At 43.6% G+C, this 288,358-nt stretch overlaps 6 protein-coding genes, 1 long non-coding RNA gene and 2 pseudogenes across 29 annotated transcripts in view; 5 read left to right on the top strand and 4 right to left on the bottom strand.

Annotated features, from left to right (window-relative positions):
• Positions 1-36,864, top strand: part of lrriq1 (leucine-rich repeats and IQ motif containing 1) — a 39,522-nt gene extending 2,658 nt beyond the window's left edge. Inside the window, exons 1-26 of one of the 11 annotated variants that reach the window (XR_013122837.1) lie at positions 2,256-2,732; positions 2,916-3,018; positions 3,107-3,204; positions 6,427-6,511; positions 6,725-6,969; positions 7,063-7,125; positions 7,210-8,562; positions 8,750-8,902; positions 9,002-9,152; positions 10,006-10,199; positions 11,372-11,499; positions 11,884-11,957; positions 12,387-12,480; positions 15,507-15,677; positions 18,296-18,814; positions 19,062-19,224; positions 19,847-19,969; positions 21,294-21,383; positions 22,059-22,180; positions 22,668-22,739; positions 23,784-23,872; positions 30,950-31,079; positions 31,349-31,409; positions 31,517-31,637; positions 31,966-33,224; positions 36,231-36,363. Coding sequence is in view for 9 of the 11 variants with exons in the window: in XM_076984645.1 (XP_076840760.1) it covers positions 2,610-2,732; positions 2,916-3,018; positions 3,107-3,204; positions 6,427-6,511; positions 6,725-6,969; positions 7,063-7,125; positions 7,210-8,562; positions 8,750-8,902; positions 9,002-9,152; positions 10,006-10,199; positions 11,372-11,499; positions 11,884-11,957; positions 12,387-12,480; positions 15,507-15,677; positions 18,296-18,814; positions 19,062-19,224; positions 19,847-19,969; positions 21,294-21,383; positions 22,059-22,180; positions 22,668-22,739; positions 23,784-23,872; positions 30,950-31,079; positions 31,349-31,409; positions 31,517-31,637; positions 36,231-36,355 (4,650 nt within the window). In the remaining 2 variants the exon portion in view is untranslated. Of the gene's footprint in view, positions 1-1,535; positions 1,775-2,255; positions 2,833-2,915; positions 3,019-3,106; positions 3,205-6,426; positions 6,512-6,724; positions 6,970-7,062; positions 7,126-7,209; positions 8,563-8,749; positions 8,903-9,001; positions 9,153-10,005; positions 10,200-11,371; positions 11,500-11,883; positions 11,958-12,386; positions 12,481-15,506; positions 15,678-18,295; positions 18,815-19,061; positions 19,225-19,846; positions 19,970-21,293; positions 21,384-22,058; positions 22,181-22,667; positions 22,740-23,783; positions 23,873-30,949; positions 31,080-31,348; positions 31,410-31,516; positions 31,638-31,965; positions 33,225-36,230 lie in introns of those variants that run through there. The other 10 variants (XR_013122838.1, XM_076984666.1, XM_076984655.1 and 7 more) reach the window with 10 other exon arrangements.
• On the bottom strand, positions 595-3,893 carry LOC143485318 (uncharacterized). Its single transcript, XR_013122840.1, has 3 exons — positions 3,421-3,893; positions 1,226-1,350; positions 595-958 (listed from the first exon to the last, which is right to left on the bottom strand). It is a non-coding gene; the product is annotated as an uncharacterized LOC143485318 (long non-coding RNA).
• A 6,792-nt stretch (positions 36,865-43,656) lies between the features above and the next one.
• Positions 43,657-49,458, top strand: alx1 (ALX homeobox 1). The gene is made up of 4 exons (XM_076997389.1): positions 43,657-44,017; positions 44,675-44,979; positions 45,485-45,613; positions 46,673-49,458. Exons 1-4 carry the CDS (start codon positions 43,798-43,800, stop codon positions 47,012-47,014), a joined length of 996 nt encoding a protein of 331 aa, XP_076853504.1. The 5' UTR covers positions 43,657-43,797; the 3' UTR covers positions 47,015-49,458.
• A 7,595-nt stretch (positions 49,459-57,053) lies between these two features.
• Positions 57,054-61,194, bottom strand: LOC143502283 (polyadenylate-binding protein 1-like; annotated as a pseudogene).
• Positions 61,195-81,177: 19,983 nt separating this feature from the next.
• rassf9 (Ras association domain family member 9) lies at positions 81,178-87,443 on the bottom strand. Its single transcript, XM_076984638.1, has 2 exons — positions 87,206-87,443; positions 81,178-83,661 (listed from the first exon to the last, which is right to left on the bottom strand). The coding sequence occupies exons 1-2, from the start codon at positions 87,250-87,252 to the stop codon at positions 82,380-82,382; spliced, it is 1,329 nt and encodes a 442-aa protein (XP_076840753.1). The 5' UTR covers positions 87,253-87,443; the 3' UTR covers positions 81,178-82,379.
• Positions 87,444-88,459: 1,016 nt separating this feature from the next.
• nts (neurotensin) lies at positions 88,460-92,096 on the top strand. Its single transcript, XM_076984626.1, has 4 exons — positions 88,460-88,760; positions 89,972-90,033; positions 91,017-91,217; positions 91,696-92,096. The coding sequence occupies exons 1-4, from the start codon at positions 88,700-88,702 to the stop codon at positions 91,837-91,839; spliced, it is 468 nt and encodes a 155-aa protein (XP_076840741.1). The 5' UTR covers positions 88,460-88,699; the 3' UTR covers positions 91,840-92,096.
• A 9,638-nt stretch (positions 92,097-101,734) lies between these two features.
• mgat4c (mgat4 family member C) lies at positions 101,735-223,239 on the bottom strand. 13 transcript variants are annotated; one of them, XR_013122825.1, is made up of 6 exons: positions 222,847-223,239; positions 196,891-198,038; positions 195,959-196,023; positions 194,470-194,557; positions 192,937-193,024; positions 190,538-192,840 (listed from the first exon to the last, which is right to left on the bottom strand). XR_013122825.1 is itself a non-coding variant. In XM_076984563.1 (5 exons), exons 3-5 carry the CDS (start codon positions 107,129-107,131, stop codon positions 104,032-104,034), a joined length of 1,434 nt encoding a protein of 477 aa, XP_076840678.1. In that variant the 5' UTR covers positions 107,132-107,154; positions 168,001-168,096; positions 222,847-223,239; the 3' UTR covers positions 101,736-104,031. The 13 variants fall into 13 exon arrangements, 3 of the variants coding, with proteins under 3 accessions (XP_076840693.1, XP_076840678.1, XP_076840687.1); XM_076984563.1 differs by lacking the exons at positions 190,538-192,840; positions 192,937-193,024; positions 194,470-194,557; positions 195,959-196,023; positions 196,891-198,038 and adding exons at positions 101,736-105,188; positions 105,412-105,559; positions 107,003-107,154; positions 168,001-168,096; XM_076984572.1 differs by lacking the exons at positions 190,538-192,840; positions 192,937-193,024; positions 194,470-194,557; positions 195,959-196,023; positions 196,891-198,038 and adding exons at positions 101,736-105,188; positions 105,412-105,559; positions 107,003-107,154; positions 168,001-168,096 and having other exon boundaries at positions 222,939-223,239.
• On the top strand, positions 126,711-131,090 carry eps8b (epidermal growth factor receptor pathway substrate 8b). The gene is made up of 7 exons (XM_076997387.1): positions 126,711-126,878; positions 127,624-127,717; positions 128,888-129,022; positions 129,153-129,243; positions 129,465-129,642; positions 129,824-129,956; positions 130,086-131,090. Exons 1-7 carry the CDS (start codon positions 126,868-126,870, stop codon positions 130,161-130,163), a joined length of 720 nt encoding a protein of 239 aa, XP_076853502.1. The 5' UTR covers positions 126,711-126,867; the 3' UTR covers positions 130,164-131,090.
• A 5,231-nt stretch (positions 223,240-228,470) lies between the features above and the next one.
• Positions 228,471-230,096, top strand: LOC143501398 (polyadenylate-binding protein 1A pseudogene; annotated as a pseudogene).
• The last annotated feature ends 58,262 nt before the right edge of the window (positions 230,097-288,358 follow it).

Below are 288,358 nucleotides of genomic sequence, written 5' to 3'. Positions count from 1 at the left end.
TCACAGATGATACATCACTAAGAGGTCAGTTGACTGCAGGAAACCCGAGGCAGTTCAACAAGCTTCTAATGACCTACTTAGTAATTACGGCATTGTTGCTGTTGAAGGATTTGCAATCAAGGCATAATTAGCTGCACGTCTGCTGGTTCTATTTTGAGATTTAAAATTTCCTACTTGTAATCACAGGGTTAACATCAGTGATGCCATGTGCAGTGTAATAGAGCATGGGTACTGGGGAGGGGGTCACGGCCCAAAAATCTTGGTGACACCTCTGATTTGGTGTGAAAAATCCTGTAGGCATTTACTCACCCTGCATCAGAAAAGGTTGTAACTAGCTTATGTTGGACAACATTGCTGTCTCAGAGAAATGGCTCAAGATATTGAAGAGGGATCCACAATCTATGGCTTTGGAACTGTATGCAGCGATTTTACTGCCCTCTTGTGGTGCCACTGCAGAATCAGTAAATATTACGTATTAAATAAATTAATTCAATAATGAAATAGATGCAGATATGTCATTAACATCCAGTGGCATTACAATACCTTGCCAGTGGCAATGACAAATCCATAATTCTGATGGTGTTCAACAAAATGATCAGCAAGCCTTCTCTTGGTTTCTCCAATTCACGAGGAAGAATGGGTGATAACAGGTCAATAATTTTTGTGTCTGTTAATAAATGTAGCTAGATGTAGCACATCTACTTTCACATTTTACTTTTGATGAGCATGTCCTTTAATGTTTGAGAAGCTGCAGGATCCTGAAGTGTTTGAGTACAATATCAGCCATTAGTTTATTTGTAGGATAAGTCAGCACCAAATTGTTTCTTGCCGTCTTAACATTAGATCATTTAGGCCTATACATCAGTCCATCCACTCTGAACCGGTCAGACATGATGAACGTCCATCACAAAGGCATCATCTGGGATTTCTGTAGTGTTACAAACCCTTCCAGCTCTGTCTAAGGGGGGAAGAGGAGTATAACAATTGGAGATGGGCAAGCAGGTGAAATAGGTGAAGGTGAGACTTTGAGATGGTGTGGGAGAGAAAACTACCACAAAATATCCAAGGTTAATACCTTTTTACTATGGAATATCATATTACATATAGATACATAAATATGAAAAACTGGACCCTAATTCAAGACGAACACCAGTGATAACTAAATTCCAAAACTAATTTCCATAGAATCAGAATATAGTTCAACCCCCACCCCGGGTTGACGCACCAAACATTTTAGGCTCGAGCAGCATGGTCCAAGCTGCTCTTCCTCGGTGGTCTCTCTCGTGTTTTCGCGCTCCGCCCTCTAGTGGCATCCATTTAAAAAGACAAGGCTCCACCCACAGGCTGCACCTGTAAAACACTGGCCTGAGTGATGCACGTAATAGCAAACCGACAGATCTGAAAATGTTCACACATTTCCAGACTTTTCCTGGTGGAGTCTTCATTCTCATTAGGTGTAGGTGTGAGGAAGCAATGGAGTTTTTGCAGTGTTTGGAATGTAGAGTAGTATTGCAAATACACACACAAAACACAAATCCCCATTTGCTCTGCCCCTGCGGGGTATCTTAGCTGTTCCGACTGCACTCTTCAGAATGGAAATCTCGGATGATGATCAGCTGGAGACATTCTCCCAGTCTGGAGGTCACAGCCTTTAATGCTGAGATTACCACAGGAACTGTTGTCTTCACCTTCCACTTCTTTTCTAGCTTTAAGATTTAAGCACTTGTTATTTCTCGAGTTTGGCATATTCCCTGTTCCTGAATCTGAATTCCAGGTAAACAAGAGCAATGTACACAGATTCCAGAGAAATAGGGCGTATCGTACTGAGGTCCTTTAGCGGCTGTGTAAGCACACAGCTCTCACTAGCCTACTGATGAAGGACTTCAGCTGAAGGACCACCACATTTTGTGCTGCTTGATGAAGGACCTCTATCAGAAATGTTTTTTTTCTGGAAACTTTGCATACTTCACTTTGATATGGCTGATTAATGACATCAATTTGAAATGTCATATTTCTCTGGAAACCTCGTTTACCTCACAACGATTTTAATATTTTCAGTAGTACACTGCAGTCACTGTTGTTGCTTTATTCATCCCAAAACAACCACTGCTTTAAAGCTGCGTTTAGAAACTTAATTATAGATGACAAATTATAGACTACACTCAATTTAGACTAGTCTAAAATATATTACCATTTAGATTTTATGCACTAAAGAGGTTATAGTTTGTCCCTCACTTCACCCTGAACCTTTGTTTCTATAGCAACCGAAGAAGAAACATTACTAGCACACTAGCTTTCAGTTGCCTTGAAAGAAACCACCATATGGATTATTAGCTAGGATATCTAATTTTACACTGTGACAGGCCATGTAACAATTTAGTATTTTGCTCAAATTTCCGCTTTAATACATACGTGTAATAAATTGCACAAACTAGTATTAACTAGCGTTACTAATCGGTGTCGGGCAATGCTTTCTAACTAAGCTAACTATGCTAGGTTCGCTGGTTAGGGAAACCTAGTTTACACATCTATTTAACTTAATTTAATAACCAAATAATGCACGTCTTTAACTAACGTTAGCAAAAATATATTGTTTTAAAATATTAAAGATGGACGCAGATTATGAACGAGCTATCGACGAAGAGCTGGAGAAGTTGAAAGTGAATCTGTCCGATACAGATTCAGAAAGTTACACAGACGTCGAGGAGGATTCTGCGACGTCTGGTGAAAATGTGCATGCAATAAGTTTGGATATAAATGTTAACGAACACGTTCGTCCTTGTACAGGTGTTCTGTACCTTCAAGCAAACCCACCAATATTTGTGGATACGCGTATGCTACTCTTCTGTGTTAAATACACTAACAGCCTAGGTCAAAATATTCGGTTTTTATAACTATTTCTCGAAATCCAACAGCAGATCATCCTTCCCGACTCGGTGTTCGCCTATGTGGAAATGTCGAGTAAACGGTTGAACACTTTTGAGCAACTCATGCTTGAGAATCTAGATGACACAAATGGTGAGGTACAGCGAAAATGGAAACAAATCGGACCGGAATTCAGTAGATCTACCCAGTTTTGTTTGATTTTATTTAATGTTGAGTGCAGGAGCCCCGTGTAGTGAGCTGCCTCGGCTGAATCTTTGTGATGATCTACTGAATGAACTCACATCTACTGCTGGCGAAGATCCAGCCAAGCTGAAGGAAGTGAGTGCTACTTTGCTTTGCATATAACTGCTTGATAGTCATAATATTTTATTAAAAACATTTAAAAACATTCCAGGTAAGTACCTGCTGTGTATTTGGGTAAGATACGTAGGCAGATAAAAAATTGTAGTAAACTGCACAAAGTTTCCAGAGAAACGGGTCCTTCATCAGCAGTGCAAGCAAATGCTCATACCCAAGTACACGGCAGTTACTTACCTGGAATGTTCCATACAGACATATTTATGTTGACTCGTGTTCCTGGCCTGAAGCTGGCCTCTAGGGTGGTCTTCCTCAGCTCCAGCACATTCTTGCTGAAGGCTCTGAGAGTCTTGCTCATGTTCTACAGTGTCAAACTTTCCAGGATCTATCTGTGGGGCATTGAATCACAGGGTTTCTTGTAGTCAATCCAAGTGGTGCTGTGTCTGCTCTTACAGTCCTGAGCTTGGCTCCTCTGGTGTTTGTCTGGTTCTTCTCATGCACTGAACCATTTGTCTACTCATCTTAGTCCTAGTGACACATGACAGGATCTTCCATGTTGTGCTGAGGCAGGTTAACTGCCTGTGGTTGGATGTGACTGCCCCTTTCTGGTGGTGCTTCAGGATCAGAGCTGTCTGGCTATCTTCCATTGAAGCTGGGTTTCATCCATTAGCAGGTGGCTCATTTGTGCTGCAGTGTGCTCAAAGAGTGCAGTTTGCTTTTTCAGCCTATAGGAGGGTGAAAGACGTGCAGCTCATTATTTTCTGTCTCTGAAGTTTGAATAACTTTAAAAATGTGATAATTTGAAAATAAAGCTATAATTTACTTTGAAATATCTTTTTCTTTGGGCCCCTATCTTGACATGCCTGATTTTATTACGTTCTGAGATAATACTAAGAGAAAAAGGGCAAAATTGTCTAAATGGTGTAACCTTAAAAATGCAGCAGCAAGAATATAAGAAAAATGTGTAATGGCATTCGAAACAACCTCTGAAATACACTGGCATAATCTTAAACATGTATATTTTTATATCAAATAATAATAGAGAAACATGGCAGTTTTGAATATTTCCATTAACATGGGGAATCATGTCTGTCAAGTCAAATGTCTGGGATGTCTACTGGTGTAACCACCTTTATTGGAGCCATTTTGAACATTTTGAGGCAGAAGATCATGTGATGTCAAACAGAAGGACCTCTGAAGACCCCAACTGCCACAGGTCAAGATTAGTAACTGTAAAATTTGACAAAATAAAGCAGATTCTGGTCATGGTCAGGTAGGATTAGAATACATGTCAAATGGTATGACCTCAATAAAATTTTAATAAACATAAATCATCATAAAACATTCAAGTTAATATGAAAAATAGTTTGAAATATTAAAACCAAGGTCAAGTGTTTACATAGCAGTCCACAATAATGCATGCAAAATTTCATCTCAATTTGAAATGTCCTGTGGAGTAACCGGGTTACACCATTTCCTTTATGAGACAAATTGTATCAATTTATGGACAATATTTCTACTTTTGTAGTTTTTTATTATTATTATTATTAACAACAAAATGATTAAAATGATTGTTGTTATTATTAAAATTATATATATATATATATACCATTATAAACTGTTTGAAATGTAGTCTAAAAAGAATTATAAAATCTCTAAATGAAAGCCGTTTTTAATTTCACATTTCTATAGGATAGTGAACATAAACAAGAAGTATGTAAGTGGAAACCTGTGTATGCAAACAACACACTCTCTCCTCTTCTAATAGATGCCTCTTACAAGTAAAGAAATAGTGGCTCACCACAGTGTTAATGCAGATCCTGCTGCAAGGGCAAATTACCTTTTTAAAATAAGGCAAAGATACACTACATACACCCTCACATACATGCTAGTGTTTCATGAGAAAGTAAAATCAGTGATGTAGATATCCTTAAAGGGTAGTTTTATTGAGAGGTTTGAAGTCAAAATGGAATATGAATTAAGGCCCTAACAATTTCAGTCATCTTCTGCACTTTAGCTATCAAAGAGAAAGAGGCAGGGAAAGATCACAAACATCCAGTCACAGATCTGCCCAGGGAATCACAGGTGTAGGTGAGGGAAGAATGGAAGCAGTATCAGAGGCAGTACAGAGAGAAGAGAAGAAGAAAAGGGTGCTTGCTGAAGTTTTGATCCTTACTCCTATCACTGAATTCAACAGCAGACCTTACTTACAACCTTACTTGTTGAAAGAATGAAGGGTAAAAAGCTGCAATGAAAAGTTGATGAACTCAAAGCAAAAAAAATAATGAAAGTGCGTGTAAGAAACAAGAAGAGAGACAAAAATAAAATTGCAGAGGAGAAAAAGGAGAGGGTTGTCACCTTTCTCACTGAGATATGGATGTTTGGATTGTTGATTGTTTTTAATGTAATATGATGAATAAGGTGTATGGATTGTTCTTACTGTACTGAAATCAGAGATCAATCCGTTTCTTCATTGTTAAAAGTATTGTTTTATATTAACTTCATGACTTTTTATCTCAAGTTTAATTGTTAATTGCTTGTCGTTTGCATGTCGTCAGTTGGTGTAACCGATAAATATCAATTGGCATAACCAATGTTTCTCATAAAAATCTAATATTGCACAAAATAGTTACTATGAATATGATCTCAGCACTTTACTACATTGTAAAAATGAAATAAAAAATTATTTTAAATCAACTGACCCATGATTAGAGACAAAACATTAATGTCTGGCATATTGACTTGCTCAGTACACCAAAAACTTATATTATCTTAGTTTAGAAATAAAATATTTTAAATATAATTTGAAATTATATTTCATAATAAATCACTTATTTTATTCAATACACTTACATAACTTCTAGAAGGCTGAATTATTTAATATTTAATACCGTTTGACAATTTAATGTGACTGTGATTCTTAGATTTTTTAAAATTTAAATGTGATATAAAATGCTATGGCACCAACAGAAATGCAAACTATACATCTAAACAAACATTTAGCATGTTGTTTTAACATGTTTAAAGCATATTTGTGAATTGGACGTCATACCAACCCTTATTTGTCATTGACCCAGGAATAGACCATGTATTTTTCAGCCTATAGCAATAGATCATGTCAGGCCAGGATTAGATGTACAGATATATATATACAAAGAAAATTCCAGGAGATCTCCACAAAATATTTACGTCTGTGTGTGTGTGTGTGTGTGTGTGTGTGTGTGCACGCATATATTTCCTCAGATCCTTTCTGAAGTTGAGGAACAAGTGGCAAGCCAAGTTGAGCAGAATTTCTCCGATGATTTTGCAGCAGCATCATATACAGATGGTTTGTTTGCATTATGAAATTATATCCAAACTAATCTGTTGTGGGCATACAGTTATGTTGCTACTAAAGTTGAAGGCCGTAGCCTACCGGTATTCATTTTATTTTCATCCTTCACTCAATTTCATGGTGAAGTTGGTGTTACATGTTTGATAGTTAGACTTGCTGATGCATGATTATCCTTTTTTTTAATCATGTGCTTTTTGTTGATTTAAGATCAAACAGAATACGATTCCTACAAAGAGTGTGAAAGTCGTTTCATTTCTGAGTGGAGAGAGCTGGAGAAGAGACTGAGGAGAGAGGAGGAGAGACTGAAGAGAGAGGAGGAGGAGGAGAGACTGAGGAGAGAGGAGGAGGAGAGACTTGCACGGCTGGAGGTTGAGAGGGAACACTGTCTGGAACGGGATAAAGAGAGGAGGAGCAGTCACGAGGAACTGAGGAGCACAGAGAAAGTCTGTTTGGTAAGTTCAGCTCGGAGTAATTCTTACCAGATCATTGGTTGCTGTTGGTGCTTCCACAGAGATGAATAAAGGACACCTGTTTTTTGTTCCTAGTTCGAAAACATTAAATCTGTAGAAGGAGATGAAGGTCTTTCAACTGAAATTATCAAACAGCAGGTATGAATGTGATTATTATTATCCCAGACCACCCGGACACATGTGAATTTATTCATGCTCATGTTTGCATGTGGATGGTCTCAGGAGCTGATTCAACGACTGGAGGAGCAGTTGCAGGAGGAGAGGCGCATGTTTGAGATGGCCCAGCAGGAGGAGCAGAGGAGAACCATGGAGCAGCGCTGCAGTGCAGTCATGAAGCTCCAGGCAGCCTTTAGGGGGAGCCTGGTCCGTCGCTGGAGCAGGGGCGAGTTGATTAAAAGGAGGGAGGAAGAGAGGAGGAGAGAGAATGAGAGGAAGAACGAGAGGGAGGAGAGGGAGAGGAGGAGAAAGAGGGAGGAGAAGCTGAAGAGAGAACAGGAGGAGAAGGCGAGGAGAGAGGCAGAGGAGCGGCGGCGTCAGAGGGAGCAGGTGGAGAGAAGAAGAGCAGAGTACGAGAGAGCCAAGGAGCAAGAGCGCCATCGCCTGGAGAGAGAGAGGGAGCTGCAGGAGCGGGCGCGAAAGGAGGAGGAGGAGGAGGAGCAAGCAGAAAGGGTAAAGAATGAAAGAAATGCAAAAGTTGATGAGGAGAAGAGGAGGAGAATGGAAGAAAAGAGAGCAGAGGAGGAAAGGAGGGAAATACAGAAGGAGGTAAAGGAAAGAGAGGAAAAGAAGAGGCAGGAGGAGGTGAAAAAAATGGAAGATGAGCAAATTAAAAGAGGGAATGAAAGTGAACAAGTGAGGGACGTTGGAAGCAAAAAACGAGAGATAAAGGACAGCAGAAGAGATGAGGGCCAGGTGATAAAGAACAACGATGAGAAAGATGAGAAATCTCAGGGAAACGGCCAGAAAGAGCAAACCAGAACAAGTGTAACTAGAGAAGATGAAGAAACGAATGACCCTATAGAGCAGAGAGAGGGTCTAAAGGTCAACAACACCCATGGAACGAAGAACACTGAGACACTGGAAGAAGAGGAAGAGGAGAGAACTGGAGAGCTTGTCCTTCAGCCATGTCTGCTCCCATCAGAGAAAGTTCTCTTAACCAGCCCCTGCCCCTCCAGCAGTGGACCTCAAGAGCAGCTGGAGCACCCTGTCAGCTCTGCAGTTCCCACGGCCTCCATTCACAACACTTACACACATTTTCAAGCAGCCTGGCTCCAAGTTGAAGCAGATGGAGCAAAACCAGAAATGGACACTAGAGGGCGCCAGCATGCCACAATGTGTCCCACAGAAAGCGTGCAGGAGTGTTCCTCCTTCTGCCTGCCTGATAGCACAGAGCAGAAGCGGCTGGCTTGGATGCTCAGCTGTACTCCCTGGTCCAAACTCTCCATGCATATCAGGAGGAAGGGGCCCTGTGATCCCCCCAGGAGGAGGATGGCCAGAAGGGCCTTGGGCCCCGACCTGCCACCTTTACCCGTGGACACTGTACTCAAGTCTGGGCCCTGGAGCTCCCTCAAGCAGGTAGCTTTAGATCCTGTAAAACAAACAGCATCCTTATGGTTATTTTTCTGCTTTTTCCGTGGTTTTCCTTGAATAAATGAGATTAAATACAATTGTTAGTTTTGTGGACATTGAAAAATTGTTGTGTAACTTTGTCCCTCTTTCACTGTGTGAGCTGTACATCTTTTTAAATGAATATCTACACCAGGTGACCACGGTGACTCTGGAAGACCTGCCAAGCTGCTGTCTGTCCACACTGTCTGGATGCAGCAGACTGCAGTCTCTGACTCTCCGGCGCTGTGGCCTGCGGGCTCTCGAGGGACTTGGCCAGTGTAGCGAACTCAAGCATGTTGACCTTCGGGTATGTGCGTGTGCTGCCTGAGAGGCTTTGAGCTCAAACGTCTCGTCTCGCGTGCGCTGACACTCCCTGTGTCTGAAGTCCTCTTGTCTTTGTTCTAAGGAGAACAGCATTGCGTATGTGGACTGTGGGGGTTTGGCCAGACTCGAGGTCCTGCTGTTGGGCAGGAACCGGCTGGCGAGCGTGCACGGCATGGAGGGGGCCGCAAACCTCACCATTCTACAGCTCTCCCACAACGTCATCTCCCGCATCAGTGAGTGTCTCTGGTTACAGCGTGCGTGACGATGCTCAGAGGGCGGCCGTGGTTACAGCGTGTGATGGTGCTCGGAGGGTGACCATGGTTACAGCGTGTGATGGTGCTGCTTATATTGATGTGTTGAATGTTCAGGCTTAACAAACCAATAACAAACCCATAATGAAACAGGAAAACCACCTGGGATAAAGTTTAATTAAAGAGAGGAAAGGTCCACTTGGTGTGGTATGACCTGGCTAAACCTGCTGGTGGGATGTTATAATACTTATTTCTGATAATATAAGACCAAATTGCAGATACATTTATTTTGCAATGTTACAGAGGGCAGACTGATGTCCAGCTTCTGAATTGCTCTTGGAGATCTGTGTTCAAGGCTTTACCTAGTTTAGGTCTCCCGAAAGTCATTAGCTGAAACCAGTATATTAGATTGCTTGAAACTAAACTATGTAGGAAGATCTTGATCCAGGATCTGAGCTGATGATGACGGGTATGCCACACTTGCAGCATGATCCATCAAATGGTTTTTCCATCCACTAGAGGGCAGAATTCTCTCGTGTTGGTCTCCTTGCTCGCTTTCCAGCCTGTAATATGTATTCAAATGTGAAGCAATTACCCCAAATGGAGTGGTGGAGTATTGAATAGCCATGAATAAATATTTCATAAAGAAGAGATTAAATGTCCTTAAAGTGTATTCATTTTCAGTGATACTTATGAAATGATTCCATGAGATTAAATTCATCTTTGGCTGATATTAGACTTCTTCTAGGGTCCTCACTCTCTTTTCTACACCATTGTGTGAATACCCCCTTCTTATTTATTTATTTGTTTGTTTATTTGTTTGTTTTTGTGTCAGGTGGTTTGGGCTCTTTGAAAAGGCTTCAGAGACTATCAGTCGATCACAACCAGCTCATCAGCACAAGAGGGCTGGGTGAAGTTCTCACACTGGTACAGCTGGACTGTTCGTATAACCACCTCAGCCAGGTGGACGGCCTGGAGACCTGTGCTCTCCTCAACACACTGGACCTGAGGGGAAACAGCCTGACCGAGGTAAAGGGTCATCAGCACGTCGGTAGGACCAAGGCAAGCCGTGCTCTGCCGACCCCATCGCCACACACGGATGTGATCAGGGAGGCCATTTGATGTAAACCTTAGCACTGTATGGCCCCTTCAGGTTGGTTATATGGCCCCCTCAGGTTGGTTATATGGCCCCTTCAGGTTGGTTATATGGCCCCTTCAGGTTGGTTATATGGCCCCTTTAGGTTGGTTATATGGCCCCTTTAGGTTGGTTATATGGCCCCCTTTAGGTTGGTTATATGGCCCCTTCAGGTTGGTTATATGGCCCCTTTAGGTTGGTTATATGGCCCCCTCAGGTTGGTTATATGGGCCCCTCAGGTTGGTTATATGGCCCCTTCAGGTTGGTTATATGCCCCCTTCAGGTTGGTTATATGGCCCCCTCGGGTTGGTTATATGGGCCCTTCAGGTTGGTTATATGGCCCCTTCAGGTTAGTTATATGGCCCCTTCAGGTTGGTTATATGGCCCCTTTAGGTTGGTTATATGGCCCCTTTAGGTTGGTTATATGGCCCATTCAGGTTGGTTATATGGCCCCTTTAGGTTGGTTATATGGCCCCTTCAGGTTGGTTATATGGCCCCTTTAGGTTGGTTATATGGCCCCTTTAGGTTGGTTATATGGCCCCTTTAGGTTGGTTATATGGCCCCTTTAGGTTGGTTATATGGCCCCTTCAGGTTGGTTATATGGCCCCTTCAGGTTGGTTATATGGCCCCTTCAGGTTGGTTATATGGCCCCTTTAGGTTGGTTATATGGCCCATTCAGGTTGGTTATATGGCCCCTTTAGGTTCGTTATATGGCCCCTTCAGGTTGGTTATATGGGCCCTTCAGGTTGGTTATATGGCCCCTTCAGGTTGGTTATATGGCCCCCTCAGGTTGGTTATATGGCCCCTTCAGGTTGGTTATATGGCCCCTTCAGGTTGGTTATATGGCCCCCTCAGGTTGGTTATATGGCCCCTTCAGGTTGGTTATATGGCCCCTTCAGGTTGGTTATATGGCCCCCTCAGGTTGGTTATATGGCCCCCTCAGGTTGGTTATATGGCCCCTTCAGGTTGGTTATATGGCCCCCTCAGGTTGGTTATATGGCCCCTTCAGGTTGGTTATATGGCCCCCTCAGGTTGGCTCTATTCTCTCTGCTGTGTCTGTGTGCAGCTGCCGGTGTTGAGGAACCATGTGCTGCTGAGGGAGCTGTATGTGGATGAGAACAGTGTCTCCTGCCTCCAGGGTCTGGCGTCCTGCTGGCTGCCCCTGCTACGCTGTCTCTCCCTGGCCCACAACTGGTGAGTGTCCTGGCCCACAACTGGTGAGTGTCCTGGCCCACAGCAGGTGAGTGTGGACAGCACGTGTGCCGGGCTGCTGTGGGGATCCTACAGTGCTGCATCTGATTGATGAGCTGATACACCTGCACAGGTGTGACTTTCAGTTCTGACCGCTGCTCGTCTTAGGAAGTGTGACAGAGGGATCTAGATTTGATTAGTGCTCGTTTTAGAAAGTGTGACAGAGGGATCTAGATTTGATCAGTGCTCGTCTTAGAAAGTGTGACAGAGGGATCTAGATTTGATCCGTGCTCATCTTAGGAAGTGTGTCAGAGTGATCTAGATTTGATCAGTGGGACAGAGGGATCTAGATTTGATCAGTGTGACAGAGTGATCTTCCTTCCTCAGCATCACGCAACTGCCACACCTAATGGACTTGATTTCACTGAGGACACTGGACGTGAGCAACAACTGTCTCTCGGGTAGGAAAATTAATACTATACATGCATGTGAAGTGTCCTCTATGTTGAACCAGAACAAACAGTTTAGAGGGAGCTTTTCCCCCACCTCTTCTTGATGTTGGTGTCTAGTGGGTCAGACAGCCAACATAAAGCCTTGTCATTCTAACTGAGCTTTCTCTTCCCTTCACCGTAGTGTGTTCCATATCTGTCACTGCTGCTAAACTCTGCTTAGTGTACCATAAGACAAAAATGGAGGTGGAGAAAAGACACTAGACTCTGGTCTCATCCATCATGTGGGCAGTTTGTTTGTGCACTCTTAAATTGACTTAAATCTTGTTCTTTCATGGTGGAAAGAGCTCTATGAAATGTTTAATCAGATCCAGTGATCTACTCCTGAATGAATCAGGCACGTTCGTTGAGGACCACATGTGTGCTGGTGTTCCCCTCCAGACCTGACGAGTGTTTGTGAGAGTCTTCAGGGGTGCTGGTCTCTCCAGGAGCTGAACTTAACCAACAACCCTCTGCAGCACGAGCACACCTGGAGGTGAGGGTCACACTGCAGTCATACAGGTCATACATAAACGCAGCTCCAGGTGAATACTCACACTGCTGCTCCCTATCTGTCCTCCTGATAGCAACTGGGAGTACCTCCTGTTTGAATGACGGAGCACCTCCTGTTTGAATGACAGGATGATAACTTTGCGTTTCTATGGAGTACCTCCTGTTTTAAATGGACGGGTCGGTCTTGGCCCGGGCGGTAGAGCCATATATGCCTTCCTGTGTTTCACTCCTGTCACAGACGAGGAGGAGGCACAAGCATTAACATTTTATGCAGTTTCCGGACCAGATATCTGGGCTCACCAGTGCGATGGTGTGTGATATCGGATGACCCCATGATCTATCTTCACGTGAGCGTAATCATGAAATTATTTACTGAGCAGGACATTCCTGTCTGTCTTCTTACTTCAGAAGACAGGAGAGACCAGAGATCTGCACTCGAAGTGTATTGTAGGTGATTTGAGTGCATGGTCGCTGCGAGGACACAAGGACACGAGCCAACTGCATCACTTTTTGTTACGGTATATACGATAGTAATATATAAGATGTAACTGCATTTCCCCATGGAGCCCAGCTGCTGTTCCACCTCGCTCTTGTCTTTTGGATGGTGTCTGTGACCTGCTGCGTGACTGTGACACACACACATGAGAGTGTGTGAGTTGTCTGCTGCGCGTGTTTTATTTGGTGGGCGGACGGGGAGTTTTCACGGCCTGCTCTCTGCGTTTCACGGCCTGAACTTCCACTGACCCTCAGTGCCAACAATGGAATCAGGCTGCGTTGTTTCTCCTCCCTCCTCTCCTCTCTCATCCTCGGCCAACGACAACAGCAGGCGGATCAGACCAGCAGAGGACATCTCAAAGAATTACGCTGAGCGGACGCCCCGAGCAGGGAAGAGGAGAGCGCCTGTGCCTTAATGAATCAGGCTGCTGGATGAGCCCTGTTTGCAGGACCCTTCTGAGAGCAGGACCTTTAGCTACTTTTGTCAGAAATGTTAGAAGCCCACACCCAGGCCCAGCGTGGATCCTGACAGGTCTGGGGGGTCCTGACAGGTCTTGGGGATCCTGACGGGTCTGGGGGGTCCTGACAGGTCTGGGGGGTCCTGACGGGTCTGGGGGGTCCTGACGGGTCTGGGGGGTCCTAGGTTGTGCTGACATGCAAATAGGCTACATAGGATGGTTTCACTTTTACTCTGCTTGCACTGTCACATACTACAGTTACTGGCCTGGTCCATTGTGTTGTATACTGGCCTGGTCCATTGTGTTGTATACTGGCCTGGTCCATTGTGTTGTATACTGGCCTGGTCCATTGTGTTGTATACTGGCCTGGTCCATTGTGTTGTATACTGGCCTTGTCCAGTGTGTTTTATACTGGCCTGGTCCAGTGTGTTTTATACTGGCCTGATCCATTGTGTTGTATACTGGCCTGGTTCAGTGTGTTTTATACTGGCCTGGTCCAGTGTGTTTTATACTGGCCTGGTCCAGTGTGTTTTATACTGGCCTGGTCCAGTGTGTTTTATACTGGTCTCATCCAGTGTGTTGTATACTGGCCTGGTCCAGTGTGTTTTATACTGGTCTGGTCCAGTGTGTTTTATACTGGCCTGGTCCAGTGTGTTTTATACTGGCCTGGTCCAGTGTGTTGTATACTGGCCTGGTCCAGTGTGTTGTATACTGGTCTGGTCCAGTATGTTTTATACTAGTATGGTCCATTGTGTTTTATACTGGCCTGGTCCAGTGTGTTGTCCAGTGTCTGTGTGGTACATATTGTACTTTATCTACATACTGACCCCTGTAGGGGTCATTGGGCTTCAAAGCTGCAGCTTGGTCTTTATTTATTCATTTATTTATTCATTTTTGTGTGTTCAAGCTTATCAAAACACATGAATCTAACGATTAGATTTAGACTTTGTTGATACATTCTGAAAACCATCACATTTGATGGTTTTCAGAAAAACTCTAAAAACAATTTGTATCTTCACAGTTTTTGCTGACTTTCTCACTATCATTCTCTAACACACACACACACACACACACACACACACACACACACACACACACACACACACACACACACACATTGTTATGGCCCATAACCACTGGAGTTCTATCGTTATGGGGAAGTGATAGTGGTCTTCTTTTGACGGACAGCTACATCTCTGGTCTGAGGCCAAGAGAGCCTTTTCACCTCTAACCTAAGCTAAGTGTCACGCCACTTCAGCAGACAAACTAAATCTCCTTCCTCCACACACTCTCCTGGCTCTGAAATGTCAAACTAATTAAATGTTTCATGTATCTGTCCTAATGTATTTCACTTGCACAACATAAATACTCTCCAAAGAAAGCCCATGGGGGTACTGAGAGTATGATGGAATTGAGAGAGAGTGAGTATGTGTGAGTAAATGATATATTTGTGTGTGAATGAGTAGATCTACTTCACCCCTCATACATTTGTGTGAATGAGTAATCTACTTCCCCACTAATATATTAGTGTGTGAATGAGTAATCTACTTTTCCCCCTCATATATTTGTGTGTGTGAATTAATGGATCTACTTCATATGCTTGTGTGTGAATGAGTAGATCTACTTCACCCCTCATAAATTGGTGTGGATGAGTAGATCTACTTTTTCCCCTCATATATTTGTGTATGTGAATTAATAGATCTACTTCATATGATATGTGTGTGAATGAGTAGATCTACTTGTCCCTCAAATATTTGTGTGTGAAAGAGTAGATCTATTTTGCCCCTCATATATTTTTTTGGTTGAAGTGGATGCTCAGTGCAGTTACATTTCATTTGCTGAATGCCACTGATGCATTTCTGTATTTAAAAGGGATTTATACCTTAACTGCTCACATTTGAATTTTGATGTCTGAAATTAGGTGTTCACTCTCACGTTGTAGTGTTGTTCATCTTCTGTTTTATGTGCAGTGATTCAGAACACAATAAATAATTCAGTGACAGTCCTGACTGTAATTTGTTCAGCTTGTGGACATCACTTTCTGGATTCCGTCCAGGTCTTCTGTTCTGGCAATAAAACCAAACCTGGTCAAACTGAATGGAGAACTGACTGGAGCCTCAACAGCGCCCTCTGTAGGCTCTGCACAGCTGTACAGCTTCCAGGCCCTTTGCCAGGCACACCAAGATCAGCTGGACTCAGTACTCCAGAAACAAAGCAGGGCCATCAGGTAGGAGACTACCAATGTTAAATCAAAGGACCAATAAGTCATTTTACCGGGAGTACATAGTCAAAGGATTTGTAGCTCTAAAATGAACCAGTTTATGTTTTATAGAGCATGGCCCCCACATAGAAGCAGCCATGTTTAAAACATATTTAACATTAACACTTCCAATCCAATTTTGATATTGGGATGCATCATTATGTGTCGTATCATGTATTACATCATCATCATGAAGTATCGTGGCAATACTTAACCCTCCTGGTCATTCCTAAAGAGTCCGCCGTGTGGCTGGTGAACGCTACTGTGCTGAGATGGCAGAGAAGACAGCTGATCTCCAGAGAAGCAACTGTTGTTCAGTGATTACTCATCCTACGACATTGGTTATGTCCCTTTTAACTTGACAGTCAAGTTCGCTCTGTGCACAGACAATGTAAATGCTCTGGAGACTCTAGTACATGGAGAGTGCTTCCTGTGTTTTAGCCAAGCTTTCTGGAGCTTTCTAGAGCTTTCTGGATGCTGTTTCAGCCACAGGTAAATAAGCAGGGCTGTGCAAAGCAGTGTTTATTTGTTTTTGGATTATTTTTAGGTAATAGTGTTTTGCTTTCTGTTAGTCCATGCTAGACTATCAAACCAGTTTGACATTAATTTGTTTAATAAAGGCATCAGATTTACCTGAAATGACACGTGATGTATGTAAGCAGTCACTGCATTTCTAGCTGTAGTTTTTCTGTTTGACTCTTTGCTAGACCATCTGACTAAGTGTGTGTCTGTGTGTGCATGCATATATGCACCCTTGTGTGTGTGTGCAGGCATCTGTGTGTGCGTGTGCATGTGTTCAGATCCTCTTCACCCCTGTCTGAGGGGGAATAGTGGGGGTTCTGTGAGTCTGGTGCTGGTTACTGAGGGCAGGATTAGGAGGGGGAGGGGCCATGGCTAATAGAATAATTAGTTTGAGATTGAGCTGCCTTTGTACACAGTTAATCCCCATCATGAAAAGCCTCATTATATTACACAGACATTTTGCACAATAGACTATAGTTTTTTTGTGTAAAAACCTAGAACTTTACCTAAAAGAACCTATAAGTACACCAGACATAAGAGACATGAATAAATAACTTAATTTCTGTTATGGAGCAGACTTACTATTGTACCTTAAATTAATGTATTTTTAGTTTTGGATGCTAAAATGATTGTGTAGTTTTCTTCTTTTGTCAATTGTTGTTTTGTATCTCAGTACATTATTCTGGGTTCCCACGGGTCCTTGAAATCTTCGAAAGTTTGTGAATCTGAAAAAATAAGTTCAAGGCCTTGAAAAGTTTTTGAAAACAGGCATAAAAAGACATATGTCCTTGATAGTCCTTGAATATTTTGGGGGGTTTGAAATTTTACTTGGATGAATACCGCTGTCAACAAATAACAGGGCAATCACAGTTGGTAGGAAGTCAATATTTAGATTGGTATGAAAAAGGTATTTTTGTAAAGAATCTTTTATATTGCCATGAAGATCTTTTAAATTTCCCATCCTTTGTTGAAAAATATGGTGTGATATATTTGTTGTAAAGATTTTAGGAAGGTCTGCAAAGCGATAACTAGCATTGATTCAATTAATCAAAACTTTTATATTCAGAGGTGATGCCCACATTAAAAGTGAATGACTAACTTAGTTGACATCAAGAGAAATAACAATATTATCAATGATGGTATGAGACAAAAGATTTAACATGAATATAATAGATTCTTTCAAGAAACATCCTAATACAAATGGTAAAACCACAAAACTTTTGCTCAAACCAAATTTGTCAAATGGCCCATATTTCCTAAAGTGAAAGAGACTTGTTTCAAAATAATAAATAAGATATATTCTGTAGCCATGTTTCATGAAAAAATATTTTAATTTGATGTTGATGTATGTGCCTTTTGTAAGTCAGAAGATGAATCCCTGGAACATTAGTTTTTTTCATGTCACTATTCACAGTTTTTGCATGGACATTAGAAACTGGATTAATCTCAAACTTAGCAAATGACCACATTCACTACAGTAAGTGGAGGGGTCATAAGCCCTCCTTCCTCTGCTTTATGAATTTAAATCATATTATTCTTCATTAATAGATTTAAAAACCCAAAAAATGCTAGAATAATCTCACACTCTTTTTAATCTCATTATATGGCTTTGCTCCTCTCTTCTGTGTATGTATGTGTATGTGTATATGCATATGTGTATTATTATTTTGTTTTGTTTTGTGTTGTCTGCTGTCAACATGTCATTAGTTTGCAAGCACAAGTTCATTTAAAGTTGCATTGATTCCACAAGGCCTATGCTGACTTTTACTTTGCAAAAGTTTGGTCATTCTCCTGTAGATTTTATTGGCAAAATTTGTTTATTCAATCGGCACTGCATTCTAGTGTTTCCTCTACATAGTTTACATGTGTGTAGCTCCTTTACGTGCGTGCCACCTTCTCACAGGTGAATTGGTAAATTGCCACATTGAGTGTGAGTGAAGTTTTCATTGAATCGGCGTCTAATGTCATGCACGGAAAATGCTCATTTCAGGATGCATGGCTTGAAATATGGAATTCAGTCTTATTCAGTGCCTGTGTGTGTGTGTGTGTGTGTGTGTGTGTAGCTCGGCTCCCTCTGCGCTGGATGCCCAGCTCATGGCCGGTGACCACAGTGCTGAGCTGTTCCGATTGGCTGAGGAGCAGCGCTATGCTCATGAGTATGGTGACAGCAGCGTGTGTGAGCCAAACCAACACCAACCCGGTGTCTCTGATCTTCGACCTTCACCCACCTCTGAACATAGCCCTGAGACCCTGTCCCCGAGCCCAGCAGAACCTCATACTCGGAGCCCAGAGGATCTTCACACCCAGAGCACAGAAGAACTTCACCCCCAGAGCACAGAAGAACTTCACCCTCAGAGCCTAGAGGAAATTCATACCCTGATCTCAGAGGAACTTCACCCCCAGAGGCAGCTGGAACCCCATCTGTCTGGTAGTGCCCTCAGCACTCACCCTTCATCTATTGCCCTACCTGCTGCTTGTACAGGTGGCAGCATTAATCCACCCCAGAAGCTCAGAGCAGCACGGCCATGCGAAGACGAGCACAGCAAATATCCTATGGAGGCTCCCAGAATGCACCTGAAAATGTATGGGTGATCATCCGATTCTTTCTTCTCAAAGCAAGATGTATCCTTGACTTTTGTACAGAAACACATGTTCCGTTATCCATCAGCTATGTGTAAATCGCTCTCACATGGCATTAGTTCCCAGCCTGTCCCTCCCCAGCGGTGTTAACACTGTTGAATATTCATGTGGGGTGTGGCTGTTACCTTGTCCATTTACTCCCCCATACTCTCAGCTCTCAGCCGTGTGTAATGGTTGTCTGTGTGGCAGAGTGGCATCCGTGGTGATCCAACGCTGGTGGCGCACATGCAGAGAGAGGAGACGTAGGGCACCTGCAAAGGCTCACGGGAGATTGAGTTCTCTTGGGATGTTGCGCTCCAGCAAATACAGAACTGAGCCACTTAACAAGCATTATGCCGCCAGTGTCATTCAGGTAAGTCATTTTTATTTGTTGAAAATAAGGTGAAGGTTATTAGCATTCCCACAATATTGCTATTTATTTATTTAACTTATCCGATTTATTAATTTATCTGAGTAATTATCTTGTGTAAGTACTTTTGGAAGGTGGATTTGAGTCCTTCTTGATGAATATGATAAAAAATTAACAAAATGGAACAGTCTTCATTACAGGATTACTGTCACAGGCTTCTTGTGAAGTGGGGGACAGTGCTTTTGAAAACAGGTTATTCCTTTCATACATTGCTTCTGAGAGAGGCTGCCCCCCATTCATGTTTGATGAGTCCCTGAGGATTTGAGAGAGGAAAAATACAAGATTAAACAGATTCCATCCCTTTGCTGGGAGGGGGAGAACTTGGGTTCTGATCCCTGTTGTAGGGAACCCCCCCCACAACCATCCCACAACATCCGTGGGGAATATTGAGATTTAAGGCTGTCCTGGTGTTCCATTTATCTTGTAGAGCCCAAGTCACCCAAAGTTCAAACAGCAGACCGTGGGGCAATTAAACAGAGGTTAACATGTTTTATCTTCCTAATGGGATAACACACAATATTTAGGTTTGCGTGTGATTCATGGGCCGGTGTGTTTGCTCCTGCAGGCCGTCTGGAGGGGCTTCTCACTGCGGAGGAGATTGGCCCAAGCTCTGGCTCTCGCCCGCAGCTCGTCCCCTGACCACGACGTCCTCGAGGAGGTGGATGTGGCCCAGTTCATCTGTGCTGAGGTAGGAGGATCTGTGCTGAGGTAGAGGGATCTGTGTTGAGATTGGGGAATATGTGCTGAGGTAGGAGGATCTGTGTTGAGATTGGGGAATATGTGCTGAGGTAGGAGGATCTGTGCTGAGGTAGAGGGATCTGTGTTGAGATTGGGGAATATGTGCTGAGGTAGGAGGATCTGTGTTGAGATTGGGGAATATGTGCTGAGGTAGGAGGATCTGTGTTGAGATTGGGGAATATGTGCTGAGGTAGGCGAATCTGTGCTGAAGTAGGGGGATCTGTGCTGAGGTAGAGGGATCTGTGCTGAGGTAGAGGGATCTGTGCTGAGCTTCGTTAGCTGCCCACACCGTGGGGTAATCCAGGGGGAGAGCAGGCCTGTGGGGTAATCCATGTGCAGGGGGGAGAGCAGGCCTGTGGGGTAATCCATGTGCAGGGATATAACCTAAGGCATATAGCAGGGGTACTCAAATAGAAATGATGACGGGCCACATTTAATTTTTTCAATCACTGATGGGGCCGGTTACGGAGGAGGGGGGGGGGGGGGTAGCGAACGTAAACTGTCGACTAGGGGGTGAACGCATTTGGGCGTCTGCTACGTGTGTTGTTGCCATAAAGGCAATCCCCGGCATCGTCTTGAGATCGCGGTGCGCGATTTCAAAATAAGAGCGGATAGCGCGATTGAAAAAAAAGATTCCTAAAAAAAAAAACACTTTTCAAAACAGCTCGCGGGCCAGAAATAGCGGGCCGCTATTTGAGTATGGGGGGCATATAGGGACCGTATGTGGCTGAAGTTACTATTAACATGAACACTGAAAGGGAAAACAAGAAATTATATTGAGGTGTTGTAAGGCAGTCGAAACATTGATGCTCATATGTTTATTTCTTGATAACCTCTAGTTTTACTAAAATTTTATTTCATCAAGACTTTGAACATTTCATTTAATGAATGCAGACTTCATGAACGAGTCATTTCCTGTTTGGAAGTGAGTATGTCATCATGAGCTTGAATGTACCAAGAGGAAACATCAATGAGATCCCAGTGCCTTTAGCTTAATGTGATTGGCCACTTGCTTTGAAGCTGTAACCACAACAATGGGATACACTTCATCAGGATCATGCTTCCTGAGACACTGGCCAATTCTTCAGAGGGGCAAGTTTCTATTCTTATTTTCTCAAACCTTTGTGTGTGTGTGTGTGTGTGTGTGTGTGTGTGTGTGTGTGTGTGTGTGTGTGTGTGTGTGTGTGTGTGTGTGTGTGTGTGTGTGTGTGTGTGTGTGTGTGTGTGTGTGTGTGTGTGTGTGTGTGTGTGTGTGTGTTGTGGTTGTTGAACAGGAGGCGATGGATTGTGAGCGAATGATCTCGCATCATGAAGTCTCGCTCAGCAAAACGATCCCCTATGTGGGCCGGCTGCCGATGTCGAAGGTAACTGTCAGGAGGCCCCTCCCACCGCCCGTGGGCCGGCCCAGTCCCAGCCTCTCTGGGTTATTATTCATCAAATGTATTGGCTGAAACAACGCAGTTACTTTCTGGTCTGCCCCCCCTGTTTCCTGAGCGTCAGCAGCTGTCATTTTTCAAACACAGCCTTTCCTGAAGAGGCCTCAGGCTGTGGAGGAGGAGGTCTAGGCGGGTGGAGGAGGAGAGCTGTGTGGGTGGAGGAGGGCTGGGTGGGGCTGTGATGTGGTGGAGGTGGAGAAGGAGGAGGCGTGGGTGGAGGAAAGATGGATGGGTGCCTCCATGCTCAAGACTGCCAGTCAACACAGGGATTTAACTGTGATTAACTGCCAGTCAACACAGGGATTTAACTGTAATTAACTGCCAGTCAACACAGGGATTTAACTGTGTGATTAACCGATGAAAGATAAAACTAACACACTGGCACTTTACATCCAGGACTGTAAAATCAGTACCTATTATTCACTGCTTACTGTGAATGACCTGTTCACACCTCTGAGTTTGTAACCAAGTATATGACTCACTTATTCTCGGAGTCACTTCGTGTTTGCTCTACTCCACTGTGCTCATTTCGTGTGAGGTCCCATGAAGCGGACGGTCCAGGTGTGAAAGGGGTTTCACAGTCTTCTCTGATGCACATTTCAGCCTCCTCCTCTTCTGTCTGACCATCAAAAGAGTGCATCTGCGTTGCCTTGGAAACTCAGGCAGGCCTGGACAGGGAGTGGTGCAGTTTCGCAGTGGGCGGAGTCACCTGACACCAGTGCCAAGTAAGCACAGCTCATGCTGGGGGCGGGTTCATGAACCGGAATGCACAGGATTTGCGTTACATTGACAGCATTTAGCAGACACCCTTATCTAGACCTACAAAGTGCTTTGCCACTACTCACAGAATGCACCCTGGGTAGTACATTAGATCAATATATCTTTGAACCAGACTACTACTAAACTACAGGAACCAATGCCAATCCCCAGAATAAGCGCAGGCTCAACTTTGGACAATGAGAAGGGCAGTGACAACCACAAAACTACTGGAGCTTAAACCACAAAACTACTGGAGCTTAAACCACAAAACTACTGGAGCTTAAAAACTCTGCCTGGAAGTGCAAATGAACATGTTACTGTGTTCATGTATGAATGTACTGTATGAAGCACCCGGTGTCCTCTAGTGGTCAATATGAATTCATTGACCTTTGAACAGCTCTTATATATTGATAACTTACTGGAACATTTGCATGCATGTTTTGTGTGTTTCAGAAGTCTATCTCCAGCATGGACACCAGGACCTGCTGTCTTGTCAGAAAGATCAGAGAAGATCCTTGAAGAGTGGTATGACCCTGTTCTCTGTTGCTGAGCTAGAGTGATTTAACCTGCATGAAAGAAAGATGAACGCTGCTCCTCTCTCTTCCCCTCACATCTCCTCTCCTCCTCCCCTCCTCCTCTCTCCTCCCCTCCCCTCTCCTCTCTTCCTCTCCTCCTCTCCTCCCCTCTCCTCCCCTCCCCTCTTCTCCTCTCCTCCCCTCTCCCATCCTCTCCTCTCCCCTCTTCTCCCCCTCCTCTCCTCTCCTCCCCTCCTCTCCTCCTCCCCTCCCCTCTCCTCCCCTCCCCTCTCCCCTCCTCTCCTCTCCTCCTCTCTTCTCTCCTTTCCTCTCCTCTCCCCTCCCCTCCCCTCTCCTCCTCTCTTCTCCTCTCCTCCCCTATCCCCTCCTCTCCTCCCCTCTCCTCCTCTCTTCTCCTCTCCTCCCCTATCCCCTCCTCTCCTCCCCTCTCCTCTCCTCCCCTCTCCTCCTCTCTTCTCCTCTCCTCCCCTATCCCATCCTCTCCTCCCCTCTCCTCTCCTCCCCTCTCCTCCTCTCTTCTCCTCTCCTCCCCTCTCCTCCTCTCTTCTCCTCTCCTCCCCTATCCCCTCCTCTCCTCCCCTCTCCTCTCCTCCCCTCTCCTCCTCTCTTCTCCTCTCCTCCCCTATCCCCTCCTCTCCTCCCCTCTCCTCCTCTCTTCTCCTCTCCTCCCCTATCCCATCCTCTCCTCCCCTCTCCTCTCCTCCCCTCTCCTCTCCTCTCCTCCCCTCTCCTCTCCCCTCCCCTCCCCTCTCCCCTCCTCTCCTCTCCTCCTCTCTTCTCTCCTTTCCTCTCCTCTCCCCTCCCCTCCCCTCTCCTCCTCTCTTCTCCTCTCCTCCCCTCTCCTCTCCTCCCCTCTCTTCTCCTCTCCTCCCCTCTCCTCCTCCTCTCTCCTCCTCCCCTCTCCTCCTCTCCTCCCCTCTCTTCTCCTCTCCTCCCCTCTCCTCCTCCTCTCTCCTCCTCCCCTCTCCTCCTCCCCTCTCCTCCCCTCTTCTCCTCTCTTCTCCTCTCCTCCCCTCTCCTCCTCCCCTCTCAGGGGTTTCAGTAACAGCTCCACTGGCCTCCTCATGCTAAAGCGAGCCCAGAGGATGAAGGTGAGGAAGCATCAGAAGAGAAGCGTCATGGGTGAGCGTGCTGCTCTTCAGGTCTTTGCTTCTGTCTTCTGGTACACGTCATTCTCATGTGTTCCTGCCGTCAACATAATGAGACAATTTCTGAGACACGTGAGTCAAGTCCTCACGTGATGTTTCAGGACTGGTGTTTGACGGAATGGAAATATGTAAAACAGGAATATGAGTCCTGTGTTCTTTCTCCCTCTCTCTGTATCTGCCACTGTACCTGTCTGTCGTTTTGTACTTCACTGATTGAAAATCGCAGTCGTGAGGAAACGTTCAGACTCTTAAGAGTCTCTTTGGAACATAGAGACACACTTGTGTCTCCTGACGTCTTCACATATTTATTGTCTTATATAACAAATGACAAATATCATATTTTACACTGGCATGTTGACCTGGTGACGTCTGGGATGATAACCACTCGAGAGAGAGGCGGGTAGAGTCGGGTGTTCTATTCGCTTTGGAGGCGGTTGTAACGTATACGACGTTATATGGTTCCTCTCGACAAAGATCTCCCAGAATGAAAGCTGTGGAGACTCACTAAACATCGAAGGCTCCAGAGGGATGTGTAGAGCCTGGGGCTCCCAGAGCGCCACCCAGGACAGCGTGCAGGCCCCTCACTTCCACCCGGCGTGGGTGCTGCAGGGCACGGAGGCAGACTGTGTGTCGCACCCTCCAACGAGACGTGGTGGAGAAGGACGGGGACCGCCGGCTTCCTGCAGGCCCGCCTCACCCCTACCACTACATCTGCTTCGTGAAACAAGTGCACCGAAGCAGAGAAGGCCATTGATCTAAAGCAAAAAAAGAATGAAATAATCTAGTTTGGAGAGAAAGAAAGCAGGCGGTGTGGACGTGGGTTTCTGCCAGCGGGGCTCCGCCCAGCGGGGCTCCGCCCTCAGCCTCAGGGCGCCGTGTAATCAGTGCGTGACCGATGTCCCGAACGCAGGATTAAACAAAAAACAGTCAATCATTCAGGAGGATTTCTATGTGCTAGCAGTCAGAGGGCTGTGCTCTCTCATTTAAAATCATTTGTTCAGTAAAGATATGGTTTGGCTTGTCATTTGCTAAATAAGTCTTTTATTTACAGTTACGATTAAGATGATTTAATGATCATCGCTTCATGATCCATTCATGCAGAAATCTAGGTAACCCCAAGGCTTTATCAAACTTGTTTCACAGCTGCAGCGTTCCATGCTGAGCACGGGACTTCTGGGTGAGGCCGGACTGGTTCCCCACCGCGACATGTGTTGAGCTTCTCCGTGTGGAGGACGGGGCTGTGGTGAGGTGTCATGGGCGTGAGCTGGGGGAGCAGGTTAGGAAAAAGAGCCGTAATGGAGAGAACCCCCCCATCCCCCTCGCGTGTCCCCCCCCAACTCTCATATGCAGTCACATTCGATTCTCGTGAGCGTAACAGCTTTCGCAGGTTACGGCCGGTCCCTAGTGTTCAGAGTTCAACGGTTATTACCGAGACCTAAAGGAGAGATGGTGGACCTGAGGTCCGCTGGCAGGGTGATGGGGGGAAAGGAGCCCCAGAGCCAGTAACCCTGGACAGGGTCTGGGCCCAGGAGGCTGTGCTGCCTTTGATCAGGTTCAGATGAGCGTGCCTCCTAATGCCACAAATCCAATCATGGGCCCATGAAATGAGGCCTGTGTGGAACTCACAAAGCTACAGGCCCTGCTGGAGACATGTGGGGCCAGATGAGTAGTGAAGTGTGTGTGTGTGTGTGTGTGTGTGTGTGTGTCTACACTGTACATACATTGTATGTATGTACACGCCTGTGTTTGCATGTATGCATATGTGCCTATGCACACGCACATGCCAGGGTGTATGTGTATGTGTCTGTCTATATGTTTGTTTGTGTGTGTCCCTATCTGTATTTGTATATGCATATATTCCTGTGTGTGCTTTGTGTGTGTCTGCATGCATGTGTGTGTGTGTGTATGCATGTGCGTTTGTGTGCGTGCATGTGTGTGTGTGTGTTTGTGTGCGTGTTTGTGTGTGTGTGCGTGCATGTGTGCGTGCATGTGTGTTTGTGTGCGTGCGTGTGTGTGTGTGTGTGTGCTAAGGTCTGAGAACATACTGAGCTTTGTCGTGAGCTCATGCTAACCGCAGGTCTGCTTGTGCTCTGGTGCTGCAGACCCGACGGTCTGTCTGGTCCTGCTCAGGAGCCACACCGGGCCTCCATCGGGCCCACAGACATCCCCACCCCTGCACCCAAACCACATTACCGGCAGGACCTTGCCGCTCTGCTAACATCACCACTATTTAAAGAGTCACATTCACAAGAGCCAGAAGCCCTAACCTCCAGGGTGAGGTCAGACAGTCGTCTGGACTAATGCTGCTCCTGTAAGTCAGTAAGCGCCTCTTAGCCTTATGCAAATTACACCGAGCCCACAGTTTCTTCCTGAGTGCCTTCACTTTTTAGAGCTGTTTGCATTTGTGGGGGAATCTGTTCTCAGTTAGATATGTTTGGCTCATAGGAGACGACACACAGAGAAATGTGTGCAGAATCCACCTTGCGTGTAATGCACAGAAACACGCCCATCACTTGACCAAATTGAAGGCATGTGACGTGGTTGTAAATAGCTGGCCATTAACTTGTTCGGGATGATGGAGAGCAAACAAGATGATTGTATTTCAAGAGGACTTTGTAGCAGACCTGAAGTGTGAAATTGAGTTAAGTGTGGAGGAGGTAGATCACTGAGGGGTTCCAGACTCCTCAGAGAGAGCTGCGTCTGAGGAGCCCCGCCTCCCTGCAAGGGGCGTGTCCCTTCAGCTCATGCCACGGGCGCTGGGACCCTGTGGAGACAGACGGGTAGAGAAAGGAGACAGACTGATGTCTTTTCTTTTTCCTCACCTTTTTTACTCTCTTTTTCTCTCTCTCTACATTCAACGCACTGTCCACATATAAGGGAAACATTTTCTTTTGTCATGTAAAGGGATGCCTTCACCCATCTTTCTTTATTCATCTTTCTTTAGTTTTTTTTTCTGACTCCTTCACTGGTCCCCTGGCGTATGTAAGCCGATCCCCATTTTCAAGTGGGTTACTTCGTGTTCAGCACATCCACAAAGGAGAGCCCGGATAAAATAAACACGAGCGAGTCGGATATCTCGGAAAGAATCTGTCACGGCTTCGGGGGGCTAATCACCTCCAGAAGGGGGCTTGGAGCAGGGGGCTGAAATGCAAGCCTCCGGCGAGGGCGAGCAGGGGATCGCCGGGCGGCCCGTGGCCGGAGGCGCTGGGGGTCCCTGGGGAGGGAAGGGGGTGGTGTGGGGGCCGTGCCCAGGTCAGGCCTGGATGAGCTCCGCACGCGTGCGCCCCAGAGCACACGGACCCAGCCAGAGAGCTCTAAAGCTCCGGGTGTCAGCGGCACTGAGAGCTAGAGATTCCTCCAGAGAGATTACGCACATGAATGTGAATGGCACTCAGAGTGCAACTCATAAGAGTGCAGTCGTGGTCACTCTTCAGTCTTCATTTGGGTATTCAGTTTTGTTCAAGTTGATCACACTTCACGAATTACTAGCTTGTGCTGTAGTAAAAAATATGATAAACTATTTGGTACTTTTTAATGTAATTTTTGGAATTGTTTAGTGTTGCTAATACAGTTTTCACAGTATTCGGTGTTATCCCAGCATAGATCTCAGGGGCCGCTGCATTTTACTATATAATGATAAATGATAAACTACTTTATTCTCTTTATGTATTTCACATTTATGGGCCCTCTGAAAGAAACATTGGCCTCCGACATCCTCCTACTGCAGTAACCCAGCCAAGACACCCCCCCCCCCCCCCCCCCCCCCACCACACACAATACACACACACACACACACATATATATATATATATATATATATATATATATATATATATATATATATATATATATATATATATATATGTGTGTGTGTGTGTGTGTGTGTGTGTGTGTGTGTGTATACCTTTCTCTCTCTCTCTCTATCCCTATCTCCTCCTTTCTCTCTCTCTCTGTCTCTATCCCTATCTCCCCCTTTCTCTCTCTCTGTGTCTCTCGAGGTGGGAATTGATATATGGATGCAGTGAGGTGCTGTGTAATCAGTGAGGTGTATGTGAGGAGTGTGTATTTGTGTGTGTGAATGAATATATGTCTCTGTCCAGAACATACTGTTTCTCTGGAAACCTTGTGTGTACTTCTGTAGTTTACTGCAATTCTATACAATTATACATATTTTAGTACACTGCAATGACTCACCTTGGAATCTTATATTTGTAGATTCATTTCCTTGCATATAAGTTTAGTTTATGTAGTAGGTTGACATCAGCGTGTAGTGTTGGTGCTCTGTTGAAGCAAGTTCCCCAGCTGGTCTCTCAGCTTATGGAATTATATATATTTTTGGTTTGGTTTTATTTGGTGATGATCCGTTGATGGTGGTTCTTGATGTACATGATGCCGGTGTTTCAGACACACACCTCAGCCCTTGATCGGCATGCAGTGTGTGTGCGCGGGCATGTGTGTGTGCGCGGGCATGTGTGTGTGCGTTGACCGCTGGTTGACCGCCTGTGGTCTGCTCTCTGGAGGTGAAAGCTTGACCTAGGGCAATAGAAAGTAGGGGACAGAACCTCACGATAAAAGACCTGACCTCCTCTTCTGAGTCTGCCAAGAGAACTCCCAAATACTCCAAAGCCCCATGGGTATCTCACACACACTCATGCATGCACACACACACACACACACACACACACACACACACACACACACTCTGTCTCTCTCTCTCTCTATCTCACACACACACACACACACACACACTCACACACACACACACACACCAGATTCTTAAATTCTTACCGGACAAGAGGCCATGTCTTGTTGAAATGTGTCTGTGTCTTTGTGCTCTTGTGTGTTTGTATGTGTCTGTGTGGATGCCTGTGACCCATTTTGCTGACTTCATTGTGGGCAGACAGATCTGGCACCTGAAAGACAAAATTCCAGTTTAATGAGTCATTCCCAAAAATTGCTTTAAACATGGTCATAATTTTTATATGTCTTATTATATTGGCCTTTCTGGTTTATTTGAGCTGTTTTAGCTGATATATTGACATTTTAGCTGACATTACTGTCCTAATGACCAAAGCAGTTATTTATTACATGATCACTATTACATGATCACTTTCCTCCTCCAAAGCATGATGAGCTTCATTATACTTAGATTTTACTCGCTAGGTAGGATTAAAAATAACAACAGAGTAATCAGAACTATACTTGTATTTAATATTTTTCTTGTCAGTTTGATTTCACTTGCTAGCCATTCAGTGTAAACCACATTTGACCTCATTTCAAAGTTCCGGGACAGACAGGTTTGACCGGGGGATCCGCTGACTACTCTCTGAAGGCCTGGCGCTGGGGGGGAGGACAGAACTGTGACCTGTCCCTCCCCGGCCATACAGACTCCGCATGCTGCCTCACTCCCTGAAAGAACTGATTCTCTGATAGGGTGACATAGCCAGCTCCGTACCACTTAATGTGCTTAAGAGGCCTCTAACAGGCGTAGCTCCTAGGGCCCCTGACGTCCTGAGGGTGGGGCACACAGGGGCCACAGAGTGAGTGGAGGGAACTTCAGTGCGATCCATGGCCCATCTCCCTCTGTTTGCTGCAGTATGAGCATCGTGATTAAGGATTTGCCATTAAGGAGAGCAGATTAGAATCTGACTACGAAGGCATACATCTCACACAGTTTTGCCTTCTAAGGTTACTTTGTTTTGGCATTCTTATTTAAAATAATTTGCTATGAAATTGATTAAAGAACAATTAATCATCTTGGGACCAGTTATGGTCTGATTTTTGTAAAAAAAATTGGAAGCTTTATCAGTTTTCAACACCAGTAAGTAATGTCTGTTTTTTCCACTTGAACTGTGTGTGAGGAGTTAATCACTTGACATTTTTAGTGGATTTTCAATTAACCCATGACAACTGTAAGCTATAAAGCTTGCCTGTCTATTAAAACTAGCCAAAACCAGGAGAGGGACTTTAAGTAGTGCTTCATTAGTTCCAGTCTGTGGCTGTCAGAATTGGTTATCAATCTGCACACCTCTCCGCCCACACTCTCCATCTACACTCTCTCCACCCACACTCTCTCCACCCTGCACACTCTCCACCCACACACTCTCCACCCACACTCTCTCCACCCTGCACACTCTCTCCATCCACACTCTTTCCACCCTGCACACTCTCCACCCACACTCTCTCCATCTACACACTCTCCATCCACACTCTCTCCACCCTGCACACTCTCCACCCACACTCTCTCCACCCTGCACACTCCATCCACACACTCTCCACCCACACTCTTTCCATCTACACTCTCTCCACCCGCACACTTTCTATCCACACTCTCTCCACCCTGCACACTCTCCATCCACACTCTCCACCAACACACTCTCCACCCACACTCTCTCCATCTACACTCTCTCCACCCTGCACACTCTCCATCTACACTCTCTCCACCCTGCACACTCTCCATCCACACTCTCTCCACCTTGCACTCCAGTTCATTGTGACGTACGGTCTTCTGCAGTATGTCTCATGCAGCCGTAAATCAAGAGGCTGCTTCCTCTCTGGGTGTTGAGGCCCGCCTCACAGCACGGACCTTCAACAGAGAGCGAACGCCCTGGTAAGAGAGAGCCAGCTGTCCCAGGCCTCACCTGGGGCCTCGCCTGCCTCACCTGGGGCCTCGCCTGGGGCCAAACCTGGCGCCTCACCTGGGGCCTCACCTGGGGCCAAACCTGGGGCCTCACCTGGGGCCTCACCTGGCCCCCTCAGCTGCAGACGCACTGGCATCATGGTGGGCAATGCCCTTGCGCTGTTTGGTCAACTCTGCAGTGCTTTTCAGATTGTCAGTTATTTTGCTTTCTAAATGAGAACTTTATTTCTCTTTGAAAAATACTGAACTCACACACATAAAGTGTGTGCATGCGTGTTTGTCTGTGGTTTTTCCATTCCGTTCAAAACCTCCTATCTTTTCTCACTGACTCTCTTACAATCTCAGAGTGTATGCATGACACAAACAAAAACGAATCGTCTTATGGGAGCCTATGTTTGATGTTGGGCGTAGCTGGGCGTGCAGGAGTAAGTGTTCCCGCCATGCCGGAGGGAGAGATGGGGAGTCGGTCGCAGCACAGACCCCCCCGAAGGCTACACCCACCAGCTCTGGAGAGCCAGAGAAGCTGCTCCACCCCTCAAAGGTGAGTCATTGGGACATCTCCACCACTGCCAGCACACCTGGGCAGGTCCACCCAGCATGGTCAGATCCACCCAACATGGTCAGATCCACCCAGCATGGTCGGATCCACCCAGCATGGTCAGATCCACCCAGCATGGTCAGATCCACCCAGCATGGTCAGATCTGCATTCACCCATCACTGCTTTGCCTTTGATACAGCTGAGCTGGGCCTGCACCCCTAACTGCTAACAGTAGTCTGATAACCTGATTATGCTCCCTGCACCTTTCTAGCGATCGTTTCCTCCCAGAGCTGGACGCTGAGGTTCTGAATGGTGGGAGAGTCCAGCTGGTGGTAAGGATGGATGTTTTCATATCTGAAAGTTTACACTTCTACATGAGGAACGTATAATATACATCTTAAGCAGTGTTTAAGCTGTGTGTGTGCGTGTATGTGTGTAGGCTGGTGCAGGGAACAGGGATGGTCTTGATTCAGTGGGGAGGTTGAGGGATGGTGCGTCTGCCGCCTCTCCACCCTGTCTCCATCAGCCCCCCACCTACACACGCTCCCAACACCACACAGGTGGGCCACCAGCACAACACCAACCAAATTAGGAACAATACAAGTCATGTTTATAATCAGTGAACTCAAATTAATAATATAAAATGGATATCCTATATTTTTTTTTTTTGAGAAAAGAAATTTGGAAATAAATTTATAATGGCTGTTTACATCATACCGAGACAATTTCCACCATGTATGGAATACTTCTAAAGTATATGGAATATTTATATTACACACACATTTATATTACACACACATACATATTCCTAAGTAAGCAGCTTAAAGACTCATGTTGCAAATTCATTTTCCCTATAGACACTGATGTCTGTGTAAAACTGTATTACAGAATTATATCAAAGTATGAAGAACTGAATTCCTGTGAACAGCTTTTCTCTAAGTTGATCTAATCTGTGCCTGGGGCATGAGGCATTATGTCCACCCATGGAGTTCTATATGTCGCCTATACCAGGTCATTTATCACACCAATAACAAGATCACAACACTGAGTTCATATGAAATTGTAGATAACAAGATTATGTAAGATAGAACTTTAGTGGAGCGTAAACGTGACACCATAATCAGGGTTGATTGCCAACACAGATACTGTCCCAGAGAGGAAGGTGTTTAGGTGTAGAGCCATGCGTATGTGGGTAAAACTCATGTGAAGAAACACATTCAGTGAAACTACAGATCAATATTTTGGCATTGCAAAAAATTGTCACATTTTGCTATTGTCCTTCAGGTGCTGAGGGTGGGTTATAATGAGCTGAGAAAGAGACTATGTTCGCTTGTCTGCGTTGTGTGTGTGTGTGTGTGTGTGTGTGTGAGTGAGTGTGTGTGTGTGAGTGTGTGGGGTGTGTGTGTCATTCAGGCTGGAAGCCGTCAGGGTCAGCGAGGCGGCAGTGCGGGTGACGTGTCTGTCTCACTTGCTCTCTCAGCAGGAAGCGGACGGGCGATGTGTGTGTGAGCGGGCAGTGTGTGTGTGTGTGTGTGTGTGAACGGGGGGAGGGCGTGTCAGCTCCGTCACGCGGCCTGCAGCTCAGCCTGCACCCTGACAAAGCAGTTCCTCAGGGTCCCTCACCCAGCCACGCCTGGCCCTGAAGAGCACACACTGTTCTCTCTAATGAACCAAATTAGATGATTCAGAAATGAAGCCCACGAGGTTGGCAACTGACCATAGTGTGTGTGTGTGTGTGTGTGTGTGTGTGTGTGTGTGTGTGTGTGTGTGTGAGAGAGAGAGAGAGAGAGAGAGAGAGAGACAGACAGACAGACAGGTACGTGCACAATTTAAAGAGGAACATACAGAAGGGCATAAAACTTTTCCACGCAGAGCTTTGTCTTCAGATCACAGTTCACTCTCATCAAACTGGTCAGAGAAAATTTTAACATTTATGTTTAGTGGAGATTCCCACTCGCATCACAGAACATCATGAATGTTGTTTAATTCGGTGTAATTGTGGCCTGGAGACCCAGCTACAGTTCCACAGCACAGAACTCGGTCACAGCAGAACTCAGTCGTGTGTCCACAGCTACTTCATCACCAACAGGGCCTGCTCACTTAGATGCCTTTAGATCATCACATAATGATATAAGAGGGGTCAAGAGGTCAGTACCAAAATTCATTACATGTCTGTCTAAACACAGTTTACACATTTTATAATTCTACATTATACAATTGGTTTGTTTTCCAAAGCTGATGGAAATCAAATGTCGTCGAGTTGCACAGTGTCTCTGTTCAAACACCTCTTTAGTCTGCTTTAAACGTGATTGGAAAAGGGCCCGCGCGGATGCCACGGCAACAGTGCATCATCACACAAGAGTGATGCGTGAGAGCTGTTCATGTTACTCCCGGGCAGAAGAGTGTAGTTATGTGGAGGTGTTGTGTTCATGCAGCAAGGTGTAGTTATGTGGAGGTGTTGTGTTCATGCAGAATGGTGTAGTTATGTGGAGGTGTTGTGTTCATGCAGAAGGGTGTAGTTATGTGGAGGTGTTGTGTTCATGCAGAAGGGTGTAGTTATGTGGAGGTGTTGTGTTCATGCAGCAGGGTGTAGTTATGTGGAGGTGTTGTGTTCATGCAGAAGGGTGTAGTTATGTGGAGGTGTTGTGTTCATGCAGAAGGGTGTAGTTATGTGGAGGTGTTGTGTTCATGCAGCAGGGTGTAGTTATGTGGAGGTGTTGTGTTCATGCAGCAGGGTGTAGTTATGTGGAGGTGTTCATGCAGAAGGGTGTAGTTATGTGGAGGTGTTGTGTTCATGCAGCAGGGTGTAGTTATGTGGAGGTGTTGTGTTCATGCAGCAGGGTGTAGTTATGTGGAGGTGTTGTATTCATGCAGAAGGGTGTAGTTATGTGGAGGTGTTGTGTTCATGCAGAAGGGTGTAGTTATGTGGAGGTGTTGTATTCATGCAGAAGGGTGTAGTTATGTGGAGGTGTTCATGCAGCAGGGTGTAGTTATGTGGAGGTGTTGTGTTCATGCAGAAGGGTGTAGTTATGTGGAGGTGTTGTGTTCATGCAGCAGGGTGTAGTTATGTGGAGGTGTTGTGTTCATGCAGAAGGGTGTAGTTATGTGGTAGTGTTGTGTTCATGCAGCAGGGTGTAGTTATGTGGAGGTGTTGTGTTCATGCAGCAGGGTGTAGTTATGTGGAGGTGTTGTGTTCATGCAGAAGGGTGTAGTTATGTGGAGGTGTTGTGTTCATGCAGCAGGGTGTAGTTATGTGGAGGTGTTGTGTTCATGCAGCAGGGTGTAGTTATGTGGAGGTGTTGTGTTCATGCAGCAGGGTGTAGTTATGTGGAGGTGTTGTGTTCATGCAGCAGGGTGTAGTTATGTGGAGGTGTTGTGTTCATGCAGCAGGGTGTAGTTATGTGGAGGTGTTGTGTTCATGCAGCAGGGTGTAGTTATGTGGAGGTGTTGTGTTCATGCAGCAGGGTGTAGTTATGTGGAGGTGTTGTGTTCATGCAGCAGGGTGTAGTTATGTGGAGGTGTTGTGTTCATGCAGAAGGGTGTAGTTATGTGGAGGTGTTGTGTTCATGCAGCAGGGTGTAGTTATGTGGAGGTGTTGTGTTCATGCAGAAGGGTGTAGTTATGTGGAGGTGTTGTGTTCATGCAGCAGGGTGTAGTTATGTGGAGGTGTTGTGTTCATGCAGCAGGGTGTAGTTATGTGGAGGTGTTGTGTTCATGCAGCAGGGTGTAGTTATGTGGAGGTGTTGTGTTCATGCAGCAGGGTGTAGTTATGTGGAGGTGTTGTGTTCATGCAGAAGGGTGTAGTTATGTGGAGGTGTTGTGTTCATGCAGAAGGGTGTAGTTATGTGGAGGTGTTGTGTTCATGCAGAAGGGTGTAGTTATGTGGAGGTGTTCATGCAGAAGGGTGTAGTTATGTGGAGGTGTTGTGTTCATGCAGAAGGGTGTAGTTATGTGGAGGTGTTGTGTTCATGCAGCAGGGTGTAGTTATGTGGAGGTGTTGTGTTCATGCAGAAGGGTGTAGTTATGTGGAGGTGTTGTGTTCATGCAGAAGGGTGTAGTTATGTGGAGGTGTTGTGTTCATGCAGCAGGGTGTAGTTATGTGGAGGTGTTGTGTTCATGCAGCAGGGTGTAGTTATGTGGAGGTGTTGTGTTCATGCAGCAGGGTGTAGTTATGTGGAGGTGTTGTATTCATGCAGAAGGGTGTAGTTATGTGGAGGTGTTCATGCAGCAGGGTGTAGTTATGTGGAGGTGTTGTGTTCATGCAGCAGGGTGTAGTTATGTGGAGGTATTGTGTTCATGCAGCAGGGTGTAGTTATGTGGAGGTGTTGTGTTCATGCAGCAGGGTGTAGTTATGTGGAGGTGTTGTGTTCATGCAGCAGGGTGTAGTTATGTGGAGGTGTTGTATTCATGCAGAAGGGTGTAGTTATGTGGAGGTGTTCATGCAGCAGGGTGTAGTTATGTGGAGGTGTTGTGTTCATGCAGAAGGGTGTAGTTATGTGGAGGTGTTGTGTTCATGCAGCAGGGTGTAGTTATGTGGAGGTGTTGTGTTCATGCAGAAGGGTGTAGTTATGTGGTGGTGTTGTGTTCATGCAGCAGGGTGTAGTTATGTGGAGGTGTTGTGTTCATGCAGCAGGGTGTAGTTATGTGGAGGTGTTGTGTTCATGCAGAAGGGTGTAGTTATGTGGAGGTGTTGTGTTCATGCAGCAGGGTGTAGTTATGTGGAGGTGTTGTGTTCATGCAGAAGGGTGTAGTTATGTGGAGGTGTTGTGTTCATGCAGCAGGGTGTAGTTATGTGGAGGTGTTGTGTTCATGCAGCAGGGTGTAGTTATGTGGAGGTGTTGTGTTCATGCAGCAGGGTGTAGTTATGTGGAGGTGTTGTGTTCATGCAGCAGGGTGTAGTTATGTGGAGGTGTTGTGTTCATGCAGCAGGGTGTAGTTATGTGGAGGTGTTGTGTTCATGCAGAAGGGTGTAGTTATGTGGAGGTGTTGTGTTCATGCAGCAGGGTGTAGTTATGTGGAGGTGTTGTGTTCATGCAGCAGGGTGTAGTTATGTGGAGGTGTTGTGTTCATGCAGCAGGGTGTTCTTACACGGGGGAGTTCTGTCTCCCTCCATCGATCCTGAGTGACGCTGCTGGTCCTGTGTTTTTTCACAGCAGAAGAAGCATCATCTCCTGGAGGAGTCACCTCGGCTCCTCCTCGGAAGGAGCGCATCTCGTTCAGAGACAACCCCGTGCGGCAGAGCGGCGGCTGGGGCGGAGGCAGGAGGAGGACCAAGTGAACCTCTCCAGATAACTTCACTACTCCATATTAGGAACCAGGACAAGAATGTCTCCAAACTCAGCTCCTCATGTTATTTACACATGTATTTTCCAAGGATGACGTGTTCAGGTTTTGTGTCTATAATCCCTTAAAACGCTGATTGTGCACATTTGATCTCTGCTGAAATTCAGCTTCCTCCCGCAAATGAATTAGGAGCAGTGGATGAGGAACAGTCTAAATAACTGCGGGCGGTTATTGTTCTCATATATCAGTGCGTTTAGCGTGAGCGTGGAGTCATGGAGAGGGGGGACACCTTTTTCAAATGACATGCCTAATACGCAGACAACGACAGGCAGCAGGAAGCAGCTCATTCTTGCTGTAATTCACTTTGACTTTGTTTACATATTTGTGCTTTGTTGACCTTCTCTATTCCTATCTGCTGCAATTAAGAAACATGACCTAAAATTCCTCATGTTTATTTGATCAATGTTTGCCATTTCTTAGCTTTAATAAAGGATTTGTAATTGATGCGCTTTTGCACAGGCTCCCGGACTTCTCCGTGCCGTACTAACTAGCCATATTGCCTTCTGTGAAAAATACCTGGGGGGAAAAAATAGTGTGTAGAACCTCAGACATATGGCCCACCAGCCAATAGAGCTGAGTCTGAGTCAGACTATGAGTCTGTTTGGAAGTCAATGGCATTGTGAGGAGTCTTGCATTTTGTCCTTTGTTAGTATCAGATTGAAGCAGTCATGTTTGTGTATTTTAAGTCAGACACCGGGGACATAAACACAGTGATTAGAGCAAACACTGTCTGGGCCACAGCTGAAGCCTGACAAGATAATTAGTGTGAAAACAAACAGCTGATAACAGGGAACAACAGCGTGTTAATAGAGACAGGCGTGTAAACCAATTCTCTTTTCCAAACGCATATTCGTAGAGACTGGCGTGTAGACCAGCTCTCCAACAGCACGTTATTAGAGACAGGCATGTAGACCAGCTCTCTTCTCCAACAGCATATTCTTATTGACAGGCTTGTAGACCAGCTCTCTAACAGCATGTTATTAGAGACAAGCATATGAACCAGCTCTCTAACAGCATGTTATTAGAGACAAGCATGTAGACCAGCTCTTCAACAGCATGTTATTAGAGACAGGCATGTAGACCAGCTCTCCAACAGCATGTTATTAGAGACAAGCATGTAGACCAGCTCTCCTACAGCATGTTATTAGAGACAATCATGTGGACCAGCTCTCCAACAGCATGTTATTAGACAAGCATATATACCAGCTCTCCAATAGTGTGTTATTAGAGACAGGCATGTAGACCAGCTCTCCAACTGCATGATATTAGAGACAAGCATATAGACCAGTTCTCCAACAGCATGTTATTAGAGACAGTCATGTAGACCAGCTCTCCAACAGCATGTTATTAAAGACAGGCATGTAGACCAGCTCTCCAACAGCATATTCTTAGAGACGGGCGTGTAGACCAGCTCTCCAACAGCGTGTTATTAGAGACAGACATGTAGACCAGCTCTCCAACAGCATGGTATTAAAGACAGGCATGTAGACCAGCTCTCCAACAGCATATTCTTAGAGACGGGCATGTAGACCAGCTCTCCAACAGTGTGTTTATTAGAGACAGGCATGTAGACCAGCTCTCCAACAGTGTGTTATTAGAGACAGGCATGTAGACCAGCTCTTCAACAGCATGTTATTAGAGACAGGCATGTAGACCAGCTCTCCAACAGCATGTTATTAGAGACAAGCATGTAGACCAGCTCTCCTACAGCATGTTATTAGAGACAATCATGTGGACCAGCTCTCCAACAGCATGTTATTAGAGACAAGCATATATACCAGCTCTCCAATAGTGTGTTATTAGAGACAGGCATGTAGACCAGCTCTCCAACTGCATGATATTAGAGACAAGCATATAGACCAGTTCTCCAACAGCATGTTATTAGAGACAGTCATGTAGACCAGCTCTCCAACAGCATGTTATTAAAGACAGGCATGTAGACCAGCTCTCCAACAGCATATTCTTAGAGACGGGCGTGTAGACCAGCTCTCCAACAGTGTGTTATTAGAGACAGACATGTAGACCAGCTCTCCAACAGCATGTTATTAAAGACAGGCATGTAGACCAGCTCTCCAACAGCATATTCTTAGAGACGGGCATGTAGACCAGCTCTCCAACAGTGTGTTTATTAGAGACAGGCATGTAGACCAGCTCTCCAACAGTGTTATTAGAGACAGGCATGTAGACCAGCTCTCTAACAGCATGTTATTAGAGACAGACATGTAGACCAGCTCTCCAACAGCATGTTATTAGAGACAAGCATGTAGACCAGCTCTCCAACAGCATGTTATTAGAGACAAGCATGTAGACCAGCTCTCCAATAGCATGTTATTAGATACAAGCATGTAGACCAGCTCTCCAATAGTGTGTTATTAGAGACAAGCATGTAGACCAGCTCTCCAATAGCATGTTATTAGATACAAGCATGTAGACCAGCTCTCCAATAGTGTGTTATTAGAGATAGGCATGTAGACCAGCTCTCCAACTGCATGTTATTAAAAACAGTCATGTAGACCAGCTCTCCAACAGCATGTTATTAAAAACAGGCATGTAGACCAGCTCTTCAACAGCATATTCTTAGAGACGGGCATGTAGACCAGCTCTCCAACAGCGTGTTATTAGAGACAGACATGTAGACCAGCTCTCCAACAGCATGTTATTAGAGACAGTCATGTAGACCAGTTCTCCAACAGCATGTTATTAAAGACAGGCATGTAGACCAGCTCTCCAACTGCATATGCTTAGAGACGGGCATGTAGACCAGCTCTCCAACAGCGTGTTATTAGAGACGGACATGTAGACCAGCTCTCCAACAGCATGTTATTAAAGACAGGCATGTAGACCAGCTCTCCAACAGTGTGTTTATTAGAGACAGGCATGTAGACCAGCTCTCCAACAGCATGTTATTAGAGACAGGCATGTAGACCAGCTCTCTAACAGCATGTTATTAGAGACAGACATGTAGACCAACTCTCCAACAGCATGTTATTAGAGACAAGCATGTAGACCAGCTCTCCAACAGCATGTTATTAGAGACAAGCATGTAGACCAGCTCTCCAATAGTGTGTTATTAGAGACAAGCATGTAGACCAGCTCTCCAATAGCATGTTATTAGATACAAGCATGTAGACCAGCTCTCCAATAGTGTGTTATTAGAGATAGGCATGTAGACCAGCTCTCCAACTGCATGTTATTAAAAACAGGCATGTAGACCAGCTCTTCAACAGCATATTCTTAGAGACGGGCATGTAGACCAGCTCTCCAACAGCGTGTTATTAGAGACAGACATGTAGACCAGCTCTCCAACAGCATGTTATTAGAGACAGTCATGTAGACCAGCTCTCCAACAGCGTGTTATTAAAAACAGGCATGTAGACCAGCTCTTCAACAGCATATTCTTAGAGACGGGCGTGTAGACCAGCTCTCCAACAGCGTGTTATTAGAGACAGGCATGTAGACCAGCTCTCCAACAGCGTGTTATTAGAGACAGACATGTAGACCAGCTCTCCAACAGCATATTCTTAGAGACAAGCATGTAGACCAGCTCTCCAACAGCATGTTATTAGAGACAAGCATCTAGACCAGCTCTCCAACAGCATGTTATTAGAGACAGGCATGCAGACCAGCATATTCTTAGAGACGGGCGTGTAGACCAGCTCTCCAACAGCATGTTATTAGAGACAGTCATGTATACCAGCTCTCCAACAGCGTGTTTTTAAAAACAGGCATGTAGACCAGCTCTTCAACAGCGTGTTTTTAAAAACAGGCATGTAGACCAGCTCTTCAACAGCATATTCTTAGAGACGGGCGTGTAGACCAGCTCTCCAACAGCATGTTATTAGAGACAGGCATGTAGACCAGCTCTCCAACAGCATGTTATTAGAGACAAGCGTGTAGACCAGCTCTCCAACAGCATGTTATTAGAGACAAGCATCTAGACCAGCTCTCCAACAGCATGTTATTAGAGACAGGCATGCAGACCAGCTCTCCAACAGCATGTTATTAGAGACAAGCATGTAGACCAGCTCTCCAACAACATGTTATTAAAGACAGGCATACAGACCAGCTCTCCAACAGCATGTTATTAGAGACAGGCATGTAGACCAGCTCTCCAACAGCACGTTATTAGAGACAGTTATGTAGACCAGCTCTCCAACAACGTGTTATTAGAGACAAGCATGTAGACCAGTTCTCCAACAGCGTATTATTAGAGACAGGCATGTAGACCAGCTCTCCAACAGCATGTTATGCTTGTATGACTATGACGTTTGCTGAAATATATTTAGCAGATTTTGGCACCTGTCAAACAAAATGCTTTGCTAGTTAATTAACCAATGAGAAGCACATTTCCTTAACACCTCCATTATAACACATACACCTTCCTCACAAGGATAAACTTTATTTACTGAAATAAATAGGATTTGAATAGGATCGTAGCGAAATGTTTGCAAACAACATTACGAAATTATACACTTGATTAGTTCTGTGCTCATAAAGGAAATTATAATTATGAAGATTCCTAAAGGTGACGAACCCTAGAAACCTCACGGGAGCTTTAATGGGTTTTTGGTTCTGAGCGTTCATGTCCGTGCCTTTGAGTGAATGTATGAGCCCCCAGAAAACCATTACATCAGACTGAAGTGACAGTCGAACTCCTGTCAGTGGAGGATGCCAGATGATAATTCATACCACTTGCAGTCCACAGCCAGCATGAGGGTAAACCAAAAGAGATGATCTTCATAACAGCTCATGTGGACACAGTTCCACAGGCCTGAGTGAAATACTTTAAAGCAATCAAATACTCTGTACGTTTGCTTAGGTTTCTAATGGTCTTGAGTTTTATTTAATTACATAGGAACACATTAGGGAAAATAAATATGTATATGGTTAAAGCTTTTTTCTGCAACATATGGGTCGTTTTGACAAGAAGTGGGATCTTAATAATGTGAACAGGCCTCTAAAACCTATAGGCCTCCCAACGCATATGTTCAGCGCTCTTGTTCCGAGCAGTTTCAGCGTTTGCGGTGACGAGGCCGTTATGGAACGGTCGGCCAGCCGCGTCGTTTATTATCGTTTTAATTACTTAAGCGACGGGAAGCGTGTGTGTACACAGACCCACTGACAAACTTACTCCAGCCACGAACTTTCAACAGAGCTGCTCCAAGATTAGACAGAGCGACAGTTTTAATAGCAACTAATTACTATGCATATTCGGTACTATGCACATTTGCGTCGTTGCAGTGGTTAAATTATGTGGATATTAAAGTCCTGAAATTACTTTACTAAATTAAGTTGTAACGAATTAAACTACATACGTGTCTTAAAATTACTTTTCAATTCTATCTTTATTTCACACTAACACCTGTGTTTAATAAACTTGAATAAATTGCTGTCAACTTTAAAATGAACAATAAGCAATTCATTCCGCACCTCATTCCGCACCTCAGAGTCATCAAAACTTGTTTAGGCTGTTGCTATCGAAGAAATTGTTTTCTTAAATAGCTAAAGAAATTGTTACTGGTTTTGCTTCTAAGCAATATAGGAGTTCCTATTTATGCAATTAAACTTGGCCAGAACTTGAAAGCTCAAACTTGCAGCGCCCAAAGTTTGTTTGGTGCTGTATAATAACTTCTGGGAAATGAAACATTGTAACTACACAACGTTAATAGTCACTGACTAAAAATGCCGAACAGAAATCACAACAAAACATCTCTTTTGGCATTTTATCCTCAGCGTGAGGCCGAATGCTGCGTCCTGTCAGAGGTCTCGTAAAAGCCCTTCCCGCCCGCGCTCGCGCTACTTAAGAGCGCTCGTGTTTATTTTGGTTGCGCGTGAAGTGGCACCGTCCACCCTGGGAGCTGCTCGCGGCCCTGCGGCAGCGCGAGACTAGATATGGCTAGCCTGGCAGGTGGTACGATTTGCTGGTAAATGAGAAAGTTTCTCAATGTGCGATCTCTTTTATAAAAGCCATTTAGTGAGTGTGGAGTCAGATGACAGCTTCCTGTTTGAAACACGGTGGTTCAGGTGGTCAGCATGGCTGTGCGCTTTTGACCCAATGCTGACCCTACGGTGTCAGTTTCTCAGTCCTCGTGCTTCATAAGGACGCTACCACATGATCAAAACCACACTTTTATATCGGCTAAAGTGAAATTATTTGCATGTAGTGGCGACACTAGAGTGATTTAAAGTTTTTAATAGTTTTGATGATTTTACGGAAAAGTCAGCGTCACACTCGGCATTAATAGCTGAAAATGATCAAGCCCTGTAGAATTCTTTACATTATTTCTACCTCTATTTGTGCTTGTGCATTGGTAATTTTAAACACACAAGTAAGACACAAAGCCCCAAAATTAATAATTGTCATGGGTTACGAATTATAAAATGATAAAAAAAAAAACAAATGCGTTACTAAATGAGTTTGAGGAAAAACTGTTGCACCGGAATTATAAATAGCTCTTTGTAGTAGTTGTGTCCGACCGACGAGTTCTCACAAGTAACACATTGTCCTGTTGTGTTGAAACATGATGTACGATTTTTTGCCCTAGACATACAATTTTAAAGAATCTATTAGAGTCAAGAACCTTTTAGAGTTTTACAAAATATAATCTAATAGTTTAGAGTGATGGTTGTGTTGTTCAGTGTGTGTGTGTGTTTTGGTATAATTTGAAACTTCTGCACGTAAATTAAATTCCAGTGCATTAAATACACATGCATTTATCGAGAGACTCAGGCCCACTGAAGCAGCTTTTAAAAAATCTGTCAGTATTTTTTAGAGCAAGTTGCACTAAATAACAGTTTCGTGCACAGCCTAAAATGTAATTATAATGAGTAATCCTAACTACTTATGACGCTGTAATATTGTAATAATTTATAATAATAATGATGATAATACTAATAATAAATGATACATTGAAAACTGTTCTCTTTTGTACATGTTACCTTGATACAGACAATTTAATTAAATTGTTAGTATATCTTGTTAGTAAATTGTTATCTACTTTGCAGAGCCTGTCGCATTATTCCTTTTTATATACCTCATCAGTAGGCACCAAATCTATCAAAATACGGCATATACAAGAGTATCTATAATTGTTTCTATTTAGGTTATCGCTCAACGTTTCATAAATCTGTGTGGAAATTGTGTATGTGTGGCGTGGGTGGAGTTTAAGTTCTCCATATTTAAAAGTTGGGAGGCTACTGGGAGACCCCTCTCCTCGCAGATATAAGGAGAATCGCTCGATCTCTTAAAGACAAGACAAATTAACGCTCTGCGCAAATAATCGGTTTTCGGACTGCTTCACCTATTTCTGCGTAACATAATTAAACCTCTATGATCTATTTTGACGAACGTCGCGCGAGAGACGAGGGCAGCGTCTGATGATGGAATACATGACCGATAAATTCACAATGAAAAGCCAACCGAGTAAGTGTGATTACTACATGGGATCAGGCAGCACGCTGGATCAAGTCATGGAGAGTTTAGACAGCGTGCAGTACTACAGCAAGACCTCGCCTAAGTGCGCGCAAGCCTACCCTCTTCAAAACACTGACCACCACACAAGCCTGGAGAGATCCTCTCCATGTGACAACCAAAACAGTGAGTTTGCTGTCACTTACCCTATATGGATATATGCTTTTTGCCGTTCTTGGGGATGTGGTAATCTGGGGTAAATGTCGGTTTATAAGCTTTTGTGAATTAGACTAGGTTAGGCCTTATTGAGAGCATGACTGCTTACGCCTTGAGATTATGACCATTCGCCATCGCTGAGTAAAATAAAAAATATAGCCTATAGGCTACTATACTAATACTAAAATGACCTTTGTACTTTGGCCTCCACCAAATGCATATGGAGAAATGCTTTATATATTTGAAACCTGACTAAACCCCACGTCCTGTTGTTAAATGTTGACTGGCCGCTTTTGTACAGGGTCTAACTTTTTCATCACAGTTGCAACGCATAACAAATGTCCATAATGCGTTATGTATTATATGTAGTGCATGAAATATTATTTGGGTGCATGTTACAACTTTGCAAAGTTATATTCAAACACCCGATTTTACAGCACGGTGTACTTGTATCAGTTGACAGTGCTTTTACGTACTTTTATGCTTTTATGTATTGTCATGTAGGAACTCGAGCAAGCCCACAAAATATATTTTTTACCTACATAAAAAATTATTCAGTGTTCACTTTTCACATTGTGTGAATTAGTGAGCTACTAGCTCACCAAAAAGCTTGTTCCTTTACACCAGCTAATTACTGCGGCCCCAAACCCGAGGAAGGCAGCGTGCACGCGCAGCTCACGAGGGCGATGGACGACTGCTGCAGCGTAGGGACGTCCCCGGTGACATCCGCTCAGGACAACACGGACTTGGACGAACTCGGGGACAAATGCGACAGCAACGTGTCGAGCAGTAAAAAGAGGAGACATCGCACAACTTTTACAAGCGCTCAGCTGGAGGAGCTCGAGAAAGTCTTTCAGAAAACTCACTACCCCGACGTGTACGTGCGGGAGCAGCTGGCCACGCGCACCGACCTGACGGAGGCCCGGGTCCAGGTCATTTACACGTCAATTACCACTTCATCTCGGTTCCTTCATGCTACTATATTGCATGGTTTATTAATACACTCATTTATAAATATGTCAGAAAATACACAAGTAAAATAATAATAATAATAATAATAATAATAATAATAATAATAATAATAATAATAATAATAATGTTACACGAGCCTAGGTTAAATGATCTTGTAATCCCCTCATGAATTGGTCTTTTTACTTAAACTAAACAGCCTACGGGCCTTGACTTATTTTACTTCTCTATGTCGATCTTATTGACAATTTTTGGATACTGTTTGGCCTTTTCATGCAGGTTTATTTAAAGATTGCCTATAGACTAAATAGGCTACTGTAAATATGGATTTTACCATTCTGTTGCTGAATGTATAAAAATCCGATTGCGCAGATATTAATCGCTTATGAATGTTAAGATGAATATCATATAGCCTATGTTACTTATGCGTGCAGACAATTAAGTATTTTTGGTTTTGCTGGGATAAAGGTTTGGTTCCAAAACAGAAGAGCGAAATGGAGGAAGAGGGAACGCTACGGGCAAATCCAGCAAACTAAAAACCACTTTGCAGCAACATACGACATATCAGTGTTGCCAAGGACCGACACATATTCACAGGTGAGTTTCCATTTTATTTTTTGCTTTATTGTCAAGGGACGATTTAGTTTGCTTCTCGTGCGAGAAAATAATTAGTCTTATTAGTTAATTGGACGCACAACGCTCGTTTGCGCAATAAACTCAGTGTCTCTGTGTCTTGAGGCCGTGAGTTAGTGATGTACACGGTCTGCGCACAGACATTTGCTGGACGCAGGTGGGTCGCTTTTGAAGGACTCAGAATTCATTTGCGATTTGCTAAATATGAGCACTCTATAATATGAGCACTCTAAAATATGAACACTCTAAAATATGAAGTGTCTAATTGAGTTTTAGTGCAGCACGTGTTTTACAAAGCACAAAACACTAGTGATGAAGCCTGCCTCTCCTCCAAACTGAAACAAAAATATATTCTGAAGTAACTATTATACACGGTGTAACATATAACATATTGCATTTCTTAATTTTTTTTGCATTGCATTATCTAGTAGGCTAGAGGTTAGAGTAGGCTAGAGATTAAAGTTCTGCGATTCTGAATATGCTCACACTAATTAAACATAACACTTAAAATATTCCTTATGATGTTTATCTGAAGAGGCTTCTCATCAAAAGTATTTGCAAAATAATTTCTCTCATGAGGTGTATAGAATTTGGATTCCTATTGTGAATATAAATGTATTCCTACTGTGTCTCAAAAAAACAGTCTGAAGATATCTGTAATGCTGGACAACATTGTTGGTGTATTGTACTGAGGCCTGATGTAATATGTAAAGAATGTTATGTGCAGACCGTGCTGACACACTACCGTTCTCCTTCCCGGAGCAGAAAAGGGCTCTCTTTGGCCATAACTGATATAGCTTAGACATTTTGTTTTTGATGGTTTAGACAGACGTTTCTTCCTGCGATTTCTGATCGACGGTTTCGCTTCAGGCCGTTTCAGCCCCTAGATTAACCTTAAGAATGTTCATTGGGCCCTAAAAATGTCTTTAGGGGAGAACAGATATATATGTGCGTGTGTGTGTGTGTTTGTGTCTGTTTGAGCCTTTGAGTTTTGATGTTTTCCTCCTTTCTCACGCCACGCAGATACCGAACAACTTGTGGCCAGCCCCGGCCCCTGGTGGGGCAGTGATGTCATCGTGTGTTATCCCGCGTGCTTCTCCGCCCTGTGTGCCTGGACCGTATCCTCACTCCCCGCGGGCCTCAGAACACGGCTACGTGGGCTTCCCAAACCACCAGCAGAACCAGTTCGGCGTTGGTCCCATGTCCATGAACAACTTCTTTGCCGATTCTCTCTTGGGCCCGGCCCCTGGTGGCCCCACCGCAGCGTTCCAGAGCAAGCCGGAGTTTGAGCGCCGTTCATCTAGTATTGCTGTGCTTCGCATGAAGGCCAAAGAGCACACGGCTAACATCTCCTGGGCCATGTGAGCCCTTCAGAGTGCTGCCTTCAGATGGCTGCCTTCAGACGGTTGCCTTCAGACTGCTGCCTTCAGATTTCTGCCTTCAGGCGGCTGTCTTCAGACGTCTGCTCCACGCAGTGCTCAGACAGGGGCTGATGCATCAGCACAGACATTAACTCAAGAATGACTTATGCTCTTTGACCTACTCGGTGGCTGAATGACTGACACTTTTACAGAAGCCCAGAAGCCTGGTCCTCACCACCTGTTCCACACGCTCTCAGCTACTTGGCCCACGTATTGTTTGTATTTCCTATGATTTAGAAATCAATCTTACTAGGAACCCTTGAAAATGCATTACCTTATTATTTCTAACGCACTTATGGTAGTGTGAAAACAGCAGCTCAGAGACCATTGTGAGATTAACGACATTCTGGTGCGAGGAGCCAGAGCAGAGGTGGAGTCCCCAGCATAGTAACACTGTGTGTGTGTGTGTGTGTGTGTGTGTGTGTGTGTGTGTGTGTGTGTGTGTGTGTGTGTGTGTGTGTGTGCGTGCGTGTGTGCGCACAGCTCAGAACGCAGGCTGCCCTGTGCCAGGTGTGTGTGTGTGTGTGTGTGTGTGTGTGTTTGTGTGTGTATATGTGTGTGCACGGCTTAGAATGGAGGCTGCTCTGTGCTTTGTGTGTGTGCGTGTGTGTGCGTGTGTGTGTGCGCACAGCTCTGAACAATGGCTGCAATGAGGAGCTCCAGGGTAATATTATTTCAATAAAAATGGTTTCACACCGCTGAAGATTGGTAGTTTGCCACTTAATGTGATATGTCTGTTTTTGCCCATTACTGGAAGGCATTTGTCGTTCTACCCCAAATGACACTGAACAGATCAAATTTAGGTTTTATATTTTGTAATACGTTAGAACCTTTTTCTGATTCACACCATTCAAAAACAGAACAAATAATCACATCAAAAACAGTTTTTAGTTTATGTAATATTTAACATTTTAACTTTTCTGTGTTTTAAATACTAAACATACATTCTATTTTTGCCAGTTCAACAAGTAGCTGGATTATTGATCACAAATGTGTTATGATATTGGGAAGATGACATGATTACATATGATATTGCTGTTTGAGGCTGTTTCTGTTTGATGTGATCACAGGCATCTCAGCCCTTGAGTGTACATATGCCCTGTGTCTATAGACTACATTTGGGATAAAAATTATAATTAGCTTTTGTAAAATATTTTTACTAAATGATCATCTTGAAATGTGTATTTATTTAGTAATTATAGAGCATCCAAGGAGCTGGTGTCAGTCCTTTGTGTCTTAGTGTACATGCTTCTGTTAAAAAGCTGTGTAAAACCGCCACAATTCTGAATATGTTTAAAATGTTGTTCCAGACTTTTATAAAGACAGGCCGAAATAAATACATAAGTAAGTTGCTTAGCACCAATTCTTGGCTCAAAAAGGACATGTATTTACCAGACTGGGTTTGTTATGGAGGTCAGGCTTTGTATGTATGTGTGAGTGTGTGAGTGTGTGCATGCATACCTGGCCACGAGTGTGTGTGTGAGACCACTAATCTGTATGTGGCTGTGTCATTTGTCAATAATTACCCCCACCTTGAGATCTGTGGTCTCCTCACTGGTTCTCCACACTGGTTCTCCTCACTGGTTCTCCACACTGGTCCTCCTCACTGGTTCACCACACTGGCCCTCTGAAAGACAGATTAGGCGGCCACATGTGAGGAAAATGTGCTGCTGCAGATGAGATTCATCAGCGGGACTGAATGGGTTTGACCTTGTGGGGTGATCTCAGTCATTAATACTGAGGCTCACGTACATAAGGTGAGGGGTGAGGAAGCAGACAGCCCACACTGCCACCCCACACCCAGGAAGAGCACGTCAGACACCCACGGGGAGTAAGAGAACTTTGTGTGTGTGTGAGTATGCATGTGTGTGCGTGTTTGCATGCATGTGTGTGCATGTGTGAGAGTGTGTGTATTTTAAAGTATAGCTCTACAGACTGTGACTCTGAAGAGCATTTGTGTATTTTAATGTGTAGATGTACTGATTGTGACTCTGAAGATTATTTCTGTCCTACTGCTGAATCATTAGTGTTTGTCTTTGCAGTGTAAACAGTTCTTTGGGCTGAGCCTGGTTTCTTGAGCACTGAGAATCCCTTGACAGCACCATTTACACTGGAGCGTCATTCAGACATGTAGGGGGTTATTAAATAGCCTGAAATGATCTGACATGAATCCTCCAGCTGAAATGCTCAACAGGTGTGTGTTCTGGTTGAAAGAGAGTCTGCAGCACACAACAGGGTTCTAGCTGAAGCTCATCTGAGTGTATATTCACCGTAATGTTTAAAATACTGACTTGATTGTGTAACATACTCACCTGATTGTGTAAAGTACTCCCCCGAATATGTTACACACTCCACTGAGTGTGTAAAGTACTCCGCTGAGTATGTAAAATACTCCTGATTGTGTAACATACTCACGTGAATATGTAAAGTACTTCCCAATGTATTCCGTACTCCACACGTACACCGCTGATTGTGTAACATACTCACCTGAGCGGGTAAAGTATGTGTAAAGTATTTTATACGCTGTCAAGAAATAGGACTTTTAAGCTATTATTATGTTTATTAGTTTTTCTGTTTTATTACAAACTCTACATGTATTACATGTCAGTCATTATGAGAGACACAAGATCCAGAGAGACTATTACCTTCCACACATACACTACAGCTGGGTGAAGATAAACACTTTCTGTGAGTCAAAACCTTTTCACAGGGGTCCAATTTCCATACCACTGGTGGAAAAGTGTCCAGTCCAAACCGACAGAGATGCCTGACATCGGCCTGTTCCGTTACGATAGCTGGAAGAGTCTCAAACTCGATTAGGAAGAGAAAGCCCCCTCTGTTCATGTCCTCATAGCCAGGTCTGCAGCAGACCAGGCCTGGAGAGATTTCCTCTGTCTCTGCTATGCTGGGAGCCTTAGAGGACTCGGGGGAAGCGGAGACGTACTATGTGTGTCCTGAGTGTGCAGGAGTATTATTGAACTAATTTAACTTTAGTAAAGCCTTTTTTCCAAGTTTGTGAAGTTTTACTCTATTGATGTAGAGTATGTTGTCCAGACCAAGGAAGACTTCCACCTCAACGGTCCAGTATTGAAATGGTGAGATGTGGTACTTTCAAAAACTTTACGCTTTCTATTTGGCAGTTTGTGTTCTAAATTACTTGTGTGTACATACTCAGAGTGGACTATACTACTGGTGTTTCCATACTAAGAGAGGACTATACTACTGATGGTTGCATACTGACTGTGGACTACACCACTGGTGTTTCCATACTAGTAAGGACTATACTACTGATTTTCACATAGTGAGGACTATACTACTTGTGTATTGCATGATAACTGTATACTATGATGACTGGTGTTTACATATTCCTTGAGGGCTACACTATGGTGTTTACATACACAGTGTGGACTATACTACATATATTTACATACTCACTGTGGACTATACTATGTGTATTTACGTACTGTGGCCTATATTACATGTATTTACATACTCAGTATGGCAAATGCAGCATCACCAATTGAATCCTACAGTCTGCTGGACCACTGTTACTCCATGAACCAGTATTTCCTCCCCTGCGCTGCACATTACAGGTTTTCCTGGATCCTACACATTGACTCAGAGCAGGACAGAGAAACAGTCTTGACAGTGTTTCTCATGCGTGGTCCTGCACATGTAAGACATCTCTGACACAGTGAATTCAACCGCGAGACAATAAACACACAGTTGGTTGAATGCAGTCTTGGCCTCTAGGTGGCGCTCCTGCTGGGCATCTCGTAGGACTTCTTTCCTTTCAACCTGTGCACCAACAACATTCCCTGATGGACGTTTCAGCCAGGCACCATCGCTCAGGAAAACTCCCAGCATGCAGTGGAGCCACTGTGTTTTCAGAGCCTGCTGAGCGTGGGACTGACGATTGCTCTTCCTGCTGCGACAGCTCCGTCTGTACGGCAGGAACCGTGCTCTGTGCTGCTCCGTGCTGCTCCGAGCTGCTCTGTGCTGCTCCGTTGACAGCATGGATTTATGACAAAATTCCCAGAACTGCCTCCCGTGCAGTGGAGGCCAAATGACTTATTGTGTGTGAAGTGATTTTTTTATTGGCTTCTCTCATGGAGATCTGCATCTGAGGGCAGTATAAAGTCATATAGATCAGAGAAGACATAACACTCGTGTGGAAGACACATTTAGACAGAGCAGGATAAAAATGTCAGAATGAAGAGTGTGATTCACGTTGCTGTGGCCACACGTCTGCCAGAAGCTTACGATGAACATTCATCCTTTGTCTTATGAGTACAGCAGGAATGGTGTCTCGAAGCTGAGGATAACTGTTTATTGACAGACCCTACTTTCTACTTAAAGACTCCCTGAACAAAATCTCTATTAAAAATAAAGATTTTGGTCAGTTTGACTCGAAGTGACCTCTAACGCCAGATAAAGAGAAGTGAGAGAATGCGAGAAGAGTTCTCAGCTGTGTGTACGCAGCAGTACGTCCTCCTCTCTGCTGAAAGCACGGATATGAAGTGCAGGGTGTCTGCAGTGTAAGGATGAGTCCTGAGAGAGAAGGGAGACTTGTGGCGAATCATGTACACACACACACACACACACACACACACACACACACACACACACACACACACACACACACACACACACACACACACAGTGAACAGTGAGAGCAGACCACACATCCCATCTGTGACTCAGATGTTAAGTTGTGATAAATCCTGTGCTCATGAATATTTAGATAAATCGTGTGCTTATGAATATTTAGATGAGGCAAACCCCCTACTGAGATAATGATGTTTGCTAATGCCACAACAAATGGAAGTAATAAACACACAATTAATTATCAGAGAAAAACAAACAATCCCTACATGCAGCATAATTAACTGTGGAGTCTTGACATGAGCCATTAACTTATGTGCCTGTGAAAGTCATATACATAATTAGTATTCCACACTTGATCTTAAATAAAACAAAATAAAATAAAAAACTCACAAATGTCACATTCAAGCAAGGTTCAGATACTTATTTGCTAGTTAAAAGCAAGGCTGAAATGAAGTGCCAATGTCAGCATTAGCATTTACTCACATGCACTGTGAACTAAACTAAATAAACATGTACTGTAAGCTTCCCTAAAGTATCCCACTATCAGATGGCAGATGAGCACCTCCGTCCCCTGTAATCAGACTGTAATCAGACTCCCACAGGGTTCTCCACAGGGTTCTCCACAGGAGTGCACTCTTCGGGGGTTCACAGGAGTGCACTCTTCGGGGGCTCGTAAGCCCTGAGTCCTCCTCACCCAGGCTAGCTCCCCCCCCCCCCCCCCCCCAACTCCTCACAATCTTGCCCTGCACCTCCACAGCTGTGGATGGACAGCAGCTGATATTCTGTACCATGTTTCTACATTAAGACATACAGAAAAGATATAAAGAGATAAAGTCAAAGAGCATTAAAATGCGTGATGATTGAACAGCTAACAATATGGAGTTATTGATATCCTCTCAAATCCATATTCTCGAGAGACAGTGGCAAGCACCCTAAGAACATTTTCCATAAGAATACTTTTGTTCAGTATCAGCTGATAAAACCTGAACTATCACATATTACTACACACAGACGTACTGTAATGTCTGCTCCGCAGCTCATCGTAAGAGGCACAGTCACATTTCAGAGAGTTATGTGCAGTTTGGCAGTGATGAATATAGTGTGCTGATGGAGAATGTGACCTATCCTTTGATGATAAAACACACTTTTTGAGCCTCCCACTAAAAGTGATCTCTGTGGAGCGGACAGAGACGTATCACCCTGCCACACCATCATGAACTAATGGGGAGATGTGCTCATTTCTTATCACATGTATTGATGTGATTGGCTGACCCTATGGGCATCTGAGGGTGAACTACGCTTTCAAACTGCTCCTTCCCCCACAGGGCTTTGAAGTTGGCTTCTCACTGTGGGAATACCTCAGGAACAAGGAGTCTCATAAGAAGTGGACACATGATCACAAAGCTGAACTTTGAATGCAGAACTTCGACCTTCTTCTCCAATTGGTGAGGTTGTGCCATCAGTTTATTTGGGCTTAATCAATCAAATAAGATTATAATTTTTTTGTCTGTATGAGGTCCTTTCCCCTCAGCACTCCGTGCAGTGACTGGACTGAAATATCGAATACAGTCACCTCATTAATCTCTACTGAAGAGCTCTGAGGACCGAAGGTACTGCTCAGAGATCATGTTGGCTGTATTATTCTCCCAGAACCAAACCCAGAACCAGGTGTGCAGTGTAAACCGCTCCTAATAGGCCGTGAGTGCCTGATGCTTTATTCAATTTTGCTTGTGCACCACCTGTGTGTTCCCTGGGTGGAGGGTGTGTCCTCTGTGTCCTCTGGATGGAGGTGTCCTATGCATGGTGATTTATTTGTGGCAGCAGCTGGGACGCTGAGACCCGGGCCCACGCTCGGCCGTGAGCAGCCGCTGACTGACAGGATGATGTCCACACCCTTCTCATGTGACGCTGTTGCTCTAACAGATCTGCCTCAAAGGGCTTTGTGTTACTGAGCCTAGCACTGTGCACCATGGTAAACGCTGACCTGCTGAAGTCTGGTCTTCCCCACCACTGGGGGCTTCTAGTCAGGCACGGGGGAAGGTACCCTCCTCCTCCTCACCACCACCACCACCCCCTCCCCACTGGTGATTAAACACCTTTGAGAGGCTTAAGCTTATCCCTTCTCTGGACCCGAGGGTCTTCAGTGGAGGCCACCGTCTCTGTGGCACTACACCGATGACATACAGCTTTGTATTTGATTCAAACCTCTTCAGTCATTACACGGTGACCTGAGGAATTCTGTCAATTTGGAGATAAAGAAGGACAATAGTTTTGTGACCATAAATAATTGTACCAAACAGTTTTAAAGCCAGATTATGTAGTTGAACCTTTCAATCATGAATTCTCTCTCTCTCTCTCTCTCTCTCTCTCTCTCTCTCTCTCTCTCTCTCTCTCTCTCACACACACACACACACACACACAGAAAGGGTTTTCAAAAAGCATGTATACCAGGCTGCCCCCTGCAGGTAAAAATGGTGTCCCTACTGTTCCTCTGTAGGGGAGACCGGGTATGGTTGTAACATGGGGAGAGTTGTAACACCATCAGTTCCACCGATTATGGATAAGATATGAGTCATATGATCATTCCAGTATTTACCCAATTCCTCCCTGATCCCACATGGTGAATATCAAGGCTGTAAACAGGCACATACAGATTCCATAGAGAAAAAAATGATTTTGAGGTGAGAAAGTACATTTCTGAATCAAGACTATATTTTGTTTAGTACTTATACTATTGCAGATAAAACCATATGAATTATATTACATTAAACTGTAGTTTCTCAGGTAAATAAAAAAAAAATTTCCCTGTTAATTTCAAGTAACCTTGAGCTAGTTAAACAATAGCTGACAGGGGTGGGGTGGGTTGTAAACAGAGCTTTAAAATGTGTTACAACCATCACCTTACATACAACCAAGAAAACTTTCTTGATTTTTAATTATTTTAAAGAAAGACTGACAGAGGTCTACCTGCAAATGTTCATTAAGCATACATATTGTTAAATAAGTTTGTTCTAGTACACTAATTTACACACCCACCCACACACACACACTTCTGAGTAAAACAGAAAGTGGATATGAGTTATGGTCAGTCACAGAGAGAGAGACATTGTTCTGGATTGTTATTTTATAAAAAAAATTTTTTTGAAGCATTTTGCATGGTGTGGCCTCTGTTTTTGCTTCTTTTGTCTAATTGTTACAACTTACCCCAGCATGTGTTACAACCTTGTATTTGACATCAACTCACGATGGCTGTGATATTTCAATTGAAGTTTGAATTGGTGCCCTTTGTAGTAAACAAATGGGTGTACTTTGTATAAAAGTTTGAGAAATCTAGCTCAAAAATTCAGTGAGTTACAGGTGCTGAAACAAAAAGTGTTACAACCATACCTGGTCTCCCCTACTTACAGAAAAAAAACCTAAACAAATGCAAGAAATCATGTTGACATTCACTGTATGTGTATCTTGACATTAGTACGGATGTGTGTTTGTGACTGTTTTTTTAAAATAGTATTTTCAGTTTTAAGTTCCTGTTTAAAAGTTTAAAATCATGTTTAAAAGCTTAAAAAAATCTTAAACATTAGGTCTATATATAGGGCTGGGTATCGATTCAAATTCCAAGAATCGATCCGATCGGAATCGATCCGATAAATCGAGATTAAGAATCGATTTATTTCGATTTAATCCGATTTAATAGATTCGATCTGATTCGATCCAATTTGGGGTTTAGTGTTATTAAAAGTGTATTTGAGCTGTTTCCTGACTATGTACAGAAGCAACATGTTAAAACTAGTATTATATCGATATTAATCAGCAAATAGTTGGTAGTTACTGATGGCTGGAAGACTGGTGAAAAGGGTCATCATAAATCTACCTTCAAGAAAGGTAATAAGCAGGACAATAAACAGAGGATATCTTTGAGGTGTCTATATCTGCAACAGTGGACTCCTACTGGGACACTAACCAGTGCATTATTATTATGATTGAAATAATTAAGAATTCACCCAAAAGCTGTTGCTACCAAATGCATTTTTATTTTAAAAGTGCTCACACTTAATAAACTGAAAGTATAAAATGTAAACGTGTATTTTTCTTTAAAGTGCGAATATAAGAACAGAACTGTCATGTTACGGTCCCCGACCCCTCCGTGTTGGGCGTGTGTTAACGTTGTCTGCGTCTACTCGTCTGCGTCTGTAGATCTCCGTGGGTGCGGCTGCGTCTTGTGATAGTCCGTCTCACCTGTGGCTCGTCTCGTCACGTGGGGTTTGTGTGTTCGCGCAGCGTCCTGTGCTCGTCGTTGTTTGAGTCACACATGTTCTATGTAAATGTGTTTTATGTGCGCTGTCTGCGCTTCGGTAAATGTAATAAACTTAACGATTTGGAAAGTGCAAAGGATTCTGTCTCGTCCATCGCATTGCGCCCAACGTTACAAGAACATTTTTAACTTTTTTAAACTGTAAAAACACTGAGTAAACTGTCAGTGACATGGAATAACTGTAAATAGTCACTGACACTGGATAAACTGTCCTTCTGCTTTTAGATTGCCGATTTGACTATCGTCGTTACCGTCACTGTCCGACGCCATGTTGTTTTACAGTTAGTTAGACCGAGCACGCCTGCGTGAATTCAGTGACGAGGCGGGGGTAAAAGTTCACTAAAAATCGATCTTTGGACGTACGAATCGATTATCAGATCATCATATGCGAATCGATTCTGAATCGGAAAATCGATTTTTTTTCAACACAGGCCTAATATATATATAAGCATAATAACCCTAACCCTTCACTTTATTATATAGTGTAGCTTGAATAGACTAATTCTGCTTATGATAGATAGATAGATAGATAGATAGATAGATAGATAGATAGATTGATTGATTGGTGGAAAGCTAAGCACAACTAGCACCTTCACACTCATCTGCTGAAGCATACTGTCTCAGGGTTGCCAACTCTCACGCATTGAGCGTGAGACACACGCATTTGACCGTCTTCACACGCTCTCACGCCACACTTCCGATTTCTCACGCCGAAAAAAAAAATCTAGTTTATTTACCTCTGATCCACATCTATGATTCAATGTGTTACTAGTTCGCTCTGGCGCCAACCACCGGCGATCGATCGATCGTGATATAATACTTAATTTGTGTCCATTTTACACCCCGGTAACAATTTACGTTCGCCAGCAAGAAGACAGTCTAACTGAGCATGTGCACAGTGAGTGTAATCACTCTAGCTTGTTTCTGTTTGGAGGAATTCGTGGTGTTACAACCGTTCCATGTTATAACTGTCCCTGGTCTCCCCTACATTCTATGCTAACAGGTAATAGTTGTCTCAGCACAGAAAGAGATGAGAAACGAGTGAAGAATGCAATGTTTTATTTTTTTCTCAATGTTTTAATCCCCTCCCACTCCCAGTGAAGCAAGTTTCCTGTCCCTGGGCCTAGACGCTTGGGACCCCGGCAGAGTTGGTCACGTTTTTCTGAGCGGCTTCTTTAGCCTGGTGAGCCTGGAGCACTGCGACGGCCTCATCAACCTTGGAGCGCAAAGACTCGGGCGACTCCAGCATGTGGAGCAGCTTAGAGTTGTCCATCTCTAACAGCATGCCCATGATCTTGCCCGCCAAGGTGGGGTGCATGTTCTGGATCAGAGGGAACATCCGCTCACCCAGCATCTGCTTCTGCTCCTGCGGGGGGGCGGCCGCCAGAATGGAGACCGTCAGAGGCTCCTGGCCCTGCACGTGCACGGCGGACTGCTGCATGGAGACCTGGGGCTGACCGCTCAGGTGCTGCTCGGTGTTGCGCACACCTGCTGCGTATTTGTACTGCAGGAGCCGCGAGAGGGCCCATGGTCTGCGGGGTGACGTGCTGGCTGGACATCACGTAGAGCGGCTTGGTGGCCACGATGCGCCCGTTCATCTCAGTCACCGCCTTGGTGGCCTCCTCCGGCGAGGAGAAGCACACGAATCCGAAGCCCTTGCTGCGGCTGCCGTCCATCATCACCTTGGCACTGGTGATGGTTCCAAAGGGTGAAAACTCTTTTCGCAGGCGTTCATCATCGATACCGTCGTCCAGGTTCTTCACATAGAGATTAACGGCCTGGTAGCGTGTCATGCGATCCTGCTTCATCTGCTCAAACTTCCGCTTCAGCTCCGTCTGCCGCTCCACTTTCTTCTGAGCGTGGCCTACGTAGATGAGCTTACCGTTGAGCTCCTTCCCATTCATCTCGTCTACGGCCTTCTGAGCATCCGCATGCCTCATTTGCCGCTGTCGTCTGTCATAACACAGATGCTCATCACGTTGCCGTATTTGCTGAAGACTTTTTTCAGTTTTTCATCGTCCATGTCTTCGCCAAAGTTTTTGATGTATACATTGGTGACTCCTTGGCCCTGGCCCCGCGCTCTGCCTCGTGCTCTTTGCGAGATTTGAAACGCCCCATAAACACTTTTCTGGCATTGAGCAACATGCCGTTAACAGGCAGGCCATCTGATAAGTAGGGGCGCTGGGGTTCATCTTGACTCGTCACGGTAAATGTTGAGGTTTAAAATCGACTTAAAATTCTCGTTTTCACACTTGCGTCATTTAAAATATCGATGATAAAGAGTAACATAACAATCAAGACCTCGAAACTCGCCTGTTCTCTAGTTTGGCCTGTTGCTAACGAGACTAGCTCCATAGCAACGCGTCGGTTTGTTAGCTGCTGTGCTGGGTCTCCTTCATAAACCCGGTTCAGTTGGCGTCAGATCCTGCGTTGCCTATTATTTTTTTGTGAAGAATCAGTGGCAGGGACGGACTTACCTTCATTGCCTTCACTGCTCTACTGAGAACACTGATCGACTCAAAATTTGCTCACCTCACTTTCATCTGGTTTAGTTTTCATACTGTCAGAAAATCGTGATGTCATCAGAACACAACACTACCAGGGTAGTTTATTTGTCTATGATCTACACCTGATTCAATGAGTTACCAACCACTGGTGATCGATCGATCGCGATATAATACTTGATTGGTGTCCATTTTACCCCCCCCCAAGATCAAATTTCACTCCAAGTGATGTTGAAAAGTTGGCAACCCTGGAGATAGCAAGTACATCTACATCATTTGGCAGACGCCCTTATCCAGAGCGACTTACATTTTTTTTTAAACAAGTGAGCAATTGAGGGTTAGGGCCTTGCTCAGGGGCACCTCAGTCATGGCCTGCAGGTCTGGGAATCGAACCTGCAACCCTCCGGTCATAAGACCAGTTCCCTAACCACCAGGCCATGACTGCCACTGCAAGTAGTGGAATGTGCGATGTGCATGGCTGTAATGCAGTAGCACAGACATGGAACTGAATCACAGTAAAAAAGGCTAGACATGTTTGTACTGTTTCTCTCATCGTTAGTGTTAAATTTGAGATTCAAACCCTGCTGAACATAACGCAGTGTCTGAATGCTAGCGCCCCCTGACGAGCAGTGTCGGCATTTATCTCTGTTTGCTTGTTTGTTTTGTTTGCAGTGACCTAAATAACTACAGTGTAAGTGTCTTCTCTCCTGTAAGAAACTGCTAAGCAATTCCCTTGGAAGACATTGGCAAGGGGTTCACATCAGTAATGAAGTCCCACCACGTCTGCTGTCTGCAACTAAGAAATAAGACAACTAAAACAGAAAACAATACAACAATTCCACTGCTTTTCTAAATAAGTGTACATAGTAAAAACAAACGATGTAGTGGAAAACTAAAGAGTTGTGAAATAGACCTTTGTTACATTTTACCAAATCTTATTGCGCTTACAGTTGGGTTGTAACCAAAGCTACCAGCAGGTGGCAGTATTACAATAGGTCACAACAAAGCCGAGTGCTTGTTTTTAATTTGAATGTGTTTATGTGTAGATGAAACTCAGGGAGGTTTGTATATGCTGTACTATTTTAACAGTTAATTTTAAAATATCAATTTAAATGTTATTTACAATGTCCAGTTCTAAAATTGTTACACTTTGATTTACGAGTTTCAGCACTTCTAAGGTAACTAAGGTAAGTTTATAATGGGCATCATAACGGGGGTGGTGTGATAAACAAACATGCTTATTAACAGAAAGCCAATCACTGGTGATGGTATGGAGGGATTCAGGAGATGTCTTTAAAGGTTGTATTTTCAACAGCCCCAGTTATGAGAGTGTTGAAAATGGTGGATGTTAGCAGTCACCACTAGTGTAGATGTGTAGAAAGTGAATCCCAATCAAAGCCTCTGTGCTGCAGAGCAAGACATGAAAAGAGAGAATGATTCGTCCTCCTGGCACCAGATCCCTTCAGTGCTCTGGCCATGTTGCCGTCCCTGCACACAGACCCGTTTACTGCATCACACTGTATCTGCCTGCTGTGCCTTCTGGGTAGGAATTGGGGTCTCTAAGCATTAATTCATCACCTGAGGCTTTTGACATGGGAGGGGCCCCTGCTGTCCTTGCCTCTATGAAACAGGGTGTGATGAGGAGGGAGGAGGGGTTGGTTGTCCACGAGCCTGCCGGAGCCTCTCCATGGGGCCACAGAGGTGTGTCCCAGTGGCCCTGGGACCAGTATCATTGCATCAGTATTCAGCACAGCAGGTGCCAGGCTGCACTCATCAGCCCTCTCTGTGTTTACGCCTTCATCTAAAATGCAAAGTCACATGTTGTTTGGACATCCAAACGAGAGATAGGCAATGTTTTCCTTCAGGAGTCATTTATGGGTGTGCTGTGCCACACTTACAGTGAAAGTGTTACTATTCAGTTATGCAGAATTTGGAGATCTACTTCTAATCATTTCACTGGATAGAGAAAAAATAAAGAAAAAGATGAACAAACAGGCATCACAGGCGTTCTCATGGCTCATGGACAAATGACCAATAGATGTGTTATGAGGTGTTGTGGAAGAACAATGTCAAAGCAGCAGGTTCAGTGATAGCAAAGAGCACTTATCTGTGAGATTATACACATTTGACCATCTCGTTGGTACTGGTGCACATCACAAGTGATGTATAAATACTAAATTGTTGATTTAATTATCACCTATTTCAGGTATGACAGAGATAAGACGAAGAACCATCTATTCATGTGTGACGTGATGCACAAAACATTTATGACTGACTCTGCTGGCTCTTCAGACATTACCACGCTCGGTTAATGGATGTCCCTAGGAAGCACTGTTACCAGTGCCAGTGTTAGATGGCTGTCTGATGTCATTTGTGACTCAGATTTAAAAGGGTCCTTTGCACTTTACGACTTTCAGTTCCAGGAACTGAAACGTTGCTTGCGTTTGAGGACTGTGTAGCCCAGAGTGAACTGAAGCCTCTTTGTTAATGATTCCCCTGTTTCTTACCATCGTCTGTTTGCTCAGTGGCATTTCCGGGCCCTTGGCCCTCTGTGCCCAACCTGGACCCAGTTTGTTCATTATTAAACCTTCATTCCGCATCTCGGACATCAGCACCAGGTCTGACTCAACATCCGCCAGTACTGAGTCCCCTGTGCTGGGCCCTGTGTCTCTGCAGCTCACCTGAGTCTAGACGATTCATCACTGATGCTGCTTGTCCATCTGTGTCCCTGGTACATGAACTGTGAGGATGGCTGCATAGTCTACTCTTTCACAGAGACACTGCCGACATCCATATGAATACGTTAGACATTTATGTGCGATCGATACCCGACTTGTGGAGAATCGGTGGGTACTGCTCACAAGTGCCTGCATACCTTACCACAGAAATCATGGACCGAGCTCAGGTCCATTCAGGAATTTATGGCTGAATGGATCGTTTAACACAGTCTTCTAGAAGACATAAGAACCTCTTTCAGGTCTGTTTCACTCAGTGCTCACACAAACTTACAAACCGTTTCCTTCTTTGTCCTGTTTTGGAGTAAACATTAGCGATCCTGGAGTGTGGACACCTCCATCAAACAGGGAGCAATCGGAATAAAATATCAAAAGTGGTGTGGAATGCGATTGACCTTTAGGGAAGATCCATGACTCTGGCCTGTGTGCAGCTGCTGCCGCACCATTAACCTTATCTCCCGGGATGATAATGGACTCCTCCGCTCCTCCACCTCTCCTACGCAGCACCTCTTGGCTCCTCTGTCAGCAGCTGCCGACTCCATCTGTCCTGAGCATCTCTCCTCTCACTGGTGGCGGGGGAGAAGGGCCGCTGCTCCCAGCCTCCTCTCTGGCCTTGAGCTCCCAGCTCCAGGAGGGCAGGAGGGTGGTGTTCTGATGGCCACTCAGAGGAGTGTTATGAACTGACCTTCATTCTGACCCCTTGCTGAGTTTGTTGCACTGTGAGCTGGGCTTAAAGGGGAACTCCAGCGATCTTGGAAAAAATGTATCTGTATCATTCACTGGTATCATTAAAGATTGTTCTGGTGTCACATGTGCTCGTCTGGGGGAAATGTTCTTTTGATGTTACTAACCTGGACTTATAGCCTTTCAGTGAAATGCTAATGCCAGCTGAATGTTGTATATTTTTCCATATTTCCAATATTTTTATTATATTCTATTATTATGTTCTTGATTTCACAACAATTAATTGCAGCATCAGAATGTATGCAGCTTGTAGAGTAAAACACATTATACTGTATTTCATGTATTTATTTTTGTAGCCTGGTACAGTAAAGTTCATCACCACCCTGAGCAAATACCCAGCAAGGTAGCCTGTGATCTGCAGTTCTTCTCACGACCTTGTGTTGACACCACAATCTCCAGTGACTAATACTTATGCCCACACCCACACTCATCCCCACACCCACACCCACACTCACCCCCACAACTATCCCCATCCCCACACCCATTCCCATACCCACCAACCACCTCAGCTATATAGAACATTTCCTCTGCTGGCCTGTGCTCTTATTAACCACAAACACTGACCAGCCCAAAATTAAAATTGAAGCTTTGGTGTTACCTGAATAAACAATATTAAAACTTTTTTATTTTTGTTTGTTTGTTTATTTTTGTTTGTGCTAGGCCCATTGGAATTTGCACTTTGTTTATTTAACAATGTAAAAGAAAATCTAAAAGATGGAAATTAGGGCATCTTGAGAATCCACACCATTAAACTGAAGCTATATCCAACCAATTACCTCTGCTCCACTCCACCCACAAATCCCCAGTAGTGTGAGTGGGGATAACAGCACACCCGAGTGTTTACCGAAGAGCCACGTGGGGCAAATGCAGCTTCATTCCAACCTCCAGCTCCTGATCAACCCTAACTCCTAAACCCAATCTTAACCCTAACCCTAACCCTAAAACCTTAATCCAAAATCCAACCATAACCCTAACTCCCAACCCAACCATAACACTAACACTACCCATAAAACCAAACTCCTAAGCCTAACACTAGCCCTAATCCCTATCCCCTAACCCTAACCCCTAATTCTAGCCCAACCCTAACCCCTAACCCCTATCCTCTATCCCCTATCCCCTAACCCCTAACTCCTAACCCCCAGGACAAGCTGCTCTTCAGCACTGCAGTGGCCTGTATGTTGTGTTTTGAAACACCAGGTAAGGAAGCAGATACCTTTGCATTGCTTGCATCAGTGAATATGTAATTAAATTCTCAGCATAGGCCCTGAAAGAACATAAGATGTACAGGATAAATTGCAATACAATACAATAACTGTTAACACTAGTATAATGGTAATACAATCTTTACATGTGTAAAAAAAAACTTTAAGGTTATTTGAGCTGTGACACCACATATTTTCCGATCAGTCAATAACAAGGAAATCAAGAAAAAAACTAATTGTATAAAATGCCTCGATCAGGGTGCTGTATTCCTAGTCTGTGATTGTTTTATTACCATTCTCCGTCCTTTATGCTCCCTGTGTAGCGCATCCGTGCAGCTGAGAGAGACTTCAAACATGGAGGACAGGAGATGAGGCACGTTATTTGACGTGGTGCATTATCAAACAGGAGCCCACCGCACGTCTTTCTCGAAGTGTCAGTGCATTATGGAAGAGAATCACAGCGCTGGTCTCTTTCCAAGGGTGAGATGCACTGACAGTGATGGAAGATCTGAGGGAGTGTGAAGTCAGATTCCCACAGATTTATGGGTTTATGAAGTGTTTTCACCGGCCCTTTGGAAATCACTCAAGTCTTATTGAGGTTGATAATGAAAGCAAACTCAACAACAGAAAGCCCCTGCTGTCTGCCATCACCCTGGTCTGCCTTATTACTGAAGCACTGAGACGCTCTTTAGAAACCTCACAAGCGCAACTCCTGGAAACAAAGGTACCATCGTGCTTGTAAAACCCCAGAGCCCATTTAATACAGGCAGAATCGTATTTATTTGGTATGTCTTTTACATTCTGATAATAATTCAGCTGTGTATGTATGTGATTTATATTTATACCGTAAGACTAGACTGGTAAATTGCAGCAGGAATCGATAGGAATGACTATTACTGGAAATGCAGTTACCTAGAATGTTATAAAATTGATTTCTCTTCTTCACTTGGAACATATCATTAAGGAAATATTTCAAAGTTTTATATGATAGTTAGAATGAATAGACATGTGACTCCCGTGTTTGTAATGCAGAAGATTAAATGGAAGAAAGAGGCAGAGAATGCTTCTATCACAGATTAGCAAGTCAATGTATGTGTCTTCCTCACATGATTGGAAAATTACTACAATCACAACACACACCTCACTCCACTCCCTTTAGGACGCTGCCAATATTACCCTGAATTAACAGCAACGTCTCTCATAACTCACAGCTGTGTCCTTTAATGAACCTAATCTCTTCAATCACACAGGATGTAATTGCTATTAAGACCCAAACAGAGTGCACTGCTTCAAATGGACAGTGTTGTGCAGAACATTTTAAATCTCTCAAAATGCACGACTGAAGACAGCCAGCAGGATCCAGGTGTGCAGACCAGTACGCCTGAACATTTCACTCCATTTGGCTTAGACATGCATGTTATTTGTTCTTAATTTAGACTTTAGACTAAATGAGTCATACAGAAATGTTTGTTCTAGACTATTTAGCCTTCAATCTTAATTAGAATCTACAATGTTGATTATATTAAGTGTTTTGTACAGTGTTATCAAGCATGAAGAATCTGAAGAGTCTCTATGAGACTATTTGTCTGTGAGACAGTATGTTGTCTGTGAGACAGTATGTTGTCTGTAAGACAGTACTTTGTCTGTGAGACAGTACGTTGTCTGTGAGACAGTACGTTGTCTGTGAGACAGTATGTTGTCTGTAAGACAGTACGTTGTCTGTGAGACAGTACGTTGTCTGTGAGACAGTATGTTGTCTGTAAGACAGTTTTTATACAGCACACTTAATGCCCCATTTTAGGGAACACTACTGAACCTTTAACTATACTAGTTATGTGCATTTTTAAAATGAGAAATTAGACATATTTGAAATTGATAACTAAAAATTTATCAATGACACCATTTAATTATAAACACGTTTTATACGGTGAGTCCAACCCATCTGTAGCCAAGCACACTGCGTGTTTCACATCCTCTAACCTTTAATCAGTATCTGTGTCAGGTGACAGGCCTGCTAATGGATGGGTGTGTTTGCATGGCCGACTGTTCTCAACCCAGCAATGTCACTGACACATAAGGAGACACTGCTGTACCAGACAAACTTGGACTGGTTAAACACGCCTGTGACGGGGCTTTGAGTTTGATCGGTGGCACGCTACTGCTATCCTGTCCACCATGGTCCTACAGACAGAAACAGAAAGATGACTGGTGTATGGAGCTTTTTTAGTGTCACCAGAACCTGAACCTGAAATCATTATTACTTGAAAAAACAGTCTGTAAAATCCATTCAGGTATGCAGCAGTGTTTTGCTGCGTAGAAAAGGCTCTTCTACTCATTACCACTCTGCAATAAAGAGTTCTTTTTACGTATCCATCTGGTTTTTGCGTTCTTATTTAATTCCATCTTGTCCACTATGTACATGCTACTACCCCACACCCCAAACCTAGACCCATGACATCGTGGGGTCATAACAGCGGCTGACAATCGAAACCAATACAAAGCTCAATATACTACAAATTGCACAAATACTAAATGCGATGCCACTCGCTCGCAGAGGTTTAAATTACGCTGATGGCGTGGAGGAACATTCACTGATAACCATACATCTATAATAATAAACCCTTTAAATTTAGTGCTATTGTTAACGGTCTACCACTGTAGATTCACGTACCCTCCTATAATCTTAATTCGACGTTATCGCTAAACAGTATTCTGAACTAGTAATATAGAGCTGTCTAGCTGGATGTCGGCTAGTATCTTTCACTCAACATAATTTTCAAACAAAAGTTATGAACCATCTTCATTGCAACAAATGCGATTCAGAGCTCGTCGGGATGATTTAAGCGAGTGGCCGATAGTCAGAGTCACCCAAGACTCTTTAGATGTCTGTCAGCAGAGGCAGGCGGCGTTTCTGGACAACGGAGACCACACAAAGTGCCACGATTATGTGGCAGCTGCCACAAGGTGCCATTTCTGGGTGGCACAGTGGTCACTTTTGTGCTGCTTACATGGTACTTACACACCAAACAGGGACCGCACCCTTACAGGAAATTTATCAGAAAAACATGCCTCCCAATGACCTCTGATATGTTTTGTGATTGGCCAGATGCAGTTCGATTAGCTCGGAGTTTGTTTGCTCATCCTAAGTATCCATGCATTCCCGACTCGAATTTCAACCTGAACCTGGATTTCGACCTGAACCTGAATTTCGACCCGAACCTGAATTTTGACCCAAAACTGAATTTCGACCTGAACCTGAATTGCGACCCGAACCTGAATTTCGACCTGAACCTGAATTTTTACTTCAATTTTTGCATACCTGAATGGATTTTACAGACAGTTTTTTCAAGTAATAATGATTTCAGGTTCAGGTTCTGGTGACACTAAAAAAGTTCCATACTGGTGCCCCTATTTAAGAGGTCATGGAGTGTAGGTACGAGGGACGTGGTTCAAATGTGCCAGGTCCTGGGGTTTCACAATGAAACTCTTACTGTAGAATGTAATGTTCTGGTAACTGGTCGGTTGTGAAGACTCCCATTACTTGCCTGTTAGCAGCAAAACCATCCAAACATTTACACCCATTTACAGAATATGGATGAAATCTTGTTTGAATCCTTACTGTCTTTTTGAATCATGTCCCATACCTCCAAATCCCATAACGAGGTTGTAGATGTAAGATTTACTAACTGTAATGTGAGTTGGCTAAAATGAAATGACCTGAACTGTCTTTGCCCTTTTGAAAATGTAAAATATGTTTATCAGTTGGATAATGGCAGCGCACTGAGGGCTGGACTCTGCTGGAGGGGTTATTAGCGTCTGAACAACAGGCCTGGGCAGTCCACCAGCACCACGATTAAGCCGTAAATGTTCTACTGCTGTACCTCTCGGTCGGGATCATCATTGTGTCTGGAGGATACGAGTCCACACTGCTCCTCAAATGTAATTGTGCTGTTATTGGATATTGTTTGTTGGGCCACATGCTTGTGGGTTGAAGATAATAGTGAAACAGCGGTCAATGTCATTTCTTAGGCATCATGAAGATTGTTCTTTTAAGAGAGTGGTGAGATGTCTGCTGCTCTTCTGCTGGTGAACGTGTAAATTGCTGTTAGAGTGTGTGCTTACAACAGGGGCTGGTGTCAGAGTCAGAGACCCAGAGAGGTCAGCACTCGCTGGGAACACACGACACACTCTGACCTCTCAAACAGCTTGAACTGCAGACAAGAAAGACCAGGTTCTTAATATGTTATGGATTACACATAATTCTCTTGTGACACAGGATGGATAAGACAGCGTATGGATTATACATTGCTCTCAGCAGGAAGACACCAGAAGCATGTTTAGGTGTGAAGATCAAGCTTTTAATAAAGCACAGAGGAGACACAGCTGAGACGGTTTAAGCTGCTTTCAGTGTGTTTGAGTTACAAGGATCATTATTCCTGATTCCTGAATGTTCTTCAGAAAAAAAACTGACATGAAAGTGTTGGAATTTTGCAATATGACCTGATAACCAAAACACACAAAGTGGAATGAACCTTTAGATGGTATCAAACGTAGAATGCAATTATTCACTCTGAAAAACACATACAGTACCTTCAACCTGAGCATTTAACCGAGGGATCACATTTGAGTTACATCTCGTATTCTTCAGTGAACTGGCGTGTTATGTGGGCTGCTGTGAAACTGCTGGCTGAAGACCTTCGAGTCCATGCTTGGCCACCCAATCTCATTAGAGCCTTTCTAATTCCAGCCATTTGTCACCATGTGTACACCCTAAACAAAAACAAAGAAATTAAACCATCTCATATCTGTGAATTATTTACCATGCAACTCTCCCCTTTTCTTAAAACAGATGGCATCTCGTATTGATTGACTGCAACACAGAGGCTATTGTTGGTACTCACTCACATTGCTTATTCATAATTTCATGCAAGACCAGGCATTGCTCAGACAAACCCTCAGTTTAAAAACTGCTATCTCACCAAACCAACACACCGTTCATCACTCGTACGATGACGTTATTTCATAGCATCCATCTACATCCAAGATGCAGTGGACACACACGAGCACAACCTGCTCCTAATTTCACAAACCCAGGACGTCTCCTAAAGCATAGCTGAAGTTTGGCAGCTCAGTCCAAATGAATTATTAGTCCTCCAGCGTGACATGATTCACCATAAGGGCAGATCCATCCCTGAAGTCTTGTTTTCTTTGTATGCTCTATGGGTGCTGTAATGACCAGTGACTTCATTTAATAAACCTGGTGTGTATGGCTAATGCATAAACACAACGTTGCTTATTTTAGGTTTGATGAAGCAAAGGGAGAAAGTGACACTGAATATCCCTGCATACTCGTCCTGCTTTATCGCATCAAAGCTCCTAACGGTTTCCTGAATTACACATTTAATATACTTGGGCAACAGGTGACAACTGGAACAATGTGTTCCTTATTTACCAGGGTTTGGTGTCATTAAGAACAACTGTCAAGTCTTCTTAATAGAAAATGTGAATAATGTACCCATTTTTACTCTATTGATGAAGTGCAGCCAGTCATTGTGGAAATACCGTCATATCTGATGCTTTATGTCAAGGTCATTTTTACTTTAGTTGTTATATGTGGACGTGGGTGTCTCCCCGTGAAGCTGCTTTGGCCCTTACCAAACCCTTGATGCTTTCTTAAGTTCCTAATAAGCTGTAGTATAACCTCCTGGATACCATTTCAGTATCAGTCATACGTTAAAACATTTCAAAACAGGTTGTTAGAATCTTACGGTTGAAGATGTTATGGGGGTGGTTTTGGGAGGGTGGGGGGGGGGGGAGTGTTAATGTGACTCTTACACACATCTTGTGGGGGAAAAGGTGAGCTGTCCCTGGTTTATGTGTAATAAGGCTTCAGGGTGCATGAGTGACTGGAATTAGGATGAGCAGAACTGCATGAAAGATGTCACAGCCATGAAGCGTGAAGGCTTCTGGGAAGCCTGCATGAATCTCAAGAGTGGGTGTATGAAAGTGTGCACACATTTGTGTGTGTATGCATGTGTGCATATGCATCGGTTAGCACATGCATGTGAGCATCCTAATGGCTATTGCAAATGTTTGTGAGCATCTGTGTGAAAGAGAATCGCCTCTGCACTGTTCTGGGGGTGGTGATACGCTACGATGGGGATCTGAAGACCAAGATAAGCAGGAACAGAGTTCTTCTTTCCAGAGTGTGTAAACAGAGGCTCTCCCAGTCTGCAGTGGTTTGATCTCCACACAGGATGCTGCTCTAGACTGGACCTGCAGTCATAACTACTGTCAGATTCTTTTGTGACTTCACTCTGGTGGGTTTTTGCACCTAATGTTCTGTGCAACATGAAATGAATCAGGCAGCTACAGTAAAAGGTGGAGTGGCGGCGTGTAGTAATGGAGTTATGTAATCTGAATGTATTCAGGGTAAATAGAGCGGCGTTTATTGTGCATGACTTTGATTTGGGTAAAACACAAAGGGATGTTTGATTGTAAATCCTTACAAAGACAATAATTCTAGACAATAATTCAAGACAACAATTCTAACCACAACAGAATAGAATCAGTTATTCATTCCACATTTGTGTAGCTCTCTTTTTGAGAACAATGCAACATGACCCAAACCAGCATGTTTCTAGATTTGTTTTCTGTTTAAACTTGCATATCATTTCACAGAAGAAAATAAGATGGTATCACAATAACCTAATGGCTAATTACAGGAAAACACACAGGACAAACAGGATAACTCCTAACTCAGTTAAACACCATTCCCTCGTTACTAGAGAAGCAATTTGATCTCCAGCACAGATAGAGTTAAATGCTCTCTGTAATCTAGCAGTGTTTATTCCTTTGTGCAAACAAATCGCTCTGGGAATTTATCTTAAATGTTGATCCACAGCCACAGCCAACGCTAAGGCCAGTATAGGGATAATTGGATCTAGGAGCAATCCCCTGACTCAGGCCAGTAAGAAAACTGTGTCAACTTAAATTTAGATGTTCATGTGTAGACCAGGTCTGTGTAGGCCTTGATTCTGATTACACTGTAGAGGATAAAGAGCATGAGGGAAGAGTTTGATCAATTGTTCAAACAAACTGAGAGATGTTTTCAGTGAGCATTGGGGAAATAGTGAGAGAAAGAGTGCGACTCTCGTTAGCTAAGACCAACTTAAAGAGAACAGTTCGGTCGGTTTTTCAGGAGGAGAAGAGTGAGATTTGGGGGTCTCGAGAGCTCGTCTGATTTCAGGAGTTGAAGTGAGAGGTTAGAAGGTGTGAGGAACTCATCTGGAACATTCAGTGGACTGACACTATCACAGGCCACTGAGGCCAGAGACGCCCTGCAGGAACAATAGAGGGAGTTTCCTGTTGGGCTGAAAGCTGTCACCCTCGAATGCTGCCTGCTAGGTAGGAGCAGGAGGGGAGGACAGGGGAGGGGTCAGGGCACTCGGGCAGATCCACAATGCACAGGAAGCGCACTGCCTTTTTCACACACACACACACACACACACACACACAGAAACACACACACACACACACACACACACACACACACACACACACACACACACACACACACACACACACACACACACACACACACACACACACAGAGGCAGGCTAGTTCAGGCACACTCTCAGAAGGGAGGATCATGACCTTTCCTCGCTGTTCCAACTCCATGTGCAATCCAGCAGGTGTTCCCCACAACCCCAGTGACATTGCCATCCAGCACAAAGGCACATCAAAGCCAGTGCCTGCCAACGAAAGCAAGGGAGGGAGCTAGGGGCAGACAGAAAGACTTCAACTCCCACGTTTCCCAGCAGTGTGCCAAGTGTCCACTGTTTCCACTTTCAGCAACATTGAAAGCACACTGGAGCTTCTGCACATCACACTCACATTTCCATGTGTACTGTGTTCTGGAATTGCTACAGGTTATGTGCGCTATGCGTTTTCTTTAATGGTACAATACAAGCTATGTTGAATCCAAACAAATGATTGAATAGAGGGTTGTCTGGTCACTAACGGATTACAGATTTCCTTAATTACAGATTAAGGGAAACTATGGTGTGTTTTGCCTTCTCAACAGCTGGGATTTGAAGCTGGGGTTTGATGTGTGAAGTGGACCTGCAACATTAGCTGGAAATTCAGCTCATTTCTGCCAATCTAAAACCTTCCACATCTTCTTATGTGACCTGGTGGATTCCACATTGCCAAGGTTACCCTAAAACCTCACACAGCTCTGGGAGATCTGTCAGCTGTGGTGTTTGTCAGAGTTTGGAGCCCCTGACCACACCTCATCCTGCAGACATCCTGCCCTGACCACACCTCATCCTGCAGACATCCTGCCCCTGACCACACCTCATCCTGCAGACATCCTGCCCTGACCTCACCTCATCCTGCAGACATCCTGCCCCTGACCACACCTCATCCTGCAGACATCCTGCCCCTGACCACACCTCATCCTGCAGACATCCTGCCCTGACCACACCTCATCCTGCAGACATCCTGCCCTGACCACACCTCATCCTGCAGACATCCTGCCCCTGACCACACCTCATCCTGCAGACATCCTGCCCTGACCTCACCTCATCCTGCAGACATCCTGCCCCTGACCACACCTCATCCTGCAGACATCCTGCCCCTGACCACACCTCATCCTGCAGACATCCTGCCCTGACCACACCTCATCCTGCAGACATCCTGCCCTGACCACACCTCATCCTGCAGACATCCTGCCCCTGACCACACCTCATCCTGCAGACATCCTGCCCCTGACCACACCTCATCCTGCAGACATCCTGCCCTGACCACGACCACACCTCATCCTGCAGACATCCTGCCCTGACCACACCTCATCCTGCAGACATCCTGCCCTGACCACACCTCATCCTGCAGACATCCTGCCCTGACCTCACCTCATCCTGCAGACATCCTGCCCTGACCACACCTCATCCTGCAGACATCCTGCCCTGACCACACCTCATCCTGCAGACATCCTGCCCCTGACCACACCTCATCCTGCAGACATCCTGCCCCTGACCACACCTCATCCTGCAGACATCCTGCCCCTGACCACACCTCATCCTGCAGACATCCTGCCCCTGACCACACCTCATCCTGCAGACATCCTGCCCTGACCACACCTCATCCTGCAGACATCCTGCCCCTGACCACACCTCATCCTGCAGACATCCTGCCCTGACCACACCTCATCCTGCAGACATCCTGCCCTGACCACACCTCATCCTGCAGACATCCTGCCCTGACCACACCTCATTCTGCAGACATCCTGCCCCGCCTCCCCTCCCCATTTGTTAAGGAAGGAAATAAATAAAACAATAAAGATATAAGTGATGCATTAGTGAGAAATGGTGCATTAGACTTTAACTTAATTTTCTCTACTGCTTCTCCATTTCAGGGACAAGTATAAAAGTTGAACTCACGGCCTTTCAGCCTGCGAAATAGCAACTATGCAGGAAAACTTGATTTACAATAGATCAGGTACGCACCAGACAAAACTGTTGTCAGCGTGGATTAAGTTCACCTGTCTGATAGCTTTAGGGCTTCTCACGCCTCTGCAGAAGAACAGCATTGTGGTTAGGAGTGGGCATTACCTCCACAGATAAAAGTGGAGTCACGGATGGAGGAGTGATGGGGTCATTTGTTTCTTGGTTGTGATGTTTATGGCTTTCCCACCTGAGTGACTGAGTGTTATGGGCTAATGCAAACCTGATGCTTAGAATGCGTTGCAGTCACTGAGCTTCCACGGCTGGATCTTTCATGCTAGCTGTAATGCTCCCTCCCACCCTAATGCCAACTGGTGCCTTTTTATGTCTGTTCTTCCACATCCAGTTGAAACCTAATACATGCACGGCTCAGTGGTGTGAGCGCTCCATTCAGAACTCCGCAACAATGCTCCTCCACACATGGTGGTCATGGCACTCAGCGCTGGAGAGCAGACCCGTCCTCAGGGTTGCCTGACAGAAATGCATGAAGAACAGGGCTGCCGGGATGTGACGTGCATCTCTGGTATAGGGTTACGGACTGCCCAGCTTCAGTGTTACCCTGGTCCATGAGACCATTACGAGATATGCTCCACTTCCATGGAGCTGACATCCAAATGTCTTGCTATTTCAACTGTTGAACCTTTGGCTGAACTTAATGCATGAAACCAGATCCACTATGGCTGAACAGAGGACTCATATGAGCTAAGACCAAACCCTGTTCTCCACTGATGCAATGATTTACCGAAGTCTGAAGGAGTGGATTTTATACATGCATTCTGTCAAATCAAACTTATATTCATTCAGAATTTAAAGTGAATTACATTACAACACCAGATTTAAAGTAGCTAATGCGATTCTTCTTCTTCATATGTCTTTTGCTGTGCGGATGTTTAAAACACTTGTACCGGTAATCATGTTTTGCTTTTCTCATAATAAAACTACTTCTACATCCCACTCTCAGTTCATTACAAGTGCTGTAAGTGATGTTCTCAGTTCTTGCCACACTGTTGCCTTCAGTCTCTTGTCCTGTGTTCACAGAGCCTCTACACACCATCCTCTGTGTTGCCTGTGCACGCTTCACTAATTCACAGGCTTAGAAAACCACCTGCTTCTGGAGATTTTCTCTTTATTATTTCTACCCAAACTGTTCTGAACATTGCAGCCTCTGATTACAGAGCCCAGGGCATTCAGAGAGAAGTTATACCTCAGGGTGTCTATTTTAGTGATAAGTGCCAGGATGTAAAGACAGTCTAGCCAAAGTATTCTTTTGTAGTATTAGTCAAAGCAAAATCGATTTCAGCACCGTAAATGCATTAAGACTCTCTTATCCTGGGTAATTCCCTTTATCCTAAGAATTTCAGTTCTGGTTCGGTCATGTAGACAGAGAGCAGCACATTACCTGGGTCTGCTCTGATGCAGCTAAATCTCCACCTCCCAGACTCCAGCAGGAAGTCCTCGCCATGCTCCCCAGAGGAAACCACTCCCAGCCAGGGCACAGAGCTGGAGGAAAGAGCCCCGCGATGCCAGAAATATCAGTCTAATAACACATAGGCCTTAATGAGACCTATATACTGCATATGGGTTACTAGACTAAACACTTTCCCCCAAATGGTGGCTGTGGGGTAAACTGGGGCAGATCTTTGGCCATAAGGTGCTCCATTTGACCCTCTCGGATATATGGTATACGGGTATATTGATGCTTACACTATGGTGGCAGCCTAACAGTGCTTCATTAACATTATATTTCATATTCTAGGTGTTGGATCTGGAAAGCTGACATGTGACATAACGAATTAAAGAAGGAAACCAGAGAGAGTCTTCACATCCCTGGGGAGCAACACCTCATATTTGTCTGCAGCAGACATGCATGGCATGGTGAATAATGTCTGTAATTTTCCATGATTGATTGCTGTCATTACCAGGCAGGTCTAATTTAAAAATGTTATAAAAACATAAAAGTGTTATATAAGATTACATGCAGATGGATGTCGACAGTGAAAGTGATAAACAAACAATTTGTGGATGTTCTTCAGAAACATAAATGTTTAAATAAAAGTTTTAATATTGATTCAGTTTTAAACTGCCATGTCTGTTTCTTAATCCCAGAATTTCATGAACCCCGATACTATTCTCTGCCTTACACTCATTTAGCAGTTGTAAAACACACTTTTTACAAAGCATTAAATAAATTCTCCTACATTGGACACACAATTCAAAACTGAAAACCATGTGTTTCTTTTGGAAGACACTGCCATGCAACACACCCACCTACCAATTATCCTAAACCAGTCTTTACAGGTCTTCATTTTTACAAACCTTTAGTAATCACATCTTGAGCCATTTAAAGAGGCCACAAGTTGCATATCATGGTTTGCACAACAGTGAAGTCCAATACTGCAGAGAGATGATGAGGAAGAGGATGGTGAGATCAGAGACGATGGGATCAGAGGCACTTTGGTTGACCATGGATTGAGTTTTCTGGAGGCAAAGTATCCCACCTACTCTGTGCTGCTAACCTGTAGCATCATCTGGACATTAAGAAATGTGGAAAGATAAGTCGACCAGTGCTCTATACCATACTGCCCAACACACAGAACTGAACTGTGTACACCACTGTACTACTGTAGTACCATATCAGTAGGTACAGTAACTTAGTTACTTCATGCCACTACTGTAAAATGTTAATATTGTGTTTTTGCAGAACTAGACTACCTTGCTGGAGAAAGGTATCCACCCAGAACAGATACCATCCTCAACATGATTAGAGCAAACAACAGCATACAGCAAAATCAATAGTGACAACTCTGACAGTATGAAACAACCACACAATGAATATGCACCAAGTACGCTCTTCAATACTCTCACTGATACTTTAATCCAGTGTCCTGTGCAACACAATATTGACTACTTTATGCCTATTTCATACATCAAACAATACTCTAATGAACATCACAGGACACCATGCCAATGCCAGAGTCTCTAGGCATGAAATAACCTGCATATTTGTAAATATATATGACACACAGTAGTAGTTTTATATATGACACACAGTAGTAGTGTTATATATGACACACAGTAGTAGTGTTATATATGACACACAGTAGTAGTGTTGTCCATTTGTCACATCAGTGTGTAGTTGTCAGGAAAGGCTGTTGATCTGATATTTGTGTGAAGAGTGTGAAGTGTTTGTTTTTTCCTAAAGTGTGAGATGTTTTGCCTGTTGTCTGTGTGGTTTTGGCTGCTCTGTGTTACGTTTTGAAAAAGGAGACATAGTTTCAGAAATTGGGTCTCAGCAACTGCAAAAAGCTATAACAATATTTGGAATTATACTTGTAAATTTGGTTTATACAAGAGTCTGTATCTACTTACTCTGATGGCTGAACTTACCCCATCAGCTGGATCAAGTTACCCCAAATATGGGGCAAGTTAAGACACAAGACATTTTGGTACCCTGGATTTTGTTATCTATTAGGGACACTGCCAAGGTTTCAATCAATGGCACACATCCTAAGATGGGGTAATTCCTGTCTCATATTCTCCTGAATATGAGGAAACACACAGAACTGCACTTTTAGTAAATGTCAGACAGTATGAATGAGAAATATGTTAGATATGATACATATTGTCATTTATATTTCAGTTGAATTTCAGATGGCATTGTTGAAATCTGGGATGTATGTCTTCAAACTGCATTTTGTCTTCAAATTGGGTTTTGTGTGTTTTCAAACTGGGATCGATGTGTTCAAACTGGGTTTTGTGTCTTAAAACTGGAAAGTTCTTCTTTGTTTCAATTGATTGGGTGTTCCTTTTGAGTGTTTACAATAATCTCATATAAATTGAACAAAACCTTCACTTGACATATGCCTAGTTGTTGGAACTACTCCCTGTATCTTAGCAAAAGCTGATCTAGTTATTAGCTGTGCAATAGTAGCAGAAGGCAGTATGCTGGGCTCTGAGTTTGGAACAACACCTCCCATAACACCTGCATTTTCATCAGATGCATGGGCTCCAGAACAGGGCAAATAGTTGGTTGCTATGGTGATTTGTGAAGCACAAGGTGTGGATGCAGGCTAGGGGTGAGAGAGAGAGAGGCTCTCAGGAAATGAACATGAAATCAGATTAATCTCCCAAACAGGCTGGGGGTCTTCAAAGGGAAACTGAAGCTGGTGAGGAAGTGTGTTGAGATTAGTGTCGCCGCCACCATGGTGAAGAGAACGGCGGTGAGAAGTGCTGGGGGGTGGTGGTTGAGGGTGATCAAAGCCTCTCCCGTCATCTAACGCAGCCAGGCTTGGTCTTCATTGCTTTGCACTTCAAACCCCACGTCTGCGGAGACTACTGCTAGTCATCTGCAGCCTGTGAACATTTCTACGTGAGCATACAGGCACATAGGCCTCACGTGAGATGATCCCCCAGTGCAGCACACTCCACAAGGTTCTGCACGTGAGATGACTCCCAGTGAAGGACATGTCACAAGGGACTTCGCATGAGAAGTGTGTTTTGATCCTGATGCTGTGAGATTGTAGTCATGCCCTTGTTTTACTCATCAGTGCCTCAAATATGGAGATCATCAGCAGGGTTTCATCTGCCACTCTTATACTTGTTTGATTTTGTGATTGTTTCTGTTTCAGGTTTGTATTTGAATGTCATTTTCTGTGCTGCTCTCTCCCCGTTCATCTATCCTCCTCCATCACTTCCTCCTCCTGTGTCTCTCCCTCTTCTTATGTATCCGTCTCACTCTCTCTTCTTATGTATTTGTCTCCCTCCTTGTCCGTATGTCTCTGTCTTTCTCCCATTTCTAATGTTTGATTGCATACCTTGAGTAAAAAAGACTGAGGGGACACATCCTAACCTTTCCGTAGAAAACTACATCTAAGACAAATGTTTAGTCACACAGTGTTGTTGGAGTCACTCTCCAATGTTAGACCACTATCCTTCTTTCTGGCTAAGAAATAAATGACCAGACATTGTTCCACAGCAAAAGTCTGAGGACCAACATATCCCCTTGACTCTTCATTGCTGAATAAATTCACTGGTTCACTGATTTTAAATGATTAATCGTGACAATTTTTTTGTAAAAGATATATTTATATATTTGTGAAAGAAACAGTAAACAAAACAAACAAGAAAGAAAATTTGAAAAATGTGTTTACTTTGAAGTTTTTTTTTTAAATAAAAATCGTCAGATCTTGTCACGAGGTTGTACAAACAGCAGTAAATAATCCCCCGCACTGCACACTGAAATGTAACTTTGATAGCTGTCCCTGTGGCTTACCATGTTATCTAGTCAAAATGCCTTTAGAATAAGAGCTGGGGTACATATGAGGTGTGATTTCTTCTGTCTACATAACATTACAGTAACATTATTCCACATTTCCTGCCCTTCTCAGCTGATATCAGCTCAATCTCTTTCCAACAGAGATCTGGAGGAATTAGGTAGGTTTGGTGTTTCGTTCTAACTAGCCCCAGTTTCAAAGCACATAGAGTAGTCGGCAATCAGAGTTCACATGCACAGGCAGATACTGACAGCTGGAGACGTAGGGGATCAGCAGGACAGGTGTGGCTGGGAAACACAGGACACGAGGTGGTGACGAAGACACTCATGGCAGAAGCTACCCAGGAGGACACACATGTAGGACACCGGAGGAAGAGATGGAAGAAGGAGGAACGCTCTCTGCACCTTCAGAGCTCACACTGGCCCGATGGATCTGATTTACTGTGGAAGATGATCACTCATGCGGAAGGCTCATTACTTTGAGGGCATATTCAGCACTCTGAGACACTGCTGTCGGCTTAATAAACCTCTCAGGGCCTTTTGGCTGCTCTCTCCAACCCCACCCATACTCTCTCTCTCTCTTTCCCTCCCTCTGACTCTCTCCCTTTATGGCCCTCTCTCCCTCTCTCTGTCTTTCTTTCTGCAGGCTGGCTTGCCCGTAATGAAAGGCTTTTTGATGAGCACCTGCGGCAGAGGGAACACAGGTAACAGTGATAATAAACGCCTTCTAAAGTTGGAACATGGGAATAGGGACAGGCCAGACATAAAAGAGACCCCACATCACAATAAGAAGAAGAGATATGGATGCTGGCCCACCCAAGAGGTGTGCATAATAAAAGAAAGAACCGTGTGTGTGTGTGTGTGTGTGTGTGTGTGTGTGTGTGTGGAGTTCACATGTCAATGAATTCTGCAAGTGCAATTTTTGCTCTGGAGTGGAGGGAACACTATGAAAGGTATTGACTAAGAATGCTGGGGAGTGCGTGGACTCTGTGTTCTTTAGGCAGGCAGCTGTGGGGACGCAGGGGTAGAACTTCCTGCGTTTTGTACGGTTTCACGGTGCCACCTGAGACTTGGTACATGGCAACAGAGAAGCCATCTGACAGATCTTTACAAGACACTGCATCAAGCTGAATTTGAGATGTTGTGCAGGGAAGGCAGAAAGATCAAGGGCTTGGAGAAAGCGCAGGCCTGTTATTTGGAGAAATGTGCAACGATGTTCTTCTGAAGAGAAGAGAGCAGTGGTGTGACGTCTTTTCCAGAGGAATTTTGGGTGATATATTTTTAAAATATCAGGCCAGATTATACCTGTGTGAACAGAGAGGAGGAGAACATTAGCATAATTGGAGCACATGTATACACTTTTGTTAACAATTCTATGTATGATGTTTGGCTAAGGCTCAATTTCACCAAGGCCTTGTCTCCATGATATCACACATCCATACTTATGTCCACACTACTGCCAGACAGACTTGGAGTGCCAGACAGCTCTGTCTGTTTGGGTTTATACAGAAACGGGAGGGAAATAATTCTGCAAGAAATAAGAGCTGGTGAAGAGCTGGTGAAGAGCTGGTTTATTACGGGCACATAATGCACACATTTTAGGTCAGATGTGCTGTAGTTGGCTGTCATGGAACAGTCTGGAATTATATTTGAACGGAATTGTTCTTGAATAGAATCATTCATTCACTTTGTAGCAATGGGACCAGTTGCACAACATGACCTAGGTCTCTAAAAACGTTACCGCTCATAAAGAGTATTAAAAGATAATTATAGCTCTGAACACCTCATCATAAAGTTCAAACAAAGAAAATTGGGTTGCTGTCGGATGAATTGCTTTTGTGGTATTCAGAGCCTGGTGGTGTTCACACCTCATGCATATGCAATGAATTGCTTTTGAACGACAGGGGAAATTTGTTTTGCTGCACACTGAAGTAGACGCGTGCAAAATTCATTCACTTTACTTTGATTAGCTGATATTTTAACGTTCAAATCAGCAGATGGAATGATTCGCCGCTAAACTTTTTGTTTTTGTTTAGTGCTCAGAAGAAGACAGGCGAAAGGCATTCGACTGACACACATTTACTGATGTGGTATGTCTGGCTGCTGTTGTGTGGGCTGTGAGTACTGTGGGGCAGGGCTGCAGGATGACACAGCTCTGCTGTTGCAGCACGCACATCTGCGCCCTGACCTCGCGGATCCTTATCCAACGTCACCTCAGCAGAACCACATCAAACATCTTGGTATGAAGTCTGGGTTTATCTCATGTTGGTGAAGACCAACGAAAGTTTCTTGCGAGGGATGCCACAAGACTGCCTTCTAAACAAACGCGCTTATCGCGAATACTTGTACATTGCGCAAATTCTCATTGCACGCGTTTGCGTGTCTCTTCATTCCTGCGCTAACGCCAGCCTGTAACTGTATCTGAAATGACTGTTTATGGGACTGGGCCTGTATAATTGTTAGCGAGAAGCCACCACATCGCAGAGAAGAATTAAAAACAGAAGCCGTAATTGCCGTTTTCAGCAAGGTAATTACGACCATTTTGCAACATGACTGAGTAGCGGCAGGCCTCTGTTCCCCCTGAACGCACAGCTGAGGTAAACAAGTCGCCATGGTGACGAGACATCTCTCGCGCCCGCATGGGTGACGGGAGCGCGCAACGGGGCGTGAATTAGTGCAATTATCACAGTGCGACCCCCAAAATCAAAACCATCACAACGAATAGAACTCGCATTAATATTCGTTCAGGACTGCGAGGTCCGAGCGGAGAACCCTACCCTCTTACGCTCTTACGATTACCGCACAATCACAAGCCCGATTTGCATCATAAAAACGGCACTTTGAAACATGCATAACAGTGATGAGTCATATTGCACATTAACTGAATAACATGTTGCGGCCCTTCGTGTGGTCAGCGGGGGAAGAGGATTGCATTAAGGAACAATGAAACAGCACTTTAAGCGGATTGCCTCGGCCTGTCGCGCATTTGGAGATGAAGCAAACGAGGCAATTACTTTGTGCAAAAGAGCTCAAATGTCTCTTTACCCGGCCCGCCTGAAGAGCAGGGCTTTGTTGCGTCTAAGTCAGGGCGCATTTCGTTTCTTTCTTCAACTCAAGTCAGCTGTGACTAAGAGCAAGAAACTGTGACAGTGTGTATTGTTCACTTTACAGTAGCAGGAAGAGACCATTCTGAAAAGGAAGAATGTTGATGACATTTTATTGAATTTCTGTATTTGGGAAATATATTAAGAAAAAAAATGTATGGATGGAAATTTTACTTGAACATAAATTTAATTTTTTTATGTGAGTATGCATTTTTAACATACAGTGCCTCATAGAGTGTCAGCAGGTCATTTTAAATAAAACTTATAGTATGTAATAAATAAAATCTTTTTTCAATCAATCACAAATGAGGGATTTCATCACACTATGTGTACATATGATTATTGGGCAACATCATAGCTTATCAAATAGGCTACACAATGTGGAAATGCAGCGTCAGTTTAAAGCATGTCTGACAAATCAGTAAATCAGTTCTATAAATGTCCTGTTGTCTGTTTTAACATAAAACAATTATACTTTCACTTGTCAAGCATGTGGTGTACAATGGTAGTGGAGAGGAAAAATGACTCCTAACGAAGAGATCCCAACGAAGAGATCCTAACAATGACATCCTAATGAAGAGATCCCAACGAAGAGATCCCAACAATGAGATCCCAACAAAGACATCATCACAAAGAGATCCCAATGACGAGATCCCAACAAAGAGATCCTAAGAAAGACATCCTAACAAAGAGATCCGACCAGAGATATCCTAACGAAGACATCCTAACAATTACATCCTAATGAAGAGATCCTAACAAAGACATCCTAACGAAGAGATCCCAACAATGAGATCCCAACAAAGAGACTGCTCTGCTGAGTAGATGTATATGGGAACAAAAGAGAGAACACTGCTACCTTAAAACAATAAGTAGCTCCACGTTTAAAATTATGAACATGCTGGAGAGATTTTTATTGCATTCTGACCAGTTCTCGTCAAATGGAGTCTAATTTCTGGGAGTGATAAGTGGGAGTGATAGTGACCTGCAGTAACATTTTTACAGCATTAGTAGTGAATTGAGCAAAGTTCCAGGGGACGCTTGAATTCTTGATCCTGTTAACAGATTTGTAGGTGTGAATGTGTGGTAGAAAAACAGGAAGTAATGCTAATATTTCCATTAATGTTTCACATTTCGCAGTGTCACAGTCCTCCACTATCTTAGCAGAGAAGTCAGAGTAGTGCTTTTAAAATGTGAATTTCATCTTAGCTGATAGCTTAAAGTCCAGGGCATGGCACTTCAGATGAATAAGAGTTCAATTCACTAAGCACTTCATCAAGCTGCCTAAAACAGGAGTTACATGTCTAGTTATTTAAAGTCGAGCTTAGACGTCAGTGTCCAGGGGGAGTGGTCTGTCCACACACGGGGACAGTGAATCCTGACTGTGTGTGGAGCTAATGCCAGTGTCTGAGTCTGTGTCTGTGACATCGGAAGGGGACAGGTTCTGTCTAATCTTCCCTGCTACCAGCTGGGACACACCCACCCTCCCCAAGCCCTTCAGGGACTGGGGTGCAGGGCTGGCTGGCTCAGAGCAGTCCTCGAGTTGGAGAGAGCTCAGCTGAGCCATGAGGTACTGGTACTCCTGGTTCCTGGACTGCAGCAACGTGTTGTTCCACTGTAGCTCTTTCTCCATGTTCTGGCTTTGGGCATGGAGTGATAGTCCTGTTCTCATGCTGAGATCCAGTTCTTTACGCAAGCCATCCAGCTCCAAAGCCTCGGCAGAAGACATGGATTCCTGATCCAATACAGGACCTGCTGAAGTTGCACCCTCCAGCTCCCCAGAGTCCAAGGTCCAAGAGCTTCTTCTGAGCTCCAAGTCAATGTCTCTGGACAGCTCATCGATGAGGTCTTGATGCCTGCGCACCTGCAGCTCCAGCTGTGTGATGTCATTGCTGGCGTACAGATACTCCTGCAGCTGTTGCTCAGCTGGGGGCGGGGACCCGGAGACCAGCAGACCGCTGGTGCTCTCAGCCACACCAGAGTCAGTCATGGGACTCCTCCTGAAATGGTGCTCCACATGCTCAATCTCCAGATCCAGCTCCCTCATGTGTTGGATCTGCTGCTGGATGGTGTGGTCCTGTGAGATGATGAGCTGCACCATTTTGTCAACCTCCTCCAAGCCCTCACACGTTTCTCCCTTCTGCATTTTCTCCAGTTTGCGGAAGGCCTTCTTCACCATCTTCTTCTGACGCTCTACAGCAAGGCTCTTGGTGTACTGCGCAGGGCCCTGCTCCCATTTCTTCGACTTCACCACCCGGGACCTTAGTGCTCTCCTTGCCCCCGTGGAGGAGGGCACAAACTCACTGGCCCTCACCAAGACGAACTGAATAAAGGGTCTCTCATCACCCCAGGCATTCCATAGTCGGAGGATGCGGGTGAGAGGGGGCAGGGCCCTCTCAAAACCCTTCCAGCGTTCCAGGAGACAGAACTCTTTAGGCTCTCCACATAGGAGCCTCTTACTTTCTGGTGTGTTCTTGTGGTCGTCCAGTAAAGCCTGAACCACATCAGCACAGGTGGTGTGCTTGGTGACACCGCAGACGACCTTCTCCTCCTGACACACACGCACCTGGATTTCTTTCCCAGGGGTCTCCTCTGTGTCCTTTGACCTGGAACAGGAAGCCAGAGATCAGGTCATGAATATGTGTTTCTGTATAACTGTATACACTCGTGACTAATGACATTGCCCCATGACAAACAAACAAATGAAATGAATGAATGAATAAAGAAATAAACACAAATTTATACTGTGAAAATCTATCTATAGTTTGCACTGTACAAAACATTATTTATCACAAACTCAACTTCCATTTAGTAGTGGAAAGGTATTTCAGTTATTGTATATAGTTGATCCAAGGTTTGTAATGAATATTATATGTAGACTTTCTCCAACACTACAGCATGAGCAGCTAAGCCATCTAGGACCATACACATTACTTCCAGTGGAGCAAGAAATCTCAAAATTGACCTTTCATATTGAAACCTCTCTCCTTTTATTATCTTCATACTGAAACCTCTCTCCTTTTATTTGTCTTCATACTGAAACCCCTCTGCTATGCAATTGCTTGTTGACTTGCTGAGATTTACAGTCCAGCAAAACAGAATCTTTGCTACCACAGGGCACAGAAAACACACAAGAAGTGTATTGTGTAAGCCTTTGATAAGTGACCCCACTGGAATGCAATAAGTATGCAGGGCTGAAAGTGCTCAGTTAATGGTTAGAAGATCCTTAGATTTCACCTGCGTCAAGTAAATGCCTGATCTATTTGCAAACAACTTGACTTATCACCTGTACACAAAGACGTTGCCCATGGTAACTAAGACAAATGCTGGTGCTGAGAGCTGGTCTGATGTGAAATGTAGTGGGCAACAAAGGCATGTAGGAATAACTGTGTTAAGGATCTCCTTAAAGTATTTAATCCATCAACACAGCACTCTTGACATCACCCTGACATCGTGCTCATACAAATGTCCAGTATTAAGCTTTTAAACAGAAATCACTTCAGTTAAACCATTAAAACTGATCTGATGTGTTGTTGTTGCAAAATGCTGTTTAGCTTTTTGAATCCCTGATCCTGTACAGGAAATGAACGCAGGGGGATGGAAGCACCTGTGTTTGCCTTGTGGGAAAATCAGTGCATGCCAGAAGCAGCTTCCTTTACACACTTCCTGCCTCTGAGTATCATGAGGCCATGGAAAAAACCTGAATTCCATTGCCATTGTAGTATCAAAACAAACAGACACGTATAGCAATGATGCTATGTGGAAAACCGCTCTGTGGACATTTACACGGAAAACTGGCCTGGGGTTTGGGCTGATTTTTAAACGTTTTGCCTTTCAGGTCATAGTACCAGATCAACTGGTGAGATGGTGGAGATGGTGAGGAGAACTGCTCCACCTCAGAGCCACTCCACCCAGTACAGGGTCGGTGTTAATCTGAGTGAAAGTGAAATGAGTAGATCAGTGTCCTCCTGTCTTCTATTCTGACTCAACAGGCAGGTGAGTGACCATTAGAGCAGACACTACGGAGAACAAACGCACACGTACGCCCTCCTCCAGAGCAACGCTGAGCTCACCAAGACCTTTCCTACAGTAATGAGGGTTTTATTTGAACTCGAACTAAAGGAGCTATACCTTCAAACCCAGGAGGGTTATGTCCAAATCGTCTTTATTATAACACTTATTAAAACACTCTGGCATGACAGCAACACCCTAGATATTCCTGCGGGCTTGGCATAGTTACTGAATTCACGCACTATGAATCCAGAGTGAATTCAGACTGAAGCAATACTTTGGAATAGTGTAGAAGAACGACTCATTCTGGAATTTCAAGAATAGTGATGAACAGTGTGAAATATTTTGGAAAAGTGCAGAATTTTCACTCTTGCAATATTTGCAAATAATTCATGTCACAAGAAAAGGCAATATTCCCTAAAAAGTTATCCCACTTTAATATAATGTTTCTCTAATGTACATTAAACATGAATATGTGAGGTTTACTTTGGTTGATAAGATATAACCTCAATGACAGGGCACTCTGACTATAGTGATATCAACACAAAACAATTTTCCCAAGTTTCCTGTCTCTTATCTGCAGAGGATGAGTGATTTGGAGGAATAAACATCGTGGCTTGTTGATGGCTACCGAGACTTCTCTGCCAGACTGGCACCCTTGGGAAGACAAAACAGTCCTCTCCTTCCTCTGACGGGAGAAGTTCTTTTCAACAAGAAATAAGATACCACTAGATCACGCAGTGGTGATCATCACGACCAGCAGATCCATCAGTGCTTTGGTCATGGGTAATTTTTAATTGACTAATAAAACAAAGTAATTTAACTGTCATACACTATGCATCAAGTAATTGTTATGACGGAGTGTCGTAACAGCGTGAGACACGTTGTTTGTAAAATGACCACTGATGCACGCTGGCACACATGACTAACACCCTAATGGCAGAAGGAGCTGTGTAATACAGAAGAAGACAAAATAAGAGCGTATTCCTGCAGGTCTATGGAACAGAAGCAGTAGCACAACATGTACAGTGGTGAGCCGAACGCCCCGCCAAGCAGGAAACAAGCTTCATGAAGCCCACGAGATGGCAGATGAGACAGGAGCCTAAGTTTCCTGTGATCTCCTTCCCATCTGAACAATCCAAATAATGACAGTGCTGGAGGCATTAGAGACAGTCATACTGTGACATGAAAGAAAAGCCAAACACCTACAGGCTGTCTGTGTGGCCTGCTTCAGCACACCTAGTCACGAGGTTAGTTTAAAACACAAATTCTCTTTCAGATGAAAGGATGCAGTGCATTTGCATATCATGCCTTTTCATATAACAGTTTAAATCAGTCAGGAGTAGATATGTGAACTCTCATGTATACATAATGTGACTTTCTCCCAATAAACAAAGATATTTTCTCCTGAAAGTATTGCAAACAACTTTGCCTGATGATCTTCAGCTGTGGTGGCACAGCACAAACGTGGCGCTCAGGGCGAGCTTTTATTTTGCTACTGTTACAACCCAGTGTGATTCGTCAAAGCAACAGTTCCACCTGTAGCCACTTGCACATCAAAGTTCCACTTAAGAAAATTGCAAAGGCAATTATATAAGATCCCCCAGCACAAAGATTCAGAATATTAGTGATTTGTTTTTCTTTTTTCAAGATATAAAAATATCATCATATGCCTCAAAAGTAGTAGCCTATAGCCTAATTGACAGAATATTAAGACATTCTCTGTTCTCTAAGCGGGATATTTGCTTTTTATTACATTTTTAAAATTCATTTTGGTAGTCAAAACATTTCTCTGTGTCTCTCTCTCGCACACACACACACACACACACACACTCACACACCGGGCACTAGCTTCCCTGTTAGTTGAACAGCACCTTGGTAACTGGACTCCGGGCGACCATAAAACTCGAACACAGTACTGTATAGAGGTGATCTAATTACAAGAGCTAAGGAATTTCTTTTGTGTGTGTGTGTGTTCCGAACACGAACCAGCGGTTATGACATAGTTTCAAATTAGTTAGAAATTAAGTAACATTAAGAAGAAACCTTTCACATTCGACTTTGATTACATGTTACTTTTTCCTTTTTATAAAGGTTGTAAAAACGACGAAAGTAAGAACAGTGGGAAAACTGGGCTACCTGTTTTTCAATCGCGCCTTCAGAAAGTTTCGTCCGAATGGGGCCATCGTAAGTCTCAAAACGTCAATGTGACAGTTATCAGTTCTGATCCATTTTCAAGGACAAGCAAACAGGCGCGCCTGAATATATCTCCCTTTAGAAAAAGTCGCGGTGTGTTACAAGCGGTGCTTGCAGTATGAAAAGTTCAACTTTTTTCATTACCCAGAGCTGTAAGGTACTTTGTACAGGCCCGTCCCACGGACAGAGGGAGGTGACATCACTGCAGCCTGTAAGAGGAGCTGCGCGCGATGCTGACTGAGGCTTAACGGGATTACGCATTTGTAATTAAGAGTTTTGCTAAGAGCACTAGACAACTAAATGATGCAAAGAATAAACATGATTTTACGATCTGATATTTACCCCAGATAAATGCAAGGGTAAAATTAATACGTTTCTAATATTTCCAGCCACCAGTCACACTCCCCCCCCCCCCCCCCCCCCCCCCCCCCCCCATCTCAAGAGACACTGAGAGGCAGTGAAATCGTATGTGCCTGCAGTAATGAGAGTTCGCGACATCGACGTCCGGTGGGAACCGGCTGAGCTCGAGAGAACACGCGCCACGCTGTGGTTCGACTGCACGTGTACGACGGTGTTACACTGTTGTCGCTTTCACGCGATGTAGCTCACGCTTTCAAAGAAGGAAAGTAATTAAGAAAGACCCAGATAACGAAAGGCACTGCATGATCAGATTTAACTTTACAAAAAATAAACAGATCGAAATACGACATAATAAACTTTTTTTATTCCTATCTATTGTTAAATAAATAAATCCAGTCTATTTCTGTTTCACGTCTTATATTTCGTTAACTATTTGACAGATTAAACAAAACAATTAAAGCTAATGGCTCATCCTAGAATATCCTAGAGAGAATATCATTTTGTCATTGTACTTTTAAGGGACAATATAGGCTACTCGAGATTACGTATACTCCATAACTCGAGTATGTCCAAGAAAAGCGTTTAGTGTGCAGGTACCGACACTCTGACGTCAGACGCTTAAGTGGCCGACTAACATCTCTCTGGTGTCATCTGCTAACGTCATGACACCAGGTGAGGGGGGGGGGGTGCAAATGGAGAGGGATGGAGTGATGTGTGGAGGGGGAGGGGGAGGGGGGAGGGGGAGGAGGAGGGGGAGGGGAGGGAGCATCTGCTGTGACATCACTCCAGCTCTTATATACTGCTAGAATGGAGCCCACTGTTGTGTGGGTTCCAGATTAAAGCGGCGAGGACCTGCAGCTGGAAAAGGGTCCAGAAGAACAGAGCCTGCTGGACAATTCTACCGTGACTCATCCCCAATTTCACCGTCTCTTCCTCTCACCTGTTTGGTTTCACCATCCTCATTCTCCCCTCCTCTCTCTCTCTCTCTCTCTCTCTCTCTCTTGTCTTGACCTTTAACCTTATGGACTCGAGTCTGGCCTAAAGGTGCAACACAACGTCTGGGGGATTGTCAGCAAGATGCAGGTTCAGATGACATCCGTGGTGATCCTGTTTTTGATTTGTAATGGACGATGCTCAGGTAAGTGTGTGAATTTTTGTCCAGGCAATCCCGTGCGCCCCAGAGGCTGGGTGGGTTTTGTGCTTACAGACTCACAGACTTTATTAGCCCTCCTGTAACAGACTGAAGTCATGCAGTATGAAATGAAGTCAGAAGAGGAATACTAAAAAATATGGAGTGTGTGAAGTTTGAGAGGGTGGGTTTGTGTCAGAGGTATGGCTTTATTGAGAAAGGTACTGTGAACTAAATCTGGGTAATTCATTACTAAATTCAGTCACAAAATGCAAGTTATTATTAATTTAAACTATTTAATGCTAGTAATGTCAGATCAGTATGCATATAGATGGATCTTTTATTATGTTTTTTTTCTTTATACATTTTCTCAGTCATCAGTCATCGCTTAGGTTCATAATAATGAATATTCATGTGCAGACTTATGTGCTCACTTGCATCAACACAGAGAGATTGAGAGAATGAAAAAGTGGCAGAGAAGGAAAGAGGGAGAGAGAGAGAAGGAGAGGCTGAAGGAAGGGGAAGGAGAGAGAGAGAGAGAGAGATATGACCCACAGTGACAGTTATGCTATTGATTTGTGTCCTGATTAAATATATTCATCAGTGTCATTATTGTTTTCCAGGCCTGCAAAACATTGCACTCGCCTAAAAAAGATGCGATAAATGAAAGAAATGAATGAAAGGAAGAAAGAATGAATAAAGACCTGTGTTAAATGGGGTCGTTAAGCTTACATCAGATGCAATATTATATCATTTGAATTATGCACTTCTAAGTCCCTCCTGCTGCAAACCGGACCGTCTCATGGATATGAAATCAGTCCATTCCTTTATTCATCAGATGCTCCTGTATCCTCTCATCTGCCCTGGAGGACCTGTGTGTATGTAATGTGTTGTGTGAAAAAACGTGAAAAAAAAGAAATGAAATTAAAGGAAATCTAGGTGTTTTAGACCAAAACAAAAAACAGGAGGACAGGATCGGGGACAGGAGGGGAGGACAGGACAGGGGGACAGGACAGGAGTTAGTCTGATTTGCACTGCCGTGACTGAAGACCTTTATAGCAGGTAGTATGGATCTGAGCTGTAGTTATTTCCAAGGTGAATATTCTCCGAAGACCTGTGTGGGTCTTCATCATAAATGAAACTCACATATGTTGTCCAGTTTTGAGCGTCGCTCATGTGCTGTGATCTGCATGTGACCTGAAGCTCTTCTTTCTCCTCAGATGCTGATCAGGGGACAGAGTTGCTAGACGAGGAGGCGCTGGGTGGATTCCTTGCTTCTGAGGTACCACACCGGCCTTCTGTTTGCTGCCAACATCTGAACATGACACGACAGGCTAGCACATTTAGAACTACGGAGATGTTGTCATTCCAACATGCACAGAGGTGTCAGCAGTGGAGGTTTGAGGCCATGTCTCCTGTCAATGTGCGAGCGAGATGGTGTCAGCAGGAGGGCTGTGAACCATTGATTTGTCTTTTGACAGAATGACATATCAACTCAACTTCTCATAAACCTCCAGGATTTCTATCAACTCATGGTTTGTTATTGCTTCAATGTTTAAGTTGATGCTATAGTATGTCAAATACTTGACAATGACAAATACACTGACAAATACATTTATAGACAAATGACAGATCCAATAATAGACAAATGACAAATACATTTGTAGACAAAAGATAGATACATTTATAGAGAAGTAATGGAATATCTCTACATTTGTCTGGCACAAGGAATAAACTGAAACTTGCTGAACTGGCATAAGATATTTGTACAGAATAGTTATACATTAAGTACTGTAGCATAATTTGTTCACTTTTAAATTAAAATACCGTTGGAGCATTTTGCTAAGGGTTACTAAATAATACATAAGCAATAGTAGGTGTCAGGCTACCAGACTCGATACCTGAGTGAATGCCTTTATGAGCTCATGGAAACGTGTCTCCTGTTCTCTGTCGCAAGTTTCCTCCAAGGCACTCAGCATCACTAAACAAGATGTCTATCCCCCACCCCAGGATTAGATGAGGTTCCCCGGATTAGATGATGTTAAGCTGATTGTGTGAATAGCAAAAAATCACTCAAGCCATAAAATTGTGCAGGGAAAATGTGTTTAATCTAGTACAACTGAAATTTACCAAATCGACCATTATTCAAATTATAAGCAATTACATGACCCAGGAAAACAACAGTGGTGCTGCTTTAATATGTAGAAAAAAGTTTGATGTTGCATTATGATATGGTATATGAAAGGTGTATCTGTCTGTGTGTAGGTAAAGCAGAGCAGACACAGTGCCCCCTTGTGGCAGCTGCCTTTGCTGAACATGTGCAGGATGTTGGGCAGTGCCATTGAGCCTTGGCAGGAGCACTGGAGCAGTGAGGAGACCCAGGCAGCCTTTGGCCACAGGCTAACCCCAGCACAGGAGCAGCTGTATGACCTCCAGACTCTCTGTAGGATACTTCGTCCCAGACAGGTAAGGGAAGAGACAGAGAATAAAGATGGTGACTGAGGGAGGGGAAGGGAGAAGGAGGTAAATTCAGGTACTTCTGCTGTGGTTGAACGCTAACACACACACACACACACACACACACACACACACACGCACACACGCACACACATACGCATGCACGCATACACACGCACTCATACACACAGACACACGCACGCATGCGCACACGCACACACACACACACACGCACACACACACACACACACACACACACACACACACACACACACACACACACACACACACACACACACACACACACACACACACACACTTTGCTGTGAGTACACCATTCTCAAGCACTCTCCTGAGCTGTTCAGTGCTGATGAACCCTTGCCTGACTGCATCAGCTGTGTTACACCTTTACACACCTGTTCATGACCTGTTCACTCCCAATGCTCAGCGAGACTGCACCTGTACCTTCAGCGTGTGTATCTTTCAGCTTCGCTATGGTGAAGAATACCTCCAAGTGGATGAAGACAGCGAAAGTCCACTGAAAAGAAAATCTCCATATATTCTAAAGAGGCAACTTCACAGCAACAAAGTCAGAAGACCATACATTCTAAAACGAAGTTCCTTTTACTGATCTGCACATCTCCCAAAATAAAAGACACTGTATTTTGTGAATATGTGCCGATTTAGTCAGTAGACCCATCTTTTTTTTAAATTCTGGTTTGATTTAGTTGTAATTCCAGTGATGTGTCCTCTGATCCTCTGTTTTGCTAAGGGACAGGCCATGTAAATAAAATAAGCAAGAAAATCTGTATGTATCTTTAAAAGATTATTATATTTGCTCAATGTATATTATTTTTCTTCTGATGCAATTAAACATATTTCAACAACAAGGAAGGCACCTCATTTTTTAAATAAGTTAGATTAACCCTTTGGATATGAACTGAAATCTTATTAATCAACTGAAATCTTACTTGCCTCACTTGTACATATGCAGGTGTAACTGGTTATGCATATAATACAGTTAAAAAGATTAAGTGGGAAGGCATTAAGAAGATTGTTGTTTCACAGCCCAAACAGAAGTATGAAGGGAACATGAGTTAAGGAACATGAGGCATGAAGATTCAGACTCCTCACCTGAACCCCCACCTCTGACCCCTCACCTCTGACCCTTCACCTCTGATCCACTGCCTCTGACCCCTCACCTCTGACTCCTCACCTCTGACCCCTTGTCTCTGACTCCTCGCCTCTGACCCCATTATCACTGCTGGACACTTTACTCCAACATAGCAAACCACCCTTGAGGAACTTTACGTAGATGTTTGCAATGTGAAGATTTAGGAAGAAATCCAGTTTATTGGGCTAATGTTGAATGTAGATGGATGTGGAAATAAGCATGGTGGTGACCCCCCAATACTGGGAGTTGGCAATGGTACAATGTCTAAATTACTGTAGCTGACCAATTTTGGCCTACTTCCTGGTCTATGGATGTAAAAATCAAGTGATGAGTGGAAAGTAATGTGGGCAAAGCTTGCCATGCTGCAAATAGTCCAAACTAAATACCAATTTATTCCAAAATACCAAGATCTTCCTCTCCAACACTAAAAATCTTAGCACATTCTCCAGTACTCACAATATTTTTGCAAACACCAGGAATTTATGAGCATTTAGACAATGGAAACACATAATACAGTCTAACGTTTTCCTGGTGCTTACAGGCCATGACTTCTCACGTAGTGTTTAGTTGTGATTCCTGCATCACAGTGCAGCAATGTACTGCAACATCTAACAGCAAAGCTTTAAATAAAAAACCTATTACAAATGTTTTGGCCTCCAACAAAAGATAAACCCAATTTCAATCTGTGTTACATAATATTAAATTATATTAGGGGTGCCACTTATTCAAACTTTTCTAAATGAGACAAGGACCATTAGTTCTTTATTCACTCCAATGATAAACAGGTATCAGTTTGATCAGTAATCTGTCACACTCAGAACATGGGTACCCACCACCCACTCATTAGCGTAATAACTCAGACACAATAGCCTGCCGTTTGGATTCTTAATGTATTACTGCCAATTACAAATAACAGTGCAGATTGTGCAGATTACAAATAACAGTGCAGATTGTGCAGATTACAAATAACAGTGCAGATTGTGCATTACAGAAAAAACGTTGCTCTTAAATCTGATATGCTATATTATGCATCAGACCTAATATTGACCAACAGCTATTTACCATTTACTTAACAACAGTGGATCCAACAAAGCTTTTTGGAGCTGTTTGAGAATGTTTGTTTAGTCTTGTCGGCCAGGAGATGGCGACAAAGAAACACAAGCGGAAGGGAATTAGGACGCTGGTGCGAGTCGGGATCAGAAAGCCGCTTTAAAAATATATATATTTTGGCAGAGCTAAAAGTATTCATAACAGAATGGATATTTATGACAAGCTCTTTTTGTTCAACTAAAACCCAAACCCATTATAACGTACTTATAACGTATTTATGTTTGGTACGTTTCAAGATATTTTGTTACATCCATGACAGGTTACTTAGTTATTCTCATCAAATTCAGTGAAGCTCAGCTAATGTAACTATTTCCGCAACATTTTCTCAGTAATACCTTTTCTGCTTTGCACTAACCACATTTTTCGCCCCATATCAGATCCAAGTACATTTATACAGTACATTCATCGTTTTCAGACCATTTAATTCCCGCTGCACAGTTGGCACAGGGACCTTTCTAGGATCTGAAAACGTCTGGGGCTTCGGACGAAACGGCAGAGTTGGTCATTGTGCTTACTACTGAAGTGATGCTTACTTTCAGTGATAGTATTATAGTATAGTATAGTATTAACAATAGTATTCTAGCTGGACGACTGTGTTTTCACTCAAGGGTGGTGTAAGACATACGCTAGCTATATTTTCATGTTCTACAAACACAATATAACCTCTGAGAACAACATATAAAACCTCATCAGCGATTAACATTCCGCCAAACTCACGCGCTGCACTGGGAATAAAAAAAAACGTTCAGAGCTTGGCTCATATCATTCGGGGCTCGAGCAGGAATGAAAAGTTTTAGCAACGCCCCTGGCATCGCATTAGTCTTCATTAGTCCACATTGTCTCTGCTCACATGTAAGGAAAGGCAGTCATGCCTTTCCCGTGAGAGAGGCCGTGGCGGGTCGCCAGGGAAACGTAGCTCTCCCAGCATCATCTGTTGTGTCTATGATAGCGGTCCGTAATTGTTTTGGCTGCGATCCAGTACTGGGCCTCTCCTTAATTTAGCGCGGATTTTCGGAACGGAGCTACAGATTGACAGTTTAACTTAGCCGCAGGGCTCTGCCACATTCTCTGTCTGGTATTAAATGAAAGTCATCACCTTCATCTGGACTGGGCAGCACATCTCTTAGAAGGCAGACAGATCAAGATAATTGCTTGTGAATGAATGAGATTAGTTCTCTTTGTAAGAAATCTGATTGTGTGAATTGGATGACGGTATAACAAGCATGACCTTGTACTATGACAGCACAGTAAATAATTAGTGTCTTCATAGGGAGGAGGGGAAACGACAGCCTGTTCACTGAACACACTGTAATCCAGCCTGCTCAAAGGACACACTCTAATCCAGCCTGTTCACTGAACACACTGTAATCCAGCCTGCTCAAAGGACACACTCTAATCCAGCCTGTTCACTGAACACACTGTAATCCAGCCTGCTCAAAGGACACACTCTAATTCAGCCCGTTCACTGAAAACACTCTAATCCAGCCTGTTCACTGAATACACTCTAATCCAGCCTGTTCATTGAATACACTCTAATCCAGCCTGTTCACTGAACACACTCTAATCCAGTCTATGGAGCCCCCATCTCCAACCTTCCCTACAGCAAAGATACACTACTCGACAATCTTGCTTTGTTGCGCATGCGTGCGCGCGCGCACACACACACACACACACACACACACACACACACACACACACACACACACACACACACACACACACACACACACACACACGCACACATAGTTTACTCTGTTAAAATGGTGACACCCCTGCCTTGATCACACACTTGTGCATCATGTTCAACTTCTCCCAGAGCCGTTGAATGTTTGAGATGCTCAGATCTCTTCTGACACACCATGCAAAAACATCTTTCATCAGCTGTGAACATCTGATACATTTGTATACATACTTTGAACTACACAAGAATTTACACACTGCAAAAATGCCAGTGATGAACACACACCTACGTTGTTTATGTAAGTCCAGCTGAATTTTTTAATAAACCGAGTAGGTGTTAATTCTATACTGGGATGTTTGCTGTGCATAGTAAGCATGGTGTTCTAAGCATTCATGGAAACGTACATTAGAAGGAGCAAAAACTTCAATCCATCTTGAGCTCTAAACCCTGAACCCTGCAGACATTACAAAATACAAAATGTGCAGCGACAACAAGACCTTGAAAAAGGAAAATAGTACAACGGAATATTCACCTATCACATCCAACAACTTAAGGTGCAACTGATGACAGGCCACAGGAGTCAGGCCTGAAAGTGAAGAGCCTCTCTCTCCCTCACTGTCTGTCTCTCCTCCCTCTCTCCATTCTCTGTCACTCTCTCGCACACACCCCCTCTCAACCTCTTCTCTCATCTCTCCCTTTTTTTCATCTCTCCATCTCTCCCATCTTTCTCGTCTCTACCTGTTTCTCTCCCATCTCTTCCCCCTCCACCTGTTTTTCTCCTCTGTCCTCCAGTTTTTCTATCTCTCTCTTCCTCTCACCCCCTCCTCCTTAGAGGGAGGAGCATGAGCAGACTGCACCGGTGGCTGTGCTGAGACCGGAGCAGGGGCCGGTCCATTACATCGGCTGCTGAAGATGGCTGGGTAATTGTCAGGCAGGAGTGGAGAGGGGGGTGTTAAGGGGACGGCCCCAGTGGACGAGCCTTAAACGAGCTGATTGTGTCTCTTTGCTGGGCATAATTGAACAGGCTCCCTGTTTGCTGTGTGGCCAGCCCCTCCTCGCCCGTGGCCAGTCGATGCCCCTGCCTGGTTCCAGCATGCATCCCGGCGGGAGCGAGCGATCTCCGCTAGGCCACGGACGCTTTGTTCTCAGCAGCAGTGCTGTCCTTCGCTCTCACGCTCCATCTTTCTGCGACGCTCTCAATGATGAGGCGCATTTGAAGAAGGGCCCACCGAGAGGACTTATCTTCCCTCTCCAAACAGTAAAACCCCCAGCATTAATCTTTAATTAAGGTCATTACAATGGAGAGGGGTGCTACAGTACTTAGAGAGAGAGACTGAAAGAGACAGAGGAGAGAGAGAGAGAGAGAGAGAGAGAGAGAGAGAGAGAGAGAGAGAGAAAGAGAGAGAGAGAGAGTGCCAGGACTTGATAGGACATCAGAGAGCCGCAACAGAGAAAGCTATAAAGCCTGGACACACAGGTGCCTCATTGGAATGAGTTTATTCTACCCTGAGCATACCACAGTCATGTCACACAGTCATGTCATCCAACACTGAATCATCCAGGAGACATAACCAGACACTTCACGCAGTAAGCTAATTAAAATACACTGACAGCGTGGTACAGTTCTTTTCCACAGAGTGTATGCATGACATGCTCATGTTTGCTCTTTTGTGTGTGGAAGGCGCCTGATATTTAGGGAACACTGGATGATAACAGGGACAGTAGGCCTTGCATGTCACGTTGCTTTTGCACGCTCTACATGCTCGCGCGGAGAACAAATGAACATCTCGCGCGTGTGCAGACTGAATGCAAATATGCGAACCTTTCAACCAACTGTGGCTTGAAATATTACGAAAAAAAAACAGAAGATGCCTTCGCCTTCTATTCCCAGTTCATCCATTCAGATTGAAAACTGAACATTAAGAGTCACGTCTCCCAGTTGGGTTGGTCAGCGTTGAGTCAGGTCAGATTCTAATGAAATCCTGCTACGTTGTCCTGACCGTGTTAGTTTTGGTCAGAGCTGCGGGGCATGTCGGAGAATGGGGGGGACCATCGGCTTTGGGGAAACGTTCCGCTGAGAGCCAGCGCCGTCCAACAGTAGGCCTACTGTAGTTAACGCTTATGAAACTTTAATGCTTTACTGATTAGAGCCAGGGCGAGGCCGGTGCGCAGCATTGCGAGAGCAGACAGGATAAATGGCACTAATTATCAGATAAAGGTGGATCCGGCTCTGGCACACCCGCAGCGAGAACCGTGCCTGCGGCTGAGAGAAGGCAGGTGGAGGGCTTTACCTGGCGTGGAGCCACGGGGGGGATTAAGGAGGAGGAGGTGGAGCAACGTGGAGTGCACGAGCTACCACGCCACCCGCGGCTCAGAGCGCAACCGATAAACACCTGGTTATCTGCGTCACGATCAGTCCTAAACACAAAATAAACGCCACAAATCCCTACTTATTCATCATATCAGTCGTGGTAGGCTACTGTTTGTTCTTGTCCATACGGGTTTTAAAACGGTACCCGACCAGTACCCGGTTCCCCTTGTAGCTCTGCTGTAGTACACCGTCCTTATTGTGTTACAGCGCCGACACAGACCTCAGCGTCTGCTGCTGTCTCGTTTCCCGCCACTCTCGTGCGCATCAGCACGCGGAGCACGGCCCAGCCAGTGCCGGCGGTGGGGAAAGGCGAGCTCGTCTAATCGCCCGGGGACCTTAGATCAGGAGCCGCCAGACAGTCGCCAGCTTATTACGAGCCATTCATCACCCCCGTCTCCATTTTGAGACGCTCCACGCCTCGGGGACGTGTTTTCCGCGGCCTGCTGTTTACCCATCAATCCACTTGTGCGTTCAGTCTCGTCTCTTCATCGGGTCTTATCCCCGCGTATATAAAGCTTTCGGCACATTTTCACACGCAGCTATACGAAAAGAAGCCAATAATGAAACCTTCGCCTGCCTGAGCTCCTCTTCTGGAAAACATAACAAAACCTCAATCAAAATGAAATTCCAGTAGTGGATTGATTATCTTTTCCTTGAGAGGGCTTAAATATTAACACCCCAGCATCACAAAACAACAGATTTCCAGCAGTGTGCCTTAAACACTGTGCATACAACATACGTAAAAGTATTATAAACATTTTCTGTATTTTGAATGGCAAATAGTCTTTTGACCCTGATTTCCAACAAAGTCGAATGTAGCCTACGTGAATCCATGCAAACCTACATGTTATTGACGCCTCACTTATATCCTTTCCAACAGAACCAATGTATTTCCAATAACTTTGATATAAAATAAGAATGCAGAATTAAACACAAGAGTTCTAATGCAACAATGGCATATATATCATTAAGTTGTCGAATGTAAAAGCCATCAGTGGTGGCATTTCATTCTGTTCAGAGCAAATATTAGCATATTGGAACCAACAGGTTCTGTGGCCTGATTTTGAAGTCCAACCTTTCAAGTTACTATAAGCATACAGAATGCAGCCTTAAACTAACACTGTAAAACCTTAATTCTCTCAAGACAAACCATCCATCTGTTCTTATATTAGATTTAATTTTAAAAAGTCACATGGAACATGCAGATTCCTTCACAGCACAACAGCAGTGAAAAGCTCCTGTTCAGTTTTAAAGTACTGCTGGAGGCTTTAATCAGTTCCTGCTATCGAGTCCAAACAGAATGATCTTTCTCACGGGCAGAACTCAACTTCTCTGTTTTCACTCTTTTCTTATTACCCGTTCCCCAGTTCTCTCAAGGTATTAACATCCATAATGATTATTCAGGAGGCGGCGAGAGACAGAGGCGTTGGCGTGGTGTCTGATTGGTGGGTAGAGGTGTCCCCCCCCCCCCCCCACGCTGCGCTGGCGTGGTGTCTGATTGGTGGGTAGAGGGGAGAAGTCTTCCCCCCACCGCCCCCACTGCTCTTCATCTGATTGTGTGCTCCACTCCCCTATTTACGAGGCGCCGTTGCCATGGTAACCCGGAATCGATTGGTGTTCCACGCATGGCCCCATTCCTGGAGTTATTACGGAGTATTGTCTCTCTTCTTTATCTGTGGGCCATTCTGACGGCGTTTGAAACGCACGTTAGCAGTGGTTTCCAGACATCTCACCTGCCATGTGCACCCACCTCTGAGAGCTCCACTCCACTCTGAACAGGTGTGGTATCTGCACCTGCTTCCACTGAGACATGGTGTGCACGTTGGGAGTGCACGTTCGACCTTGTGAACAGTGCCCCGTGCTCACTCTATGTAGGCCACATTTATTGGCATGGGAACAATTTTTACAATTTCCTTTGAAATAAACAAACAAAAAAGGGTAAAAACGTGGCATTCACTCTTGTGTTAGCTGTGTTAGTTCTGGTAGTTGAGCTGTGGTCTAATAAAGCGATTTGGTAAGGTATTATCTTGACAAACGCAGTGAATCCATTAAATACGTCCTGGGGTAGAAGGGGGAGGTTGAATGTGTGCTTGGGAGAGGGGGGGAGATAGTGTTGTATGAGTGGCAAGTGAGTGGGAGTTTGTGCTTGGGGGGGCAAACTGAAACATCTGGGAGGCAATGAGTGCCCCCCACCCTAGTGTTGGCCCTTGTGTGACAAGTATTTCCTGTACATTTAACTAATTAGAGCTAAAATGCCTTATTGTGTGTGCCAGTAAATTCAGCTAAGGCAGACCTTTAATGTCTTGTACTGGCAAAATTTCATGTGAAATCTGACACAGAGATGTTTTATATCAAGTGTATAGTATTTCAGAAGAGCTCAAATCAAATACAGTTATTTATTTCCAATTAATTTAGGAATATGCTCTGGCCCTGTCATCAGAGATCACAACAGAGAGATGGATGGTGAAGGGATGGATGATGAAGGGATGGATGGAGAGGTTCTTCCAAAAACAGGGCTAGAAAGAGAAACATGGCTTCCATTTCCTACACTCTCCTCATCAGTGAATCTGTGTCCTCTGTCCTCCAGACCTGCCCCCTGCCCTCTGGCTAATGGAAGCACTGGGTTGCCACAGGAAAGAATTAAGAACTGGTGATGGAGGAAAACTCACCTAGATCCAGACCTAAGCTCATATCTCAGCTCAGACCTCAGCTCAGACCTCATCTCAGACCTCATCTCAGACCTCAGCTCAGACCTCAGCTCATATCTCAGCTCAGCCCTTAGCTTATATGTCATATCAGTCTCCTTTCCAAGAGCTCTCTGTGATGTGACACCTGCAAAGTCATCATACAACAGAGAACATTTTGAATTATTAGCATCTGATTCACACAAGCTCTTCAATGCTTTTCTGTCCTTAATGTCTCTTCTTAAATACCCTCTCCTCCCTCCCCTCTCCTCTCTACCACAGACGATTTCATCACCTTCTTTGAGGAGAACTTTGCAGGAGTCTTTTGTCTCTGTTTCCACTCTTCCTGCCGTGATCACACCCCTATATCCAACCCTCTCTGCAGAAAAGATCTTTCAACATCTAGCAATCCAACTACATGGCCACTGGATCCCAATCCTTTCACTTTAGTCCTGGTGATTTTGAGGGATCTGCTTCCATTCATCTCTACCATCAACAACTCCTCATCCTCAGGACAGGTACTTACTGTATTCAAGACCGCTAGGCTGTACTGTACCAACTCTAAAGGCCACACTCGACAGCTCCGACATTAACAACTACACACTCAGAATCACTTCTCTCTCCTCTCCAAAGTTCTTGAATGAACAGGATACAATTATCTCTTTTCCTCATCCAGAACCGTTCCAACAATGATCTAGTGGAGTGATAGTTATTTTTCCTTCATGAATGCTTTCATGTTCATTTAAACAAAAATAAATACAAGTGGTTAGTTTTGAATGCAAGACATGTTTTCCTCATCATCATTCTAAAATGCACTGACTTAAAGGGATTTGCCAGTTTGAACTGACCTTTCAAAACACCTACTTCCTGTCTCAGTAGGCTGTGTGCTTCCAAACCCCGACCCTTCTGCAGGGCAATTAGCCCCCCACACGTGCTGGGACCCGACACCTGTCTCTGCTGCTCACCTCGGACCACAACAGTTTTACAGCGGAGGTAATCTTTAAGGCTAATCCCTAAAACCCGAAGATCTGCAGGTTGTGGCAGTAGGTTGCATCAGTGTTAATTTGTGAATATGGTGAATATGGTGATCTCTGCTTGTTTTATGGCTGTAATTACATTACATGCTTTAGAACATCCCAAAGAATTTTAATTAATTATGAGTAAATTTAAGTCTTGGTTTCCATGTTCAACCCATTGTACACATGAAACACAAACGGCCAATCAGGACTGTAGGTGGGATTGTGATTATGTAAAATTATCATTTCTATCTGAAATAACTAAACCAACATAAATATGGCACATGCTGATTTTCATAAACTGAGGGTTGTTGCATATCTGAAAATGGTTCTTAACAGGTTTCTGAGGTCAGATGAAAACTAGTTTGGCAACATAAGAAGACATGCAGAATTATGTCAATGTTAGGACAGACGTCTACTGCATCTGCATTCTGAAGACACATTTTAGCAATACAGTTAATAACTGACACTAATTTATTTTACAATTCATATTAATTTTATACTGTGTGCTATATTTGCAACAAAAACACTAAAACAATGAAGCAAACCAAGGGCATACACCCAAAAGACACCAAATGCAGTAAATTCATTAAGTATGTATTAAAATGGCACAATACATGCAGATATATAGATGAAAAATGCATGAACTCACTTCTGCCTTGGGTCATGTCATGGTAAAAGCCAATAACATTTGTGACTGGTTCAAGAGTCTAAACCTTCTTTAAATGTCAAATAAGTTAATATGTTCTTGGCGATGATGGGGGTGTTCAAAATAGGGCCTGTTTAAATTTGTAAACACTTGTAGGTCAAATTAAAGCAGGGCTGCAAACATGGGAAGACACAGGGCCAGGTGAATATGGGTGTGTGGATGTGTGTGCATATGGGTGTGTGTGTGTGAGATGTGCGTACGTACATGCATTTTGCGCACACAAAATACTTTTTTGTATGGGCTACTGTACACAGAAAAAAACATAACTAAATATTTTCCCCAGATCTATGGCATTAATTTCTGTTTCCACACAATTTTGATTCAATTTGTATTTAGGTACAATATACAAGGCAAACAGTTCTAATGATACATGTAAAAAAATATATGTCATTTTACAATATTCATACAGTACCATGTGACAAATGATGTGATGAGATAATACAACAAATATACATCAAAAGACATTCTCTTCACTCAAAGACTGAGGCTGCGCACTGGGCGTCATGTCGTCTGTTGTAAAGCAGCTTTTATATCAAATTACAAACTGAGTAGAGTACAATACTTAATCAGGTTCAAAGTGCAGACAATTTGGAAACAAATAATAAAACCTCAAATGAAGCCCTAGCCTCCTCCAGTGCGTCATACACCGCTGGGCGACACGTTTTCCAGTAGCTCATTATGAAGCCGTCCTTCCAGCAATCCTGTCAGATTAAATCTGGAGACCAACCTGCCACTCTCTAAGCTGGCTCTGATTAAGGACCAGCACTTCTTGTTTTATGATAGTTCATCTCTATACTGACAAAGAAAAACACACATTCATCCAGGAAAAACCTCACCTGATCAAGAAAAGGTGGTGTGATTCTCACCAGGGTTAAGACATGGCAGGGAAGAGTATGGCCACTGTGTCGATGGTAGTATGCTGTTTACTTGTCCTGTAATACTATGTAAACATTTATTTTGTTATTGCACTGTTAATTGGTCCGATTTTATATGTAAGGTATATTCTATATGGTGGGAGTGGGTGGGAGTGGGGTGGTAGTGGATGTGGGGGTGCATGGGGGGGTAGGGATGAGGGTAGGGATGGGGTGGATGTGGTTGTGAGGTTGGATGTGGGGTGGTTGTGTGGGTGGAGGAGGGGTGGATGTGAGGACGTGGGAAGGGGGTACATGTGGGGGTGGAGGTGATATTGTTGTGAATGAGAACTGGGGGAGAACCAAAACAAAATCCAATTTACTTGGACAATATTGTGCTGAGGCAAAATAGAGCCACGAGAAAAAACGAAGAGGTCTACCTCGCTTACCACTGTACCGTCCAATCACGACCCTGCGCAGGACGTGTGAGGGGAGAGATGGGGCCATGCTTTCAAAGAAACACACCGACAAACTACACACTGCAATCTCGAAACACTAGTCTAAAGGTGACCCTCCGGGCCTAAGGTTGATTGAATAAAATGACATTTTTGCTACCACTCAAAGGGAAGACAATAAGAACAACTGCCGACTAAATTCATGCCACAATACATTGTATATTCAGTGCTGAATTGACCATGTGCTTGCTAATGTGACGGAATGATAAAATAAACTGTAAACTACAAAAAAATCAGGGAAAAAAGATTAGAAATCAAAGTAACAACAACAACAACAGCAACAACAAACCTTTGCATGGAAATGCTTAATTTGTGAGGCAGAGGTGTCAGCATGTCATGGGCAAGTGACTACACTTCCAAGGACTACGGCTGAAAATGAGTAATCTGCTGTGAACAAAACCTGGACAGCCCGGCTGCTAGGGGTTTCAGCTGAAGAGATATGGAATAATCAGGGGGAGAAAGGATTAGCCAGAAAGTATTCTCATTCTTGAAGTGTTGGAGGTGAAGTCATCAGAAAAATATGCTTCTTTGACATTTGGCATGTACTACCTTATATATTTAAAGTGTGAACCAAAGGGTTCTCTGATATTAAAAAAAGAATAAATAATATTATAAATAGAAATCGGAATAAATAGTGAAACAAACAGAGCAAACTGAACAACCAATTGTTGTGCCATTGTGTGATGGTTACTGTAACGATCCGCATCAGTTCTTACTGACTTGGAGTCTGTGTAGTCCATAGGCTTATACTTCTGATGATCAACCATTCTTTCTGGTTGGCCGTAACAACGATACGAACACACTCTATGTCAAAAGCGATCTTATGGTCCACGTGGTTGACCTCGATGTTCCCGTTTTTGAATTCGCCCAGCGTGATGTAGGAGGAGCACTGCCTCCCTTTTTTGGTGCCTACCACTTTCTCTCCAACTTCCAGAGCTCCGTGATGCAAAACGTCATTCTGCCGATCGTCCGTCCCGGTGGCGATCTTGATTTTGCTGATCTTGGTGGCCTTGTTGAAGACTATGATGTAGAAATCACCGGTGGAAGGGGCTTTACCCCAGAAGTATTCATCCACGCTGCTGTAAGCTTTGGCTGCATCGTAGCTCTCAAACACATTTATGTTCGTGTACAGCGTTGCAGGTGGGTTGTCTGGAATATCAAGAGAGTCTTCCTCAAAATCGTCATCTTTCAGTTTATTCTCAGCCCCTTTGTAAGACGAGTAGTATCCCATGTGCTGGAAGAGAGATGGTTTGAAGCGGATCACATCCTTCTGGGCCAGGAGGCCCCGAAAATGGATCAACAGCCAATCGCAAGGCATCTCCTGATAGAACATGAGCAGGAAGTGTGCGAGTCGGGAAAGATCTCGAGAGTGGTAAAGCTTCCCGATGTAACCCAGCTTGGAGAACTCCAGCGTCACCCAGTACGAGCCCTCTCTTGACGCAATCACCTTCTTCAGGGCAGTGAGGAAGTTCCGTGAGCATCGCACATCATCCTCCAGCATCATGTAGAAGTGGGAGAGGTTGGTGCAGAAGTTGAGCAGGAAGGCGTAGTCCACGTTCTGTTTGGAGCGAAACCTCACTCGGTCCTCGGGGTCGTTGTAGTTCCGCTTCAGCCCGTCCAGGGATGGGTAATACTCCTCGGGCGCATGGATAACCAGAAGACGGCCTGCGATAATATGGTGGCCAAACTTCCTGGAAATCTCCTGGACCAAGCTCTCACACCAAGCCAGGTCAAAGTCCGCCAGGTGGACCACCACTATGATCTCTTTGAGCTCCTCATAGCTTGACTGGTCAAAAATGGATTTGATGGTCTCCAAAAGGTAGTTGCCTCGTTTCCTTTTCACTGATGACAAGCCAATTGTGAGATACTCTAATAAAGGACAAAAAAAGATGTAAGTAAAGGCTTTATCCAAAACCACTCACATATAAGTATTATCATGGCACAGTCCTCTGCATGTTTTATTTTGTCAAACTAAATTCACAACTTCAGTTCTTTTAAAGAATTATTCCTTTTCTTGAACCTTGTTCAAAAGAGACACCACACAACGTTCTTTATGAGCTACATCATACACAAAAGAATAAATAAACCATACTTTTTCGAGGCAAAGGTGTTCCAGCCAGGTAGCGATATGTCACATTAATAGCTCCAGAGAAATTGGTGATGTCTTTGAAGGTGTGAACGTATCGCTCAGAATTCAGCGGGTGCAGAGAGGCCTCTCTTAACTGACGTTTATCCTCCTCCTGCAACGAGAACAGCATACTCACATTCGCATTGATAATATTGGTGGGTAGCAGATCTCTTTGATTACAATAAAGATCTGCTAGATTACAATAAAGATCTGCTTGATTACAGTAAAGATCTGCTTGATTACAGTAAAGACAGCCTCTTTAAAAACACCATGAAGCAATACTATGCAATCAAATAATACACAAAAGTGAAATACTGCCGCACTTTTAAACTGATGGAAGAGGCTCCCTTTTTGGGTTTTTATTTTGTCTGTTATCGAGTTTCCTCCAAGCACACTCAGCATATCCAACAGCTTGAGGCTGGAGTTTGATAAATGGTTAGTTTTACTCAAACAGATGCCATGTTGGCCAAGCTAAACCATGAATGCAACAGCCGGCTGCTGTGGGTGATGAATGTAGCTGACTGTGTTGTGACTGGTGACTGCAGATCAAATGTAAACTTCACAGATTACAGATTCTGTTCCAGACAGCACACTTGTTTATTTACCCCAGTGTGGACTCAGGAGTAGTTTTTATGTAGCTGGGCTGTAGACTCAAGGAAAATGACACATTCTTATTTCTCCAGTGTGTGTTAACAGACCCTCCATAAGAATAGCAAAACAAGGCCATGGATTGCAACATAATTTTCTCAATTTTAAATTAATTTAGTTTTTCAACATTATTTAGTATAATACAATTTCAGTTGACTAAAAGATCCATTGTAATACTTTTTAATATGGCCAGAGTACACACATTACTAATAATGGCTCAAAATCCTCAGAAATCCAGTTAGTCAAAAACTCTTAAATAATTCAAAATACAAATGCATGACATGTTATGATCCCAGTGTTTTGATCATAAACTTGGCCTCATAAATTACAGATGAGCCTCCCGAATTTTGACAGCATCATAAAATTTTAAGCATGATGCAGCTGGCGTACTGATAATTATACATATGCAACTCAACATCAATATCAACACATATGATTACACCAACTTTATACCATGTCTTGTGAAAATGTGAAAGCTACTTTAACAGATTTGCTCATTTAAAAAAGTAAATAAATAAATAATGAGACTGCGACTGGAAGCAACGCTCCCAGACAGGGTCCCAGCTGTGAAGGATGCTTCTGTATTTACGCGTCATAGCAGTCTTCCACCTGTCTTCAGAAACAGCCTGGATATATGCATTATAACCTGTGAAGCCATTTCATTTACACATCTCCCAGTGAAGGGGAATAATACACTATTTGAGCCTTGTCAACTTGCACAATATTTTTACAGTCTATTAGACAAGTATCGTTCCCTTACGCGGTTTGGTTATTTATCAAAAGCTGCCTGTCCAGGAGTGCATGGCCCTGACGCTGTTCAGTAGCTAAGCAGCAGAGGGGAAGGTTATATAAATGTGCTCTGCTGGTCTGTGCTTGTGTAACCTGGACGGTAAGGATGAGCACCCACAAGCACATAGCCGTCCTCCATGTAGAGGTTTATGAAGAGCAGGAAGGTGATGAGCACCACCAGGAAGGGTATGGTGGAGCGCTTCCGGAAACATCTCATCTTTTCCAAGAACTTCAGCAGAGCCCTCATGGTGGGGACGCTACCTGTCAGATCTGCCAACAGAGAAACACAGACAACATTGGTGTGAAAACAGAACTACAACCATCACCATGCAGTTAAATATAGTAAACCCCCCCCCCCCCCCCCCCCCTCACCATTCCACCCCAAACCCCCTGGCAACACCAAGCGTTAAGAAACTCTGTTGATTCATTTGGTTGAAATAGATTTTAACCAAATATCCATGATATGTACTGGGATCAAAGTTTCTGCAGTGAAAAGCTTTGTAGGCAGAAACCCTGTGCAGATCACTGGTCCACAAACACGTGTCTGCTGCTGTCTGTGACTAGCATGTGTAATAGTTCGCCAAGAAAGAGGATGACAAAGTAGAAAAGAGATGCAAATTCACAATAATCATTATAAGAAGCTTATTTCTTTGGTGCAGAATCACAACAATACTGTCAAAATCAACTTTACTGTGTAAAATATAATGTAGAACATTTGTTTTCTGTTCATTTTGATTTAAAATGATCTGGCTTAGTGTCATGAAATCTCAGTTGAGCCACGTTATTATCTCGGCATCGTGTGACAAAAGAAATGCACAAAGGTTTTCTGATTTTGTCATTAGGAATATATGTTTGGTCTTATTGACTAAAACAAGCATATTATTACTAAAATTATTATTTAAAAAATGAAGCAGCTTGTAGGAAAACATAAATTTTTTCATATTTCCACTTTCAAAAAGTGGTAGTAACACCAACAACCATTTCAAAAAGTGCTCCCCACATATATCACATCACACCACACCACTGACTCATCACTGACTTTATCGAGGCACACTCATCATTAGCAGACTCAACCCAGAGCGAATCATCTGTCCGTTTTCCCTCCAATATGGGTAGAAATGGAAAACTAACCCTTAGAGTTATTAGGAGGATGGAGTCTGATTATTTTAGACTGAATGGAGTCTGATTACTTCAGCAGCCAAGAAGTGGATGTTGCAGTTACAATCTTTGAGCCCAGATGAAAACACTGCAATTGCATCAGAGGGACATTGACTGTTTTCTAACGTCATATTACACTGAATAAGAGAAGAATGGCAATAAAATGAGCATGTTCTTGAGAGCCCTTATGTAAGGTCTTTTTTCACTGCTAACCACCAGGGACTACTAACAGAACACAGCACACCCACCTGGTAGATTCCTGGGCCAGATATGCATTGACCCGACTGACCAACATTCTGTTACAGCAGGAGAGAGGGCAGTCAATTGCTCCCTAAACAAATGGCAGATAATGTATTCACACCACACCTTTAAGCATTTCAGTATTTCTGCCACTAGGGTGCACACACCAGTGTATTTTAGTGCCAGTCCCAAGCCCAGATAAATAGGGAGGGTTGCGTCAGGAAGGGCATCCGCTGTAAAAACTGCGCCAAATCAAGTGATGCAGATCAAAAACAGAAATTCCATACCAGATTGGTCGAGGCCCAGGTTAACAACGACCACCACTGGTGCTGTTGTCCAACAGGGCATTAGTGGAAATTGGACTACTGTTGGGACAAGGAGGAGGAGGGGGGGGGGGGGGATTCTGAAGCTGAAGGAGAGGAGGCAGAGCAGGAAGGTAGAGGTTAGAGTTGGTACGTTGAATGTGGGCTCTATGACAGGTAAAGGGAGAGAGCTAGCTGATGCGATAGAGAGGAGGAAGATAGATATACTATGTGTACAGGAGACCAAGTGGAAGGGGAGCAAGGCCAGGAGCATTGGTGGTGGCTTCAAACTCTTCTATCATGGTGTAGACAGGAAGAGGTTGAGTAGGGGTAATCCTGAAGGATGAATTTAGTAAGAGTGTAGTGGAAGTAAAGAGAATAAGTGACAGGGTGATCTGTGTAAAGTTAGAGATTGATGGGGTGATGATGAATGTCATCAGTGCTTATGCTCCTCAGGTAGGTTGTGATTTGGAGGAGAAAGAGGAATTCTGGAGAGAGTTAGATGAAGTTGTTTTGCAGGTTCCTAAAGAAGAGAGAGTGGTTATTGGAGCAGATTTAAATGGACATGGTGGAGGGAACAGTGGTGATGAGGAGGTGTTGGGTAGATATGGTGTTAATGAAAGGAATACGGAAGGACAAACGGTGGTAGATTTTGCTAAAAGTATAAAGATGGCTGTAGTTAACACTTACTTTAAGAAAAAGGAAGAGCACAGGGTAACGTAAAAGAGTGGGGGAAGATGCACACAGGTCGACTATATCCTCTGTAGGAGACGAAACCTGAAAGAGGTTGGTGATTGCAAGGTGTTACCAGGGGAGAGTGTAACTAAGCAGCATAGGATGGTGATATGTAGGATGGTTTTGGAGGTGAAGAAGAGGAAGAGAGTGAGAGTGGAACCTAAGATCACGTGGTGGAAGTTAAAGGATGAGGACTGTGGTGTAAAATTCAGGGATGAGGTGAGGCAGGTACTGGGTAATGGTGGTGGTGTTCTGGATACCTGGGATGAGACTTCAAATGCAGTGAGGGATGTGGCTAGGAAGGTACTTGGTGTGACCTCAGGACAGAGGAAGATAGACAAGGAGTCGTGGTGGTGGAAGGAGGAAGTTCAGGAAAGTTTGAGAGGAAAGCGGTTGGCTAAAAAGAATTGGGATTTTCAGTGAGATGAAGAAAGTAGACAGAGGTACAAGGAGATGTGTCGTAAGGCAAAGAGAGCAGTGGCAGAAGCTAAAGAGAAGGCATATAGCAAGCTGTATGAGAAGTTGGACACTAAGGAAGGGGAAAAGGATCTGTACAGATTGGCCAGACAGAGAAACCGTGATGGGCAGGATGTGCAGCAGGTTAGGATGATAAAGGATAAAGGTGGTAGTGTGTTGTCTGGTGAGTAGGGCTGCCATGATTAGTCGACTAGTCACGATTATGTCGACTATTAAAATAGTCGACGACTAATTTAATAGTCGATGCGTCGTGTTTTTTTTTCTCTCCATACTGCTGCGGTCTCGTCTGCCTTTCTGTCCCTAACGCACATGCGCAGTAGTGGAAACCGAGGTAGACAGTGGACGACATCCCAGGACATTACACAGACTGGTATCATGGCTACCCGGCTACGGAACTCAAAAGTGTGGGATCATTTTCCGTAACCGGGTTCCGAAACGCGTGCAATATCTGCAAGGCAGAACTTTCTTTCCACGGCAGCACAACCGCGATGTACGAGCACCTGAAGCATGTTGTGGCTTATTGTGACAATGATGAAGAGGGACCGTCATCTCTGTAATCTAAATCGCTAGTTAGCTGCTAACGTTACTGTAAACAGAGCGTTAACTTTGTACTTACTTATCGTGGTAACTGTAAAAGTTAACATTAGTGATGGCGATTTGTTTCATTAGCCTTAGCACGCATTCGTGTGTTTTCTGTAACGTCAGTGAGACCAAAACTTTATTTTTGTGAATAATTCCTTAGTTTCAGGTACCTACCTAATTTGATTTATATGTAGCTACGTTTGATGCCAGAGACAGATGAAAGAAAGAAAAACCTAAAAAAAAAAATTCTTTATTAATGTATTTATTTTTGCATTGTTTAAGCCAGTGCCTTATACTTATTTTAATAATTGTTGCAACAAGTTGCATATTTCATTAAAGGTTTAATGAACTATGATCTTAATTGTTTTTATTTTTAGCTGAAATCTAATGATGATTATATAATAGCAGTTGAATTCTAGTGTGATAAGCTGTATGTTTCATATTCAATTAACGCACGATCCGATTAGTCGACTAATCATAAAAATTAATCGGTGATTAGTCGACTATAAAAATAATCGTTTGTGGCAGCCCTACTGGTGAGTAGAGTGTCTTGGGAAGGTGGAAGGAGTATTTTGAGGAACTGTTGAATCAAGAGAATGAAAGGGAAAGAAGGTTAAAAGAGGTAGAGGTTGTGAATCAGGAAGTGCCCCAGGTGAGCAAGGTGGAAGTAAAGGCTGCAATTTGGAGAATGAAGTGTGGTAAGGCAGTTGGACCGGATGATATTCCAGTGGAGGCATGGAAATGTTTGGGAGAGACAGCAGTGGAGTTTTTTACTGGGTTATTTAATAGAATCTTGGAAGGTCAGAAGATGCCTGAGGAGTGGAGACGAAGCATAATGGTGCCAATTTTCAAGAATAAGGGTGACGTTCAGAGCTGTAGTAATTACAGGGGAATAAAGTTGATCAGTCACAGCTTGAAAATCTGGGAAAGAGTAGTGGAAGCTAGGCTTACACTGTAAAAAACAGAACTTAAAATTGCTCACCTTACTATGATTTTTAGTTTAGCTGAGCCAAAAATAATTAATTGCACCATAAACTATAACAAAGTAATTAGATCGGCTTACTTTATTGAGTTTCTTGTTAAAAGTTGATCTGACCTTACAACCTGCATTGTCAAAACATACAAATTGTAGTTGAACCCTAGTTAAGGCCAAGCCAACTCCTCTGCGCATGCTCAATTTGACTCCTTAGTTGAGAACGGGGCGGGGTTTGCGATTTCTGCCAGAATTTGACTCCGGACAACTTGAAATGGATTTCACCTGCAGCAAGCAGTGACCTACGCTACTCTGAACTGAATATTAACGTCCAAATGTGTTTTGTCATTTGTCTTATATGACCCAACTTCAGTTTCTTAGTATAGAATTTTGAGATTTATGTACATGTGAAATACATACCAGTCAAGTTTTGTATTTAATAATACGAGACATTTCCCGTATCTGACGTAATCACGTATCGCGTAATTTGCATAATCGGTTATTTGCATATAGCTGCAATCGAGGCTGTAGGAGAGACGAAAACATCTTTGGAGTGGCAAAAAGTGAAGAAAAAACACCCCAAATATGTTTTGAACTACAAATGTGACCCGCGAGTTTTCAATTGTTATTTTTTTTAAAAGCATTCATGTGCCGCGCCATACAGAATTCTGTCACTAGCCTCGCGAGAACTGCCATCAGCAGTAGTCTGGGTAGCAGTTCTCGCGAGGCTAGTGACAGAATTCTGTTTGGAGCGGCACATGAATGCTTTAAAAAAAATAACAATTGAAAACTGAAAATACGGGAAAATACTGGAAAATAAAATACGGGATAACGCCGGGACAGAGCGGTAAAATACAGGACTTTCCCGGCCAAAACGGGACACTTGACAGGCATGGAAATATACATTATCTGAACAAGATATTGTAGCGTCGGGGTGACGTCATTACCCATGAGCCCTTGCGGCTCCGGCCCTGTTATGCGTATTATGTGGTGTTTATGTCTGTATAGTGTTATATATTATTGATTATTAATTGTGTGTTATTAGTTAAGTCACCCCGGTCCATTTTTTTATGTACATGTGCATTATCCGAGTTTCCCATCCATGTATGTGTAACATTGTCATCTTCATGACCTCCCCTTGTGTTTCATGTGTAAGGCCAAGTTAGTTAGCCTCGAGTTTTATCTAATTGTGCCCGTGCGAGCCAATTTTTTTGCGAGGTGAGAATTAAAATCTCTGTTCTTGATAAGATTGGACTTGTCTGTGGCTTTTTTCTCCCACACCATGCCACAATATAATAAGTTGGCACAACTTTAAAAAACTTGGCTTTCCTGGTATGTAACTTACATTTTGAGGTTCATATACATGGGCAAGATTAGCATAACTTGAATCATTTGGAATTATTTGTAGGCAATACTTAAAATCTGAAGTTTATATACCTGTGAAAAATAAATAATTGGAACAAGAAATAATAAGTTGGCTCAACTGAGTGAATTTCTTAAAAACTTATTGAGTTGGGATCAAAACTCAAAAATCGAGTGCAGTAAGTTGCCTTGAAATTTTGAGTTTTCTCAACTTTTTCTTTTTTACAGTGTAGAGGAGAGGTAGATAGAGATCTGTGAGCAACAGTATGGTTTCATACCAGCTAAGTGCACCACAGATGCTATGTTTGTTTTGAGAGTGTTAATGGAGAAGTTTGGGGTAGGACAGAAGGAGTTACATTGTGTGTTTGTTGACTTAGAGAAAGCTTATGAAAGAGTACTGAGACAGGAGCTGTGGTATTGTATGAGGAAGTCAGGAGTAGCTGAAAGGTATGTGAGGGTGGTGCAGGATATATATGAGAACAGTGTGACAGCAGTGAGATGTGCGGTAGGAATGACAGACGGGTTTAAAGTGGGGGTAGGACTACATCAGGGATCAGCCCTGAGTCCCTTCCTGTTCGCAATTGTCATGGACAGACTGACGGACGAGGTTAGGCAGGAGTCCCCTTGGACTATGATGTTTGCTGATGACATTGTGATCTGTAGTGAGAGTAGGGAGCAGGTGGAGGTGAGCTTGGAAAGATTGAGATATGCTTTGGAGAGCAGGGGACTGAAAGTGAGCAGGAGTAAAACAGAGTACGTATGTGTGAATGAGAGGGCAGACTGTGGACAGGTCCAGTTACAAGGAGTTGATTTGGTGAAGGTTGACGAGTTTACCTACTTAGGGTCGAGGGTACAGAGTAATGGAGGAAGTGAAAGAGAGGTAAAGAAGAGTGCAGGCAGGGTGGTGTGGATGGCATAAAGTGTCTGGGGTGATCTGTGATAAAAGGGTGTCGGCTAGAATGAAAGGAAAGATCTAAAGGACAGTAATGAGACCTGCTATATTGTATGGACTGGAGACAGTGGCACTGACAAAGAGACAGGTGAGGGAGATGGAGGTGTTGAGATTCACATTTGGAGTGACGAGGAAGGATAGGATCAGAAATGAGTTTATTAGAGGATCAGCACATGTAGCATGTTTTGGAGATAAAGTTAGAGAAGCGAGATTGAGATGGTTTGGACATGTACAGAGGAGGGAGGAGAGGTATATTGGTAGGAGGGTCTTGAGGATGGAACTTCCAGACAAGAGGAGGAGAGGTAGACCTAAGAGGAGGTTTATGGATGCAGTGGTAGAGGATATGAGAGTGACTGGTGTGTCAGTGGAGGACACTCAGGACAGGCTCAGATGGAGAAGTTTGATCTGCTGTGGCGACCCCTAAACGGGAAATAGCCAAAAGAAGAAGAAAGTATTTCTGTATATATCAGAAATAATGAACAAATGACATTTTTGCTCACAGTTTTTAAAACCCTATTATTATAATAATTATATAATATTTTAATTATAAATATATAATATTATATATATAATATTATAATTATAAAACTATTATAATAACTGACACTTGTGCATCAGTCTCTGGTTGAAGACATTTGCTCACCTGCTCTCTTTAACCAGGAACAATAGTGTATGATTCTTCTACAATAACAATATTGTATGATTATACTATAATAACAATAGTGTATGATTCTACTATTATAACAATAGTGAATGATTGGAAATCGAACAAATGTGGGAAGGGTTACAATGGCATATTTGATGATTTTATTATTCAACTTTTCCATTCTGCAAACACTGTGTTTGTGTAGCATTCATTACAAACACTGTGATCCTGGCATTCAGGATTCATAATACTGTTTTAGTGTGGCATTCAGTACAGACAAATACTGAGCGTGGCATTCAGTATTCACAAAGTCACTTGGCTTAAGAGAGCATGAACCGAGATATTATGTCATCTGCTGCGAAAATGGCTTCCGCAGCATGATAAATGGTTAATAAGCTGATCTCAAATCTAGCTAAAGTTTAGAAATGGTTCAGATAAAGTTTACAACTTTTTCTGTTCACCAAGAGAAATGCATTTAAAATTGATTTCCTTTACACTTTAGCAAAAGATCCTGAAGTCATAAAAAAGAGGTAATTCACACTAGCGTGCTAATCCTTTGGAGGATATCCACAATGTTGCAGCATCTCAACATTCTCCTGGACTAAAGCCCTGAGCCTTTCCTCACCAACTGTTCATAAACATAGAAATATAGAATCCGCACCAAAGAAAAATCACTTTGCCAGACCAATGGAGGTTTACTGCACAATTACACAAGTGAATGGTTTTTAAATTTTCTAGTTCATGCCGTTTTGCGTCTAACACGGCACCAGGATTGGGTCATGATAATGCAGATTAATGGTGAGGTTGGCGCTCCTCAGCTCTGTTCTGCTGGAGCTGCTCTGGGAACAGCCCTGATGTCACAGCTTCACACTCTAACTGCTGATGCAGTGGAATGGACTGGGGCAAAACTGAAGGTGACTCCTCTCACAATAGGCCAGCACAGCACAGCATGGATCCAGAAAGGTAGTGCAACAAAGTCCATGACCTCATGGTCTGCCCCTACACAAGAAGACCTCATGGTGTGCTCCTACAAGACAGGACCTCATGGTCTGCCCCTACACAAGAAGACCTCATGGTGTGCTCCTACAAGACAGGACCTCATGGTCTGCCCCTACACAAGAAGACCTCATGGTGTGCCCCTACAAGACAGGACCTCATGGTCTGCCCCTACACAAGAAGACCTCATGGTGTGCCCCTACAAGACAGGACCTCATGGTCTGCCCCTACACAAGAAGACCTCATGGTGTGCCCCTACAAGACAGGATCTCGTAGTCTGCCCCTGCCCCTATACAAGAGGATCTCATGATCTGGCACTACACAAGATGACTTCACTGTGTGAACCTACACAAGAGATGTTAGTCACCTCACCCTCTGAACCTACACTTTACAGTCTATAAAAATACATGGACTTTAGCCTGAGCTAAAGCTAACCTAATGCTAACACAAGCTTTGAACCCAGAGACACTCTGCAGGCAGATACCAATCTGAAGAAACTTGATCAAAAATTCTATTCTTTACTAATACATTCCTTATAGATCTAAGATTGTTTCAGACTTTCCAAAAACCTTGAAAATAATTAAAAAGGCTTTGGTTATGTTATCCATCCCCCTCAGATTTTCTTGTAAAATTGTGAAATGCATTTGAGATGGACTCACCACAAAATGTCCATTAGAAATGTAATACACTGAACCAGGCTCACCCTGAAGATTTGTGGAAGAAGGCTGAAAACAGTTGCGTGGTTGTTCATCGATAGTTAAATTCTCAAAGGTGAATTCTCAAAATTCATCGATTAATCCAACACACATTTCTTCTCTTACTCCAGTTTAGTTTTCACTGGTTAAATCACAAACATGCGTTGTATGTTGTACGTTTTGCTAATGCAGAACTGGTTAATTCAGGAACCACATTCAGCAAGAGAGTTCAGGTGGATCGTTTTTTGCCTTCTGCCAGCAAACTCCCTTCAAAAGAGCTTTGCTTGAGGGCTTTCTGGTAATAATGACCTTTGACCCCTTCTGACACTTCACTGCCAACAGCATGCAGTGACATACAGAAGAGCTCCAGACAGAGCAACTCCCAAGGATCAACTTCATCTCGGAAGGACAAAGGAGATCCAAACGGCTTCTTAGACTGCTGGCTCATCGGCGTGTCAACTGGTGTGAGCATACAGTGAACACAGCCCAGACAAAAGCCTGCACACATTGACCACATCTTTATCTTCACCCAGGATTCAACGATATCAGGTCAATGCAGGACTTGTAGTTACATGCAAATGAATGAATCATCATGCATCATCTACAGCTTTGGTCTCCATACACCTAGTCACGTTATTCTCTACATACACCTATTCACGCTATTCTTTACATACACCTATTCACGCTATTCTTTTAATACTTTCCTCTTTAATTAGGATTTCCTTTGCTCAAGGAGTATTCTCACATTCTAGTCTAGCGATGAGAAACCGATATCTTACAGCCAAACCAAACGTTCATCAGTTCTATAGGCATGCACACGTTGGCTTCTGAACTCATACCTTCCAAACTCACATCTAAACCCATTCAACCAAGCACATCCAGTTGGGAAGGGTCTTTACACACACACAGTTCACATGCATGTTACACACAGGTTACACTAAGGCTACACACAGGTTACACACACAGGCCACACTCAGAGTTTTATACAAACACTGGCCAACAGTGTCACTGTGACTGCAATAATCTTCACAATTCAAGTGACACAACAGCACAAACATGCATTTTCCAAAAGTTTCTCATTCTGAAAAAACTTCTCAAAAATGGTACCTCAACTTTTCAAGGATGTTATCGGAACTTCTCAAGGATGTTACCTGAACTTTCAGGTAATACAGAAATCCTGCACCGCACATTTTTTTTTCTCAAATCTAAATAGCACGGCGAAAGTCTGCGTCAGCTGAAATGTGTCGTGGTAAATTCCAACTTGGTTCACAGTTTCCCTTAATACGGAAAACCTGGATGGAGCCGGTAGGGAGAATGAAAATCCATTTTGACTGAGAGAAACAGATTCATAAAGCTGGCAGTAGAAATCAATTTCTCAACATGTGATCTTGTTATCTGTTCTCTATTATTTCCCCTAGATTTTCCGTGGCTTGCTGATATACACACACTGCTCTGTTACAGCTCTGTGCAAATAATCAATTAAGGCTGCAGATTCACTGACACTGGGCGCCCACTGTATCTCTGCTTCAGCCACTCCAACAGGCGTCCTGCTCTCGGCAAAAAGCACTAAAAACACGGGAAGTGCCAGCGGCTGGCGGGCGAGCGCAGTGACGTGCGCAGGAACAGGAATCCCCTCCATTCTGTGGGGTGTTATATAAAAAAAGCTTTGTGTTAATCAGCCAGTGCTAAAAACCATGTTGGAACATCGAGGGAATAAAAACAGACATATGCTGTATAAGGCAGTCGTGCGATAATGGCTGACTGCTCTTCCTGGTCACCGCGGATGCGACTAAAAGCCTGTAATTTGGGCCCACAGAGAAAGACAGAGTCCATATGAAGCTACTGATTGATCCATTCAACTGCCCAAAGTGGTGACTAACATGATTTATTAATAGTTTAAAATGATTCAGTGGAACACCAATTAAAAGAATGAATTATGCCCTGTGCATCCCGCTGTTAACCCATTAATATCATGGAGTGAGAATGCTGGGATTCAGTTGTGGTGTGTGTATTGATGGTCTGGCCAACGGCAGCATCAACTATCATTCACAGAAACAGGAACATCAACACGAGTAATCAGCAAATACACTGATACCAAAAAGAAATATTTTTCTTTCACCAGTGTCAATACAATATGTTTCTGCTCCTGCATGTGTGTGTGACTGAATGAGAGAACGGTAAAGAGAGGAGGAGAGAGAGAGAGAAAGAGAGAGAGAGAGAAAGAGAGTTTTTGTTTGTTCAGAGGTACATGGACTGCATGAGTGTGATTGAGTGAGAGGAGAGATAGAGACAGAGAGGGTAAGATAGAGAGGAATAGCTAGAGAGAGAGCAGGAGAGACAGAGAGGGGGAGAGAGAGGAAGAGACAGAGAAGGGGAGGGACAAGGAGAGACAGAGAGGGAGAGACAGAGAGGGGGAGAGAGAGGGAGAGAGAGGGAGAAACAGAGAGGGGGAGAGAGAAGGAGAGACAGAGAGGGAGAGACAGAGATGTGGAGAGAGGGAGAGACAGAGAAGGGGAGGGAAAGGGAGAGACAAAGGGAGAGACAGAGGGGAGAGAGAGGGAGAGAGAGAGAGGGGGAGCGAGGGAGAAACAGAGAGGGGGAGAGAGAAGGAGAGATAGAGAGGGGGAGAGAGAGGGAGAGAGAGAGAGAGGTCGAGAGAGTTTTTTGTTTGTTTAGAGGTGCTGAAGCTGCATCTCCTGACACAGAGGCTTATGGGTTTTACTCATTGCCGTATTCTCAGACATAAGAAACCTCTCCAGAACCTCCACTGCAGTGCCTCCACTCACTCATGTAAACACATTGTCAACAGCTACTGCTGATGCAGTCCCATGTACACACACACACACACACACACACACACACACACACACACACACACACACAAACACTCACACGCTCTTACCACGCCCTCCACACTCTTTCCACAACCCTCCCACGCTCCTCCCATGCTCCTCCCACACTCATACACACGCCCCTCCCACACTCTTACAAACAAAACAAAAAGCTTAAATACTTCTAGACTGTCACATGAATGATTACGCCAATGTAGCCAATTCCTCTTTCACTCCACCTTCCACTCCAGCCCTACAGATGTTCTCTCTCCCGAGACTGTCCCAGGTCAGCTGAGAAATATGATTTCTCCAGCATGTCCTGGGTCTTCCCTGGGGTCTCCTCCCAGTTAGACTTGCCCAGAAAGCAGTGGCTCTACTCCGAGTCTTTCCCGGATGACCGAACTCCTCACCACGGAGAGCGCTGATACCCTGTGGAGGAAACTCATTTCAACCGCTTGTATTTGCGGTCTCTTTCCTTCGGCCACTACCCAGAGCTCGTGATTATAGTTGAGAGTCTATAACTTTAACTGTATCTAAATCTAACTATATCTAATAATAAGTAATAAATCAAATCCTATTTACGTTAACAACTGATGTCTTATTTCCAACATATGTGACCAGTGTTGAAATGTAGCAGCACAGTGAAGGTGTGGGTGCTGAGTAGTGAGAGCTGATATGAAGAAGGGCATATCCTGCTCATTAAAACACTGGCGGCCTCCGAGCAGCCTGCCGGGATGATGGCAACCCCTCCACCCCTGTGAGCCCGAGAGCTCTCCACCTTTACAGGCTGAGCGAGACTTGAAAGGCTTTGAAATCCAGCGAGTGGTGAGCATAATGAGAGTGAGGGGGAGGATGTGTCTCTCGGGCCGGTCCAGCCCGTTAGCACCCTGACCCGGATTATGGAGCAGAGCTGGGAGTATGTGGGAGGAGCTGGGACATGGCTCGCCTCCTTACTCCCCTCTTCACCACACCCCACTCTTCTTTTCCTTCACCTTTCACTCCTCTGTCTTTTTAGGCTGTGACACAAGTTCACGTGTGCCCCCCCGGTCCAGTTCATGCTGCACACAAAAGCTCTTCTGCACAGGAGCGTTGTGGGTGCTGGGATGCAACTCTGCACCTCACATACACACCGTAACATCACACCACATTCAGCAGCCTGGGGAGAGCATCTTTCAATATTAACACCAGCATGGTCACATGACTTCAGGCCCTGACGCTTTTCTGGCTTTATCCTCAACAGGACAGCATGCATGTCCTACCCCTTACTGCCACAGTTACTACCCCTTACTGCCACAGTTACTACCCCTTACTGCCATAGTTACTACCCCTTACTGCCACAGTTACTACCCCTTACTGCCATAGTTACTACCCCTTACTGCCACAGTTACTACCCATTACTGCCACAGTTACTACCCCTTATTGCCACAGTTACTACACCTTACTTCCACAGTTACTACACATTACTGCCACAGTTACTACCCCTTATTGCCACAGTTACTACCCCTTACTGCCACAGTTCCCCTGCCCAACATCCTCCCCCTCCCCTGTCTCTCCTCCCACATCTCTCTCTCTTTCTCCATTTATGATGTAAGGCTGAGAGTACATGCTGTTTGCCTAAAAGCTCTGGAAAAAGCCAAGGTGACTAGTGGGTCACAAGTTCCAAAATGAGAAAATGGCTGTGGGGCAGGCATCCAGAGGCAGATAACCGGAGAAAGCACTATCTCCCCTCAGCACATTTACTGAAAAGAGGCCAGAGCTCCAGTAGACTCAATGGAGTATTCCCCCCCCCTCGTCTCTCTCTCCCCTCTCTGTCTTTTTCTATCTGTCTCACTCTCTCTCTGTCCTCTCTCTCCTTCTCTCTCAGAAATGAAGACTTAAGGACATCCTCTATTTTTGCTAGTTCACAACAGACCCAGAACATCAATGTTGATGCTTCAACACAGACAATAAGACAAAAGACGAGGCTCATTAATGTTCTTCAGTTATGTGTTTTCTGTGATTTGTTTAACAAATAACGATCTGAGGTTTTCAAAAACCTGCTTTAGCACCACTTACTAACATAATCCTCACGGGAAGGTCTGAGGAGAGCAGGCTGTTTCAGAAGAAACATAAAAGATCCTGCTGATCCGAACATGTTTTCTGAGCAGTGTCCTGCATTGAAGTCCTGAAGGTGTTGTAATCACACATCCTGAAATACAAGGATGCAACAGAATTCCCACACATAATGTAACGATACCCCATGTATACAGGAAACATACGTTGCACACGACTCACCCCAGAACAAAGAACTCCATACTGGAGAGAGTAGGATATCATCACAAAAGCGCCTTAGAGAAATGGGATACACACCTCTAACATATAAACACCTCTTCTGATCCAGATATTTGAAAAGAAACCTATATCAACCTCCTCTCAACACAGGAACACAGACAGGCTTTCAAGTCCCAAATGCATTGCTGATGAATATTTGATGAGGGGGAGCATATGGCTCCACTCATGTTTTCCTGTTACATATATAATACCATGCTGACTCGCTGCATTAATCACTAAGGGTGTCTGTTATTTAAAAACATGTCGTTCTAGGGGGTCATTGTCACATGCCACTTACTTTTGTGGAGTCATTATCATATGATGAGTTGAACGTTACTATTGCCAGAGGACAGGACTACCCAGAGGTCTAGACTTATATCATTACTTCATTATGAACTGCCCTGAGTTCACTATCCCCCTTTCACTACCTCCCTATTAAGTTAATGATACTTAATCGTAGCCAAGATCCTCACTGAACTGCACATTACAGTTGACTACATGGACATGAGTTCTTACACACTCAGACCGGCTTTGTGCAAACAATGGGTGTGTATGGGCATGTGGAAACTGAACCATATGAATCAGACATGACTTTTTATAGAGCTGAGCAGTGCCATTTAGAATAGTTAATGAGAAAACTGTTTGCGAACCAAATAATCACGTCTTTGGCAGTATTATTTTCCCTGGTCTAGGAGAAAATTGAGGTATTTTCTCCTTCAATGAAGGGTGCTTAGAGTGAGACTCTCATGGAATTCAATGAAGCTGCAGCCCGTTTGTAGAGCAATCAGGCCTTAATTAATGAACACTATTCTGTTCACTGACATTTATGCTTGTAGCTGTGTGGAATAACATTCATCTTCCACACAGTCATTTTTCTGGGCTCAGATTCCCATAACGCACTCTGACTTCCAGAGAACACTTGGAAACTGCAAAAGCAGCACATCGCAAAAAATTCCATCAACAGACGTCAGGAATTCTCAGGAACACACAAACAATTAGCATAGAAATGACAGATACACTGACAGATAATTACAATGCGAACACAGAAAAGACAGAAGCACTGACAGCGAGGTTGTACGCGCTAAAACGTGCACATCCAAACCAGTGATTAAGAAGAACGTAGAGTGCAGGATCTTGGACTACCTGTTCCTCAGGTTTCCGTCTGCCCGTCTGGCTTTGAAATGCCTCAGCAAGCCTCAGGTAAACAAAAACATCAAAACCTTGTTGTTCTTAAAACCGAGAAAACTTTGTGCAGCGTTCCAGCCTGCTGAAGAGCTGCAAGCGGATGTTTCTGTGTGGGTAACCACATGGAGCGGCACGCAGGCCTGGATCCCCCTGCAATCACTTCATCTTCTAGTCAGAGAGAGAGACACCTCCACAGCCCCAGGAAGACACCAGCAGATCCACAGCACATCTGCTTATGTCAGTCCAAAACAGGGACAAATCAAGAACCAGCATGAGACTACATGCCTAAATGACTGAACCAGAAGGCAGTGAGTTAATGCACTTTGTGCCAAGATGATCTGGAACTGTATCTCTCTCTCTCTCTCTCTCTCTCTCTCTCTCTCTCTCTCTCTCTCACACACACACACACACACACACGCACACACACACACACACATGCACGCACACACACCCCTAACTCCTCCTTTCCTAACAGACAGCAGGCACTTGCACTGTATGTGCACAGATGTTACACACTAAATCTGAATGCTAGATGAACAGGCCTTTCTTCTCCATTCTTGGTAACAGGTGAATGAAGCAGACATATGGAAAAGACCAAGTGTGGAATATGTTTTGGCTTCCGTTCATCTGCTTCCATGGCACACAGAGCTGTATGTTGTGTGAGCCTTCTTGCACACAGAGCATGGATTTGCTGTTTGGCCTTCGACAGCCTGACACCACCCTGACACTTCCCCACTACCCTGACACCACCCTGACACTACCTCACTACCGCACTACCCTGACCCCACCCTTACACTACCCCACTACCCTGACACTACCCCACTACCCTGACATCACCCTGACACTACCTCACTACCCCACTACCTTGATGCCACCCTGACACTACCCCGCTACCCCACTACCCTGACACCACCCTGACACTACCTCACTACCCTGACACCACCCTGACACTACCTGACTACCCCACTACCCTGACACCATCTCACTACCCCACCACCCTGACACTATCTCACTACCACACTACCCTGACGCCACCCTGATACTACCTCACTACCCCACTACCCTGACACCACCCTGACACTACCTCACTACCCCACTACACTGGCACCACCCTGACACTACCTCACTACCCCACTACCCTGACACCACCACACTACCCCACTACCACCCTGACACTATCTCACCACCCCACTACCCTGACACCACCCTGACACCACCCAGACACTACCTCACTACCCCACTGCTCTGACACCATCTCACTACCCCACTACCCTGACACCACCCTGGCACTACCTCACTACCCTGATGCCACCCTGATACTACCCCACTACCCTGACACCACCCTGACACTGCCTCACAACCCCACTACCCTGATGCCACCCTGACACTACCCCACTACCCTGACACCACACTGACACTACCTTACTACCCCACTACCCTGACACCACACTGACACTACCTCACAACCCCACTACCCTGACACTACCTCACTACTCCACTACTCTGACATTTCCCCACTACCCTGACACCACCCTGACACTACCTCACTACCCCACTGCCCTGACACCATCTCACTACCCCACTACCCTGACACCACCCTGGCACTACCTCACTACCCTGATGCCACCCTGATACTACCCCACTACCCTGACACTGCCTCACAACCCCACTACCCTGATGCCACCTTGACACTACCCCACTACCCTGACACCACCCTGACACTACCTCACTACCCCACTACCCTGACACCACACTGACACTACCTCACAACCCCACTACCCTGACACTACCTCACTATTCCACTACACTGACACTACCCCACTACCCTGACACCACCCTGACACTACCTCACTATCCCACTACCCCAACACCACCCTGACACTACCTCACTACCCTGATGCCTCCCTGACAGTACCTCACTACCCCACTACCCTGACGCCACTCTGACACTACCTCACTACCCCACTACCCTGATGCCACCCTGACACACCCTCACTACCCCACTACCCTGAAGCAACCCTGATACTACCCCACTACTCTGACGCCACCCTGACACTACCTCACCACCCCACTACCCCGATGCCACCCTGACACTACCCCACCACCCCAATGCCACCCCACCACCCTGGTGCCACCCTGACATCACCCTACTGCCACCCCACCACCCTGACAACACCCTAACATCACCCTTGGCTGAGTTTCCAACTATTTCCAAGCTTCCCTGGAATGAACATGCATCACTACTGTAGTGAATCCATTCACAAGACAGAATGATAATGAAGAGAAAGCACCCTTAAAAAACAATTAATCTTATGCAAATCGCCTGCTCAACACCTCTAATTAGATGGCATTTTAATAACTGGGTATGTTGTACAACAAAGCCGTTTGGTAAACACCATTGTTCATTTCTGTGGTGACAAGCAGGCAAGAAGGAACAGATTTTATTTACTGGAATATGACCAGTTACTTTTTATTCTTAAACAAACCTGCTTCTTCAAATGGGGTTCTGCACTGCGGTTTGTTTATACCATGAAGAAGGCAGGATGGTTCATTCACAGTATGTCAATGTAAAAACCACACAGCTCCTAACATGACTTGGTAACTGGTATTTGACTGTTAAATGTCTTTTGTAAGCACCAATACGAGGCTGTAACCAGATGTGCTGTTTCTCTGAACAGCCATTACTGGAGTTTCAGAACTGACACATGCATGTTTACAAACACAGATGAGCAATGTCTGAAAATGGGAAAGGTAATAATGTCATACATTATTTGTCCTGCCATAATGGTTGTACGTCTCCTTGTTTTTTACCCTGATGGAAGTTAAAAGTCTGATGGCGGCTGTAGTACGTCTGATTTTAATCTGAGTGTATGACTGCTACAGTTCTATTATGACATGTCTACCAACAGGAATGTAATAGAACTGTAATCACCAATTCAAAACTGTCATTCAAAAATCAGACACCCACCCACTCACACACACCCACATCCACCCACAAATAACCAATCCGATACATACTTGTGTATCTTACAGTCACAGTGTTTATGTGTATGAAGTGCATTCTGGCGGTGATTGATTAAGCAGGAGATGAATGTCTCAATGCCAGGTTCCTGGAATAGCATTGGAGGGTGGAGCATATAAACCCCATCCATTTCACCATCGCACTCTTCTAGGGTTGCACAAATGAACCAATCCAGAGGGTCCAGTCCAGGGTTACAGGTCAAACAGGATCCCTCACGGAAATGCAGCTACTGACATTTATGGCTAATAACACCTGCCAATGTCATTATTAACCTGTCTGGGTCAGTGGCTAGGTCAGTGTGTGTGAAACATTCAGGACCACTGGGACCTATGTGAATATATATATATATATATATATATATATATATATATATATATATATATATATATATATATATATATGTGTGTGTGTGTGTGTGTGTGTGTGTATGTCTCTCTCTCTCTCTCTCTCTGGTGAAGTGTGTAGTGGCAGAGCAGGAAACGGAGAGGCAGGACACACTCTGGTCTAGCACTCATCCCTCTATATGTATATAATTTGGGAAAGCTGTTAGCCTATATATGAATTCATTTTCTAGACACACACTTTGAGATGCACCCTCAGACTTTTCCCTCCAAACCCTACCCGTGCTGTGCGTGTGTGAGGATGTCTCCATGACTGCTGGAAGAGCGTCTCTACATGTCCGTCTCACAAAGCAGGTTAAGAGAACGGCAAGAGTGCGCAAAACCGGCAGCTCTGCGGTTCTCAAGCTTTTCGCTTTCCTTGTTCCTGACACAACTCTTAAGTCTTACTGCTTCATCCATCACTACGGCCCTCTCTTGCTGTTTGACCATCACCAGTCCAGTTGTCAGTCTGTATCTAGAAGCCCCATATGACTATATAAGTTTAAATGCGCATAAATTCTAGGTGTAAATTCTGGATCTTTCTAGAACTGTGCCAGGCCTACTTTGCCTTTCGTAAATGCAACTATTATAATCATTATTATATTATTATTATTAAAATAAAATATGGGTGCATCTGCATTCCTTATGTTTCTCCACTCCACATTATGTGTGTGTGTGTATACATCAAACTATGGCATGGTTGCCATAGACGGCCATGCGCTGTTGCCGCGCAGGTGCAAACAGACAGCAAAAATATTTGAGAATGTGAAGCGTGTAAACAGACGTGCGATTGGGCGAAAACAAATCTGCTTGTAGTGTAAGGGAGGCTCGGGCTTCCTGCGTTCACGCTGCTGATTTATTTATGGGGTGAAGAGGAGAGGGCTTGGTGCAGGACGAACAGCGTGCCGGAGTGCTTATCCCCCTCTCTGGTGCAGTACGGGGGGGAGGGGGGGCATTAAAGATGCATGGGGACCCAGGCGTCGAGTTTAAAGTTCTCCACGCTTTGTGCTGGACTGTTGAAATATTCATACCCTATCCTGCGTATGGAGGCTACACCGCGCTGAGTTAATCTCCTTCCACGGAGACAGAGGGTGCACAGGCTCACGGAAAACCACCCGCGGCCCCCGCAGATAAAGCATGCTCCAGCCGTAAGTTGTTTGTTATAACCCTTGGAACACAGCCTTTTCGCGTAGGACACTTTTCAGTGTGCAGATTAATGATGCGCTACACGATGTCGGAGTCGGAAGGGAGCAGAGACGGAGACGGACGTGATGCTTGCACTTTTGGATTCTGCAGAATGTTTTGTTATGTTGTGTGTCACAATTTGTCCCAATGGGGACAGCGATATGAAAGAGTTAAGTACATAAAGTTAGGCTCACTTTAATTTGCACTAACAAACACATAGTTTTCACCAATATTATCTTATTTGCAGAGTTTTGTTAAAGTGCATTTGTCTTCTGAATCATGATCATGAGTTATTTATCTATGGGTGGCTGCAAGATTTCTGGGACATTTTGTTATAGTCTGACAATATGCACCTGTCCTATTTAACAGTGCAAAATGCATATGCACACACACGCACACAGACATAAATGAGATAAACATATGATGGTGTTTATCTAATTCAAAAATAACATTTTTGATGCATTTTTTGATTACTAGAAAAAAAAATCACAGAACTCACACTAGCACAAATACAAGCTACAAACAGCATGACACGTCTTCCCTGGTGAAACCACAGAGAGGTGTTCCTGCAGCATAACTCCAGGCTAACTTCTTAAAGTGAATCAGCATCTGCTGACAGCGTGGCAGTGGCAGGCGGAGCGTTCCTGTCTCCTCCACCCGCCCCACCTGCTCCACCTCGTCAGCGTGTTCTTCCTCCTCCCTGTACAGGTCCGGCAGCGACCCCAAAGGCGTCAGGATCCGCTACGACTTTGTGGCGCGCAACGCTAACGAGCTGACGGTGCAGAGAGGAGAGGTGCTGCAGGTACGGTGGAGACTGACTGTGGAACAGGGAGGAGCAGAGGAGGGAGAGGAGAGAGAGGGAGGAGAAGAGAGAGAGGAGAAAGGAGGAGAGAAGAGAGAAAAGGACAGGATGGGAGGAGACAATAGGAGAAGGGAGGAGTAGAGAGGACAGGTGGAGAGAGTAAAAGAGAGAATAGGAGAGCGGAGGATAGGAGGAGATGGGAGGTGAAGAGAGAATAGGAGAGAGGAGGAGAGGAGAAGGGGAAACAAGGAGAAGAAAAGAGAGCAGAGAGGAGAAGAGAGGAGAGAGGAAAAAGGAGAAGAAGAGAGGATAGAGGAGAAGAGAGAAGGAGAGAGGAGGAGAGGACAGAGGAGAATTACAGAGGAGGAAAGGAGAAAGATGAGAGAGGAGAAGAGAGGAAAAGAAGAGATGAGATGAGAAAGGAGGAGAGAGGAGGAGGGATGAGAGAGGCAGAACTGCACAGGCACACAGGGCTCGATGTAGGAGACAAACAGACTTCAGACTTCAAACTGGAGTTCAGGGTTCAGGGTATAATAACTCACCAGTTTATTTATGAAACTACAAACAGAAAATGTATACAATATGTATACAAATTTTAAGGAACTTCAGGGAGACTGAGGTTTTCTGGGATATATATATATATATATATATATATATATATATATATATATATATATATATATATATATATATATATATAGTATATCCAGTTAGATATACTATGTAACAATTTTCTGATTGTGGGAAAAGAGCTCAAAAACATATAGAGTATATATTTTTGTATTTTCTTTTACTGTAATCAATCATTATATCAACAGTATAATTACCCAGCTACCGTGGCTACATAGAGTAAGGTGCTATCAGTCTTACATGAATTAACCAGGATACAATACACTTAATCACACTCTCTTGTAGTCTGTGTAGGAAATTCAGGACGCATGACTTTGCCATGTGACTGTAACATGAAAAGAGACAAAAGATGTTCTGGAAGGAGCTGTGGGGAATGGTGATGTGGCAGAGAGAGAGAGAGAGAGAGAGAGAGAGAGAGAGAGAGAGAGAGAGAGAGAGAGAGAGAGAGAGAGAGAGAGAGAGAGAGAGAGAGAGAGAGTGTGTGTGTATACACACCCGTGTTTGTGTGTACACATGTGCGTGTGTGTGTGTGGTCCACAGGTGCTGGAGAGTGAGAAGCACTGGTGGCTGCTGGTGAACCGGAGTGGCCAGTCGGGGTACGTGCCCTGTAACGTGCTGGAGGAGGAGCAGCCACCGGGGGCGCTGTGCACCCACACTGCACTCTTCAACAGCCAGGTGTGGAGCTCCTCAATGCCGCATGTTCACTATTAATACACTGCAAACACAGCCTCTGCTGGCGGCCGGGGATATAGTCTCTCTTTCTCTCTCTCTCTCTCTCTCTCTCTCTCGCTCCTTTTCCCTGTAGGCAGTGAATCCTTACAAAGCTACCTCTCCCCCTGCCACAGTAAATCACGCCGAACGTGTGGAGGTGAATAAATCTTCGCAGGACAAAGACAGTGCGTAACTCTTGTCGTCGGTGTGGCGTGGTGACTGTGAGACGGGGGTGGGGGGGGGGGGGGGGGTTGCTGGTGTGTGAGTGATCCTACATACACCGATCGCATCGCAACGTGGGAAATCATCACTTCTCTCCTAAGCAATCTTCCCCTTCAGTCTTGGTGATGGTGTCTGTCATGTCCGGCTCTCTCTCTCTCTCTCTCTCCCTCCCTCTCTCCTCTAGATCGGACCCAGCAGAAGGAGATGAACGATGAGCTCCTGAAGAGAATCACAGACAGCAAGGTCCAGCCCCCTTTGCGCAACTTCCGTGTGGAGCACTCGGGCAGTACTGTACCCATCACCCCCCAGTCCCAGGCCTCAGAGGTCACCGCCTGGCTCAGAGCCAAGGGTTTCTCCAGAGCGTGAGTACTTCCGTGTGTGTTCGTGTGCGGTGATGTAGCAAAGTAAGAAAAACTCATCTGGCAAAATAATAAAAATAAAAATGAAAATAAAAGGAGAATGAATGCATGCTTAACCAGTGTATTCTGCGGTATAGGTCTAAATGCTCTTTGACAGTGTTTGGTTTTCCGCATGCTGGATCAGGGTGGTGGAGTGTCTGGGTATTCTGACGGGAGCACAGCTCTTCTCTCTGAGTAAGGAGGAACTCAGGGCGGTGTGTGGCGACCAAGGCTCTCGTGTCTACAGTCAGATCACCGTGCAGAAAGCCCAGATAGAGGTCAGTTGTAGAAAAGCCCACAAACACATCAACCTCATGGTTAAAAACCTAATGAGCAGCACGGCTGCTCATGAGAGCGAGTGCATGTGTGAGTGCTAAACATGGCGCCTTCTGGATTCCCTCTCTCAGAGGAACTGTGGGAACTCAGAACTGGAGGAGATCATGAGGCGGCGGCAGCAGGACACTGAAGCTTCTGCTTGGGACTGATTGGTCAATCTACCTGTCAGTCAAGATCCAGTTTCATCCTATCCCTTCAATCTATTCTGCTACATATAGCGCTGCTGGTTGACTAGACAACTTGAAATACATTCCAAAGTGTGTCATGCAAAGTCATGCTAGTCATGTTATTTTAACCCTGTCTGTTTATATTATGTTATTTAATCATATTTATTTATATCTTGGAAGTTGAAGAGGGCTTTATGTGTATATCATAAAGTCTGAATTCATATTTATGGCTCTGCTCCAAATGTTCTTCTGCAAAATTCAACCAGAAATCTCACAACACAGAGAGCAGAGAGAGTTTCTAGAAAATGCCAGTGCGTTCGAGGGCACTCCAGCACGTCCTATATGTACTGTGCTGTTTGGGTCTATCTGGCACATGATCAGAGAGGGGATATGGATGCTTTTATGTAACACAATAACGATTTCAACGAGAAAAAAAAACAGTAGCGTCTCACTCCGTGAAAGCAGTGATGGTGGGCAGTGGAGATAGCGGGACCAAGACCAGAGCGCGTTTAGGCAGGGACAATTAGAGGCTCGTGGGAAGGGTTGGTCTGAGCTAAGGCTTCTGAGTCAGTCAGACCGTGTGTCAGCACTTACATAACCCTAGTACATCCTTCCCCTCCACTAACCACACAGCCATGACTAGGTGGCCATTGGTACAGAGCCATACCTCACTCACCGCCACAGAGAACCTTCCACTCACTCTCCAAGCCACAGGTTTGCCCTAAAACCCCAGGTCAACCCCTCTAACATGCACACAGCAGCTCACGTAGGGCATGTGGGAGGCCCTACCTCCTAACGCTCCTGTCTGGGCACCCAGGAGCAGGGAGGATGACCTGTTGTGTGCATGGTGACTGAGGCAGTGAGAGGCCCCCGGCATGGATCGTCAGTGGAAGGCACTGAAGCAACCATGTTAAAAATCAGTAAAATAGAAATAAAATAAAAAATGGCTTCAATGGTTGATGATTGTAATTCACGAGCAGTGTGTATAGTACTTTACAGTGCAACAGTTCTATAAGCTTGAAAGGATTGTGGTAATCTGCAAATATATTTACGCACATGCACACATGCCAAGTAATTGAGACTGTGCACAGACACGCATGCATACACAAATGCGCACACACACACATACGCACGCACACATACACACACACACACACACGCACACACACACACACACACACACACACACACACACACACACACACACACACACGTGCACACACACACACACACACACACACACGCACAGTCATTTAGTATGGACAGGGTAAAGGCCAGGATTATTCTATCCCCTATTTACAAAGAAAATGCTGCACCTTCAGGCTGCCCATGACACTGATCTAGGACCAGTGACACTGATCTAGGACCAAGTAAAAATGGAACAGATTTAAAATGGTCAATGATAAATCTTTAAGGCCATTACAAACGGCTGGCCAATTAGTGAAAAGGTATTAATGCGCACATGAGATATGGATATGATAAATGCTCTTCCGTGCCCTGGACCTAATCAAGTTAATAATTTAAGGGATAATCTCCACTATATATTTACCAAATGTAGCTGTGATGTCATCATTAGTTATTCCCCAGTAGACTAACGAACTGGGGGCCAAACGAGAAAAATATCATTAGTTTGACATTTCATTGTGATGAAGAAAACAGCCATAATGTGAAGTCTCTAGCATTCCAGAGAAACATCGTGCAGATTGTGGTGGTGTGTGTGCACGTGTCTGCATGTGTGTGTGTGTGTGTGTGTGTGTGGGAGGGGAATATTTTTCACTTGGATGGACAACTAAATCTGCACATCACTCACACCCTTGCCGCTGGCATTGTGAGATACAGACGACGATAAAGTTGCGCTCCTCTCACTGTGGGCCACACTAGATGGGAAAGCACTCAAAATAGAAGACAATAACACGCATCGGGGCCAATCAGAGACGCAGAGGACAAAGAGACCTCATGAAGGGCGACGCCTCCAACACGACACACTCCTCCCTTTTCCCGCTTGGCTTTTTAAAGTGGTTGTGAGGTTGCACATTGTAGCAGAATCCAGAGAGGCTGAAATGTTAACACTTAATCAATAATCTATTCGGTAGCACACGAAACATGCTCACAAAACACGCACACTCCGAGGGTGTGGATTAGACAAAACAAACAAAAAGCTAAATTTAAACCAGTGAAGAGTGAAGCAACTTACCAGTTAGAGGAGAGGATAAAACACATGCTAAAGAACAGAGCACGCTGACGTTATACGGCAGATTACTGCTGAAATTCTCCCTCCCTTTCCATTAGTTTGCGGGGATTACAGGCCGTTCAGACGCTTGAAACACCCACAGACACAGTGTGGCAGTCCTTTATCCAGCGTGGATGAGACGGTTGGGGAGAGAATGATGATCAGATGCAGGGTGAAATGAAAGTAGAGCGTCCCGTGTTATTTACATTTGGTGTGTACTGTTGGCTAGCTCAAAGAAGCATGATGTCACTGTTCTTATTCATCTAATGACATTTTCCCCTCCTCACAGATGTTTAAGAATCGCCTGCTAATTGCTGTTAACTATAAAAATGGCCTTTTCTTTCGGCCTGACCTCCCTAGGTTTAATAGATCCGATTAGTCGTCATTCCACACTTAGATAATTTAATTATTTTTGCTGTGTTCCCCACGACATCTGTAGCAATTCATGTTTCATTCCCTTCTTTGTAGATCATCAACGACTTTAATTTAGATTTGCATCTGTCTATGGGCAGTCAGAGGAAGAGACGCTTGTCCACTTAGGTCTTTTTTTGTATCGAAGTGTGCAGCCCAAGTGCCAGACTGACGTGTGTGTAAAAAAGCCTCTTTACTCTTTGCTGATCGCATACAAACAGGTTACTTTGCATACGGTGCTGTCCACACATTAGGCAGATGCAGTCAGTCCGAGCATGAGAAACCTGTAAGGGTCAATGGCTGTTTTGCTAAAGGCTAAGGATTGCCATTTAATCGCACTGAGAGGAGACAGACCAACTCAATGCACACTGTCACTTCCTCTACATCTCAAGACAAGTCTGTTCAGTGTAAACAGCCCTAAAGCAAGTGCAATTCATCTGGTTTAGAGCCCATCGAGAGACAGTTGATCCTCTACAGTGTTCTATTACTTTCTGTCCAAGTGTGAACAGTCCATTGTGGGTTGGGGGACAGCTGAATGAAACTGTTGGAGGCTTGTAAAAGGCTTAACTGAATCTGCGAAAACAACATTATTTTAATAACCTTTAACTCCATGGAAATTAATAATGAAGTAAAAAAAAAAATTTATATGATTCCTTTTCCTTGGACTGCCTGGCAGGCAAGCCTATAACTCCCATACTGACATGATTAACATGTTGAGTGATTAAGCATAAGAGTAAACCGAGTCACATGTTTTAGAGATGCATTCAGATCTGATAATTCAAACCATTCAGATCCAATCATTCACACCATTCAGATTCGATCATTCAAACCATTCAGATCCGATCATTCGAACCATTCAGATCCGATCATTCAAACCATTCGGATCCGATCATTCAAACCATTTGGATTCGATCATTTGAACCATTCGGATCCGATTATTCAAACCATTCGGATCCGATTATTCGAACCATTCAGATCCGATCATTCAAACCATTCAGATCCAATCACTCAAACCATTCAGATCCAATCATTCGAACCATTGAGATCCAATCATTCGAACCATTCAGATCCGATCATTCGAACCATTCAGATCCAATCATGCACACCATTCAGATCCAATCATTCACACCATTCAGATCCGATCATTCACACCATTCAGATCCGATCATTCACACCATTCAGATCCGATCATTCAAATCATTCAGATCCGATCATTCACACCATTCAGATCCGATTATTTGAACCTTTCAGATCAGATCATTCAAACCATTCAGATCCGATCATTCAAACCATTCAGATCCAATCATTAAACCCCTCAAGGTCAGGGACACATGACCACATGCCAGCGTTCCACAGCGCAAGCTCAACGCTTACATCTACAAATTCATTTTTAAAAGGTAAATGAAATGTCCATTTAGTAGATCAAGAACAAATTGCCTTCTGTCATGGATTAAGTTTCAAATGATGACTCATCACTCCAGATCACCTGCTGCTACTTTTCTGCACCTTAGTTCCTGTTTTTCTGCATAGTTTCTTGGCCTTGTTTCCATGGTGAAGGTTTGGCTTTTTGACCACAATTCTTCCATGAACACCACTCCCGGCCAGACATTTCCAAACAGTAGATGATGTTCCTGGTCGCACTGGTCTCTTCCAGTTCTGAGCCGATGGAACTACTGGACATCTAATTTCAGGAAGCAAAAACCGTCAAATACCGTGAAACCGATATAATTTTTTAAAAATATCGTGATATAGAATTTTGGTCATACCGCCCAGCACTAGTGTGAAGTAAAAGCTACAATGATGAACAACAATGACTTACCTACCCAAAACAGGAACACATTGTCGTTCTAGTGGACATGGTTCTAGTGGACATGGTTCTGGTGGACATGGTTCTAGTGGACATGTTTCTAGTGAGCATCTGCTCAAAGATTTAAGAGAAGTGTCTTACAAACTCAAAACAGTGTGCAAGAGCAATATTAGTGGATGGTGTGCTTCTGGGTGTAGGCTCTTCCTTTTAATTGGACAGAGGTCTTGGCACAGAGAAAACCCAAGGACTTTTATTATGATGTGTATATGTATGTGTATAGCCCTCTTTGACCTACTGTAATGCAAGTAGCAGGAAACCCAAAGAGAAGCCTTTAAGCTCTGAATGTGATAAGTGTGAAAAGGGTGTGAGCGTGAATGGGTGTGTGCTTCGCTCACCTCAGTGAGCTGATCACTCAGCATTAACACCAGCTGCTGCCGGGCAGGCTGCACTGTTGAAATATGTGAGGTCTCTCAGCATCTCCGTCCCGTAACAAGCTTACAGTGCACACAAAGGAGTTAGACACCTTGCCGCCTGTGAAGAGTGTTTTCCATGTTTTCTACGAGTCACGTATTCAGGTAAACGATTGGTGGTACAGATGAGAACGACCATGTTCACTAAGGTTAGCTAGTGGCTTTGTTGGCAGCAGCAGAGTGAGTAATAGGTTAGGGGACATATACATAAGAACTTTAGACAAATGTTTCAGACTTACTTAAAGGACCAATAATAATGGCATTCAGGGCCTCTATGGCCAGATAATCCTATTTGTTGGCACTGAGGTGTTCCTTCCAATAAAATAAATAAAAGTTTTTGAATGTTTATTTTTATGGTGAGAGAATGAATGCCATAAGACTCTATTACACCACTAGACACATTTCAGTTCAGATACACTCAGGTATACTCTCCTGAACCCAGGTATACTGTCCTGAACCTAGGTATACTCTCTTGAACCCAGGTATACTGTCCTGAACCCAGGTATACTGTCCTGAACCCAGGTATACTGTCCTGAATCCAGCCATACTGTCCTGAACCTAGATATACTCTCCTGAACCCAGTTATACTGTACTGAACCCAGCTATACTGTCCTGAAGATGTATTAGCTAATTAAATTCTGTTTAAACAAAACAATGTGCAATCCACATGTGGGAATCTAATATAGTTGTGCCGTGTGAGAAGGCAGGACCTGTACAGGATGGTCAAAGCAAACACAGTAATGACCACTGGAGACAGAAAACATCAGAGTGGAAGACAAACCTCGCAGCCTTTAGGCATTTTTTTAAAAACCCGTCCGGACACATTTGTTAGATCCCAAAAAGAGGACATGACCTGGAAAAGAGTTTGCATGGGCACTGCAGTCAGGTGCATGAAGAACAAACCTCTATTGTTTGATGAAGGGGCATGCTTTGGTGCAATGGAGCACAACCCTCTCCATTGTAGAAATGGGAATAAACTGATCAATTCTGTGCTAGTAACTATATTTGTTAAGTATAGTATACATAGCAGATTAACCTAGAAGAAGGTTTGTCAGCAGTAAAACACAGGCGGCCACTCAAACAATGTTTCCTTCTCAGTTTTCCCTGTTTTAGATGTCATACTACTGACACTTGTGTGAATAATGTTGCTCCTTGACTGTTGGCGCAACTCTGATTTCTGCACAGGACAGTGATAACCTTCCATTTGATCTGATGCATTATGTCAGTTGGAAAGCATTAGCTAGATCAGTCTTTTGATTGTGAATGAGCACAATCCCTAATGATTAGCAATATCCCTAATGATAAACACAATCACTAATGATTAGCAATATCCCTAATGATAAGTACAATCCCTAATGATGAAGACCATCCCTAATGATGAGCACTATCCTTAATGATGAGCACTACCCTTAATGATGAGCACTATCCCTAATGATGAGCACTACCCTTAATGATGAGCACTACCCTTAATGATGAGCACTACCCTTAATGATGAGCACTACCCTTAATGATGAAGACTATCCCTAATGATGAGCACTATCCTTAATGATGAGCACTACCCTTAATGATGAGCACTATCCCTAATGATGAGCACTACCCTTAATGATGAGCACTATCCCTAACGATGACCTGTGTTCTACTCCACTGTCTCAGGGTGACACAGGGCAGCCCCAGCATGGTGCTGATGATCTGATCTACACACAAACCTCAGCACAGCCAGTAGAGTGTGTGGTGAGACTACAACCATCCTGAGCTTTCCATGCACAAATCCTGCTCATCTGCTGTAGGGAATCTTCTCCTATCTCCTTCATCGAAACCAAACACACACACACACACACACACACACACACGTACATACAAGCCAGACACACGCATGCACATACAAGCCACAGACACACTCACACACAGAAATAAATAAATGTGGAAGAAACATCATAGTCATTCCTCATCCCTAGTGGGACGTACACTCTGGATGAGAAGGAAACAGCTCTAAGTGTATAAGTGTAGGACCCTCTGGATGCATTCAGAATCTGCAGCAGTTCTGCTACGACCAGGGCTAGACTCATGGTGTACAGTTTCCTACATGAATGATGATGAGGAGACCTAGTACAAGCAGCACCAAAGTCTAATAGCTATCATCACAAAGCAGCTTTACAGAAGTCGGAGTCCAAGGAGCAAGCCAAAGGCAATGGTAGCAGAGAGAAGAGCCTGGGGGAGGAACGCTGTGAGAAGTGTGAGAAACTGTGAGGAGCGAGAGGAGTGAGAGGAACTGTGAGGAATGAGAGGAGTGTGAGGAACCGTGAGGAGTGAGAGGAGTGTGAGGAACTGTGAGGAGTGAGAGGAGTGTTTATGTGTGTAAGGAACTGTGAGGAGTGTGAGGAACTGTATGGGGTGAGAGGAACTGTGAGGAGTGAGAGGAGTGTGAGGAACTGAGAGAAGTGTGAGGAACTGTGAGGAGTGAGAGGGATGTGAGGAACAGTGAGGAGTGAGAGGAGTGTGAGGAACTGTCAGGAGTGAGAGGGATGTGAGGAACTGTCAGGAGTATGAGGAACTCTGAGGGGTGAGAGGAACTATGAGGAGTGTGAGGAACTGTGAGGAGTGAGAGGAACTGTGAGGAGTGAGATGAACTGAGAGGAGTGTGAGGAGTGAGAGGAACTGTGAGGAGTGTAAGGAACTGTGAGGAGTGTGAGGAACTGTGAGGAGTGTGAGGAACTGTGAGGAGTGTGAGGAGCTGGGCTTCTCTCCCATGTGAGGTGATTTCAGCTTCTCCATTAGCTTGTGGATACTGCCTGGAAGTCTTTTTAAAGGCTTTAGCTGCTCCTGCTTTTGGCATGATCACTGCAAGCTGTACATCATTGAAATGGTCCTGGAAGCAGACTAAGGGTGGTCTGTCTCTCTCCTCCCTCTCTCTCTCAACCTGTAGACAGTGAGAGATTATGAGAAGTTGGACAGCGCTCACTATGTGCAGATGGTGGTCCATAATGAGTTTCTGGCCAGACAAGACATGGTGAATCCAAACAGCCCAAAGCCTCATGCTCTAAGCAGTCAAGTCGGTCAGATCATAAGGATGGTGAGACTAGGTAGCGCAGTGAGAAATGATCACTCTCAGAAAAGCACTGGACAAAGAAAAGCATGGAAAACAAACAGCACACACATGTTAGCGGTCCAGTGTGTCCAGCAGACTCAGCCGAGAGCAAACCAGAATGTTACTGTTTACACTGTAAACCAGTGTTAACAGAAGAAATAATTTTCACAATATCTCTCTCAAAAGACTATTAATGAGCAATGTGATAATAAACAGAACCCAGTGAAAAGTGGCCATTTTACGCCAGAAGACTTCAAAATCCACAATTTGAAGAATAGTTCATTAGAATTAAGAAGATAGCACATGGGAATTATGTTTCTTAAGGAGACAGTTTCACCTCATGCTTTTCATGCGTTTACCAGTGTGACTGTCTCTCCAAAATAAAGGGGTCAGAATGCAAAGGGAATCATGGAGATCTGGACTCAAACTATTGAACAGGTTATTGCTACTTAAATAGTTTTTGTTCATTTTATTTATTATAAGGTGAGCAGGGTTAAACTCAGGCTGTCTCCAACACCACGGCTGAAACATGTACAACTTATAATGACTACAACAAAATGACTAAAACAGCAATAACATTCTGCTTTCTTTGGTTGCAGGCCTCTATGATTTCTTTGAATTCTGGATTCTCAAACAGAGCTGCTGACTTCATTTTGGTCCTCATGTCACACGGGATGCGTGCTGAACTTCAGCGGACGACTGCTGGTCTAATGGTTTGTTATTTCACTCTATATATCACCCCCCGTCCTTCTGGATTTATGAGGCTTCCTTTAAATCCAAATCAACCCTCTCAATTTGCACTGTGAGGATTTATTAAAAATGGATGGGCATGAATTATACAGCCAGTTCTTTGTGTCAGAAGGCCGGCACTTATGACAAATGTTCTTGTCTCTCCTGAGTGTGTGATAATTATGACAAACTGACAAAATATCATAACTCACACCACCTCCTTAAAAAGAGGGACTGAATTTCATCATGAACCATTATGTTGGCTGGCAGACACAACAGCAATTGCTCATTAGTGTGATAAAACAGATCCACATTGAGAAAGAATTAAACTAATATTGAGTGGGAAACACATATCAGGGCTGGAGCTCTTCATCTCTGCGCCATCCTGGCACAGCTGAAAGAGACGGTGGCGGGGGAGGAGATACTGCTGTGTCCTAGACCAGTGTGCTTCTCATCTGATCTCACGTTGAATGAAATCAGAGGCTGAAAATGAAATATGAGGTTTATTAGTTTCTGAGTTCTTTCTGCTTTATTATTCTGCCATGAAGACGGAGTGTGGAGCAGTGTGTGTGTGTGTGTGTGTGTGTGTGTGTGTGTGTGTGGGTTGGTGGGGGATTCTCTCATTTAAAGCTTCTATTGCCTAAGCCACTAATGGAAAACAAGGAAAGAACAGGAAATTAAAACTCACGTCAAAGAGTCACAGCAGATAAAACACATTTTCCGCCAACCTTTTAATTCATTACATGATACAGTGCAAAAACAAACAAGCACCTCCAATCCTTCCACAACACCGATGTACTGTTAAAGCGTTCAGAGAAAGTAGGTCACAAGGCTTACTGCAACTGTGCCACTGTGTACAGTAATATTTTACTTCTGGTAGACCAACAACATCATAGCAAGTCAGTGATTTTATAACACCACAATTCTTAAATAAAGCAAAATACAGATGAGCTGATGCATATACATGATGCTATATTTCATTTAAAACATTTATATGAACATTACTCTTGAGCTTGAGGTGCTTCAAGGAACAGCTGGAAAAAAAAAGAAGTGGGGGGAGGGGTCTTTTATTATTGGGGCGTGGCTTAAATGTGTAGGACAGAGAAGGTATTAGTATCCTTTATCATCTGCAGGGACTTCCTTCAGCAACCACTGCACTTTCCTCACTCTTTCATTATGGCTGATGAAAGGAAGAACACAAAACACATTTGGTCCTTCCGCACTCCATAAAGAATATAATCAATTCTCTATTATTGCATTCAGGGGACTTGAGAACTGTCAGGCTAGAGGGAAATTATATTGCTGGAGACAAAATTTATGTGTGCAGCATTTGCAATGGCAAATGGGATTGGACACTGTCCAGTTTGTGCGAGTCACATTACTGATGATGGATGACCTCTTTTTGACATGTCAACACTGACCCCAAGCAAATCACGTCACTTTTGATGGCCGTCACATGACAACGTGAAGCGATGATAGCCAGGGACACATATATTCCTCTTACAAGATTACAAATATCAACCAAAGTGCCCCATCTAACTCCCTTTGGATCTAAGTGAACGCACATTAACCATAACCCTCCAGACAGGTTATAAATCTTTTTGACACGTTTATACTTATTTTACAGCCACAACAACCACAATAAAGATCGGTAGTGAGGTAGCGTCTGGGCCAGAGCTTCTAGCAGACCTGTGAATGCTGGTTTGATGATCAGCTCCACAATGTCCTCTGAGATGGCGCCATTAGCATAGCTGCCAACGTCAGAAAGACCAAGAGCAGCTGAACTTTTGCTTCATGCTGCAAGATAATCAAGCACTTTTTAGAGACAAGTTCACACTCTCTTCTATAATTCATCACATCCTGCTTCATAATAAGCGTCTGTGGTTCATTTCTCCCACAACTCCCTTTGATTTTCTTGTAATTTCATTTTTTTTCATTTGGGAAGCTGCATGATGTCTCAGCACAAAAAAATCAATACACCAGAAACAAGGAATGCTGGGAATGTTACAGCCCTGCTAAACTCCTCCATGGCTGAGGGCCATTCTATTAAACTAGAATATGACTCCTCCAGGGCCCAAGTTCTGTCATCAAACCCTAGACAGTAATTGGTTTATCAAAGGTTAATTGCTCAATAGATGCCAGGCTGTTGGAGCTTAATTGTGCAATTAAATGCTCACACCAGAAAACCAGGTTTGGGTAATGGGTGTTACTGTTTGGATGAAAATATTATTTGGTGACTGTAGGAGTGATAACACTGTTGAACACTGACACTGCAGTGTTCCCATGTGCACTGGCTTCAGTTTGAGGGTCATGCATGCACACTCGTACTGAAAAGAACAATTATAACTGACTGAGTTCTATTAATCCACGTCCAGTTTAAATGAGTCCTCACTCACTATTCCAGCTGTGACTTCACAATGGGCAATAGCTCAAAAAACTTGCATGCAAATTTATTCGGAAATTACACGTGTGTACAAAAAGTCCAAAGACACCCAGGGGTGTTTTCTTGAGATGTTCTAGGCGATGTTTGTCCCAGGGTTCTACTTAAGCTTTCCCCAAATGGAAACAACACATGGAGAATTAGTAAAGCGAACAGCTCCGCCACCACCCTATACCACGCTGGGCATCTCAGCTATCCATGACGATCACGCCGATGGTAGACCATAACCGGTTAGCACGTTCCTATTAAACATCAGTGGGTTTAAGTGATATGTCGCTAAATAAACAACACATGCATGTCAAATATCACCATATATTGGCTTTTATTAGCGTGTGTGCGCTTGTGGCATTAGTTGACATTTCAGCAGTATTTAGAGCAGGAATTGAAGCATCTTTTAAATCTTTTAAAGGCCAAAAGATGATGTTTAGTGCGTCCGTCAGAAACTTCCTCCACAGACATGACCACGGAGCTGCTGCTCAGAAATCGCACTTTTATTTACGCTTAAAGTGTTTAACTGACGCTTTTATCCAAAACTACTTGGAATTAGGACTGAATACAATCTGAGCAACTGAGAGATAAGGGCCTTGCTTGCCAGGGGCCCAAGAGAGGCAACAAAACATCGACGATGCCTGAACTGGCAAACTTCTGATCACTGGTCTACTTTAACGACGGAGACACAACATACCTCTTCCTGTGGTTATGTATTAGTCACAGACAGTTTAAGTCTTAACCAATAGTTGTTGTTTAGATGGCATGAAACAACTCTTGTTAAACACGCATGTTCTATGCATTAACACACATGACTGTCAGAGAGGTGTGAACCAGGCGTGAACGTCTTCCAACACCCAGGAAGGAGACTGCAGACACCCCCTAATGCACTGATATTATTAGACTAATTTGATATTAAGCTATTCACATGGTCCACATTAAAAAGACCTCTCATTTATCTCTCTCTTCTCCAGCAGATATTTTAATGATCATTAGGTTATCCACAGTGCAATCATCTCGCATAATTGACCTTGAATTGTCACTTCAAAACAAACACTCTTATCCATGCTCCATTTATAATAACACCAACAGTAATTAATCCCACAGGAGAATTTCTAATGAGGGCTAGAAAGGTGGATTTGATTCGGTGTCCTGCGAAGCAAGCACTGAAACTCCACTGTTAGAGGAACGAAGCGTCCCCATCTCCCTGCCAGCTCCAACACGGGGAACATGAGGAACACTGAATGACACCTCTTTGTAGAAGCTAGTCTGGTTAGAAGGCCAGGGTGGTGGTGGAGGAATGGAATTGTTTTCAGAAGGGCTTAACTTGCTCGTTTACTGAGCCTGATCAGTGATCAGCTTTCTCGTCAACTATTTGATACAAACATGGCAGGACAATGAAAACAAACACTGCTCCCTCCATCCGAACAAGGGCATGACCTTTACGGGTGTAACCCTCCTGAAATTAGGGTTACTAATCTCAGGAATCGTTGAGGTCATTGCCTTAAGGGGGCGCTCTGTACGTTCTTTTTAAGGGAATTTCTAACGAAGAAGAACATCTCTTTTTTTTCCCCCTGAGCTATTTTCCTGACGTGTCAGAGATCGAAACTCCCAGACTTCGGTGGGAAATAATATAAAGCCCTCAGGACAACGTCCTAATTATATATAAACAAACTATATTCTACAATTAGACATTCAACTTGAGAGTTATTTCGAAGCGATTCCATCACGTTATCAGGCACTAGAAACTCTGATTGGTTTTTGTATACATTTTAAAGCTGACGAATCTGAATGCTGAGATGGCGAGCCAACCCCAGATCCTGGATGCGGTGCGGCCAACCGTATGATCCAGACCGAACCTGATTCGCCCATCGAGAAGTCATCAGATCCAAGGCCTACCCGTCCGACAGATAGGTAGTCAGATAGTTAGGGATACAATTGTGTAAAGGACGAATCGGAACAGAACTGTGGAATCTGCACCCACCACTGTCTGCGGACTGAAAACGTTATACCCTGGATTCTACTCATATGTGCACATATTAGAGGGACTGATTTTTCTTTTTTTTTAGGAATCTGATAACCTCATGCAATTTACTTTTGTTTAATTATTTTTGTTTTACAGTATTTTACATTGTGGTTTGCATGATCAGTTGTGAGGCAATAAACTGGTCAATTGTTCAGCTTGCTCTCGTTTGACTTACCTCTCCTTCGAACCTAGTAGATGTTAGCGCTTTCTGATACTGGCCAGACAAGTGCTACACAAAACTTGGCGAGCCAGCCAGGAGAGGTTTTCTTATTCTTCTTTTTCTGAGAGGCTGAACTTTTGACTGTCTGTTGCTTCCAACATACCTGTGCACCTTTTCATGTTCCATTTATAACACTTAGTGGTGGTAAAATAGCTTACAACATGGAGATAATTCAGAAAGAGAATGTGAAAGTGCCAAATTCACTCTTAGTAGGAGGGCTAACAGGTGATGAGACAGATAATGATGTTATGGAATACTTAGCCACATATGGTTCCATTGAGAGGATAATTGCACTAACTAGTGATGAACCTCAGTTTAAAGACACTGCTATTGTAGAATATACATCAGGGGAGCCTATTAACTTTCTTCGGAATACTTTGCCCTGCAAAAGACCTAGCAAGAATCCAGGTGTTATCCACAACATCCAACTCCTATCAGAGTTATATGTAGCTGACAAAAGTTCTACCATAACCCACTCTTACCTCGCTGAATTACAGGGCATAGCTAAGCTAAGTGGGACTGACTATGAGAGACTCTTGCTAGATGAGCTGGCTAAGATACAGAAGTCTGTTAAACATACCCACACAGCTGACTCTGATGAAGTGACTAGCCTACGACCACAACCGTCTCATGATATCGCCCAAGATGAACTATTATCTCCAGACACTGGGGATCATGCACCACTAGCCTCGAGCTTAGTTCATTCCCATGTTTCGCCTACAGTCACTAGTATTGCTGATGCCCCTGCTGCACTTGGAACACAGGCTCTTCCCTTATCTCCTGAGCAGCTTGCAACCCCTGCTGTCCAGAAAGTAGTGGTTGAGCATGTCATTAAGAGCAGTGACTTCTCTTCTGATCGTCTCAAGCTCAGGCCTTTCTCTGGAAAAGTCCCATGCCCATCATCTGAGTCTGACTATGACACATGGCGCAGCAATGTTGAGTTCTTTCTAACAGATAATGCTGCATCTGATAGGCACACTGTACGAAAGATAGTAGAGAGCCTTCTTCCACCTGCTGCCCATATTGTAAAGCATCTCGGTCCAAAAGCATCTCCATATGATTACTTAAGCTTACTTGACTCTGCTTATGACACTGTCGATGATGGGGATGAGCTTTTTGCTAGGTTCCTGAACACCAACCAGAACTCAGGCGAGAAGCCTTCAGTTTATTTACAACGATTACAGACAATCCTGAGTAAAGTTGTGAAGAGAGGGGGTATGGCTGTTACTGAGTCAGATTGCCAGCTCCTTAAGCAGTTCTGTAGAGGTTGCTGGAATAATGCCTTGATCACCAGTCTTCAGCTTGAGCAGAAGAAGAAATACCCACCTCCCTTTCCTGAGTTGCTTCTTTTGTTGCGTACTGAAGAGGATCGGCAAGCAGCTAAGGCTAGCCGTATGAAGCAACACTTAGGCTTACCAAAAAGCAAAGCTCAGGTGAATGTCCACTCTGTGGAAGAATATGCTGTTGATAGCACTGACCAAAAAAATCCTGGATCTTCCACAGATACTCACAAGCTTGAGAAGCAGATTGCAATGCTGCAAACTCAGATGGCCTCCCTGAAAGAATATATGGCTAGTGGCTCACGCCAGACTCCTGCTAAGCAAACTAAGGCACAAAAACACAAAGCAAAAGTTTCCTGTGATGAAAAACCTTCAACCGCTTCGAATCTCATGAAGAAACCCCGCCCAGGGTACTGCTTCAAATGCGGTGAGGATGGCCACATTGCGCCATCCTGTAGTAATGAACCAAACCCTCAACTAGTTGGCGAGAAGCGCACCAATTTCGAGCAAAGGTTGAAGGCCTGGGAGGAAGGGAGTGTGCCGCAGTTAAACTGATCTCAGTTCCTGAGGCGGGACTGTCAGGAACTGTGAATAAATACGAACGTCCCAGAGTCAAACCCGTAGTGAACGTATCTAGGCAATCACTCCAAATAGACGACCAACTCCAAATTCCAAAAGAGCTTATTGGACAGAAATGTACAGCAAATGTCATTGTGTCAGGAGTTACTTGTAACTGCCTCCTTGATAATGGGTCACAAGTGACTACTGTCTCTGCTTCATTTCATGAGAATCATTTATCAGAGACCCCTATTCAGTCACTGGAAGGCCTGGATGTTGAAGGTGCTAATGGGCAAAACGTTCCATATTTGGGCTATGTGCCTATCAGCCTGAAGTTTCCAAAGAGCTTTCTTGAAACTGAACCTGAAGTATGTACTTTAGCTTTAGTAACTCCAGATGTGCGTAGTAGCAGTGATGTACCTGTTCTAATTGGAACAAATGCTCTTGATACCTTGTATAGCGAACACTGTTATGGCAGAAGACCAGAAAACTTATCCTCTGGCCATGGCTATCGGCAAATCCTATATACACTCAAATTAAGACAAGAAGTCAGTTCAACCGGTAGGATTGGCTCTATAACCTTGAAAGACAAAGTGCGACAAGTGATCCCTGCTCAAGGAAGAGTCCTTGTGGAAGGCTATGTTAAAGCTAAAAGCCCTGGTGAGTGTGCCTTGGTAGAACCAGCTACCACATCTACTTTACCAGGGGGGATCCTCGTGGAATGCTGTCTTGTTACGTTGCCCAAGCGTAATCCTCACAAGCTACATCTGTGGGTTAGGAATGAAGCCGAACACGACATAATGCTGCCTACCCGCAGCATACTTGCTGAACTTCACACTCCTGAAGCGATTCATAACAATCTGTCCACCCTTGGTGGTGTGAAATGTTGTGCTGTTGCTTCTCAGCCCATTACTCACCCTAAGGAGTCTAAACTTACCTTTGATTTTGGAGATTCACCTCTCTCGAAAGAGTGGAAGGAAAGAGTGTCCCAGAGTTTAATGGCTTATGCTGATGTCTTCGCCCAGCATGATCTTGACTTTGGACACGCATCCAAAGTGAAACATCATATTAACTTAAAAGATGACACACCTTTCAAGCAGAAGTCACGACCTATTCATCCTAACGACTATGAAGCAGTAAGGAGACATCTGCAAACTCTCCTTGAGGCAGGAGTGATTCGTGAATCGGAGTCCCCTTACTCCTCTCCAATCGTAGTCGTTCGCAAGAAGAATGGAGACGTACGCCTATGCGTTGATTACCGGAAACTTAATTCATTGACGATACGAGATGCCTATGCACTTCCCAATCTGGAGGAAGCCTTTTCAGCCCTTGCCGGATCCAAATGGTTTTCAGTCATGGATCTTAAGTCTGGTTATTACCAGATTGAAATGGAGGAACGTGATAAGGCAAAGACTGCTTTTGTGTGCCCATTGGGGTTTTACGAGTTTAACCGTATGCCCCAAGGCATCACCAATGCGCCTAGTACCTTCCAAAGGTTGATGGAGAAATGCATGGGAAATCTTAATCTGAAGGAAGTGCTAGTGTTTTTAGATGATGTAATCGTTTTCTCAAGCACAATAGAACAACACGAAACTAGGCTGTTGAGTGTGCTGCAACAGTTGAGAGAACATGGCTTGAAACTCTCTCCCACAAAGTGCAGTTTTTTCCAAAGCTCGGTGCGTTATTTGGGACACATTGTCTCAAGCAGAGGTGTAGAGACCGATCCTCAAAAGGTCAGCGCCCTTCGCACATGGCCTAGACCCCAAACTCTCAAAGAGCTAAAATCATTTTTAGGGTTCTCTGGATATTATCGCCGATATGTGAAGGACTATTCTAAAATAGTAAAACCCTTAAATGATCTCACAAAGGGCTACCCACCCTATAAGAAGGGAGGAAGAGTAACACCTCGCTCTGGAATGTACTTCAACATCAAAGAGCCTTTCGCAGATCGCTGGACACCTGCTTGTCAGCAAGCTTTCGAAACAGTTATAGAGAAGCTCACCTCAGCACCTGTGCTTGGATATGCCGACCCAAAACTCCCGTATATTCTTCACACCGATGCGAGCACCTCTGGGTTGGGAGCTGCCCTTTACCAAGAGCAGGATGGTGACATGCGAGTTATCGCCTATGCAAGTAGAGGACTTTCTTCCAGTGAGAAGCGGTATCCAGCCCACAAATTGGAGTTTCTTGCTTTAAAGTGGTCTATTGTGGAGAAATTCCAAGATTATCTATATGGAAACACATTCACCGTGGTGACCGATAATAACCCGTTGACATATATTCTGAAGTCAGCTAAGCTTGATGCTGCCAGTTACCGATGGTTGGCTGCACTCTCCACATTTGATTTTAATATCAAGTATCGTGCAGGCAAATGCAACCAAGATGCGGATGGCCTTTCCAGACGGCCACATGATGCCCTAGAGGATGACCATGTTTCTCTAGAGGAAAGAGAACGACTGAAACATTTTGCTTCTCACCATTTGTCTTCATCTCCTAACCAGAACCTACTTGCGGAAACAATACAGGCCCTGTGTCACCGCCATCTTTTGGGTGAAGCTGATGATAACCTGCCTTCCATCACTTTGGTAGAGTCACTCGCACTCCATGCAGATGCGGTGCCAGATATATATGAAGAGGAGGGGGCATTGGGCTGTGCCATTCTGCCTACATACAGTGAGGGAGAGCTCCAACATTATCAGAGATGTGATCCGATCATAAACACTGTGGTTGAGCTCTTGGAGAACGGAGATAAAACCAACTCCAGCCTGAATCCTGACTCTTCAGAGCTGAAGCTTCTGCTCAAAGAACTGAAAAGGCTGGAGTTGAGAAATGATCTTCTTTATAGAACTCGACTAACAGACAGTGGCATTAACTACCAGTTTGTGGTCCCAAAATCACTGAGGTCCACCATCCTCCAGTGCCTTCATGATGATATGGGGCACATGGGTCTGGAGAGAACATTGGATTTAGTCCGATCTAGGTTTTATTGGCCTAAGATGGCTACAGACGTAGAGAACAAGGTAAAGACATGTGGACGTTGTGTCCGAAGAAAGACACCACCTGAAAAGTCAGCACCTCTTGTAAATATACAAACAACTCGCCCCATGGAATTGGTATGCATGGATTATCTGTCCTTGGAGCCTGATAGTCACAACACTAAGGACATCTTGGTCATCACAGATCATTTTACCAAGTATGCAGTAGCCATACCTACCAAAGACCAGAAAGCCACAACAGTTGCAAAAGCACTCTGGGAGCAGTTCTTGGTGCATTATGGTTTTCCTGAACGCTTACTTAGTGATCAGGGCCGGGATTTTGAATCCCAACTCATTAAAGAACTGTGTGCCCTTGCCGGTATCACTAAAGTGCGCACCAGTCCCTATCACCCTAGGGGAAACCCAGTAGAACGGTTTAATCGTACTCTTCTAGGCATGTTGGGTACTTTGACGGACAAGAAGAAAAGTCACTGGCATGACTATGTGAAACCCCTGACCCATGCCTATAACTGTACCAAGAACGAGGTCACTGGGTTTAGCCCCTATGAGTTGATGTTTGGGCGCCTGCCCAGACTCCCAGTGGACATTGCATTTTGTTTGCCGGTTAAGAATGGTGTTCCCAAGACTCATTCTCATTATGTGAGAACTCTGAAGTCACGGCTTGAAGAAAGCTATCAGATAGCCAAGAAGAATTCACAGAAAGTTGCTGAACGAAACAAGCGTCACTTTGACAAGAGGGTGAGAGAGTCTACCTTGGGAGAAGGTGATCAAGTACTGGTACGGAATGTGCGGCTACGAAATAAACACAAGCTTGCCGATAAATGGGAGTCTACTGTGTACAGAGTCCTGAGGAAAATGGGAGACCTTCCTGTGTATACTGTGGAGCCCATAGATGGAGATGGTGCCATTCGGACCCTGCACAGGGATCTTCTACTCCCGTGCGGTGACTTGTGTGAATCGGAAGAAACCGAGCCAGCAAAGTCAAAGGCTCAACGGCCAAGGACCAGAAGGAGCGAACCGCAGCCCCCAGAGGAGGACTTTGATTCAGATGATGATCTTCCGAGCTTCTCATTCCAGCCGCCCATCACCCCTGAGGAACACTTCTTTGAGGTACTTGAAGTTCCAACAACACTGCAATCTCCGATGACACCAGTCATGCCATCATCCACTGTGGTACCTGTTGAAACACAGCCCACCCATCTTTTGGATGAACCAAACCCAGACCTTTCTGTGTTCCCTTTGGAAGTCGCTAGAGCGCCCCTTGTGCCAGTTGAAACCGAGGGGCAAGGAGATGTGAATGAACAAACTCTTATTGAAGTGGATATTACCTTACCAGAGGTGACTTGTGAAACTCCAGCTGCTGTTGACAGTGAGAGCCACGAAACTGGAGCTGCTGTTGAAGCTCAGCAAAACACAGATGGAGACAGCACTTTGACATCTACAGAAACTGACATAGGAAAAGAAACCCCCAGTATTGCACATGATACACTAAGCGACACTACACGTAGGTCAGAGAGAACACGCAGGCCACCTGGTCGTTTTCATTACCCAGAGCTAGGGAAACCTTTAATTTCTTTTGCTAAGAGTCTCTTAGAAAGTTTCAATCAAACTCTTGAAAATTTTAGTGATTATGATATTTCCCCTACTAATGTTCTTTAGACTGGAACGTAGTGAAGCATGAAGGGACTCATGTCGATTCAAGGGGGGAAGGTGTAACCCTCCTGAAATTAGGGTTACTAATCTCAGGAATCGTTGAGGTCATTGCCTTAAGGGGGCGCTCTGTACGTTCTTTTTAAGGGAATTTCTAACGAAGAAGAACATCTCTTTTTTTTCCCCCTGAGCTATTTTCCTGACGTGTCAGAGATCGAAACTCCCAGACTTCGGTGGGAAATAATATAAAGCCCTCAGGACAACGTCCTAATTATATATAAACAAACTATATTCTACAATTAGACATTCAACTTGAGAGTTATTTCGAAGCGATTCCATCACGTTATCAGGCACTAGAAACTCCGATTGGTTTTTGTATACATTTTAAAGCTGACGAATCTGAATGCTGAGATGGCGAGCCAACCCCAGATCCTGGATGCGGTGCGGCCAACCGTATGATCCAGACCGAACCTGATTCGCCCATCGAGAAGTCATCAGATCCAAGGCCTACCCGTCCGACAGATAGGTAGTCAGATAGTTAGGGATACAATTGTGTAAAGGACGAATCGGAACAGAACTGTGGAATCTGCACCCACCACTGTCTGCGGACTGAAAACGTTATACCCTGGATTCTACTCATATGTGCACATATTAGAGGGACTGATTTTTCTTTTTTTTTAGGAATCTGATAACCTCATGCAATTTACTTTTGTTTAATTATTTTTGTTTTACAGTATTTTACATTGTGGTTTGCATGATCAGTTGTGAGGCAATAAACTGGTCAATTGTTCAGCTTGCTCTCGTTTGACTTACCTCTCCTTCGAACCTAGTAGATGTTAGCGCTTTCTGATACTGGCCAGACAAGTGCTACACGGGAATTGGTGCCCCACGTGAGGAGACAGCCACGTGTACTGCTGTAGTGAAACACCTGACCGAGATGCCATTTCCCCCTGAGCAGCAGTGGTGAGCGGTGAGCAGGTCCAGGCGCACTTCTTCTTCTTGAAGCACACCGCCTGTCAGGCTGTCTGTACAAAGGTCCAGCTCAGCCCTTGCCTGTAAGCAGAACTTCGGTTTAGATTTCACCGCTGCCCTCGGAAAGAACCCCCGTCGTGACTTCAGCCTGGACACACGAGCCCAGAGCCTCATTAGCGCGGCAGGGAGGAGCGGTGTGAAAAGTGGCCTTCTCTCCCAGCCGCAGGTCTCTTCTGAATCATCAGGGGGGTGTTGAGATGATTGTCTGGGCAGATCGAACGCCACTCCAGGCAGACAGTGCCACTTTATGCCAGCAATACAAAGTTAATTGACAGATTGGCTAACTGCACATAAGCACGGAATATGCAGCAGTTTCCTGTCCAGTTTAGTGTTTACAAAGTTTATGGAGAGCAATGAAGGACAAAGGACACAAAACACATTTAGATAGTATTTATAATATACAGTACTTTAAACTTTATAATGTACTTTTGGGAAATAAAGAATCTTTTGACCCAGGAATCAATCTGAAATATTTTACCACCTGGTGTTACAACCTGGTTGGTTGTTGTAGGAAGGAAGATTGCCATTGGAAAGAAACATTCTTCCCTAGTTGGAAATTGCAGAGGGGCTAAAATTCAATATATTGCTGAGAACAAAATGGATGGACTCTAATCGTACCAACTACAGGCCTGACTGAGAAAGAAACAACAGATCCTACACACACGCAAACACACACACACACACACACACACACACACACACACACACACACACACACACACACACACACACACACACACACACTGCAGTATTAGATATTCATTTCCATCTAACCCACTTCACAAGGCCTCACATTTATTTTTCGGTCATTGCCTGGGAATGATTTGAACTGTAGCAGGGCTGAAAACATTAATGGTACTTCTGGTGATAAAATCCATTCATCACACTATTAATACCTGTGTAACACGATCACTGTCATAACATTTATTTCAAGTTAACCAGTGTTATTGCACCCAGAACAGTATTACTGCTTTACAATTTTATTTAGTGTGCTTTCTCTAATCTTGTAACAGTTGAACAAATTGTAAAAATGTATAACATAAAATACTCAGCACTAATTAAATGCTTAGGGTCAACTTGAAACGAGATGCAATATTTTAAGCATGCTTGCTGTGCGTGTTTTAAATGTTCGCATACAGAAGGACTAACAGTTTGGTACACGGTTCACGACCTCCTTCATGACCTGCCACTGCATGTGAACAACATGCCATGTGTTCCTGATGACTACTACAACACACCGAGCAGCGAATCATGCATGTGGCTGTACTGTGATGGACCAGCCGATCAGCTGACCACCCAATGTTTTGGGGGGTGGGGGGTCAGAATAACATACAAGTGGCACGGATGAGGTTCAAACACCACAGCTTTGCACTCCTAAGACGTGTAGCCCTTTTACAAGGTGCACTCTGAAAGGCCTGCCAATAGTCCTTAAGGTGTGAGAGCTCAGACTCTCGGAGAGAAGCAAGCCCTCAGCTCCAGGCTAATTGAACACGCCTCTCTGCAGCAGCTAACACACTTTCCACCGTGCTTGCTGTGATGCACTTGATTGCGTTCTGCTGATTGGGCTGTATGCAGCTGTGTCTCCTGGGTCCCTCTCTCTCTTACACCCTCTCACACAGCTTCAGCTCTCTTGACCAGGCCTGGCAGCCTTGTTCTTTATCTCTTCCGCTCATTGTGTAGACAGCAATAGTCTAGGTGCGTGTTAGACATGCATGCAAACAATATTCCCTACAGCAGTGTTTTAGAACCCGGGTCACAGGTTCTCTGCCTGTATACAACCAAGCTCTCACATCACATCTGGCAATGATGGATATGTTTAGGGTGAATAACAAGTATTGTGCAGAAACTGAGTTTTTCTGGCTTACTGCCATGCAGTACAAGCTAAAAACCAATAATACTCAAACAGCCTATAAAATACATAGGCTACATAACTTAAAAGCTTTTTTTATACAATCTAGCATGTGTTGTGATGACGGGGAAAAAAACATGTGGTGTATGTAGAAACAGTAGCTGTAATAAAGAGTCCCTGTCTTCCTGCTCCACACAAACACACTGTTGGGATGAGTGTATTTGTCTGCTGGCATGAGTGGGTTTGGGTCTCTGCTGGGATGAGTGGGGTTGGGTCCCTGCTGGGATGAGTGGGGTTGGGTCTCTGCTGGGATGAGTGAGGCTGGGTCTCTGCTGGGATGAGTGGGATGAGATGAATGAGACAGGGTCTCTGCTTGGATGAGTGGGGTTGGGTCTCTGCTGGAGTGAGTAGGTTTGGGATGAGTGAGGCTGGGTCTCTGTTGGGATGAGTGGATTTGAGATGAGTGAGGCTGTGTCTGCTGGGATGAGTGGGGTTGGGTCTCTGCTGGGGTGAGTGGGGTTGTGTCTCTGTTGGGATGAGTGGGTTTGGGATGAGTGAGGCTGGGTCTCTGCTGGGATGAGTGGGTTTGAGATGAGTGAGGCTGGGTCTCTGCTGGGATGAGTGGGTTTGGGATGAGTGAGGCTGGGTCTCTGCTGGGTTGAGTGGGTTTGGGATGAGTGAGGCTGGGTCTCTGCTGGGTTGAGTGGGTTTGGGATGAGTGAGGCTGGGTCTCTGCTGGGTTGAGTGGGTTTGGGATGGGTGAGGCTGGGTCTCTGCTGGGATGAGTGGGTTTGGGATGAGTGAGGCTGGGTCTCTGCTGGGTTGAGTGGGTTTGGGATGAGTGAGGCTGGGTCTCTGCTGGGATGAGTGGGTTTGGGATGAGTGAGGCTGGGTCTCTGCTGGGGTGAGTGGGTTTGGGATGAGTGAGGCTGGGTCTCTGCTGGGGTGAGCGGGTTTGGGATGAGTGAGGCTGGGTCTCTGCTGGGGTGAGTGGGTTTGGGATGAGTGAGGCTGGGTCTCTGCTGGGGTGAGTGGGTTTGGGATGGGTGAAGCTGGGTCTCTGCAGACAAACTCTATATTATAAGATGCAGGCTCCCGTGAAGCAGCTGTATGCTATCAGCATTCATCAAAAGGCACTGTCAAGAAAATGTAAAACTGGGACTTTCAGGGCTGTCGGAGATGCTGCTCACATTAAAATGAGACAGCCTTATTAATTCTTCAAAAGGCAGACAGCTTCCCTCTTTCCCCCCAGACTAATTTTGGCACTTTTAAAGACGATAAAAGCTCCATCAGCCACAGACTCCGACGCAAATGAACTGCAAGTCCACATCCTTATGAAGTGCTCTCTGTCGCACTCAGACCTGCTGGGAATGGCCATGCTCATCACTTGACATTAGCGCGAGTCAGTCCATTTTATGCAAACTAGGTAATGTACCTACTACTCAATATATAAAACATCTCAAATGATAAGTACATCATAAGATATAGATAAAACATATGTTCATTAGACAGAAAAAAACATGTTAACCTCCTGCAGATGCTTAATATTAAATAAGACAATCTGAGTTTTCATCAGAGATTTATGGATGTATTGTATATACACCAATAAGATGTGCTGCATATGTTTTTTCAGGTCATCACTGTTTGGGGTGATGGTCTTTAAAAGTCAAATCTATGTGTCCGCTCACACAAAATATAAATTTATATGATTTATAAATGATTTAGTCATTTGCAGTCGAGTGAATAATTGAGGACCAGGAAAGTGTCCATATTGAGCCCATCTAATCGTCCATTAAGAGAGTTAGCACTGGCAAGGCAGGGGAATCGGCGCACAGCAACACTAAGACACTGTCAAAAAGTGCTGTAATGACATTTATGAGAAACGCCCATGTGAGAAGGCCACATCCCCACAGCACTTCTGACCATCTGAACCACATTAACCTGCTTGGATTAGAAAGCAAACAGCGAAAATGTCATGTGCACACATCCGCAGAGCTGAGCGCTGCGCCGAGATTTGCTCCCGCCATCACTCTCACAACTATCTGTCATATTAACACGCGTGTCCTATTAATTTAAATGGAAATGGGCCGCACGGCGGTGCCCTGTGACGGGGGAGGGGCTGCGCCCAGAATGAGGGCTATCTTTGAGGAAAGCAGCAAAACGAGCGGAGAAGATGATTAAACTGGAAGAATCTCTCTTCGATATACACATGTAAATGGAATTTGCAATCTGTTTATCATCCATGAAGAATTAGGTGAGCGAGAAAGCAGCCCTGCATTCATAGAACAGTTATGGCACTGCCCTTCCTCTCTCTCTCTCTCTCTCTCTCTCTCTCTCTCTCTCTCTCTCTCTCTCTCTCTCTTTCTCTCTCTCTTTCTCTCTCCCCATTGTTTTTAGGGAGAGAAATAGGAAGGAAGAGGAAGAGGAAAATAAGAGGAAGAGTGAAAGAAATGAAGAGATGCAGATAAAGAGAGAAAAACAAAGATACAAAACTAGGCATAAAGAGAAACAGAGTGTGAGAGTGTGAGAGAGAGAGAGAGAGAGAGAGAGAGAGAATGAAGTGCCTACAGTTTCAACACTGTTGTACAGTCAAGCCAGTAAGCCTGCACACCTGGTCACCTTCTCCATGGCTCATTACCTTACAGACATAGACTATGATAGACCGAGTTCATTTTTGGCCTCAAATGTCTACACACAATTACCAATAATTACAAAGTGTAAAATGTTTTTTTGGAAAATATGCAATTCAATTTTACTGACAAATATATGTTATTTACGGGTTACATACCTGTACACACCCTTAGCCTCATAGGTTATTTAGGGGTTGCATGCCTGTACACACCCTTAGCCTAATACTTGGTTGATGCACCTTTGGCAGCAATTAAAGCTTCAAGGCATCTTGGGGTAGAAGCTACAAGCTTGGCACACTTATACTTGCCCATTCCTCTTCGCATATCCTTTCAAGATCCGTCAGGTTGGATGGGGAGTGTGAGTACACAGCCATTTTCAGCTCCTTCCACAGATGTTCAATTGGGTTCAGGTCTGGGCTCTGGCTGGGCCACTCAAGGATATTCACAGTCACTCTCTGGTCTCTATGTGCTTTGGGTAGTTGTCATGTTGGAAAGTAAACCTTTGAAGGCTCTGGAGCAGGTTTTCTTCAAGGACCTTGGTGTACATTAATCTTTCCCTCTATAAGAACTAGTCGTCCTGGTCCCAAATCCCCACATCATGATGCTGACACCATGAAGTATTAGCTTGGTTTCCTCCAGATGTGACACTTGTTATTCAGTCCAAACAGTTCAATTTTGGTTTCAATCAGTTCAATCACACCGGTTCAATCACACCAGATAATCTTGTTTCTCATGGTTTGTGAGTCCTCTAGTGGTGTGAGAGTCCACCACTCTCACAAACTCCAAGTGGGACGTCATGTGCCTTTTACTAAGGAGTGGCTTCCGTCTGGTCACTCTACCATAAAGGCCTGATTTGTGGAGTGTTGTCTGGATGGTTGACCTTCTGAAAGGTTCTCCCATCTCCACAAGGATACGCTGAAGTTCTGTCAGAGTGACCCTAGGGTTCATGCTCACCTTCCTGGCCAAGACACATCTTCCCTGAGGAGCCACGTCTAGGTAGACTCTTGGTGATTCCAAATATTTAGATGATGGTGGCCACTATGCTCTTTGGGATCTGTAAACCTGTATTTTTTCTGTACCCTTCTCAAGATGCATGCCTGGACACAATCTTGTTTTTAAGGTCTGCAGATAATTCCGTTGACCCCATGGCTTGGAGTTTGTTTTCACTTTGTAAGTATTAGTGATTGTGTGTAGATGTTTGAGGCCAAAAATGAAGTAAATCTATTGCAGGACACGTCTGTAATGTAATAAAACATGGGGAAGGTGAAAGGGTGTAAAGCTGAATTATTCCAGTCTCACTTTCACTTCAGATTTGACTTGGCTTCTGAGCGTAGAGGATATTTTGCAGTAGAATAAAGGCAAATTAAATTTCTTATATGCTTCTTTTAAAAAATATTTAGTCAGCTGCAGCTTCAGGGATTTTATGTGGATTATCAAAGCCTTCATTATCTTAATTACACACACTTCAGAATCTATTAGCAGCAGCCTCAGTGAGCATCTAAGGCCAAGCTGATGGTGTTTGTGATCAACATGTGCAAAATTTGAGATTTATAAGCGACATATTGATCGTTCTGGCAGTGTCTAAATGCCTGTTTTAACTGGTCACGTCCATGCGACAAAACAATGACTGAAGAGAAGCTGGTGTTTTTTCCCTATAAAACTATTTTTGACCAGCAAATAATGATGATGGTCCATTATTAGTATGCCTGGAAACATCAACAAAAACAAAAACAACCCCAAACACTTTAATAAATCATGATCATGATGATGTTGATAAATCATGCACATAAGTGTAATTTAAGATTTAGCACACTTTGAGTAAATCATTTGCCTCAGCAGTGACTCACAGAAGGTCATTATAAACAGTTCACTGTTTTGCCTAACACATAACCACAAGGCTGAAATTTATGTGAGATCTACAGGAGATCAGCTGAAGAGACTGGAGTGAGACCTATAGGAGATCATCTGAAGAGGCCGGTATCAGACCTACAGAAGATCAGCTCTGGGTGCCAGGCAGCCTAGGTCTGCCAAAGTCAGACTGTGTGTGTGCTGCAGAGGCTGTATGCATACACTGTCCATTATCGGTCCTCTGCAGACGTCTGCATTATGAGAGGAATATGAATGCAAGCTAGAAAATGAGCACGATGAGCATGGTCGCACACACACACACACACACACACACACACACACACACGCACGCACACACAAAAGCCCTACCCACATTAATCAAAGCTGATAGTTCTCAATCAGCTATTCTCTTGACGAAACATCACAACAGAATTCAAACTACCCTAATATCCGATCACAAAATCCAAGCAGTCCATTGTCCTGATTATATAATCATCATATTTTGGAGGGGTCATTTGATAGATTGCAATGTATAAAGGACTCTCTTCATCAGTAGCCTTGCTGCCTCTCTTAGAAGTCCTGAATGGATTTCCTTAAAGGGACCACGCTGGTTGAAGCACTGGGAAGTTATCAACAACAGCCCTCTGTATAGTCACTCCACCAAAGATGATAGTTGTATCCTGCCTGCCGAGGAAGAAGTGTTTAGTGTCGTGATCTTTATTAGGTGTTGCAAGACTCAATCCGGCATGCAGACGCCAAGTAGACTGCTGTAATTACTTTCGCAGATAGAGGTGAGAGAGCGTCCAGAAGAATCAGAAGAATACGCTCGCCCTGCTCGGGACTCAGCGCGGCGATTCGAATACGAACGTCATCTACAAAGGCTGCTTCTTGGCATCTGATTGTACTTTTCTGGAATAATCTCCCATCCAAGTTGGTTATTCCCAGCTGGGTCACTGCCACTGCCAGCGCCACTTCTTCTCACCTATCACCACGATTGCATCATCACACAAACGAGGCGTCTGTGCCGTTGTACAGCTGGAGGCCGACTGCTTCAGCAGAACCCGAAAAGAACGCTAATTGCTTGATTGTCCTATGCAGCTGTGCAGACGCAGGGTATGAACTTGCATTATTCCAGAAGGTAGACAAGAAGCTGCCTTGAGTCCAGTCCCTCTCCTGAGGGAACGTGGCCACACAGATCCACTAACAATGAAGCAAATGTAACTCTTTCAGTTGTGCATTTCTAAAAACTGGTTGAAGCTACAAAAGAAGACTCAAATGTATAAAGGATTATCTGAACAAAGCCTCCCTTCAAAGAGGAGGAAAACTCAATTTACTATTTACTGTCATGGTTTTGCTTCAGGTGGTCTCGAACGCAGCACTGCCAGTTTAAGTACAATTTCTGGATGGTCAAACTTTAGCCATGGATCACAATAGCTTAATATTATGAACCTCACACATGCCTGGAAAAAACATGGATAACAGCATTAGGCTTGGTGCTATGACACCTATGTAGCTAGGAGGCTGAGAAAGGTGGGTATGAGGTGGGAGAAGATGGGCTGTTCTCACAGTGGTGGCACAGTCCTACAGTCATGCCATCTGCTCACAACAGACATGATATATGAATCTAAAATGTATAGGACATAGCCAAAACATCACCATGGTTCCGTGAAACCCAAACGAACATGCTCAGAGAGCCTCAAGCTGATGGCTCACGCACTGTAACAAAAGAACCCAAGTCTCCCCCCTACTCCCCACAATTTCTCTCTTTCTCTCTCTCAAGGATCTGGAATTACACAGCACCATCCTCCATCATGTCTCAGAGTTAAGTGAGTCTCATTACCACATTCTTCTCTTTTTGTTTGTCTTAGGAATGTTAGTGCCAATTCAAAGCTTAAATCAGAGCAGGAGAGTATCTAGACCCCTCCCACACCACCCCTGCCCCTCCCTTGGCCACTCCCACCCCTCCAAGGCCACACCCACCACCCCCTCCTTCTTAGGCCAGAGTCCAGGGTCAACATCTCCATCTTCAGTTCCTCGGTCCATGTGAGGAAAACAGCCCTGGTGTATTTTCTGGTGCAGTCTGCCATTGAGACCTTTTGATCAGGTGTCAGGTGATGACGGATGATCTGAATTAATATCCCCCTCCCCCCACTGCTTAGCTCATCTCTCTCTCCCACTAGACTCCTCCCTCTCTCCCTCTCCACTCCCCCCACCTCCCCTCTCTTCATCAGCCCCTCCCCCCTCAGAGAACTCTGCGTGCACAGCTGATGAAGAACATTTTGCGAAAATGTTTCTCTGAAAACCTTGTGTACGTCACTATAATTTTGATTCTATCTACATCGTTTACTATGGTAAACTGCAGTTACTCTTCATACACATCACCCTTGTCTTTCTCTCTCTTTCTCTCCCTCCATCTCTCGCACCTCATCACACTTTCCCCCCCGGCCCCATGAGCACAGCCAAGCACACTAAGCTCTTCAGTTCAAAGCATGGTGGAACCAAAAGGGATTTCTTTGTTTCACGTTTTTTTTTTTCTTTCGTACTCTTGTCGGCCACCTCACACTCCTGCACCAGATGAGGGATTCCAAGTAATGTCAGCAGAGTCACCAAAGAAGAGCGAACAGAAGAAGGTCAGACAGCACTCTCGTTGTCGTACACGTCAATGGCAGTGTAGGGGGACTGTACAGACTACACACAGGATGTGGATTACAGAGAGGAGGGGCTTACACAGAGTGATACGCCTATACAGAGTGAGCGGACCTTAGAGAGAAGGTTGAGCACTAGAGAGTGATTGGACTATTGAGTGAGAAGACCACAGGAGTGTGACTGCACTATAGAGTGTTGTGATTATATGTTCATATGTATAGTGTAATTATATGTTCATATGTATAGAGTGTTGTAATTATATTTTCATATGTAGAGTGTTGTAATTATATTTTCATATGTAGAGTGTTGTAATTATATTTTCATATGTAGAGTGTTGTAATTATATGTTCATATGTATAGTGTCGTAATTATATGCTCATATGTAGAGTGTTGTAATTATATGTTCATATGTAGAGTGCTGTAATTATACGTTCATATGTAGTGTTGTAATTATATGTTCATATGTATAGTGTAATTATATGTTTAAATGTATAGTGTTGTAATTATAAATTCATATGCATAGTGTTGTAATTATATGTTCATACTTAATTTTTTTAACCGCATACTTAACATCACAATTGCGGACTCTTTGTATGTTCATCCCTTTATAACACTGAGACTTGGGCAGGGTTATAATCTGCTAGAACGAGAGGCTAACACCTCACTTAACTTATGTAAATAAAGAACTCACCCACATTTGGCTAAAACTTAAAAAGATGAATGATTGACTCTCACAGTGACCTTCATATATGCGCAACACATCCACCTCCAGCTGAATCCTGCTGCTATAATGAGGAGATCTTCCACAACCTCCACACAGAAAGCAGCAGTTTGCAGGCCCTGGGCAACATACTGCGATGAGGCGATTTGAATGCCAGCACAGGATCTAAAGCTGATATTATAGACAGAGATAGAAACAGCCACATTATTAAGGCCTCACTACATCTGACCCCCACACCACCACCACACATCCACCCTGACATTGTAGTAAATACCAATGGTGAGGGGTTAGAGCAGTCCTCGAGATCCGGGCCTGGTCGTTTTTAATGGTCAGATCCGAGGAGAATCCTTAAGAGGGTTCACTTACTGTTCAGCTCTTGGGTCTAGTGTAGTCAACTATGCTATTACTGACATGGACCCCTCCTCTATCAGTGCATTCACTGTCAGGCCTGTTACCTTTATCAGACCACTGCCAAATTATTCAGCCCTACAGAGAATTCCACAATTAGAGGAATCAAAGGAACCCTGCAAACTAATTAGAATCAATCCCCCTTGCAGATGGACCACTAACAGCGTGTCTGAATTCACCAGTGCAATCGGTTCAAGAGACCACTAACGGTCCTAACCTAACAAGAAACGTGCTAATCTGGCAATCAAATCTATATATTTGAATAATACATGCAGAATAAAACTTGCCAACAAAAGAACTGAAAGCTTCACTCAGGGTTCGTGGGGTGAGGCAGAGCTGTGGCTGCAGGTGCTTCTCAGGTCCTGCCCGCTCACAAGTTAGCGGTGTTACTCAATCTGTCGCCCCTGGAGTCACTAATCAACGCAGAAGTAAGGTTTCTGCTCTACACAGATGATCCGCCGATGCTCTCGCCCACAGAACATGGGCTACAGCTGCAGCGTCAGGTCTACAGGAAACAGAATCGCTCACAAGTAGGATATGGGGGTTTGAATTGACACACAGGACAATAGGAAAGTCCAAAAACCAGAGCAAATCAGCATCAGTGCAGGCAAAAGAACGAAAGCTAAAATCTCAGTGTTTGGCTGGAGGCAGACGCCATGGCAAGCAGACCAGCTGGAGCAGTCCTGTCTGAACTGGGCCCTGACAATCCATTGAGGGAAAAATGTTGTAATCATCCAGAAAAAAAGCCAGGTCTCAGGAACTCAGGCACCTTTTCAAGAAACACAGTCATAGCATTCAGTACATTATGATTACCTTGGGCTAAAAATCATCGCCTCAGGAAATGTCTGAGAGTGAAGGCACTAAAAGAAAAGGCCCAGTCCCCTCTGACAGCTGGTCCTGACACTAACTAACCCACTGAGCCCTAAACCCAGTACCTTCTGTCAGCTGGTTCTGACACTAAGCCTAACCCTAACTAACCTACTAAGACCTAACCTATAGCAGCCTCAGTGCAGCACTGCTGATAAATGTCTGTCTAAATGACAGGCACATTAGCCCTGAACAGAGAGTATGAATTTGCTGGACATCTCTACACTGCCAGGGATACACAGGTAAGACAGATCCTCATCAAGTACAGGCTCAGTGACCACAGTCTGGCCATAGAATAGCCCCTTACAAACATAATGGCTGCCCAGAGAGAGAAGACTGTGGGTACTGTGAGAGCCATGAGGTCAAGACAGGGTAGCACAGGGCAGCACTACAGAGAGTGAAAGGACTATATAGAGTGAGAGGACTATAGAGAGTGAGAGGACTAAGAGTGAGAGAACTATATAGAGTGAGAGGACTATGGAGAGTGAGAGGACTATATAGATTGAGAGGACTACAAAGAGTGAGAGGACTATATAGATTGAGAGGACTACAGAGAGTGAGAGGACTAAATAGAGTGAGAGGACTAAATAGATTGAGAGGACTACAGAGAGTGAGAGGACTACAGAGAGTGAGAGGACTACAGAGAGTGAGAGGACTAAATAGAGTGAGAGGACTAAATAGAGTGAGAGGACTACAGAGTGATTGGCTAAGCTACAGTGATGCATTAATTTCTGTTGTACCACACTGTATGCCACTTTGCCTCTCTGACCATCAGCCTCAAAAGCATCAACTTTGAACCCTTTTCTGCAGTTCTTTGGGTTGCTGGAGCCAAGATTTCAGCTACTCATAATAACCTTTCTACATGGAGAACAGCGAAAACAACTGGCTTATGTTCCAGGTTTAATTGCAATGAGACAGACAGCCTGCTGTTTCTTGAATGAACAGGGAGCCACTCTGGAATATGGCTCTGGGTTTCAGCCACTGTATTCTAGCCTTGGTTTCACATCACTGTTAAATAGGTAGCAATGCTGTGAGAAGCCCACAGGTGTAATTGCAAGCAGGTCGTGTAGAATTAAACAGTTCTACTCAGACTTTCTCTTACAGCAACAATACGTGTGGTGGTTTCATTAAGCTCAAGTAATCACGCATTAACAGACCTGAAAATGCATTTCATGATTGTCATTTGGGGCACCAAAACACAGACTGCTGGTTGAGTTCAGAGGTGACCTTGGAGGAACCCGCTGGGTCCTACGCACACCGCTGTCAAAGCTCCCGTGTGGAGATATACTGCGGGTCTGCCTGTCCTCCCTAGACCTGCCGAGACAGGACCCAGACGCAGGTGCTTCTCAGCAGGACAACAGGATGGAAGATGGGCAGACCAGGTGCCGGGGCTTTGGAGGCGGTCACGTGCAGCAGCCCCGCACGGGAAGGTTTTTGTAGGGCGAGTCCCTGTGTTGGGCATGACCTTGTGTCGGGTGTGTCCCTGTGTTGGGCATGACCCTGTGTCGGGTGTGTCCCTGTGTTGGGCATGACCCTGTGTCGGGTATGACCCTGTGTTGGGCGTGTCCCTGTGTCGGGTGTGTCCCTGTGTCGGGTGTGTCGCTGTGTCGGGTGTGTCGCTGTGTTGGGTGTGTCGCTGTGTTGGGCATGACCCTGTGTATGGCGTGTTCCTGTGTCGGGCATGACCCTGTGTAGGGCGCGTTGCTGTGTTGGGTGTGTCCCTGTGTTGGGCATGACCCTGTGTATGGCGTGTTCCCGTGTCGGGCATGACCCTGTGTAGGGTGCGTTGCTGTGTTGGGCGTGTCCCAGATGTGGCTAACAGATGCGGATGGACGAAGAGAGACAGTCCATGATGAACATAAGCAGCTGTTCTTTCTGAAAGTGGCAGCAGGCTCATTATGGAGGCACCCTGCATGCCTGATGACACTGTGGAAGGAGAGACGCGGCCCCTCGTGTCTGATGGATAACCACATTTTCCCTTCATCAAGGTCTAAGACGAAAGGACCAAATATTTCTTCATCATTCTGCTTGAACATGGTTGATGTACAGGGAAGATGCGAAAGACAGTGAGAGCGCTGTAGCTCCAGCAGGAGACCACGAGAGTCTGGTGTGGCACCATGGATGATCACAATGGTTATACTGGAATGTCTGCAATACCAGTCTCCATTGATGGCTCATGACTGTTAAAAAAATGAAGACTTCATACTATAATCACTGTGTATCTCACACAATAACGCTTTTAATGTATTGTGATAGGGCTGTGTTGCAGTCACCAGCAGGCTAAGGCATGAGTGAGACAGGTACCAGGTCTACTCAGCCGGAGCGGAGAACTATAATCAAGAGCATCTTAGTGTTACAGCTACTGCACCAGACATTCTTATCCAGAACCACTTACATATTTCTTTTTATGACAGAGTGAGTGATGCCTTGGAATTGAACCCAGAAGCCCGGCATTTCGAACACCATGCTGTACCATGATGCTAAAAGCTACAGACGTCCCAGGCTCCTGTGAGCTACAGACGTCCCAGGCTCCTGTGAGCTACAGACGTCCCACGCTCCTGTGAGCTACAGACGTCCCACGCGCCTGTGAACTACAGACATTCCACACTCCTACGAGGTACAGAAACACTAGCTTACACATCCTGCAAGAGTCATCACATGATGCACCAACCAGGATGTGAGCCAGTGGTTCTGGAACAAACAGATACTTCTCTCTCTCACACACCCACTCACACACAATCTCACCTTATTTTAACAGACTAATACCAACACGAAAAAGTACAGAAGGTCTTCTTTCTTTGCCCCCTTTATTTAGATGTTTACCAGACTGACATGTAAATGAAACATAGCATAACAGAATGCATGGAATTGACCTACGCTTCCTCTGTGAAGCTGTTGTACTAGTCCTTTCTGTTGTGCCTGAGCTGAACTTTCTAACAATATTCATAAGCACATCACTTTTTTTCTGTTAAAAAAACAAAAACAAACAGATTTGACAAGATCTGGGCTGTTCCACAAACAGCAGCAGTGGTGACAGATCTGTGGGGACGGGCCTCGGTTCTCCTCGCTCTCCCAGAGGACCTGCACATCCTTCAGACGGGCCGCCCAGCTGCCGCCACGCTCACAGCTCTTGTACAGACTTCACCTTGCTGCTTCCTTAGCTCTGTCTGATATGGAATCTGAGCACATGGCCGTGTGCTAGGAGCAGCTGTGTGGATGAATCTTTAATGTTCGCTCACATCCGCCATTCTCTTCGTCACTCTGCACGGCTCCATCCACCTGCCATCGGCCCCTCTAACTCTGCCGCTGCTCCTCAGGGATGGTGCCACCATGCCACCCACGACTACGGCGCCATTATGGAGGAGCGACGGATTAAAAAGCAAGCGGCTACTTGACGTCTGCGTGTTTGTCCATGTGATTAACGTTGTTTGTTCCTGAATGTCGTTTGGTGCCTGAATGAAAACAGCTAAAATCGTGGATGCTCTCTTGGCTGTGGTGTGCTGCCTTGCGGGCTTGATGGACGTGGGCGTCTACAACTACTGGAGAACATTTAAATAATAAACAATCACTTTATTATCAGCCTATCAGAGGGATAACTTCACAGTTCACAGTTGGGTGAAAAGCCCTGCCCCTGTTCATGTCTCCAGCACAACAGAAGAGTCTGACAGGCTGAAAATATGTCTTTGTAATTTTTTGTATTAGTATGAGTGCGTGTGATTGTACAATGTCATTACCCAGCTCTACTAGGGATGACTAGAACCTCATAAAGAGTAAAAACACAAATGTCAATTTAAAGTGAAGACTATTATAATCTATCCATCTTCATCCGCTTATCTGGGTCTGGGCCGCGAGGGCAGTTGTCTAAGAAAAGAGGCCCAGGTTTCCCTCTCCTCAGCCACCTCTTCTAGCTCTTCTGGGGGGATACTGAGACGTTCCCAGGTGGCATCCGGACCAGATGCCCGAACCACTAAAACTGGCTTCTCTCTACATGGAGGAGCAACGGCTGTACTCCCGGAGTCTCTCCCGGATGACCGTACTCCGCACCTTACCTCTAAGGCAGAGCCCGGACATCCTGTGGAGCAAATTCATTTAAGTCGCTTGTATCCGCAATCTCATTCTTTCAGTCACTACCCAGAGCTTGTGACCATAGGTAAGAGTCAGAACGTAGATTGACCAGTAAATCGAGAGCTTTGCCTTTTGGCTCAGCTCTCTCTTCACCACAACGTTGCGGTTCAGCGTCCTCAACACTGCAGCCGCAGCACCGATCCACCTGTCAATCCCTCGTTCCATCCATCCCTCACTCATGAACAAGAACCCGAGATACATGAACTCCTCCACTTTAGGCAAGGACTCACTCCCGACCCAGAGAGGGCACTCCACCCTTGTCCGACTGAGTATCATGGTCTCAGTTGTCTCGCACCCGGCTGCAAACTGATCCAGCGAGAGCTGTAGGTCCTGACCTGATAACAACAGGATCACATCATCCACAAAAAGCAGATGCGGAATCCTTAGGCCACCAAAACAAACCCCCTCCGCCACTTGGCTATGCCGAGAAATTCTGTCCATAAGTTATTAACAGAATCGGTGACAAAGGGCAGCCTTGGCGGAATCCAACTCCCACCAGGAACCAGTCATATTTACTGCCAGCCATGCCAACCAGGCTCCTGCTCCATTTGTACAGGGACTGGATAGGCCGTAGCAGCAGGCCCGGTATCCTATACTCCCGGGGCAACCCCCAGAGGAATCCCCAAGGGACATGGTCAAATGCCTTCTACAAATCCATAAAACACATGTGGACTGGTTGAGTGAATTCCCATGCACCCTCTAGGACCCTCGCAAAGGTGAAAAGCAGGTCCAGTGTTCCACGACCAGGACGGAACCCACATTGTTCCTCTTGTAACTGAGATTCAACTATCAACCAGATTCTCTTCTCCAGAACCCCTGCATACACTTTACCGGGGAGACCGAGGAGTGTGATTTCCCGATAGTTGGAGTATATACTCCGGTCCCCTTTCTTAAAAAGGGGAACCACCACCCCAGTTTGCCAGTCCAGAGGCACTGATGTACATGCGATGTTGCAAAGAGGTGTCAACCAGTGCAGTCCCACAACATCCAGAGCCTTAAGCAACTCAGGGTGGATCTCATCCACAACCGGAGCCTTGCCATCAAGGAGTTTACTATTATAACAGTAAGCCGGCTCTTGGGACATGGAACTATTATAATCCCAAATGCATAAATGTGTAACATCGGAACATTTAAAAAAAAAATACTTAAAAGATAATTTATTCCATACCAACTCTAAAATTAACCTCCATCAACAGAGGTGTGATTAAGGCTTTACTGAATGTACTGAACAGCCTGCATTCTGACACTAATATTTCTCAATCCTTTTAGAGAAGGGGACAGCAGGGTCATAAACATCTGCTTATACAGGGGTTTGCGAGTGCTGATGGCTTCACTTCAGGGTGTTTCTTTTGTCACTGGTCTTTTGTGCATCTTTTGACTGTTCTACAGGGTTCATAAAGTCAACCAAAGACACTCTGAGACCATCTTCCCCTTCTACCCTCTATACTACCTTTTAGCACAATTGCAGTTCTGCATTTAATGCCAAAAATAAACAGAGGATAAATTCCTGAGTGAGAAAATACAGGCTTGTAGCAGATCTTGCCAGAAATGTCAGTGACCAACAGCTCAACTCAGGTTTGGAATATATCACAAATGCATGGAACATCTTGTTTCCATCCACTGGTGTAATTACACTGGTGTAAAATGTGAGGTGTAAGGGATGGAGCAATAATCAGAGCAGGACACACACACACACACACACACACACACACACAGACACACACACCAGCACCGGCCAAGGTCTCGCGCCCCTTCCACACAACGATAAAACGGAGCGACGCAACAGAAAGTTAGAGCCTTTACCTGTTCGCAGGGCTCAGAGGGGTTTGTGGGAGAGGCTCTGAAGGCTGCAGGAGATGACATGCAGTGTGCCCAGAAACAACGGCTCATCTGTTACCTCTGAAACGACAGAAAAGGGGAGAGGAGCAGTGTTCATTTACACACATAAGCATAGATTCCTGAGAGACAGTAGAAGCCCTGGGGGACAGCGAGTGGCCGGGTGGGGAGAGACGCCCGGCACCGGACTCACACGTGCACGCTCCCGTGAGCTGCCCAATCGGCCAAAACAACTGACAATTCCATTTCCTATTACTTCCACACTGAAGCATGCAGCACGGAGAGCCGCGGGGAGGCCGAGGGGCAGGAGAGGCCCGTGAAGGCTGTGTGCATGGCGGCAGCGTTGCCCCAGTTCCCCCAGCGCTCACACACAGAGGAAGCGTAATTGGCTCTCGATGAAGGGCCATAACCATACATCACACAGCCAGTGAAGCAGCCTGTCTACACACCACAGAGAACTGCTGTGTCTGCTGCCTATCCCTCACTAATGCAAACACACACTCCCATGCAAACACATACACACACACACACACACACACACACACACACACACACACACACACACACACTTGCACCTCCGTACACACCCACACACATGCGCAAACACACACACTCCTCAAACTCATACTCACACCGACACAAACAATTAACCACATAAACAGGGAAAATGCACATTCGGATTCAGTGTCACAAAAGCAAATACACTTGTGCACTGGTACACATTAAAACAAATATCACACACACACACACATGCACACACACACACACACACACACACACACACACACACACACACACACACACACAGCTCAGTGGCATCTCTCTAGATCTGAATTTACACTGCCTGAACAGGAGACAAGCCTTCACATCATTATATTAGCACTCAGAGCTGAGACAGAAATAAGCTCCACACAGAAAGCGAAACCCCTTTGGGCCTTTCCTGCCTTTACAGTGGGAACGCGTGTGTCTATTTTTGTATGCATTCATTTCCTCTGGAAAACCAAGTGCAAAAACTCATATGGACAACCATCTGTCTTATTTGCTTGAGAACTTACCAGTCTGTTGCTATCGAGGTAGTTCCCTCAAAATATGAGACCTACATCAGATACACAATGACAGGGCTGGGCATAATGTATCTAATTCATAGCTCAGAAACCCTAACCTTGACAGGAGCAGCCAGACTGTGTATGACCCTGTATCTCTGCAGACAGGGAGAGAGGGGAGACAGAAAGAGAGAGTGAAACAGAAAGAGAGAAAAAAGGAGAGAGGGAGAGATGAAGAGTATCTTCCATCTGGAACTTCACAGGAGAGAGAGGGGGAGCTCATGCTCATTATTCTGCCCAGACTCTCAGGGCCACGGGAAACTCCTCTCTTCATCCGTCTTGTCAGAACGCAGCTCTGTTAATGGCGTGCTCCCTGTGAGTGGTGGCGAGATACAGGCCTGACTCTGGCCTGCCGGATGCTGTGAGAGCAGACAGACCCAGTCTGGAGGCCACTCGCCCCTCCACGCTCCCCTCCACTCACCTCGGGGCCCCTAACAGACATTATTCGTCAGGAACGCTGGAGGCCAGCAGGGTTTCGGTCTAGGCTTACACACTGCTGCCTCGAGAATGCACAGCGTTCCTGCACTTTGAAAAGGCAGACCGTAATATTATCAGAAATTCACAGCTAAAATGAATTTAATGACTATTTTTCCTTCTGCTGTTTTGTTCTTCTCTCCAAACATCTCTGAATGTTTCTCCAGTAGCCAGCTGAGGGCACCGGGATCTTCAGTAGGATCAGGTGTCCAGCCAGCAAAGCTGAAATAGCCACATTCTAATTGAGAGTGAGGCCATCTCATGAAATGTGCAAGGGCTGTCCTGCAATCTCGCCGGTTGTGTTTTGTGTTCTGGTTAAAGGGACTCGTGAAGCTAATGCATGAAACAGCTGAGCCTCTAGTGTGAAATCACACCGCATTACACAAGCTCAAGACTACGCCATCCTGGGCAAAACGAGACAGCATATGATGCCAAAGAGCAAGACACATGCCCTCCAAGCCCACCTGGATGATGTTAGAGGATTCATTACAAGATCACACATGGTGAGAGGCTCAGAGGTCCTGAGAGCCTTACGGGGGTTGTTAGCATCTGGCTGTTATTATGCTGTGTGATGCCGTAATGCAGAAATTCGCCAGTACTTGCTCATCATGCGTGGAGCTGCTTCATTAGAACAGCTGGACCAATAGCACGGCCAGTTTCCCGCTTGCTTCACGCCTGCGTCCAGGACTGATGAAAAGGAGTGCGATGCTGCAGCCTCCATCTTCTGGACAGCCCGGCCGTCATCGGACAGTCTCTCCACACGTCCCCCTCTCTCGAAGACAGCAAGCCCGCCATTGTCTCGCCACACGTCTTGTGGTGTGCGACCCCACACTCTTCCGTTCTGCGCTCCGTCGCATACGACATCACTTCCTATCCTTTATTTCATTCCCTCCTCCCCTGTAAAGTAAAACACCCATGCCTTGTGGAGCTGAACCGAGTGCAGCATGTCCCTCCACTGACCCCGCGAGGGAGACTACACAGCCGCGTATTGTCAAAGGGAAAAGAACACATAGCACATGTTGCTCTTTAGCAGTGCTGTGGAGAAATAGGTTTGGTTGCCGTGACGCCCAACGGGGCTAAATGCAGCAAGAAGCAGGTCAGCGCTCGTTTCTGAGAGGCAGAGATAACCCCGCACTCTGCTGTCAGAGGTCCACTTCCACACGCCGCCTCCCCGAGCCAAGCCCCGAGCACACTGAACACTGAGGGAGGAAAAACCACACAGGACAGAGAACAGACCAGAAACACGCAGCCAGGGTTGCATTTTTACATTTTCCGTATCTGGAAAAAGTTTAGGAATGCCGTAGCTATGGCTATATAGGTAACTATAGCTAGATGTAGATTTAAGTAGTGTTTTCATTCATATAGGTAGGTAGCTACGTCTGGATTCCTATCATTCTACACGCAATTAATGTTTGAATATTGTTTGTTTTGAACATTAGCATTTAAGCTACATTAGCTAACTAACTGTCTGTAACTTTAGATTCAGTGAAGTTGATTTGGAATGCTGATTGACATAAACATTCAACGTCTCCTTGGCTTTGGGTGGTAAATGTTATTATCTGTGTTAACCATGGTGTCTAATTGTACGACTAAATCGCAGAGAGCTGAACAATCAACATGTCTCATGCATGCGTAAGATTGGCATCTGTAAGCGTGCAGCATCTGCCATAAGACTTATCAGAAATTATGTTCAATAACGTGTGTCTGTCAATACCCGATTTGACTACATTGAATGCTCTCTGTGTCTCCTGTCCACATTGTTAACCTGCCGCTGTGGCTGGTGAGTTGATCAAATTTAGCCGCCACTTCATAAATTAGCTGCATTTGGCCAGTGGCGGGCTCTAATTTCCCCACCTTGCACGCAACACTGTAACACTACTGCATCTAAAACACACGCAACAGTACAGACCAGAAACACGCAATCCTGCTGCGTCTAAAACCACACGGAACAGGAATTTTACCCGCCAAAGCCACAGATTTCACTGATAAAAAAACATTGTAATATTGAATGAATAAATTATAATATCTCCAACACTAGCTCACAAAGAAGACAGGAGAAGCATTTTATCACACTGCACCGTGTGTATGAACATCCGAGAAAATAAACAACATCCGTCTGACCCAGACCTGTTGCTACTCAAAATAAAGACCGTCCATCTGGCCCAGACCTGCTGCTACTCCAAATAAACACCATCTGTCTGCCATAGACCTGCTGCTACTCCAAATAAAGACCATCCATCTAGCCCAGACCTGCTGCTACTCCAAATAAAGACCGTTCATATGGCCCAGACCTGCTGCTACTCCAAATAAAGACCGTTCATCTGGCCCAGACCTGCTGCTACTCCAAATAAAGACCGTTCATCTGGCCCAGACCTGCTGATACTCCAAATAAAGACCGTTCATCTGGCCCAGACCTGCTGCTACCCCAAATAAACACCGCCGGTCAGACCCAGTCTTGCTGCTACTCCGAATACATGCAGAGAAATTTGTAGCATTCACATAACACAAAAATAGTCATAATTGTGTTATGATTTAAATTTGATAAAGTTCTGATTCTAATAATGCACCTTTCGTATGCGTAAACTTGAAAATGTGGCCATGTTTATTTCATCATTGAAACTTAAAGCAGGTTTAAGAAATGATCTTAAAATCAGAGAAAAAAACAACCATTTAAAGAATTTCAAACATGGAGCCCATCTGAATACAATCATTGCAGCACCCTGGACTGCAATTAAATAATAATAAATAATAAAAACCGATAATAAATAAATGAACAAACCAACACCTAACACCAGTGTTTCATCAGAACACACAATAAAACCTCTTTATAAAACCTCTTTGTTTAATAAAACTCCACCCAGCTGCGTTTACACACATCTCTTCCCTTGATCGGTTTTTACACTGCTGACTGATCATAGTTTTAATTAGCCAAGGCCCCTGCTGTAGGCAGAAGCTTTTAAATCCATATTGATATTTACACAGTGCATCATCTTCATATCAGCCCCTCACTGTGGAGCAGGAGGGTTTAAGCCATACACAAACCACCACAAGCACTCTGCCGACGGACCTCCTTCAAGGTTTATTTGTTTATTTGTTTGTTTTTAGGCAGAGACTAATCTCTCATTTCCAAAAAATCAATGTGTTATATATTTATTATTTTTACATAATTATTTTATTTTTGAAAAAGGTAAGTCTGGTTGAGTCAAGGTGTTAAGGAATTCCAACAGTTTTGTAGATTTCATGTGACATTTGCTAACTTCAGAGCAGCTGGGACTACTGACTCCCTGACTAACCCTGGACAAACAATCAGTGATTCTCCTGGAAAAGAAATTGGAGATTAGACTATCTCAATAGAAGTAAAAAATCCACACTTTATTTGAGTCATATCTGAAGTGCTTCACTGCTCAAATGGAGTCTCTGGCCCTCTTTAACTTTAGTATCTGCAATGATAAAGTATGATAGCACTCTGTACAGTACCATTCTACATAGGATGATGTCTCAGATTACAAATTACAAATGCTTTCCTTTCAAGGACATTGGTGTAAGAGACCAAAGTTGATAGACTATCACAGAGGAAATCTCACACCACGGGACAGAAAAAGGGTTCTACACTTCTACACTACACTAGGACACACTACTGCACCAAAGTGGTCATGACCACACTGGTATTGTTTTGTTTTATTTTTCCTTTCCTGTCAATTTTCATGCTAACTCGGTTAAGTGTATATATATATATATATATATATATATATATATATATATATATATATACAACAAACGGACGTTTGTTCACCCTATCGTACTAGGAATACATTTAGCAGCTAAGTGATCATTACTGACCTGCGCGTTAGCCCCAACATGTTTTGCGTTGAGGTGGTAACGAAGGGTGGAAATGCTCCTGTGATAAGCGAACTCCTTCTTGCATAAAGTGTAAATAACACTATTTGTGTTTGTACTTCCATCTGGAAGTTTCTTATATTTAAATTTCCCATCCATTTTCCATATGTCTGGAACTCGTGCACTGAGAAACATTCCACGGTGCAAAAGTGTCTCATGCGTTAAATGCGTTAATTTTTTTAGTGCGTTAATTTTCCTGTAATTAATTAATCGAAATTATTGCGTTAAAGTCCCACCACTAATATCTGGAATGGATCAGATCAGTTTGTGGGTCCATGATTCTTTTATGATTTTAAAGAAATAATTTCTAATTATGCATTTTCTATTTTTTGCAAAACTGTAAATGTTTTTTTAAAATGGCGGAGACATGTTTGCACATAGGTAAACCAGTCTATGCTAATGACTCCCATGACATTTAAATGATGTCATCAGGAAGCTTAGGAACTACAGAAGACTACAGAAAATGGGAGTGTTCAAATAAGTTCACCCAAACAGAACGGACACAATGACTGAGATTAAAAAGTAAAAATGGCCTTTTAACAGAACAAAAAATATGGCAAATATCACTGGTCCTCAAATTGAATTCCTTTTAAATTGATCTTACAAAAGCTGCCTTCTTTCATTCTCTTCCTTGCTCATTCTACTCCTCTTCACAGGAGACTACACACTGTCAAAGACCTGGTCAGCATTTCACATCACAGACCAGCCTTCATATCACACACACACACACACACACACACACACACACACACACACACAGGTGTATCCTTTGAGATGTTTTTATGGAAAATAAAACAAAACCAATTCTGTTCATTACTGTGGCCATGAAAAGGCATAAAACCATAAACCCATACAACCAAACAACCACACATCCACACATCCATTCAACCAAACAACACCACACGTATACAACCAAACAACCATACACCCATACAACCAAACAACCATACATCTATACAATAATACACCCATAAACTGTACAACCAAACATTCCACGTTACATTTCACCTGGAATGCTTTCTGCATTGCCCAGTCCAATTAATCACAGCCTACACAAATACTACAAACTAAGGCACCTAGCTCAAAGCAAGTGGTGCAGTGGTTACCCACCAACAGTGATTAAATGTCTCAGTCAGGAGCAGGTGCATCAAAACAAACACATCTGAAAAAAGACTAAACAAATCTTTTTTTCTTTTTTTTACTTGTCACCATAAAATTAACACCATCAAAGTGGTAATGAAGGATCTAAATGTTCATTAAGGGAGTGTCTTATATCTTTTTGCTTCTGTTAATCACCTCCCTTCCACCAAGACAAAAAGTAGATAAAGTGGATAGTTTTAGGACATACAGCCAATAAGCATGCACCAAGAAGCAGTGCCTACAGCCAATAAGAATGCATGAACAGAGAGCAGTGCAAACAGCCAGTAAGTATGCTCGACAGAGAGATATGCACACAGCCAATAAGAATGCTCGATAAAGACCTGGAGAGATAAAAAGGAAGGGACAGTCAATATGACTGTAAATACATCCCACTGCACTTACTTATATTGCCCATCCTGTGGGCCATTATTGGTAGAGACTTTCCCCACAGATCAAACCACCAGGCATTTTCCAAGTCTTGGGGAAAGAGGGTGGGGGGGAAGGGGGGGGGGGGGGTGTTATGGTGGTTACAATTTACACTGTGACGAACCACAAAGAGGAGGGGGAATAGAGAAAGCTAGGTAGAGAAAGGGAGAGAGAGAGTGAAAGAAAGAGAAAGACAGTAAAAGAGATTGCGCAGGGTTGAACCACGCCATGACTGTGAGCAGGATCTGGTGAGAGAGAGAAGCCATTGATTTTCCACAGAAGTGCCAGTTCATCATTCTGAGAGACACTCACGATCGATTCCTCCTTTCGTTTGTTTGTGATTTTGTTAGTTCACAGCCGGCTGCAATGATAAATCCCTCTTCATGCCGCATATCTCCGAGATGAAGAATGACCAGATCAAAAGACAGGCGCAGATGACCTCATTTTCAAAGGCTTTTATTTTTACCCAGTCAATGCTTAGCCTCTGGCAGGCCTAAATGGAAAAGTCACACTCTTAACATCACACAAAATAAAGTACATAACGACCAGCTAAGTGTAACTATGTACATCAGGAAGACCAATTTAGGAGGGAGGATATCAACTTCTTGTCTTGCACACTCAAACATCCATCAACTTCCAAACTGGCAGCATCTACCTGTTTTGAAACCATGTCCTTCTGCAGGAGGAGAGAGAGAGAGCCTTCAACACTCACTTTTATCTCAGTCCTCCCATTTAATCATATCCCAGCATCCTGTAAAGCTGGTGAAAAGTCAGAGGCTGCCTTTTGTACACTTCTTTTCTCTGCCTTCTTTTCCTGAGAGAGAGAAATGACCTTGTGACCCCGTGACCTCGGCTCACCTCTTCAGCTGATGCTGTTGCAAACAGGGGGGGCCCCTCCGGCCACGCCGCGTGTGAGCCGAGGCAGCTTCAAAGGGGGTGCGTAGAGGAAGCTGCCGGTGGCTGCCTGCACCCGCTGCTCTCCCTCTGGTGATATCAGAAAGCAACATGCCTGCTACTACGATGCGCACGTTCACATGATCCGAACCGCTTGGCGTGCGAACAAGCGTCGTCAAACAAGGAGCCGCACTTCAGAAGACCCGACGCGAATCACGACTCCGGCGATCCGCTCTCATAGCAGGAGGCTGGGAGGCGCACACGGCGATCTCAGCGCCCTTTAAGGCTGAATGGAGAGGATGCACAGAGTGGAAGACCTTTAATCCCACCGCTCCTACATTCTCCACGGGCTGTTCTCATGATGCTGACGGAGGCGGCCTGAAGGAGTCACGCTCCACCTGGCTCCTCTGCACCCCAGAAACAGCAGCAAGCGCACGGCTTCATCTCCCCATGTCTTTAAAACACTATTAATGCCTAATGGGCTCTCCCATTAGCTGCCCTCCCAAACATGCTCTGGCCATTATCAGCCCCATTTGCTGATGGGTCTCACGGCTGCACGCACTGTGTGTGTCGTCTGTCTATTTCCTATTTGCTCCGCATGGTGTCAAATGCTAATGCAAGCAACGAATCCCAATCTCAGTCGAGTGCCTACACAAACGGCTTCACCTCCCCCCCCCCCCCCCCCCCCCCCCCCCCCTTTTAACTGGGCCGCTTTGTAAATGCTGCATGTTTTTTAATTTGTTTGTTTTTCTGCTCAAGGCTCTGGAGGCCTTAGGTGTGGCGGTTAGCCCGGTAAGACGTTGTACACCATCTAACTGTGTAGTTCACTTAAACATCATCAAATGTGCAGGAGAACAACCAGCGCAGAGTTGCAGAGGAGGGTGCGACAGCTCCTCGAAGGCCCAGACATTTGATGACCCAGAGACGGGTGTGCTCAGCAGACAATCAAGCTCCCGCACTTTGGACTTCAAACTGCTGCCGCACACAGCCCGTCTCCATGGCGTGCAGGATACTCCTCAGCTCGTCTCAAATGTAAATGCTGTGAGCAATATTCCACACACTAAGACCGCAAAACCAGACTCACCCATCCAATTAATTTCAGCGTTCTTCCTGCCCGGTATCTATTTAACAAATACAGAAGGCTGTAATCATAGACCAATCACACTCAGAAATAGAGCATGGTCCATATTTAAAAATGCACACCAACATATTACAGTTCTATAGAAATAATTCTATTAACATCGCAGATGATTCTTCTTCTCCCTAGGTACACGATAATGCACCAATAACAGTGGTGGAAGAGGCTGGCTGAGGAGAACAGAGCTGTGAATCAGCGTATTATGTCTTTAGAGAACAAACACAACAGGATAAATCCACCATTACCTACTGAGACATGGACGTAAGTCACCAACTTACATTATGGACAAAGAAGCTTTCACCCACACACACACACATACACACACACACACGACTTAAGCTCAGATAGGTGTGACCTCTCACTGACAATCACAGCATCTAAGACTGCTCGCACTGCCGCTGGTCAATTGCTCTGGGCCAGTAAATGACCTTTCCCATAATCCCCTCCTTCTCAGCGCAAATTGCAGGCAATTAACATAGTGAGTGGATTACACAATTGCAGTGATTTGTGGATTAATGTGTTGGCTTTTTCTTAGCATCTCCAAGCCACTGTGACTGGGGCTGTCTCTGTCCCACGGTCTCCTCCATGCCAGCAGAAGTAAATGCCGGGTGCTAGAACTGATGATCATGAAGTGAATCCCTTCCTGGAAGAATGACGATTTTTGGACGAGTGACTAATTGGCAAAATATGTGAATGGTAACCACTGGCTACTTAATAATCAATGGAGTTTCACACGTGTATACTGATGCCGTGTCACACATACAGTTCCACACACCCAACACACATGCCTTTGGCTACGAGGACAGTGTCCTGCATCAGTTAATGCACCAGTGTTGGGTGAGCAGCTAAGGAGGTTTCACCTCTCTCCCCACTTCCCCACACCCTTTCACATCTGTCCTCCTACACTAATATCATCTTTAAGAGACTGTAAACCAGCAAAAGTAATGACCGCTACATTCACAGCTCAATAATCTGGGTTATATTCATGTAAAGTTCAGGCATCTCAAACATTTTGGGCAGTGCGGGGTCAACAAACATTACTTTCTAAAGAGCATTGTTCCAAGGCTTCTGTTATCTGAATCCAAATAGAATTATCAGAACATAAGTGGTCAGTCTGAGAGTAACTACACATTAACCTGCACATTATGAAAGTATGTGTGTGTGTGTGTGTGTGTGTGTGTGTGTGTGTGTGTGTGTGTGTGTGTGTGTGTGTGCACGCGCGTGCATATACATGTATGCTATGACATACACTCCTGCACCTTAAGCCTAAGAGCACCCACAAGTCATCTTGTCTTGATGCAGCTCCCTTTTAGCGCTCTGGTCTAAATAGCATTCTCCTATCTGGCTACCACCAGCCCATCAGGCAGACAGACCCCCAGCCCACCAGGCAGACAGACCCCCGGCCCACCAGGCAGAAAGACCCCCAGCCCACCAGGCAGACAGACCCCCGGCCCACCAGGCAGACAGACCCCCGGCCCACCAGCCTACCAGGCACCCCCAGCACTACCACTGGTACAATCTTTAATCCAGCCCTGTCAACCGCACCTCTCCTCCCCCAGACACTGAGGCATGCACTGGGGAGGTGGAGAGAGAGAGACAGCCTCCTCGTATCCTCCTCTCCATCACCACGCCGCACTGAGCTACACTCCGATCACGACTTCAGCTCCACCTCCGAGCATGGGACTGCGGAATTCGCCCCGGAGATGATTCTGCGTATGTTTGCAGATGAAACGGATGCGGAAGCAGCTTCGCCGTTATCCCCGGGGCAGAGAGCACAACTGGGGATGAGCCACGAATTCCATTCGCTTCAAACTCAGACCACAAGAGAGAGACAAATGCCTGCATAGCCTCCCACCTTTAAACCTGTCTATTATAGCAATGCAATGTCTTCTGTTAAAAGATTTGTTCTAGATACTGTAGGTGTAGACACAATACTTTCAACACGGATGAACTCCTGATCCTGTTATTTCCCAGAGTGTATGCAAAGTCCAAAAGTAAGATGCCAAATACTGTTAGAATACTGTTGGAACAGTAAACATTTGCATATATGAAATGCTAAACAAGTACAATGCTAATAAGGTATTTTCTGTGGGTTGCAGAATACTGTAAACATGGTGGGTGTTTGACCACAGTGTAATGCTGTGCATTGTTTCGGGTCCATACTGAGGAAGACATGTCTGGCCATACTGAGGAAGACATATCTGCACTGCTGAGGACAGTAGCAAGCAGCAGGTGATGTGACGTTATTCCTAAAAGACGTTTTGAAAATCAATACAGTCTCAGTGGTGCAAAGCACAAAAAAGCATCACAGTCACCTAAAATAAATTAATTTGTCCCTCTAAGTAACTTTTCCAATAAACTAATGCACTTGAAGTTTGTTTCCAGCCCTGAGCAACCCAGACTGTATTCTGAATAAAACTTCCTCCAAAACCAGAACTCCTTCTGGAAGCGAAATGCAGTTTGGGCCAAACGACTTCTGACTCACCTGAATCTGAGACAAGAAAAAGGCTCCAGCTGCACTAAATATAAGACGTGCACACGCAGGGCGTAGTGGTTTGTCAGCTCATCTGTTTTGCATGGTTCCTGATACAGGACATGCACCTGTGCGCGCGGCTCCGCCACGAGCCCAAACCAAGCCCTGCACACCACGCTCTGCACACCACGCTCTGCACACCACGCTCTGCACACCACGCTCTGCACACCACGCTCTGCACACCACGCCCTGCACACCACGCCCTGCACACCACGCTCTGCACACCACGCTCTGCACACCACGCCCTGCACACCACGCCCTGCACACCACGCCCTGCACACCACGCTCTGCACACCACGCTCTGCACACCACGCTCTGCACACCACGCCCTGCACACCACGCTCAGTCATGGACCAGTTCGCACAGGCACTTCCAGTTGGCAAAAGTGCTTTCGATACATATCACACACACATACACATATACTCAAATGCACATGCTCACACACACACACACACACACACACACACACACACACACACACACACACACACACACACACACACACACACATACATGACTGCACACACACGTACACAAATACACACTGACAAGTTCAGCTCCATTTATTTCTTTTTCTTGAGGTCCTTAGTGGTCGGTAGTGACATCTGGCCTTTCTGAACAAGGAATTATCATTTCATTTGCAGTTGGGGACATTTTTTCTGACATTCACTGATTTGGCTTAATAGGTGTGGGGGGGGGGAGGGGGGCAGTGTGTATTGTAGGTGGACAGTTCATCCCTCCTGCAATGAGACCCTAGGTTTGACTCATTGTAAGCGGGTACAGAAGCACCAGAGTGATTCAGCTGATGGAGCTCTTCATACTGCCACTGCACACAGAGCCGTACAAGACACACAATGCGCAAACCAATGGAAAGATTGTACAAAACAGTTACAATCTTAAACATTGAGGTTGGTGTTTCTGAATGAGGTGGAGAGGTTCTTCGGGAATCAGTGCGCTTTGGTAGACGAGCAGGTGGGAATGTTCGTGGCTGTGTGTTCAGTGGGTGAGTGTGTTCAGCGGGTGAGTGTGTTCAGCGGGTGAGTGTGTCTGCACCAAACCTTTCCTGCTGCTGCTGCCACAAATAAAGAGGTCAGAACTAACCATTCACCACAGCAATATCCCACCCTCCTCTGGAGTTGATAAAACACTGGCACTACTTTAGAAAAGAGAGAGACACACAGCTAAATGAATTCACAGTGCTCCTGGTGAAAAGCAGACGCTCTTAAGCCAGTGTGGGTGAACAGCAGATGAAACCTTCCTGCTTTGTTCAAAATTCACCGGTGTCAGCGAGAGTTTGTCTTCACTAATGCGCCATCTGTTTCTTAAGAAGGACCTCATTAAAATGGAAGAGATAAATAAAAGTGTCTTTTGTGGTGATCAGTGGAGCAGAGTGTGTGTGAGCGTGTAGGGAGGAAAGAGAACCCATCACTCCCTCCACACTGTTACATCCCTCTTCATCGCCGTGGAAACCCGACCTGGGTCAATTAGCTCAGAGCAACAACTCACGCACTTAACCCGCCTATTATGATGGTTTGACAAAGAACTCCAGGTCTAAGAACATGCGTCTGCAGGTAGTTCACCATATATGAACTGCACAATGGAAACACATTACTTGTAATAATTTGCTTGTTAGAACAATACTGCACTAAACTATTGAATATGAAAAAGAGGAAGCCCTTGCCTTAACTAGTGGTGGTTACACTCACAAAGCTGAGCTGACAGCATTTTACTCACACATCCCAAAATCTCTGTTCTGTTCAAAGAATGGCAAATGAGTCTACCAGGAGCATGCCCCCTAACCCAACACTGCAGTGCTATCCCTACCAGAGCATGGATTTCAACCCAAAACACTACCTTTACCCTGGCGTAACCTCTGGCCAAAAGAACCATCATATGAGCCATATTGTCAGACGGTATCTTAGAGAACCAGTGGAATCAGTGGAAGCCAGCCTTTTTAGGGTAATTTAATCCAGCCTCAGCGATCTCTCATGAATTAATCATCGTTTTCTTTGCATAAATCAGACTCTTTCAAAGTCCTTCAAATCGAGTTCGGAAGCTTTTTGACTAAGTTTGACTAAGCACAGTAATGGAGACTACCCCAAAGCAGTGTGCCTCCAACTGACCTGCAGCACACACAAGATTATGCATTAGATAAAACCCTTTAAATACACGGACACCTAAAATATATTCAAATATATTATCACTGAAAATATTCTAGTCTAGGTTATCCATGAAAGATAACTGTGCCTTATTTTGTTCATTTAAAAAGCTGTTACAGAATCATTTATATATATATATATATATATATATATATATATATATATATATATATATATATATATATATATATATATATATATATATATAAAACACACACACACACACACACACACATTTCATTTTCAAAGTTGAACCTCTGCCTTCTGTAACGCATTTCTATCATCTGCTGTTTATTTACCAGCCTGGCGTGGCAGACCCAGCACGGTTGAGGTAGTGTTTAGTGAGAGGCTCTTCAGATCAACAGTGTGTAATCTTGTATCCTCCTGCTACCTGTAAACTCTGTCCAAGGTCACAATAACAGCAACAGAGGTCCTTTCACACACTGCCATAAAATACAGTAACGACTAGCTTTTGTGCCAGGACAATTCAACTTTTTTTTCATTTGCTGTGGGTTTCACAGGTTCTCACATTACACGTCTCACCTGTGCAACTGAGCGCTGTGGCCTTATGAACCCAGATTAAACACAGGATGAGTTTGCCTCCTACAATACAGAAAGTTATACTCAGACTTGTAAATTGACCATGAGACTGGAAAAATGTAGTAGGTTTGCTGACAACCATCGTGCTAAAAGGAGACCTTCGTCCTCCTCTTGTTCATCCTTTGCCAACGCCAGGACTGGGTGCGCGAGTCATCCCCCTAGTAAGATGAACATTAACAGTGCTTCACGTTCAACTCTCAGACAGCTCACTGTGCTCTTAAAGCGAAGAATGCATGCGATGCTGCAGCAGTGCAGAAAGCACTACAGGATGTGAGAAAGAGAGAGAAAGAGAGAGAGATCATGTTCAGAGGCAGCAGCTAAGCCTCTGCCTGACAGCTCACTCTACATATGCGTCTTACCCCCACCACCTTGTCTTCTCTGCTCATCAGTGCGCACTCTCGTCAGTGCGCACCCTTCTCAGTATGCACTCACCTCAGTACACACTCTCCTCGGAGCGTACTCTCCTCAGTGTGCACTCTCCTCAGTGTGCACTCTCCTTGGAGCGCACCCTCCTTGGAGCGCACCCTCCTTGGTGCGCACCCTCCTCGGTACGGTTAGTGCGCACCCTCCTTAGTGCGCACTCTTCTCACTCCTGTCTGTTTCACCACAGGCATTTACTGCCACTAGAGAAACATGCCCTTTCCTCGCTCTGTAAAGCATTCCGAAATGGACACCAATGAAATACAATCAGGATTCTATTAAACTCCTTAAATTTATTTATTCTGAAATTAAGCTTAAGGCACATCATTAAGTATCTTTGAAGTAGTAACTGCACTGTAGTTAGTAATTAACTATGAAGCAGTAATTGTCCTTATAATGTGTATGGAGAGAATGTGTGAGAGCCTGTGGAGTGTAGGACGTGTAGGACGTTACGCTTGTTGTGGTATTTCCTCAATCTTCTCACAATACAGTAATAACCATTTCCAGCATCACGTCCATTTTCTCATCAAACATCCACAGCTGCCCGGCAGAGGCAGGAGTGACACACACTTCTTCCAGTGCCTGTTTAAACTGTCACTCATCCTCTCTGGCAGCCGCTACATGAGCGCCGAACTCCTAAACGCACCCGGAAGAGAACGCCAGCAGCCTTGCTCCACCTCACAGAGCAGCACACGTCTGATTGGTTGGTGCCTAGCAACCAGAAGAGAAGGTCTCTGCCACCTTTCCCTCTCAGCAAGAATATGGCCGAACTGCCTCTGGAGACCACACACATAACCTACTGAAGATGTTCAGTATTCCTACATGTATTCCTACATCTATTCATCAGGGTCAATTCAGAAGGATAAAGGGACCATAGTTATATTTACATACAATTTCATTTAAAGTCAGTAAGCAATAATCCTGCTAGACAATGTCTCTCCGGCTACTGTTCATCTGACCACATGAGCAGAAGTTCTTCAAACTTCCTACTGTTGAGTTTCTTGGATCTTAAACACACACACACACACACACACACACACACACACACATACACCACAAAACTGCCAAAATCCAACTTTTTTCACGTCTGCTTGTGTGTTTGCTATGGCGTGTAATGAACAGGCACTACACCGTAGACTTAGCATACTCCATTCTCCTTAACCGGTAGATTCCACACTTCTATGTCTGTTCGTGAGACCCAATCATGCTTGTTCTGGAGACCAAGAGAGTTCCCTTCTCCCTCTCGTGACCCTCGTCTCTATGACCTTCCAGCTCTCTCGGTCCCATGTGACCCTCTGTTCTCGACGCCAGCAATTATCCTCCCTAATTACAGCGTGTCTGGCACTGCGATGACAACTCACAGCATCGCTCTCTCACGCAGAAGCATGAAGACAGAAGGACAGGCAGAGGAGACAGAGCGATAGACAGAGAGACAGAGAAAAAGAGAGAGACGGAGATGGAGAGAGAAAGGGAGAGTTTGGCAGAGGCAGAGAGAGAGGGAGAGTCCGACAGACAGAGGAGGAGAGAAAGAGAGAGAGTGACAGAGACAGAGTGCGAGGGAGAGTCCGACAGACAGACAGAGGGAGAGAGAGAGGGAGAGGGGGAAAGAGGGTTAGTGATAGAGAGTAAAATAGCTCTGCTTTGTCAACCCCTCAAAGCGACCTGCTCCCAGAGGAAAGCAATTTACCGCTTGGCTGCATTCAGAACAGTATATCTGAATCACAAAATAACCTTAGATAAATTACAGACAGCTACTTTCTGAGCTCCTTATCTGAAGACCACGGACGGGTAGGAGCTCCTCAGTGAAGACACTAAAAGCATACCAGGGGGCCCAGGGAGCATTGTCACTTAGCAACAGTGGCCAGACGGGACATGGAAGGAAGATGTGGGCCGGAGGACGTTGAAAACACAGAGCGTTGTCTGACGAAGGGGCGTGGCCAGCGATCTGTCCAATGTGACGTTAATGCCTGCCTCAACACGGAGATCTGTGTTCATCCACCGACGTCTGGAAACTGCAAAGAGGAGTTCTTGGTTCCGAAACAGAATGACCAGGTCAAGACTGGAGCAGGTTTTGCCAAAAATCGAAGTGCTATTTTTCTAACAGCTACTTATAGCAATACTGATCAGAAGCAGCCAGGCCTAATGTATTTACAGTACCGTATTTTCCGGACTATAAGCCGCTACTTTTCCCCCCACACTTTGAACCATGCGACTTATAATGAGGAGCGGTTTTTCTGTAGATGTTTCTTCACCCATCAGGGGTAGAGCAGAAAGTGAATCAGGTGGTAGGTCAAAGTTGTAAATCAAAGAAGAAAGTGCTCATTTTCATTTAGCACATGCAAGCAGCACGACGGATAAATTATTTCAAACCAACATGTGTTGTGCCAAATTCCGACTCCCCTCGTTTGCACACGCATAAAGACGCTACAGATGATATTCGGGAGTTACAGTGATTATAACGTAGTTCATTGAGCACTCTAGTTTTGTCCTAACTAGATATTTAGTCATAATACTGCTGTAATACTGCGAAGTCCTGTGGTCAGAGGTGAACTTTGGTATAACCAATGTGTTTTTTATTTAAAATAATTAACATCCTTGAGCCAGTGTGGCTTTGGACCTAGATAATGCCGTGCCGTTTGCAGTGATGGATAATTAAAGTCTAGCTCTTATTTATGCATAGAAACGATAATCGGCAAAATAATCTGTAGCGTCTTTATGCGTGGATAAATGAGGGGAGTTGGAACTCGGCACAACACCAGCTGAAAGCCAAATCTGTCGCACATGAAATGCTACAGGCGCCGTTCAGAAACTGATCAGTTCAGTAGATATATGTAGCTTTTAGCCCGGTCCGGCTTATACAACATTTTCCATAAAAAAATTAACTTTGAAGGTGTGGCTTATATTGAGGTCGAGAAAATACGGTATTTACAATATTAATATAACTAAGGGTAGTTGGTGATGCAGTTAAAACTACAGACTGGTCAGTGGTCAGTAATCTGTAAGTAATCAGACTCTCAGAGTAATATTTGACAATTACAGGAGGGCCATCTACACCAGTATGAAGACCACAGCAGGAACGATCTGTGGACAGTTTCATATGACACTACTTCTAGAGGCACGTATGGGCCTATAAATAACATTGTTGCAGATGATGTACTAGGCTTCTGGGAGAGAGGATAAATCTTCATTTAGGCATCTGTGAGGCAAATCCTTTATGAAGACCAGACATATGAGCTGTATAGCACTCCGCTTATACTGAAGAATCTCTGACTAAAAAGTTGACATTTTTAAGCTTTTTGCAATAATGGTCTCTCTCTTTGTCTCTTTCTCTCTCTCTGTCTCTTGCCACTTCTCTCTCTGCCTCCCTCTCTTTTTATGTCTCTCCCTCTCACTCTCTGCTGCCCTCTCTCTTTTTCTATCTCTCTCACTCTCCTTCTCTGTCTCTCTCTCTCTCTCCCTGAAAAACCCCTCAAGTCTCTGTTTGTTGCTTGCGAGAGAAGGCGTCGTCTGTTTGCCCCCTTGCTACCGCTATGCTTTGGTGCACTCTCAGAAACATGGAAGAATTCAATTACATGGCGACTGGGGTCCTGACACTGCCTGGCGTTTGTTTCACTCTCCTTCGCTGCAAGATATTAAGAGGTTGAAAGGAAGCTGGATGGCACGGAGAAAAAGAGCACAGAAGCATGGGGGGCCCTGCTGGCCCAAGCAGGTTCCACAAGGGTCAGTCAGGCACAAACGTTGTGCTGATAACTGCCTGACAGGAGAAGCCCAGTAAGAAAGCATTTCCCTTTCAGCAGTGCTTATTGTGAAACCTTCCTACACTTGTTAAATTCAATCAATTAACTGTATTTAAACATACTGTACGTGAATGATGTCTTTATTTGTACGTAATAACATCTCTAATATTTCTTTCAGGTCTTTTCAAAGCTCTTTTCAAAGTATACCAGAATGTGATGCTTCAGTGCATTTCAAAGAAACTGGTTGCTGCATGGCTTTCTGTTGTGGCTTTCCCCAATTGGTGGATTTAGTTCCACTTGGGTGACCTATAGGAAAAAACCTGAGAGGCGAGACTTCTGGTTTGTGCATCATAAACGAAAGACGACACTGGGAAGCTGCTCCCTGGAACACATGGACACATGTCCCTCTCCAAGGAGGGACACGCTGGAGTTTCCAGTCCCCCTTTCACCTGTGATTATGACAAAGCCAACCTCATCCATCACAGCGGATGCTAACCACCATGCTGGATGAGACGCAGATAACCGCCCCCAGGTGACGTGGACAGTAGGACATAATGCACATTACCTGAGAGAGAAAAATGGTACAAGCAAAGACAAGAACAAGTGAAACCACATCAAGTCTTCTTTAAATATCTAGAATTTCTCATTTGAGACTGTTGTAATAATTTCTAAGAATTGAACATTGTGACCTTATGTTTGCTAACAAAGCATGCCAGAGATGACCAGCTGTGAAGTGCTTTCACAATATTTAACTGCTGCCAGCTTACATACCAATTCACCGTCATAATTCAATACATAATATTTTAAGCAGCCAAATCACTTGTTTACAGTGGGCTGATGACATCAGATCTACATTCTCCTCCCACACATATTACATATTAGTGCTGAATGCAGTTTTTGTCACTCTAGTAGTTGTAATAAAACCTGAATTTGTGCATTAGTCTTCCAGGTTTCTGCCAAATGAACAGTCCCACTGAGGGTCATTGTGTTGCACGAGGACAGCCCTAGCAAGTACATCTAATGTTTTCAGCATAAGAATGTAAATGTTGTACTGCTAGACTTGTGCCCTTTCTAGAACTTTATGTTTATGGACAACATAAAAAGAAATTACCTTTTTGTCTACTTACAAATTCTACTCCAGGTTCATCGGCCTCACAGGAGATAGAGGATGAACTCAATGAAAAAGAAGCCCCAGCAAACCAGTGTCCTGTCTCCAGAGTTCAGAAAACTGCAGTGTCCTGTCTCCAGAGCTCAGAGAACCACAGTGTCCTGTCTCCAGGGCTCAGAGAACCACAGTGTCCTGTCTCCAGGGCTCAGAGAACCACAGTGTCCTGTCTCCAGGGCTCAGAGAACCACAGTACCACAGTGTCCTGTCTCCAGGGCTCAGAGAACCACAGTGTCCTGTCTCCAGAGCTCAGAGAACCACAGTGTCCTGTCTCCAGAGCTCAGAGAACCACAGTGTCCTGTCTCCAGAGCTCAGAGAACCACAGTGTCCTGTCTCCAGAGCTCAGCAGGAGTTAGCCCAGCACTACCAAAACTGCTGACACTCAAGGAATGTAGAATATAATGTGCATCTATATTATTTGCCGGTGGTACATACCATGCAGGGATTCATCCTTCCGTGATGGTTCCTGTGCTCACTAAGCATTTCATTATTTGGGGCCATCCCCACTGTTGTTATGCAGACGCCTGAACCCCCTCAGTGAAACCATCTCCAAGAGTGGCTACAGATACCAGCTATGGAATGGAGCAGCCATCAGCCACCTCCTACACATAGACGATATCAAGCTGTATGCCAGAAGTGAAGGAGACATCAACTCACTAACCCATCACAACAGGATACAGCGATGGTGCCATTCTTTCAAATATTAAAGACCTGCGGTGCCATCCTGACGGCAGTCACATCTCTATCGATTTTATCAGCCCCAAACTCCCCCGGGTCATGAAGGTGACCTGCTGATGTTTGCAGCTACCATGACCCCTCACTCTGCTCCATCTGCTACCACATCACACTGGCTGGATCCAAAAGATCACAAATATTCCAAGCTTAGAAATATATCATCTTATATACCCATGATTTTATGGTAAGAAAACAGGTTCTAATTTTGCTCATTTCAATTACAGAATGAGAGTTGACATTTGAAATTTTTTTCAGTAACCATAATTAACAGTGAATGTCAACAGTTGAATTAAAATTCAACTTTACAATCTGTTTTGCAATGTTGACCGACATGACATTACTTTGTTGCTAAAAATGATTGCATTTTAGTTTTGCATATTTTTATTTTTATTGCAGTTATAAAACTGTACCACCCCCACGGTGCAAAGAAACTCGGTTTCTATGAATACACCTGAACAGATTATCTGACTTACTGTTTTCCTGAAATATATGACACCAGTCATTCTCCAATAATATCTGGACAGGAAAGAGCACATGTATTGGGTGTTCCACACTGTCTGGGAAGTTCTGAACCGCCGAACCTGTTCATATGAGGATGAGTTGACTTAGTTCAAACCCCCACTGTACTCAAACTATTCAGGTGTGTCTTCTTGCTCTGGGTGTATAAATGTGTTGACAAACGTAGCTTACACTTCAGCTTTAGAAACATCTAAAGGATCAAACACTGGGTTTCACACTTGCCTCACTGTCATTAGTCTTCAACAAGCAGCGCCTTCTTCCCCTCAAACAGCCAAATGTATGTCCAGCATGTATCGGAGTCTCGCTCAACATGTAGTTAAGCATTAGGAACCATTGCTGCGGTCCTCTCACAATGACATCAGGAAAAGGTTTCATTACATATGGAGACAGACTGCATGCACAGGCAGGAACTACAAGAACAGAGATGTCCGCAGTTTCAGGAGACCTGGTGAGTCAGGGGAGTGCCATTTTACAGCTTTTGACACAGCATTTGAGTCATAGCACTTTCCTAGCCAAGCAAGATCAAAGCCCTATGAATCTGTAGCTGTTGTCTACCAGACCCTGTAACAGCACACACAACCATCGGTTCCTATTGTAGGCTGAGGAAACTATGATGGGACTGAGAGCTCCAACAAGGGCTCCAACACACATGGGAAATCCAGACTTGCTCTCAAATCCTGCAATGACTCCGGCAAGCAGTTGGAAAGATATAGGACTGTTCATAAAAAGATCCAAAAGATCATATTGACACCTCCAATTAAGCTAAAATAATGTCACACTAAGTTGTGACAAGCAGCATGGTGTCCTCAAAATGATTGGTATGTGTTTGTTTGTTTCTCTCTTTGGGCTGTGCATAAAAAATATTAAATGATGTAGAATGTGTGGAATGGTGTTTGCAGCATCTCAAGACTCTTAAAAGCTTATATAGCATTACTGCAAGAAAAGCCTTTATGTACAAACCAACAATTTGTACTAAGAATAGGTCAGTTGTTTCACTGATCTATTCATTTTATCTTGAGGAACTGCCATTCTGATCTGTTAAAAAGATGCCAAGAAATCATCAGACCCTAATCAACAACACATCACTGTATTTGGAACAAACATTCATTAGTCTATGTACCAGGGGGTGACCAGGCAGCAAACAGACATTAGGCTACCAAAGTGGAATGAGGTGCAAGGCATGGAGCATCTTGAGAGGACAGGTTCTGCACCAGGGTACTTGGAGGATGAGAGAAAATCTCAGGTGGGTAAGCACATGGGTTAAACATCATAAGTCTATAAGCTTATCAAATGTGAAATTTATGTTTTTCCATCAGAGGGCAATATCGCTAGGTTGACATGATGGGAACAGCCTTAAAATAATTTTTATTAAATTAATAAAAGTTTCTGATAGAGATAAGGTGTCCTGATGTGCTGATCCTTTTGTGGGGTTCCCCAAGGATCCTTCATTGGCCCCATTTAGTTTTCTTTATAAATGTTCCCTCAGACAAATTTGATTCTCCAATTTCATATACTTAGGAATTAAACTTTTAATACATTTAAAACCACTGTCTCCCACGCAAGACTAAAATCATACATAAACACTAGACAAAAAAAGAATGCCAACCACAGTATCTGAGGATCACACATGTTACATTGAAGGTTGGCAGTTACTTTATATGGACAAAAATATTGGAATACTGGAAATCAAGGGTTTCATTCAGTCCCATTGTCACAGTTGTAGAAAATCAAGCACCTAGCCATGCAGTCTGACTTTACAAATATTTGAGAAATAATATGTTATTCTAAAGAGCTCAGTGAATTTGAGTACAGTACTATAAAAGGATGCCACCACTGCAAAATGTCAGTTCATGAAATTATAACCCTCCTAAATATATGGGTTTCCATGGCTGAGCAGCTGCATGCAAGCCTTACATCATCAAGCACAATGCACAGTGTCAGATGGAGTGGTGTAAAGCATGCAAACACTGGACTCTGGAGCAGTGAAACCTGATTCTGAGTGACGAATCACACGCCTCGATCTGGCAGTCCTGGTGGATGAGTCCAAGTTTGGGGAATGCCAAGAGAACTTTACCTGACTGCATTGTGCCAACTCAAGTGTTGGTTGAGGAGGGTTAATGCCATGGGGTTGTTCTTCAGGGGGTGGCCTAGGCAGCTTGGTTTCACTGAAGGGAATTTGTTGCGGCAATCAATCAATCAATCAATCAAAGTTTATTTGTATAGCGCTTTTCACAACACATGTTGTCACAAAGTGCTTTACAGGATTTAAAAGGTTAACAATACTATGGGTCCAGAACCCTAATGAGCAAGCCAAAGGCGACAGTGGCGAGGAAAAACTCCCTATGATGGTGGGGAATAGGAAGAAACCTCGGGAGAACCAAGACTCAAAAGGGAACCCATCCTCCATTGGGCAGCCCGTTAACACATAAATTACACAAAATACAGACAAATACACAAGTCACACACAAATCACACAATCAGACTAAGTAAAGGTAAAAATGAAAGTTCTAGGTTATGATATTGTCACTGTAAATGTCTGTTGATGAACGCCAGGCTTTCATTCCGTGTCAGAGCAGCGATGCTGGTATTGTAGGCTCCGACTGCAATGTTACTCTCCAGGTGAACCTCGGAGAAAAGATACGAGATGTAGTAAATATGTAACAGATTAATCAAAGGCCAAACTAAACAGATGAGTCTTTAATCGAGTTTTAAACATTGAGACTGTGTCTGAGTCCCGAATAGAGGCAGGAAGATTATTCCACAATTGTGGAGCTTTAAAAGAAAAGGCTCTTCCAACTGCTGTGATCTTTTTGATCCTAGGAACAGTTAATAACCCTGCGTCCTGCGAGCGAAGTGAACGCGCTGGGTTATATTGTTCAATAAGTTCAATAAGATAGTCTGGAGCTAAGCCATGCAGCGTTTTATATGTTAATAAAAGTATTTTATAGTCAATACGGAATCTAATTGGCAGCCAGTTTAATGACGATAGTACAGGACTAATGTGATCAAACTTTTTAGTTTTTGTTAAAACTCGTGCTGCTGCGTTCTGAACCAGCTGGAGTTTGTTTATCGATTTACCAGAACATCCAGCTAGGAGACTGTTGCAATAATTTAAACGAGAGGATATGAATGCATGGATTAGTTTTTCTGCATTACTAATATTTAATATGTTTCTAATTTTGGCAATGTTGCGCAAGTGAAAGAACGCTACCCTAGTTATATTATTAATATGTGTATCGAAAGAGAGATCTGGGTCTATTGTGACGCCCAAGTTCTTTACCTCTGCGCTGGGGGTTATAGTAAAAGAATGTAGAATCAATGCTACATTGTGTATCTTGTCTCTCGCAGCCCTAGACCCAACTATTATTAATTCTGTTTTATCGGGATTTTTAGTGCTAGAAAGTTACACGCCATCCAATATTTTATCTCTTCTACACATTTCTCAATCTTACTGTTTGCGCCTAAATCATCGGGTTTTGCCGATAAATATAGCTGAGTGTCGTCTGCGTAGGAATGGAAACTGATGTCATGCTTATGCATAATCTCGCCTAAGGGTAACATGTACAGTGTGAGCGGCAACAGTTTGGGGAAGACCCTTTTCTGTTCCAGCATGATTGTGCTACAGTGCACAACACAAAATCCATAAAGACATGGTTAGATGTGTTGGATGTAGAAGAAGTCAACTGGACCACACAGAACCATCACCTCAATCCCATCAAACACCGTTGGGATGGACTAGAACAGAGACTGCAAGCCTTACCCAACATAAGTGTTTGACCTCAAAAATGGTCTTCTGGATGAATCGTCAAAACTCCCCATATACACATCTTGTAGAAAACATTCCCAGAAGAGTGGAAGCTGTTACAGCTGCAAAGGCAGAAACAACTCCATATGAATGCCTGTGGGTTTAGAATGGGAGGTCATAAACGTTTTTGTAGGAGTAATAGGCAGGCATCCCAATACCTCCACATAGTGTACTTTATTTTCCAGAGTTTGCTGCTTGCTTATCACACTCTCTCAGTCATCTTCACTCCCAGAAGCTGTGATTTCACTGGATGTGGAAAAGACTTTCAACAGGGTTGACCGGACCTCCTAATTTACACCTGTGTCTCCACTTCTGTTTGTGTTGGCTATCGTGGCTCTTTCGATTGCATCTATTCTACTGCAATTTCCAGTCATCAACTTGTTTTCAATTAATATGCCGAGCAGGGACCAAATAGAGCTTTTCGTTATATGCTGATGATCTGATATTATAAATAATCCTGATAGCATAGATGATGTTCTGGAAAAATCTGGATTATTTTTCCATATGATGATCTGGAGCTAAACTTATTTGTAGTAAAGTGAACTGCTGCTGAAAATATTCCACAAATGCTTCCCTTGTACAATCTGCGGGTGTTTTGTATTTACAGCATTAGCCAGTCACTCATCAGCAATGCAATCAATCTCAGTTTACCACCAAAAGCTTTACCTGCAAAAAATGGTCCAATTTCTCTATTTCTTTTGCTCAATCAATTCAATCAGTCAGCATCAATATAAATCCCAAATGTCTTGTTCTTTTCAAAATATTTTATTAACCAATGCATTCTTTACTATGGTAGATAAGATTAATTTGATCAGAAAGAATCCCTAGGGCTAAAAAGAACTTTCTACTATAGATTACTTACTTACTATACTTACTGTAGATTAATATTCCTGTGCTAAATGGAAGCAAATTCATGCCAGACATCATCTCTCCTAGAATTGATATACTCACAGGCTCAAATATGTATCTCTTTTTATCTGCATTAAAATGTGGACATAGTTCCCCTAATATTTTAAACAATAAGTCATTATATGAACCTTTACTCCCAAAACAACAACCCCTATTTGCTTACTCTCTCCAGAACTGTGGCTTAAGGGTTTGATCGGGCATTTCTCACTTCAGGGATATTTTTGTTGGGGGGGACTTTTCATATTCACCTGTCCCATAATGATTTATTTCACTATATTTAAGTTTGTAGCTTTGTGAAATGTCACTGCTCAGCCTTTCCTCATTTACCCCCTTGAGATTTATTGGATGATGGTATCTTGTGGATGCCATGTAGCTTCAAAGGATTTCTCTCTAAACTACACAAACATATACTAGTGCATACAGAGAGTGCCACCTCCAAAACTAGGTCTTTGTGGGGAAAAGGAGATGGGAATTGTGTTTCAAGATCCCTGGTGAGCCTTTGAATTATCTGTCATGTTGTGCGCAACTCGGTCTCAAACAATTTAAGGTTTGGAATCGAATGCATTTGTGTACAGAAAGAATGTCTATATACTTCCCTGGTGTGCTGTAGATCCTATAATGTGATAGATGCCCCGTAGCTTTAGCTGAGCTCACTCACATGCTCTGGTCCTGCCTGCAACTTAAAACCCTTTGGATGTTTTTAAACCAATGACAGAAACCTTAAACATTCATGTAACCCTCTGTTCCTTAATTTCTTGATTTGGTGTCCAAAGAATACTCACTTCATAACAGGAACCACAGCCTCTTCACAGGGGTCGTCAGGTTAGCATCTTCCATCATAAACGTTTTACTGAATTAAGTCCCCAATGCCTACAGAAAGCTCAACACTGAGGTCTGGCATTCCAACCCGACCCCAATCCAAACTCACATATTAAACCAACTTAAATGTAAACACACACCGGCCTCCCTGGTGACTAAGGCCATACCCAACCCCAATGACACTGTTAATGCATGCTCAGTGCCACCAGTTCCATGTGGGCACATGTTGACTTAATCTCTCTATATTTACCATCTCTGCTGCCCCCACAGACAGTCACTTCCTAACATGTAAAATCTGTATGGTCCTCCCCAGCAACTAAGGCTGTAGCTACAGTCACTAGCACTGTTAATGCAACTATCTGCTTACTTTCAGAGTACTTCACCATATCTGGCCTCAACATAAAGCATTTCTGGACTTGTTTTTTTCCGCTACATCTGCTATCAATTTCCAAACTCAGTCTTCAACCCCTCTAGTGATTATATCCTGCACACTCTGCCCCTCACACTCAAACTTAATCACTCTATTCTCATCACTACTAGGCAAAGAATTAACCTCTATATGCGTATGAGCTAAGCACCTGATTGGGTCTCCATGTGCATTAGCCCTGTGACGAACCTTACATGCTGATAAAATATGCTTCAGTGACTCAACCCTGCACATAATTTACAACTCTGAGTTGTAAGGATGTCATAAGTTGCTCCAAGCAAACATTTAATACAACTCATCTATTAACACAACTCATATCCATTGCCCAAAACTTTCACCAGGTCTCTCCACTTATCAAAATGTTCCACATGAAGCCACTTCCCTGCAAAGTCATCAGTTCAGGTCATTAAATGTCTGTTCTCTGATGATATGGCATGATGAACAGGTCCCCAGGAACCCCAGGAACCCCCCCCCACCCCCAACTCCCACGTCTCCCTTCTCTGACGTCCTCTTAGCCAACTGCTCCACCACCTGTGGGTCCTACTTCCTCCCTGCTTCTGTGCCCAGTACAGCTGCTTGCGTCCCGATGTCCTAACACCCTAATAAAATCATCTCACTTCTTGCCTTGGCGCATTTAAACTCCTCGACTAAGCGTGTCAGTGGTAGCTCCAGTACACCATGCATCCCTGCTGAGACAAGACGTCACCCCCATCCCCTTATAGCCTTATTCATAATCCTCCCCAGCCTCTCTACTTCAGTGACTCCAACCTCATAAACCGTCAGTGCACATATAAGACAGGAAGCCAAACTGTGGAGACCACAGCTTCAATTCACCTGGCAAAAACGACTTCAGTGCTATTAACAACCACTGATAACTATTACAACAACTAATAACTATTAATAACCACTATTTTTCAGCCTCATAACTTCTTGTTTTAATGTTTAATGCTGCACTATAGCATCTACCTAAACTCTTAGTAAAATGTTTTATAGTTCTTTGATAGTTTGAAAGCAATTAATCTTACAGTGGATATCTCCTCTTCCTCCTTCAGATTTCTTCCAGTTGCTTGTGTTAATGTCTTTTCTCAGACTAGAAAAAAGCCATCATGCTGAGAGGTTATACTCACAAATGTTACAAAATCTGGTAACCTTTTCTTTCCTCTTTTGACTGGTTATAACTTATACCCATAAAGACAGAACTGCTCATTAAAAAAAAAACCTTCTCATGTTTCTCATTTAATTATGCGACTAAATCCCACACCGTGTGCCCATCACAATTGGCAGTGGTTTTAATATTTAATAGTTAATTTTATTTGATTCAGCTTTAACTGATTATTCTCATTCCATCTCTTATTAGGAGATCCCCCCCCCCCCCCCCCACATATACTCACACTGTATATAGACCACCCTACCAATAATGTGAAACATTTTCAATTTATAAGGAGGTGCCTTTGGTACTTCCAGTTCACGACCTACACAACACTCTTTGTAAGAGTAACCTGCTGCTGGACAACTCCTAAAACCCAGAGGAACCCATGAGGTGAGCAGGAGTAGGTCATGTTCATGTAGTTCTGTTCGGTTTTTAGTTATGTGGTAAATGTTGTTCATTCCTTTCTGACTAGAGATTTGGTGTAGTGCACTCCTTAGACTAGAGATTTGGTGTAGTGCACTTCTCCACAGTCTTTCCACTCTTGATTGACCATCCTTCAGTTTTATAGCTTTAAACATAGAACATTGACCTAACTTGTTCATTTTGTTAAAGGACGTATTACTGCAAAGAGCTGCCCTTTTAAGTATTACTGTGAAGAGATACTTGATAAAGAAAGACACTGTACGTATGCCCATAGCGTCAAATAAATTAGTGAAGTTGTTTCTTCTGTAGAATGGTGATTTCTTCTGTAAATCTTTCTACACAAGATGGCCTCACCTGAACATGGTCATGTAAACATGGTCTCACCTGCAAAGGAAGACAAGGAGATGTCTTCAGATGCTGGTCCAGTTCAATCTGGGGCTAACGCAACGTTTCGCCGGTTTGATCCATCCTTACTGAGCTCGGCTGGGTCTAGGAATGAGGCTCGGTTAAAAGTGTGCTGCACGAGAATCCAGATGGAGGTGCAGGAGAAAGCACTTGAGCGACAAGCAAACATTCGCTTGAACGTCACTTTCTGGAATGTGGAACTGGAAGTGGGAAGGAGGTTGATCTGCGCGAGCTCGAATTGAAGGTGGAGGAGTATGTCGCAGCTCCAGTGCTGCACGATACCCTTGCAGTCCGTTCCGTCTCCACCAGAGACACCTGTCAAGACTCTTGTCAAGACCCAACATTTTGCAGTTAGGTGAGAGTCATTCAACCTCTCTAGCCATTTTTGATGCAATAAAATTTCTCATTAGTGTCTCAATTTAGAGAAACTTAAGTAGACACCAATTTTGGGATATTTGGACTTGTATGTGTGTCATTAAATTGGCCTAGAGAAATGTGGACTTTATTGCTTCAACATCCACTTTAATTTGTAGGTCACTAAACATTTAGATAGGCTCATGGTAATTCCTAAATTGATTATGTGTAAACCTTGCAATACCGGCGTTCCAATATCTGGCTGTTTGAGAGCTCACTAACTAGCATGGGGTCCCAAAAAGAAACTTAAATGATCAAAATGTTCAAAACCTGAATATTGTGAAGAGCAAAAGCTTTCGCATGGCCTCAAAGTCGCATGCTGATCCCATTTGAACAGAGTGCATAGGAGCAATGTCACTTTCAGACCTGATCTGTGAGTCAAAGTGAATGTGAATGCTGACCGCCATGGCTGATTTAATGAGATATCGATCTTGATATTGACAATGTGATGTTGACATGTATGATATCTTGATTTAAAATACAATCAATATATCCAATCTCCAATCTGGTTTATATCCAAACAGATTATTTTTTATTTGACTGAAAATATATCAAATGGTATTATCATTCCAGTTTGGCCGCGAACCTTCACATTTTGCAGTCTTCACATTTCGCACGCCTAGTCGGAGATATGACTCATCTCTGGCAGGTGGAATAAAGGCCCAGGAGAGAAACCTCTCTGCTGATGCCAGTAAGACGAGGACCTGGACCATCTGAAAGGAACACACACACAGACATCTCACTCTAGGGACTTTCAGGGGAGCTGAATGCTCAAAACCACGCATTCTGCATGTAAAGAGGATGTGAAAATTCAATCCAGTTCAGTTGCTCTTGTTCTTTCTGCAGAGGATCTTTTTTTCTGTATTATTGAATTTAACGAAGGGATTACAACTGTTCTTGGCCCCGTTGCAAAATCCATTTGAATCCTATATACAATTAATGACCGAGCTATTAGAATTCTCATTGGAGGATTGTGCAGCTACCTTGTGAGGTGAGCTGATAATGCTTCAAATTAGGAGGAAGAAGAAGGAGACTTAGAGCGATGTCAGGTTACAACCCAGGCATAGAGGCACGGCATTGTCAGGAAGAGGCAAAACAGATAAAAATGACTGACAGCAAAATGTATCAAAACACTAATTTATTCAGCTGAAGCTACAGAGGGCTAGTGATATCTGCCATATTACTGAAGCAATAACAGACCCAGTTAATGTATTCCCTTCCAGGCTCGGCCTGGGGACACTGTTTTCATGTCACCAGCCAAGAGCTGTTGGTGCCACTGTGATTCTCTCTGTGCACGAGCGGTTTGTCTGGTGAGGAGAGAAAGACACAGACACAGGCCTGTCTCACCGTGCTTCCGTACGGACATATTCCCTGGCCCAATATCTATCAATATAGATCTCTGCAGCTTGACGATGTGTTAAACCATGCAGCACTTGTGTGGACTCAACCTATTTTTCCACCCCCCCCCCCCTCCCCTCCCCCGAGAGACCTGTCTCTCCTTGATGATTGAACAGTCGTTTGTACAAGAGGGGAGCAGATCATTAAGCTACCACCTCCCCAGGGCCCATGTGAGACTCACACCTACTCTGCATCCTCTCTACGGTAGGCATCACCCTTCGCTGGTTTTTGTTTTGTGTTATTTTGCTCTGCACGGGTCTATTTATGAGACTCCATCACTTCGTACCTGCTCAGTGAGCAGAGGAAAACTGATGATTAACCGATTCTGCTAAAGTTCCTGTCCACAGGTTTGTGCTTCTCCTGGTTTAAATATCAAGAGGATGGTAATTAGGACTGGAACAAGGTGTGTTATAGCAAGAGACACAATTAATATGTGCAGTCCACCAGGAATGAATGTAAGAAACAGATGTCTAAACCAATGTCTAAGAACAGGTGATATGGTGGAAAATATAAAAGATTATTAAAATATATAAAACCACAATAATCAAATACACTGATACAGATACAGTACAGTATGTATTGCAGTATGTGTCATAATGCTTTAGTTTATCTGAGGTCTTTGAATAAAATGAAAAGAAAATGCACCTGTTAACAGAACCAAAGTATTTAAGAAGGACAAGGAAGAAAACTCCAACAATAGAATCTGCAAACCTTCAACCAGATGTTTTTTGCACGGTTTATACACAGTTATAGCTACACTAGCTATTGCAGCAAATTGCAGTAAATTGATCTTAACCTCTTTTAATGATGAACTCAGTTGTTCAGTATTCTAGGAGTACTGAGGACCCTTTCAGTATATGCAGAAGAATGTGATATGATGTCATTTACTGCAATAGCACATTGTCTCAAAATATGTTATCCACACTGTCCATGTGGACACATACTGATACTAATACAGTTCCTCCTGTTGTAAGACAGAATATCCAGTCTTTTACCTTTTTGTTCTTACTGTATTATCATCAGTAAGAAAGAATATCTAATCTTTTGTCTTTTTATTATATACTGAACCATATTTGGGAAGCGTCTCAAAGTTTGTTTGTATTTGTCTAAATGATCACCCAAGAACTGGGCCTCTAATTCTAGCCTGCTGTCTCCACACACCCTAAAACCACACCCCTTACAGAAAGACATCACATCCACCCACACCATCCCTTCACATCCACCCACACAATCACCTCACATCCACCCACACCATCTCATCATATCCTCACATCCACCCACACCATCTGCTCACATCCACCCACACCATCTGCTCACATCCACCCACGCCATCTCATCATATCCTCACATCCACCCACACCATCTGCTCACATCCACCCACACCATCCCTTCACATCCACCTACACCATCACCTCACATCCACCCACACCATCTCATCATATCCTCACATCCACCCACACCATCTGCTCACATCCACCCACGCCATCTGCTCACATCCACCCACACCATCACCTCACATCCACCCACACCATCACCTCACATTCATCCACACCATCTCATCATATCCTCACATCCACCCACACCATCTGCTCACATCCACCCACGCCATCTCATCATATCCTCACATCCACCCACACCATCACCTCACATCCACCCACGCCATCTGCTCACATCCACCCACACCATCTCCTCACATTCACCCATTCACTGCATGACTCCCTTTCAGTCACTTCAACCACCCTCTCCTGTTCATTCACTTGCCTGTCTACCCATCATCCCACACCGCCATGGACTGGGAGGGCTTCTCCCTTCTGTACTGGTTTCAAATTATTCAGTCAAACACACAATAAAGCTCTAGAAAACACTCTGAAAAGCAGACGTTTTGAGCCTAATTAAAAATCACAGCCATGGTGGCAGTAAATCCTAGACATACCTGACATCATTCCCACGTTTTAAAGGAAAAAGGTGGCAGCACTGGCTCTATCACTCTTCCTGTACGGCTGTGGGAAACCCACAGATACCTGCATGACACCTAAGCAGGATTTGCAAGGTTTTCTCTCATGATTACTAAGCAATCTCCATACTTTCCATAATTTATAAAAACGTCTCACATGATGGCTATGAGCTTGATTTCTTGCTGATATGAAAATTGTGCCAAGATGTCATAATTTTAGTGATTTGTTTTATGAGATGTGGTAGGGTGATTCTTAAACGCCAGCCTTTTATACTTATGGTGATATCTAAACAGACTGGGAAAGAGGTGTGATATTATTCTTCTAGAAGTACACACACAATGATGAGAGAGATGTAGGAAAAAGCACTAAAGAACATGGAGATGGTGGACAACTGCACCTGATCATATATTCCCAATAATCTGATATTTTATTCTCAACAATCTAATAATCTATTCCCAATAAATAATATGTTTGAATCTGGTAAGGACATTCCATAATGCACTAGACAGTAACAGCTCATGTAGAATAAACAGTTTTCTTTGTTTGAGAGTATTCCTGTGAAGCTCATTCTGGGTGTGAAAACAGCACCAAAGAACTTTGGTGATGCTGGGAGCGATAATGAGTTATATTTTAAGAACATAAGTCGTTCATGAATATTAACAACCACTACCACACAGCCACTAAAATATAGACTGTTATTTGCTTATTAATCTTACAGAAACACCAGTGTATCTTCACTACACGACCATATTTAATACATTATAAATATATTAATACAAACACCATATATATAGTGTATATGAATCAATTGCAAACCAATATACGTACGCATACACATTTGATGATACATCAAATATGCGCACACACTTTCAAATTAGCAATGTAGATGAATTTGTGGGCTGCTGAGAAAACACATTTGTTATGATCTCATGCACTTATCAAATCATATATTCATAGTCATATTCAAATACCGCCATCCTCATCAGTCAGGCATGGGGACACTAAAATTACACTGTAATGTAAACGAATGCCTGTCCTATATAGATGCATACATCCCAGACTCATCACTCAGGAGAAATGAAACAATCTGCAGCCATTTTATTAAACGCAATCTGTCAACAATGGCAACTTTTATGCTGGCTCAATAAGCAAGAAATTCTTAATGTTATTTTTAAAAGATCATTACAGGAGTTGATATGAATCAAAAATGGAAAACCCAGTAAGTGAAGGAGAAATATGATGGGCCAAAGACCACAGAACCACAGATCAGGTTAGTGTGAGCTAGGGTTGTGCCGATGGACGATGATATAGTCATTTATGACCCACCATAGTGATGGATGGTAACCATTGCGATGCCACGCCCACTTTTTGGTTTTTCCACAAACATGTACTGACCTTCTGTAGGTCTCCTTCACCTAAAACTTTAGCAGGGATTGTATGGAAAATGATCAAATCAGGCATATAACTTAAAATACCCTACTGCTACTGTAACGTCGGGGTGCAGCATGAAGGACGAGACACGGATCCTTGCTTTTGCAGCTAACGTCACTGCTTTATTCAACAGAAGCACAAGACAGCGCACACAGAAACACCTATACATACACGTAACGTGGAGAATCAGACAACGACAAGCACAAGACACTGCGCGAACGCACATTAAATAGACAGACAACATGAGCCCCGAGTGATTACGAGACGATCCACAGGTGGGACGGATGAACACACACAAACAAACCACACCCACGAGAATCCACTGACGCAGATGGCAAGACGCAGACGACGTAAACACATGCCCACAGGGAAGGGTCCGGAGCTGTTCCGTGACAGAACCCGCCACCAGGGGCACGCTACTCCCGGAGCGTCCGGCGCAGCTGAAATGCCCCGAACCTACACCAATGGGCAGGTCCGGAGCCGCTGGGTCTACGAGCCTCCGAGAGCAGTCACCCCCGACGGCAGGACCGCCACGAACCCCTTAAAACACCCTCCCTGGGAAGACCGGGGAAAACACGTTAGACACACCGAACGGGACGTTCACAAACACACAAACGGGTACGTTAACACAGATAGGCACAAACGGGAAAAGGGGATTTGGTAAACAGGCGGGAATACAGACGAATACAGGGACAGACACACACGTAACAGGCGCCAGACTATGCGCCAAAAGAAGAGCGATTAGGAGAGAGAGATCCGGAGCCTCTGGAGCCGCTGGAGCGGCGGTGGGCAGTCGGGTACCGCTCGGCTGGTGAACGCGCCCGGTGCAGCGCGGCTGGTAAAGGCGCCCGGTGCAGCGCGGCTGGTAAAGGCGCCCGGTGCAGCGCTGCTGATGGACGAGCCTGGTGAGCCGTAGGGATCTCCCTCCTCGCTCCGCGACCGCGCTCTGGAGCGGGCGGTGTGGGCTTCTTCTCCGACCTCCATCTCCTCTTCCTCCTCGCTGCCCAAGCTCCAGACCATCGGAGAGCCTGGACTCTCACCCCGAGAGCAGTCCATGGCGCTCCCCGCGGATGGGTCAGGGGACGCGCTCACCGCCGTGCTGGTTCTCCCCCTCACGGTCTTTACGGAGCGCTCTGACGCCACCGGGCTACCCTCATCCTCCGTATACGGGTCGCTGTCCGTGCCCTCGGACACGCCCGAGTACACGGACGGAGGGTAGTCTTCCTCGCCTTCTCCGTAGTAGACGGTAGGAGCGGAATATAAGGAGGGTGGATAGTCCCCTTCGCCCTCACTAAGGTCCTCTGCAGAAGCAGAGCCAACGAAGGGAGGGTAGTCCAGCCCCTCCTCCTCGTCGCCTTTCCCATAGTCCACCGTGGGGGCGGAGCAGACCGAGGGAGCCGGGTCCACTCCTCCGCAGTAGTCCACGGTGGACGCTTCGCCCACCGACGGAGGGTAGCCCTCCTCCTCGTCCGAGTCCTCTGCCTCGGAATCCCCCTCTCCAAACTCGTTCTCTGGGATCTTCTCCACACCGCTGAGCGCAAAGGAGCTCACCCGCAGGGGTGAAAACTCCCTGGATGAAGGGGGGTGGTACGTCTCCCAAAGTCGGCTTGTCGTTCTGTAACGTCGGGGTGCAGCATGAAGGACGAGACACGGATCCTTGCTTTTGCAGCTAACGTCACTGCTTTATTCAACAGAAGCGCAAGACAGCGCACACAGAAACACCTATACATACACGTAACGTGGAGAATCAGACAACGACAAGCACAAGACACTGCGCGAACGCACATTAAATAGACAGACAACATGAGCCCCGAGTGATTACGAGACGATCCACAGGTGGGACGGATGAACACACACAAACAAACCACACCCACGAGAATCCACTGACGCAGACGGCAAGACGCAGACGACGTAAACACACGCCCACAGGGAAGGGTCCGGAGCTGTTCCGTGACAGCTACAAGTATGCCTAATTATTTATTTATTATTATTCTATTATTATTATTATTATTATTATTATTATTATTAGGATATTATTATTTATATCTAGGTTATAACTTGTCTTTTTAAACATTTCATGTTATTCACGCAAATAGAATAAGCCTGCTCGTTGTGCGTCGGAAAACTGGTTCATTGTCAACCGAAGTATGACGTTCAACTTCAGCGAAAGCATTAATTTTGCAGTGCAAAAGCTATAAAATAAAATTGTTTATTAAAAGTTGAACAAAACGAAGCGACAGAGCTTATGAATGGCTATGACATTTATCTTTTTTTGAAAAAGCTTTAAAATAAACCATGGATTTCACCATGATATCACAGCAGAACAACAAACGAAGGAAAGAATAATGAATGAAAATATAATAAGAGCAAGAAAAATATAAAACAAACAGAAAGCATGACTTCCCGAAACGCGCTAAACTGTAATAACTTAAAATGTTAAAAGGGCCGACATTGTGTAGCCTATTCCAACACGTTTACATGTCAATGTTTGTGGCCCAAAAAACCAACATGTTGACCTTCTCTGGCTTTAATAAGCATTACCCACGGTGCTGAAAGCTCTTTCTGAGGGCGTGCTGGTAGCCCATATGCATTTCTGTGCGATTTGTTGCCATTAGCGGAAACCTGCTCTTGTTATTTTTCCACCATATCAGTGGATCCTCTTCCCCGTTGATAGCACTTTGTTCATGACCCACCCACCACACTCCCAAACACCCCAACGATATCAACGTACATTGCGATGTTTCACTGTAGGCCTAAACTTAGTCATCTGCCAATTAAGGAAACATCGCCCAACCCTAGTGTGAGCCCTTCACGTGATTAAAATCAGGTTAGCTAGACCCAGATTACACACACCCAATGTTCTAGAGTTTTCTCTACATTAACAATTAAAACTATTTTGTTCAAATGCAAATATCTACGTAGTCTCACATGTGATTTCTCTAATTCTGACAACCCAGAGAGCAGGAACAGTTTATCTGCCTTCTAGTGAGTGAATTTAAAAGAGACAAAATATAATGCTGCTATGGATGTGCGAGCAACAGTGATTTGCTTAATAATCCATTATTTAAAAAATAACAAACGTGTTTCCAGTTTGTCTGTGTAGTGAAAGTCAGGGTCAGGTAAGGAGAAAGGGCATCAGGAACCTGACAGGAACATAAAGAGACAACACCAGAACACGTACAGCATGCTCCATCACTACACTCATTAAGTTAATTACTCTGTGGCTTCAGTACATTCAACTCATGAAAAAGCTGAGCAGCTGAATTTGTCGTTAGCCTGCTGAGTTTTAAGGTGGACTGCTGGGTTTTAATGTGGACTGGAAAAGAAGCCAGCATCAAATGTCCATAGATTTCCTTTCAGCTAAAAAGCAGAATCATCAGACTATATTATCCTGAGGGTTTTGAGCAGAGGACAAGGGAAGAGAGAGTCATAGTACAGGCAGTCCCTCTGTCTCCTTACGTAGGACCTGGTGTGTGTGATGTGTAGAAGGTAGACGAGTTCAGTTCAGCTGAAAAACAATCAGGTAATAACCAAAACAATAAATATCACCTCACTGAAAGAGACAATGTATAAGAATGAATGGAAAAAAACATTTCAGTTTTCATCTTTTAAAATTTTTATTTGTTATATGCATGCATGATATCTGAAAAAAAATCTATCTATCTATCTATCTATCTATCTATCTATCTATCTATCTATCTATCTATCTATCTATCTATCTATCTATCTATCTATCTATCTATCTATCTATCTATCTATCTATCTATCTATTACATCTCTCTCTCGATATATATATATATGAGGTCCAAATCTTTGTCCAAAACATCTTTACATTCTTTATTACAATACCACTGGAATCTTATATACAGATAATTATCACAGTGGGTCACATGGAGTGCTGACCTGTGACACACTACCTTATGATGTTTACAAAACAGCCGATGCTCACGGCTGTGTCTAGATCCTCATGCAGCCAGCTTTCTGTCCAACACAGAGAGCACAACAACAACAGAGGTTCAGCTGAGTCTGTTAACTCACACTTCATGGATTATTAAAGCCATACATAAATATTTACTATTCACGCATGAGTGGAACAGGAAGCCGGTGAGTTTAAACACAGCTCGAGTACTACACCGTCTGCAGACACGCTTGAGGCACACATCTTACAAATCTGTTCTCTTATTTTTTCTTCATTGATTTTAATTATTTAATGGATTGGGTGTTCAGATACCCTCAGTAAACATCAAAAGCCAAAGACTAATTCAGAGAAAACAATAAGTAGGATTCATATCCAAACAAAGCGGTTTGATATAACAGAGCCAGACTGGGGGAAACCCAGCTCCATGGGGAAAGAAAACCATTTTGCCGGTATTTTTTTCATTATTTACAAGTCATGACTCTCAATTAATTAATCTCCTATTTTGTCTGTATATTATGTATCCTTTGCAGTGCACAGAAATGTCTCAGAGAGATTTTCACTTCACACACCTGACTGTGGTTGCTATGGTTGCAGGCATTGAGGACATTTTTCTTTCTTTTAGTAATATAATGCTTTTTGCAGAAACCAAAAAAGTTTCTTTATATTAGTGTGGACTGTAAAATTTTCAATCCTACACTCAAGTGTGGTCCAATCACACACCGCATCACTGCTGTAGCACTTAAAGAAATTGGAAATCCTTTCCCAACATACAGCCCCTGTGTAAGTGCAGTGAATATGTGGAGGAAGACTCTCAGCAGTGCGAGACTATGAAGCAAAGAAAACATTGGGTCCGTTATAGACAGCATTACCCTGTGCTCCCCCCGCCCCACTCCCTGTGGTCATGGCTGCCTCCATGAAGCTGTAATGTATGAGATTTGTCAGTGTCAATTTTATAGCTAATCTCTCTGGTCCACCTCAGTCCTCCCATCTCCTGCCTACTAATTCTGTGGAGCCATATATACGAGAGAGAGAGAGAGAGAGAGAGAGAGAGAGAGAGAGAGAGAGAGAGAGAGAGAGAGAGAGAGAAAGGGTGGGGGGATGAAGGACACTGACAGAGAGAGATTACTGTGATTTCCAGGAAGTCTGGGAAGTCTCCAACTGTAGGATTCTAAACTTCAGCCAACATTTCCTCTATTAATTCTGGTGTTGTAAGTCCACACCATCTTAAAAATATATCGTGTTACAGTATGCAATAGTGTCAAAATAGCAATGGTCATACTCACCAAATATTCATAGTTTTCCATAGGATTTATCTAAAATATCTATGCTAAAAGAACTAGAACCCTATTCCTTGATATTTTAGAACACAACACTGAATCAAGCAATCCTGAAATTCTTCTAACTCAAAACAGATTAAAATGCAACGTTTATTTGCCATAAAAGGCAACAAAACTGAGAACAATATGTAGTCAGTATAATGTTACAGTGCTGACATCTGTGTGCTCTCAGAGTTCATCCAGTCAGCATGTTTCCAGGATCCTGGGAAATATATTACACCTAGTCAGGCGTACAGGAAACTCAGACCAAATCAATCATTTGCAAGTTTGGCAGTGAATGCAAAACATTATCAGTAGAGAATTTGAACATTTCCACCTTTTTAACAATCATACACACACATGATCACCTGTTCACCTGCACAGATGTGTATTTTCAGTAACAGAAGACACAGGGCAGAAGTCGTGAGGTGTTGGACTACAGTATAAACCAAACACACACAAATCTGATTGACACAAAATACAGGAGACGAAAACCTCATCAAATGCTACAATAAACCTTGCCAGATGGGAGTTTAGCTACTGAAGAGTTTTGTAGTGAATTTAGGACTTCTGTGAAGTTGTTAATACAATGTTGAATTTGCAAAAGTACTCATTTTAGATGGCTATAAATTATAAATGATGCTAAACCAAACTACAAAAAGCATATATCTTCAGGTAAACGCTCACAGAATGTAAAAACGGTGCTGAGACAGAGTGGGGGGGGGGGGGGGGGGGGGGGGGACGTGCCTATTGAGTGTGACGCCCTCACGGTTTCTCTGCCCATGTTTACAGGGGCTGCCCACCTTAGAGAGAGGTCGGGCAAGTCGTCACAGCGACGCGCAAGATCAGTAACCCGCATGGCACAGTGGCAGTCTGCACTCTATGAACTCTACAAGCACTCACAATTCTGTACTCTGTATCCAATGAAGGTACAGCACCCAAGGGTGGGGCTTATGTGCACACAGTGGCCACTGAACTGAACCTAATCCACATGTAAACAGCCCGTGTCAGTATTTACATGTTCAGTATTCAGTATCCCCAAAAGTTCTTTTCATACAGCATTTAAATGAACATTTCACTCAGAAAGGTCAGTGCTCTTCTCTCTTCTCACACTTTCACTCCCCCCCCCCAGACAGACAGACAGGAGCCAGGATTCAAGAGCTGTCTGAGGACCTGCTGGAGAGACACGCTTTTGTGTAGATGTTTCCAGTGTGGAGGAAACACATTTGGCTCAGTACTTGTTGGGGCAGAACAGAAAAAAGGCTAGTGTGTATGTGAGAAAAAATGCAGTGTGTACTTAAAACAGACACTCGATGAGTACTAAGTGGTAAGTGAAATAATTTGTGTTTAGACAGAACTACTGTGTATAGGGTTGAGGATGGATTTACAAATCTTTGAATCATAATGTGGTACAAGCTATGCAATTAAATGTGCCATAACACCACTGATACGAGGCATATATTTGGTAGGAAAACCGAGGGCTTACATTAATAATATAAAAACAAACTCCACCCTTTAAATCACCTTATCACCTTAGTTGCTTCCGTTAATTAGCATCAGTTCTATGTATTCCATAAATAAATGGAACCTTTATATTAATTAACAAATTACTAATGCTTCCTAGTTCTAGCCAGATGATAACAAGGTCTGTAACAAGGTGAGTAAATAACTGGGGTGTGCTTCATTGACACGTTCTAACCAGAGGCCGTCCTGATTAGTACGTGGTCCTATGAGAGGTCAGGCAAGCCTGCTGTTAACACAGTGCAGTTAGTGCCAGGAGACCGGCCACGTTGCGCAGGAGTGCACAGGAGTGCTCTGTGCCTCCCAGGGTTAGGTCCTGCTCCATAGGCCTGACAAGAACAGCAAATATTATCAATTTGAGCGAACATATGTCATTAAGTCGCTTCATAAGAAACTAGCAAATTGATGTGCATGCTTGTCAAATTGCATTGGTCCATTAAAGAGTTGAAGGAGAAGCTCTCTGCTGCTGGAGCTTGATCACCCATGCCCAGACATGAGCTACCCTCTCTGGGGACCAGCTACCCTCTCTGGGGACCAGTTTCCCTCCCTGGGGACCAGTTGCCCTCCACAGGGAGCAGCTACCCTCCAGCCTCAGCATTTAGCCTGTTGCCCAACTAAGAGAGGAGCGGTATGAACCCTAGTGCTCCAACCTCCCTCATCTCTAGTTCCATTTCTACAGCAACACCAAACAAAAGCATCCCATGTTCCAGCACTGACATTCATTCCCTTCACTGTTAATTGTTTTTCTTTCATCTACACGTAATATGTTCGCTTTGACCTACGGGAGGCAGAAACACTATGAAGATGTGGGATATGCCCAGGTGATTCTGCAGGGAGGAGAGAAAGGCTGACCTGCTTTGACCCACTTTGCTCTGATTTATGGATCTGGCTCACCCTGTAGACCAAGCTTTGTTCTGGGGGTCATCAATCTCCAGCCCACCAATAACAGCCATTAGTTCTCTTCCACGGCAGGACCACCATGCTTAGAGCACTGGCCTGGCTGGCTCCACCCCCTACACGACCCCTATGTCCTCTAACCCCGCCCTCCACACAGGGCCGGATCCTTTATCCAATGCAGCCCGAATGTCAGACATTCTCCCTATCCATCACAAGGGCTTCAGACATACAGTACATACAACACATCCTATATTTGTATATATATTTAGCATTATGCTTCTTATGCTACTCATCTTTGAGGACAACCCCCATGTTTACTACACAGAGCTTGTACCAGAGAGACAGAAGATGGAAGTGAATAAACATGCACTGAAATTAGGTACTGAAACATATACAGAATTTCACTGGAAGTGAAATTCACAATATCTCACACACTCATCAACACACTCACTACTGATTCCTCCAGTGCAGAGAGACAGCATGGAAGAGAGACAGCATAGAAGAGAGACGGCAGGAAGACAGACAGCATGGAAGAGAAACAGCATGGAAGAGAGACAGCAGGAAGAAAGCCCAGGGTTACCCTACAGTGTATCAAAAGCCAATATTAATTAAAACATTCATATTTCACCTCAACATACCACAAGTGAACAAACATACATTTTACAAGAGGTACTTTACCTCTGCATATTTCTTTTACAACATAATCATCACATTTTATTACCTTCTAAGTGTTTTTTATTACAAAATATCGTGTTGGTGAAACGGATCCTGTATCTGCCAAAGAATATCCTGCAGTCTCTAATGGCTGTTTCCACCAATCGCCAGCCCTCAACTCAACGTGCTGTGCGTATCACAGGATGACTTTGTTGAAAGGATGTGATAATGTAAGTGTGTCAGGCTGTATCTGTCTTTTAATTTTTGTCATCTCCATTAGGAGCGTTTACTGTGGACTGTGTTTTGACAATCAAAACAACTGGACAGCACTACAGACTGAACTAAACGACTGGACAGCACTACAGACAGAACTAAACGACTGGACAGCACTACAGACAGAACTAAATGACTGGACAGCACTACAGACTGAACTAAACGACTGGACAGCACTACAGACAGACCTAAACGACTGGACAGCACTACAGACTGAACTAAACGACTGGACAGCACTACAGACTGAACTAAACGACTGGACAACACTACAGACTGAACTAAACGACTGGACAGCACTACAGACTGAACTAAACGTTAGCAGAATGTGCAGAGCAGCACTCATGAGCTACTCGCTCTCCATTTTAATTTTACCAATAACAGCACACAAGGAAATCAGAGGAAAACTGAAGCGTCAACTCAAAGCTAAGCCCAACACAATGTGAGCCCAACACTCACAGACACTAAAACCTCTCTCTTCATATCTTTATCATAGCATATTCTAATAAAGACAACCCTAACAATACTGGCTGAATAACATTAAGGGTTGAATTCCTGGGTAAGGATCATCTTTAGCTAAACTGCAGTGCCAGTGGAATGATGTTTAATCCAGATCTGGGACTAGCATTTCAGTTAGGAACTGTTGTACTGCAATATTTTTAATAAATTTACTTACTGAATCTTTTATTTTTACACCCCTTCCTCTAGACAGTACCTGTCAATCAACCAACAGTCCACCCTCTACCATTCACCCAGAGCCAAAGCAATTTCCTAAGGGAAGAGCCTGACGTGTGTGTGTGTGTGTGTGTGTGTGTGTGTGTGTGTGTGTGTGTGTGTGTGTGTGTGTGTGTGTGTGTGTGTGTGTGTGTGTGTGTGTGTGTGAGAAAGACAGAGAGGGAGAGAACACAGGCTCTCCTGCTGTGCTCTGTCCCCTTTTGACTGCATATGTGTGTGTGCTCCAAGCTCCACACCTGTCTAAATGATCACCATGACGCACACAGGAAGGATAATTGCCTCTCAAAAAGTGCAGTAAACATACATCATAATGGCCACCCTCTCCTGAAGAATGCTGCCCCCCCCCACCACTCTCACTTTCCTCTTCTGAGCCTCTCTCACACTTCTTTGCCTCTCTTCTCTCCATTTCCTTCTCACCCTATTCTCCCTCCCTCTCTCTCTCTCTCTCTCTCTCTCTCTCTCTCTCTCTCTCTCTCTCTCTCTCCCCATTTTTCACTCTTTCTCTCTTTCTCTCCGTGTTGTGCCCATTTAGATGCTGATGACTCTACATGTTAGAGGGGACCCCAACAATGCCAAATGGAAGTGTGAACCAATTCACTGCATTCTAATAGATCCTGCAAATGCAGGCGTTTCGTACTTCAAAATAAAAACAATTATCCATAAACATAATACAGAAATCATGCAGCAAGTGAAGAAAGCAAATGTAATTTCTGCAGCTGTGCGTTGGGAAGCCAAACGGCAGAGATGTGGCGGTACTAAACCAGAGGGTGAACGGAGACGTGAGGAGCAGCACCAGGGCGAGGCAGTAACCTGATGGGCAAAACCCATAAATCTACAGTCAACAGAGCAAAGGAAGCGGAGGAAGCAGGAGGAGGAGGAGGAGGAGGAGGAGGAGGAGGAGGGAGGTCTATGTGCAGGCTGCAGATCAAAACCTCCTTCTGTTCTAAGAAAAAGAGCATCACCCTGTATCAGCAGAGCACTCAAGGTGCAGCGCCATTCTAATTAAGAAGTAGGCCAGTATCATGCATCCCCCCACACACACCCCTATTACACACACACACACACACACACAGCATAGAACACACACACACACACACAAACCCCTCAATACACCCTTCCCATACACCCCACACAGCATGGAGAAAGATCAGCCAGACCGAGCCATGGAAAACAATTAATGACATTTATTTCATCAGGAAAGTGCAAATGTAGCATTCTTCAGTGTTCTTCGGAGTTCTTTAAAGGAGCCCAGGTTCCTGGGTTCATCCCGCTTTCTCCTACTCTCTCAAAGTGTCTCCAACGAGTCCTGTAAACCTGCTTCCTTATTACTTTTCTATTTTTACTTATTTATTTGTGAGTTTTAGCTTTCCTTAAAGTTGAACATTTTGAAAGAGTTTGACAACCTGGCATGAACCTTGGACACAACTAATTAACTATAATGGCTGGTTTTCAGACAGGCATCAGAAATTCATAAGATCAATCCCAGAGCCACCAAATGAAAATATGCTTCCAGAAGGGCAGAGGTGGTGAGAAGTCAATTAGGCAGACCTGAGTGACACCAGCCCACACAATGCCCATTTCTGGTCTGCTCCAACACTTACGGTTAACAGCCAAATTGACATGTCAGCTCCTCAAAGCATGAAATGAGAGAGAGAGAGAGAGAGAGAGAGAGAGAGAGAGAGAGAGAGAGAGAGAGAGAGAGAGAGAGAGAGAGAGAGAGAGAGAGAGAGAGCAAAAGGAAGGAAAAGAGGGCTCGAGATATAGAGGTTAAGATATAAATATACTAAAATATGTAACAGGATTCAGCTCTAAACCCGAGACAATAAGATACCAAATGGACAAAAAAATGAACTAGCACAGCCCATTTTAGGAGGCAAGAGCAGACTCTGCCATTGGTTCACTGGATGATTGACAGGAAATCAGGCGAATCCTCATTCTTGTTAGGCTGCCTCGAAGGAGGCGTTGGAGCGAAAGCCATCACAGGTGGAGCTCACTCTGCCGCTCATCAGACATGACAATGGCAAAGATGAGGAAGAGGATGATGATGGTATGAGGATGATGGCGAGGATGAGGAGGATGCATTGTATTTCCCCAACATTTAAGAGTGCTGTAGAGCTGCAGTCTAACAGCTGGCACAGGACAGGAGGTTGTTTAATAAGTAAGAGTTTCCAATGCTCTCTCTCTCTCACACACACACACACACACACACACACACACACACACACACACACACACACACACACACACACACACACACACACACACACCTGACAAACATCCAGTGTTGCCTTTGTTCTTACTTTCACCCAGATTGATGCATATTTCATGGGGAACTTTTTGCGCACCTCCTTTTGAGCTGGGGAGGTGGTGGCTCCTCAGGCTGACAGACGGTTGTGGAGGGTCTGTCGTCTCCCTCACGCCTCTCCCATAAGACCCACACCTCAACTTCTCCCTGCTGCATTCTTAAAAAGGCAGCAATGCACACATCTGAAAACTATGCTGCTCATTTTTCCCCATTCTTTTAACCTATATAACATGTTTAATATTTAATCTACGCATACTAGAAACGATCTGGAAGTTTCGGGAGGTTGTCGTCAGTTACCCTTAGAGCACAGACGCATCCTGAGCTTATTGGCTCTTGCTGTCGGATTCCTAAAGGGCACGAGGACGCGGGAAGCTTGTGAGGGCGGAGATGCTCTGAGCATGCTCCCTAGCTCCTCTGTATGTATGTGCCAACACCCAAACTCCCAGAAGGCTCAAGTGTGTAATGCATGGCATTAATGTTCATGGTAATGGGCTATCGTCTGCAGTCGGAATACATCAGATCACTAGTTAATGCAACAATAGAACCTCCTGATACCATGTGGGCTACCTTTCAGAGCCTGACACTGAGCAATACGAGATACTTGTAAAACAGGACTATAGGATGTCACCATCTACATGTATAAAAAACATCCCATAGCAATATCTCAACAAATAAATTAACTGGTGGCTTACATGGAAGGAATCGTGAGCCCTTCCCTTCCCTGAAGTATGCAAGGCAGTGGTGAGGGTGGTGTAAACCCCACCATATTCAAACCCTATAGCATTTCTGCAACTGGGCAAACTTACGTCAGACACAGATGTCTTGTGTGCATTGTCTTTCACGGCACCAATCACACGACACTTTGGCTATTCATTTCCTGTGAAGGATCTGTCTGCTCCTCATATCATGTGGATTCCCAGAGTGGTGGAGGACATTACAGCACATTCAAGTTCTTTTATGTCAGGCTTGTGCCATATTTCAGTGTTAAGGCATTGCACTGCGTCACACTGTGTTTAAAAAGGCAAGAGGTGCATGAAACGACCAGCTGAGAAGATACTAATTATTTACCACACCCTCCTAATTATACGCCACTTCAGCCTTCTGAGCACAGTGTTCATGACTATGCATGCATGCAAATGGCATCTGTCTTTTGGACACGCCCTCACGACTTTGTAATACGCTGTAGCGGGAGTTATAAGATGCTGCTCTTTGTGACATGAGACTAGGACCCACAGAGTTAATTACACCATGTTAAGAGCAGGTTGCATGAAGAGACAAGTGTTGTGTGTGTGTGTGTGTGAGAAAGTGCACAGCCAAGCACAAGAGACAAAACATGGAGTCACCTGGATACGGAGCTCTTACTAGTTCAAAAACTTCACAATCCTTCTACCATAATATCAAACACTGTCCAGAAACAGATGTTCTTGCTAATCAGGACAGAGATTAGGACAGAGCAGAGAAGTAACAAAGTATGTGTACTTCATTACTGTGAGTAAGATCTGCTTTTAAGTGTTTTACAGGTCTACTCTTACGTTTTTTTTTTGTCACTCTTGTGTGCTCTTCTAGTATTTCTATCACTTCATACTTTTTACCTCTTCTCTCAGCATTTCATAAGAACTTTTTGCTTACTGCATTTTAAAACTGCTTGTTACTCCAAATTTTAATAAAAAGAAAAATTCATAACAATTCATAACAATTAATTGTTCATTACTGAACATGAAAATCTCAATCTCAGTGGGATTATTTCTGTAACCTTTTCCTTCTCTACATACATATGATTTAGTTCAATTGTTGCTCTGTCTGACTATCAAGGCTTCGATATATGATTAAACAAATAAATTCTTCACTAACATGACTTTGCAGGTATTGCATGCAGGACTAGTTTATATAAAGAATTATTTACTCACAAATGTTGAGTGTTGCCTATATCTAATTAACACTCAGAGAACACTCACATTTATTTACACTTTTATGTAAGTACTTTTTACTTTAAGTCCATCTAAGAGCTTGTACATCAATATGTGAATATAAAAATATACTTCAGCTTTTTTAGTGTAGTGTTTTTTTACTTTATTAGGAGACCCGTGTACTTCTAAAACCTGTTTATCTGGGGTTGTTGTTATGCACATTTTGACGAGTGACTCCACAGAACAGACAGTGGTGCTTTCTCATGGCCAGTGTTTACGAAACCCCAGCAGCACAAAGCTCTGCAGGAGGAAGGATAGCAACCATGAAGCAGACCTGGTGTAAACGTGGGATGTTTCAAAACTGGTGGGGCAGACAGCTACCCAGACACTACCAGCCACACCGAAGGTACTTTAAAGCAGCTAACCAAACAGGGATGATCAAACCAAGGTAGAAGTAGACTACAATGAGGGAGTTATTACATGGCGTTGAAGAAACAAGAAGCTGTCAGGCTTCTAAAGCCAGAACATTAAATATGTAACAATACATATGCATATGCATATTTCTACCACAAATATAATCACATCTGTACTGTGTACTGTGGTATTACACAGCTGTCAGCATTCTTCTTATATGGGACTGAAAATAAGCTTGTAGCTGTATTAGAAAACACTGAAAATATCAATGCAGCAGCGTGTAACTGAATTCTTCAGCAGCATTAAAGCTGGAAGACTGACCATGCACATATATGTTGGAGTCCTCCAGGCAATAAAACCTACATGTGGACACACAACTGCCAATAAAGGCTAGTTATACAACACAATAACAAACAAACATACAAACATTAGTAGGGGAGGAAAGTGCAGTTTTAAGATTTTTAAAAAATAGCAGCAGTCAGAGACAGAAATAAGAGAATAAGTCTCTTAGCAATTATAAAGAATGGATCTTTTGTGCAATATTGTCCTCAACATAAATTTCCATTTTCTGAATTTATTAATCCTGCTGTCAATACATTAGAATGAAAAAAGGGATCTCTGCCAGTTTGTTCACTTCAATCATTGATTAATTGTCAGAAGTACTGTCACTTTGAGGACCCCGGCCCCTCCCTTTTGGGCGTGTGTCAACGTTGTCCACGTGCTTTGTCTGCGTCAGTGGGTATTCGTGTTTAGGGTTATGTCGTGTGATTAATAAGTCTCACCTGTGAATCGTCTCGTGATCACGTGGGGCTAATGTGGTTTGTCTATTTAATAGGGATGCACCGAAATGAAAATTCTTAGCCGAAACCGAAAACCGAAAATGAGGAAACCAAGGCCGAAAGCCGAAAAACGAAATACATTATGCCAATTAGTAACATTGGATTTTTGGCTAACCTCACTAAAATCAAGGCATTGCTTTTCAAAGAATAAATCAACTACAAAATTTGATTTGAAAATATTTATTTAGCACTGACATTACAGTAATGCATATTATAAAATAAAATTAGTGGTGGGCCGTTAACGGCGATAACGCTGACAAGGGCCGACCACTAATTAAATTTAACTCGCTTGCAGACCGTTTTTATCTGAGAGGATAAATATATGTATTTTATACGAGTTAAATTTAATTATAACTGACTGGCCTGAAAGATAAATATAAATTCTCTCATAAAAACGTGACGCGAGTTGCAACAACATTAAACAGCTCAGGTAAACACGCTTCTGAGAAATGTCGTCTGCCCTGCAAAACATAACGGGGCTCAATGTGCTCTATTAGCCTACGAAATCCCACATCCTCTACGACAGAGAACGGCTGATCGTCTAAGGCAACGAGTTCCATAATTTTTGGTGTAATGTCCTTTGCCTCGGCGCCATCACTGGAAAACTTTTTTGCTAGCCTTTATCCAAATAAGCGCGTGCAGGTGGCGATTTTTGTTTGCGTCATCACAACACATTTTTTCGGCCGTGTTGTTTCGGTGATGAAAGTATTTCGGCCGAAAACCGAAAATGCAAATTTAAGCCATTTCGGCCGAAAATTTTCGGTGGCCGAATTTTCGGTGCATCCCTACTATTTAATGTGCGCTCGCGCAGTGTCCTGTGCTCGTCGTTGTCTAAGTCCGCACGTTGTGTGCTGTGTTCATGTTTATCGTGCGCTGATTGCGCAATATCTGTTTACATTAAAAGTGACGTCTGTCTTCAAAACCGAGGATTCTGTGTCTCGTCCTTGGCATAGCCCGAACGTCACAAGTACACTGAATGAGAACTGCAATAACAATCTGATTTCGTTTTTTATTAGTAATAATTTAATTAATTTGAACCTGGATTATTATCTAGAATTACTACTGTTAAAAGGTCAGACGAATTTGAAATAGCAACCAATACCCCTAAATTAAATTAGAAAAATGAGTCACAATCTCAACTGCACATAATTTCCATATTAGTGAAATGATTTACGGTTCTAATCTAAAAATAATGTATACCATATTTGACTGATTGTTTTTGTTAAAACAGCTGGTTATTTGTTCCTTGTGTGAAGTCAGAAGAACACAGGCAACAGACAGGTGCCTCCCCACAAAACAGCATCATTACAGAGGGGGGCATCTACTACCAACCGAGCCAAGTCCATGTCCAAACATAAGTGCATTTTCACTATTAAAACCAGCATAATTATCACATAATCCTAATTAATTGCCCCTGGTAGAGGCATTCAGTTCCCTAAACATGATTAATCTTAACCTTGGAGTGATTAGACACAGATCTTTTAAAAGGTACATGTAAATGGACCACACTGCAAAGAAAGTCACTTACAGCTAGTTTTTGAAAGCTCAAGTGCTACTCTGGTAGAGTTAATCATGCAACTTCTGCTGTATCTCTTTAGAAAAGGACAGCAGCTAATACTAGTGAAACAAAGCAGAGATTATGTAGACCAAATAAGAATTTATATGGTCTTGTAACTGAGATAATGATGTAGTGAATAAAAGACTCCAAAGATTTTTATAGAACCTGTATATTAAGGCTTGGACTTCATGTTCAGTTCTTGCAGTTGGATAGTCAGTGAATCTGAAAAAAAAAAAATTATTTAGGAACTGTGACATAGAGACCAAATCACTCCGAGCTTTCTCTCAGTCATGACTGCAGAGTGACTCTTCTCTTTCTCACACCATCTTAGCTCACATTCATCAAAACCACACTGCCAAAAATCACACCTCTTTAACCTGCTTTCTCATGCAGAGAAAATTCAATTCACCTGCGTTGAGAGCCCTCTGGAAGAGGTAATTTCGCCTTTCACAGAGAGGAAGACAGACACAATTAGGGCTTTCACAAGCATCACACTGGCAGTGCTACCGCACAACTCCTACGCAGCCAGGCAACACCTTGCCCTTGTTAAATCACACCCTTGAATAGAGTGAAGGAAAAACTGCTTAAGTTTAGACTTTGCAAAAGTAGCAACCAACATCAATGATATACAAAGGTTAATAGCAGCATATCACGTCCTCTGGCTAAACCTCTGTTGCAACAGAGTTTGGAACAGTACATAGGTACAGCGTTGGCTGTGTTAAGGGTCATGTTGATATATTGGGGGGGTTCTGTAGCCCCACCTTACCCTCCTGCTCCACTTCTTCATGGTTACCTTAATCCTCTGGGGCAGTCAGCCTGACATCTCCACGTCACAGCACATCTATTGCAGATTAAAATAGGACAGCTAATTACCATTTTGTTCAGTACGAATGGGCTTTTGTGCGCTGGGATGGCAGCGTTCCGTGCACGTAACTGTATGTCGAATAATGCTGGCCCACGCTTTCGATGTCAGACGCTGCTCAGTCAGTCAGAATCAGACAGACACTCTTGAAACGCTAAGTGGGAGACTCCAGGAAAACCATTCAAGAGCACCAGTGCAGACAACAGGCACGGGGGCCTGTCAATTGTACTAGAAAAGCAGATTTAGAAATAAATAAATAAAACATTTAAAAATGCTGAAGTTTTTTAACGTGACAGCTTTGCACCCGGCACAAGCTTCCGAGGTTGTAACCTGACATTTTCAATGTTCTTCATTCTGCTTCAGGTTCGTGTTCACATCTCCACTCCTGCAATACAAAGCACAACTAAAGCCCACCAAAGTTTAGTTCACATTCACTAATATGATACCGAAACTCCAGCCGTCTGGAACAGCGCAAGGACAAACGCAAGGGTACAGTGCACCTCTGTCCGCGTACAAAGGAAGGCGCTCTATGCGAATGTCATGGTCTTCAGCGCACCCAGGACAGAAGCAGAGCTGGAGTGGAATCAAGGCCCATAACAATCCTGCAGGGCGTGCTAGCACAGCTCCCTTTTGCCCTCAGTGTCTGGAACGCTTTCCTTTCACAAAAGGCTTTTTTCCTGCATCTCAAATACTGCTCTCATTAGACAAGGTCTCTGTGAGCCAGGCTTCCACACTCAAGAGTCACACAGTTGATGCATTAAACATGGAGGATAGTCCCTTATCCAGATGGCTGAGAGTATCGGCGAGGCCTGAGGCAACGGTGCCTGGACTTCTGCTCTTCAACAATTAAAGATTACATTTTGAAAACTCGAGTCATGTCATACAGAGCTGAATGTATTTTAATTTTCAAATCTTAGCTCATGCAAACTGATTTTATGCAAATGAGCAATATATGAATGTACATATACTACATTATATAGACAAACGTAGCTAATGCTTGCATCTGTATCACAACTATTACTCTCAAAATTTATCATTTTTTATTCCCTTAAGCTGTTAGTACTAAAATGTTTTTGAACAAACATGATAATGTTCTGAGCTTAATGAACACCAACACCACTTCAGACAAAATTCATTACATGCTTTTATTTCAGTCAGCCACAATCAAGAAATGAACTCTGGTGTATTACTGATGTTTCAGGCCCATTTCAACCAGTAAAAAATACTAAAGCCCATTTGTGTGTTTCAGGTTGTTCTTGGTTGTGATGTAGCACTTTGCCCACTGCTCAAGGACACCTCAGAAGGGAACGGAGGAAAGGGATCCATGTCCAGCAACGATGCCCTGGCTATCAGAACACCTGCCCTAACGGGATCCAGCTACAAGTAATTGCTGGTGTTGAGGTTTAACACCGCAGAGTTACATTTGCTTCACACAGTACACACCAACATGCAGCTGCAGCAATACAAAAGGGTTTCCATTTGAACTTTCTGCACAGAACAACACAAGCCCTCTTGAATGTTTGCAAAACATGAAACCCAGGACTATAATATTTTTTTGTAGGATGCATGTAATCAGAAAGCAATTCTCCACACCAATTACAGTTAGACCTCCATTGTGCCAGAAACACATATCTGAGAACACAAATGTGCTTCCTTGCCTTGGTGTAGATGTTGGAAGAGACTTGGCTCTTTCAGAAACTGCAATGGAAATGGAATATCTGAAAGTTACTGCTCAGATTTTTTCAAGCTCATAGATTATGCATTGTTCGTATTGCACGTATTGCCTAAACCCGGTTTCTGATGTGCCTCCAGAGGCTTTAAACCTCCTTCTGAGGAGCCACTGCATGCGTATATATATGACCGTGTTCACAAGAACAGACTTGAATATTTATGTGCCTGTGTCATAAATAACATTTGACACTGTTTGATACCATATAAAGCCATTAAAAGATTGCACTATCCTATGGTGAATCTATATGCACTTTCTGCACGTGTAACCTGCTTGTCAGTGAACTAAGGCCAGTTTTCCATGTTCACATTGTTATGGAATTTATCCTAATCTCTAAATGTTGTGAATTCTGTGAAAAGGCAGGAAAAAAGTTTTCCAAACTGCCAATGTTTTACATTTGAAGCGTATCAGGAATGTTTTGAAGAAAAAACTCTGGGAATTGAAAAAGATTTGGAGCACTTTTCCTATCTGAACACTTACTGTGGTCAGTCCTTACAGTTGTTTCACCCTTAACTACAGCCACTGCAGTGAAGGTTAGACTTAGTTTATTGGAGGAAAAGAGGAGTTTGATTAAGTATATACACATCTCTTTGTTCTTTCTCTTACAGTTTGTAATGACATGCACGCTGTAGTATGATGATGTGACAGCCGTTATTGTGAGTGCTGCTGTAATGTGGCTTACATAATGCTACACAACACAATTATTTAATTAAACACAAAAACTGCATGCACCTGCTCTCGCACATTATGAAATTAACACTATGAAATTGGATTTTACACACTGGACTTTAAATAGCACTTGCATTTAAGCTGTAAGCACTGTGGCATCAAACTCCTGACAGGATCAGTACAACACAGCAGTAGTCTATGATTGAGTTAATGTTGCAGTGGTGACCACATGGGGAAACGGTGCTTTTCCAGAGGGAGGCACTACAGGCACAGGGCTAATACCATGTGAAATTGCCTTAGAGAACTTTTAGCAATCTATACGTAGACTGTTTTTCTTCCTTTCTAAAACTCAACAACTCCAGAACAGCACTTCGTAAAGCATTTTTTTGCCTGTAAAATTTCTTGCAGTGTGGGGACAAAACGCAAATGGCATCGAGGGATAACGCCAGTTCCAAATACTTTGATGACACGCGAGTGTATCAAACTTCAATGGGATACAGTGTAATCATAGCTTGACATCATGTGTAAACGTAACCATTACACAATGCTTATGCCAGAGCTATAGACAGTACAACAGTTTGCGTATGATTTTTTGATGAGGGGGAAAGTAGCTTATGACCAAGTTCACCGAACCGCGAGGACTTTTTCTATTTAAGAGGTCTGACAACCTCTGTAATGGTAAAACAAGTCAACACCTCGCTACAGTTGCGTTATACACATACAAAAGCTTTTAAATTCAGACACGTGAAATAGAAAAGACAACAAAAATATTCGGTTACTAACAGAACTACAAATACAAGTCTTGTTTTCGATGAGGCACAAGACGAGGCGTATCTGTCAAGTCTTTGCAGTTGTCAGTGTGGAGTTGAGTCACTACGGTTCGCCCGAGAATATCACACCCGGGGGACCAAAACGGGCAAACAAACCAGAAAACACATCGGCAACATTTTAAAGACAAGTCGCGCTACAACTCTGTGTTATTACCTTTCCTCGCAGGCATATCTGTGGAAAATGCGGTGGACTATATTGATAGGTCGATGTCGCAGGTGAGACTCGCTCTTAACAATGAACCGTCGTACAGAATCGGGTTGTTAACTGTTTAACGCAGATAATTAAACACTGCTACAAAGTGCTACTCTTACCGTCCAAACCACTCGCCGAGGTCCCAGGAGGAATGAAGACGGGCTTCAACTTCCCCGTTCGCACATACTGTGGGCTGTGAGCCTGAACGTACCAGCGAACGACTGTTTCAGCAGCAACAACACGGTCAATAATAAATCTCCTGGCGAAACGTTGCTGAGGTCCTCTCTCCTCTGTAACAGTCACGTTCGGTTCTGTGAAAATGGTCGTGAGCGCTTCAAATCCCACTGCTGTATATATCTAAGAAATGGATGTAGATTATATTATCGTGGTCGAGTGGGTTAGTGGATGTCGGTACTCCTGCCTCCCTCCTCTCAGACTACTGCTGACTGAGGGAGAATACCGAAGAGACTCGGTGAGACAGCGGGAAGGCAGCACGGTGTCAGACTGCTTTAAGGAAGGCTGCGCAACCTAAATTAAATTAACATCGTTATGACAAGCTATGCACATATTTAATTACAATAGGCTGTGCCTGCCTTACAAGTAGCTTAATACATTGCTCTGTGTCTAATGATTAAAATATATGTTTGTTTTATCTGGCTTCAGTAAACAAAAAAAAAATGCTAAAGAAAATTAATGTTCCGACTGTTTAATTAAACATAGCCTATATTTACACCGTAAACGAGTAAATCGTAATCGAGATCTGTATGTTTTATATTAGTTCGAGAGTCTATTTCAGCACTTTCTAAGAATCGTGATCTGAGGCGGTTCCGAAAAGCTCCTGTAATCCTGTAATAGCAAATGTTGGCCCTGAAGAATCTGATTTGCGTCTACATTACAGGAGGCCGCTTATTATGTTTTACGCCTATTTTAGCGATATAGCATGCCATCCAAAAACATGAACAAACTTCAGAACGAAATGAAACCCAGGGGTGTAACTAGGGTTTAGTAGCCGATGCATAAACCATTTAAAGTGAACAGAACCCGGGCATTAAACACGTGTCCAACACGCAAAAGAACAGTGCAATGCACAGACGATTCGCGTTTATGGGTTGTTTGTTGATAAAATCCACTTCAGGGATGCATTTCCATGTGGAAGTATAATGTATGTTTGAGGAAGTCCAATAAGTGGAGAACTCTGTCTGGCGGCTGTAACAGTACCGGCCTCATATGGTGAAGCAAAGATTCATTTTCCTGCCTATCGTCCTCCATCGAACTGCCTGCTATAATGTCCCAGGATTAGGTCATTGTTTCTCTTATCTGCGAGTATGTAAAATGTGAGATTGTTTTGCCAAGATGGTTAAATAATCACAGTATGCTTCCAACTCACTGTTCAAGTTTCAATGTTATGTTTGTAGTTTATATAGCAAAGCATCAGTACTCTTCCGTAATCTGTCAAGTGTGTTTATTTTGGTTTACCCCATGGTGATGCCAAATACAATAATGAAAAAAAACTTTAAGATGTTTGAGATTTCCTTTTCTTATCACTGTCTGGTCAGGAGGAGTTGGAAGTTACTGTTATCAGCAACGGCGTTTGCAAGTACACAACACAACATAGAAGCACAGATTTGCTCATGTGTTCATGCGATCCAAAAATAAACAGCTACACATTACAGAGAAGACCACCTTGCTTCAGTGGCCTCACGTATCGCCTGGTTCAGCTGAATACACGTCCCCATTCTTGTGTCCATTCTCCATTCAGCTGGTCACTTTAGTTTGAGCTGTTCATGCTTAAGCAAATGACTGAAGCCTTCCTCAGTAGTGACACAATCAGTTTCATCTTCCTCTCTTACCGACAGATTCTCCTAGTTAAATATTGCTCCAGTGTCCATTAGCGTTTTTTGCTAAAGATGTTCAAGACACTTCTGCTTATTTGTGTATACACATGCTGTTTATTTGCATGTTGTACTGCTGTGCTATTTGAGGTGACGTTTGTCCCAGACTATCTTAAGGCAGTGTGTCTTAGTCCTTCATGTGTCTCTCCCTGTGTGAGCATCACGGTAATCACCCTGAACACCACCAAGGGGCTGTGGAGAAGCAGCTGGAAATAAAGTTATGAATGCAAAATTAGCCGGATTTTACTTTAAAGTCCTGCTTCATCTCACTTAGAAACATAAGCATGAGTTCTGGAGCTTTGGCCGAGCGGCATGTGTAGAGACCTGCCGTGATTCTACTCCTCTGGCCTTGTGTAGAGACCTGCCCTATTTCTAGTATTCTGGCCCTGTGTAGAGACCTGCCCTGTTTCTAAATTGTGTCCCTGTGTATAGACCTGCCCTGTTTCTAAATTGTGTCCCTGTGTAGAGACCTGCCCTGTTTCTACTCTTGTGTCCCTGTGTAGAGACCTGCCCTGTTTCTACTCCTGTGTCCCTGTGTAGAGACCTGCCCTGTTTCTACTCTTGTGTCCCTGTGTAGAGACCTGCCCTGTTTCTACTCTTGTGTCCCTGTGTAGAGACCTGCCCTGTTTCTACTCTTGTGTCCCTGTGTAGAGACCTGCCCTGTTTCTACTCTTGTGTCCCTGTGTAGAGACCTGCCCTGTTTCTACTCTTGTGTCCCTGTGTAGAGACCTGCCCTGTTTCTACTCTTCTCCCAGCCTTCTCTTTTCATTACTTACTTGCAAGACTAATATTTTCTGCTTCTTCTTTTCTTCTGTAACTGAAACTCACAGAATATCAGGTGCCCCTACTTCATAGCTATACCCTGAAGATTACCATACCAGATCAGAGTTGAATCACACGTTTTTGTTGACCAAAGTTATACTATAATACTAGTTGACTGATGTCTAAATTTAATTTATGATTATATCGGTTGACATTGTTAGGTTAAGGCTAGGTTTGCCCTTCTGCCAAGTCTGATTATTAAGTGGCAGCACTACAGAGAGTGTTATGATAGGTTTGTGTCTGTAAGAAGTGTAAAATTAAAAGGGAAAAGATGTTTTATTTATTTCAAAAGGGCAGTATTTTAATTTGCTCAGAGATAACTCCTCACTTAACGCATGCCACAGTTCCGGCTCTGCAGTACCTGTGCTGGCTTAAACATACACTGGTAAATGTCAGTGTATATTTAGATGCATTTAGGTTAGATGCAGTCATATCTAATTATGAAAACCATGCAGCTTGGTGTCTCAATGACAGACTTTTCAAGAAAGAGGCAGTGGATTTCACAGAAAACTAAGCATGCTAAAAACCTACAAATTACTGCCGTGATCCCCTAACAAATAGTCACCACTGGTCATATGAGGTTTGGCTGCCAGTTACGTATGCCTACATAGTATAGGTGTCCCTAATGTTTTGTATAGTCAATTTATATTCCATATAAGAAGTTTAGGTAATATAAGAAATATATTTGAGGCACTGCATTAAAAAGTAAATCATAATTATTAATTATTAATTATTGGAAGCCTATAAAAATGTCAACATAGGATACTGCATTGATGACCAGATTGACTTGCATCCCCAGTTCAGTCTTGACTTTCATGATCAGATAAGGTGAATTAATATTTTATATATATACAGTTTAAATCAGAATGGGGAAGAAAGGTGATTTAAGTGACTTTGAACGTGGCATGGTTGTTGGTGCCAGACGGTCTGAGTATTTCACAAACTGCTGATCTACTGGGATATTCACGCACAACCCTCTCTTTTCACGCACACCAGGCCTAAATGCTGATTCCACATTTGTGTTAATGAGCAGTTGGACAGGTGTACCTAGTGTACCTAATAAAGTGGCCAGTGAGTGTTGTGTGTGTGTGTGTGTGTGTGTGTGTGTGTGTGTGTGTGTGTGTGTGTGTGTGTGTGTGTGTGTGTGTGTGTGTGTGTGTGTGTGTGTGTGATATATGGTATGTTCTACTATTTGACCAAATTCCCAAGCATTTGTATTGTTTTATTTTTTGTTTACAACATTGTGTTTGCATAATTGTAAAACATAATTGTTTACAACAATTAAGATTTTTACATTTTACATATATACAAGTCCTTTGAATCAAGTTCTAGTCCTTTATTTTGGTTGTGTTAAAACAGTCCTGCTGGGTGCATGTGTGCTACTCAAAACCATGAGTGGGAGTAGGTGACCTGCACATCTCTGGCTGTCAGTGGTGGAAAATAACAGACTAAATTTATTTCCATATCTCTGCTTCCTGTGTTTTTGACAGTGGCTGGGGTGAACCTGGAGGTTACAATATATCTTCAACTTATGACATGTGATCTGTCCTGTATAGAAAATGTAAAGTGGTCTTGACTAAGGTGGTAACTGGTATTCCTGAATATTCCACAAGATTCTGGTCACTCCCGAAGTGATTATGGAAGACTATGTTTAATGTTGGCAGCTACTGTATGACTGATTCTGCACTGTTCTAGGACGAGCCCCTCTTCTTGTGATAATTAAGCTGGCATTTTGGACAAGGTTGTGGTTGAATGGTGATCAGTAAATGTGGCTAGGTCTCTCTAGGTTTCTCATGTAGCATTAGCTAATTTTCATGTGTTCTTATAAGCAATCATGTTACCAGTAATGTGCCTTAGATTATACTAGATTTCTAGCACTTACAAGCAGAACACTAATTTTATCTAGACATTTCTCTCAACTCTTTACTAAACATTTCTCTACATATTTCTCAAGACATTTCTCTAGACATTCTACTAAACATTTCTCTAGACATTTTACTAAAAATTTTTCTAGACATTCCTCTAAAATAAAGCTCATATTTTGTAATTGCTGCAAAACCTACTGAGCAAATGATCGAGTTCAGTAAAAAACTGCTTCAGTGAGACATTCCATGCCTTTTGCCATGAGTCTCATACATGTTCATTTCTATGATTAGAATTGGTCCCAATATGTAATTTTGTAATGTGAATTTGGACTTTACGTTTAATCGAGAATACGTCTTCCATCTTTCTTTTTAAAATAAGGGACTAGACTGCCTGGCCTAATGTATGTGTAAGCAATGTACTGGAGCACTCTCCACCACAGCGACAGCATGAACTAGTAGCACAGGGACCACCGCTACAGTGTGTTTAAAAAAAATAAATAAATCATTCATGGAAAATATCACACATTACACTCTTAACCTACATTACTGTGATGTACAGCAGGGTAATATTTAGCATAGCTTATGAGGAAGCCTGTCCTAACCTTGCATACCCTCAAGTAGATAATTAGGTGCTGCTGAATTGCTTACATTCTGCCTGTGGAGTGATGTATTGTAGATTGGACTCTCATGCATTTTTCCTGCAAATTATGGTGCTGTAATAGACCCACTGTAGTCTAATAACAGGCAAAGAAAGCTACACAGAGCAATCAGTGGAGAGGTGCTATTTCAGTTCATTGTGGAATAGCTTATCCATCAGGGCCATGGAATTAAACCTCTGTTTCATCATACCATATTATGAGGGTGCTAAAATTTCCTCCAATTATTTCATGGATCCAAGATTACTCCAGTGCTGATGAGGAAAGTAATTCTTTGGTAATTAAAGACAGAGTGCTAACAGGCACGTCTGCCTTACTATGCTACACTCTCACATGCAACGACCTCGCTAATGTCAGCAAGAGGGCATCTATAGTGTGTGGGTCACGTGATGCGCTCACACACATAAATGCATGTATGTTTGGCCCTCGAATTACCTGAAGAGGATGAAGGAGCGGATAAATGTGTGATATGCATGTGACAGGCGCACGTGACAGTCGCACATGACAGATGCACGTAACTTGACAGATGTGATGGACAGGTGATGTCACAGACATATGTGATGAAACACGATAGACACAAAACACCAATTGCATTTGAAATTCTCAGTTCTCAAAATGGCCCATGCAAAAATGTTTGATTACAGATAGTCAAGGTCAGTTTCATCACATGTTTCAGGACTGCTCATGCTATCATTGGAAACAGTATTGCAGGGTCGCCAACTTTTCAAGATCACTTGGAGTGAGATTTGATCTTTTTTGGGGGGGTGGGGGGGGGGGGGGCGAGTGTAAATTGTTAGTGAGGGGGTAAAATGGACACAAATTAAGTATTATATCGCGATCAATCGATCGCCAGTGGTTGGCGAACTAGTAAATCATTGAATCATAGGTGTAGATCAGCTTCGAGAGGCATGAGGATGCTCAGAAGGCCGTAGACGAGATGAACGGGAAGGAGCTCAACGGTAAGCTCATCTACGTAGGTCACGCTCAGAAGAAAGTGGAGCAGCAGACGGAGCTGAAGTGGAAGTTTGAGCAGATGAAGCAGGATCGCATGACACGCTACCAGGCCGTTAATCTCCATGTAAAGAACCTGGACGACGGTATCGATGATGAACGCCTGCGCAAAGAGTTCTCACCCTTTGGAACCATCACCAGTGCCAAGGTGATGATGGACGGCAGCCGCAGCAAGGGCTTCGGATTCGTGTGCTTCTCCTCGCCGGAGGAGGCCACCAAGGCGGTGACGGAGATAAACGGGCGCATCGTGGCCACCAAGCCGCTCTACGTGGCCCTGGCACAGCGCAAGGAAGAGCGTCAGGCCCACCTCACCAACCAGTACATGCAGCGCCTGGCCAGCATGTGCAGCGTGCCCAACCACGTGCTCAACCCCTACCAGCACGCCCCACCCTCCAGATACTTCATGGCCGCCATCCCGCAGGCCCAGAACAGAGCTGCGTACTACCCGACTAACCAGCTGGCCCAGCCCCGCCCCAGTCCACACTGGACCACACAGGGCGTTAGACCTCAGCACTTCCAGAACATGCCTGCCACCATGAGGCCGTCTGCGCCCAGACCACAGACGTTCGGTGCCGTCCGGCCGACCTCCCAGGTGCCCTGCGTGATGTCCAGCCAGCACGTCACCCCGCAGACCATGGGCCCTCTCGCGGCTCCTGCGGCCGCCGTGGCCCCCACCGCCCCAGTGCGCAACGTGCCGCAGTACAAATACGCAGCAGGTGTGCGCAACACCCAGCAGCACCTGAGCGGTCAGCCCCAGGTCTCCATGCAGCAGTCCGCCGTGCACGTGCAGGGCCAGGAGCCTCTGACGGTCTCCATTCTGGCGGCCGCCCCCCCGCAGGAGCAGATGCTGGGTGAGCGGATGTTCCCTCTGATCCAGAACATGCACCCCACCCTGGCGGGCAAGATCATGGGCATGCTGTTAGAGATGGACAACTCTGAGCTGCTGCACATTCTGGAGTCGCCCGAGTCTTTGCGCTCCAAGGTTGATGTGGCCATCACAGTGCTCCAGGCTCACCAGGCTAAAGAAGCCGCTCAGAAAAACGTGACCACAACGTCACAAACGTCACAAGCGTCTAGGCCCAGGGACAGGAAACTTGCTTCACTGGGAGTGGGAGGGGATTAAAACATTGAGAAAAAAAATATGATTCTTCGTTTCTCATCTCTTTCTGTGCTGAGACACCTATTACCTGTTAGCATAGAATGTAGGGGAGACCAGGGACAGTTGTAACATGGAACAGTTGTAACACCGCGAATTCCTCCAAACAGAAACAAGCTAGAGTGATTACACTCACTGTGCACATGCTCAGTTAGACTGTCTTCTTGCTATCAAAAAGGAGCCACATTTGAAACTCCCAGAGAAGGTAATCACCAAAAGTGTTTTTTTGAGGTAAAAATTTTACTTTTCTATCAGAGGTATTTTTTGGATACTGTCCTGAGATAAATATCTATGAATCCAAACAAGTATTATTAGAGTTACTGTTTTGTAATTTTAAAATTAGGTAACATTATAAATGATTAACATCTGTCCAACTAGCAGTCAGGCTCGTTCACATGAGGTGAAAACATAACTGGTGATACTGGGACGATTGTAACGCCTTGTTACAACTGTCCCTGAACCAAGTAGTCAGTGACAATGACCATTTATGATCTGCCAAGTATTGTGAAGAGTGCCCTTCCCCTGGCTGCAACACCATCAAATATTCAGGCAGAGTTTGTATGCACTGGAATTTGGCCTTTTTAAAGATATTTTTAATGACTGTGACTTTGCACCATCCCTAGATCACCCACTGCCAGCAGTGACACCACAGGTTCTATCTTCCACTGCAGCTGCAGTGAATGCAGTTGCATGTATTACAGCTCCAACACCCACTGTGGCAACGGTGGCATCCGACACACCACTTGCAGCATCCTCCCCATCACACCATGTGTGGTGCCTGAGCCTTCCCCTCTTTTATTGTCATGTGGTGTGAAAGTAATCATTAGGCCTATTAAAAAAAAAAGAAATGAATAGTCACAATAACATGAATGATAAATAATCTTTTTCATTTTGAGTATTTGATTGATTAATTAAGTAAATTTTAGACGTTACAACCGTCCCTGGCATGTATTGTAATATCGTGTAGCATGTAGACAGATGTTCCTATAAAACCTGATATTTCGCAGTAGATTTTTAGTAGCCCACATCTGGGTTTTTGATGGTCTTGTTAGTGCATTGTTGTTGTAAATATAGTTAAAGAAGTGGGGAAGAGCAAGGTTGTCATTTAGCGAGTTCTCATTTACATATATAGATACATCGATCTGTATGAGCCAAACTGCTTCACAATGAACACTTTCGAGGTAATGGAGATGTCTGAAGCTCTGTTCAGAGGTATTTCATCCACTAACTCTGTGTGTGTATGTGGTGGGGGGGGTGTATCTGAAGAAGATTACCAAGTGAGTATAAACTTGTTCCTCCTATTATTAATTCAGAAGCACTTTTCTTGCACAGCTGATGAAGGACCTCTCTGGAAACTTTGTGTACAGTCTAAAGTTTGGAGACAGCTGACGGAACGTATGTTCTTAATAGTCTTAAGGCATTTTAGCTAATGGTTTATGCTTAAATTTGCTTCCAAGACAATATAAATAGTTAATGTTGATGGCCTATATATATATATATATATATATATATATATATATATATATATATATATATATATATATATATATATATATATATATATATATATTTTTTTCAAAGCAATGTATACTGAAGAATGAAATTTTAAATAAATTTTAATTGCCTCCTCTAAAAATAAACTTTGCTCTTGATCCCACAAGTGCATGATCCAAATTGTCCAATAATGGGCGGCTCTGAAGAACTTTACAATCTACAGCCATCAATTAAACTATCTATTTTGGTTTAACAGCATAGTCATGGGTTATTTCATAATTTTGATTCCTTCACTGTTTTTCTAAAATGTAGAAAATATTAAAAATAAATAAAGTAGGTGTACCCAAACTTTTGACTGGTAGTGTTTGTATGTACTGCATATATATATATATATATATATATATATATATATATATATATATATATATATATATATATGTGTGTGTGTGTGTGTGTGTGCGCGTGTGTGTGTGTGTGTGTGTGTGTGTGTGTGTGTGTGTGTGTTAAGGTCTTGAAGATGTGAATACATGTGTGTGAATACATGTGTGTGTTTTATTTTTCTGGACAAGCACACTCAGATGTTTTCTAGCTTTGGGTGTAGCTGTTCAGTTGGGTCTCGGGCTGTCAGAGCTCCTTGATATTCCAGATCCATCCCATCACATTCAGAACTCAGGAAATCTCTGTAGTGCAAGTGTGCTGCTCAAGGCAAAGAGCAAGTTTAAAAAAATGCAAACGGTTGCTAAATTTAACCAAGCACAAAGGTGCAAAAGGTCTTTGAGCCTGACACGCACAACCTTGACAGAAGAAAGGAACAGAAAAGCCACTCAGCAGCCGCTCCTTGAGGAACACACAGCTCGCAGGTGTGGAGTCGTGGCCTATGTGGTGTTTGAAGTCATGAACACTTTGTATTGGCTCTCCTCTGGCACTGCATCAAAGGTCACTTCCTGACCACAGGAGCACTGTGGGCTGCGTGTGTTTGGGTGGCAGACCTTTCTCAACACAGCAGTGTCACTGACATGTGAACAACACCACTGTGTCTTATAAACTCAAACCAGCTCAACGTCCCAAAATCATGTCACTACCTCAGTAGCATCGGTGCTGATAGATTGTGCATTACAGCAGATACAATGATTACACAACCAGTAAGAGACACTTAGGAAAAAGGTGCACCTAATAACATATTCAGTAACTGGTAGCTGGTGAGTATATTTTCTAGAGAAAATTTTCTCTGTTCTCTGATGAACAGAGAGAGATCCAGAATTGCCAAAGACTTGTAGCAAACATTCGATGTGTGGTTGTAACATTTCAACAACAATGCAGCCATAATGTTGATTCTAAATATAGCTAAGTGGCTCTTTCCAGTCTGCAAAGATTTGGCAGCACGTCTCTAGCGAGCTGGCCAGACACCAGCACTCACTGCCTAGAGACCAGTCTCCACTCGCTTCTCAGCTCCCGCTGGATGACTGGTGATTCTCCACCACCAGCAGCCGTTGACAAGCTGCTCACCGTCTTCACTTCCACACTGCAGCTGAGTCATTTACACAAGCTTGAAGTCTTTTAAAGAGTAGACTTCTCAGTGTTCTCCAAAAGACAGCGTACTCTAGAGCGATGGACGTTTTTGTCTGCTGCATTGCTTTTTCGAGATGCGTGTGGAGGTTTTAAGGGCTTTCAGGTTGGAGCCAGATTTTACAGATACAGGAGGATCGTCTGTCAGAAGAGCAAGAAGCGAATCAACACAGCAGCATTCAACAGCACACAACGTGCAGCACTGCCTACTATAATATTACTTAGGCCACATATCATAACAAACACCACGGCCTGGAGTGCTAAGAGTGTTCAGTGATGCAGGGTTAGAGCGTTCAGTGTTTCAGGGTTAGAGCGTTCAGTGTTGCAGGGTTAGAGCATTCAGTGTTTCAGGGTTAGAGCGTTCAGGGTTAGAGCGTTCAGTGTTGCAGGGTTCGAGCTTTCAGTGTTTCAGGGTTAGTGTGTTCAGTGATGCAGGGTTAGATTGTTCAGTGTTGCAGGGTTAGATTGTTCAGTGTTGCAGGGTTAGATTGTTCAGTGTTGCAGGGTTAGAGCGTTCAGTGTTGCAGGGTTAGATCGTTCAGTGTTTCAGGGTTAGAGTGTTCAGTGATGCAGGGTTAGATTGTTCAGTGATGCAGGGTTAGAGCATTCAGTGTTGCAGGGTTAGAGCGTTCAGTGTTTCAGGGTTAGAGTGTTCAGTGATGCAGGGTTAGAGTGTTCAGTGATGTAGCGTTAGAGTGTTCAGTGTTTCAGGGTTAGAGAGTTCAGTGTTGCAGGGTTAGAGTGTTCAGTGTTTCAGGGTTAAAGCGTTCAGTGATGCAGTGTTAGTGTTCAGTGTTGCAGCGTTAGTGTTCAGTGTTCCAGGGTTAGAGCGTTCAGTGTTGCAGGGATAGATTGTTCAGCGTTGCAGGGTTAGACCGTTCAGTGATGCAGCGTTAGAGTGTTCAGTGTTGCAGGGTTAGAGTGTTCAGTGGTGCAGCGTAAGAGTGTTCAGTGTTTCATGGTTAGAGCGTTCAGTAATGCAGGGTTAGAGCTTTCAGTGATGCAGCGTTAGTGTTCAGTGTTGCAGCGTTAGAGTGCTCAGTGTTGCAGCGTTAGAGTGTTCAGTGTTTCAGGGTTAAAGTGTTCAGTGATGCAGGCTTAGAGTGTTCACTGATGCAGGCTTAGAGTGTTCCGTGTTGCAGGGTTAGAGCATTCGGTGTTGCATGGTTAGAGCGTTCAGTGTTGCAGGGTTAAAGCGTTCAGTGATGCAGCATTAGAGAGTTCAGTGTTTCAGGGTTAGAGCGTTCAGTGTTGCAGGATTAGAGTGTTCAGTGATGCAGGGTTAGAGCATTCAGGAGGAAGTGGCTCTCAAATTCTGTTACCTGATGTCTAGTTGGCTACGGAACCGTAAAAAACATCTATCTGCCAATGTAAAATCAATGGTCACTACATTTGTCCACATATTTTATTTGTGTAATAGTGAATGTAGACTATGCAGTAAAACAATGTAAAACTTGAACTACTCAAACTCAGCATTGCAACATTATGAAGTAAAAACAGTGCAAAGAAAAGGTCATATCTGGTGTAACGGTGGTCTTTTGGTTAAGTATAATAGTTGAGTCAGCTACGTCTGTATGTGCTACTAAAATGGTTTAGCTTGTAGCAGTTCACAGTGAATTATTTCATCTGCCAAAGTTCATAGTGTTCTATTAGTGTGTGTGATGCATTCAACACACACACACACACACACACACACACACACACACACACACACACACACACACACACACACACACACAGCCATGTAGTTAAAGCAACGAGATCTACCCTTTTGCCATCCCGCTCAGCAAAACACATGTCCGTGCAATGCTGTGGCTTCCTTAGAGTCGTGCTTCTGTTTGTGTTCATGCATGTTTGTCATACTGTATACCATCCTACACTCCTGAAACAGGCCACTGTTTCCAGCTCTCATGCATTAATGAACAAATGTGGTTTTGTGTTAGTGACATTTAAAGCTTTATAATTCAACTTTGATGAACGACCTTGACAAACTTCACATTTACAAGTGGATCCATTGCTGTTGTTTATTAGTGTGGTTCCATTATTGCAGCATCATTAGAGAATTTGATGATGCAACTGTTGATTTCTTTTTCTTTCGCTTGTGCCGTCATGCATAAAATAAGAGCACAGTCTCGCGTCTGGAGAGCGAACACAGTGCTGGTGCCGGGCCGGAGTGTGCAGGAGGAAGAGGCTCTCAAATTCTCTTCCCTGTTGTCTAGTTGGATACCCAACCGTAAACAACGTCTATGTGATACAGTGGTTCTATTGTAAAGGTGTCCTATGGCTCCATGTCTCCAGTACCTCCTACCTCTTATACAAGCAGGTACTTTGTACTATTTATATTCAATATCCCCTATAATCTAAAGCACTTCAGTGCTAATGGGTCCTGTTTGTGTTTTCCATGAAAGCTGCTGGTCGGTGCCATATTTGTTCCATAATAATCAGCTTTTCGGTGGAACACGTTATCCCAGTGCATGTTCCTCCTCTCCATGGTCCACCTCTCCATTGTTCACCTCTCCATGATGCTCCTCCTCTCCATGGTCCTCCTCTCCATGGTCCACCTCTCCATGCTCCTCCTCTCCATGGTCCACCTCTCCATGGTCCACCTCTCCATGCTCCTCCTCTCCATGGTCCACCTCTCCATGGTCCTCCTCTACCTGGTCCACCTCTCCATGGTCCACCTCTCCGTGGTTGACCTCTCCATGGTCCCCCTTTGCCTGGTCCACCTCTCCATGGTCCACCTCTCCATGGTCCTTCTCTACCTGGTCCACCTCTCCATGGTCCACCTCTCTATGCTCCTCCTCTCCATGGTCCCCCTCTACCTGGTTCACCTCTCCATGGCCCACCTCTCCATGGTCCCCCTTTACATGGTCCACCTCTCCATGGTCCTTCTCTACCTGGTCTACCTCTCCATGGTCCACCTCTCTATGCTCCTCCTCTCCATGGTCCCCCTCTACCTGGTTCACCTCTCCATGGTCCACCTCTCCATGGTCCCCCTTTACCTGGTCCACCTCTCCATGGTCCTTCTCTACCTGGTCCACCTCTCCATGGTCCACCTCTCCATGCTCCTCCTCTTCTGCTGCCTTCAGGGCACTTATTCTCTGCCATTCATAGCTCTTCTGGCTCTTTAAGATCCTCTTCACAGTCACTCCAGACCAACCCTCGATCCCAGATATGATGAATGGTGATTGTGCTTTCTCTGTTACAGCACCAAGCCTACCAACTCATCTGCAGCCATGCACTAATCCAAACCGAAATCATGTCTTCATCCTGTAGCCTTTTGGAATAATTCAGTGTAGTGTAAATGTTTGATACTATGTATGCAAGCAGGTGTTTCTGATGCTAGAAATGCATCACAGATCACATTAAACTGGATGCTCTATTGCTGTTTGATTTATTATCACAGGAATTGCACATGATTTTTTAAAGTCACTGTAGAAAGTCCAGCTTAATTTTCTATCTATCTATCTATCTATCTATCTATCTATCTATCTATCTATCTATCTATCTATCTATCTATCTATCTATCTATCTCTATCTTGTTAACCCTTGTGCTTGGGATGTCCTGCTGAAAGTGGCTTCCAAGCTTTGGTTTTTTAGTAGACTGAAGCAGGCTGTCTTTGGTTTTTTAATAGACTGAAGCAGGCTGTCTTACAGAATCTCCCTGGTCTATGCACCATCCATCTGTCCTTCAATTTTAACAAGAGTCTCAGTCCCCACTGTGGAAACCACAACCCACAACTCGAGGCTCCCGCCCCCGTACTTCACTGTTGGGGTGGTGTTGGCTCAGCCATAGGACGCGTTAGGTTTGTACCTCATGTAACATTTCGAATCTCATTCAGAAACCTACATTTTTTGTATAACCTGTCCACAAATGCTTGCCCCATCCCCTTGTCACTCTGAGGCAAACAGGCAGTGTCCAGACTCACTCTGTATGTCATTTTCTCCAGCACTGGCCCTTTCTGTCCTGCACAGGTGTATGTTATCCTGCTGTATGCAGAACACTTCATGTTGTTCACAGTTTTTTTTTAGTTAGGAATTTTTGTCAAAGAATATTTTGTTAAGTAAAGCCAAATAATTTTAAATAAAATTTAACATGTGCGTGTGCACACACCCACAGATAATTTTAGTGGTATGGTACTTTGTAAACAGATCAGTGAGGTGAATGTTTGTTTGTTGACAGTCATAATTTTATTCATTGGTTTTGATGTGATACTAAGAATAAATGCTTTCCGTACCATTTTTTATTTAATTCAGCAGCTTTGATGTGATACTTAGAATTAATGATTTCTGCATAGATTTATTTTATTTATTTTTTTATTTTTATATGAATATACATGTACTACTTAAGAATATTTTGCATCATGGGAAAAGATGCCAATCAAATGTAATTATGTAATTATAAGTAAATATGCATGATTAAGTATATAAAATGCTGTATGATTCTTGTGGTGCTCTATCTACCCTATCTATATCAATATATAGTATTATATATTGTAATAATATTACTATAGTATTAGTTTAATATTATAGCATTAATAGTGTTCAAAGAGGAAGTGCAGTTGTGTTTCTCTGCTTTAAATTTGTCATTACATTCATGGCACACGTGATTCATATCAAGGATGATTCATATCGATTAGTGCACGGGACATGTGCCACTGCAAGGCAGTTTTATTTGTGGTTATGGGGTCTGGCAGAACCTATAATGATTCTCTGAACACACCACATCGTATAAAAACATTGCTAGAAGGTGAGATGTTGTATAATACTGCTCACATAAAATTAGCTTAGCTTAGTTAAGCACAAGTGTGACACTAAAATATCTATATTATTATGGTGTTTTCTAAGTAATGGGATTAAATATGTAAATAAGCAAATACATAACACACTTTCACATATACATTCAGAAATACTTTCACAAATACATATTCACATATAGAAATAGAGCGGCAATATTAGTGGTTTAGTAGAGGTGGTAAAATGAGGGAAGGACAGTGTAGGTTGTTGGTTTACTGTTTTTACCTAGAAAGCTATGATCTAATTACGGCTCTACATTTACATTTTGGGTGTTTAGCAGACACTCTTATCCAGAGCGACTTACAACCCGTTAAACGAATAAGGGCATCTGTTATTCTGAATCAGAGAGTACTTTCTTCAAATGTCATTGCATACAAAACAGGTAATTTCTGTGGTTTAATTGGGAGAGCTTTAGTCACACCAGCCAGTTTATTAGGTACATCTGTTCAACTGCTCGTTAATGCAAATATCTAATCAACCAATCATATGTCAGCAACCCATTGTATTTAGGCATGGTCAACATGACCTGCCGAAGTTCAAACCAATGTTATATTAAATGTTATTTTGAATGTTGATTGGTCGTTAGTGCTGGACAGGCTGGTCTGAGTATTTCAGAAACTGCTGGAATTCTCACACACGGCCATCTCTAGGGTTGACAGAATGGCCCACAATAGAGAAAAAGGTATCCAGATATCCAATATACAATCCCTTGTTGATGTCAGAGGTCAAAGAAGAATGGCCTTCTCTGTCTGTTTTGATTTGGTTTAAAGGGAACAGTTACTCAAATATCAACTTGTTAGAACTGAGGTATGCAAAGGAGCATCTCTGAATGCACAACATGTCACACCTTAAAGCAGATTGGCTACAACAGCAAAAGACCACATCAGGTACCACTCCTATCAGCTAAGATCAAGCAATTGAAGCTACAATTTGCACAAGCTCACCAACAATGGACAATAGAAGATTGGGAAACTGTTGCCTGGTCCGATGAATCTCAATTCCTACTGCGGCATTCTAATGGTCGGGTCAGACTTTAGCATAAACAACATTAAACATTGATCCATTCTGTCCTTTATAAATGGTTCGGACTGCTGCTGGTGGTGTAATGGTTTTTGGGATATTTTCTTGGCACACATTGGGCCCCTTAACACCAATTCAGCAGCATTTATACACCACAGCATACCCGAGTATTGATGCACACGTCCATGCCTAAAAGCTTGTCTTCTGATGGCTACTTCCAGCAGGATAATGTGCAATGTCACAAAAAGTTCAGATCATCGTCAACTATACTCAGATGACTTCCACCGTCACCAGAGTCTCAAACCACAAGATCACCTTTGGGATGTGGTGGAACAGAATGTTTGCATCACGTATGTAAGGCTGATTAATCTAAAGCCAGTAGCTTGATGCTATCTTGTCGATACAGATCAAAAGCTCAGAGGATTGTCTCTAGTGCCTTGTTGAATCTATGCCATAAGGAAACGAAAGAGAGTCCTGTCTGGTACTGGCAAAGTGGACCTAATAAAGTAGCCAGTGAGGATAAAATGTCTTGTCTTGCCACAACTGCTGTATGTTTGCAGGCACCTGGTGGCTTCACGGGAATTTGACCTCTTGTCACCAGCCTCTTGTCCCTTCCAGAAGCTCTGAACACAATGTTCACTCCTCTATGTAACATTACATAGACAATATGGCATTATATAGACTCACTTGATAATATTTGCATCAGAAGAACTTTTAAAGATCTTTGAGAGTCATGTTTTTTTAGGCCACCTTTAAGGGCCATTTTATATTCCTGCCTTGAATGTTAAGTGATAACGATCGAAAATGTCTTTATACACCAGGGCTTTGGACAGAAAATCACAAAGCCTGTTAAATCCACCGACAGAGAGACATCAGTATGCACTTAAAGTGTTTTTGCTTGTCCTTTGAGGTTGATATGCTGTCTGAACGCATTTGCATCGCATTGTAGTGGGGTGTGCGTTCCAAGTTAGAACTGTCACTTGCATGTCATTATATGAACCCTGATGCCCAACCCTGAGTGTAAATGTGTAATCTGTGGCAAATGGGTAAGTTCTGAATATCATTCCTCATTAATGAGTTCTAGGGAAGGAAACATTAGTCAGGCATTGGCAACTGTGTGCCATCTGTGTTACTAGCACTAGCTGAATCTGTGATATGGAAAATATACTATTGTTTTTTCCTGTGGCTTAGTTTCTTCACTTTTAAATGTATTTCTCTGTTTATGGTATTTTAGTGTTATGTCCTTTGCTGCATGTTATTTTGCTAACAACTAAATTTCCCATCTGTGTCTTATATAAGATATTGTCTTATATAAGATATTGCAAAATAATGATTAAAGTGATGACGTGTAATTCTTCATTACAAAAAAACAGGTCATAGAAATGTTTTTTTCTGTGCTTGGAAAATTTATTAGCAAAATCTACAAAATAAAACACACAACACACAAACATGATGTGTGTAATTGTGATTAGGTGTGTGTGTAACTATGTGGTGGAGGTGTGTGTGTGTGTGTGTGTGTGTGCGTGTGTGTGTGTGTGTCTGTGTGTGTGTCTGTGTGTGTGTGCATGCGTGAGTGTGTGTGTGTGTGTGTGTGTGTGTGTGTGTGTGTGTGTGTGTGTGTGCATGTGTGTGTGTGTGTGTGTGTGTGTGTGTGTGTGTGTGTGTGTGTGTGTGTGTGTGTGTGTGTGTGTGTGCATGTGTGTGTGTGTGTGAGTTGACTTAACTGTTGAAATGAGAGTGGGTATTGGATCACTCCCACTCTGCTAACTTCATACAGGTTTGAAGCTCATAATTCATAATGTTTAGGTATTTTTGGACAGTATTAGTACCATTATGGGGTTCATCAGCAGTAACAGGAGGTGCAGTAGATATAGTAAACGTTGTAGTCCATTGTTACAAAAGAGATTTATGCATAGTCTCAAGGACTTTTTCCATTTCAAAGTAGGTTAAGAATATTAAAGAGAAAACTCCTCCGCTTCTTTGTACTTTTCGTTTGACAGGCAAGTTGAAATTCAAACAGACACGTATCATCTCTGTGTCCTGTAAGAAATAACACTGAAGCTTCCTTCTCCATCCCCCACCCACTAGCCCTCTTGCGTTTTTGAAGTAAGGTGTTTTGAACATGAAAGGACAAAGCAGAGCTGGATATATCCCACGTGTGCTTCATGTGCTGGGACAGTCACAGACTTGGGAGGCTCGCATTGGAATGGAAAATCGGCTTTTTCTCTGATGGAGAATTTTTTTTTACCATGTCTCTCTCATCTTTTGAAAGGAGAAATGGCCATTCAAATAGAATATGCTCCAGGCAGCTGGGAGAACCTCCTTCTACACAGCAGAACTGAGAGTCCAGCACTGAGATGAAGGATGAGGCGCAGTGGTAACATATACCTCATGTGCAGTACACATGTGTAAGTAAAATAGCTCGTATAACTGAACAAGGCATGCAGTATGCCTTAAGCTGGCAATGTAGTGAATCCCATTTCACATACACAAAGTATTTCAAATTTGTATTATTAATTGAATGAGTAGTGATGGGGCAGGCAGCATTATTGGGTGCTCTTTTAGCTAGGCTTCAGGTCTGGTGGAGTATAATGTCCTGACACTTAGGTCTGTCGCTGGTGGTGAGAATCTGCTTTATCTCTGATTTCTGATGACTCTTCTATGAGGTGGCACTCTTGAGTAGATCACAGGGCCGCGGTTCTGTGAGGATGAGGACGCATTCTCTCGGTGACACCTGCTGACCGACATAATCCAGCTGACAGGAAGTGAAGCGGTGTAGATGTCAACAGCAGTCGCATATGATGGATGGGTCTTGCACGAGATGACGGATGACTTTGAACTCTTTTGTTTCTTTCCATGCAAAGCGGGTTGCATCAACAACAGGCAGGCTCAGCCCCTACTGCTCAGACCACAGGAGCTGTGCCCTTGAATTCTGTGACACCAGTCTACAGTCTCTCTGAAATTTCATTTAGGTTCTTGTTTTCCTTCCAGCATAAAAAACCTGGTGTCTCTCTGATGAATAACAGAATTATCTTTTGTTTCGTCTTCACAGTCCTGAGTCAAAATAAACAGAGCTAATTAAACGTGTGGAAAGCAATTAAAACCTCTCTATCTGCTCTGAACAGATTCGAGGGATTTGCAAGAGCATACTTCATACAAAATCCTTGTTTAATGTTCAAAGGCTTTTTGAGGGTTTTCTCAAATGTAGTTCTGTTATGGAATTCTCGTTTTTTCCTCCCTGTCCACTTTCTTGTATGTGTAGTTGTTTTACACCTAAACATATTCACCTCACAACACCTCTGTTGCTAGTGCAAAGATTGGCCATGGTAAGGAGTCACGTCCCAGTTTTACATTATCATAGTAAAACCCAGTGAAGAACGCTGTGGCTTTGCCCTGTGGAGTTTATCATAAGTTGTTTTACTTGAGGAAGCCTACCTTCTCCTTCCTATGGCCCCAGTAATCTGTCCCTCACTGTTTACCCGGAGATAACGCCTGTGCACAGAGCCTGCTAAGTGTGCGCCCACGAGTCACTGGTAGCCAAAGAGTGGATTAAAATCAACCTTAAAGAAATATATGATGCTTGTTCAAGCCACAGCAGCACTTGTAGTACTGGGTGGAGCTCAATCCCCAGGTCTGTTCTGATCATACTGGGTTTAGTCTCTGAGCACATGTCTGTAATGGTGTAATGTACTCACCAGTGTTAATTTCGTTGACGAATAATTTTCGTCATAGTTTTCGTCAACGAACCTTTTTTCATGACGAAAACGAGACGATAACTAAATTAAAACTATACGAAGGGATAAAAACGATGACGAAATTAAAGGACATTTTTGTCAACGAATAAAAACGAGACGAAAATATTGTCCAGCGACCTGATTTAGTTTAGTGAAAGGTAGGGATAAGTTAAGAAGAGATCCAACCGTAACTACTTTAGCGTACACGGAGAGGCGGGACAAACCGGGTAACCATCCAATCAGAACTAACGTCTTCACATCGCGCAGAACCCGTTAGGACAAAACCAGCCCGTGAACTGTGGTCACTCATGAAATTAAACTCGAAGTTAACTCGACAATGTCAGCAGGGAGAAAGATGAGCGGCGATATATGGACACATTTCTCCTTTGACTTTGAGAAAAACAAGATGCTGTGTAAACCATGAGGAATGATGATGTCGGGACAAATACGACAAATGAAACGACATCTGCGGGCTATGGCATTGTTTTACGGCGCCCAGTTTTATATAGAATGTAATATGCATTGTTCATAAACTCCATATGTTTTCAGGTAGAGCGGACCTACTGGTCATCAATGTTTTGTTATTGTTATGCTCAATAACTATAAGTTCAGGTCAATAGAGTTGTTTGGAAATTTGTTTTTGTATATATTGCACATACAAAAAATAATATTCTGTAACTGGTTAATAAATGTTTCATTTTGTGCAAGTGTATATAATGACTACTACACCATTTATATTTTAGTCAACTAAATTATTTTGATATTATTCGACTAAATTCTAATGATAATTAGTCGACTAAAACTAGACTAAGACTAAAAACAAATCAATGACTAAATTATGACTAAAACTAAATTACATTTTAGTCAAAAGACTAAGACTAAAACTAAATCAAAAATTGCTGTCAAAATTAACACTGGTACTCACACAGTGTTCAGTACCCTCACATGTCCTCACATTCAACAGCAGGGTTGTCTTTTTACTTTTCTTTATCGAGCGGCGTAAGAATTTCATCCTGACATACTGTGTCAAAACTTGATTTATGTCACCTTATGCGAAATGTCCTTCTTGTGTTTTCTGCCACACACCCCACTGTGTCTGATCTAGGGAGCCCTCTGGCGAGACCGGCCTCCAAACACACGGACCAAATCACAAACTCGTGTCCTGGGGAGCAGAAGCCAATAATGGGCGAGGCAAAGTGAATTAGACTGCCATCTCAGGAAAGCATGGAGCCTGAACCCTTTCACTGAGTAGCCTACTCTGAATGAATGGGCAGAGCTGTGTGATCAGTATTTTAAGACATCTGCTTTTATTTGCTTCTACAGTGGTTATCTCCTCACGGCATTCATGTTCACAACAACAGTTTTAGTTTTTAGGAGTTTTTTTTTCACTTTCATTCAACCACCAATGTCTAAGTCAGTAGAAGACTAGGGACAAGCTGTGATTTGAGATTTGGGGGTTTGCTCTTTAAATAAGCTCCTGGATTTGTGACAGATCTTCCATTTTCTTAGTTCTGATGTGGGACAATATAGTTATCACAAATCAATCATGTTTCCCACATGCATATTTGCAGTGCACCTGATAAAGGTACTTACTCCAGGTACTAGGCTGAATAGCCAAAAGTCTCCACCAATAACCAGACAGTATTATGATGCAGAGTATTATGATGCAATATGCAGGCCCACCGCAAAGTGGCTCAGAACTATATTCAGTACAGGTATTTTCACACAAGTTCACATGCAGTGACATTTTAAGATCTTGACATTAAGCTTCCATCATGCTAATGTCAGGCTGTAGGCTGTCACGTTATGCTGGACACGTTGGCCTTTCTCTTGCTTATAGGTGCATCCAGCCACAGGTGTGCTTCCTGTTCTTTTCTCTTTCTAAATCAGAGTGCTTCTTGCTGCAGTCCCACAGAGATCTGATGGCTAACGTGTTTAACATGCCGTGGAGGACGCTGTCTCTTTGGACTGGGGCTGTAGGAGTGTCGGCCCTGAACTAACACGAGCTGGTAGATAGGACACAAATGCCTGACACATCAGTTAGCATGGCTCTCACAGGACCCTGCTTTGAGTCTACCACAGCCAATCACAACTCACGCAGGCCGACCCCCTCCCGTCCCTCCCCATGCTGGCTCCTGCACTCCCATCATCGATCATTTATCAGCCGTGTTTCAAAACGTCACCACAGGGGCGGCGCCAGCCACACACATGGCCTACAAAGAGATGTTGTTAGACCGGGCAGGTTGGGATGCCTTTTCTGCCTGTTAGAGAAGCTTAAATATTTTCCTATGAGCATTTTTTATGAATTAAGCATGGTCAAGCCATCAGCCATCGCTCAAGAGTGCGTGTGTGGAAACAGGAAATGACTTTCTTACAACAATACACAAAGTAACAATTTGCTTCATTTTTTTAACAAATGTAACAGTGACCTTTGCTCTCTATTGATATTCAGGCCATGTGTCCATGGCGGACGTGTGCCGAGGTCTAGACATCCGTATGGCTCCGTGGCCTATACACTCTGATGAAGAGAACCAGCAGCAAATCAGCATCTTAATTAAACTGCCATTTAATTAAAAGAGCCAAGGTGTTTACATTATCTCTCCGTTCCTCAGATAGTGTGGAAAAGCAATTTAAAAGAGGATGGATGTTGGTGTGTAGTTAAATACTTGAATGCAAATCAGTGCCCAATTTTCTCCAGTGGTGTGCTCTATTGGATGACATTAAGGTATATTGAAGCAGATTGGATTGATTTTGCTGTAGGAGATCTTGGCCTTTTATGAAGGCTCTTGTCTTAAGCCTGATGTGGTCGTGGGCCCTGCAGCATCTGACCTAATAAAATCATACAAACATTCTTATGAAGGATCCTTATCTTGGAATGAGAAGCAAACTATGGTGCTGATTAAGTAAAATCACAGCCCACTTTCTTTATCATTCCGCGGACTGTACCTGTAGGTCATGTTGAGAATAAATTAACAAGAATGCATGCTTCTGTCAGCATGTCATAAAAAATCTCAAACTTCAATTATTCAGGCTTTCTAGGATTGTGTTTGTCCTCTTTCTGCACCCCTGTATAATCAAACTCTTTCTTTAGATTGAAACCAAGTCAGAAGATTCTCTTTAATAGGCAATCTGGAGCTTCACAGGAAAGCTTAGGGCTGATAAGACCTTATCTGTAGACAATTTAATTTGAGTCCAGAACTAAAGTAACAGTTATTTGTTATGTTTCATCAAAACATTGAAGTTAGCATCAATACCAGCAGCAGAATGGGCAATCTGTGATTAACATTATCGATTTCCAGCACTTAACCAAACTCTCCCTCTGGTCTGGGGGTGTGGCCAAAGTGCTCTCCCTCTGGTCTGGGGGTGTGGCTGAGGGACTCTGCCTCTGGTCTGCGGGTGTGGCTGAGAGACTCTCCCTCTGGTCTGGGGGTGTGGCTGAGGAGCTTTCCTTCTGGTCTGGGGGTGTGGTCAAGGTTCTCTCCCTCTGGTCTGGGGGTGTGGCTGAGGGGCTCTCCTTCTGGTCTGGGGGTGTGGTCAAAGTTCTCTCTCTCTTGTCTGGGGGTGTGGCTGAGGGCCTCTCCTTCTGGCTCAGGGAGCTGAGAGGAGATTATCAGTCAGATGAATCTGCAGGAGCAGCAACACTGTGGATCCCACATGGTTCTGGGTCAGCTGACTGATATTCTACAGAACGTCACCATGGTTCGGGGTCAGCTGACTGATGTTCTACAGCACGTTGCCATGGTTCTGGGTCAGCTCAGTGATCTTCTACAGCACGTCACCATGAGCAGGTCTGATCAGTGCTGGGGAAGGTCACTGGCATTAACTCTGAGAAGCACAACATCATAACAACCTGTCCTAAAGAAACAACCAGGGACCTGTAACTTATTGTGCACTTGTGTAATTATGTAAGAACACTATGCAGGGGATTTTCTGTGCGTGTGTGTGTGTGTGTGTGTGTGTGTGTGTGTACACGCGTGCACATGTCTATTGTGTGCGCTTGGGTGGCATGCGGGCGTGTGTTTAGGTGAGAGCTTCTTGTGTGAGTTAATGTGTGTCAAAGACATTTACTTCTGCCCTTCACAGTTCATTTCTCTTCCCATCTGTTTCTCATATAGAGTCTCAGCGCTGAGGACTGATTATATTCCATAACAAAGTAAGGACACTGTTAATGCCTTCACCCGCTCTCCCCCACCGAGAGCCATTATCAGAACCTGCACGTTAATTCTAAAGGTCAGTTCCTCCAGACTGACACACCAACCCAAGAGTTACTCGATCGCTAGCGTTAATCTCAGCACTCTATTGGTAACCCGTGGATTGCCATGTCTCTGGAAACATGAGCACATTAGAGTCTCCTCACCCTTCCTGGTGTTCTCCTCACCTGCCATCTTTCTGGTGTTAAAAACAAATGTCTATATGCTGAGTGTGCTGGCCATTCGTTGCTGTTGTCTTGACATTGTCATGGTTAAGAACAAAATCATTATTTTTGTATTATAGTCATGATTATGGCTTTAATTATGATTTGATTACATTATATGTGAATTGAATGTAGATATCTAATTAACTGCATTAATTGCATGATTTATTGAAACTGTTCTAACATTACGTAGGCAAGCAGTCCTTTGGTTGGATGTACCTGTCTAAAATTGTGTTTGTAATACACGTCATAATGCCATCAGCTGCACCCTAGCTTGAGAGCACGATGTGCAGCACGGTTCACCTTGCTGAAGGAACACAGAGGAAATAGTTTGGTTCCAATAACAGATGCAACTGAAGACACCAAAAGAAATAAAACAAGTAATGGGTTCATTTCCGAAGCTTCAAAATACAAACAGATTAGGAAAGTTGTTAAAAAACTTTTGATGGAAGCATTTATATAACTGTATTATCACTTCAAGGAACTGCTGACAAATGTTATAATGCGTTCACACCTGGGTAGAGGTGAATGGGTCTTGATGAAATATTAGATTTGATGAAATATAATGGGGAAAGATAAATAATGGTGGGAACTTAAAATGCAAATTATTTTTATTTCAAGGAAAATGAATCTGCTCTCCAGCAAGATTTGCATCTCAAGGCAAAACAAGCAATATTGCTGCAAGCAAGCACTTTTCTCTCTCTCTCTCTCCCTCTCTCTCTATCCCTCTCTCTCCATCTCTTTCTCTCTCTCCATCTCTCCCTCTCTCTCCATCTCTTTCTCTCTCTGTATATATATCCCTCTCTTCATCTCTTCCTCTCTCTCTTCTCTCTCCATCTCTCTCTTCTCTCCCCCACTCTCTTTACCTCCAGCTATCTAAAAGATGAATCTTTGCTTTATGGTTGTTTTGTTTGCTTGATTACTTCATGAATTTTCATTTTAAAGTTACACTTCTTTGTCACTGAAGCAGGCTGTTATTTTCTACCAGAATGGGCCATTCACCAGATCCTGAGGGTTTGGACGACATATTTGCATTCATAATTGTTTTCTTACTCATTTCAACTTCCTGTTTTCTTTTCTAATAGCCACTGCTTGACTTATTGTGCACTTGGGCTGGAATGTAACACCTGTTATCACTTTTCCATAACACAAAAAAAAGAACCTTATGTCAAGCATAAATGTAAGAGGGAATATGCTTTGATTTAATGCATATGTTGTATGTCCTATTCATGGTTCTGCCTCAGAACAAATGATCCACAGTAAGTGTATATAATAAATGATCATCATTATACTTCCCCATATTTTCACATTTATGTTCCAACTCAAGTGTCATCATGTCTTACATGTTTAATGTGACAAGCTTAGAAAATAGTGAGGCAATGATTCTGTTCAGATAATGAATATATTTAATAATATATTGACATCTGATTGCATGATGGTCTCTCTGGTTACTTCATTAAAGTTCATTGTTCACCAGTTCATTGTGTCGAAGAAAACTATTCTAAACTATATCCGCTCCCCGTAACGTCACATTAATACAAACTACATAATTGCATTAAGAGTGCAAATTGAAATATTTCCAACATAAGACTCTTCGTTCTGGAGTCCCTTGCTGTTATGTAGTCAAATCTACAGAAATCCCAAGGCAGTGACTGTGTGCATCATAGAATGTCAGCAGACGTGATGAAGTAGTGGGGTTTCGCCAACAAATAATATGCCCATAAAACCAGACGCAGATGCTAATAATCTGTATCTTTAGAGTACCTTCATATGTCACACATCTTTTATAGCCTCAAGCTTTTGTTCATAAGCTGAAAGATGTGCTTTGGTCCACTGCAGCCCATATAAATCATATCCTAAGGCATTCAGCCATTTGCATACAGGTAATGGAATATTCAAATGTGACAGAACACCCATAGACGGAGCAGGTGAGTCAGTGATGATGCTACTGAGCCCAGAGTAGAACTGCAGTGATAAATGGGCAATGTGTAAAGTATCCCCGGCACCTTCACTGCACATTGGCCACAAAATTGGGTCAGAACTCAAGGGTTAATATACCACCAAGTCTCAGATCACACAACCTTTCTGCTGGCAAGTTTCAAAAGTGAGCCAATGTAACTGGCATCATGATCAAGGGGAGCAGTTTTCTGTGCTTCAAGGAAGTAAGAGGTCATCACCTCGCATCCATTTCTTATATTGTGGAGTTATGAATCATGAATCGTGAGTCAGTTATGAATCGTGGTTCATGAACCACAGTGCTGGATGAATGAAGAATCAGGGGTGTGGCCCAGAGTCATCTACAAGGAACAGAGGCAACCTGCGAGGACCAGCGTGTGAGTAAAATCGGCCACGTCTGCATCTCACTGAAGATAACCTTTAAAAACCCTCTCCTTTTCTTTTGGAGGACTATGTATGGAGGACTTACTTATCCAAGAAAAGTAAGCAGTCTCCCCTTCCTGAGATTTCCACGACGGCGATGAAACCTGGGAGTTGGACACATGCCACCCATGAACATCACATTGTAGTCCTCTGCACTATGCCAGAAGCTTACTGGCAACTCACAACACCAGGTGTTGCTCAGCGTTCAATGGGAGCAACCTCTGCACTTTGAGCCTTTCGCAAAGAAGCAGGCCAAGGCTTGCCCAACCCTCATGCAGCCTACCAGGGCTCCTGCTGTGGGTCATATCTTTCTCACAGATGATTCCAGAGGAAAACCCAGAGGTGTTTGCAGTGTCCTTTGAGCATGTGGTGACTGTGGGCAGATGGCTGGAGGAAAGCTGGGCAGATAGCCCACATCCTCTGCTCTTGGGACTAGACCAGCTCATGGCCCAGCAGTTGTTTGCAGCATCACAGCTGGAGCATGATGCACTAAAGAGGCTCATCATACAGCAGGTTGGCCGAACTCTGGAGCACCATGGGCAGTGTTTCCAGACACTGACTTTTCAGGAGTCTCCACCCCTTCGTTGTTACTTAGCAGTAGCAGGCCGGTTGCAGGCGATGGCCCTCCTGGAGCCACTGGACAAAGCCATTCAGCTGGCAGTAGACCATCTCATATTGTACTCATATCTCTCTCTCTCTCTCTCTCTCTCTCTCTCTCTCTCTCTCTCTCTCCCAACCCTTATGCCTTCTGTGTGCTCTCTTGCCTTCTACCCTTCTCTCTGGAGGTGTGTCCCCTTAAGCCTACAAGGACTGCAGTAAGGAGTGTTAGTGCTGCAGAGATGGACAGAGTTTCCAGGACCACCACATGGACATCAGGACACAGATCAAAACGCGATATATCAAACATGGAAGGAAGCATGCTACTTGGAGCCATTGAAGTTTAACAACCTTGCTCAGAGGGTAGGGTGATGGTACCCTCCCCTTTAGCATCCTGGTTTCATTGGATAGTCTCATATCTTTGTTTTCTTTTTTCATAACCATCCCATGGCGAAGACACAAAATTTCCTACAGCTCGCCTGGCCTTGGAGGTGATACACACAGGTACACACAGGTACACACAACCTTCCACAGGGTTCTACCCTTGAATGGGCAAAAGCTTCACATCATTGTCCAGGGAAACTGGGAGGTGGGACCAAAAATGTAGTGTAATATATCCTTGTCTTGAGAGCAAAACTCTTATTCGTTAGTACAATCAACTAGGGAGAATTTGGTGTGGGCTCAAGCGCACTGATTCTGCACAACAGAGGCATGCTGCTGCTGCTGCTGTGTGTGTGTGTGTGTGTATGTGTGTGTGTGTGTGTGTGTGTGTGTGTGTGTGTGTGTGTGTGTGTGTGTGTGTGTGTGTGTGTGTGTGTGTGTGTGTGTGTGTGTGCACCGGAAGAAAAGGTGCTTATGTTGCTCCCACATCTAACTTTAAACTACTTGTCAAATGGCAAGGACCCTTCAAGGTTCCATGGTGCAAAATGAGGTCGACAGTGAGGTAAAGCAAGCAGATCATGTGACTGTCCTGAAAACATGCAGATGTGGTGATGTGGGCTCCAGAGAGATATGGGTTTGGACCAGAGGAACATGAAAACTCAAAACCCAAACCCAAGACCCTATAGTGTTGAAAGGCAAACATGCCAATCACCAAGTTCTGTTTGCATGGAGTCCTACAGAGAAATGAGCCATCCAATGGTGCTGGTTCCTAAACCCAGCGGAACCATTTGGTTCTGAGTCAATGCCTATTCAATGCTTCTCAATCAGTTGGGCTATGCTTGCTTTTACTCAAAACTGGATTTAACAGAGGGATACTGGCAGATTCCGTTCAGCCTTCTTCACTCTGACGACAAAGTCCTCAGACCAGACTATACATGCTGCTGCCTACTAATGACTGGCCAAGGCACCTGCAGCCAGGCACCTGGGTTTGGTGACACAAGCTGGATTTACTGCAGACCCAGAGAAGTATGCCATTGGATGGGTGGAGGCATAGTGTCTATGCCTCAACCTGGTGCAACCTTTGAGCTATGGTCCTTTGAGAAGTTTGTAAAGTGAAAGTAAAAAGTTTGGTATAATCAAAAAGTGCTATTAGGCATTACAATACAGTTCAATACCTAGTGTCTTCTCTGTGTTTTTAGGATGTCAGGGCTATAACAGCAGACAACAGGAGATACAAAAGGATGTTCAAATATGCAGTGATGATGATGACGAAGTTGATGATAATTCACTACCGCTACATCTGGTACTAGTGTATTTCATATCAATAACTTTAGCATTGTTAGAATGACAAGACACTTAGAACTCCCCAGGATGACTTTCAGTGTGTCAATGAAACGAAAATCCCCGTCTGTTTAAAAGTGCGGCATTTAATCTTCCTGCCTTATGTGAGACTTAACCACAAGCTTTAAGTTCAGGTGATTTGAATATTTGAAGCAAAGGCCCTTGACTGCTTCATTGAACCAGCATTGTGTTGTTTACACACTTCAGAAAATAGGGCTTGCTGACCATGTTTGCATTAGCCTGCTTGACAAATGCCAAAAAAGAGCGGACCTGCTGCCTAACCGTAGTTTCTGCTTGGACACAAAAGGGCCATGGAACGAATAGGCCAGACCTAAGCAGCTTACATGCTCCGTTGGCTGTGGTGATTAGACAGGAATTCATTTTCACTGGGCAGTGTTTCTCGACAGAACATCTCACCAGCTTTCTTCTTTAAAACTGTCCAGGATCTCCAGACAGCAATTTATCATTTTAGCTCCTGTAGCCTTAGCGCTTCAGATATTCCTAGAGCAGCGTCCGCTGGAGACGGCAGCATTACAGCTGAGCTCCTCCAGCGCGCCTCGGTGGTTGCCCCTGTGCCAGCATGCAGATGAGACCAGATGGCAGGAGGCCCCTGCTGGGGTTTCGTCAGGTGAGCACCAGAATTTCCAATGAGGGAAAAGGGGCGGGGCAGCTGTGCTGGAAAGAGAAGGAGACAGGTAATGCCCCGGCATGGCTCAGAAGACCTGACAGCTAGTGGGGGGGAGGGTGAAAGAGAAAAGCCGGCGGGCGGGGAGGATGCGAGGCCCCCGGACGACACGGCGTGTCTCTCTCTGTTTGATCTCGCTGCAGAACTAACTGGGAATGACTGGAGAAGTCCTCGCATCAGCACACTCAGTGCAGACCTGTGAAGTCGGCAATCGATGCTCAACGTGGGATGCGAGCGGAAAAAGCCCAAGATTTACGAGCAGCAGATTTAGATTTAGCAACATTTCTGACAGAGGAAACGTTTGCAAGCAACATTTTTTGTAGAAATACCATGTTGTCAGCATTTGTCTGTCACATGTTCCTCGGTTGTATACGAGAGCTTCATTCTTCATACTACACAAGCTTTTCGTATAGCTCATTACTGTGCTTTGCATGTGCTCCTTTTGAATACCTTGAATACCTTGATTTGAGGGTGCATTCAACACACACATTGATTTGAGGGTGTACTCAACACACACCTGCAAGAATGTCACCCATTAAGGGGAAAAAAATCAGTCCTCATCTGGCTAATTAGTTGCCTTCATTAATGCTCATCGTTATAATTATGCAAAGCAGGATCACATTGGCAGCCCAAACCTTTGTCAAAAAATGCTACTGAGGTATAGATTTATTCATCTGTGGTATGTTGTGATATGACCAACTGCACCATTGCAAGATTTCTCTATTTTGTATTACTTGTCACTACTATGCAGTATATGAAAAAATGTGCTGCATGATGCACTAAATTATGAGCTTTTATCGAAAGCACCTAGAATATTGACTTAAACCTTCATGATGCAGGTAAGAATAGTGTAACTGACTTTACGATAACATTTAATTAACCTTCTAGCTGTCAGTTTACTATTTCATCTTTGTGCCTCAAGCCATTTAAGGAAAAAACAGACACATATTGAAAGTTTAAAGAGACCAGCGTGCTTGTTTCATGCATACCTACAATAAGTATCATGATTTCATTATTCCAGAATTTCACTATTGATCTTAATATGTTATGTTTAACAGCAGATTAAGAATAATTACCTTGCATATGGTGATCACTGCTGCAGGCTGTTTGCATTAGCCACAGACTTGCACATGTGCTTCAGAATAGGACATTTATTCCATTTTAATGTATAGCTTGCTCTGAACATGTGGGCCAGGGCACCGGAGTGCCATCCCATGCTGATTTAGTCTGGGAATTTTCATTATTCAGGATTATTTTAACCAAAGGTGACTGCCCTTACATATACCTGCCCTGCAATTAATCGAAAAGATTTCAAAGGGCAGAGAGGCAGATCCCCTGATATAGCCATCCACTTTATCTTAGCCAGCAGAGAAACTCTGCCTCACAGACAATGATGTAGTGTCTGTGCTTGAAGAAAAAGGTCACAGCTCCCAGTATCGCTGCTGGAGACCCCCCTGCAAATACCTCACAGCTCTAGCCCTTGGCCTGTCTTTATGAACCACCTCTGAGTTTGGAGTGATGATGTGAGATCAGGCTTTCCCAGTGGATGCTGGTTTTCACCAGAGCTGCTCCAGTAGCAGTAATTCTGCACTGGAATGCCTTATAAATACAAACCTCATCACTCATATGACCCCCACAGGTTTTTTTTTTTTTGTCCAAAGAAGCAGGGTTTGTTTGGGTTTTTTAGTTTCCTCACATTCAGCCATTCAATTTTACTGTTTTTTACAAAAAAAAAACCTATAGTATATAGATCTTCAGGATCTATGGTAGTCTGAAGTGTTGAATATTTTATAGATGATCTTTTGCAGCAACAGAGTACAGGTTGACTCACCTTGATTTATTTTTCACCACAGCTGAATCAGATTCAATCATGGACTTTGTTGATGATCATTTTCCGACACAGTGTTATTGTCGTATCTGATGTCTAGTAAAAATATGAAGTTTTTCACTGTCTACTCTGCAACCCCAGAATAACACACTCTGTTATCAGAAGATGGAGAACCATGAGGTTCACAGGATGAAGAACATTCTGGAACAAAATGATCAGACCATCTCAACTGCAAGTATACAAACAGTTCAATGCCATTTAGCTTATAATCTAAATGATAAATTAATATTGTAATGTATTCATCAAATACTATTAATATAAAATCATTTTTAAACTGTTAGTTTTTTGGCTTGAATTCTTGCAGTAATAGCTTTTAAGTACACATTTTCCTAAACCAGGAGTTTGATTTAGGGGATGTAATTATATCTGAAGGTGTGCTGCATATATTAAGCAATCTATAGATTATAGAAACAATGTACTAGCTACCAGGAAATGACTTAAAGATCTGCCACACATCATTACACACAACACTGAGCAAAGACCAACAAAATGGTCTCAAGCGTGTTATAATAGGGCATTCAGGATTTCTTTATCTGTCTTTACACAAGTCCTGCAGAGCTTGGAAGAGATCTGAAGAAGTGCCTATGACAATCCACAGCTGGGTGGCATGTGTGTAGGTTCAGAACCTGTGTCCACTTAACATGTGAGCAAGGGAGTTTGTGTGAGGGATAATATAGCATCATCATTGGCATTCGTCATGCAGGACCAACTTAACTCCCTCAAGGCGCAGGCTGCATCTGTGACACCAGAAGCCAAACCAAGATGCATCAAGGGCTCTAATCAACCCCCTCTCATCCATTCAGAAGAGCACTGGAGAACAACCCATCCGATTCTGAAAGAGAATCAATTAGGTGTTTTGCTGTGTCTTTGAAACTGAATTGGTATATTAGGCCTCTTATGAACAAAGGTATGTGGGGCAGAGAACACAGCTGGGTAGGACAAAGAAAATTACACAGAGAAAAGATGTTCTAGTAAATCAAGCACTATTCTTTTACTAGTTATATGTGGATGAAATAATCCAATGTTCAAAGTTAGAAAGGATTTTTTTAATGGTTCTTTTAAAATCCTGTTTGAAGTGAATTATAATATACTTAAACAATAGATGAAGTTAAGTAGATGTGTTGTAAAGTAGCTGATCTAATTTAGTGGAGATCACATGTTTGGTCATTACTCCATTTCTTGATATGTTTGTTACTGATTTTACAGTCATCATGTTTTCTACTTCTTTTCCTTCTTGGTGGTGGTGAAGGTGTCAAAAATTGTGTGAAACATTGGACACAAAATATCAAATATTTGACCCTTCTGAAAAATAAGTCTATATAGTACTACAGTACTATATTTTTTATACTATATAATCCTGTATAGACGTACTGTATATCATATAAGATGTGAAATGTCATGTCAGCATGGGAGTGTCCAATCTGCATGGAAGTGTCAAGTTTCTAATCAGCATAGCGGCACATGGTGTCCAATCAGCACAAAGGTACAGGCTGTGGTCACATCTTCCCAGGTGGCTTTTTTTGGACTTAGAATAAAGCAATGCTTCCAGTCATTTAGTAGTCGGTATCAATACTAGGGTTTCTGGGGAAAATTGAACCAGCCGATAAAGTCACACCTATTATCACACACAAACTCATTTAATTTACTTAAAATAAATTAGTCTGTTTGCCAGTGAATCACACTCTTTGCAGATGTAGAAGACTAAAACATAATACGTTCATGTTCACTTATGTACCTATAACTTGCACAGTGAGCACAGCTCATTTTCACAATATTTGGGATGTTTTGATGGTGATCCTAATTAGTCACAGTGGCCATATCCACAATGTCTTTGTGTTTTGTGGTGGATGTCAAATATTAGCATTAGCTTGTGTACAAAGAGCAGTTAGCTGTCTGAAGCCACAGGCTTTTACCTGGTCTCACTCCTGTGATAAAAAATCGTTCATAAACACTCACCTTCTCACCTGCTGTAGTTCATGAACACACCTTCTCACCTGCTGTAGTTCATGAACACTCCTTCTTACCTGCTGTAGTTCATGAACACTCCTTCTTACCTGCTTTAGTTCATGAACACCCGACTTCTCACCTGCTGGCATGGGCGTGGTAGTGGGGGGACCTGACTACCCAGGGCCCGAGTAGGGAGAGGGGCCCATTTTGCTCATGTGCCTAATTTACTGGCATTTATAGGGGCCCACTGACATTGAGAGTGTACAGGGCCCAGAATTTGCTGCTACACCCCTGCCTGCTGTAGTGTGTAGAACACACCTTCTCACCTGCTGTAGTTCATGAACACTCACCTTTTAACCTGCTGTAGTTCTTAACATTCCACACTGCTTGTGAATAAGGAAAGAAGTCTTCATGAATTTGAAGAAATAATGAACCTGTGTGTACTGACAAATCAGTAAACTAAACACTTTGAGCATGCTGGATAGCAACTATCAGAATGTCAGTGGAGTAACACTGACTCAAAGGCCTAGAACATAACCTAAAAAGGCATGTTGCCATGCATAAGCAGAACTCAAATATCCATTTAGGACACACAGAACAGCTTTATGTTTGATTTACTTTAGCCAAATATTTCAGGCTTGACCAGTGCTTACAGAGCAAGTCACATGCACTTTATGTAATTATTATGTGGACAGCCCTACTAATGGTTGAGTTCAGGTATTTCATCACACCCATTGCTAACAGGTGTATAAAATTAGGCACACAGCCATGCAATTTCCACAGACCAACACCTGCAGTGGAAGAGATCATGCTGCCCAGTTTAGCGACTTTAAATATGACCACCTTTACCACAAATCAATTGCTAGCTGCTAAATATTCAAGTCAACTCTAAGTGTTTTTACAGTGAAATAGGAGCATCTAAAGAGCAACAACTTCTCAGCTATACAAGTCAGACAAACTCCCAGTATGGGTAAGAACTGAAGTCTGACACATAGCACATAGGAATGACCTGTTCTCTGTTACATCACATAGGAATGACCTGTTCTCTGTTACATCACACAGGAATGACCTGTTCTCTGTTACATCACATAGGAACGACCTGCTCTCTGTTAAATCACACAGGAATTACCTGTTCTTTGTTACATTACATGTTACTCACTTCCAATCTGCCTTTGGAAGCAACATCAGCACAAGAACTGCATGAGAAGCTTTATGGGATGGTTACCATGGCTGAGCAGCTGCACAAGCCTAAGCTCACCATGTGTAATTCCAAATGCTGGCTGGCATAGTGAGAAGCGCATGGTGGCTGGACTCTGAAGCAGGGGAAAAGTGTTCTCCATAGTGATGAATCACACTTCACACTCTGGCAGTATGATGAGTGAATCAGGGTTTGGTGGATGCCAAGAGAACAATGGCATTGTTTAGTGGAGGAGGGGTATTAGAGTGGGGCTGTGTAGTGGAGGAGGGGTATTGTAGTGGGGTTGTTTAGTGGAGGAGGGGACAGTTTGCAGAACTGTACTCCTGTGCACAAAGAGAGACAGTTTTGAAATCAGATTTCTATTAAGCTTGTCAAACCCAAGTCAAACTTGACTTGACTTTAATGCTCAGGTGTCCACATACTTTTGGCCATTTAGTTTATGCCAAGTACCAATTCTTATACTGATTACACCAATTGTTTTACCATAATTTACCAACAAAACTCCTCTCACAAAAGATGTAAATGAGAATGCATAATGACCTTTGCAGGCAGTCTGACTCCCTAACATAGGACATAAATATTTCTATTAGATAAAAAAGACCTCGCATCACTGGGTAAAACCAGGTAAAATCAAAAGCTGCCTTAAAAGCTGCAGATTTTCTCTCCTTCTTGGGATGTGTCTATAGCCTCTGATTTGAACTACAGACCAAGGCCCCCTGATGTCTGCGACCTTTCCAACACTTGATTGCTAAGAGGTGCAGATATATAGGCAGCTCAATGACACGCTTCCTACCTTTCATCTGCAACCTTAGTGCAGACATTTTATTTATGAATCTGGATTCATACACTTTGGGACATTCACTGAGGTTATTCTGATTTCTGTGGATTCTTGTTACCAAGTGCTATCAGGGGGCACTTTGCCAGGTCCACCCTGAGTTCTCCTTAATGATCAGAAGCATAAGAACATTGTTATGAACTCTGTTATCTTGAGTCTTACTTGGACCAGTGACTCAAGAAATGGGAATTCCAAACGCAGAATCAAATTACACCTCCTGCCTCGCATATGTTCAAGAGCTTTGTAGGTCATTAGGCAGGAAATATCAAGGTCAACATTTTGCCTCTAACATTAGTCTGTAGATTTTGTGCAGTATGCCATGCTGTGAGGGAACGCAGCGCACGCACACACTCAAAGTTCTCTTCTCCTGCACCAGTTTGCTACTTTGCAGGCTGCATGATCCAGTGGTAGCAGAGAGGAAGGAGGCAGAAGACCTCAAACAAAAGTACACTGGAACACTTAATCCTCAGAAGTTAAGAGCTGAAGTGTGTGTGTGTGTGTGTGTGTGTGTGTGTGTGTGTGTGTGTGTGTGTGTGTGTGTGTGCGCGTGTGTGTGTGTGTGTGTGTGTGTGTGTGTGTGTGTGTGTGTGTGTGTGTGTGTGTGTGTGTGTGTGTGTGTGTGTGTGTGTGTGTGCTCTTGACAACTGGAGTCAGATAATTCAAACTTTCAGGCTCTATAATCTTTCACAGGAATAAATTCCCATTGCACAAACTGCATTCATATTTAGATTTTCTATAAGCATTGTTTCACTGTATATGTTTCCCAAACAGCCTGTATTATGGCAGTAACACTAATAAAGCATTTCTGTGGAGTGCGTTTGCCAGATGAAATTGTGTAATGGTTCAGAAAACACCGCATGCGATGCTCACTCACCACCCACTTTGTTAGAAAGATTTATTCATTAGAAACTATTTGTGGGTGTAGAGTTACTGACTATAGCCCATCTGGTGTCTCTTGAATGTGTGGTCTTTCTCCAGCTCATCAGCGGTCACTTCTGACCACAGAATCACTGCTGCCTTGATGTGTTTGGGTGACACACCAGCTTCACCTCAACAGTGACAGTGATGTGTAAAACTCTCCAGCTAACACTGCTGAGGCTGATACAGCTCAACACCCACTGTGCCACGACGCTGTCTGTGTCACCTCGGTGTCGAGAACGTTCCACCATCCAAATAACATCTAGTTAGCACAGGACCACCGGGTATAAACGTGTGCATTATTTACCATAGCAACAAATATGTTACAGTCTGTTATTCTACAACTATAAGCACATGTGAGACGGTAAGTCAGATGAATCTAACATAGCTGTAAAATGCACCTATAAATCTATAAGTCTGTATAAGTTGCATCTAATAGTTGAACTTCCAGTGGCAAGGGAGTGTGGGTGTAAGGTAGGTGTTCTTAATAAGATGGTAAATGTAAGTGCATGAGTAGAATTACATACACACACATATAAGGACCTCTGTCCAAAACGTCTGTAGACATTTCCTGTCTTTCCTGTCTCACCCTTCTAGTGGGTGGTCATATATTTTTCTTTTTTTCCCACAGCTGCAGCTTCCTCATCTTCTCATCTCCTCATCTTTTCATCTCCTCATCTTCTCATCGTCTCATCTCTTCAACTCCTCATCTTCTAATCTCCTCATGTTTTCATCTCCTCATCTTCTCATCGTCTCATCTCTTCAACTCCTCATCTTCTAATCTCCTCATGTTTTCATCTCCTCATCTCATAATCTCGTCTTCTAATCTTCTCATCTCCTCATCTTTTCATCTTCCCATCTCCTCATCTTCTCATCTTCTAATCTTCTCATCTTCTCAAATTTTCCTCAAGGTTACTCTGCATATGATCAATTTACTCATTATTTACATCTATATTTGTGTGCTTGGAGTCCCTTGTTAATGGGTAAGGCAGTATGATATGTCTTTACCGGACCCTTCTGGCAAACACACTCCTGTGGTCCAATTTCCTCACATCTTCACATTGGCCATTTAGTGGTTTCTTCTCCTGGCACTCCAAACCATCACATCAAGTAATTTATCCTATTAATTTATTAATTCATAAAATAAAATGTGATGATATGCATTTTAAAAGGTAGAACTCCAGATTGAGGTGTTTTTTTCTCAGTTTGTTACCTTTTCTGTTGGTGGACTGGTGAAAGACGAAACCTTTAATACCGAACCTTAAATACAGAACCTTTGAAACAGAAACTTAAACACAGCTTTTGTAAGGGATCTCCTGGGAATGGTTTTAACTGGCATTTAGTGGGTCCTCAAGCCTAATACAAAATAATTTCCTGCACCATTGAATCTCTGTCCCAGTTTACAATAATGTTTTCGGGAACTCTTTAAACATTTTCATTTTACTGTTCATGTGGACACAAATTTATTTATTTATTTTTGGTGTTTGCTACATTTTGCTTGTTCAGACTTTCGCATCTGTTGTGCTGTTGTGGTTAGATTTTGGTAAGCACATTGAGGGAAGAACGAGCAATCAATTTGCTTCAGCTCTAAAGGTCATTGTTCTTCCTGCAGTGCTGAGGCAGCCTCTGTAGATTCATAAACACTGGATCATCGGCGTGAAGAAAGATGAGTCAGAGGACATCATGGCTCCAGTGAACACTTTATTAGTGGAGTCAGAACAAATACAGTCACAAAAGCCAAACGAGGAAGGACTACTATAATGAGGAAAATGGTGGAGGGGGGGGGTTAGTGCAGTAAAAGATGCACTACACAGTACACACATTTCTAATGCTCTAATTAAGTTAAAAAGACATGATTACACTAAAGTGAGCACACAAATCAACATTTCTAACAACAAATAACGAGCATTAAATGTAACTAATTTAAGGACTATGGGGAGGCACACAGAATCCTGGGAGCCTTCACTACTGAACTCTTCACTACTAAAACCCTCACAACTGAAGTCACTACTGAACCCCTCACTCTTCAACTCTTCACTACTGAGCCCCTCACTACTGAACTCTTCACTACTGAACCCCTAATGTAGACTCTAACTACTGAACCCCTCACTACTGAACCCTTCACTGAGCCCCTCCCCTCACCCACAGACCCATCGCCCAAATCTGGGGCAGACAGCAATGACACCAATATAATTTATAATATGTCATGGAAGACCAGTTGCACAGGTAAAACAAAATGGAAGATTCTTAATCAAAATGCAAACCATTCATTTAGATCCTTGTTCTTTTATAGAACAAAGTGAAGAGGGAGACCCTGAAAGCTGAATACCCTGAATAACAAAAAGAGTTAAAACTGGAATAAACAGTCTAAGCTATACCAGCACACCTGTAATCTATGTTTGGTGGCTTTAAAGAACACTTTAGCAGATACAAGAGCATTCTTTACCCTCTCAGATCATAGCCTTCACCCTATGTTCACAACCTGTTGAGATTAATATAAAAACAGCTTTAAAAGATGTAGTGCCTTCAGTTCAGACACCTGAGTAATGCAGTCATGAATCCAATTTCTCCTCTGCCATATGTCTGTGGCTGTCTCAGTGTGAGTGCGGCATTTTACTGAAAATATGGGAAAAGAAAAAAACTAGAACTCTAAAAGTCAGTCTGAACCTCCAAACTATAATGTGTATTACAACCCTGCTAATGCTGTCAGGTCACGTCAGGTCTCGCTGTTGAGACCCAGTCACATGATCAGATATTTCATGAGGTCACTAACTCCCTAACGATGACCTTTTGCAGGCAGTATCTGTTACGGATGGGTAGACTGATACTAGGTATGCTACCAACCATTCTGCTAATAGCCCAAATGACCTTTTGAGAATCGTTCATTCCGGGTCTCCTTTGACTGTGTTGCTTTTGTTTCACACATTCCAAAAACAAAGAAGTATGGAAATCTAGAACATTCCTCAAGGTTCAGGAAAGACAGGATGCCAGTCACCTTGATCAAAACACCAGAAAAGGGATGGTGGACAACAAACCCACAGACGCATACAGTCAGGTGACCAATTAAAGGAAAAAAAATTCCAAACCAGTTTAAAGCGTCTCAGTAAATTGCTGGGCCACTGTGAGCCACCATAACCACCCTTAGTTTGGATTCTTCAAATGTCTGGAACTGTACCAGAGAAATGAAATACTTCCAAAAAATATTCCCTCAGTTAGTGCATCAGTGATTGTGGTGAAGTGCGCAAGCTAACATATTCGTGTGAAATGTCCAAATAGGTGATTAACTGGATTAAGATCTGGTGAATGCCGAGGCACAAGAACAGGGTTTCCACCATGTCACCCTCGATAATCAAACCATCAACGACCCCTTCAGCTCTCTCCTCCCCCTGAAAGAGAGAACTCTCAAAGGAGTAGAAATCTTTTAGCATCGGATAAATGTGATCAGGCAGAATAGCTTCGTATTGATTTTCAGTAGGCCTAACCCTTCCGTTTAGGGGACGTCTGGATCCAAACCTACTCACACGGTACCATTCAGGTGTGCTGTTTACTTGGTGTCTACACATGCACAGCCCGACTCCTCAGATACGAGATACAGGATGACGTCTTTGATCATATGATAACACGGTCAACATTTGGCAGATGGTTGCATCCAGAGAGACATATTTATTCGGCTCAATCACTATGACTATGTATGCTGCGTAAGAATCAAACCCAAGATAATGATATTTCTAGCAAAGGCGTTTTCTTCCTCCTCTATCAGGAGCACTACAGAAGCCATGTTTGTTACACTGAACTGTCAAATGTGCATAAGTCTCTGTAATGAGGGGTTTCTACCTGCTAAACCTACTGTCATATCCCTCCCTTTGTAGGGGAGCCCAGTTTCATCAAAGCATATTCACTTATCTAAGGGATAGTTGAGCTTCTCCTTTCTCACACATCACATTAATTGAGCAGTATTACAGGCTTTTAGTGCATGGTTTCAGTTACAACCCAATTTACTGATGTCTTCCTCAGACATTGGAATATCACGTTAGTCTCTTCCCTATCAAGACACTAGCCTGGTTTGTGGCTGAAACTCCTACTGTGCATGACAAAATAACAAATCCTCTGATAGTCACTAGATATTTTCTTCATGCCATCTTGGTCCAAAACTGGTTCTTCTGTGTACCTTTGAAATCACCACCTCTTAATTGTGCCATGCAGTGTGCCTGTATGGGAGCGTCTGTACTTATTATGTGCCTCCATTCATTTATTCTGATTTTTTCTTTAGATTGTTCAGTTTAAAGGGGAAGGCAGGCCATGACGAATGCTATCACAGAGATGAATTGCGATGGCCTAGGAGAATCTGGGTCTCACATACCCGAACCATGTAAAGGGTCAGCTGTTGGGTAAGAGATGAACAAAAGTGTCTTTTGTTGGGTTATTTGAACGAGTAGTAGGCTATGTCTCGTCAATGCTAAGGCTAACATTAATGCTAATGCTGCTAATGCTGATGGTCTATCTGACCGATTGTAATTGCTTGGTGGAGGTGACAAACATTGAGAATCATCATTCCAAACCAGATACCACCATGTCTATGTCTAATTCGAAAGGATTTCCTGTTAACACAAGGGCAGTGGAACCAGACTAATTACTGCTGTAAATTTTGTGGCTCCTGCAGTCAGACTGAATGAGTCAGTACAGAAGTGGTGAAGACCATGATGCTCCTACAATGTTCTCCACCTTTCTGCTGGCTTTATTTAGTTCAAAGGTTGATTTGTGTGTAAATGTGTATGCTCATATGGTCTCAACTGGCCTAACCAGTCTTCTTTCTGCTTGTCTGTGCTGTATGGGAACCTTGCTAAAGACTTTGCCAATGCAGTGAAGAGCTTGTTCCTCCAGCACAGACTGCAATGCTGTCGCTAGAGTACAGTGAAGAACAGGCTGATTACTTATTACCCTAAAAACTGTGTCAAAAACACTTGTGTAGAGAAAATGGCTTCTTGCTCCTGCTCTGAGCAGAGATTTTTGGAAAATGCATTTTATTGGCTCTGATCTACAGCACCACCTACTGGACAAAAACTCGACTGGGGCTTTTTTAAACAATTGGCACAACCAATCATTTTAACGATGAAACGGGGACTGGTAGAGCAAAGTTTGATATTCTGTCTCCAAAGCATTCCTCTCATTATACCCATGGCATCCGACGACGTGGACTCAGACAGGCTCACCCGCACAGGCTGTGTGACAGATGCACTCAGAACATCAACTGTCAGAGACCCAAACACACTTTAGTGTCACTTCAAAGTCTTTTTTTCTAAGCAAGGGACACGCAAAGAAAAATCCCTACTGTATGGAGAAAAGTTCCAGACATTTCATTAATCTTTGTTTGATATTTATACGTAACAATTTCCTATCAAGTGTCTTTAATCTTTTAAAATTATTTTATAATTAATTATAATAGATCATATCATTCCCAAATTCCCATCATTTAAATATTAACCTGTAGTATAACAAAACAAAACAAAACAAAACAGCTGACTACTTGCCTTTAAAAACACATTTGTGGGCCTTGAAAAACCTAAAATATGGTCAACAACATCATTCCCAGTGGTGGCTTTATTACAAGTGTGGTATAAATAACAAAATTGTGTTAAACAGACATTGCCATGGCAACAATGACATTGCTGGAGAGGTTTCTCGGGAAGTGACTTGTTTTCATGGGAGGCCTAGGTGTGGGCTGACGTGCTCCCAGCTCCTGGGGTGGATGTCATGAGCAGGGTCTGTGCTGGGGTAATAAGGGTCTCGTGGAGAATGGGGTCCTGGAGTGCTGTTCCAGGAAGAGCATTGATTTGGCTATAAACTGTTTGCAGGTTAAAACAGGGAGGTGGGAGGGGAGTAGCTGCAATAGAAGATGCTGTCAGTCTGCAGCTGTAATGAGCACTGGGCATAAACCATAAACAGGAAGTAGTGGGAAGAATGAGAAGCTCTCTCACATACTCTCTCTCTCTCTCTCTCTCTCTCTCTCTCTCTCTCTCTCTCTCTCTCTCTCTCTATCTCTTTCTCTCTCTTCATCCGTCTTTCTCCTTCTGCCCTCCTTTCCCCTCTCTCTTCACTGTTTCTCCTTTCTCTCCTTCCCCTTCCTGTCTTTGTCTCTCCCTTTCTTTCAGTCTCTATCCTCCTCTCCCCCTCTGTTTTCCCCAAAAATCTGCCTTTCCCTCTCTTGTCCCTCTTTCCATGTATCTCTTTATCCAACCTCTCTCCCCCACCCCACCCCCACCCTCTCTCTCTCTCTCTCTCTCTCTCTCTCTCTCTCTCTCTCTCTCTCTCTCTCTCTGCACCCTCACCTCTTTTAATAGCTGGATGATTCTTGACATTTCCGGAAGATGTGGGCTATGACTGAGAGGGAAGTGCGCGCAAGTGCAGGGCAGAAAAGGGCAGAAAAGACAGAAAAGGCCAGTGTGCGTTACGGCACTGACGCTTCCATTCGCACACTACAGCAAGCCAAAAGTCGTGGGCGCTGGTGATGAAAATTCACATAAATTATTGTTTGTTGCAGTGCGGGATGCCTTTATTAATAGTGGTGCAAGGCCGCAAATGTTTCAGGTTCATTTTTTTTCTCATGGAAAAAGAAACATCATAAAAATAAGTGTGATTGCATCTGTGCGTAATACAACTCCATATGCCAGGTGGAACTGACTGCGTTGAAGCTAGCAGCTGCCAAAATGAACTATTAAAGCAGTAAAACTAATTGAATGGCCTTGGCTATTCGATCATTTATAACTCCAGTAAAGATGTATGTCATATAAATTTACTGGTTCCAACTGCCTCAATTTATGCGTACATACTATGTTTCAGTAAAATGAACATAGTAAAGTGATGATTGGGGGTTCAATTCAAGGCTTGGATCAATGATGACCTTTCCAAAACTGATTTGGAATGAGCTGCTCAATGATAATCTTTGTCGGCCGAGTTTCCAACATTTATTTGACTAATCTACAGCAAGAAGATCTCGTACTGTCCTATCTAGGATTTTACACACATAGTTGTGCAACTGTAGTCTGCAGGTTGCTTGGATTTTGTGTCCTGACAAAAGCTTCATGTCCTGAATATTGGGGAGCGGGGCGAAAATCTCTGGTCATCTTGTTGTCGCTGCGTCTGGTCTTCCCTGAATGTGCTTCGTCGTAAGGTTGCGGGACGCTCTTTTTTTACTTTCAAATGCCACTAAATGATGACACATGCGTCTGGTGTACTCCCGCATCGATCGCACACAGTTATACGACTCCTATAGATCACTTGGAAGCTTCACCACAAACGAGTAATTGCTCTACATCGCAAATCCCAGATCAATAACCATCCATCACGAAGTGAAGCACGCGCGTCTTATTATGCTGATCTGCTAATTAATTTAAATGCTTTTAAAAAGTGTGATTAGGAAGGCTCAAGCAGCATGGCCGATGAATGGTAATTAGTTCACCCTGGACGGACACCGCTGCTCTGGGGTCTGTGACATGACTTTTATGTTTCTCATCCTCACTCACAGTTGCAAATGAAGAATTCACAGGACCCAGTTTGTACGAAATGGCTGAGGTTATGGTTGGTGTAAAGTTTCACGACTGCCTTCATGTTGAATTCAATAACATCTCTTTCACTCATTGTGAATTTCTTTTTCATTTATTTGATTAATTTTGAGATTATTATTTGAGAACTTTGATATGATTAACCATGGGATTCAGATTTTAAAAATAGAATGCTAATAGCTCTAACGGATTTCATGCAGTCGTTGACCCTGCAGCTAACACCACCATGGACGCTGTTCTGCTGAAGTGTGTGGTGAAGCATCAGAGCCCTGTAGGGACACCCAAGAGAGACAACCCTCTGCTGCACAGAGCAATGACACGCAAGAGGTCAGTTTCCCATGGACAACTTAATATTCATCAATTTGACCCTAAAACCAAGCTGTGATTAATTGCCTCTCTGGTGTGATTAGAATTTAAATACAATGTAAACCATGGCCTGAGTGAGGATGGACAATATGAGCAGTCTATGTGTAGTGCCTATAGTCCGCACCGTGTGGGGCTGTGTGTGGAGGAAGCAATGCAGGTGGCTGAGACCAGTAGTGTCTGTCACTGGCTATTCTCGCGGTTGTCTCCCTGAGACCCGTAGTGTCTGTCACTAGCTATTCTCGGTGGCTGTACAAACATGTCAAAGTCACTTGGCGATTCTAATTTTTACTGCTACATGACAGGAGAAAAAAATCTCCCTCAGCTGTATGTTTGACTTTGCTGACTTTGCTGATCTTAGGGGCCTCAAGCAGTGCCCTAGTTTGGTGGCCAGTGTGCAGGGATCGTCCCGCTTGTTTATCAGCACGGTCCTGCTCAAGGCCCAGCAACTTCCTGACTGACTCACCTGCTCCGTCTATGGTGTCCTGAAGCAACACAATACTGCGTGCAAATGGTTTAATTCTGTCCAGCAGTGTGATTTGTACAGATGAGAAAAGACCAGTTCACAGTGACGGCATATGCGTTTGGTAGTGACAGATAAACTCACCAATATCTGCGACAATGACAACCTGTAGCCTTAAATCGCTCTAGTTAGAACATTACAATCATGCACCATCAAGATCAACACATAGATGTGAGATGTATTAGTCTCCAGACCTGCACAAAAGAACTGGCTACTGCAGCAGTATTGCTTCACTTTGCCAGCAACCTAAAGTGATTTATTTCCTCCTCTGTGATAAGTAAAGGACTCCACTTTTAATTTTTCCCCCTTTTCCAAATTGATTAGTGGATCAAAAGGCTAATTCAGTGCTTGAGGAGCTGCACTTAGACAGCAATTTCCCACAAGCCTCCAGGAGCTCATCCATAAAACGCGTGTGTCAGTCATGTCACTTGCTAACTCCCTGCGTCACACAGACTAGCAGCGCTGAACATTCCAGGCACACCACCTGAGGCCAGCCCTCCAAGTGTTTGTTTTAAAGATAATTAAACAGCCATTGATGGATAACCTCGTTGAAAAGAGAGACGGCTCTAATTAGAATGTTCATTTGTTTTGTTTGTTTGTTGTTTAAATCAGCTGGAGCATAGTTGGTATTTCATCTCAAATACTGTAGCTGATATACACTACTCTTCACAGGTCCAATAGCATAGAAAGTGAGACCATGGTTAGTTTTAGCCTTTTCTGCTGAAATACTGTATATTTACTTGTCATTTTTGTTTTCTTTCCCAGTAGTATGAGACTTTTATCATTCCCCAAACACACAAAAGCCTCTTCAGAATAATGAAACAGCAGCTGATCAAGGAAAGCCAACTTTGTGCTGAAGACTTGTGGTTCTCCACCTCAGTATGTTGTAGAGCAGAGAACTGTGGTTCTCCACCTTGGTGTGTTCTAGAACAGAGAGCTGTGGTTCTCCACCTCAGTGTGTTGTAGAGCAGAGAGCTGTGGTTCTCCACCTCAGTGTGTTCTAGAACAGAGAGCTGTGGTTCTCCACCTCGGTGTGTTCTAGAACAGAGAGCTGTGGTTCTCCACCTCAATGTGTTGTAGAGCACAGAGCTGTGGTTCTCCACCTCAGTATGTTGTAGAGCAGAGAGCTGTGGCTCTCCACCTCAGTGTGTTGTAGAGCACAGAGCTGTGGTTCTCCACCTCAGTATGTTGTAGAGCACAGAGCTGTGGTTCTCCACCTCAGTGTGTTGTAGAGCACAGAGTTGTGGTTCTCCACCTCAGTGTGTTGTAGAGCAGAGAGCTGTGGTTCTCCACCTCAGTGTGTTGTAGAGCACAGAGTTGTGGTTCTCCACCTCAGTGTGTTCTAGAACAGAGAGCTGTGGTTCTCCACCTCGGTGTGTTCTAGAACAGAGAGCTGTGGTTCTCCACCTCAATGTGTTGTAGAGCACAGAGCTGTGGTTCTCCACCTCAGTATGTTGTAGAGCAGAGAGCTGTGGTTCTCCACCTCAGTGTGTTGTAGAGCACAGAGCTGTGGTTCTCCACCTCAGTGTGTTGTAGAGCACAGAGCTGTGGTTCTCCACCTCAGTATGTTGTAGAGCACAGAGCTGTGGTTCTCCACCTCAGTGTGTTGTAGAGCACAGAGTTGTGGTTCTCCACCTCAGTGTGTTGTAGAGCACAGAGCTGTGGTTCTCCACCTCAGTGTGTTGTAGAGCACAGAGCTGTGGTTCTCCACCTCAGTGTGTTGTAGAGCAAAGAGCTGTGGTTCTCCACCTCAGTGTGTTGTAGAGCAGAGAGCTGTGGTTCTCCACCTCAGTGTGTTGTAGAGCACAGAGTTGTGGTTCTCCACCTCAGTGTGTTGTAGAGCAGAGAGCTGTGGTTCTCCACCTCAGTGTGTTATAGAGCAGAGAGCTGTGGTTCTCCTTTGTTTTGATAGAGCAAGGAACTGTCCCCCACACCTGTGTCGGACTCATTCTTGTCGTAAGGGGTACTCTCACACGTGCAGCTCCATGAGCGTGGTGCTGGTGTTTAGCTGGATCCCCTGCATCCATACTCATCGCTGCTGCACACGTCCTGAGGCACACAAGATTTTGAGAAATGCAACACTGTGCATGTAGAAACACAAATGACCTCTCCCGTTCTGCCTTGACCCACTGCAGTGCAAGCTATATGAAAGAAACTTCAGTTAGAGCACTTTTATTCTTGAAAACATGTTTGGTAAATCATGAATTATCATGGATCTATTAGATAGATGGTTTGGTGAAGATGTGTAAATAAAAAATGCATTTTTTCTCCCCAGGACACATGCTGTATAAGGTTTGCCTGATATGTTAACAGCGAAGTCAAGGGTCTTTGGGGAAACGATTAGAATTGCAAATTTCTCCTAAGAGCCCTGGAGCTATGTTGAAAGGTCTTCTCTAGGAAATAATTACATCCTGCTTTGATTACCTTTAAAAAGGGAAGCTAAAATAAAAAAAATACATAAATAATTCAAATCAACAAACCAGAACACAACGTCCAGCAAGTACGTCTTTATCTACTTTAGAGCACACAGCTAGTTGAAGGCCTTCATCCCAGTTACAGGACCCAGAAATACAGTAAGTCAGGTTTACTGGGTTCATCTATGTAGCACTGAACATCCAAACCCAAACATGTTGTTGGGGGGAGGGGTCTCTATCACCCTGCACAATTATAATGTAATATAAAGCCTTCCGACCTCATAGTCCCTTCTTCTCTCATGTACCCTCTCCTCACACCTCCCCTCACACCTCCCCTCACACCTCCCCTCACATCTCCCCTCTCCTCCCATCTCCCGTCTCCTCCCCTCACATCTCCACTCTCCTCCCCTCACATCTCCCCTCTCCTCCCCTCACATCTCCTCCCCTCACATCTCCCCTCTCCTCCCCTCACATCTCCACTCTCCTCCCCTCACATCTCCTCCCCTCACATCTCCCCTCTCCTCCCCTCACATCTCCACTCTCCTCCCCTCACATCTCCCCTCTCCTCCCCTCACATCTCCTCCCCTCACATCTCCCCTCTCCTCCCCTCACATCTCCCCTCTCCTCCCATCTCCCGTCTCCTCCCCTCACATCTCCCCTCTCCTCCCATCTCCCCTCTCCTCCCCTCACATCTCCCCTCTCCTCCCCTCACATCTCCCCTCTCCTCCCCTCACATCTCCTCCCCTCACATCTCCCCTCTCCTCCCATCTCCCCTCTCCTCCCCTCACATCTCCCCTCTCCTCCCCTCACATCTCCCCTCTCCTCCCCTCACATCTCCTCCCCTCACATCTCCCCTCTCCTCCCCTCACATCTCCCCTCTCCTCCCATCTCCCGTCTCCTCCCCTCACATCTCCCCTCTCCTCCCATCTCCCCTCTCCTCCCCTCACATCTCCCCTCTCCTCCCATCTCCCGTCTCCTCCCCTCACATCTCCCCTCACATCTCCCCTCACATCTCCCCTCTCCTCCCATCTCCCGTCTCCTCCCCTCACATCTCCCCTCACATCTCCCCTCACATCTCCCCTCTCCTCCCATCTCCCCTCTCCTCCCCTCACATCTCCCCTCACATCTCCCCTCTCCTCCCATCTCCCGTCTCCTCCCCTCACATCTCCCCTCACATCTCCCCTCTCCTCCCCTCACATCTCCCCTCACATCTACCCTCTCCTCCCATCTCCCGTCTCCTCCCCTCACATCTCCCCTCTCCTCCCATCTCCCCTCTCCTCCCCTCACATCTCCCCTCACATCTCCCCTCTCCTCCCCTCACATCTCCCCTCACATCTCCCCTCTCTTCCATCTCCACCTCCCCTCACATCTCCCCTCTCCTCCATCTCCAACCCCCTCTGTCTCCCCTCTCCTCCCACCTCCCCTCACATCTCCACTCTCCTCCCTGTTCTTGTCTGTTGCAGTTCTGTAGATAATTGTGTACTTCTAGCAAACAGTTCTATAGTTCTGTATTTATTTTTTATACTCAAACTATAAACTGTGCCCACACAAGACTTGTTAACTCGGAGGTATAGATTTTGGTGCAGTTGTTTATATCATATGCACTTTTTACTTAATTACTGACCCAAATCACACAAAATACCACAATTAAAAATGCAAAGGAACACAGAAAGCCGATTAGGCTACATTCATTCAGATTCTCTTTATTTAGAGAAACATATCAGAACAAATGTCAGAGTCACTTATCATCATTGGCAATAAAATCCTTCTGAATAAAAGGTGCATATGTGCTTGTTCATTCTTTTTTATTCATCTGTTCACTCACTCTATCAGTCTGATTGTGCTTTATAAGCTTCAGTGGTTAACAGTCCATATGAAATAAAAGCAAATGTTTCTTCATTGAGGTCAGGTGAAAAATATATTTGATTTCATTTTCTGCTTTGAAACGTTTTATGGTCCAAAACATTTTCCCCATACCATGGTTTTTTTTAGATTTCACTCACCAACAGCTGCTTGGTTGTTTTAAATGTTCACCTTAAAAACTCATATTTCTTTGGCATATTTCCATGGCCAAGTTTGGCAAAGACTTTTCAGCTGGCATTGGTGAGTGTGAAGCATGCCCACCAATGGCCACTGACCCAGGAGACTGTCTAACATCCCTCCAGCTGCAAACATGCACAAATACATCATCCTCGTCTCCTTCAAGTCCCAAGGTCTTTAAGGGGAAATAGAAGGAGAATGCAAATTTGAGCCTAAATTCACTGCAACCTGTTCAAAACCTCGTTGTGATTCATTACATGTCTCTGCAGGAGGGCCTCAAGTTAATAAATTAATTTGCTCATTTACTTTACACTAACTGTAGTAATACATGCTCCTTTCCGGATGGTGAATGTTAAGTCAGGATGGTCTGCCATATGTTCTAACGCTATCGTACTGAACACGTGGGTGGTGACACAGTCCTCCATCACTCAATAGTAATATCTCCCATCAATGACAAACACAGTGTGTGGCTCAGTGGCGCATTATGTGTTCCAGACTATTGATCGGGGTCATGTGATACGGCTCCTCGGAGGGCCCCGATTCTTTTACCAGTAGTAACCGTATTTATTGATTTGTGCTCTGACTATGTGGGAGGAGCCAACCACAGGGAAGCTCGGCAGGAGAGAGGCCTGAAAAGAAAGTCAACCCAATAAATATTTAACCCTTTCCCTCATGTATGCCAGCATCTGTTGGTTTTAGTATCGTTCGAAGGAAGATTTAAATCTGATTACTATGTTTCGGGTATGAATTTCAACTATTTGTATTGCGTGATCGTTTTCACAAGCGTTTTCGTACATTTTTCATCTCTCAGCAGAAACTCAGGTGTGAGAGAAAACTGAGCTTTTAATCTCCACTGACAGCCAATCAGAAGCCTCACCTGGGTAACATATTAACCAATAACAGACATAAATGATCAATCCCATCCAATCATGTCATGGTCATGGTCTGCTTTGAGACTGTCAGCCACGGACAGCATATGGTACTATTGTGACCCATTGTCAAGTGTCCCAGGTGGTCTTTAATACATGCATTTTTACTAGCTATCAGAGGAACAAATTTGTATTTTATTTGTTCTATACACCAAATAGCCTTCAGGCATTTCAAGAAAGGAACAAATCAGACATCTCTCTCTCTCTCTCTCTCTCTCTCTCTCTCTCTCTCTCTCTCTCTCTCTCTCTCTCTCTCTCTCTCTCTCTCTCTCGCTCTCTCTCTCTCTCTCTCTCTCTCTCTTCTCTCTCTCTCTCTCTCTGTCTCTCTCTCACTCCCCCCTATTCATACAGTTTATATACACACACACTGTGACATACTGATGTGTTTGGAAACCACATCTTCCAGGACTTATTGTTCACCTCCTAATTCTGCTGTGGTCTCCTGAACCTCCTGCTTCCTGGCCCTCTGTGGTGAATCACCCAGTCACTTCCCTCACACACCCCGCCGTGTGCAGTTGGCTTGTGTGCAGACACATCTGTCGTCAAATCACTGCAGGCCTGCTGAGTTTTACAGACCAGGGCCACCACCACAGGTGTTCAGCAGGACTGCCACCACAGGTGTTCAGCAGGGGAACTGTGATGTCACAAACAGCCCTTCACACACAGATATTTAAGACCGAGCTTCCACTTCGTGGGCGCCTTTGTGAACGTAACGTGGTGCTCCTCATCCTGACACAGTCAGTGCAAAAGGGATTAAAATAGAAACTCAAACTTGTTTGCAAACTTTTGCTTGGTGCTTTCAAACTTTGTGTGGTACATTGTTTTAGAGAGTCAATAAACAGGTGGGTAAACTTCTTGTTCACTAGAAGAAAACTGTACTGGAAACTAGTGAGGCCACAGAATGCAAATGTTGTCTAGAAATCTGATCCATGGGTGACATAATAACATCGTTGGTCATCTTCTGTTGGCAAAGAGCATACAGATCATGTAAACAACAAACACAATTATGCCTATCATTTTCAGACTTAAAATGCTTTTGTGCATCTTAAAACTGAAAGGAAATACATTTGAGCTTCTCATGGTTTTTATATATGTCTGTTGTAAAAAAAAAAAAAAGTAGCTATATCAACTGGTTATGGAATATTCTGCTCTATATAGCCTACTGCACTGCAAATAATGAAAATATATAGATACAAAATCATCACAGTGCCACCAATGTAGCATATTAGGAGCCTGTTTAAATGACCAAGATTTGAATATATTCATTCTAATTTATATCCATCACCAAATACTGCTTCAGGTTATTGCAGAACTCTAATAATAATTAATTCATGACAAAAGAATCATTACCTGGTGCACATATAGTTGTACTTTCATTAATTGCACATTTATAATTTTAATTGCTATGTGCATAAACAGTGTACAGCATTACAGCTATGCAGTGGACACTAGTGGTAATAAGAAGTAATAGTTTACCAACAGAGCCCCAAAATAAGCTACTAGACAGCATAACTAGCCCTTGGTGACTTGCCTGCCACAGATTTATGGCACAACCTTCATTCATTTCCCCCTGGAATCCATTATTTCTGCTTTGTTTCTTCAAGGTTTTAAGTGTTGAGTTGAAACAACTTTCCAACTTCTGTTTGCACCCCACCTTCTTCATGGTGAATGTACCTGAACCTGCAGTGGCTCCGACTGAGGTGGAGCTCTGTGTCTGCTACTGCTGTTATGTTCTCTGCTGTGGTAATAATCACAGGCCTGTGTGTTTCTCGTAATGATCACAGGCCTGTGTGTTTCTGCCTAGGTAATGTTATGGTAATGTTATGATAATGTTATGGTAATGAATGTGTACAACTCTTTCTTCATCACCCAAAGATGAGACGTTTATGCCAGTCCTCCCTTTTAGCAATAATAAGTTTGTTTTTGGTAGGTTTTTTTTTTTTTTGCATTATTATTCTGTGCAAATTATAATTGGCAAGAAAGTAGGAAAGTACAATATTTGAGTGAAAGGTTCACAAACAAGAGGCAGGAATAGACGATGGTTCATGATGTCACAGCTTTGTAAAGGTTTGAACTAGTTCCATCTTCTACTGATTCAGAGAGTGTTTATATATTCACGTTTGTTGTAGGTCTGTTTAGGGAATTGATTAAAAATGTCTTTGTTCATATAAATGAAGATCAAGAATGCGTGTGTATCGCACCTTTGGAGTCTGTCTCACAAAACCTGTGTCTCTCACAAAGCCTGTCTCACAAAACCTGTATCTCTCACTAAGACTATCTCACAAAACCTGTCTCTCTCACAAAGCCTGTCTCACAAAACCTGTCTCTCTCACTAAGACTGTCTCACAAAACCTTACAAAGCCTGTCTCACAAAACCTGTCTCTCTCACAAAGGCTGTCACACAAAACCTGTCTCTCTCACAAAGCCTGTCTCACAAAACCTGTCTCTCTCACAAAGCCTGTCTCACAAAACCTGTATCTCTCACTAAGACTGTCTCACAAAACCTGCCTCTCTCACAAAGCCTGTATTACAAAACCTGCCTCTCTCACAAAGGCTGTCTCACAAAACCTGTCTCTCTCACAGTGTTGGGAACGTTACTTTAAAAAAGTAATTAGTTATAGTTACTCACTACTTGTTCAAAAAAGTAGTAGTAACTGAATTACTCTATAATAAAAGTAACTCGTTACCAGGGAAAAGTAACTATTTGCATTACAGTAAAAAAAAAAAAGTTATATGCCAATGAATAAGGATTTTTTGAAAAAGCAGTTTTCACAGTCAGTTGAAATGAGTAGATCAGAAAGGTGTTTAACTTTTGATATTTATTGCACATCAACAGACCAGTGCAGGATAAAATCCTTTAAAATCCCAAATCTTTGGGAAAAAAAAGAAGCAAAAGTAAACAGTTACACTATATAGCCTACAGTACAGTGCATTTACATCTATCAAATTAAATTAAATTCTCTCAACCTGAGACAACTGGTTTGTTCACAAAAGAAGTAAACTTAACAATTAAACCTCTATACTTATTTAAATAAATCAAATACTGACTTGTTAAGTTAAACAGGTGTTACACCGAGAACCGTGATCTATCGAGATCTGTTTCTCCTCACTAGCCTGGAGAGCGGTCCGCTCGCATTACTGTTAGTATATCAATATATAGTAACGCACCGCTTTTAATGACCAGTAACGTCAACGGCGTTGTAACGACAGGAAAAGTAATTAATTATATTATCCCGTTACTGACAAAATGACGCCGTTACCTATTCGCAACACTGCTCACAAAGCTTGTCTCACAAAACCTGTCTCTCTCACAAAGATGGTATCTCACATGGCTGTCTCACAAAGCATGCTAAACTCACTCAGGATTCTTGATTTGCTTTTATGGGTCAAACTAAATTGCAACCTTGATGGTATCATATTACCATATGATGTTTTAACATCACCAGCTCATGGAAACATGTATCCACTACAAATAAATATATAAATAAATAATTTAGAACAATATTGTTCTGGTGTTTAATTTTTTAACAGAATGGTATTTGTAATGAGATTTTCAAGGCTGACAAAGATGAGACTTTTGAAAATGTCTCATGCACAGCCTAACCAAAGAATTCAGGAGACTGGTGGTGATCTATAAAATGAGGCTTTTCTGACTGCTGATTGGTCAAAGAGCTGTTTATAATCTGTAATCCTAAATTTTAATTTTAATTTAATCTCTGGAGAGATTAGGCACATTGTCTTGATGGCTTGTCGCAGGAAAACTGACCAAAAGCCTAAAGACAGAAAAGACAGATGGAAAAAAAAGGCAGGGTTGGACTGAAGGATGAGAAAACATCAGAGGGCTCTAGACATCCAAATATTGCCTTTGGTGGGCTTATACCTATTTAAGTGGTTCCCAGAAGTGGTTCCCAGAAGCATTCCCTAGTACAAATGTGCGTGGTCCATATTAAGGGAATATTTGTGTTTGGTTTCATTTAGTTTTGTTTTTAAATTACACATACAGTAATAAGAAGAGTAAACCCAAACATGAGAGACAGAATGTTCAAGATTCACTACTCTCAACAACACACCGAATAAACAAGGTATAAGAAAAAATGTTTCAGTACAGAAACAAATAAGTAAATCTAGAATGTTTAAAGCATTTTAATTACACCTACATGAAGTCTTGCTGTGAGAATCCAGGAACTTTTCTTCTTTGCATTTTCTTTTTGACTTTGGTGCCTCAAGGCACACGCTAACCAATTCTAAACACAACGTGACCAAACAGACTAACGACAGATCTATCAGTGCTTATAAAATGTCTCACTGAGACGAACTCTAAAGGTGTGACATGAATGTAAGTATGTTCTGACTGAACAAAGATACAGAGTCCCAAAAATCCCAAACCGTATCATCTCAGAGCAGAGTATAGAATTCCCCTCCAATCACATGATTCGTTGATGACAGCCATGCCCTATGGGTGCCTCTCTGATGATAAGGTTATTTGCAATAAAGAAACCGATATCAAAAGTCTTGCACACTGCCATAATAGCATAGTGCAAGCATGCCTATCTGATTATGGATTCTGAATGGAAGGGATGATTGCAGAACCTAGCTCAGAACCTAGCCCAGAACCCACTTCAAGCCTGTCACATGTACATGTGTGTCCTGGTAGAAGTGAGATTTCCTGTTTTGTTTTTTTCTCAGAGAGAAAATGGGCTTTTCTTTCATGTGCAAATATAAAAGGAAGACACTTCACAGCTGAGAGGCCCTAGGGCTGTTGTGTTAGCACAGCAACTTCAAGGGACGTGTATATGCAAGTATTCCACTGATGAAACTCACACCAGGTTCTGCTCCCACAGCTTTTTGTAACCTGCATGTTTTTAAGTACCATGAAATGAAGCCTCTCCAGAAACACAACACAGAACATTAGCATGCAAAGGGCACCAATAAGTATGTATAAAAGATGATGGTGAGGAGATAAAATAAAAATCCCATTTTTATGTGTACTTCTCATTTGAATACAAATCAAAAGACACAGTTGATGCATTTCTCATTTTATTTGCTGTATTATAACTGGTTCCATTTCACAGAATGCTACTCACAGATCCCAATCTCACAACCCACATTTAAAAGGGCTTGTTGGGTTTCAGCAGGACTGGCTTACAGCTCAATGCAGCATGACAGAGCAGCTGTAAGCTCACCCAGAGCCTTTGCTTCACATTGTAGGACAGACAAGGCTCTTATCTTAATTAAAGCTCACAAATAAATGTAAAAAAGATTACAGGGGGTTACAGAACAGCAGGCGCGGAAGACCGGGAAGTAAACAGAAGCACATGGAATAAGAAAACAAGGACTTGACAGACAGGAGGGGGCGGAGCCAGACGTGACAGACAGATCGGGGAGGAGACAGACGTGACAGATGCATACATACAGCAATAAAAATATGACAACTAACATAAAAGTAATATACCACCAAAAATAAAGAAATAAAGGCAAGAATTAAATCCAATTTCAGTCAGTGACAGAAGGAGCCAAACGAATATTTGTTGGTAATGTGTTCCAGATCTTTGGTGTTTAAAAGCAGAATGCTTTCTCCTCTTTTAGGTTTCAATCACAGAATTTGGAGAAGGACAGCAGTAGTTCAGACTGGAAAGGTTCATCTTCAGACTGGACTACTCAAACTCCAGGATTAACGTCCCCTCTGTGCTGTCAGACCTCCGCCATTCATTTGAAATGCAGATGACTGGTTTGTTTTCTCCTCCCAGAGTTCACCCATGTCACCCCCTGCTGCACTCCCCTCTCCTCTTTCCTCTCTCTGGCTCCCTGCAGTTCCTCGCATCAGTGATTTCAAACACTGATGTTCGCCTACAAAGCCAGAATCGGACCAGTTGCCACATACCTAAAGACACCAATAAAGCCCACTCTGCACCACACCTCCTCTGAGCCTCTGAGCCTCCAGTACAGCCGTCCTGGTACCCAACACCTCTGAGCCTCCAGTACAGCCGCTCTGGTACCCAACACCTCCTCTGAGCCTCCAATACAGCCATCCTGGTACCCAACACCCCTCTTAGCCTCCGGTACAGCCGTTCCTGGTACCCAACACCTCCTCTGAGCCTCCAGTACAGCCGTTCGTGGTACCCAACACCTCTTCTGAGCCACCGGTACAGCCGTCCTGGTACCCAACACCTCCTCTGAGCCTCCAGTACAGCCGTTCCTGGTACCCAACACCTCCTCTGAGCCTCCAGTACAGCCGTTCCTGGTACCCAACACCTCCTCTGAGCCTCCAGTACAGCCGTTCGTGGTACCCAACACCTCCTCTGAGCCACCGGTACAGCCGTCCTGGTACCCAACACCTCCTCTGAGCCTCCAGTACAGCCGTTCCTGGTACCCAACACCTTCTCTGAGCCTCCAGTACAGCCGTTCCTGGTACCCAACACCTCCTCTGAGCCTCCGGTACAGCCGTTCGTGGTACCCAACACCTCCTCTGAGCCACCGGTACAGCCGTCCTGGTACCCAACACCTCCTCTGAGCCTCCAGTACAGCCGTTCCTGGTACCCAACATCTCCTCTTACATTTACATTTATGGCATTTAGCAGACACTCTTATCCAGAGCGACTTACAAAGTGCTTTGCTTCTGATCACAGAATTCATCCTAGGTAATAGTACGGATAGACCAGAATTCAAGATACCACTGAGTCAGACTACTACTAAACTACAGGAGTCAATGTCATTACCTAGTGTTTTACAAGTTAGACGTTTGCCAAGAAGCACAAATAACCATAGACAGACATACAATTTAAGAACAACGGCAAGTATCAGCTGAGTTAGTGTTCTGGTAAGAACTCCACAAACAGGTGAGTCTTCAGTCTATGCTTGAAGATAGCAATAGACTCTGCAGTCCTAGCAGCTAATGGAAAATCGTTCCACCATCTTGGAGCCAGGACGGAGAATAGTCTGGAGCTTTGTCTTCTATGAGACTTTAAGCATGGAGTTTCAAGTCGAGCCAAGCTTGAAGTTCTGAGTGTTCGCTGTACAGATCGGCTTTTTACCATGGACATCATGTAGGGAGGGGCCAGTCCATTTTTGGCTTTGTAAGCAAGCATCAAGGTTTTATATCTGATGCGTGCCGCTACTGGAAGCCAGTGAAGAGAGCGTAGCAGAGGAGTCACATGTGAGAACTTATAGATTGAAGACCAGTCGTGCTGCAGCATTCTGAATTAGTTGTAGAGGTCTGATATCCCGTAGAGGAAGACCTGCAAGTAGGGAATTGCAGCCTCCGGTACAGTCGTTCCTGGTACCCAACATCTCCTCTGAGCCTCCAGTACAGCCGTTCCTGGTACCGGTGTGGTGGAATGACCTTGCACTGGCTGTCCACACAGTTGAGTCACTGGCTGTCTTCAAATGAAGCCTGAAGACTCTCATTTCCACTGAGTCACTAAGCACTTTGACTGCTTTTCTGCTATAGCCTAGGCTTTAACCTAATAGTCCTCTTAAGACTTAAGAGACCCTATCTGTGGTCACACGAGTAGGTGTTTGATAGAAACGTCAGTAAATCACTCTGCATAAGAGCGCCTACCAAATGCTGAAAATGTAAACGTTATAAATATGAGGTCATGTTCAGAACAGCACGACAACTGACATGACCACATGTCAAATGAGTGTGAGAGTGACTGTGTGTCCTACACTAACAGACGTCTTCACTTAGCCTTTACCACACACACCATGCTGTAGGTAAGGCCAGCTTGGGCTGTCTACAGAAGCCCTCCTGTCTAAACCTCCCATCGTTTTCGGCGGTCCTTTGCGATCCTTACCTCCTGGCACACCTCCAGGATCATTGTTCTTCTTCAACAGCTCCAGGGCGCCCTCATCATCCATCTCTTTCTATCTCACTCCTTTATATGCAACTTAACTTCTCCTTTGCAGGACACTGTGAGTGTGCTGTCCATCACTAACTACCACAGACTCTGCCCTTTTGTAAAGTCCTGAGTCCATAAGTATTCTGCCTAATTTGAAGGCAATGCTATGATCAGAGCGTAGCTGGTTATAAAGCTAGCTAAGTGACTGCCACTGCTGTGCTGTTCATTCCCCCAGCAGATAACATCTATGAGGTTGAAGAGTTTTAATGAGGCAGAAGATTTCTGTTAGCGATGGCGATTTAATTATTGCAAGGACCATTTTGCTCATCTGCTATGGCTAAATGAAACTAATTGAGCTTTCGATTTTCTTTCTGATAGAGGCAGGATGAAAATATAATTTAAACATGCCTGTCCTTCACAGTCGTGTCAACATAACAACCTTTCATTGGCTTGATCATTAGGTCACTACTGCAGGAGACTAGCATGTTCTTTTCATTTGGTGCTGTTATTACCTATTAATCTATTTATTTCTTCATTTACTTTGAACACAGGGTAGGCTGTTGAAATGAGTAAAAGCCCAAATGTATGCTACATGAGTACTCGTGTTCTCAGGTGTAGGCAGGATGCATCTGTTTATCTGACCTGTCTTTGTCATCAGGACATCAGGCATCAGGACACTGAACTGTCTCCTCAGTTCCACGTGGCTATCTTGACGTGAGACGGGGGACACGTGAGCACACCCACTCGCCCCAACCTCTTCGACAAGCGAGCGTGTGGTAGGGGAGATTCAGAAGATGGGTGGACATTGGACGTTTAAGCAGATAATTGGGCAAGAGTACAAAACAAACATGCACAAGAATGGGTCCAGATGAGTGGGACGAGGTCATAGAAATGCTGTTAGTGAAGGTCTGATGAAGGTCTTCCTTTATTACTCTTTAATGCTTTAGAAAACAAGCCACTCTAGAATAATGGATGTGGGCCTAGTCCTACTTTCTGATTCATGGTAGTTGTATTCAAGGACCTCTCTCTTTCTGTCTCTAAGAAATATGACACAAATGCGGAAAGTATTTTTGCCATTACTCCTATATTGCTTCTACTTCCTGTACAATAAACTGAAATAATGAATGATATTTATGTGCATCTACTTGACTCTGAGATATCAGGACTCTCTTGTACTGGTCAACTTAAAAGGAAAAGAAAATGTTTTACTCTAAATTCCAGCAGTCATTTACAGTAAATGTGTGTTGTTGCAGGTTTGGCAAAAAGCTCATTGACTTTGTGACATCCCACTGGTTCTGAGGCCACAGACGCTGCCTGCACACCTTGTTAGCTGTAAACGTCAAATTAAGCCACACACAAATGGACGTACATACGGCATAAGAACATTTAATCACCCATGGGAGTCTCCAAGAAAACATGCTTACCCTCCGCTACAGATGACTAAAGATGTCCTTTAAAATATATATATACTTTGGAAACTGTTAAATTGTAGGAATGTGGTAACCTAAATGAAAGAGGAGAGTGGTGAAGGTTTTCTGAGAGGGTCACGGTCTGTGTGCTCATGCTACCTCAGGGATTCATGACACCGCAGAGACTCAGACTGGAACATAATCACTGGAGGTTGATGCACACACACACACACATTCACACACTGATGTGTGTGTTTCCTCCTGGTTAAAACATGCGACTAAGAACATTCATTGGGAATCAGGGGGAAACAGTAGGCTATGCTTTCGGCTCTTGAAATGGTGATTAACGAGCTTGGTTCTATATTTACACACAGAAGCTGTTTTTTCTTTACACTCAAAGTATAATTAGGAAAATTACAAACTATGACAGGAGAACAAACTGAATCACAGGAGCTAATTGGATACTAGTGGGCTGAATTACAGTCTTATACTGGATAAAAGTTCACATTGAATATAATTGCTGTATGTTTGCTTGTACATGTTAAGTTTGCTACACAGCAGTCGTATTTGCACTTGTAAACCATTGTCAAAGAAAAAAGAAAGAATTTTAAAAGAGGACACTAATCATTACATCTCTCGTTGTTCTTTATGTGGTGGATTAATGCCTCAATGTCCTTTCCAAGAGGCACCAAACACAGGTTTTCTATATAATTTGTCACTATTCTAAAGTGTGATATAATCTTGTGATTTTCCTGTATGTGACAGTAAGATCAGTGTCACTAATCACTGACATAATAAAACCAGTAGGTCGTTTCATTAATGAAAAAATACTGAGCTCCCATCAACAAGAAAAAAGAGTGACACAGGTCTGCACATCAGATTGACTGTGTTAAAAAAAAATCATGTCGTCTATATAATGTAAACATAACTTCATAAGAGTCTATGTTAGTTTATTAGTTTACACAACAATTTTCACGAAGGCCTTAGTGTAGGTTTCATACTATGTGTTATTTATAGACGATAGGCCAAAATAAAGACTTGGCTGTATCTCTACCGCCACTTAGTGAGTAACTTTGGAACTACACCTTAAACAGAGAAACGTGTACTTTCATTCATAGTGGAACTACATTTCGCAGTTTGTAAACTGTCTACCCAATTCAGGGAATATTGTGTAGTGTTGTTATCAATGACGATTATGTTAATGCTGTTGCGCCAAATGACTCTGAAATATTTATATGTGTATACAGGGCGGGTAAGGTAAATTACCTGTATTTTTAACATAAAATATAGCCGCAAGCGGCGATTGGCGGGTTCACACACCAATAGGCATTTTGGCCTCAATAGGCAAAAGGAAGCCCAAAAGGTCCTTTAGACCTAAAAGTGAAAAAAAAGCTGTTTGGGTTTGGCCAGTGTGTGCTCTACAGATGTAGAGTGTGATGACATCTGTGTGTGTCAGAAAGGGAGACACAAAAATAGCACATCTGGCTATGGCTGCATCTATGTGAACAGTATAGGAAGGCCTGCACTTGTCTATACATGATTGGGCCTGTATATTACTGACAGAGAGAGATTGAGGGAGCCAGAGACTATGCTTAGTTAATTCACTCCTTGTACACGTAGCACGCCTAACATGACTGCCTGTGTATTCAAAGTATGAATGTAGTCTGCAAAGCCTGGCATGACTGACATGACTGGCATTACTGACATAACTGATATGACTGGCATGACTGGAATGACATCACTGGCATGACGAACAAAATTAACATGACTGATATGACTGACATAACTGGCATGACTGTAATGATTTGAAGATTTGACTGACATGACTGGACTGACATGACTGATATGACTGACATGACTTACATGACTGGCAGAACATGACTGGCATCACTGACATGACTGATATAACTGACATGACTGGACTGGCATGTCTGATATGACTGACATCACTGGTATGACTGACATATACTATACATATACTATAGATATGCATACAAACTATACATACATTTAGGTAGAAGTGTGTGTGTGTGTGTGTGTGTGTGTGTGTGTGTGTGTGTGTGTGTGTGTGTGTGTGGTAGTATATGTATTCAAACTATGACAACATATACTAATACATACATACATAAGTATACATAGAAACTATACATACATATAGGTATAAAGGTGTGTGTGTCTGTGTTTGTGTGAGAGAGAGACAAAAAAGAAGCCAAATATCAGTTTGTATAAGCATGTGTTAGTCACTGAGATATGGGTGGGTATGGCTAGGGAAGTGTCAATTGTGAATGCTATAGGAAGGCCTGCTTGTGCCTGTATGTGTGTGTGCCTGGTTAATAGACACAGAGAGATCTAGGTAGCCAGAGCAATGTTTACTTAGGGCACAGAGATGGGAGGGGGAATGTGGGTGAGAGTGTGAGAGAGACTGAGAGTGTGAGTTTCAGCTTGCGTGCGTGTGAGAAGGAGAAGGTGACAGAGGGACTTTACATGCATTCTTATGCATTGTATATAATACTGCACTGTAGAGCCATACGATAACCGATTTAGATGAAACTTGACAAATTTGTTCAGGATGGGATTCTGAATGGGCTTGTGCATTTTGGTCAGAATTGGGTAAAATATGAAAGAGCTTTAAGAATATGAATATTATATGTATCGATGCTGTCCATTAAAAAAATATTTAGCAGGTATAAGTGTCCTCAAATCCAAAATCTTTGGATTGTTTTTTGATTTCACACTCTGTAGAGTATTATAAGACTTTGCTTGACATGATAGTATGAAAATCCTAGGAGGAGTATGAAAAGTGATGATTTCAAACTATTATTAACTGTAAATAAACTGTGCATTTTTTAATAGGACATGTAATGGGAAAGTTGTTCGCACTACTGCAAGGAATCAAAAGAGTCCAATTGCATGTTCCCAAGTGGAATTATGTAGGGGATACACTTGCTTTTTTTGCAATAGCGCCCCCCAGTGGCCAATCGACACCCGGCTGGATTATGTCATAGGGGGCGTGCACTTGTCCACACCCAAGAGGTTTCGTGCAGATCGACCAATGGTAAGCCTGTCAAACGCGTGCCGATCACTGATTGGCCGATTACGTCAGCCATTTTGGAAGTATGGCATGTCTGCTTTAGGACCTGGTTTCCAGAGGCCCATAGATGATGTCTGTCAAGTTTCATGTGGATCGGCCAATCTGAGTGCATGGGGCAAATTTTTGCATGTTATAGCGCCCCCTAGCAGGTGAGGTATGGCAACCACTGCGAGCTGCCCCAGACCCTCACACGGAAGCTGTCTGTGAAGTGCCATCTCATTACATGCAAGTTTTCTTAAGTTAGAGTTCCATTTGTGCAAAATTTACTATTGAATTTACGCCCCCTGATTTGATTGGCTTATACTGACTAGGTAGTGAAGAAATTAGCATTTTTGTTGGATACATTTTAAAGTTCAGACTCTTCTGAACGTTTTGATACCACATATGTGCACGTATGTGAAAAATCCAGGGACTAGTTCGCGCTCAAAGATGTGTGTGATTTTGCACATTATGCAAATTAACTCGAAATCTAAGTGGGCGGAGCTTAATGGTTGTATATTAATTGTCCTATTGAATTTAGTCAAGGAATGCATAGGAACTGGAATTTTGGTTCTAGGACCTACGGTGTAGGAGATATGGACAAAAAGTCAATATGGTCTGCTATAGCGCCACCATCAGGCCAATTTGGGGTCCCTGTATGGGAATCTGGTCCTTGGAGGTAACTGAACCTTTTTGCCAAGATTGGGTTTTCTAGGCATTACGGTCTAGGCTGCACGATGCATTTTATGTCAAAAAATGGGCAAAAGAATAAGAAAAATAAGAAAAATACCAGCAATTACAATAGGGTTCCCACACTATGTGTGTGTGAACCCTAAAAATTTAAATAGGCTATTTATGTGTTCATCTTCCGACGTTTTAATCCAGAGCACTTACACTGCATAGATCACATTCTTGCATTTTATGGCACTTTACCAATGTGATAATAAATGTTGAGAGCACTTGCTTGGTCATACTTTTGGCTAAAAGAAATAAAAGGTTTTCTTTTCCCCGTAATGCATTAATATTGTGCATTTGAAATACAACATTCAGACTCAATCAGTGTTAATAATTAACATTTCAGGAGTATACTGCATTTAATAACTTCTAGAAAATAGATCACCCACTCACCAAATTTGAATATTTCCAAAGGAACAAAAAAGCATTTCAATGCAAATGTCTCAAGAAATAGTGAAATAGAGAACAGTGCATAATATTAATTCATGCTGATATTAATTCATTCGTAATATTTCTTATAACATCAGAGGACCATCTGTAGCCTGTGTGCTATAAATGACCTTTCCGTAGCAAAAGGAGCAGATAGATATTCATTGTGTCAGATCATACAGGAGGCGTTCACTGTGGCTAAATCAACATGTTTCTATCCCGTATGTTACTGAAGTGAGGCCTAGAATCATAATCCAACTCTCTTCAATATTTAGCTACAAATTTTTTCCTTGAACCTATGTTGAACTCATGGTGAAGAAACTAGACTATCCTCCAAATGTGATACAAGTCTAAAATGCAACCTTTGAATTCTGTCCATATATTTATGTTGTACTGTAGTACTCAAGTTGGGCAGTCATGGTCCTGTGGTAGGGAACTGGTCTTGTGACCGGAGGGTCATGGGTTCGAGTCCTAGGCCTAAGGCCATGACTGAGGTATCCTTGAGCAAAGCATCTAACCCTGACTGCTCCCCGGTGCCAGTGTTCTGTCGAGTTGTGCTACCTTGTTGAAAAATGCTACCGTAGTGTTAATCGATCTATCGATGTGTGCTACGCCATTGAGATTTACACTTCCAGTTGTGTGTTTCCCATAAAATATAGCCTAACTCAGCATTATGAATTATAAAATCAAGTATGTGCACTGTATGTATGGACAAGGGAAGCATGGATTTAAATCCATTATAGCTTCCTTATTAATATTTTACATGGGTAACATATCTCGATAGGCTGATATCATACATCAAATAATGCTTCCCTTATCAAATCATGTTTCCAGTACAGACCCATATTTTTTTACATAACTGTATGGACAAGGGAAACATGGATATGCAGTTTATTATAACTTCTTTATTAGAACTTAAAACATAATAAAAAAAAGATAAGAAATTACTCACCTGAACGTAAACTCGACAGAAAGGGATAGATTATGGGCGTGAGAAACGAAATCTATGAGAAAGCATAGATTTATGGGCGTGGAAACGAATGACAAGCCTATGGGTCTGCGCAAAACCGCAAACTAGCACACATCGATGCGAAGCACAACTGGACAGAACACCTGTTTAGGGCTGTGTGTGTGTGTGTGTGTGTGTGTGTGTGTGTGTGTGTGTGTGTGTGTGTGTGTGTGTGTGTGTGTATGTGTGTGTGTGTGTGTGTGTGTGTGTGTGTGTGTGTGTGTGTGTGTGTGTGTGTGTGTGTGTGTGTGTGTGTGTGTGTGTGTTTTCTAACTGCACAGGGGTGGGTTTCCCGAAACGTTCGTAGCGCTAAGTACTTCGTAACCTCGTATGAAACGTACGAGGTTAAGAAGTAGGCTACTTAGAGCTACGAACGTTTCGGGACACCCACCCCAGATGGGTAAAAAGCGGAAGACAAATTTGGATTGTGGTGAAAAAAATCACAATTGACAAATACATTTACATTTTTTTACAGTACGATGCTACTTGTTTTGCAAAAAACAAAATCAGTATTTCTAACTGCTAGGCCTAATTGTTCGACTAACATATTGAAAAAGACTATAGTTGCACAACTAATTCATTATACAATGACTGGAATAATGACTTTATTGGAACATGAACTCACATATTTCTGTTGGTTAGGTATGGGTTCAAAGTTAACACACATTTGAAAGTGGCTTACAAAATATGATCAGGTCACATCTGTCATTTTAGCTG

This window comes from Brachyhypopomus gauderio, chromosome 2, assembly GCF_052324685.1.
Source record: "Brachyhypopomus gauderio isolate BG-103 chromosome 2, BGAUD_0.2, whole genome shotgun sequence".
NCBI classification, from domain to species: domain Eukaryota; kingdom Metazoa; phylum Chordata; class Actinopteri; order Gymnotiformes; family Hypopomidae; genus Brachyhypopomus; species Brachyhypopomus gauderio.
The sequence above is the reverse complement of the archived record's forward strand: the minus strand, read 5'-3'. Positions and strand labels throughout refer to the sequence as shown.

Excerpts from the sequence above, each read along its gene's own strand:
- alx1 (XM_076997389.1), top strand. The coding sequence starts at position 43,798 with ATGATGGAATACATGACCGATAAATTCACAATGAAAAGCCAACCGAGT. Across the intron at positions 44,018-44,674 it reads TCCATGTGACAACCAAAACA|CTAATTACTGCGGCCCCAAA; the intron begins GTGAGTTTGCTG and ends CCTTTACACCAG. Across the intron at positions 45,614-46,672 it reads GGACCGACACATATTCACAG|ATACCGAACAACTTGTGGCC; the intron begins GTGAGTTTCCAT and ends CACGCCACGCAG.
- rassf9 (XM_076984638.1), bottom strand. The coding sequence starts at position 87,252 with ATGGCCCCATTCGGACGAAACTTTCTGAAGGCGCGATTGAAAAACAG. Across the intron at positions 83,662-87,205 it reads AAGGCGCGATTGAAAAACAG|GTCAAAGGACACAGAGGAGA; the intron begins GTAGCCCAGTTT and ends TTCCTGTTCCAG.
- nts (XM_076984626.1), top strand. The coding sequence starts at position 88,700 with ATGCAGGTTCAGATGACATCCGTGGTGATCCTGTTTTTGATTTGTAAT. Across the intron at positions 88,761-89,971 it reads TTGTAATGGACGATGCTCAG|ATGCTGATCAGGGGACAGAG; the intron begins GTAAGTGTGTGA and ends CTTTCTCCTCAG. Across the intron at positions 90,034-91,016 it reads GTGGATTCCTTGCTTCTGAG|GTAAAGCAGAGCAGACACAG; the intron begins GTACCACACCGG and ends GTCTGTGTGTAG.
- mgat4c (XM_076984563.1), bottom strand. The coding sequence starts at position 107,131 with ATGAGGGCTCTGCTGAAGTTCTTGGAAAAGATGAGATGTTTCCGGAAG. Across the intron at positions 105,560-107,002 it reads TGGAGGACGGCTATGTGCTT|GAGGAGGATAAACGTCAGTT; the intron begins GTGGGTGCTCAT and ends TTCTCGTTGCAG. Across the intron at positions 105,189-105,411 it reads AACACCTTTGCCTCGAAAAA|AGTATCTCACAATTGGCTTG; the intron begins GTATGGTTTATT and ends GTCCTTTATTAG.
- eps8b (XM_076997387.1), top strand. Across the intron at positions 129,023-129,152 it reads CTGCACTCTTCAACAGCCAG|GCAGTGAATCCTTACAAAGC; the intron begins GTGTGGAGCTCC and ends TTTTCCCTGTAG. Across the intron at positions 129,643-129,823 it reads GCCAAGGGTTTCTCCAGAGC|GGTGGTGGAGTGTCTGGGTA; the intron begins GTGAGTACTTCC and ends ATGCTGGATCAG.